The sequence below is a fragment of the Saimiri boliviensis genome, chromosome 4 (genome assembly GCF_048565385.1).
Source record: "Saimiri boliviensis isolate mSaiBol1 chromosome 4, mSaiBol1.pri, whole genome shotgun sequence".
Lineage (NCBI taxonomy): Eukaryota > Metazoa > Chordata > Mammalia > Primates > Cebidae > Saimiri > Saimiri boliviensis.
Genome location: NC_133452.1, coordinates 35,393,292 through 35,681,649, shown reverse-complemented (window position 1 = coordinate 35,681,649; position 288,358 = coordinate 35,393,292). Strand labels below are relative to the sequence as shown.

General features: G+C 42.0%; 1 protein-coding gene and 2 non-coding genes across 6 annotated transcripts; 1 reads left to right on the top strand and 2 right to left on the bottom strand.

Moving 5' to 3' along the window:
* The first annotated feature begins 63,163 nt into the window (after positions 1-63,163).
* Positions 63,164-63,302, top strand: LOC120363348 (U4 spliceosomal RNA). The gene has a single exon (XR_005578915.1). It is a non-coding gene; the product is annotated as a U4 spliceosomal RNA (small nuclear RNA).
* Positions 63,303-73,170: 9,868 nt separating this feature from the next.
* SGK1 (serum/glucocorticoid regulated kinase 1) lies at positions 73,171-229,299 on the bottom strand. Of its 4 annotated transcripts, XM_003932457.4 has the most exons (14): positions 228,598-229,299; positions 178,419-178,634; positions 115,566-115,641; positions 78,471-78,546; positions 77,966-78,041; positions 77,410-77,514; positions 77,222-77,305; positions 76,971-77,102; positions 76,607-76,719; positions 76,143-76,266; positions 75,598-75,693; positions 74,965-75,120; positions 74,768-74,857; positions 73,171-74,376 (listed from the first exon to the last, which is right to left on the bottom strand). In XM_003932457.4, exons 1-14 carry the CDS (start codon positions 228,664-228,666, stop codon positions 74,209-74,211), a joined length of 1,581 nt encoding a protein of 526 aa, XP_003932506.1. In that variant the 5' UTR covers positions 228,667-229,299; the 3' UTR covers positions 73,171-74,208. The 4 variants fall into 4 exon arrangements, with proteins under 4 accessions (XP_003932506.1, XP_039321660.1, XP_039321647.1 ...); XM_039465726.2 differs by lacking the exons at positions 115,566-115,641; positions 178,419-178,634; positions 228,598-229,299 and adding an exon at positions 81,267-81,455; XM_039465713.2 differs by lacking the exons at positions 115,566-115,641; positions 178,419-178,634; positions 228,598-229,299 and adding an exon at positions 79,490-79,665.
* LOC120363509 (small nucleolar RNA U13) lies at positions 114,945-115,048 on the bottom strand. Its single transcript, XR_005579052.1, has one exon. It is a non-coding gene; the product is annotated as a small nucleolar RNA U13 (small nucleolar RNA).
* Positions 229,300-288,358: the final 59,059 nt, after the last annotated feature.

Genomic DNA, 288,358 nt, shown 5'->3' with positions numbered 1-288,358 from the left:
CAGAACCACTCCCACAGAACGTAACTGGGCTCTTATCAAGCAGTGTTCCCTTCCCTGAGTAGGAGAAAATGGCAACATGATCCTGTGTGAATTTCAGAATTGCTATGGACCAGTCACTGCAGTGTGCTTCCTGTCCCTTTGCATCTTTTCTAATAGATATGTCTACTGCAATTATCCTGTCCCTTTCTCACCATACTATGCTGTCTGTTTAGTTTCCAGGTCCCTATGACCTGGGGAGCTACATTTAAGGGATTCCACCTAAAGAGACCCTTGATTTAAATGATGTGATCCTGAAACTTGAGGAAGAAACTTTGGGGAGAGGATGTGAGTCTATTTCTACATTGGAAATAGAAAAGCGGAAAGCAGGCGATGGTAGATTTTTCCCCAAAGATTATTGGGAACTGTGGGAAGAACCCACAGTTCTTCCCCTCACCATAGAAGCATTCCACCCCATCCCCATCAAGAGGTAAAGTGTTTTCTCCATCCTTTGGAACTGGGCTACTGGCTACTTTGACTAACAGGATATGGTGCAAGATTCATTCTGTGACTCCAAGTCCAAGCCTTAAGAGGACTGTCAAATTCTTCCTCTTTCCTCTTGAAACATTTACTTAAAATTCAGACACTGGCTGGGTGTGGTGGCTCATGCCTGTAATCCCAGCACTTGGGAGGTAAAAGTGGGAGGATCACTTGAGCCCAGGCATTTAAGACCAGTCTGGGCAACATAGCGAGATCCTGTCTCTACAAAAAAATTCAAAAATCAGCCAAGTGTGGTCATTCACACCTGTGGTCCCAGATACTGGTGGGGCTGAGGTGGGAGGATTACTTGAGTCCAGGAGGTCAAGGTTACAGTGAGCTGTGATCATGCCAGTTCACTCCAGCCTGAGCAACAGAGCAAGACTCTGTCTCAAAAGCAAATAAACAAAAAACAATAAGAAATTTAGCCACTATGGAGAGAGGAAGGCCAAGCAACTAGGTGAAAAGGCTCATGTAGAGAATGATGGCCCTAGCTGACAGCCCCAGCTGAGTTCCCAGCCAGCAGCCAGCTCCAACAGACAATTACGTGAATGCAATTCTTGGGGCATTCTGAACCAAAGCTATCTAACTGCAATTACACGAGAGACCCCAAGCAAGACCAACAAAAGAACTGCTCTGTTAAGCCACAGAATTATGAGAAATAATAATTTTTTATTTATTTTAAGCAACTAAGTTTTGGAATAGGGTATTAAGCAGCAAATTATTTCAATTATATATTGATATATAACACTCTATCCCCAAATTTAATGGCTTAAAATAAAACAATGTATCATTTATTACCATTCTGTGATAAACAGGTAGTTCTTCTGCTTCATGTGGTGTCAATTGATGTGTTGAGATGAGAGGAAGGTCCCAAACCATCTCCTTCCCATGCATGGCTGGCTGTTGGTGCTGGCCGTTGGTTGAGAGTTTAGCTGGAGTTGACAGCTGGGAACCTCTGTCCCCTGCCTTGTTTCCCTCCCCAGCTAACTCAAGCTTCCTTACAGCATGTCGGCCAGGTTCCAAGAAGAAACATTCTAAGAGGAGAAAGCAGAAGAAGCTGGAGATCACTTACAGCCCCAGTTTTAGAATTGACATAGTGTCATGATTTATTGGTCAAAGCAAGTCCCAGGCTAGCCCAGGTTCAACGTGAATGGGAAACCAAATAAGGGAGTAAGCTTCAAGAGGTGTCATTTCTTGGAGGCCATTTTTGGAGAGTGACTGCCACCATTTGAATTCAATATTTCTTACCAAAACTTTATTCAGTAATAAAAAATAATTTTTTTCTTTTTCTTTATTTTTTGCTTTCTAATCTTTTCCATATAATAACGTCTGTGTGTGTGTACATATATGTATTTAGATTTTTCTTTCCAACATTGGAGAATAATACAAAAATTTTGTATTTTAAATTTTGTTATATTTTTCAATTGTTGTGGTAAAAATATATAAAATGTGCCATCTTAACCATTTTTAAGTGTACAGTATAGTAGTTTGTTTATATTCATATTGTTGTATGGATTCCCAGAATTCTTTTATCTTGCAAAACTGAAACTCTATACCCACTAGACAACAAATTCCCATTTTCTCCTCCCAATATTTTTCAAATTTAAGTAATTTTAACTTTAGTTAATTTTTTTAATTATAAAATTTCTTCCAGCACTTAGGGAGGCCAAGGTGGGAGGATCACTTGAACCTAGGAGCTCAAGACCAGCCTGGATAACATGGCAAAATCCTGTATCTGGAAAAAAAAAAAAAAATTGCCAGGTGCATTAGTACATGTCTGAGGTCCTCAGCTATTCAGGAGGCTGAGGCTGAGGCAGGAGGATCACCTGAGCCCAGAAGGCAGAGGTTGACATGAGGTGAAATTGCACCACTGTACTCCACCCTGGGTGAAAGAACAACACCTTGTCTAAAAGGAAAAAAAAAAAAAGATAGCAACAAAAACAATGGCTATAATATAATTAGTCTGTCACTATATTAAAACATTTAGTTTATGCCTATAATTTTCATTTAGTTGATTTTGTATTTTCATTTTCACAATGCTAATAAAGACATACCTGAGACTTGGTGATTTATACAGGAAAAAGGTTCAATAGGCTCATGGTTCCATGTGGCTGGGGAGGCCTCACAATCATGGGGGAAGGTGAAAGGCACGTCTCACATGGCAGCAGACAAGAGAAAGGAGCTTGTGCAGGGAAACTCCCCTTTATAAAACTATCAGATGTCATGAGACTTGTTTGCTATCATGAGAACACCATGGGAAAGACCTGCCCTCATGACTCAATTACCTTCAATTGGGTCCCTCCTACAACACATGGGAATTCAAGATGAGATTTTGGTGGGGACACAGACAAACCATATCAATTATCAATAGTTATTTATTATTTATTTATTTATTTTAATTTTAATTTTTTTAGGGACAGGGTTTCACCATGTTGGTCAGGCTGGTCTCAAATTCCCAGCCTCAGGTGTTCCACCTGTCTTGGCCTCCCAAAGAGCTGGAATTACAAGCATAAGCCACCACACCTGGCCAATTATCAATAGTTATTATATAATTCACATCACTGATAATAGAAATACCTGTAGATTTAAATTGAGAACTCAGCAATAAAATTCTAAAATAGTAAACAAACAACAGATTCTATGAATTGCATTATGAAATGTGAAATTTAACATATGCATTAATACTGATAAAATATTTTTTTTTACAAAAGAGATGCATAAGCTTATCAACTGGAAAAGCAACTTATTATTTAGATGCACAGGTTATTTTAGTATTGTTTGGTCAAGGTCATTAGATGATCAAACTTGTTTCTTCCCTGAAATCAGCCCTGAAGTTCTGTTACTTAAATAATACAGCTGTGTTCACAATTCCACCTATCTTCTATCTTAGGCCCTTTTTATCTCACTTCATTCTATTGCATTAGTCTCCTATCTGATTTCTTTCTGAGACTCCTTTGGGCTTCAATCCACTCTTTATATTGTTGCCAAATTAATTTGCCTAACACCAAGTTCTGATCTTGTCAACCACAACTGAAAAATACTTAGTGGATTTTCATGGCTTAGAACAATGGTTCTTAAGTGTTGCTGAAAGCATCAGCTGAAGGGCTTTTAAAAATTCTGATGCCGGCCGGGCGCGGTGGCTCAAGCCTGTAATCCCAGCACTTTGGGAGGCCGAGGCGGGCGGATCACGAGGTCGAGAGATCGAGACCATCCTGGTCAACATGGTGAAACCCCGTCTCTACTAAAAATACAAAATATTAGCTGGGCATGGTGGCGCGTGCCTGTAATCCCAGCTACTCAGGAGGCTGAGGCAGGAGAATTGCTTGAACCCAGGAGGCGGAGGTTGTGGTGAGCCGAGATCGCGCCATTGCACTCCAGCCTGGGTAACAAGAGCGAAACTCCGTCTCAAAAAAAAAAAAAAAAAAAAAAAAAAAAAAAAAAAAAAAATTCTGATGCCCAAGCCACACTCCAATCTAATTAAATGAGAACCTTAGGCTGGAGTGAAGTGGGGTGGTAATGAGACCCAGGCATCAGTACCTGAATACTGCAGGCAACTGTAACATAATGGTAAGTATTTGTGCATCTACATATATTTAAGCATAGAACAGGTACAATAAAAATATGGTATAAAAGATTTTTTTTAAGGAGTCTTGCTCTGTTGCCCAGGCTGGAGTGCAGTGTGTGTTCTCGGCTCACTGTAACCTCCATCTCCTGAGTTAAAGAGATTCTCTTGCTTCAGTCTCCCAAGTAGTTGTGACTACAGGCATGTGCCACTGCACTCACCACCACACCCAGCTAATTTTTGCATTTTTAGTAGCACTTCGGAAGCCAAGGTGGGCCGATCACTTGAGGTCAGGAGTTTGAGATTAGCCTGGCCAACATGGTGAAACCCTGTCTTTACAAAAAATACACATTTAGCTGGGCATGGTGGCGGCCATCTATAATCCCAGCTACTTGGAAGAATCACTTGAACCTGGGAGGTAGAGGTTGCAGTGAGCCGAGATCATGCCACACTACACCCCAACCTGGGTGACAGAGTGAGAGTTTGTCTCAAAAAAAAAAAAAAAAAAAAAAAAAGATTACCGAGGATTTTACTGCTTCTTAGTGCCTAGGCTAATTAAAGGTAATCTAATCAGATAAAAAACTTCAAAGATGTTTCTTGATTAAAATAATTATTACTTGCGAATCAGGAATGAAAACTCCTTACTTCATCCTATAATGAGAAATGGCAAACATTACAGTTAACATGGATGCCTTTACTTTAAGAAACTGCAACTAATTCAAATCTGATTCATGCTTTCTATACTATTACAAATCCCTGGGCCCATGACCTATATGGTGTTGCAAGAGCCCATGTAGCACATGACCCACTGTACAGATTACTGGGGAAACAGGGTCCTATTGCTCAAGCTCCACCAGAGCAGGAACTTCATCTATCTTATTCAAAGATATATTCTCAGAACCTTGAACAATGTTTCATATTGGTTATTCAAAATTTATTTGATAAAGAGGCTGGGCACAGTGGCTCATGCCTGTACCCAATCCCAGTACTTTGGAAGGCTGAGGCGGGTGGATCACTTGAAGTCAGAAGTTTAAGACCAGTCTGCCCAACGTGGTGAAACCCTGTCTCTACTAAAAATTAAAAAATTAGCCAGATGTGGTGGCACACAACTGTAATTCCAGCTACTCGGTATGCTGAGGCAGGAGGATAGCTTAAACCTGGAAGATGAAGGTTGCAGTGAGCAGAGATCATGCCACTGCACTCCAGCCTGGGCAGCAGAGTGAGATTTTGCCTCAAAAAAAATTATTTGACAAAGATATGTAATTCTCCAATTGATAATTTGAGATTCATACGATCCTACATAATCACCTCCCCTCCTTTCCTCCTAAATTATAAAAGTCATCCATCTTTCAAACACTAGGTGGTGCTGGTCAGACCACAGGCGTTAAAGGCTCTTTCACATTTGAGCACCAATCCTGCATTCATTCATTCATTCATTCATTCATTCATTCATCTGAGACAGTCTTGCTCTGTCACCCAGGCTGAAGTGCAGTGGAGTAAACATAGCTCACTGCAGACTCAAACTCCTGGGCTTAAGTGATCCTGTCACCTCAGCCTACTGAGTAGCTGGGACTACGGGCACACACTACCATGTCTGGCTAATTTTTTCATTTTTTTGTGTAGTGACAGGGTTCTCACTACATTATCCAGGCTTGTCTTGAACTCCTGGCCTCAAAAGGTCCTCCTGCCTTGGCCTCAGCTTCCCAAAGTGCTATGATTACAAGTATGAGCCACTGTGGCCAGCCAATCTTGCATTTAACCACAGGACTTTTTTTTTTTTTTTTTTTTTTTTGAGGTGGAGTTTCACTCTTGTGGCCCAGACTCACTGCAACCTCCACTCCCAGGTTCAATAATTAATCACAGGACTTTTATCTCCCGATGCAATGATGCCTATTGATGCTTAATTTCAGTCTCTCACAGGTCACAGTTGTGTACCAACTCTAGACTCTATATTAGTTTTTAGGACTGCCATAACAAATTACCACAAACTGCATGGCTTAGAAGAACAGAAATTTATTGTCTTATTTTTTTGGAGGTCAGAAGTCAGACGTGTGAGCAGGGCTGTGCTCCTTCTGCATGCTCTAGGGAAGAATCTGTTACAGGCCTGGTAGCTCCCTGGCTTTTGACTGCATATTACAGTATTCACATGGCAACCTTCCTGTGTGCATATCTAATTCCACATATCTCTTTTTATAAGAATACCAATCAGATTGGGTTAGAGATCCCCTCTACTGGAATATGACTTCAGTTAATGACAACTGCAGCTGCCCTATTTCTAAATAAGGTCACATTCTGGGATACTGGGGGGGGTTAGGATTTAAACATGCGAATTCTGAGGAAGGGTGTTATGGTTTAAATATGTCCCCCAAAGTTTATGTGTTGGTAGCTTAATTTCCATATGACAGTATTAAGACATGGGGCCTTTAAGAAGTGATTAGGTCATGAGGGCCCTGTTCTCATGATATGGTTAGGCTTTGTGTCCCCACTCAAATCTCATCTTGAATTATAATTCCCATGATCCCCACGTGTCAAGGGAGAGACCAGGTAGAGGTAATTGAATCAGGGGGGTGGTTTCCCCCATGCTGTTCTCGTGATAGTGAATGAGTTCTCACCAGATCTGATCGTTTTATAAGGGACTCTTTCCCCCTCACTCAGCGCTTCTCCTTCCTGTCGCCTTGTGAAAAAGGTGCTTCCCCTTCACTTCCTGCCATAATTCTAAGTTTCCCAAGACCTCCCCAAACCACACCGAACTGTGAGTCAATTAAACTCTTTCCTTTATAAATTAACCAGTCTCAGGTAGTTCCTTATAGCAGCGTGAGAACAGATTAATATACCTCATGAAGGCCGTAATGCTGCTATCACAGGAGTGAGTTATTTTATCACGTGGGAGCTCCTGATAAAATGATTTCTGCTCAGTTTTCTCTCTCACTTTTCTGTGCTTGCCTCTACCTTCCACCCCTCCACCACGGGATGCCCTTGCCAAATGCCAGTGCCATACTGCGGACTTTCCGGCCTCCAGAACTGTGAGCTTAATAAACTTCTTTCTTTACAATTTGCCCAGTCTGTGGTATTCTGTTTCAGCAGCAGAAAACAGACTGAGACAGAAGGACACAATTCAATCCATACAGGCTCCAACATAGAACCCTCCGCTCAGCCACTGTCCGTCAACACATCCTGAAGTCCAGAGGGGCTGTCAATGCTTGGCCACAAATCTCCAGGCCCTGCATGGGAGCCAGGTCATAATTTCCCCTCAAGATTTCTTCCCATGTGAGGGCCGTGGTAACCTTTTGTACAAAGGCCATGTGTCCACCCTGAGAGATAACTTAGTCTCAAATAGAAAAAGCTGCGGGATATCCCCCCCTCTTTTCAGAAAGCCCCTGGTTTTCTCTGACACATTGCTCCCCTTTCAACATGCTCCAACACAAGAAGAGAAGCAGAGAGAAGTGTCAGAGTGTGCTCATCAAAACAGCCCAAACATCTAACTGCAGCAATTTGCTCATTGGTAGGCAAGTAATTCAGACCAACCAAAACCAGACTTTTGTTTCCGTTTTGGGGAAGAGAAGTTCTCTCCTTTCTCTGGACCTACAGCCAAGAACCTGAGCCTGAATCTCATCACACATGGAGATACTTTGCTTAAGAGTGAAGTCGGGCACAGTGGCTCATGCCTGTAATCCCAGGATTTTGGGAGGTCGAGGCGGGTAGATTACAAGGTCAGGAATTTGAGACCAGCCTGGCCAACATGGTGAAACCCCGTCTCTACTAAAAATACAAAAATTAGTCAGGCATGGTGGTGTGCCTCTGTAATCCCAGCTACTAGGGAGGCTGAGGCATGAGAATTGCTTGAATCAGGAGGAAGAAGCTTCAGTGAGCCAACATCGTGCCACTGCACTGCAATCCAGCCTGGATGACAGAGCAAGCCTCTGCCAAAAAAAAAAAAAAAAAGAGTGAAGACCACACTGCTAGAACAGAGCTGGGTATTAGAGAGGGGCTGACTTTAGAACATTCTTTAAGCCTCTGATGCAAAGCCATCTGATGACTTTTTTATTACATGAGGTAAACATTCTTGTTTTTCTCTTTTTTTGTCCCATTTAGGCCAGTTTGAGTTAGATTTATTTTTCTTTCTTTTTTTCAGAAAAAGGTTTTCTTTTTTAATTTAAGTAACTGCAAGCAGAAAGCAAGAGGCAGGGCCCCAGGCTGAGACAATAAGAGCTACCCATTCCCCAACCAAACAGGGGGAGGCAGCCCCTCCACTCTTTATGGTCAGTTTGAGCCCCCTCCTCTCTCTGCTGCAGCATCCTAGAGACAGGGTCCTACCTTCCCTGGGACTGGGAGAGTCGGTAACCCAGCCAGCCTGCCAAGCCCCAGACCCCCTGTGTCGTGGAGGCCATCTTGAGGGAGGGGAATGTGGACAGGGCATGAGGCAATAGGATGACTGTTTGGTGTTGGTGGCAGCATCAACAACGGATGTTGAAGAATGGAACACTGAACAAGAGACAACACAACTGTCCAGTGGTTGTTTGTGAACAGAAGAAAGATGGAATCAGAACCCTGTGCGGTTGGGAAGAGCAGGCGGGCTGGGAGCCGGCAGGGCAAGCTCCTTGTTATTAGTGTCCTGTCTGAGCAGGGGACATAGGCTGGGTGGTGGCAACAGGTAGGGTTGGGTGAGCAGCCCAGGCCACCTCAGTTGGCTGCCACAGGAAACCTGGGCCTCACCTGGACAACTTGACTCTACATCTCCATCACTACAATGTATACTCAGAGCCCAGGCTGACAGCCAGGGGGCTGGGGCCCCTGTGAAGATGGGGTAGGGGTCTCAAATCCTGTCCACCTTCCTGTATTACAAAGGGGGCTGTCCAACCTAGTGCAGGAACTAGGGAAGACGGGGAAAAATAAAAGATGAATGTGAGCCTCATGTGGTGACAAAGACACAGGCTGGCTGGCGGCATTCTGGGAGCCACGTACCCTCTCCAATGGCCGCAGGGGCTGCCTCCAGGACAGTGGAGTGAGGCATGCCAGAATGAGATGGGGCTTGGGCCCCTTTTAAGAACGGGGAGCCCTCCCAGACCCCTCTATGGGAAGCCAGAGGAAACAGTGAAGGAGCCGAGAAGGTGCCCCAAAGCAAAAACCCAGAGAACAACTTCCTCACCAACAAGGGAGTGGGGACGCAGCAGGTGCCGCAGGGTGAAGTGGGCCGTTAGCTTGGTCCAGGAGGGCAAGTGTGTGCCTGGGTGGGAGGGGTGGCTGGGAACTGCGGCCACTGGGCCCACAGGGGCCCTCCCGCGTGGTGAGGACGCACGTGGAAGGTGCAGCTGACGGTGGCCTGGGGGAAGGACAGGGGCAATGGGGGTGAGCAAAGCTGTCCAGGCCCAGAAGGAAGCGACTCCTCCCATGAGGACTCCTGCGAGATGCCCCCCTCGTCCTCCTTGCCCAGTTTTTTGGGCCGCCCCCTTGGTTTCCCTCCTGGAGTTGTGGGGGTTTCAGGTCGTGGCAGCGTCCTGGGGTTTGCTTCCTTTTGGTCGCCCGGGGTCTTAGGTGTCGGCATGTTCTGGGCCCCTTCAGACGTGGAGCTGCCCCTGCCTCGCTTCTCAGTGCCGTCCTTCTCCCGCTTGGAGGCCACGGGCCGGCCGGACTTACGGCTCGACTGGCGCGTCTTCCCTTCTGCACCGAGCAGGTGGAAGCGAAGGGCGGTGGCTGCGCTGCGCGCTCCGGGATGCCGAGGGCAGTGCGGGCGCTGGGGACCCGCCTGGCCGCGCCGCGCAGCAAACGCAGACTCCTGCGGGGAGCCCCAATGAGAGGAGCGCCTGAGTCCGAGTTCCAGAGATTCAGAAGGAGGATCATATATACCTGATATCTAGAGATTCAAGAGAATGATCATGGGTACCTGTCAACCGGAGAGCGCGCCTCTCACCTTAAACCTTCGCTGTTTTGACTCCTACATGAGCCTCTCCCCAAGGGGTGATAAAATTCAGTGTGAGGATGACCTTTTTGTGGTCAAACAAACAAAACCCCTTTTTGTGCCTCTGATCCAGGCCTGGCAATGTAGCCATCGCAGCTGCAGTGATGAGGACTTGGACAATATCCAGCAATTGAGACTCTTGTGGCCCTGCGGACGGTGGAGTACTGGGAAAGGCGCACAGATCTGGAAACGGTTATGTGCATGCCACCAGAGGAATTCAAACAGAATTTTCCCGGGAAGTATTCACCCAGCTGTCCCTATAGGGTAAAGAGGAAATAGGATACAGGTGGTGGTACAGGAGGAGATAAAGTAGATCATTAATTTATATTTTGCAGTAAAATTGTAATTGAGAAATAAAAGTGAAATGCCAAAAGCATATAGATTAACTGTCACAGTATTAAACTAAGACAAGATCTCAGGGGTTTTGTTGTTGTTGTTTGTTTGTTTTGCTGTTGTTGTTATTTATATGCTATATGGTCCGGGCTGGTCTCGAACTTGAGGCCTCAAGTGATCCTCCCACCCCAGCCTCCCAAAGCACTGGGATTACAGGTGTGAGCCACATGTGCCCGGCCTCAGAAACTGTTTGTATAGAATTACAGCACTACATATAGTCTGACACCATAATACAAAACAAAACACGGATCTTAGAAGACATTAGGGAAAAAAAAGATAAAAGAGATTGAGATATAACATCTGAAAGCTACCATGATAAAAAAGAAATGTCATGAGTTGTGAAATCAGAATTGAGTTGAAAACTCTATAGTCTTAAGTAATTTAATTTTTGTAAGACTCACTTTCTTCATCTGCAAAATGAGGTCAATCACACCTACCTTCTACTTAGGTTATGAAAATTAAATGAGAGATGAATATATATAAAATGCTTGATATAGCAGAAAACGAAGTATAATTAAATTTTTTAATAAAGAAAGGATGGTCAGATTCAAGATGACATATTGATGACTTTAGGTGCTATAAATTATGTCGAGAGTATGAAAATGCTGAAACCTAAAAAATTAAAAAAGGTTACAAGTTTAAAATCAATGAGATAAAGTAATATAATGAGAGTTTTAAAGGAAAATGAATTACTGTAACATGAAATAGTACTGCTTAGCGTTCCATTGTACAAGACCACCCTTAAAGGAAATAGTCAAAGATTTTTAACACGTAAGCAACTTTTTTTTTTTTTTTTTTAATGACTGACATATCAGGAGTCAGCTATCTATTATCTAGCCAAAAATGCTTGGTACCAGAGCTCTGGCCAAGAGATAGTATTCTATCATAGACAGTGACATAGCCCACCAGAGCCCTTCCTTTGAGCCTCCTGAATGAGAGACGTTTAGAAATGTCACAGTGACACAGAAATCAAGCACACAAAGAACTGCTGTAAGCAGAAACCAAGGGGCATAGAATCTGTGAATAAACAACTCATGCTGCAGTGGAGGAGGCAGAGGCGATTACTAACCACAGGAGCAGTAGAAGCGGCTGAGGAGTGAGGGCTGAAGCAAAATGCTGGGGGAGGAAGCAGCTGACACCGGCTTCCACAGGGATGTCTTCTGGAGTTGCATCTGGCTCCAGAGAGGCTGGCAGGCCACTAGAGCTCTGTTGTGTGCTCCATGATGGCTTCTTTCTCCAGAGGACCTGGCTGTGCAGCTGCCAATAGGCCTCCCATCTCCCTCACTTCTCAGTGCATTCTTATAACAGACCTTGTGAACTGAGATAGCCAGAATATGCCTTTGCCTCTAGCAAATTGGAAGCATGTATTAACACACTATCCTAAGAGCACCACTGGCTTGAATAATGCAGGGAAGCGTACTCCTATCACCCTACAGACAGGCTTAACTGCCTCACCTACACAGTAGCTCAAGAAAACCGTATCTACCCTCATGTTTTCCCTACTGCCCTTACCAGCATCTCTTTATTTGTATAACACTTTACAGTTTCAAACACCTTCATGCTACCATTATCTCATTTGATTCCTATGTTTTTTTGTTTTTGTTTTTGAGGCAGCAGAGCAACAAACAGATTCCCCTTCTGTGGCTGATATAGTTTTGATGATGTGTACAAGGTCAAGGGGCCAGTTTGAGATTCCTAAGCTCAGGGAGTTGTATATTACAGCAAATCCCAAAAGCCAGAGGTGAGCAGTTAAAGAACAGTGGGCCAAATTGAACCGAAGGAAAAACCAAACCAATGAAGGATGTGATGCCTGTATGGCACTTCGTAGTGGATGTAATCAGAGGAGCCCCAAGGGAATCCTATTATGACCAGTATAGTTACAATTCCCCACTGGTTAGAGGACTCTTGCAGGTCCTCCAGTCTAACATTTGTTCCACTTCCTTTTACTCTCAAAATTGTCCCAACTTGAACAATAGCTGTATTAGGATTCTCCAAGAGGGACAGAACTAATCAGATATAGATATATGATTATAGATGTAGACTGATGATTTAGATAGATGTATGGCCAGGCGTGGTTACAGTACCAGCACTTTGGGAGGCTGAGGTCAGGAGTTCAAGACCAGCCTGTCCAACATGGTAGAACTCCTTACCTACTAAAAATACAAAAATTAGCCAGGTGGGGTGGTGCATGCCTGAAATCCCAGCTCCTTGGGAGGCTGACACAGGAGAATCGCTCTAACCCAGGAGGCAAAGGTTGCAGTAAGCTGAGATGGCACCACTATACTCCAGCCTGGGCTACAAAGTGAGACCCTATCTCAAAAAAAGAGAAAAAGATATAGATCTATCAGGGGAGATGTACTGGGGAGATTGGCTCATGCAATTATGGAGTTTAAGTCGCACCACAGGCCATCTACAAGCTGGAGATGCTGAGATGCCGGTAATATGGCTCAGTCCCAATTCAAAGGCCTCAAAAATCAGAAGCTCATAGAGTAACTTTCTGTCCAAGGCCAAAGGCTTGAGAACCTGGGGGTCGTGAGTGTCACTGGCATAAGTCCTGGAATTCAAAGGCCAGGGAACTTGGAGCTGTTGTTCAAGGACAGGAGAAGAGTATATCCCAACCCCAGCAGCAGATGGGATGGATAGACACACTCACGTTTCCCTGTTTTGTTCTTTCTGGGCTCCCAGCAGATTGGATGGTGCCTGCCCACATGGAGGGTGGACCTTCCCCATCTCGTGCCCTCAGACTCACTTGCTAATCTACTCTGGAAACTCCCTCACAGACACACCCATAAATAATACTTTAGCAGATTTCTAGGTATTCCTTAATCCAGTCAAGTTAACACCTAAAATTAACCATCACAGTAGGTTATATGGTCAATAACCTGAGGTATTGCTATTTAACAAATTGAGGGAAGAGAAAAGTATACTTTTCTTTATAACAAGAACATAAAACTACATTTAGAAAAAATATCTTTTGGAAAATTGTTAATGACGTAAGTTTAAAGAGTAAAAGTTTTGTTCCATGTTTAAGCAGACTGTTGAACCAATCAGAGCAATTACATTTCTTGAGCATTTCAGTTTGTGTTTCTGCAGACTGAGTAGATGAGTCCATTGCATTTGTGTCATGGGGGTTTTCTTAGCCACTCAAGCTACTATAACAAAATGTCATCAACATCAACTGAATGGCCTATAAACAACAGATGTTTCTTTCTTACAGTTCTGGTGGCTAGAAGTTCAAGATCAGAGTGCCAGCAGATTCAGGTTCTGGTGAGGGTCTTCTTCCTGGGTGCAGACACTGACTTCTTGTATCCTCAAATTATGGAAAGAAAAAAGCTAGGTCATTGGCCTTTCCTTATAAGGGCACTAAGCCCATTCATGAGGGCTCCACCCTTGTGACCTAATTACCTTCCAAAGTCCCACCTCCAGGTACCATCACATTGTGGATTAGATTTCAACGTGTGAATTTTGTAGAGAAAAAAAATTCAATCCATAACAGGGATCAAAACTCTGTTCTGAACCTCTCTTCTATATGAGATTGGAACTAGATACAAGTTCTTATTGTTTGTCAAATATTTGTGATATCTTGAACTCATTTCATATTTAAAAGGACAATTTTTCAATAGGTGGAAATAAAATATTTAAAAGTGTGATTTCATAACATCCTAAATTAAACACAAAGAAGTGACTGAGATTGCCAGCGAGCAGAAGCAAATGCTGGTTGTGGACACACATACTCATTTGTCCATTTTACAGAAACATGGATTGTTATCTTCATGTGCATGTTACGAAGTAGAAGTCTGATAGAATACCTTTTGCCAAGTTGACTTTTGATCCTGACTACTTTGGAGTCAAATTATGTCCAGGTCCTTATCATCCTAGCTGTTTATAATTACAGTATCCCCATCAGTCTCTCTTTGTCAGTTCATCCCCAAACCAATCCATCCTGTCGATTGCCAGAAGGCTAATTGTCCTAGAATACAGTCATGCACCATATTGCATTGTTTCGATCAATGACAGACCTCATATGCAACAGTGGTTTCCTAAGATTATAATGGCACTGAACAATCCCTATTACCTAGTGACCTTGCAGCACAACACATTACTCACATGTTTGTGGTTATGCTGTTGTAAACAAGCCTACTGAACTGTCAGTCATATAGAAGTATAGAATATTCAGTTATGTACATATGGTAAACATTTCAGAATGACTAGAGTAGACCTAAAGACACGTAAGGGGTCCTTTCTTCCCAAATTGATCTATAGATTTAAAACAAATTCCAGGGAGGGGTGGAGCAAGATGGCAGTATAGAAAGGTTCCATGGGTTATCCCCACAACAAGGACACCAATTTAGCAACAGTACATAATGACTGACGATGATAACAAATGACCATGTTACTGGTTTATGTATTTATTATACTATACTTTTTATTGTTATTTTAGAATATACTCCTACTTAAAAAAAAAAGTTAACTACAAAACAGCTTCAGCCAGGTCCTTAGGAGGTATTATAGAAGACATTGGTATCATAAGTCATAGCAGCTCCAGGCCGGACGTGGTGGCACACAGCTGTAATCCCAGCTACTTGGGAGGCTGAGGTGGGAGAATTGCTTGAACCTGGGAGACGAAGGTTGCACTGAGCCAAGATGGTGCCATTTCACTGCAGCCTGGGCAACAGAGCAAGATTTTGTCAAAAAAAGAAGAAAAAGAAAGAGAGAGAAAGAAAGAAAAGAAAGAAAAAGAAAGAAAGAAAGAAAAGAGAAAGGAGAAAGGAAAGAGAAAGAGAGAAGGGGAAAGAGAGAAGGAAAGAAAGACAAGAGAGAAAGAGAGGGGGGAGAGAGAAGGAAATAAAGAGAGAGAGAAAGGAAGAAAGGAAAGAGAGAGAGAGGGGAAGAGAGAGAGAGAAGGAAAGATGAGAGAGAGAAAGAGGGGGGGAGAGAGAAAGAAAGTAAAAGAAAGAAAGAAAAGAAAGGAAAGAAAAGAAAAAGGAAGGAAGGAAGGGGAGAGAGAAGGAAAGAAAGAAGGAAAGAAAGAAAGTGGCAGCTCACCCATGGTACTGCTCATGAAGACCTTCCAGTGGGACAAGATGTGATGAAAGCCAGTGGCATCAATGATCCTGTCCCTCTCTAGACCTAGGCTATTGTATGTGTTCATGTCTTAGTGCTTAATAAAAAAAGTTTAAAGAGTAAAAAAACAAACAAACAAAAATTCAAAATAGAAAAAGCTTGTAGAATAAGAATACCAAAAAAGAAAATATTCTTGTACAAATATACAATGTGTGTTTTATGCTGTGTTACTTCAAAAGTCTAAAAATTTTATAAAATAAAAAAGAGTAAGCTAACGTTAACTTATTGTTGAAGAAATCATAAGAATAATAATAAGAAATAATTGAAGAAAGAATATTATTTCTTTCTTCAATGTGCAGTGGCTCATACCTGTAATCCCAACACTTTGGGAGGCTGAGGCAGGCAGATCACTTCAGGACAGGAGTTCAAGACCAGCCTGACCAACATAGCGAAACCCCATCTCTACTAAAAGTACAAAAATTAGCTGGGCCTGGTGGTGCACGTCTGTAATCCCAGCTACTTGGGAGGCCTAGGCATGAAAATCGCTTGAACCCAGGATGTAGAGTTTGCAGTAAGGTGAGATAGGACCACTGCACTCCAGCCTGGGCAACAGAATGAGACTCTGTCTCAAAAAAAAAAAAAAAAAAAAAAAAAAAAGAAGGAGAAAAACATATTTGTATAAATTTAGTATAGACTGGCTGGGTGCAGTGGCTCATGCCTGTAATCCCAGCACTTTGGGAGGCAGAGGCAGGTGGATCACGAGGTCAGGAGTTCAAGACCAGCCTGGCCAATGTGGTGAAACCTCATCTCTAATAAAAATACAAAAAATTAGCAGGGTATGGTGGCATGCACCTGTAGTCCCAGCTACTCGGGAGGCAAGGCAGAAGAATAGCTTAACCCCGGAGGCGGAGATTGCAGTGAGCTAAGATCACACCACTGCACTCCAGCCTGGCCAACAGAGCAAGACTCCGTCTAAAAATAAATAAATAAATTTAGCATAGCCTCAGTATACAGTGTTTAAATGTCTACATTAGTGCATGCTAATGTCCTAGGCCTTCACACTTACTCCCCACTCACTCACTGACTCACCCAGAGCAACTTCCAGTCCTGCAAGCTCCATTTACTAAGGGCCTTATACACTGTACCATTATTTTTCTCTTTTCTTCTGTATCTTTGCTGTACTTTTCTTTGTTTAGATATCTGTAGACACACAAACACTTACCCCTGTGTTACGATTGCCTAAGTATTCAGTACACTAACATGCTGTACAGGTTTGTAGCCTAGGAGGAACAGACTACACCCACATAGCCCAAGTGTGTCATAGGCCATCCATCAGTCTGTGGAACTGCACGCTGCAATGTTCAAACAACTATGAAATCACCTAATGACGCATTTCTCAAAGCATATTCCTCTGGTTACACGAGACATGACTGTACTAGTTCTATCACCACTTGTCTGCTCAAAAACATTCAGTGCTCCCCCTGGTCATTAAAAGAAATTCCAGACTCACCCCTTTTAGTGACTTTCCAGGTGTTCCCTTAGCTGCTACATCCTGTCTCTCCCAAAACTCTTATGCTCTACTATTGATAATTTTCATTTTAGTATTTGGTCATACACCAGCTTTGTATTGTTACTTTATTCTTGGTTGCAGATCTCACTTTTTTTTTTTTTGAGATAGAGTTTCACTCTTGTTGCCCAGGCTTGAGTGCAGTGGTACGACTCACTGCAACCTCTGCCTTCCAGTTTCAAGTGATTCTCCTGCCTCGGCCTCCCGAGAAGCAGAGATTACAGGCACCTGCCACCCCCAGCTAATTTTTGTATTTTTAGTAGAGATAGGTTTCACCAGGTTGGTCAGGCTGGTCTCGAACTACTGGCCTAGTGATCTGCCCAACTCGGCCTCCCAAAGTACTGGGATTACAGGAGTGAGCCATCGTCCCCGATTGACAGATCTAATTTTTTTTTTTTTAACAGAATTGAAAGGTCCATGGTGACAATGTCCACATTTTTTCTTCTTAAGCACAGGTAGTTTATACCAGAGCTAAAAGACTAAATTTCTTGAGCATGGGAATTAATCACACTGTCCACAGAATCTAGGAAAGCATTTGGTACCAAATTCCTGCTCAATAAAGTATTGAACTGAATCAATTAGGACAAGTGCTTAATACATGAGTTGAATAATTCACCTTTTTTCCAGCAGATGTCGCTAAATTTCAGGCTTAAATTATTACATTTAAGACTTAGCTTAAATATTAAACCGATATTTTCAAACTGTAAATTTCTTCCTTATGTTATTGTGAACTTCTGGAATTTCGTTTGCTATGCTTTTAGGAGTAGTTTCTTGGCCAGTCTCCCATGGTGCACTTCTTTTTTTTTTTTAAGAAGAGGAAGAAAGAGAAAGAGGAAGAGGGAGAGAGGATGGGGGTATTGCTTTATTGCCCGGGCTAGAGTGCAGTCTAAGTATGGGTATGCCTATAATTGTCCTCAATAATGGAGACATGAAAGAAAATGAGGGAAGAGAATAGCAAACAAGGAGCCAACCAAGATTTCTTTTAAACTTCTAAGTTGATATGATGTGGTACTGATAAGAGTGTATATTTTGTATATTTAAAGTGGAGAGTTCTATAAATGCTAATTACATTTACTTGTTCCAGATCTGAGTTCAAGTCCTGGATATCATTGTTAATTTTCTGTCTCATTGATCTGTCTAATATTAATGTTGAAGTCTCCCACTATTATTATGTGGGAGTCTAAGTCTCTTTATAAGTCTTGTATGTCTGCGTATTCCTGTATTGGGTGCGTATATATTTAGGATCTTTAGCTCTTCTTGTTGTTGCATTGATCCTTTTATCATTATATAATGTCCTTCTTTGCTTCTTTTGATCTTTGTTGCTTAATCTTAACTTCTGCTTTTTATTTATTTATTTTAGCTCTCTGTTTGGTTGGTAAATCTTTCTCCATCCCTTGTTTGGAGTCTTTGTGTATCCTTGAATGTGAGATGGATCTGGATGCAGCATACTGATGGGTTTTAGTTTTTTATTCAAATTGCCTGTCTTTGGATTGGGGGATTTAGTCAATTTAAATTTAGAATTAATAATAATATATGTGAGTTTAATACTGCCATTAGCTGGCTATTTTGTCCATTAGTTGATGTAAATTCTTCATTATATTGATGCTTTTTTTGATAATTTTTTTAGAAAGGCTGATACTGTTTGTTCCTTTCATATGTGTAGTGGTTCTTTCAGAAGCTCTTGTAAAGCAGGCCTGGTGGTGATGAAATCTCTGAGTGCTTGCTTATTCACAAAAAACTTTATTTTTCCTTCACTTGTGAAGCTTAGTTTGGCTGGATGTGAAATTCTGGGTTGAAAGTTCTTTTCTTTAAGAATGTTGAATATTGGCCCCCACTCTCTTCTGGCTTGTAGGGTTTCTGCTGAGAGATCTGCTGTAAGTCTGATAGGCTTCCCTTTGTGGGTAACCTGACCTTTCTCTCTGGCTGCCCTTAGTATTTTCTCCTTCATTTCAACCCTGGTGAATCTGACGATTATGTGACTTGGAGTTGCTCTTCTTGAGGAATATCTCTGTGGTGTTCTCTGTATTACCTGGAGTTGAATATTATCCTGCCTTACTAGGCTGGGAAAATTTTCCTGAATAATGTCCTGAAGCGTATTTTCCAGCTTGGATTCATTCTCTTCGTCACATTCAGGTACACCTATCAAGCGTAGATTAGGTCTTTTCACATAGTCCCATATTTCTTGGAGACTTTGCTCGTTCCTTTTTATCCTTTTTTCTCTAATCTTGTCTTCTTGTTTTATTTCATTGAGTTGGTCTTCGACCTCTGATATCCTTTCTTCTGCTTGATCAATTCGGCTGTTAAAACTTGTGCATACTTCACGAAGTTCTCCTATTGTGTTTTTCAGCTCCATCAATTCACTTACATTCCTCTCTAAATTGTGTATTCTTGTTAACATTTCGTCAAATCTTTTTTCAAAGTTCTTAGTTTCTCTGGATTGTGTTAGAACAAGTTCTTTTAATTCACAGAAGTTTCTCATTATCCACGTTTTGAAGCCTGCTTCTGTAATTGGAACACACTCGTTCTCCATCAAGCCTTGTTCCGTTGCTGATGAGGAACTGTAATCCCCTGCTGAGGGAGAGGCGTTCTGATCTTGGGCATTCTCAGCCTTTTTTGGCCGTTTTCCTCCCTTCGTTATAAATTTATCCATCTGTGGTCTTTGAATTCATCGTCTTTGTAATTAGGTTTCTGAGTGGACGTCCAACTTATTGATTCTCAGCGCTGAAATCTGAGCAACCCACTGCACCGACTAAATCAGCGGCGTTAAGATTGATGGTGCTTTTCTGACTCTGCACCAAGAACCGTCGCTCCAAGGCGCAGGCAAAACCGCCTCGCCGGTCACAAGAGTCACGCTGGCGACCCGTGGGGCTCCTCCGCTGGGAATCTCCTGGTGCGTGAGCAACAAGAATTCATGTGAAGGTGTGGCGTCCTCTCATTCTTTGCGCTTTCAGTGGGAGCTACAATCCCGAGCTGTTAGTGATCAGCCATCTTGGATCTCTCTCCCGGTGCACTTCTGATTTCTTTTCCGTGCGGTTTTTTGCGTCCTATACTCACAGATGATGACGGTGGTGGTAATAGCCATGGCTGACGACCTGCTGGCTGCAGAGCTAAGCGCTTCCTATGTATTATCTCACTTGAGATTCCTAGCAGCTCTGTGAGGTAGGAACTGTTATTACCCCTATTTTACTGTTGAGGAAATTGAGCAACATTAAGTAACTTCATCAAAAATCTCACAGCTTCAAGGTGCCAGAATCAGAATTCAAACTTGAAAATTTTACCAATTTTAGCATGTTGTCGTTAAGCTTTTTTTCTGTCTCATTATACAGTTTTTGTAAACATCATTTTGCTAAATTTTTAACCTGAGTGTCAATGTTTGCTTATCACTAATAATATGTTTTGCAAAGAGAATTTTTTAGCATGTTCACTTCCTGTGTGGTATTTTTTTTGCGATTGAGTTTCACTCTTGGTGCAACGGTGTGATTTTTGTTCACTGTAGCCTCTGCCCGCCGAGTTCAAGTAATTAACCTGTCTCAGCCTCCTGAGTAGCTGGGATTACAGGCATGCACCACCATGCCCAGCTAATTTTGTATTTTTAGTAGAGATTGGGTTTCTCCACGTTTGTCGAGCTGGTCTAGAACTCCTGACCTCAGGTGATCCGCCCACCTCAGCCTCCCAGAGTGCTGGGATTTCAGGAATGAACCGTTTCGCCCAACCAACACGTTCACTTTCTTCAGTGAAGATCTCAAAGAGTGGGCTTATGCCCTTCAATTTTCTGATTAGCATCTCTCGTGAATTAGATTGGTACATTCTTTTTTAACTAGAAAAAAGATGAACATTAAAAATTTAAAACCCAAGCTTCTCTCTCACATACAAACTGTATTCGAAATACTTGATGGAATTTTCTTTAATCAAAGACATATCTTTAGAAAGAACTCCTATAAAACAGCGAGCAAAGCCCAGCACAGAGACGTGCTCTGTAAGTACTACCTATTAAAATTATTAATATCTTCATCTATATGGAAGCAAAGAAAAAGATTAGAAAGAAAGGTATCAAGAAGATAGAAGAGATTGTTTAGGGCTAGGGTGAGCATCTATGATTTTTATCTGATCTGACCTGCTTTTCTTTTTTTCCTTTTTTTCTTTTTTCTTGTAGAGATGGGGTCTTGGTGTGTTTGCCAAGGCTGGTTTCGAACTCCTGACCTCAAGTGAGCCTCCTGCCTTGGCCCCCTAAAGTTCTGGGATTACAGGAATGTGCCATTGTGCCCCCCCACCGACCCGACTCAGTATTTTTTCCTCTCTGACTTAGGGAACAGTACTGTTCCTTCTTTTGAGGATTTCTCTCAGACACTGATTCTGTGAGCTTTGGGGCAGCTGCCAATCATGGCATTGTGCTGGCCTGGCCACCCAGGTGGGCATATTATGCAGCCAGGCCAGGCTCAGCACTTCCTCAAGATTAATTGATCTGATATTGGGTGGAAAAAGTCCTTCCTCTCCTTTAAGGAAAATTAAGCAAAATAAAATTAAATAAGCTTTCTAAAAACAGACATTTGCCAATCCACGTTGAAAAAGCTAGATCTATATTTCACACCATTTACGAAATTCCAAATGAATTAAAAGACTAAACAAATATATGAAAAGGAAGAAAGGATAATATACTTTAGTTAAAAGCAGATCTTCTTAAACATTATATAAAATGCTAATGCCTTAAAAATGGCGAATAAATGCAATTTTATCAAATTTCTGAACTTTTGCGTAACTGACATCATTGGTTTTATAAATAAGCTTATAAGTAAATAAATAAGGCTAAAAGGCAACTGCAGACTGGGAGGAAGTATTTGCAACATATATAACAATCAATGGATTAATACCTTATTTATTTATTTATTTATCTATTTAGAGACAGGATCTCCCTCTGTCACCCAGGCTGCAGTGCAGTGGTGCAATTATAATTCACTGCAACCCTGACCTCCCAGGCTCAAGTGATCCTCCTAACCTCAGCCTCTGAAGTAGCTGGAACAACAAGTGTGTGCCACCATACCTGGCTAATATTTTTTAGATGCAGAGTCTTTTATGTTGCTCAGGCTTGTCTTGAATTCCTGGGCTCAAATGATCCTCCCTTCTTGGCCTCCCAAACTGCTGAGATTACAGGTGTGAACCACCATGTGTAGCAATGGATTAATGTCAAAATCTGCAAAGAACTTGTAATCCGTAAATAAGAGAAAAACAATAGTAAGAATAAACAATTCACAGAAGAGGTGGTGTAAATGTTGAATGAACATATAAAAGATGCTCAATCTTGCCACTTATCAGAGTGATACCAAACATAAATTTTTATGAAAACTTCTATGAAATGAAATAAAAGCCTTTGTCACTCATAATATTCAAAAAACTTCAAAAATTCATAATATTAATAGTTAGAAAGTATACTTGTAAATGGACTTTCTTATACACTATTGGTGGTAGTAAAAATTTTGTAACATTATAGAGTGCAATTTTAAAATGTAGTGCTTTGCCAGGCACAGTGGTTCAGGCCTGTAATCCCAGCACTTTGGGAGGCTGAGGTGGGTGGGTCACCTGAGGTCAGGAGTTTGAGACCAGCCTGTCCAACATAATAAAACCGTGTCTCTACTAAAAATACAAAAGAAAAAAAAAATTAGCTGGGTGTGGTGGTGGATGCCTGTAATATCAGCTACTTGGGAGGCTCAGGCAGAAGAATCACTTGAACCCGAGAGGTGGAGATGGCAGCAAGACTAGATCGCACCACTGCACTCCAGCCTGGACAGCAAGAGTGAAATTCCAACTCTAAATAAATAAATAAATAATGTAGGCTTCATACCTTATGACCCAGAAATTTAAATGTTTGGTGTTTATTCTAGGAAAACACTTGTACGTGTGCACAGTGCGTCATGTTAAGGTTGTTAAATTGCGTCATTATATGTAATGCGAAAACATTGGAAGCAGCCAAAATGCCTAATAACAGAAGTAAAAAGATTTCAGAAAGAGTGTATCACATGCCATAACTACAAAGCAGCTTTTAAAAGGGTTATGTTTAAGTATCTGATTTGAAAAGACCACTGAAAGACATTGTTAAGGAAAAAAGTGGGTCACAGAAGAGAGTATGTGGCATAATAACATCCCTCTATTACAAACAAAAATCTACATACACTGCCTGGGCACTGTGTCTCACACTGGTCATCCCAGAACTTTGGGAGGCTAAGTGGGGGTGGATCACATGAGGCCAGGAGTTCGAGACCAGCCTGGCCAACATGATGACGCTCCATCTCTATTAAAAATACAAAAATTAGCCGGGCGTAGTGGCGGGTGTCTATAAACGCAGCTACTCAGGAGGCTGAGGCAGGAGAATCACTTGAACCAGGGAGGAGCCGAAATTGTGCCACTGCACTCCAGCCTGGGTGACTGTGAGACTGTCTCAAAACAAAACAAACAAAAACTACATATACATATACATATTCATATAACTATAGATATATGTGATATACTATGGATGACACAAATACAAACATAAATGTGACGTACCCTAAATGATAAATGCCAAGCTAACAGTAATTACCTCTGATAAGAGATTAGGATTAGGGGTAATCATTGAGAATAATTTTAAATTCATCTGAACTGCTTGACTTTTTATAATGAAAAGTTTACTCATGCTTTGAGCCAGTTCTGGTGGTTAACTAATATAATAAATTAATTCCCTATAAATTATAATAATGTTGCATATTATATCTCACAGATAAATTGTTTACTTTTACCAGAAATCTTTAATACATTATTTTATTAATTTATTTATTTTGTCAAGACAGGATCTCCCTGTGTCACCCAGCCGGGTCTTGATTGAATTCCTGGCTTCAAGTAAAGTGATCCTCCTACGTTGGCCTCCCAAAATAGTGGAATTACAGGAATGAGCCACTGTGCCAGGCCTTGGTACATTGTTTGAAAGAAGATAAATGGTGATCATTTTAGGAAAGTCAGTGTGAAATATATGCAGGAGAAGAGAGATTTTTAGAAACCACTTCATCAAATTATAGAGGGTCTACCTTCCATATTTATAAATGACCTTCATCTTATTGACTGTCAAAGTTGTTTAAAACTCATTTATATGTTGTCATAAAATTTGCTATGATATTATTATATCTGTGATCACTATAAATGGAAGACAGTCATTTTGCAAATTCTATATATTTCCTCATTTTTTCAGTCCTTTAGATAGGGAGAGTTTGAGTAAGGTGTAGAATGTATATTTATTATTTCAATGTGGATAAGAATCATCTTGAGATTCTTTCAAGAGACTTAAAGCAGTACTACTTTATAATAAATGTAATTGACATCGCTTCTTTCAAATGCTTTGTATGAGCCTTCTTACAGTCCAAAACATCAGCATGCCCTAAAAAGTTCACTGGAAAGGTCTGAAATAAGCTAATAGTTTAAAGAAATTACTGATGATATCATTTAATACAATTAAAACTTTGAAATTAATTGATTCTTCTTATTTTAAGTTAAAATAGACACATAAGTCTGTTAAAAATTCACAGCTGCCAGGTGCAGTGACTCATGCCTGTAATCTCAGGCAGATCATAAAGTCAGGAGATGGAGACCATCCTGGCCAACACAGTGAAACCCCATCTCTACTAAATATATATAAAAAAAAAATTAGCTGGGCATGGCGGCATGCACCTGTAGTCCCAGCTACCTGGGAGGTTGAGGCAGGAGAATTGCTTGAACCCAGGAGACAGAGGTTACAGTGAGCCTCGATCACACCAGTGTACTCCAGCCTGGGAGACAGAGCAAGACTCCGTCTAAAACAACAACAACAACAACAACAACAACAACAACAACAAAAAACCAGCTAACACCATGCTTAGTGGTAAAAGATTGAAGGCTTTCCCCCTAAAATCACAAACAAACAAACATATCCATTCTTGCCACTTCCATTAACATAAACTGAAGATTCTAGCTAGGGAAATTTAGCCACCCCTGGCCCTGCAAAACAGACAGATTGAAAAAGAGGTAAAACTGACGCTTTCTGTGGGTTATAACATCTTGGATACAGAAAACCCAAAATAATCCACTAAAAAACTGCAGGTATATCTCAGTGGGTTCCAGGCAGCTGCAATAAAGCAAGGATCACAATAAAGTGAGTCACATGAATTTTTGGGTTTCCCAGTGCATATAAAAGTTATATTCACACTATGCCATAGTCTATTAAGTGTGCAATAGCGTATCTTTTAAAAAAGTACATACCCTAGTTAAAATACACTTTATTGCTAAACAATGGTACCGATCGTCTGAGCCTTCAATGAACTGTCACCTTTTTGCCAGTGGAGGTCTTGCCCCTGTGCTGATGGCGGCTGACTGATCAGGGTGGTGGTTGCTGAAGGTTTGGGTGGCTGTGGCAATTTCTTGAAATAAGACAACAATAAAGTTTGCTTCATTGATTGACTCTTGCTTTCATGAAACGTTCCTCAATAGCATGTGACGCTGTTTGATAGCATTTTACTCACAGTAGAACTTCTTTCAAATTTGGAGTCAGTCCTTTCAAACCCTACTGCTGCTTTATCAGTGAAGTTCATGTAATATTCTAAATTCTTTGTTGACATGTCAATAATGTTCACAGCATTTTCACAAGGAACAGAGTCCATCTTAAGAAACCACTTTCGGGCCGGGCGCGGTGTCTCAAGCCTGTAATCCCAGCACTTTGGGAGGCCGAGGCGGGTGGATCACAAGGTCGAGAGATCGAGACCATCCTGGTCAACATGGTGAAACCCCGTCTCTACTAAAAATACAAAAAAATTAGCTGGGCATGGTGGTGCGTGCCTGTAATCCCAGCTACTCAGGAGGCTGAGGCAGGAGAATTGCCTGAACCCGGGAGACGGAGGTTGCGGTGAGCCGAGATCGCGCCATTGCACTCCAGCCTGGGTAACAGGAGCGAAACTCCGTCTCAAAGAAAAAAAAAAAAAAAAAAAGAAACCACTTTCGGCCAAGTGCAGTGGCTCACGCCTGTAATCCCGGCACTTTGGGAAGCCGAGGTGGATGGATCACCTGAGGTCAGGAGTTCGAGACCAGCCTGGCCCATATGGTGAAAGAAACCCCATCTCTACTAAAAATACCAAATCAGCTGGACATTGTGGTGTGTGCCTGTAATCCCAGCTACTCAGGAGTCTAAGGGAGGAGAATTGCTTGAACCTGGGAGGCAAAGGTTGCAGTGAGCCAAGATAGTGCTGTTACACTCCAGTCTAGGCAACAGAGTGAAGAGTGAAACTCTGTCTCAAAAAGGAAAAAAAGAAACCACTTTCTTTGCTTATCTATAAGAAGCAACTCCTCATGATTTCAAGTTTAATCATGAGATAGCAAAAATTTGATCACATCTTTAGACTCCACTTCTAACTCTAGTCATGAATTATTTTCACATCTGAAGTTAGTACCTCAACTGAAGTCTTGAACCACTCAAAGCCATCCATGAGGGTTGAAATCAACTTCTTGCAAATTCCTGCTGATGCCGATATTTTGATCTCCTCCCACAAACTATGAATCTTCTTAATGGCATCTAAAATGGTGAATCCTTTCCAGAAGGATTTCAATTTACTTTTCCTGGATCTTTTAGGGGACTCATTATGGTAGCTATAATCTCACAAAGTGTATTTCTTAAATAATAAGACTTGAAAGTTGAAATTTCTCCTTGATCCATGGGCTGCAGAATATGCTGTGGTAGCAGGCATGAAAACATCTCCATCAGAGCTCCTGGGTGACCAGGTATATTGTCAATGAGCAGTCATATTATGAAAAGAATCTTTTTTTCCTGAGCAGTAGGTGAAAACAGTGAGTTTAACATATTTAGTAAATCATGCTGTTAACAAATGTACTGCCGTCCAGGCTTTGTTTGTCCATTACAAAGCAAAGGCAGCGTAGCTTTAGCATAATTCTTAAAGGCCCTAGAATTTCCAGAATGGTAAATGAGACTTTGGTTTCAACTTAAAGTTACCAGCTGCATTAGCACCTAATGAGAGTCAGCCTGTCCTTTGAAGCTTTGAAGCCAGGCACTGACTTCTCCCCTCAAGCTACGAAAGTCCTTGATAGGCTGTTTCATCTCTACTGAAAATCTGTTGCTTAGTATAACCGCCTTCATCAATGATCTTAGCCAGCTTTTCTGGATAATTTGCTGCAGCTTCTACATCATCAGTTGCTGCTTCACCTTGTACTTTTATGTTATGGAGATAACTTCTTTCCTTAAATCTCATGAACCAACCTGTGCTAGCTTCCAGCTTTTCTTCTGCAGCTTCCTCACCTCTCTCAGCCTTCATAGAATTAAAGAGGCTTAGGGCCCTACTCTGGATTAAGCTTTGGCTTACGGGAATGTTGTGCCTGGATCTGCTATCCAGATCTCTAAAACTTTCTTCATATCAGCAATGAGCTGTTTTGCTTTCTTGTTAAAGAACTTGTGCTTTTCTTCACAAGCTGGCTACCTCTTTGGTATAAGAAATCTGGCTTTTAGCCTATCTCAGCCTTCAACATGCTTTCCTCACGAAGCGTAATCATTTCTAGCTTTTGATGTAAAGTGAGACATCTACAACAATGGCTTTTCTTATGACACCTTTGGATTATTTCTGAAAACAAACAAACAAACAAACAAAACTTTCTGAGCAGTTTTTTGAAAAATAGGAAAAAATAAAGTGAGAGATGTGTGACTCTTTCTTTCACTTGACATTTAAAGGCTATTGTAGAGTTGTTAATTGATCTAATCTCAATATTGTTGTGTCTCAGAGAATAGAGAAGCCCAAGGAGTGGGAGAGAGATGGGAATGGATGGTTGTTTGATTAGTGAGAACACACACATTCACTAATCACGTTTGCTGTCTGACATGGGTACAGTTTATGAAGCCTGAAAATAATTGCAATATTAACCTCAATGATCACCGATCACAGATTACCATAGCAGATATAAGAATAATTTAAAAGTCTGAACTGTTGTGAGAATTAACAAAATGTAACACAGAGACACAAAAGGCGTGCATGCTGTCAGAAAAATGGTGCCAACACACTTACCCCGTGCAGAGTTGCCACAGTCTAGTGTAAAAAACACAGTATCTGTGACATGCAATAAAGCAAAACAAAATAAAACAAGGTATGCCTGTATTTGAATTTATCAACAAGTTCAGGAATGTGGCAGCAAAACAGATAAATACACAGAAATCAATTGTATTTTTGTGTACTAGCAATGAAAAACCTGAAATAAAATTCAGACAATTCAATTTGTTCTTGTTTTCTGTTGCTGCTGCACAAATCAAACAATTAAATTTATAAAAGCAGTGAAGAAGAATGAAATATCTAGAAATAAATCTAACAAAAGAAGTACAACTTGTATACTAGAAACTAGAAAATATTGCTAAAAGAACTTTTTAAAAAATTGAAATAAATGAAAAGGAGTCTCATGTTCGTGGATCAGAAAACTAAAATTGTTAAGATGGCAATTTTCCCAAATTATAGACTCAGCACAATTTCTATCAGCATCCCAGGTTTTCTTTCTTTTTGTTACGGAAATTGACAAGCTAACGTTAGAATGTACATGGAAACCCAAGAGATCCAGGACTTATAATAGCCAAAACGATCTTAAAAAAGAAGAACAAACTTGAAAGATTTATTGTTTTTGTTTTCAAAACTTACTACAGAGCCACACTAACCAAGACGGTGTGGTACTATAATAAAGATAGATATATAGATCAATAGAACATAATTGAGAGTCTAAAAATATACCCTCACATTTAATACTCAATTGATTTTTGATAAAACTGCCAGGAGAATTCAATGGGGTAAAAAATAGTTTTTTTTAGCAAATGATGCTGGACAAGTAGATCTTCACATGCAAAGGGATAAAATTGAATTCTTACTCAAGCTATACATAAAAATTAACACAAAATGGATATAGGCCTAAATATAAGAGCTAAAACTGTAAAAGTCCTAGAAGAAAACATAAGAGTAAATCTTTGTAGCCTTGGATTAGGCAATGGTTTTTTAGACATGACATCAAAAGCATAAGCAACAAAAGAAAAATAGAGATAACTTAAACTTTATCACAATTTAAAACTTTTGTACATCAAAAGATACCATCAAGGAAGTGGAGATAACACACAGTATGGGAGAAAATACTTTTATTATTATTATTATTATTATTATTATTTTTTGAGACAGGGTCTTGCTCTGTCACCCAGGCTGGAGTACGGTGGCACAGTCTTGGCTCACTGCAACCTCTGCCTCCTGGGCTCAAGCAATTCTTGTGCCTCAGCCTCCTGAGTAGCTAGAATTACAGGTATGTGCCACCATACCTGGTTAATTTATGCATTTTTAGTAGAGATGGGGTTTCACCATGTTAGCCAGGCTGGTGTAGAAATTCTGATTTCAGGTGATCTTCCCACCTCGGCCTCCCAAAGTACTGGGATTACCTGTGAGCCATTGTGCTCAGCCAGAATGGGAGAAAATATTTTCAAGTCATATGTCTGGCAAGAGACTTATATCTAGAATAGATAAAGAACTTTTACAACTCAGCAACAAAAGAACAAATAGATTATTTTAAAAAATGGGCAAAGGATTTGAACAGAAATCCCTCCAAAAAATATAGAAATGTCCACTAAACACATGATTGAACAATATTAGTCATTAGGAAAGTGCAAATGAAAACACAAAGAAATATCTGTTAGGGTACCGAAAATAAAAAGACAGTAGCAACTATTGACAGACATGTGGAGAAACTGGAGCCCTCAAACATCGCTATGGAAACATAAAGCAGTGTAGGCTCTTTGGGAAATAGTTTGGTAGTTTCTAAAAGGGCTGAACATAGAGTTACTATATGACCCAGTCTTTCCACCACTAGATAAATACCCATGAGAAATGAAAACATAGCCACACAAAAACTCATTCTGAAATGTGTATAACAGAATTAATTCATAGTATCTAAAAGCTGGAAGCAACCTGTGTCCATAAAATGATGAATGGATAAACAAAATGTGGTTTTTGGCAGGTTTCAGTGGATCACACCTGTAACCCAAGCACTTTGGGAGGCAGAGGTAGGCGGATCACCTGAGGTCAGGAGTTTGAGATCAGTCTGGCCAACATGGCAAAACCCAATCTCTACTAAAAATACAAAAATTAGCCAGGCATGATGGATGATGCACTGTAATCCCAGGTACTTGGGAGGCTGAGGCAGGAGACTTATTTGAACCCAGGAGACAAATGCTGAAGTGAGCCAAGATTGCACCACTGCACTCCAGCCTGGGTGACAGAGACTCCCATCTAAAAAAAAAAAAAAATGTGGTTTCATACCATATTCCACAATGGAATATGATTTTGCCATAAAAGGAATGAAGTACTGATGTAACATGGATGAACCTTGAAAACATATTAAGTAAAAGAAGCTCACATATTGCATAATTTCATTTATTGGAGACACCCAGAATAAGTAAATCCATAAGACAAAAATTAGGTTAGTGGCTGTCAGAGGCTGTGGGGGTGGGGAGGAGGAGTGACGCTATTGAATACAAGGTTTCTTTTTGCAGTGATGAACATTTTCTAAAATTAGATTGTGGTAATAGTGGCATCAATTTGTTCATGCCTCTGTGAATACATTGAAAACCTTTGAATTGTACACTTTAAAACGGTGAGTTTTATGGTATGTGAAATATATCTTAATAAAGCTGTAAAACTATCCACACATAACATGACCACCTAGATACTAAATTTCATTATGTAAATATTTTTGAAACCATGTATTTCAGATGATGGAATCTCCATATACATATGGGGACAGAAAATTAGGCTTCTGAACTCTGATAAGAGAAATTGGCTGTATCTATCATTGCAAATAGTTTCCTCAAAGAGACCAATTCAAACGAATTTTTTGTTTTTGTTTTTTTTTATTACCATGGGCTTGAAAAATCAATGTAAAAATATGTTGCAATACAAAGGTAAATCCAATAAAACACAAAGCTAGATGCACTGAAGTAAAATGATTCCAAGTTTGTCAAAGAGGATGCTTGCTTATGAACCATGTTTACCAAAACCAAAAGGGAGAGAAATGATCTTCAATGCATGTTTTTGTTTTTTGTAGACAGAATCTCACTCCGTTGTCCAGGCTGGAGTGCAGTGGTGCCATCTCAGCTCACTGCAACCTCTGCCTCCGAGGTTCAAGCAGTTCTCCTGCTTCAGCCTCTTGAGAAGCTGAGACTAGAGGCGTGTGCCACCACACCCGTCTAATTTCTGTGTTTTTAATAGAGACAGGGTTTTGCAATGTTAGCCAGGCTGTTCTCAAACTCCTGGCCTCAAGTGATCTGTCTGCCTCAGCCTCCCAAAGTGCTGGAATTACAGGCATGAACCACCACACCTGGCCTTATCTCTTACATTTTTAATTCTTTAAGCAGTTCTTATATTTTGAAAGAGTTCTCTGGTTAACCTACAGGAACGAAGTAGTAAAGATTTAATTTCAGGCAGCTAGAGTAAAACTGTTAGGGTAGAGATGCCTCCTCTGCCAGCTCAAATCATGTAGAGGAGATAACTTATCTGTAAAACTGGTTCTTTCTACCCTGCAGTGGTCTTGAAGCTTCTTTTAGTTCTTCTATGAGGACTCAAAATCCAACAGAAATGTCTAAGTGCTGTATTTTTTTTAAGGGCAGTTGAAAACTTACACATGAATTTTAGTTCAATTTGTTACGAACTTCAAAGTCAAAGTGACCTCAAAACACAATGTCACTTTGTTGAGTGTTGAAAGTACAAGAAGTTAAACAACGATTATTGTCACTACTAGTAATATTTGTTATTTGGAAGATACACACAATTTAAGAAATGCTTGGTTGATTTACTTTTTATTAAAGCAATGTGTGTGTGTGTCTGTGTATTTAAAGGAAATCACATATAATTGTTTATGACTGTTTTTCATTTATAAGGGTGCTATAGTTTGGCTAGTTGTCCCTTCAAACCTCATTTTGAAATTTGATCCCCAGTGTTTGAAGTGGGGCCCAATGGGAGGCATTTGAGTCATGAGGGTGGCTCCTTCATGACCGGATTACTGCTTCCTCTGTGGGGAGAGGTGAGTAGGTTCTTGCTCTATTAGTTCTCATGAGAGTTGAGTGTTAAACAGAACCTGGCACCTCCTCCCGGTCTTGCTTCCTCTCTCCTCACGTGATCTCTGCACATGCCAGCTCTCCTTCACCTTCCACCACGAGTGGAAGCAGCTTGAGACCCTCACCAGAAGCAATCATCCAGCCCCAAAAGTCCACAGTGCAGAATTTGAGAAACCCTTATCTGAAGCAATACTATGTGAAGAATGACTAAATAAACCAAATTCTGACTCAAACAACTAAAGGTCATTGATACGGTTCGGCTCTGTGTCTCCACACAAATCTCATGTTGAATTGTAATTCCCAATGCTGGCGGAGGGGTCTGGTGGGAAGTGATTGGAGCATGGGGATGGATTTCCTCCTTGCTGTTTTTATGATAGTGAGTTCTCATGAGACCTCGTTGTTTAAAAGTGTGTGGCCCTTCCCCTTTCACTCTCTCTCTTCTGCCACCAAGTGAAGACATGCTTGCTTCCCCTTCACCCTTCTGCCATGATTGTAAGTTGCCTGAGGCCTCCCCAGTCATGTCTCCTGTACAGCCTGTGGAACTGTGAGTCAATTAGCCCTCATTTCTTTACAGATTATCCAGTTTCAGGTAGTTCTTTATAGCAGTGAGAGAATGAACTAATACAGTTATAGTTTCAGAAATAGAGAGGTGCCAGTAGCTTGACAGAACCTCAGTCTAAAACCAAAAGTGTTTCAACCCAAGGTAGTTACTTGAATTTGGAAAAGGAGCCCATGAGACTGAGAGCCTAACTCTGAGTGCTGGTGACTCACCCATGGTCCTGTCCTGAGATGAAGCCTGAGCCAACAGCTTCTGGTCTGAGATACCTCCATGTTCTGCGAGAGCAATCTGTACTCAGTTCACAGTGCAATTCTCATCACAAGACACACATCACAATCACATCAAAAGTCAGAGTAGACCTGCCCTGTTTATACAAGGACTCCCTTTATCAGAAGTTGTGTGGAATTCAAATATTTTAAATACTCTAAAACGAACAATATTTCTTTATAAATTTGCTTAAAACTATAATGATAATTATTGCTGATACAGTGAAAAAGAAGAATGACTAAAGAAGGGGCTGTTTGACACAACAAATACTAATTTTCATTGACCAAGTCGGAAATCATGACTGCCCTATGCGGAACAATACAAATAGGGACATTAGGCGGGAGGGCAAGTGTGTGGGGGCAGGTCCAGTCTAGGTGACCTAAACTCAGGCTCTTAGAGAATGGGAGGAACCCAGGGAGGCTTCAAGGGCACTGAAACATTACGTATCTTGATTTGTGCTGTGGTTTTACACATTCATGCATACACGCATACATTCCCATCTGTCTCTCTACCAATAGGTCCCTCTAGATCTAGATTGATAGAAACATGTAAGTATGTGTATGTGTGTGTGTTTGTGTGCATTTGTGACTTGTGCAATTTACTGTATGTAAGTTGAAAACAAATATTTTTTAACAGACAGTCTTGCCCAAGTGCAGTGGTGCAATTAGAGATCACTGTGGCCTCAAACTCTTGGATTCAAGTGATTCTCCTACCTCAGCCTGCTAAAGATAATAAAAATAAAATAGGCTGGGTGCAGTGGCTCACGCTTGTAATCCCAGCACATTAGGAGGCCAGGGCAGGCAGATCACAAGGTCAAGAGATCAAGACCATCCTGGACAACATGGTGAAACCCTGTCTCTCCCTAAAATACAAAAAATTAGCCAGGCATTGTGGTGCACGCCTGTGGTCCCGGCTACTCAGGAGGCTGAGGCAGGAGAATTGCTTGAACCCGAGAAGCAGAGTTTGCAGTGAGCCGAGATTGCGTCACTGCACCCCTGCCTGGCGACAGCATGAGACTCTACCTTAAAAAATAAAAAAATAGCCGGGCGCGGTGGCTCAAGCCTGTAATCCCAGCACTTTGGGAGGCCGAGGCAGGTGGATCATGAGGTCAAGAGATCGAGACCATCCTGGTCAACAAAGTGAAACCCTGTCTCTACCAAAAATACAAAAAATTAACTGGGCATGGTTGTGCGTGCCTGTAATCCCAGCTACTCAGGAGGCTGAGGCAGGAGAATTGCCTAAACCCAGGAGGCGGAGGTTGCGGTGAGCCGAGATCGCGCCATTGCACTCCAGCCTGGGTAACAAGAGCGAAACTCTGTCTCAAAATAAATAAATAAATAAATAAATTTAAAAATAAATAAATAAATAAATAAAAATAAAATAATAAAATAATAAAATTTAGAAAGCTGAGGACAATAGGAAATTTCATAAAACTTGCATCTTGCTTTAAGGAGTCTGGTCTTAATAGGAAATTCTAATTGTTCATTTCACAGCAGGAGGCAGAGAACTCCTGGCTTGACTCACAGACACATGTAAGAACTTGGAGTTCGCCAGGCGCGGTGGCTCAAGCCTGTAATCCCAGCACTTTGGGAGGCCGAGGCGGGTGGATCACGAGGTCGAGAGATAGAGACCATCCTGGTCAACATGGTGAAACCCCGTCTCCACTAAAAATACAAAAAAATGAGCTGGGCATGGTGGCTCGTGCCTGCAATCCCAGCTGCTCGGAAGGCTGAGGCAGGAGAATTGCCTGAACCCAGGAGGTGGAGGTTGCGGTGAGCCGAGATCGCGCCATTGCACTCCAGCCTGGGTAACAAGAGCGAAACTCCATTTCAAAAAAAAAAAAAAGAACTTGGAGTTCTTCAAAAATGTCTGAAAAGGAGAACTCCAAGAAAAAACCAGGGAGTTTAGAATCTGAAGATTTGCACTATTGATATAAACTGATCTCATTCGTAAGACCTGGCCCAATGTAGAATCTCCCTGAGTCAGCTAAGAATTAGAACCATGCCACGTCTGACCATATCTAGTTCCCCTATAAAGCTAGCTCAGCACATTTCTAATTTTTTTTTTTTTTTTTAAGACAGTCTTGCTTTGTCGCCAGGTGCCAGGCTGGAGTGCAGTGGTGCGCTCTCAGCTTGCTGCAACCTCCGTCTCCCGAGTTCAAGCAATTCTCCTGCCTCAGCCTCCAAGTAGCTGGGACTACAGGTGTGTGCCACCACACCCAGCTAATTTTTGTATTTTAGTAGAGACGGGGTTTCACTATGTTAGCCAGGATGGTCTTGATCTCTTGACCTCGTGATCCACCCGCCTGGGCCTTCCAAAGTGCTGGGATTACAGGCATGAGCCACCAGCTCGGCCCCACATTTCTAAATTTTTGAAAACATTGCTAAGATCATTCATCAGCTGACTTCTATCGTAAGACTAAACAACTGCTTAGGAGAAATTGGTTGGTTGGTTTGTGGTTCTTAATTTACAGGTTTCTAAAAATTGTCCTTTTTAGCAAATACCTCATCTCTTGCCCTTCTCTTTCTTTTTAGATGTACTCCATGTTGTTGTCATGTCTGACGATTTATTAAAGGAGATGAGGTTTGATGCCAGTGAACCCAGTCAAAAAGGTACTAGAAAGCCCTCAATGGCTAATCTTTGATATAATGCTTCTGCATCTTCCAACAGCTTATATCTGTCATAGAGCTGCCAGGGATTTTTTAAATATGTAGAGCATCAGAGTAACTGGTCTATCCTAAGTTGTTCAGTGTAACTGTCCAAATAATAATCATAACTTTAGCAACAAATTCTAGAATAGGAGTGTCATTTAAGGAGGAAAGGGGGGTTGTTTTGGGGTACTTTGTTTCTGCTTGGGAGGAGCACAATGTCTAAACCTAAATATTACCAGGTTTCAATCCTGGATTATCCATGTACTTATTAATTATGCAATCTTGAGCAAGTTACTTAACTTCTCTTAGCTTAAATTTTATCATCTATAAAATAGAGAAAACAGCTGGGCGTGGTGGTACAAGCCCCAGATACTCAGGAGGCTGAGGCAGGAGGATCACTTGAGCCAAGGAGTTCTGGGCTGTAGTGCGCTATGCCAATCAGTGTCCACACTAAGTTCGGCGTCAATTTGGTGACCCCAGGGAGCAAGGGACCACCAGCTTGTCTAAGGAGGGTTGATCCAGCCCAGGTCAGAAAGGGAGCAGATCAAAATTCCTGTACTGATCAGTAGTGGGATGGCGCCCGTGAAAGCCGCTGCACTCCAGCCCAGGCAACACAGCAACTCCACCACTAAAAAAATAGAAAATGTATCCTTCAAGGCTTTTGTAAGTTGAAATGTCTTAACACTGTCTAACAATGCCTGGTATATAACAGGCAAGAGACATTTGTTTTCTTCCCCTTGTCCAGCTGGGAGACTATGCTGATGCTTTTTTGTATAAAGGCAACATCCAACTCTTGCCCAGTCCAGGCATACTAATGCTGGTTTTAGACTGTTGTGGACTCAGCTGAGCAACAAACATTTTCAGCTCTTGCACTGGGTCACTGCCCGCCAGCCAACTGGTAGGGTTAGACTCCTTGCAATCTGCGTGCAGCAGGTTGGATTTTATCACATCCAGCCTTGGTATTTTATAAATTCAATAGAAAATGAAAATATGAAAGTCAAGGGATCCATTTATAAACAAAAAAGGATAGGCCTTATAAATAATACATGTGGAGCAGAGAAGAAAATTTGGTCATGCCAAAACTGTTTACTTGAATCTTTAGTTTTGATGAGATATGCATTGATCTATGGCACTTCATTAATCAATGAGAAGAAAGTTGAAGAATATTTATGATATGCCAAAGTTACGTCATTGTGTCTGAAGGCAAGATGCAAGCGTCCTATAAATGTTTAGGTTTTGATGAACAGCCTTGCACATGAAACCAGGAGACTGGCTGTAACGATCTCGTTCACCACACCTGTATTTAATTGTGAAGATACTAATTTCTCAATTTCATCTTTGGTCCAGTTTAAAGATAGTATTCTTCAATAAATAAACTAAAAATCATTACTGTGGACTTACTATGTGCAAAGTACCCAGCACTGTTTACAGAAGGAGGCAAATGCTTTTTCAGGAGCCATCCTAACGGAGACATTTTGACTTCAATCTCTTGCTGTTTATCTCCTGCACATACAGGCTGCCTCCTGTCCTGGCTGGTAGGACAGCAGCAATGGCCTAAAAGGGAAATCTAAGAGGATTTACACAAATTATATGGTCTTCTCAAAATGCAAGGAGCGAAATCCTCTTAGAACAGTTAAATAATCTCGTGGGAAATTAGCTGCCTACTTTGTTACTGCAGTAATACTAAAAACTTGTCAAAGGGATTGAAGAAAAGCCCTCAGAAGCTGCAAGCAGAGGAAAGATGACGCAAATACACTGGCCTGTTACAGAAGGAAGTCATATGGAAACAGTAAATCGTGGGTTAGGGTCCCCTAAGGGGAGCAGACACTGAGGAAGCACTGGAAGAACTGAATTTAATGGAACTTCCTTTGAGGTGAAGAAGCCAATTTAAAAAGTGATATTAAGGCCTGGTGCGGTGGCTCACGCCTATAATCCCAGCACTTTGGGAGGCCAAGGCAGGTGGATCATGAGGTCAAGAGATCGAGGCCATCCTGGTCAACATGGTGAAACCCCGTCTCTACTGAAAATACAAAAAATTACCTGGGCATGGTGGCACACGCCCAGCTACTCGGGATGCTGAGGCAGGAGAATTGTTTGAACTCAGGAGGTGGAGGTTGCGGTGAGCCGAGATCACGCCATTGCACTCCAGCCTGGGTAACAAGAGCGAAACTCCATCTCAAAAAATAAAAAATAAATAAAAAGTGATTTTAGGCCGGTCATGGTGGCTCATGCCTGTAATCCCAGCACTTTGGGAGGCCAAGGTGGACAAATCATGAAATCAGGAGTTTGAGACCAGCCTGGCCAACATGGTGAAACCCCCTCTCTACTAAAAATATACAAAATTATCTGGGCGTGGTGGTGGGTGCCTGTACTCGGGAGGCTGAGGTAGGAGACTGAACCCAGGAGACAGCGGTTGTAGTAAGCCGAGATCTTGCCACTGCACTCCAGCCCAGGTGACAGTGCGAAACTCCATCTCAATAAAAACAAGTGATTTTAGCTCAAAGATCCTGTGACTGTTCTCATGTGGTGGCACAAAATTACCCTGAGCATTCCTAAGGACCAGGCACTTTTCTCACCCCAGGGCGGCATTCCCTTTATCCAGCCCTGACCTGATCGGTGCTCCCTTCTTCCCATTTCTTCTTCTTTCTCCCCAAAACATGGAAAGAAACTATTTTTGATGTGGTTCGGCTGTGTCCCCACCCAAATCTCATCCTGAAATGTAGCTCCCACAATTCCCACATGTTGTGGGAGGAACGCGGTGGGAGATAGTCAGTCCCGGGGGTGGTTTCCCCCATACTGTTCTCCTGCTAGTGAGTAAGTCTCATGAGATCTGATGGTTTTATAAGGGGAAACCTCTTTCGCTTGGTTCTCATTCTCTCTTTTGCCTGCTGCCAATAAAGACATGCCTTTCACTTTCCTCTATGATTGTGAGGCCTCCCCAGCCATGTAGACTGTGAGTACATTAAAACTCTTTTTTTATACATACCTAGCCTCAAGCATTCTTTATTAGCAGCATGAAAACCAACTAATATACTCTTTCTCATCCCTTCATGGAAAAAGTAATTGTTGATAACAGTAAATGTTTCCAAAGTACATTCTCTGAAAGATCTTCTCTAACCCAGTGCTTTGCAGTTCTGCTGAACACAGCACCCACATTTATCCTTGCCCAGACCTATCTAATGGCCTTGTAACGCAAATTCAGCAAAGAACTGCACACCGTTGCCATGCTCAGATGCCACATGTATACAGCTTGTGTATGCTCCAGTTATTTTCACTGGGATAATTCTTCCTCTAAGCACTTTGCATTTGAAGAAAATTTCAGGAAGTTCTTTGAAAATATATGTGATTCTGCCCCATTTAGGGTTTTCCAGCAGAAAGAAATTTCTCTATAATGGAAGAAAAATGCTAATTTCAGCTGAGATCACCCCACTGCACTCCAGCTTGGGTGACAAAGTGAGATTCTGTCTCAAAAAAAAAAAAAAAAAAGTCAGTGTGGTAGCTCACACCTGTAATCCCAGCATTTCTGGAGGCCAAGGCAGGCAGATCACTTGAGGCCAGGAGTTCAAGACCAGCCTGGCCAACATGATAAAACCTCATTTCTACTAAAAATACAAAAATTATCCAGGCATTGTGGCAGGCACCTATAATCCCAGCTACTCAGGAGGCTGAGGCAGGAGAATTGCTTGAACCTGGGAGGCAGAAGTTACAGTGAGCCAAGATCACACCACTACACTCCAGCCTGGGCAAAAGAGCAAGATTTAGTCTCAAAAAAAAAAAAAAAAAAAAAAAAAAAAAAATCCATTTTCACTTCTGCATCTGCAACTGGCCATTAGAGTATAAACCTGAGAGTTCACAGTGATGAGCAGCCTGACTCAACTGAATGCCACATCCTCCCAAGCCGAACATTCAGTTACTGGTGACTTTTAGTAACGATTCCAATTTCTTTTCTGGTTTTGGCACAGACTCAGATCATATGATGCTCTTGATTGGAATTTTTGTTCTTTTTGGTTTTCTGGAAGGATTTTCTTTTTTCCATTGGAAGATAACAAGGACGTTATGTTGAGAATGGGGAACTTCCAGACCACAGCTCTCCTCCGAGATGCAGGCAACCCTCCAGAGAGACCAGATGTCTTTGTACCAGGGGATCATGGGCATATGTTAGTTTGAGCTCATGAAACAGCCTCTCTGTGAGGAGCAAAAAAGCAGCCAGTATGTCACAGACTGTCTATCCAGCTTATAAACCGTGAATTACTGACTCTCCCTAGTGAATCATGGAACTGTGTGACCTACATTTCTCAGCCATTCCATAAACCATTCCAACTGTATGTTCTGAGATTCATGGCTTCACAAGAACATTTATGCCGTGGGACACAAAGGCAGAGTTCTGGAAAACAAACTGGGGGTGGCACATATAAATACTTGGACAGGAATGAATCCTGGAAATGCTGGGAACTGAGTAGTATGAAAGGAGATTAAGTTACCTCCATGGGAAAACTAAAGTGTTTAGGATAAAGACATTAAGAAGCAAGATTCTGAAAACCCACAGTGATAAAATGGACTGAATTCTGATTGCTTCTACTGCCTGGGACTGTTATTGCTAGAATTATTTTGAAAGGTCCAGCTGCATGCAGTGGCTCATGCCTGCAATCCCAGCACTTTGGGAGGTTGAGGCAGGAGGATCACCTGAGGTCAGGAGCATGAGATTAGCCTGGCAAACATGGTGAAACCCCGTCTCTACTAAAAATACAAAAATTAACTGGGTGTGGTGGGTGCCTGTAATCCCACCTACTTGGGAGGCTGAGGCAGGAGAATCACTTGAACCTGGGAGGTGGAGGTTGCAGTGAGCCGAGACCATGCCACTGTACTCTAGCCTGGGCAACAGCAAAACTATCTCAAAAAAGAAAAAAGAAAAAAAACAAGTCCATGACTCCAAAAAATGTAAGAATTAATTTATATAACTGAATTAATTCAAAATATTAGCATTTGAAGCTTTGGCTAATTTAAGTGAAACTTTTTGACTGAGTGCAGTGGCTCAGATCTGTAATCCCAGCACTTTGAGAGGCCAAGGCGGGTGGATCACCTTAGGTCAGGAGTTCCCGACCAGCCTGGCCAACATGGTAAAAACCCGTCTCTACTAAAAATATAAAAATTAGCTGGGTGTGGTGGCACACGCCTGTAAGCCCAGCTACTTGGGAGGCTGAGGCAGGAGAATCACTTGAACCCAGGAGGCAGAGGTGCAGAGGTGGCAGTGAGCCAATATTGTACCACTGCATTCCAGCTTGGGTGACAGAACACAACTCTATCTCAAAAGAAAAATAGTAATAAATAAATAAATGCGAGTTTTTTCATATAACCAAAGAAAATATTTTTTAAAGAGAGAGAATAGCCGGGCACGGTGGCTCAAGCCTGTAATCCCAGCACTTTGGGAGGCCGAGGCGGGTGGATCACGAGGTCGAGAGTTCGAGACCATCCTGGTCGACATGGTGAAACCCCGTCTCTACTAAAAATACAGAAAATTAGCTGGGCATTGTGGCGCGTGCCTGTAATCCCATCTACTCAGGAGGCTGAGGCAGGAGAATTGCCTGAACCCAGGAGGCGGAGGTTTTGGTGAGCCGAGATCGCGCCATTGCACTCCAGCCTGGGTAACAAGAGCGAAACTCCGTCTCAAAAAAAAAAAAAAAAAGAGAGAGAGAGAGAGAGAATAACCAAAAATCAAAATAGACAAACCAAGTTATTCCTCTTTTTTTTTTTTTTTTTTTTTAAAAAAAAAAAACTGAGTTTCTCTCTTGTTGCCCAGGCTGGAGTGCAATGGTGAGATCTCAGCTCACTGCAACGTCTGCCTCCTGGGTTCAAGCAGTTCTGCTGCCTCAGCCTCCCATGTAGCTGGGATTACAGCCATGCGCTACCACTCCTGGCTAATTTTGTATTTTTAGTAAAGATGGGGTTTCTCCATGTTGATCGAGTTGGTCTCGAACTCCCGACCTCAGGTGACCCGCCAACCTCGCCCTCCCAAAGTGCTGGGATTAGAGGCAGGAGCCACTGCACCCGGCCTCTGAGTTACTCTTAACGTGACATACTCACCCTTCCTCTTTCTCTTCTCCACCTGGTCAAATTGGTTCAATTATTTAGACCAATAATTTGATCTAAAACTATCAGGTGAGGTTAAGAAAGGTAGGTGTCTACAGAAGTCGGGGGAGGGATGTACAGCAGGGAGTCAGAGCCTAGGTGCGCAGGGTGTGAACATGGGTGCAGGGTGTCCCCATTAGCAAGTGGCCACTTTGGTGTGAGTGTTGGGGCCTGTGTGAAATTAGAAGGCGTCCTGGGATGAAGACAGCAGGAGCAACTGGATGTAGGTTACATCCAGGGAGTTGACAAATGAATAAATTTGGGAAAGATAAAGAGACCAAGTTTCTCACTGCTGGAAAACAGTTGTAATTATAAACTGAGAGAAAACAAGAATAAATTCAACTGGAATTAGAGACATCAGTGTAAATTCATAATTTTTTTTTTTTTTTTTTTTTTTTTTTTTTTTTTTTTTTTTGAGACGGGGTTTCGCTCTTGTTACCCAGGCTGGAGTGCAATGGCACGATCTCGGCTCACCGCAACCTCCGCCCCCTGGGTTCAAGCAATTCTCCTGCCTCAGCCTCCCTAGTAGCTGGGACTACAGGCGTGCGCCACCATGCCCAGCTAATTTTTGTATTTTTAGTAGAGACGGGGTTTCACCATGTTGACCAGGATGGTCTCGATCTCTTGACCTCGTGATCCACCCGCCTCGGCCTCCCAAAGTGCTGGGATTACAGGCTTGAGCCACCGCGCCCGGCTGTAAATTCATAATTTTTATGTAGATAGATAAATAAAATATAGAGGGAAAGAGAGACAATCATCCTGGGAGTAGTCACACCCTAAGACCCAGCAAAGGAATGAGCGCCCCTAGCACTCCGTCTTAGTTTCTAGATACCACTGTCCTCTAAAAGGAACCAGCACTCCTTGGAAAAATGGTGGATTTCAGGTCTAGATCAACATATCTTTTTTTTTTTTTTTTTTTTTTTTTGCCAGAAAGTAAAGCAATGCTCAGAGAATATGAAGACCTATCAAAAATACCTAGAAATCAGATTGAAGGGGCTCACATAGGAACAATGTGAACACCAGAATAAATAATGATGGCCAGGTGCAGTGGCTCGTGCCTGGCCATCCCAACATTTTGGGAAGCCAAGGCAGGAGGATCATTTGAGACCTGTCTGGGCAACATGGTGAAGCCCGTCCCTACTAAAATTACAAAGGAATTAGCCAGGCGTGATGGTGCATGCCTGTAGTCCCAGCTACTCAGATGGCTGAGGCAGGAGAATCATTTTAACCAGGAGACAGAGGTTGCAGTGAGCAGAGATTGTGCCACTGCACTCTAGTCTGGGTGACAGAACCAGACTCCCTCTCAAAAAAAATAAAAAATAAAAAAAGAGAAAAGAATAAGTAATGATAATGAAAGTCTATAACATACTAAATAAAATAAAACTAATTAAAAACTGAAATCAAGGAGGAAAGAATGAAAGTGTAATGAGAAATGGGACATTCACATAATCTCAAACTCCATACCTCCAATACTTATTGATTATCGAGAATACAAAGTAATGACGTTATAGTGGAGAACCCTAGTAGAACCATTTTAGTGAGTAAAGATGACATTATGAGTAATGAAACTATTTGAAATTGTAAGTCACCTAATGGAATATGATGAGATATAACATCATTTATGTGATATTTCTGCCAAAAAGGTATAATCTGAATTTAATTAAGCAAGAGCATCAGACTTGGGCTGGACGCAGTGGCTCAGGTGTATAATACCAGCACTTTGGGAGGCCGAGGTGGGTGGATCATGAGGTCAGGAGTTCGAGACCAGCCTGACCAATATGGTGAAACCCTTTATCTACTAAAAATACAAAAATTAGCCAGGCATGGTGGCACGTTCCTATAATCCGATCTACTCAGGAGGCTGAGGCAGGAGAATCTTGAAACCGGGAGGCAGAGGTTGCAATGAGCCGAGACTGGGCCACTGCACTCCAGCCTAGGCGACAAAGGAAGACTCCGTCTCAAAAAAAAAAAAAAAAAAAAAAAAAGAAAAGAAAAGAAAAAGCATAAGGCAAACTGACACATATACGAAAAAGGAAGCCAAAAAATAAAAAATAAATTGGCCTGAAATCTTATACATCAAGACTTTCATGAAAGACAAGGAAAGGCTGAGAATCTCTATCCAGATTGAAGGATACCAAAGACACCTGACAACTAAATGCAAGACATGATTCCGAACCAGGTCCTTTTGCTGCAAGAGACATTGGGACAAATGGCAAAACTTGCTTGAGGTCTTAAGATGAGATGATAGTAATGTATTGGTATTAATTTTCTAATTTTGATGTTTTATCATGGTTATGAAGGAGAACTGCTTTGTTTGTGGGAAATATACACTAATATATTTGGTGGTGATGGGCCAACATGCCAGTTGTTTACTCCCAAGTAACTCAGAAAAAAAATTTTGGTACTGACTTGCAACTTTTCTTTAAGTTTGAGATTGTTTCAGAAGCATTAAATAGAATAAAGCAGAATTATGCACACAACAGTCATAAAAAGAGGACTCTTCTCTCTTTTAGTTTTCCAAGGACTGCCCAGAGGATAAGCAGAAAAGCTTGATTAAAATGGGTTTGAAGGCCAGGTGCAGTGGCTCATGCCTGTAATCCCAGCACTTTGGGAGGCCAAGGCAGGTGGATCACGAGGTCGAGAGATCGAGACCATCCTGGCTAACATGGTGAAACGCTGTCTCGACTAAAAGTACAAAAAATTAGCTGGGCATGGTGACATGTACCTGTAATCCCAGCTACTTGGGAGGTTGAGCCAGGAGAATTGCTTGAACCTGGGAGTCAGAGGTTTCAGTGAGCCGAGATCATGCCACTGCACTCCAGCCTGGGTGACAAAGCAAGACTGATTCAAAAAAATTAATAAATAAAATAAAATGAGTTTGAGCAAATATTATAGATTAGGTACCTGGTTTTAAAGACTGGGGATTGAGCTCTCTAGTGAGAAAAGGCTTGCTCTGAGCCTGACTGATTCCTTTCTCTTAAAAGTTTTTGTAGTTTTCATCACCTTACCTCATTCTATTTCACATGGGCAACAATAGAACAATTTGTCTTCTTTTGCCAAGTTATATGAACTGCTTTGCTAAGGCCAGGCTATGATCAATCATTAGTATGAACACAACTTTTCAGACTAAAAATTTTAAAAATGAACATACAATTTTATAAGATTGAGTGACCCCCAAGTGAGTAGATTTCCACTTGTAAGTAGCAAATGCGAATGCATTAGAAGAGAATGAAGACTATACTCTAGGCGGTAGTGTCGTGGATAAGAAAGTGAATCTCAGAATTGTCTGGGGCCTAAATCCTGGCTCTGCCACTTCCTAGTATGTGACCTGGAGTGAGGTACTCACTCTCACTGTGTCTCAGTATTCTCATCTGTAAAACGGTCTAAGATAAAATACTCTCCTAAGAGTTTGTGAGTGTAAAGCACTTAGAATCACTGGTAGGTAGTATTTCCTTAGTAATTATTACCTACTATTATTACTTTATTACTATTTAACATTTAGTTTAGTTTTGTTTTGACACAGAGTCTTGCTCTGTTGCCCAGGCTGGAGTGCTGTGGTATGGTCTTGGCTCACTGCAACCTCCACCTCCTGGGTTCAAGCGATTTTTCTGCCTCAGCCTTCTTAGTAGCTGGGACTACAGGTATGCGCCACCATGCCTGGCTAATTTTTGTATTTTTATAGAGACAGGGTTTCACCACGTTGGCCAGGATGGTCTCCATCTCCTGACCTTGTGATCCACCCATCTCAGCCTCCCAAAATGCTGGGATTACAGGTGTGAGCCGCCATACCCAGCTACTATTTAACGTGTTGAATGATCATACCTATGACTTAGCAGTTCCGTAAGGTTCACCTCAGAGAAACAGAGGAACACCCTGTACAAGGATGTCCTTTGCAGCAATGTTTGTAACAGAGAAATATGTAACAGCTTAAATGTCCATATATCAAAGTTTAGCTAAAACACAATGACATATTCCCTATTGCTACGGTTTGAATGGGTCCCCCAAATTCCATGTATTGAAAACTTGATTTCCATATGTTGGTTAGAGGTAGGGCCTTTGGGAGGGAATTAGGATTAGATATGATCATCAGGGTGAGGGCCCCATGATGGGACTGGTGGCTTTATGAAAAGAGGAAGAGGGGGCTGGGCACCATGGCTCACACCTATAATCCCAGCACTTTGTGAGGCCAAGGCCCGTGGATCACCTGAGGTCAGGAGTTTGAGACCAGTCTGGCCAACATGGTGAAACTCTGTCTCTACTAAAACTAACAAAAATATGCCGGGCGCGGCGGCTCAAGCCTGTAATCCCAGCACTTTGGGAGGCCGAGGCGGGTGGATCACAAGGTCAAGAGATCGAGACCATCCTGGTCAATATGGTGAAACCCCGTCTCTACTAAAAATACAAAAAAGTAGCTGGGCATGGTGGTGCGTGCCTGTAATCCGAGCTACTCAGGAGGCTGAGGCAGGAGAATTGCCTGAACCCAGGAGGCGGAGGCTGTGGTGAGCCGAGATCGCACCATTGCACTCCAGCCTGGGTAACAAGAGCGAAACTCCGTCTCAAAAAAAAAAAAAAAATTACCTGGGTGTGGTGGCACGCACCTGTAATCCCAGCCACTTGGGAGGCTGAGACAGGAGAATTGCTTCACTCAGGAGGCGAAGTTTGCAGTGAGCTGAGATTGTACCACTGCACTCCAACCTGGGCAACAGAGCAAGACTCAGTCTCAAAAAATAAATTTAAAAAAAAGAAAAGAAAAGAAGAAGAGGAGCTGAGCTGACACACATGCTCTGTCTTATCGTGTGATGCCTCCCATCATGCTATAATATAGCCAGAAGGCCCTTAGCATATTCTTGGACTTTCTAGATGCCAGAACTATAAGATCTACAACAATTTCCTTTGTAAATTACCCAGTCTGTGGTATACTTTTACAGCAGAGCAAAACAAACTAAGACACCTATGTGATTGTCTATACTGAAATTATAAAGAGTAAGCTTCATGTCACATTTTGAAATAAAAAGCAAATTAGTATACATACTATGATAATATTTATGTGGAAAAACACATGAAATAATATTTTTTATGACTCCACATAAATATATGTAGTGCTTAGAAAAATATCTGAAAGCAGGCCAGGCACGGTGGCTCAAGCCTGTAATCCCAGCACTTTGGGAGGCCGAGGCGGGTGGATCACGAGGTCGAGAGATCGAGACCATCCTCGTGAACATGGTGAAACCCCGTCTCTACTAAAAATACAATACATTAGCTGGGCATGGTGGCATGTGCCTGTAATCCCAGCTACTCAGGAGGCTGAGGCAGGAGAATTGCTTGAACCCAGGAGGCGGAGGTTGTGGTGAGCCAAGATCGCGCCATTGCACTCCAGCCTGGGTTACAAGAGCGAAACTCCATCTCAAAAAAAAAAAAAAAAAAAAAAAAATTGAAAGCATAAACCAAAAATTACACTTTTTGTTTTTCGTTTTTCCTTTTTTGTGGAGAACAGGGTCTCCTTGTATTATCCAGGCAGCTCTCAAACTCCTGGGCTCAAGCAGTCCTCCTGCCTCTGCCTCCCTAAATGCTTATAGGCATGAGCCACTGTACCTGGCATAAACAAAAAAATTGATAACCATTTGTCACTTTGAGGGAAAAGGAACTAGATTAGAGATATGATCAAAGGGAATTAAGCTTTACTTGTGATCCTAATTTTCTACGAGAAAAATGTGTTGGTATGTTATCTCTATAATTAAAGACTGGTAGTGAAAATCACATTAAAGTACTTTTATGTAGATATAAATTTCCTAGGCCAGGCATGGTGGCTCACGCTTGTAAATCCAGCACTTTGGGAGGCTGAGTTCAAGACCAGCCTGGACAACATGATGAAACTCCGTCTTTACAAAAAATAAGAAAAAGTAGCTGGGCGTGGTGATACCTGCAGTACCACTAATTGAGAGGCTGAAAAGGAAGGATCACTTGAGCCTGGGAGTTCGAGGCTGCAGTGAGCTGTGATTGTGCCACTGCACTCTGGCCTGGGTGACAGAGTGAGACCCTGTCTCAATGAATGAATAAAAAAATAAGTAAATAAATAAATACAAGCACATAATTAATTCTTGATCTGTGTCACAAAGGGAAAAGAACAAAGTACTTCAATGGAAAACATTGAGCTGGGAATGCATGTCAACATATTTTCCTCTGGGAGATAATAAATGTCATTTGCTTGTTTAGTTTTTTGTCAGATGATTACTAGCTTTGTGTTTCATAGACATTAAGAATGAATATTGTCTTTTTTTTCTTTTTTTTTTTTTTTTCTGAGACAGAGTTTCACTCTTGTTACCCAGGCTGGAGTGCAATGGCGCGATCTTGGCTCACCTCCACCTCCTGGGTTCAGGCAATTCTCCTGCCTCAGCCTCCTGAGTAGCTGGAATTACAGGCATGTGCCACCATGCCCACCTAATTTTTTGTATTTTTAGTAGAGACGGGGTTTCACCATGTTGACCAGGATGGTCTTGATCTCTTGACCTCGTGATCCACCCACCTCGGCCTCCCAAAGTGCTGGGATTTTCTTAACCATACGCCAGCAGCCAACCTCTATCCCCACTGGGAAGGGACCCTAGTCCAGGGGTGGTAAGACATGTAGTAGATTATTCACAAGATTTTGCTGAAAAGTGACAGTGTCTTCCTTTGCTCTTTTTTGTTGCTGCTGGTGTCACAATCTAAGCCACTAGATCTAATAAATGTTTTATCTTCAGGGCTGGTTGTGTTAAATGACTTTTAGAAGTAAATGGATTGGGCTTTCCCTTCCCTCTGCTTCTTGTCCCTGTGAGTAAGCATTTTGTTTATTTATTTATTTATTTATTTTTTACCAATCCTCACCTCAGATTCTGCTTTTATTTTTTTATTAAGAAGGTATGATATGTAAACTTTCAGTGTCAGAGAAGAAGTACCACTTGAATATAAATTTCCTCAGCAAGGCAATTTACATCCATAAAAGGGTGCAGCTCACAGACGGAACAATGGCGAGGGCACACCTGGACAAGGGAGGGGAAGGGGTTTTATTTCTAATGCAGGTAGCCCCTACTGCTGTGCCATTCCCCTATTGGCTATGGTTAGACCACACAGTCTGAGCTAATTCCGATTGGCTATTTTAAAGAGAGCAGGGGTGCGAGCTGAAGTGGCAAGGTGGGTAGTTTGACAGGAAGGACAGTTATGGGACAGGTCAGAGCAGGTGACCAGAGGTGACTCAGGTCAAAGCAGGTGACCAGGGCAGGTGACCCGAGCAGGTGACAGGAGCAGGTGACCGAGATGAGTCAGGATGGAGCAGGGGACGGGGGAACAGATGTAAACTACCGATTAGAATTGGTGGAAAATGTTGTTTACAGAAACTACAAGGAAGTTAAACTTTAAAATGAAGAATTAAAGAATAAGAGAACTGAAGATACTGACATACTGATTCTTTGAAGAGAAACTTGGAGTTCACTATATCTAACAAAGGTAAAGGAATAGAGAATGGCTACTTCATAGGCAGAGCAGCATGAGTATGCATTTTAGAATTGGAGCAATCCTCTGGTGATGAAGGATTAAAGCTCAGACCTTTTCTTTTTCTTTTTTTTTTTTTGAGACGGAGTTTCACTCTTGTTACCCAGGCTGGAATGCAATGGCGCGATCTCGGCTCACCGCAACCTCCGCCTCCTGGGTTCAGGCAATTCTCCTGTCTCAGCCTCCTGAGTAGCTGGGATTACAGGCACGTGCCACCATGCCCAGCTCATTTTTTGTATTTTTAGTAGAGACGGGGTTTCACCATGTTGGCCAGGATGGTCTCGATCTCTTGACCTCGTGATCTGCCCACCTCGGCCTTCCAAAGTGCTGGGATTACAGGCTTGAGCCACCGCATCCGGCCTCAGACCTTTTCTTGCTGCTTGGGTGTGCCCAGCTGCTGACATTCTGCAGGTTCTTCCCCACAGCAGCAGTTCATTTGTAGCCAGGAAAAGGGGAAGCATGGTCTTGTTGGTAAAATGGAGCTGCTGAGAGCCACAGCAATGGCCTCACCTGCCTTGGGAGATGATTTGCTCTTTATCTCTAGGACATTTAACCCTCCCTTTCTCATGCTGTAAAATAGGAATGATAATAGCACCAACAAATGTAACCCAATGCCACACTGACTCAGCATTCTTGGATTAAAAAGAAAAAAAAAATTAGAAAATGTCTCTGCATTGCTCACTGGAATAATGGACCAAGAAGAGGCTTCTTTTGAAAAAGTTAAACTAATAACATTTTTACTAGTTACGTGACCTCAAAATTTGTGCCAAATACAATGGAGATAACACAATTTTAGATGCTGCTTACATTTGTATTTCTAAGCCACAGAAAGTTCAAAATCAAACCTCTATCAAACTTCCACCTATTTTTGTAAATGGAGGAAAGCAAAATAAAATAATTGTCCCTATGTCCATAACTAAGTTAAAAGATTTGATGTCAAAGAAAACACAAGACTTATATCCATTTAATCAAATGCCTTAAAATGAGACTGTTTTAAGTTAAAGAGTAGAATGAAAGACAACTGAGGATGCGAGATTTCCTGATGGGTCTGTGGGAGAAGCCAAAATCCAGGGCCTTCGGCGTGAAGCAGACGTAATCCACTCACAATAGGCCTCGGAAAAAAGGGGCTGAGGGGCAACGGCCAGTCTCTTCAGGGGGTCTGGAAACGATGATGCTGCGTCCAGGATCTGGTAGCCCTGCCCCTCCATGATCCTAAGAGATTATCCTAGATTCCTGGGAGTTTGCTCCTGGAAAACCGGGACTTGAAAGATTTGGATTTGGAAGGTCCTATATTAGTCCATTCTCATGCTGCTATAAAGACATACCCACGACTGGGTAACTTATCAAGGAAAGAGGTCTAATCAACTCACAGTTCCACAGGGCTGGGGAGGCTGCAGGAAACCTACAATCATGGCTGAAGGGGAAGCAAACACGCTGGTCTTCACATGGCAGAAGGAAGGAGAAGAGCAGAGTGAAATGGGGAAAAGCTCCTTATAAAACCATCAGATTTCATGAGAACCCGCTCACTATCAGGAGAGCAGCATGGAGGTAACCGCCCCCATAATTCACCTACCTCACACCAGGTCCCTCCACAATACATGGGGATTATGGGAGCTGCAATTCAAGATGAGATCTGGGTGGGGACACAAACAAACTGCATCAGTTCCCATCAGCTAAGAGTTATCAACCAGCTTATTTTATGTTTTCTATCTAGAAGTTGGTTGTACCTTAGCACGTTTGGTCTGTAGTTTTAGGATTGTGCAAGGGCTGTCATGAACTGCCTCCAGAAAGACTGCGATGTGCTTGCCAAATACTCATCTGCTATAAAACGCAGAGGGCTTGATCCCCACCTGAGTCTAGCAGCTGCCTGATGTCAGCAACGACGCGGCTTTGCATCGGAGGTGATTTATTTGAGCACAGCAGGGTGATCCTCGGTTTTGGTAAGTTTTCCCTCATGTGGACGCGAGTAGTAGGAGCATCCTGGGTGCTAAGTGGTCCAGCCCTCTTTGCCTGTCTTAAATCGCCCCCAACAAATGAGAATCTACCCTATTTATTTTAATGATCCCGTCTAAGGAAGGAGTTTATCTTCATCCATCCCCCAGGACGCATTCCAGAGTTTATTAACCCACAATTCACACTGTTGGAAAATTCTTCTGTGTAATGAGACCCCTACTTTCCCGCTTGTGAATTTGTGGGGGTTGGAGGATTGAAGGGAAGAAGGCTGAGGGAATGTCTATTTCAGGATGTGTCCCAAGCTGATCTGGCAGTTGTTTTCATCCTGGTTTAAAATGAATGTTAGAAGACTGTCCCCAAAGAACTCAGTCCTAATTTCCCTGAGGATTCTGCCGTGAAACATCAGCTGCTGAAATGAACAGTACACTTGTCAGACTTTCAACAGAGCAGGGTTTGGCCTCCTTGTTTCGCCTGGAAGTAGCCTCTCCAAGCAAGTGAACTACAAATGTGACATCATTTACTATGATTATTTAAGAGTCTATTGAATCGTTTTTCATTTTCTTATTATAATCCTCTTTTAGATATCTTTCTTAGCTATTTTAAAGGACAAAAACTCGTGTCGAAGTAATAAAGTATATGCAGTAACATTTTAATGGTAGATAAAAATAATGGGTTATGGCCGAGAGCAGTGACTCACACCTGTAATCCCAGCACTTTGGGAGGCCAAGGCAGGTGGATTGCTTAAGCCCAGGCGTTCAAGACCAGTTCAAGGTATGGCAAAACCCCATCTCTACCAGAAGAATACAAAAATTAGCCATGCATGGTGGTGCACACCTGTTGTTCCCGCCCCTTGGGAGGCTGAGGGAGGATCTCTTGAGTCCAGAAGGCGGAAGTTGCAGTGAGCCGGGATTACGATACTGCACTGCGTCTGGGAAGACAAAGCCAGACCCCATGTCAAAAAAAGAAGAAGAAGAAGAAGATAAGAGTAAAAGAAAAAAGAATAACAGTTATGCCTGTAAGGCACTTTTTATTTATTTTTTTTTTTTGAGACAGAATCTTGCTCTGTTGTCCAAGCTGGAGTACAGTGGTGCAAACTCAGCTCACTGCAACCTCCACCTCCTGGGTTCAAGCAATTCTCCTGCCTCAGCCTCCTGAGTAGCTAGGACTACAGGTGCACGCCACCATGCCCAACTAATTTTTATATTTTTTGGTAGAGAGGGGGTTTCACCATGTTGGCCAGGCTGGTCTCAAACTCCTGACCTTGTGATCTGCCTGCCTTGGCCTCCAAAAGTGCTGGGATTATAGGCGTGAGCCACTACGCCTGGCCTGTAAGGCACTTTTATACACTCCCAAATATACTTACACTCCCCAGATCTCTGAGAGACCCTTGAAAGCATAAAATATTTCGAACTCAAAGAAAATATAGGAGTTACCTGCCTAGGTACTCAACACCAGCCCGTGAAAGTAACCAGAAAGGAGGTTGTACCCTGCAAAGCCACAGGGGTGGAGCTGCCCAAGACGATGGGAACCCCCCTCTTACATCAGTGTGACCTAGATGTGAGATCTGGAGTCAAAGGAGATCATCCTGGAGCTTTAAAATTTTACTATCCTGCTGAATTTTGGACTTGCATGGGCCCTGTAACCCCTTTATTTGGCAAATTTCTCCCTTTGAAATTACAGTATTTACCAAATACCTGTATTCCCATTGTATCTAGGACGCAACTAGCTTGTTTTTTATTTGACAGGCTCATAGGTGGAAGGGACTTGCATTGTCTCAGATGAGACTTTGGACTGTGAACTTTTGGGTTAATTCTGAAATGAGTTAAGACTTTGAGGGGACTGTTGGGAAGGCATGATTGATTTTGAAATGTGAGGACACGAGATTTGAAGGGACCAGGGTGGAATGATACGGTTTGGCTGTGTCCCCGCTCAAATCTCAACTCAAATTGTATCTCCCAGAATTCCCACGTCTTGTGGGAGAGACCTAGGGGGAGGTAATGAATCACGGGGGCTGGTCTTTCCTGTGCTGTTCTCGTGATAGTGAATAAGTCTCAAGATCTGATTGGTTTTTCAGGGGTTTCTGCTTTTGCCTCTTCCTTATTTTCTCTTGTCACAGCCGTGTAAGAAGTACCTTTTGCCTCCCACCATGATCCTGAGGCGTCCCCAGCCATGTGAAACTATAAGTCCAATTAAACCTCTTTTTCTTCCCAGTCTTGGGCATGTCTTTATCTGCAGTGTGAAAACAGATGAATACAATCACCAAAAACTGTATGTGAAGAGTAGGTGAGGCAGCCTCTCAGAAAGAGAGAAGAGCATGTGGAAAAATCACTGACACAGGAAAGAGCTTAACCAATATGTTCAGGATCGAGGTTGTTTCTGTCTGTTTGGTTCTGACTCTGACCTTGTCCCCAGCACAAGACTTCTTGTGTTTGTTCCCAGCTTCACGTTGCACAGAACAGTGAGAAGTTTCTCCCAGAGCACAGCCTTCAATTTTCAGATTGCAGAACCCTGGCCCATTAGCCTGGCCCCCACCAGGCCTCACCTACCAAATTCGGGGACTGGTGGTCTTTTATAGGCCACTTCATAGGATTTTCATTTGAAAGGGCACATAGACCACATAGACTCAGGAATTACAGGCTGAGCAGGTGCAGAAACGATGCAGAGCAGCTCCTTTTGACAAGTCCCCGTTGCTGTGAGAGCTCACGACGGGCACGTATGTGAATGAGAGTGCCGTGTACTATTCCTGCTTTATAGTGTACCTCTTCTTCTTCTTTTTTTTTTTTTTTTTTTTTTTGAGACGGAGTTTCGCTCTTATCACCCAGGCTGGAGTGCAATGGCACGATCTCGGCTCACCGCAACCTCCGCCTCCTGGGTTCAAGCAATTCTCCTGCCTCAGCCTCCTGAGTAGCTGGGATTACAGGCGTGTGCCACCATGCCCAGCTAGTTTTTTTGTATTTTTGGTAGAGATGGGGTTTCACCATGTTGACCAGGATGGTCTCCATCTCTTGACCTGGTGATCTACGCACCTCGGCCTCCCAAAGTGCTCGGATTATAGGCATGAGCCACCACGCCTGGCCTTTTTTTTTTTTTTTTTTAAAGATGGGGTTTCACCATGATGGCCAGGCTGGTCTTGAACTCCTGACCTCTCAGGTGATCCACCCACTTCGGCCTCCCAAAGTGCTAGGACTACAGGCATGAGCCACTGTGCCCGGCCTACAGTGTGCCTCTTCTTGCAGCCGTGGTCCTTGCACTAACCTTCTTACCTGCTTTCAATCTTCTAATGTCACACAAGAATGCCAGCTCAGCTGCAAAGTTGTCTGGAAAATTTATCTCCAGGTCGAGTGACACCGCTTGCCCAGACTAGCTTTGCCTTCCAATGTTCATTATTTCCAGATCATATTAAACAATGAGAACTTGAGCGAAGAAGGAAATGCCGAGTGGGCCCTTCTCAGAAGTCTTCGATGCAGAGAGAAAAATGACTTAGTCACAATAAGCTTTAGAATAAAGAAATATTAATAAAAGCTTAGTAGCTGGGCACGGTGGCTCAAGCCTGTAATCCCAGCACTTTGGGAGGCCAAGGCGGGTGGATCACAAGGTCGAGAGATCGAGACCAACCTGGTCAACATGGTGAAACCCCGTCTCTACTAAAAATACAAAAAATTAGCTGGGCATGGTGGCGCGTGCCTATAATCCCAGCTACTCAGGAGGCTGAGGCAGGAGAATTGCCTGAACCCAGGAGGCGGAGGTTGCGTTGAGCCAAGATCGTGCCATTGCACTCCAGCCTGGGTAACAAGAGCGAAACGCCGTCTCAAAAAAAAAAAAAAAAAAAAGCTTAGTAAACATGCATTTCCCCCAAAGCAAAGAGTATAAAATAATGTGCACTTAATTTAACAGACATGCTTTGGCTAGATGCAGTGGCTCATGCCTGTAATCCCAGCACTTTGAGAGGCTGAGACAGGCAGATCACTTGAGGTCAGGAGTTTGAGACCAGCCTGGCCAACATGGTGAAACCCAGTCTCTACTAAAGATACCAAATATTAGCCAGGCATGATGTCACGCAGCTGTAATCCCAGCTACTTGAGAGGCTGAGACTGGAGAATCACTTGAACCTGGGAGGCAGAGGTTGTAGTGAACCAAGATCGTGCCAGTATACTCCAGCCTGGGCCACAGAGCAAGACTCTGTCTCAAACAACAACAACAACAACAACAAACAAACAAACAACAGCAACAAAAAAAAAAAACAGACCTGCTTTGATTCTAGTAATCTCCTGAGAAGGATCTTAACCTTCCTAACTTCCTCTGTAAAAAAAAGAGATTGACATTAGCAGCCTTCAATTTTCTGAGACCAGATATAGTTTTTTACTCCCAGTTGACTGGATATTGCAAAGAATGATATCTATTCAGATCAGAGAGGAGCATGTTCTGTTCTGTTGGTCATTCTTCTGCCTGGCAAGGGATGGAAATATGAGGGCCTCCGGGGTCAGTAAGACCTGAACTGAATTCTGTCTGTGCCATTCACTAGCTCAATGGAAAAGTAACGTATCCTTGCTAGCCTCATTGTCCCTTCTATAGCTTCTAGACAACAATCCTTAACCTGCTTAAATAATGTATCCACAGTGCCTCAACATACGCAAGTTTCCACAGATGCTGGCTGTTTATATTTCCCTTCCCTTTTTATTTTGAGTTGTGTTTACAAATGTGTATGTGTTTAATAGAACAGAAATTGGCACATCATTTGATACATTCCCTCTGCTCATACATATACTAGGGGACTTAACTGAAAGCCTGCATGGTGAGACTTCCAACAGTATTGATGAAACTGTTCTGTTAATATTGCTTAGATAATCAGAAGTATCCTTTCTTTTAGATGGTGTCTAACTGAAAAGGCACAATCCAGAGGATTAAAAGTCATGAGTTTTAGCTCCATTTGTCCTGTTAACTAGTCATGAGACCTAAGATAGCCAATTAATCTTTACTTCTGGCTAGTCATGATGGCTCATGCCTGAAATCCCAGCTCTTTGGGAGGCCGAGGCGGGTGGATCACAAGATCGAGAGGTTGAGACCATCCTGATCAACATGGTGAAACCCCGTCTCTACTAAAAATACAAAAAATTAGCTGGGCATGGTGGCACGCGCCTGTAATTCCAGCTACTCAGGAGGCTGAGGCAGGAGAATTGCCTGAACCCAGGAGGTGGAGGTTGCGGTGAGCTGCGATCGCGCCATTGCACTCCAGCCTGGGTAATAAGAGCGAAACTCCGTCTCAAAAATAATAATAATAATAATAATAATAATAATAATAATAATAAAATAAATAAATAAAAATCAAATTTACTCTTTTTTTTTTGAGACGGAGTTTCGCTCTTGTAACCCAGGCTGGAGTGCAATGGCGCGATCTCAACTCACCGCAACCTCCGCCTCCTGGGTTCAGGCAATTCTCCTTCCTCAGCCTCCTGAGTAGCTGGAATTACAGGCGCGTGCCACCATGCCCAGCTAATTTTTTGTATTTTTAGTAGAGACGGGGTTTCACCATTTTGACCAGGATGGTCTCAATCTCTCGACCTCGTGATCCACCCGTCTCGGCCTCCCAAAGTGCTGGGATTACAGGCTTGAGCCACTGCGCCCAGCCCAAATTTGCTCTTAAAAAAAAAAAAAAAAAAAAAGAAATGTGAATACCTCGTATTGGCCTTCAAACATAAAACAACTGTTACAGGCTATGTTCTCAAAACTACTATTTATTTAGTTTTGGTCCACTTTTGTTAAATTTTAAGTATCCTTTTGGGGAGTCATTGCAATATGAGCAATATGTTAAAAATCTTGGCTTTTGATCGTTTAGACAAAGTATTTATCAATCACTTGTCTATCACACATTGAAATAGTCAAGGCTTTCCCTTATTAAGTTAGATATTATTTCTATTTTATGGAAAATAAAAAACAGCCTAAGAGCATGTTTGATTTTCGGAAACTACATTTGCACTCGCACTTTCTGCATTTGCACCTGATACAAATGATTGTATCAGGGAAATAGAATCATTTGCTGAAGGTCACAAGAACAGTAAGGGACTGTGGAATTCAAATCCTGATGTTTCTGACTCTAAATTTCACTGTTTCATATGTTATGCTGTAACATGGAAGAAATCTCTCTTCTTTGTATTGTCAGGTTTAAACAAGAGAGTTTCAGGCTGGCTGTGGTGGCTTACACCTGGAATCCTAGCATTTTGAGAAGCCAAGGCAGGAGGATCACTTGAGCTCAGGAGTTTGAGATAACCTGGGCAAAATAGTGAAATCTTGTCTCTACAAAAAAAAATTTTAAATTAGCCTGGTGCGCGGTGACTCATTCCTATAATCCCAGCACTTTGGGAGGCTGAGGCGGGTGGATCACTTCAGGTCAGGAGTTCAAGATGAGCCTGGTAAACATGGTGAAACCCCATCTCTACTAAAAATACAAAAAATTAGCTGGGTGTTGTGGCAAGTGCCTGTAATCCCAGCTACTTGGGAGGCTGATGCAGGAGAATCGCTTGAACCGGGGAGGCGGAGGTTGCAGTGAGCCGAGATCATGCCAGTATATTCCAGCCCTGGCAATAGAGTAAGACTCTGTCTGGAAAAAAAAAAAAAAAAATTATCCTGGTGTGGTGGCACACGCCTGTAGTCCCAGCTACTCAAGTGGCTGAGGTGTGAGGATCGATTGATCCCATGAGATGGAGGCTGCAGTGAGCTGTAACTGCCACTGTATTCCAGCCTGGGCGAAAGGAGACCCTGTCTTAAAGAGTAAACAAAATAAACGAAAGAGCCTCAGAGTTTTACGTGGTAAACTCACTGCCTCCAAATGCTCAGACATACATTAGGACAAACTCTAATCCAGTTGATTTGCAAAAAATAAAATATTCTCATTTTCTGAGCTAAGTGAGGCCCCAATATTTGTATAGTCACTTATTTTTTATCTATCTTCATACTTTGCAAACCTCATGAAGATAAGGACCACATTCCTTTTTGTTCATCATTGAACATCCTAGCACTAAGCACAGTGCCTAACACTGAGAAATACTATTATTATTATTTTTTTTTTTTTGACACAGTGTCTTGCTCTGTTGCCAGACAGAAGTTCAGTGGCATGATCTCAGCTCACTACAACCTCTGCCTCCCGGGTTCAAGTGATTCCCCTGCCTCAGCCTCCTGAGTAGCTGGGACTACAGGTGTGCACCACTATGCCCAGCTTATTTTTTATATTTTAGTAGAGATGGTGTTTTACCATGTTGGCCAGGATGGTCTCGATCTCCTGACCTTGTGATCTGCCTGCCTCGGCCTCCCAAACTGCTTGGATTACAGACATGAGCCACTGTGCCCGGCCACATTGAGAAATAGTTAATCGATTTTTATTGAAGCAATCATATGTATATGAATAAGTAAACTCTAACAAGAAAAATTTCAGGTATAGGCTGAATTTTAAGTGGAAGTTATGGGAAAACCAAGAAGAAAATAGCTTTCCGACAATGTCCCTCAGCTTTTTATCCTGTGTTAACGTCAATGTTGGTTTACAAAATAAACACCCAGGTTAAAATTCTGACAAGGACATCTATGTAGGGTGAATCATTCCAGGTAAAATATGGAAACTTGCTCTAAAATTTGGCCTTTTTTTTTTTTGGTCATGACTTGTATAGATAAAATTTATCAGCAAAAACACATACAAAAAAAGTTTTATAAATAAAAATCCTGAAAGAAATATATTGAGTGTGAGTACCAGACAGGTAAATAACACAGGTCATGTTTTTTATATTTGGAAACGAGAAAAATGCAATATTATGTATCACTGCGTCCACTGGGTGGCGCTGCAGACTGATGTTGATATTCCACAAATTGCTACCCTGATAGGCAATGAAACAAGTTAGACAGTAATTCCTTATATGTAAAAGTTCCTTTTTTAGCCGGGCGCGGTGGCTCAAGCCTGTAATCCCAGCACTTTGGGAGGCTGAGGCGGGTGGATCACGAGGTCGAGAGATCGAGACCATCCTGGTCAACATGGTGAAACCCCGTCTCTACTAAAAATACAAAAAATTAGCTGGGCATAGTGGCGCCTGCCTGTAATCCCAGCTACTCAGGAGGCTGAGGCAGGAGAATTGCCTGAGCCCAGGAGGCGGAGGTTGCGGTGAGCCGAGATCGCGCCATTGCACTCCAGCCTGGGTAACAAGAGTGAAACTCCGTCTCAAAAAAAAAAAAAAAAAAAAAAAAGTTCCTTTTTTAAAAAAAATTTGATTCTCACAATGGCTCTGTGAGGAATGTACACTATGTATTATTGTCCCTTAAACACAGACCTTAGATACCATTAAATATAAGACGAAGCCTCTCAGGAGATTTGTAATAAATTTTAATGGAGCCATTCACTTTAAAACAGCCCATTAATATTTGAACTACATGTTCCAAAGTTATTAACTGGTAACCTTTGGTTCTCTTCTACAGTTTCAAGATTCTGCGTCATAAAAAAGAAATCCCTGTGGAAGGGAGTCTCAAATAGCTGGCCTATGTATTCCGGGCAATGGCTCCTTTGCTCATGCTCGGTAAATATGCCATGAGGTTCAAAGGATGGCTGGGAGGAAGAGAAGTCTCCGGTGTCAGAAGCAGTGGATTCCAACTCCGGCCCTTCCACTTTCCCCGTAGGTGTCGAGTCATTTGAACTTTTCATAGCTTTGGTGTTCACATACTGAATAGAAATATTCTAACCTTGGCGGGGCGCAGTGGCACATGCCTGTAATCCCAGCACTTTGGGAGGCTGAGGTGGCGGATCACCTGAGGTCGAGAGTTCAAGACCAGTCTGACCAAGAGGAGAAACCCCGTCTCTACCAAAAATACAAAAAAAATTAGCTGAGCGTGGTGGCACGTGTCTGTAATCCCAGCTAGTCGTGAGGCTGAGGCAGAAGAATCCCTTGAACCTGGAAGGCAGAGGTTGTGATGAGCCAAGATGGTACCACTGCACCCCATCCTGGGCAACAAAAGCAAAACTCGGTCTCAGAAAAAAAAAAGAAAAAGAAAAAAGAAATATTTTACCCTCTTTGTCTTATTGGCTGATAAGAAGATAAAATGAATCAACATGAGCGAAGAGTTTTTTGAATGTAGGTTATGTATTTATTTACCTATTTATTTATTGAGATAGGGTCACTGCAGCCTCAACATCTGGGGCTCAAGCGATCCTCTTACCTCAGCCTCCTGAATAGCTGAAATCACAGTTGCGAATCACCCGCCTGACTGATTTTTGCATTTTTGGTAGAGATGGGGTTTCACCGTGTTTCCCAGGCTGGTCTCAAACTCCCAAACTCAAGCTATCATCCCACCTCAGCCTCCCAGAGTGCTGGGATTCCAGGTGGGAACCACCATGTTGTGCCATGTGAAACATTTTCAAAGTCAATTTAAATAAATGTTTACAGTCATCCCTCTGTATCCACAGGGTTCACATCCATGGATTCAATCAATCATGAATTGAAAATATTTTTTGAGGCTGGGCATGGTGGCTCACGCTTATAATCCCAGCACTTGGGGAGACTGAGGCGGGCAGATCACCTGATGTCAGGAGTTTGGGACCAGCCTGGCACGAAAATCAAATGTGCTCTTAGGCTATGTTTTATTTTAGTAAAAACCCTGTCTCTACTAAAAATACAAAACTTAGCTGGGTATGCTGGCAGGTGCCTATAATCCCAGCTACTTGGAAGGCTGAAGCAAAAGAATTGCTTGAACCTGGAGGGCGGAAGTTGCAGTGAGCCGATATTACGCCATTGCACTCCAGCCTGGGTGACAGACCAAGAATCTGTTAAGAAAGAAAGAAAGAAAATATTTTTTGAAAACCCAGAGGCAATTTTTAAAAAAAGTGACTAGCGGGGCGTGGTGGCTCATGCCTGTAATCCTAGCACTTTGGGAGGCTGAGGTGGGTGGATCACCTGAGGTCAGGAGTTCATGACCAGCCTGGCCATCATGGTGAAACGCCATCTTAAAAAAAAAAAAAGTGACTAAAAAATGATACAAGTTTTAAAATACAGTAGAACAACTATGTATTGTGTTATATATTGTTTACATTTTATTTATTACATATTGTAAATAATCTAGAGATGATTTAAAGTGTACGGGAGGGTATGCATCGGTTATATGAAAATCCTGAGCCATTTTATAGAAGGGACTTATGCACTCAAGGGGTTTGGTATCTGTCGGGACCTTGGAACCAAGAGACAGTTGAGCACATTGAGGTTTATATAAAAACTGATTTCTACCAAATAACAAAACTCTCAAAAGCATATCATTAGAAAAAGTTTTAAAAGATTCATATGGGCTTCAAGTCTTAAGAGCCATAAAACTGAGACATGGAATTATTTACTTTAATATCTTATTATTCTTGATCTGCCTGTGGAAGCTGGTAAGGTGTGCACATCCAGGATCTGAGGGTACATGGCTGTTATCAGTGCTTTTAAAGATGCCCCACAGGAGAAATTCACAGGAAACACTATTTTAAGTTACAAAGCAAACAGAAGGTCAGAATAATCCCAGACTCCCACTCTGGGGTCAAGTGCTAAAAGCCTTGTTACTTTCTTACTTAGTAAGTTACAAAACATTGTTTCTGAGTCCCTGGCATGTAAGTTACCTCAGATCCTCAATGGCACAAAACAGGTGCATTTAGTCCCAGTTTGGGAAAGAAGAGACTGAGAAGTGGAGTCAGTTTTCAAGTCAGAGGTTCTCCTAATTCACCAGGCTGCCTCCTCACCATGCCTGTCCTCGGGGTCCTATTCATAGTAACTCTGGATGATTGGCCAAGCTGATACCTTGTCCTTTATGGAAAGACAGAAAATTCTTCCCATTATTATAAACAATGTGTGATCCATTTCACCTTGTGAGTGAATGAATGGTCTGTTTAAAAGGGGCCTGTTGAATGCTCCTTGTTGATAACTAAGAGCCTTCTTTCCAAAAGTGGTAATGGGTTCTGATGGAAGCCAGGCCCACCGGGTGTGTGGATATGGCTAGAGCTGGGGGCAGTCTTTATTGATCATCATCCTGGAGGGATGGACTTTGTGTCTTCCAAGACAAATGACTGCCCTTTTTCTAAGCCCATTCCTTCCTCACAGGCGCGAAACTGGGAGGAAAAGAACTCTCAATCCCCAGTGTTAGGGGTTTTGTTTTCTGTTGTGTTGCTGATAGATAAGGAAGGAATGAGAATGCCAAAGCTGGGGGGTGAGGAGCCCTCACTGAATTTTACATAATTGCATACGAGCTGAGGCTGGAAATTTTGCAGATGTTTCTGGCTACAGATTCATTTTCCTTGGCCAGACAGTGGTTTTTGTTTTTGATTTTCATTATTATTTCAATTTCAGTACATTAAAGAGAACATGCATTGCCCATGTCTCTGATTGTCTTATTCTGATGTGATTTAAAGGCCTGGCTCCTGAAGCCATTAGGTTTATGACCCCTGGACTTAGAGATCTCTCCTATTCTGGCATTTTTATGACTCTATGAAATTGGAAAGGACAGGATAGTTCATAGTGAGAGTGACTCACTGGAACGGCTAAAAGGGAAAGTACCCCCTACTCAGGAAGGTTTTGGGAAAACATTCAGGTATGCCTTAGGCACAGAAGAGCTATTTAGTACAGTAACAGGAAAATCAAGATGGTTTCCACTTCATTTTACAAAGATTGTAGCTTGGGTGAAGTTGCATTTTGAAAGGTGAGCTGCTAGATTCCGAAGACTGTATGGGCAAGGCAATAATTGTCCATAGTTGCAAAGCAACCTTGAAAGTCAATGCTGTTTCTCTGCATCTATCACTTTTATTTTTTTTTGTTTTTGTTTGGTTGATTTCATTGTTGGTGGTGGTGGTTGTTTTCCTGTCGCCGGAAAGGGAATCCCTGTGTCTGCATTCCACAGCAGATGAAGAACCCAGCATGCAGCTTTGCACAGTGGCAGTATCGTAGCCAATGAGGTTTATCCGAGGCATGTATTGCTAATTGAAAACTTTTCCCTATACCCCACCATGACGACTTGAAATATAGTCGGCATTGGCAATTTTTGACAGTCTCTACGGAGATTGAATTAAAAAAAAAAAAAGAAAGAAAGAAAATGGAAAACCCAGCATGCATTGTAAGGGTAATGTTGCTCCAAAAATTTTTAAGCACTGGAGTCACACAAGTGAGCTTTTGGACTCTTAAAAAATGTGAACAATTGGGATGACTTCTTAAAAAAAAAACCAGCCAGACCCCTCCTCTTCTCCTGCCTTTAAAATTTTTACACTTAATCTTAGCCAAAAGCCTGAGAAGTGATTCCCTTAAATTCTAACTTAGAAGCATCTGTGTTACTGGAAGCCTTCACGCTTGTACTTGCATACCAAATTTCTCAAAGTTTATACCAGAAAAGCTTAATATTGGTTATCTCCAGCCAGAAGAAATTGAGATGGGAATGGCTGAAAGGGCGATTGTGAAATTATTACCTTACCCACTTTTGACCTGTTATATTTTGTTTTATTTATTTTAAATGTGAGCATGTTATCCATACATAAAGGAAAAACTTAAGGAAACTTTATTTTATTCATGTCTTTCTTTTTCCTTATTTCATTATTGTTTTATTTATTTGCCTTATTTTAAAATAACTGTAATATGCCGGGTGCGGTGGCTCAAGCCTGTAATTCCAGCACTTTGGGAGGCTGAGGCAGGTGGATCATGAGGTCAAGAGATCGAGACCATCCTGGTCAACATGGTGAAACCCCGTCTCTACTAAAAATACAAAAAATTAGCTGGGCATGGTGGCATGTGCCTGTAATCCCAGCTACTCAGGAGGCTGAGGCAGGAGAATTGCCTGAACCCAGGAGGCAGAGGTTGCAGTGAGCCGAGATCGCGCCATTGCACTCCAGCCTGGGTAACGAGAGAAACTCCGTCTCAAAAAAAAAAAAAAAAAAAAAAAAAAAAAAAAAAAAAAAAAAAAAGTCACTGTAATATATGTTTGATTAGAAATATTGTATTTTCTCTAAATTTACCCCAAAGTGCTCATTGTTAGGTAGCATGTAATTTAATTCAAATATCAGATCATTTCTGTGGAATTCTTTTTTTCAATGGTCGGTCTTTCAGAGGAAAACATAATCACAGTTTTCAGTTTGGACCCCAAATCATTTTGAGCAGAATGTTAATTGACTTAATTAAATAAACGTATCTGATGGTTGTTGAAACAGATCTGTGCTGAGCTTTGCTGGCAGCACTGTAACACACTTGGGATGAAATAGGTTCATTCGGGTTAGAGAGGGCAATGACTTTGGCCTCTGGAATGCTACATTAAGAGTCTGTGACTATCAAGGCTGGGTGCGGTGGCTCATGTCTGTAACCCTACCACTTTGGGAGGCCGAGGTGAGTGGATTACCTGAGGTCAGGTTCAAGACCAGCCTGGTCAACATGGCAAAACTCCATCTCTACTAAAAATTCAAAAATTAGCTGGGCATGGTGACATGCACCTGTAATCCCAGGTACTCAGGAGGTAGAGGCAGGAGAATTTCTTGAACCCAATGGGTGGAGGTTGCAGTGAGCCGAGATTGAGCCACTGCCCTCCAGCCTGGGTGACAGAGTAAGGCTCCATCTAAAAAAATAAAGGAAAAAAAAAAAAAAAAGGCCAGGCAAGGTGGCTCATGTCTGTAATCCCAGCACTTTAGGAGGCTGAGGTGGATCACAAGGTCAAGAGATAGAGACCATCCTGGCCAGCATGGTGAAACCCTGTCTCTACTAAAAATAGAAAAATTAGTTGGGTGTGGTGGTGCACACTTGTAGTCCCAGCTACTCAGGAGGCTGAGGCAGGAGAATCACTTGAACCCAGGAGGCAGAGGTTGCAGTGAGCTGGAATCGCACCACTACACTCTAGCTGGAACAACAGTGCAAGATTCCATCTCAAAAAAAAAATAAAAAAGGCAGAGTCTATCAAAAGTAGCAAGAAAAGAAGAGTGAGCAGAATGGTGTTAGAGAAGTGTCATGAACAAACCGGCAGCCACTCATCTATTGCATGGATGTGGATGTCAAGTGACTTGCATCCTTGTGCTGTTGACCCTTGGTCCACTGTTCCCAAGAGGTGCTTGTCTGCTTGTATATTTTCTTGTGAACAGTCTGTACTCGGCATGTTGTCATTATAGCACTGCCATCATGCTGCCTGTGACACACTACTAGGTGGAGCACAGGACAGAGGACCCAGAAAAGAAGAAACCCAGAACCCTGCCCATCAGAATCCATGGTTTCCAAGGCATCCAAATACACAAAGATATCTGTGTGAACACAATGTTACAGGCACACACTGAGTAAATCTTAAGGAGTGGCCAGCTGAGGTGGCTCACGCCTGTAATCCCAGGACTTTGGAAGCCTGAGGCAGGCAGATTACTTGAGCCCAGAAGTTTGAGGCTAGCCTGGGCAACATAGCAAGACCCTATCTCTGCAAATAATAATAATAATAATAAAATAGCAGGGCATGGTTGTGGATGCCTGTAGTCCCAGCTACTCAGAAGGCCAAGGTGGGAGGTTGGCTTAAGCCCAGGAGGCAGAGGGTTCAGCAAGCTGTGATTCCACCACTGCACTCCAGCCTGGGTGACCCTGTCTCAAAACAAAAACAAACAAGCCAAAAACTTGAACGATTGCTCTTAGTCTTGCTGATGAAATTCTTTTACAGAAAACATGAGGAAAGCACAGAAAACACGTAAACTAAATGTTTTCTCATGTGCATTTGTTTGCAGTGGCCAAATTGGACTGGGAAAGGGCTGATTGCAGGTACAAGCCCTGTGAATTAACCCTGCTTCACAAGGAGCATCTGTACAAGAAATTATTAAAAATGTAAAAAAAAAAAAAAAAAAAAAAGAATAGAAAAGATCACTTGGCCACAGTGAGGTGTAAGTAATCAACTAATTTTTGGTTTGAATAATTAGTCAACACTTCATGCAATATGAGAAAAACATTTAAATATATTCTCTCAAATTTGGCTTAATTTATTTGAATGATTGTATTTTTATTTTCTATTTTGTTTTTTGTAGTATTATGTATTTTTTCAACTTTTATTTTAGATCCACAGAATACATGTGCAGGTTTGTTGCTTTTGTTAACAGCAGTATTGTTCTGATTAACACCAGGAAAAGTGTTAACCCTGCTGTGCTCCCAGTGCAAGGCTTGAGGAATGTTACATAGGATTTTAGGGGCTTTTTCATGGATGAGGAGAGAAATTACTTAACAGGGTAGGTTAGAGATTGACTACAGGATATAATGTTTTGCCTTGCCAATTAAACTGATTGATTATTGACTGACTGATTCATTATATCCTGGGGATGTTGAAGAAACTGCTGGGCGGCCTTTGTCCTAGGAAGTATTATTGCAGCTGTGATAACTGCTTCAATACATTGTCAAGTACATTAAAGAAGCAAGTTACATGAAATGTGTTTTGCTTTGGATTCATCTGTCTTCCTCCATTCTCAGTAACTCTAAGTCTCATTGATGTGGGACTGTTGAAACGTCTCTTCTCTGTCCACCCCAACTGGGACGACTGTCGGGAGTCTTCTAAGGGGCTTCTTTTATTTTAATTTCAAAGCTTTCTCTACTGTCACACCTCTTAGTGATAGCCAGCAAAACGCTCTTTGAATCACTTCACTTTCCTCCTGGAAAACCTTCAAATGGTACTCTTCGCTGTCTGATGAAGTCTTCCTGTCTCCCCCATGGGATTATCAAGAACGTGAATGACATGGTCCGTCTCCCTACTTAAAATTCTTTTCTGCTGCTTTTTAATTTTTTTCTCTATAATCTAGTCAAGAGTAGGGGACATTGGAAAAGGCAACGGATGAGAAAGGAAGAAATTAACGAGTATTCTTTGCATTCTAATTCCTTCTGGCTTTGTTTTATGAAGAGATAGGAACTGGCTGCATTTCTCCCCCTGCAGAAACTGAAGTTAGGCAAGATTTACCCAAGTTACTGCTTGCCCAAAGCTAGAAAGCTGGTCAGGGCCAGGCAAGGTGGCTCAGGCCTGTAATCCCAGCACTGTGGGAGACTAAGGCAGGTAGATCACCAGAGGTCAGGAGTTTGAGACCAGCCTGGCCAATATGGTAAAACCCCGTTTCTACTAAAAATAAAAAAATCAGCCAAGTGTAGTGGTTCACGTCTGTAATCCCAGCTACTCGGGAGGCTGAGGCAGGAGAATTGCATGAAACTGGGAAGCAGGTTTTTTGGCACCACACTGTTTTATTTCAACCTGCAAACAATATAAAGAGGTAAGGACTTCTGACACCAAACCATGCAAGAAGTAACAGAGACAAATATTAACAACAGAAAGTAAATCATTAAAAAAAAAAAAAAAAGTGTTTCACATTTCACAGCAGTGCTTTGGCAGTACTGGCAAGCATTTCTGATCAATTTCTTCCAACAGTAGGGATAGGAAGAAACCCCCAGATCTTAGCAAAAGTATAACCACATTTTCTCCCCAATAGTTTACATTCCAAGTCATTCCATACGACACGGCTCCACTCCACTGTTTTGTAAACCTGATCTTAAGATGTAACTAGGTATTATGTGTGCTCACAATGAAAACCAACTAAAAACAAAACAGAAGATAGCAGGTAAGTAAACAAAGTTTCCAGTAAGGCATCAGGAGATCACTGATGGCTAAACTACTAAAAATAAAAAAAATTAGCCGAGCGTGGTTGTGGTTGCCTGTGGGTGCCAGTAATCCCAGCTACTCCAGAGGCTGAGGCAGGAGAATTGCTTGAGCCTGAGAGGCAAGGGTTGCAGTGAGCTGAGATTGCTCCACTGCATTCCAGCCTGGGCAACTGGAGTGAAACCCCATTTCAAAAAGAAAGAAAGAAAGAGAGAAAGAGAGGAAGGAAGGAAGGGAGGAAGGGACGGAGGGAGGGAGGGAGGGAAAGCAGGTCAGTAGAGCTGAGATTCTGCCCTAGGTCTGTCTGGTCCCTTTCTGTTGCCAGCTTCCCATTCATTGTCATTTGCAAATCCTTCCCCGCCCCGATCTCCCATTACCAGCCTGCACCTGGAATGTCTTTTCTGCCTCATTTTCAAGATCAGTTTCTCCAAGACAGCCTACCTGGTCCTCCTGATCTCCCTAAAGCGTCTCTTTCCTAAACCACCTAAAAATGTCCTCCCTTTTCCTGACTCCCAATTTGGGTAAGGTGTCACTCCTATGTATACAAACATCCTGTTTTCACCATACCACATATTTGTAATGCATATTTTTGTTATATAACACATACAGAGAGGCCGGGCATGGTGGCTCACGCCTGTAATCTTTGGAGGCCAAGGCAAGTGGATCACTTGAGGTTGGGAGTTCAAGACCAGCCTGACCAACATGGTGAAACCGCGTCTTTAAAAATAAATAAATAGGCCAGGTGCGGTGGCTCGAGCCTGTAATCCCAGCACTTTGGGAGGCCGAGGTGGGTGGATCACGAAGTCAAGAGATCAAGACCATCCTGGTCAACATGGTGAAACCCCGTCTCTACTAAAAAAATACAAAACATTAGCTGAACATGGTGGCGCGTGCCTGTAATCCCAGCTACTCAGGAGGCTGAGGCAGGAGAATTGCCTGAACCCAGGAGGCAGAGGTTGCGGTGAGCCGAGATAGCGCCATTGCACTCCAGCCTGGGTAACAAGAGTGAAACTCCGTCTCAAATAAATAAATGCACCCTCTCAACTGTGAGCTCTGCCTTCCTCCCCAAAGGTAATCATATCCTCACTTCCAAATCGATTCATGCTGTTTGCCTGCTTTTACGTTTTATGTAAATGTAATACGTAGTTTTATATAAATGTAATAAATCATACAGTCTGAGTTTTGTGAGATTTTTTATTTGTTGTATATAGCAATTATTCACTCCTTTTCATTATGTAGTATTTCAGCATATGAAACCACACTAATTTCTTTTCTTTTCTTTTTTTTTGAGATGGAGTTTTGCCCTTGTCGCCCAGGCTGGAGTGCAATGTTGTAATCTCGGCTCACTGCAACCTTCGCCTCTCAGGTTCAAGCGATTCTCCTGCTTCAGCCGCCTGAGTAGCTGGGATTACCAGCGCCCACAGGCAATCACACCCACGCTCAGCTAATTTTTTTATTTTTAGCAGAGACTGGGTTTCACCATGTTGGCTAGGCTGGTCTCGGACTCCAGACTGCTAGTGGTCCGCCTGCCTTGGCCTCCCAAAATGCTAGAATTACAGGTGTGAGCTGCTGCGCCCGGCCACACGCTAATTTCTTTATTCATTTTCCTTAGGTGGACATTTTGAATGGTTCCCATTTTGGGACCATCTTGAATAGTATTACAGTGAACACTATTGACAATTTTTTATTGCATATTATGTGCACTCTTTGGGGTCTATACCATGAAAGAAAACTACTGGGCCACAAGTTATAACTATCTTCGTCTCTAGCAGATACTGCCAAGCAGTTTTCCAAAAGGATGCACAAATTTATACGCCCACGGCAATGTATATTTTTGCAGCTGCTTCTCATCTTCGTCAATCACTGACAGTGTCTGTAACTGTAAATTTTCCCTCTCTCTCTCCCTCTCCATCCCCCTCTCTTTGCCTAGCATGACATCTAGAAGGTATCTTTGTAACAGTCTGGTGAATTAACAAATGGATGACTAGCAAGCACACAGCTGTTTGCTTCTGTGCTGCTCACCTCTGAGGTGGGATACAGTAACGGCTATAAGCATGGGCTTTGGGCCAGACGGACATGATTTGACTTTCAATCCCACCACTTCCTGATCAGCTAATGACCGTTCTCTGCTAGCTTCTTCACTTTTGACATCACAGGGTTGTTACGAAGATCAAACACCTGAGTCCAGAATACTTAGAACAGCCGGCCATGGCGGCTCACGCCTGTTTCCCCCAACTTGGGAGTTCAAGACCAGCCTGGGCAACATGGTGAAACCACATCTCTGCAAAAAATACAAAGAAAAAAAAAATTAGTCAGGCATGATGGCACATGCTGGTAGTCCCAGCTACTTGGGAGGCTGAGGTGGTAGGGTCATCTTAGTCCAGGAGGTTGAGGCTGCTGTGAGTCATGAATATACCACTGTACTCCAGATGATAGAGACAGACGCTATAGACCCTATCTCAAAAACAAACAAACAAACAAACAAACAAAAACAAATTTAGAACAACGTCTGACACATAATAAGAGCTCAGTGAAATTAGCTGTTACTATTACAATCCAGTTCTCAGGGCCTGCATCCCATTAGAGTTCCTAGAATTGATTAGGAAGAATCTTAGGGCCTCCACTTAGTAAAGCCTGCTCTAGGCACCTGACCCCACAGAGAGCCTCTGGACTTCTGATGTTCCCTTTATCCTTCGTTCACCTCCTGTCATATATTAAGAGTAGGTGCCCTGTCTCCCCAAGTGGATGGCAAATTCTGTAAAGACAGTGACTGACTTATTCTTTTTGGTTAGCAGTGGTTTTAGAGTCCTATTTTAGCTTATGAGAATCTTAGCTGAATGGATTCCCGCAAACCCATATTGAGTAGACCTATAGCTGGTCCAATCAATTGTCATGCTCAAAGGCAGGCTGGCTGGGACTCCGGGAATGTGCTGGCAGGGATATGCCCCACTCCCTTAGGTAAAAGATACCTCTGCACGCACATTATCTGACAGCACAGTGCTTAGTAAATATTTGTCATGTGTTTATTGATCTCCTGTTCTTTCTTAACTTCCCTGTTCTTGCCTTGTTCTCTTCCCACCCACTCGCGCTTGATGTTATCTCCCATCTGGGTGACAATGCCTGGGTCTCCTCTGGCACCTTTCCATTCTGGAGAAACACAATTCAGATCTTCTATAGCGATGGACTACAATCTGATAAACCAGACTTCTACACTCAAAAAAAAAAAAAAAAAATACTTTGTAACTCGTGACTGGCCCATCTGAGTTATCTATAATTAGATTGCAGGTTCCTAAGCCTGCTTGAACTGTGTTCAGATACAAATGAGATTTAAGCACTTTTTGTTCAAGGAGGAATTCATAACTGTTACTGAGAATGAGAATGAGTGGGAATATGCAATGAGTCTCTCTGCTAGAGCTGGCATCAACCTTTACTAGGAAAATACGTGCTTTGAACTCTTATTTGTCTACTGCGTTTGGTAGGGAACTTAATACATAGCTAATGCCTGTAAAGCAGAAAGTCAACTGCAGAGCATGACCCATGACCCACCTTGAGCAAGAAGTGATCGACTCTCTTTCATCTTATTCCTTCCCTGGATTATGAGAGAGAACTCCATTATCTCCTAAACTGTTTGGCTTTTGGAAACCTGGTAGGGTAGGAGAGAGGGACTGAGGGAAAGTGAGGCGAGACCCAAGAGCAGGGATAAGAGGAAAGAAGCTCACAACTTTCCCTCGGGGAAATCCCTGTGCAAACTGGAAGGGCAGGGTAGCGCAGGTGCAGCGGGCTTAGAGGGTGCTTGTGCAATTAAGGCAGCAGCGAGATCCACCGTTTGGGGACTCCCTGATTATTTGTTAGGTCTTTGTGTGGAAGGCCTAGAAGAGTGAAAAAATCCAAAGCCTTTGGATTCAAGATGTCCTAGGATGGTGCCACCATGCTTTCTCCCGCACAGCATATTCAATGGGGTGAGCTCTAGGAGTGTACTCTGCCACGCAGCCCCAGAGCCTGCTGGGCCCTTAGGGTGCTAGGTAGACACTGGCTCAAGAGGCTTCAGTCCAAGCCAGGGATGAGCTCCTTCCAGGTCCCTTTACTGAGCCCACTCTGGACTTGGGTCAACTGAAGCCTTAAGTCCAGCCAGGTCAGCTTTTTTGGAAAATATCCACTTACTTAAAACATTCTCCCCAGCACTTTGGGAAGCCGAGGCAGGAGAATCACCTGAGGCCAGGGGTGAATCGCTTGAGGCCAGGGGTTCAAGATCAGCCTGGCCCACATGGTGAAACTCCGTCTCTACTAAAATACAAACATTAGTCAGGCATGGTGGTACACGGCTGTAGTCCCAGCTACTCAGGAGGCTGAGGCGGTGGAATCACTTGAACCCAGGAGGTAGAGGCTGCAGTGAACCAAGACCACACCACTGCACTCCAGCCTAGGCAACTGAGATGTGTGTCTCAAAAACAATTCTCAGCCTCTTGAGTGGCGTTCTCCTAAACATACAGACTGTTTCTCAATTTCCATCTCAACAAACTGCTTCAAGCCTGCCTTCTTCATCAGGTTTTGTAAGGGCAGAGTTGCCTGCTTTGTCCTGAGCACTCACTCAGAATAGAGCCTGGCCCAGAGTAGGCTTTCAAATATCAAATATTTCTGGAAAGAATTACCTATTACTGAAGACAAGACAAATGACAGGACAAACAGACCAACTTCACAGGATGGGCAATAAATACAGGAGGCATTACATCATAGCCATCCTTGCGAGATGAGTACATTGAAAAGGATGTCTTTAAATGGATTTACAATGACAGACAGACACCATAAAATCCTTCTAGAAAGGCCTGGTATCTAGGTTGGCTTTAAGACCATCCTGTACTCCCCTGGAGTCAGAAACCACTGCTGCTGGGAGCAAACCAGTAAGCTGGAAATTACAGCAGGATTTTCACGATTCTCAATTTTTTTTTTTTTTTTTTGAGACAGTTTCGCTCGTTACCCAGGCTGGAGTGCAATGGCACGATCTTGGCTCACCGCAACCTCCACCTCCTGGGTTCAGGCCATTCTCCTGCCTCAGCCTCCTGAGTAGCTGGGATTACAGGCATGCACCACCATGCCCAGCTAGTTTTTTGTATTTTTAGTATTTACGGGGTTTCACCATGTTGACCAGGATGGTCTCGATCTCTCCACCTCGTGATCCACCCGCCTCAGCCTCCCAAAGTGCTGGGATTACAGGCTTGAGCCACCGCGCCCAGCGATTCTCAATTTTTAACTAACCCACGATTGCCCCCTTCACCAAAACGTACAAAATAACACATGACACAATATATGTAAATAGTTTTCAAGGTTTTATTGCAAACCAAAATCGGTTTATCACACACAAAAAAAGTTGTGTGATAGGAGAAAGGATTGTACATATTATAACCATGTTAATTACAGTACATTAAAATGGTGGTTTACATTACAAATAAGCCTGTAAGTTTAAATATACTAGTGTTATAACCCAATGTACAGACTCTCTTTATATAATACATACAATTACCAGGAATGCCAGAAAAAAAAAAAAAAAAAAAACCATAAATAATGCCCATTTTACAGGTGACATTTTAAACAATGAAAAACACCAACAGCTCTGACTGACAACTGGGGCATTGGTCCATAAAAACCCTTTCTAAAAATAGAAATATTTGTAGCAGCAATGCTTTCTTTAAGCATCTGAATACAAGTCATTGCAAGACCATTTCAATAAATTTTAGTTATTAACCATATCTTACAAAAAAAGTCTACACATAAATTTATCTTCCAAATATGGAAGAAACAAACAATGTCCCACGTTGTAGTGTCCTGCAAGTGTCACATTGATGCTTATAACAAAATCCATCTGCGACCAGGCATACCACACTCACACGACTGTTCACACAGCATGTCCACAAGGAAAAAATAAAGAACTGAAACAACTCTGCCATAGGAAAAGCTTTGGAGCTAACACAATCTCTTCGGAAAAGGCACATTTCATAATATTCATCATCACAGCCCAGAGAGACCGGCAGGAGATCGTTCCGAGAACAGCGTCCGCCTTCTAACGAAACTCCCGCCTCGGTCTGCCTGAGGCGGCGCTCTAATGCTCGTTTCAGAGATAGCACCACGTTGGGAGGAAGAATAAAAATGAAAACCTCGTGAGCTCACTGAGGAGGATGTGCTCTTCGAAAAGCTTCCAGCAAACAGTGTGCAGTAGGATTGCTAAGCTTCCAGAGATGTGCAAATTCTCTTGTGAGATGTCCTGTCGGCTGGCGGCTCCACCAAAAGGCTAAGTAAAACATTCGGAAACACACATCAAATCCTTTAGAAGCAAACCCTGACCGTGTTCAGAGGAAGGAGTCCGTGGGAGGCGCGTAGGAAAACCCTAGGAAAGCCTCGGCAGCTTCCTTGACGCTGGCTGTGACGAGGCTGCTGTCGGGGGACTTGCCAATGGAGTTGGGGACAGGCTCTTCGGTAAACTCAGGGTCAAAGTGCCGCAGGTCGCTGGGCCCGCTCTGTGACGGGAAGGAAAAAACACTGTTGTCAAGAACGCATGCAGGACCCAGGACGGGACAATCGTGGCCAGGCTTTAAATTCCAAGTTTAAGCCTGACATCAACTTCCACAATCACCCATTTCAAGCACAAACTCTCAAAAGGCTACACACATTTTAAGCAGAAGACTAGTGTTCACTTTTTGCCTTTTGATACTTCTAATTGATACATGTGTTTACAAATTATGGAAGCCTTGCTGGGACATACAAATGTACTTTTTCTGTAGGTAAAATAATGGGTTTATGGAGCAAATATCTGCCAATTTATTCCTTCCTCCCCTCCCCCAGGCAATTCTGAATGAAAAGAAATGCCCTGTTGGCTTCCCGATACTTAGAAGAGAGACAGATACTCACCACATTTGGGTTAAAAGGGGGCGTAATCTTCTTATTAATGAGATCATCCCAGTTAATTAGGGAAAAGAAGACATGACTCTTAATCTCCATCTGTTGGTAAGAAACCCAAGATTCGTTTAGACAGGTGCATTCACTAAGGGCAGGGAGGTCCCGTGCCCGTCCCAGCCGGCCCAGGAGAGCAGGAAAACATCACTCACAAAGTCATCCTGGGCCCCAAGCCGCTGGGTCCTGTCCTTCTGCAGGAGGCTCTCCAGGAGGTGTCTTGCGGAATTTGTAATATTTGGTTTCAGCTGGAGGGGCTTGTTCAGAATGTTGTCATACATCTCAGCTGTGTTTCGGCTATAAAAAGGAGGCTGAAAGAAGGGGAAAATTACTTTAGACTTAATTGAAGTTTTGGATAGCATATATTACCCATAGAGAAAAAGATGTAAACTGCAATAAATGTGATGCTGGATTTGAGACTCGCCCCAACTCGATGTGTTCTTTTCCCTTGCTATTTAAGTGTCTACTCTGCAACCATTATGGGTGTGTGTGCGTGTGTGTGTGTGTGTGTGTGTGTGTGTGTGTAGGGTGAGGGGATAGATAATAAGTGGTAGTTTTTTTTTTTTACCACCACACAGGTTAAGTGTGGTCCTATTTAGTGAAATGTGAAAAGCACAAAATAACTAGTTAAGTGATTATTCTTATGAAACAGAAAATAACCAATATGCCTCTTAGTTGCTTCTGATAGGCCTACTGATAAGGGTAAGACACATGGCCAAGCATGAACTGTACTAAGACAATATTCTAAACAGCAGGTGGTGTTTCATGATTCCCAATGCGCCACTCACCAGGCCATAAAGCATCTCATACAAGACGGCTCCCAGACACCACCAGTCCACGGTCCTGTCATAAGGCTGCTTATGAAGCACCTCAGGTGCGAGATACTGACAGACAGACCAGAGAAATGGAGTTCAGAACCTGAGAATGCATTCCACACCCACAGACTTAGTTTGAAAAAGCTGAGAGATCCAGAGCCAGCTTGGAGGATACATATCTTTAGATTACCTCCAGATAAAACTGCTGGACCTTTTGAGGGTGACTGGCTACCTTTGTATACTGATATTGAGGAAACGGCTGGGCATTCAACATATCTTACATGGGGATTTAGAAAACTTTTGGAATGCAGCTCTTACAGCTAGTTTTCAGTAAAGCCACAGAAGGCCTTGGGATTTCTCATGCTACATCAAACAGCAAATGCATTTTATTTGCATTGAGTTGTACTAAGAAATCTGAGAGGAGTTTACTCTTTTGGGAGTTAAAGACATGATTGATTGCACAACTCTCTCCTGGAAGGCAGGGGGGTAAAACAGGCACCAAACCAAATAGCGCCTACCTCCGGCGTGCCACAGAAGGTGGAAGTCGTGCTGTTGTGTTCAATGTTCTCCTTGCAGAGTCCAAAGTCAGTAAGGACAATGTGTCCCTGTGAATCTAGCAAAATATTCTCTGGTTTTAAGTCTCTGCAAAAAACCGAAGAGAGAAGTCGTTGCACAAGTTAATTTCACTTAAGATATCCTCTGTAAAGTAACTGCTAAAGGTATGAGAAGCATTTTAGGTTCACTGTAGTTCTATAGTGAAGCAAAAAGGGAGGCCTTGTTCTGCTCATCTATTCTGGATTAGGCACAATCCTACTTGGCCGGTTCCCCAGTGGCATGAAGTCAAGCCAGCTCACATGCTAGGGGATCTGGTTTTAGGCAAACAAGTTGCACATAATCACAGATTATTTTAAGGTCCTATCAAAGAGCCAGTGCAACAGTCTCCTTTACACCAAGCAGGTAGCCTTAGAGCTCTCTGGCTTACCTATAAACGATGTTCAGTGAGTGCAGGTAGCCCAAGGCACTGGCTATTTCAGCAGCATAGAAACGAGCCCGTGGTTCCAGGAAGCAGCGTTCCCGCTGGAGATGGTAGAACAACTGCAGGAGACAGACAGAGTCAGTCTGGGTTGCAAATGCATTTAATTCGTTTTGACATACACAGCAAAAGCACAAGTGCAGAAAGTAGCCTCCCAAGTAATCTATTAACTACTTAAATCTGACATGTTGAAGGAAATGCTAATTCTGGTAACTTTCCCCCCACCAAGTAGCCCTGAAAACTTTCTTCTCAAACTAAAACAAAGCAGGCTGTGCAGAGACACTAAGAGTTGACTTCTATTCCCCCTGCTCACCTCTCCACCATTAATGTAGTCCAGGACAAAGTACAATTTGTCAGCAGTCTGGAAAGAGAAGTGAAGGCCCACCAGGAAAGGGTGTTTCACGTTCTTCAACAGAACATTCCGCTCCGACATAATATGCTTCTCCTAGGAAAACGCCAATTCAGATTTAGTGGCAAATATCGACTTGGCACCAAAATTCCAAGGTCAAGATTATTCAAGTTGTGTCTACCTCCAATGCCAACCCCATCAAGCACATCTCATACCTCTTTCTTTTTTAGGATTGCTTTCTTCTGTAAAACTTTGACTGCATAGAACACTTCTTCTGCCTTGTGTCTTGCCAGAAGAACCTGAAATTTCAATTTTAAAAAATTAGTTTTCTATCCTCATCCAGGGAGAATGGAAAACGAATGCATGAAGGAGTATATCAAAACATCTTCAGATTTGAAATTACCTTTCCAAAACTGCCCTTGCCAATCACTTTCAGGAAGTGAAAATCAGATGGTTTAGCATGAGGATTGGATGAGGGACCAAGGTTGATTTGCTGAGAAGGACTTGGCTAGAAAAACAGAAGGATTTTTTTTTTTTTTTAAATATCACTGCTTTAAAGGAAGACATCTATAATACAGACAGTGTAGAAGATGCTACATCTACAAATGACTGAGGCAAATGACTGTACATCTATAAACATTCAGAACTGCATCACAAGCCATTTCAAATGAGTATGGAAACTGTACACAATCATGTTGTTTCAGACAGATAAAACATTTTAATAAAATACGCCTTTTAAAATCCACTTTGGAGGTAAAGTATGCCCAAGAAAAAATACAATCGAATAATACTCTAACTCAATACTTAAATGTGTGTTATCACTTGTTATGCCATAAAGTAATGAAGCATTCTTGCCTTGATATTAATATCTGGAAATGCTATTTTAATCCATGAATGTAGGCATACTAACTGAGCTCCCTTAGTTCTCCAGAGATGCACTGCACAAAGAGAATACTTACTGGAGGAGAAGGGTTGGCATTCATAAGCTCAGGCTCCTGAGGTTGGGAGATTTTCAAGATGGACTGAACTTCAGGGCTGCAGGGAATAAAGTGATGATTTAGAATCCAGCTCGCCACTAGGCGGCACACTAACATCACTAGTGAGTTTCTGGCTCTACTGACTTCCATCCGGATAATTCAGTGTTTCAACTGAAAACACACCAATACACTGCGACTCGGTTAAAGAAAATACTGAACCCCGTTAAATACAGAAATAAGGATTGTTGTCCATGGATAAAGGGCGTGAATTTGGCAGAGACGAACCATTTATCTTACATCTCCAAGTCAAATCAGCAACCCAACTTTAATGTTTAAAGTGTCAAACATACTGGAATTTAAGGAGAAAAGAGATCCCCATCCCAGAAGAAGTCTTCGCCTTCCCGATAAACGCAGTGAGGAGTGTTTACTGCTGGCAAATTCCAACTATACTGGTCATTCTTATTTCCTCAAATCCCGTCAAACTTACTGTTTGCATGCATAGGAGTTATTGGCAATCTTCTGAATAAAGTCGTTCAAGCCCATCCTCCTCTGCTTCATGAAAGCTGTGGATTAAGGAAGAGAAATAAAGAAACGTTTAGACGGCTTCATAACGTCCAGCGCCACATACACTAATCTGATCCGGGACTTTCAAAAAATGTCCATTTTGCGTCTCCTGGAACCGAAGTCCCGTCTGATTCCTGCACTCACCGATGAGAATTGCCACCATGCCCCTCATCCTGGAGTAAGTGAGGGTGCCCTTAGCAGCCTCGCTTTTCACCGTCATCGTCACCCCGGGGAGACCTGAGGATATTTGCGCCCGGAGACCCGCTCGGCGTCTGCGGCGCTGAGATGCGCGCTCGACCTTATAAGGGAGGCGCCACCGCGGGGCGGGGCCTGCGCGCCCATGAGAGCGGCCCCGCCCCCTCCCCCGCCCCCGCCGCCTCCCGGTTTGCCTGCGGCGTCGCTGCCCGCGGCGGACGGTTCTGTCCCCATTGAGAGGCCGAGCCCCGAGCCGGCTAGGGGCGGGAGCACCGCCCGGGGAGGGCCTGGCGCGGGGCCGTTATCTGCCTCCATCGGCCCCCGAGGCGGGAGCGAGAGAACGCGCCGGTGGAGGGCGCGGGGAGGGCCGGAGAGCCCGGGGTAGTTTTCCACCTCTTATTCCGCCGCCCGAGGAAGCCGGGGTCGCAGCGCCGAAGCGCTTCCCGACGGGTGCGCGGCGGCTACGGTGGCTTCGCTCACCCGCTCCCTGCAGGTTCCCTCTTGGCCGCCTGGCGCCGTCCCGCGACCCGACCCGGACCCTCCTCCCCGGCCCGAGCCGGCGGCGCGCGCCACCCGCCGGGGTTATCTCTGGGGCGCGGGGCGGCGCGCGCGACCTCGCCTGCCGGGTCCGCCCGCCCCCGCCGCGGAGACCCCGGCCCCCCAGCACTCGGCGACAGCCGGCCCGGGCCGCCGAGCCCGCGCTGGGGAAGTGAGCCAAGTCCCCCGCGGGCCGGCGGCGGCGCTTACCCAGTCCGCTCAGCAGGAAGGACTCGCTCCTTTTCTGCGCCTCGGCCCTCTTTTTGTGGCGGGGCCGCAGCAGGGACTCGAGCCGGGCCCTGGCCAGCGCGCCCTGCATCTCCCCCATGGGCAGCGGGCGGCGGGGCGCGCGGCGGCGAGAGCGACCGGCGAGCACTGACGTTTCCTTGAAGGAGCCGCCGTGACTCAGGCCGGGCAAGATTTCCTGCCCCAAGTCCCAAAACAAACAAATGGCCCTTGTGCACGGTCGGGTCGCTTCCGAAAACGCCTTTTTTGTGCTTTTGGCCAAAACCAAGCAAGGCTGAAAAATCCCAGAACTTGGAAGAGGAGGAAGGAAGGAAAGAAAGAGGGAAGGGGGGAGGGAGAGGTCAGGAATGTGGAGGGGAGGGGGCGGAAATAAAAGTCGTCTCTGCACCAAAGGGGGAAAAAAAGCACAATCTGCATTTCACTTTTTTTTTTTTTTCTTAAGTAATCTCAGAACATTTTGTCCGTTCCGTATGTAATTTTTTTTCCTTGCATTTTTAATCTCTGCCATGCCAAGAACACGTGAGGAGGTAACAAGTGAAGGGAGAGGTAGCTTTGCCTGGGGGCCGGCCTGGCGTGACCCGGGCATCCTCGATTCCCCTAGCGGGCCTGCTCCTCTCGCGTTCTCCCACCTGAAAACCCTGCAGGTCACGATACACGGTCTTAAAACCGTCCCTACCAGGCCTCGGGTTTAACTCAACGCTGCCCCAGGGCTCGTCTGAGTCTTGCCACCTCGCTCTTTCGAGTCCCGCATAAACTGACTTTATTCTGAAAGATTAGCCGGGTGACTCCGCTGCAGAAGACAGAGAAGGAAGGGAAGCTGGAGGCGGCGGCCCGGGCTCTGCCGGTGCCTTCCAGTAACCCCGCGGCTGGAGGGTGTCTGGGGGCCGCGGCCTGACAGCCGGCGCGAGGACGCGCGCCAGTGCTGGCTGGGAAGCCGCGAGCACAGCGACCGGGCTGGGAGCGGGCAGCTACAAGTTACCACTATTCGCAGGGCCAGCCAGGTACCTGGCGCTCGGTGGTGCTGTCTGCGGTGGCTGTCCTGCCATGACCTCTTCCTGCCAAGGGCTCTGCCATTTTAAAGTTGCTTACTGGATCTGGCATAGTCCCGAAATACCAGCTGTCAAACCAGGAATAGCATGTGAAACGCCTTTCCCTGGGTCTTGGGCAGGGGTTTGTTTTGCAGGCACAACCACCCCACTTGCCCTAAAGTGATCTCTAGTCTCAACTGCTTCTCGGTTAGCTTTGTTGCAACCGTCCCAAACCGAGAGAAGGGAAACACACATTCTTTCTCCTGGAGTCTGGCTAAGAAATTTTGCTCAGTGCCCACACTTTTAAAAAGCACTTAAACTAGTACCTGAAATTGACAGACCAACTGAAAGCAATGTTTAGGCAATTCAGATCACAGCAGCTGGCTCATGTCTGCTTCCTCTTGCACAGAATCTTCATAGAATATGACTTCGTTACTGCCAATGCCACCCATGTCATGTCCCACCAGTCAACTAGCCTAGACCAGCCTAGCCCTGCTCCCACCTGGTTCCTTCCCCTCTTGAGAGGTCAGATTTTCTCAGACTGCCCAGAAACATCAACCTGCACATAGAGTTTTGCATGTTTGTTTTCAAACATAATTAAGAAACCTACAACCAAAGATGCTCTCCTACACCGCACCTTATGTGCTTTCCCCATGCCAAGTAACCCCAAATCCTCCAAGGCATCTGCAAAATATAGTACTGTAAGTACTAACCTTTTAAAGGGGATTTTTTAGTTTCATCTTTCATTCTTCGTGTTGCCCAGGAATAGGCAGATTGGGGATTACTTCTGGAGGCTGGCAATAGAGCTCAGTTATGGCTGGAGTAAGCCTCCCTGCATATTCCTCTGATAAGCTGGAAGCTCTGAGACGACACGAGAGGCGGCTGTCCCTGTTCTGTTATGAACCCCACTTTATATCAAGGCAATTTAAATACAGGAAGGGAGCAAGCTGCAAAGTTCAACACTGGGCCATTTATTTTCCCCATTGCAACATCACTCAGAAAATTACAGTCATCAGCGTCCTAGCTTTATTACACCCCCAGCACGACACACAAGAGATGTAACTCAACTGATGATCATCACAAATCAGTCCAGAAAAAATTCAAAACACATGCACAGGGTTCATTTTCTCAAAGAGGCTCTGTGGCATGCATTCCTGGAGGAACGTGGAATTCAAGTTGAAGGACTCTACGCGGAATAGAGAAGAGATGCAACCATATGATTTGCGGTTGGAAAAGAAAGGGAACGTCTGATGTGCTCCTTCCTCCCCCTACCCCAGTGTTCAGCACTTGGAGACGGATGGTCTGCTAAACTTATCATTTAACTAAGAGAATCAAGTTGTTGAGACTGGCTTTTCTTCCAACCGGATACCTGATGGGTGGAGCAGGCGCCCCCTGTTCTGTCCCAGCAACCTACTAAGACTTCCGAACAGGAAGGTGACACACGGCGGAGGGGTGCTTGGGGGGAAGGGGAGACGGGGGAGCTGAGTGTGATGCGCGCCTGTTAGCACTGCACAGGCTTTAGGTTGCCCTGTGGCTGCTATTCAAATGCTTGATCTGTCCTTCCTTCCTGTCGCCAGCCTCTTTCTTTGGTCCAGATAGTCCTCCCACCGGGAGGAATCCGGCCCCTTTCCTCTTACTGCCTGGTGACGAAGTGGTCAGAGTTGCCTCGGCGAACTCCGCTTGTAAATGCAACCTAGAGGGCGATCGAGTTCTCTGGGAGAACTTGCTCCAAATACGCGACTTCCCCCACTTGTCTCCGGAGGTTCTATTGGTCCAGAGAATTTCTCTGCAACACCTTGTGCAGACATAGAAAATACAGACGGGTTGATATGAGATAGGCTAATTACCTCCCCACTCCTCCAAGGGAATTGTCTCACATTTATGTCTCGGTGCTGGGAAAACTGTAATCAAACCCTCAAATGGAAATGATTGACCAAGATAAAAAGTTTGCAGTGAAACTAAACATTTCCCAGTATATACGCATTTTAATGCTTCAGAATTTTTTTTTTCGCTCTTCTATTTTATTTATCTATAGTCTGACGGACTACAAGTGCTAAAACCTGAGAACTGCACAGAGATAACGACTTTTTCCATTTAATTTAAAAGGCTTACAAATTACGGATACTTCTCAACGTATTAGAGAAAATATTTTGAAAAATATTTTTATAAGGACTTAACTATATTCCACTCTTAGATAACTTCTTAAATGTGTCAGCTTTAATGGTCATGATTCCCCATGTATGTTATTGTCCATTGATAAGACAATATAATTGTTTCGTATTGTTCAAAGTACCATCAATTTCAGAACAATCCTATGCACAGTTTAAGTTCCTGTACTTTTTGATTCATTGTTTGATGCAAATAGAAACCTTTCCCTGGAACACCCTCAAAAAAGCACATAGAGACACCAGAAAACGTAATCATTACAATTATAGAAAACATAATTATTACTCTAGAGAGAAATGGAATAGATCGGTTTTTGTTGAAGGTTGTCAGCAAAAGCACGTCTTTTTTTTTTTTTTTTTTTTTTTACAATATTCATCCAATAGAAAATGATGATGACAAATGGGTTACTTCATGATAGCTATTACAGACAAGTCACTAGTAATAGTGGTTATTTAGATGTCTATTTATAGTCACAGGTTCTATAGTATTTATTATCTACCATATTCATAATTGTCAAAATTGATATGCATAAAAATAAGAATGTGATATAGTAGATAAGAGAACACTATCTGTAATCATAGTGTTAAAAGTTATTAAGACCCACAAAACTAATTACTTATTGCAGGGCTTATTATTTTTTCCAAGACAGAGGTGATAATATTCTACACTCATTCCTTCTAGAAAGCAAACCCATACGAAAGTTTAAGGGAGGGTAGGAGCATCATTTGGCAGTAGCTTTTTTATGTCATTCAGGGAATAAAGTAGAGAGAAGAAGCCAGTGGGAGCCCTTGACATAGGAAGAATGAGAAGCTTTTCTTTTTCTTTTCTTTTCTTTTTTTTTTTTTTTTTTTTTTTTTTTTTTTTTTGAGATAAGAGTTTCACTCTGTTGTCCAGGTTATCATACAGTGGTACAGTCATAGCTCACTGCAGCCTCAACCTCCTGGGCTCAAGTGATCTTCCCACCTCAGGCCTGAGTAGCTGGGACCACAGGCACATGCCACCACGTCTAGTTAATGTTTTATGTTTTGTAGACACGTGGTCTCACTATGTTGCCCAGGCTGGTCTTAAACTCCTGGGCTCAAGTGATCCTCCTGCCTCAGCCTCCCAAAGTGCTGGGATTGTAAGTGTGAGCTACTGTGTGTTACCTGAGGAATGAGAAGCTAGATAGCAATAAACCAACAGATCTTTCTCAGGCTGAAAACTTACCCATCTTCAACTTGGCAATGTTGTCAATGTCTGATTTAGCATAATCCGATAAATGATTAAAAAAAAAAACAACAGGCCGGGCGCGGTGGCTCAAACCTGTAATCCCAGCACTTTGGGAGGCCGAGGCGGGTGGATCACGAGGTCAAGAGATCGAGACCATCCTGGTCAATATGGTGAAACCCCGTCTCTACTAAAAATACAAAAAAGTAGCTGGGCATGGTGGCACATGCCTGTAATCCGAGCTACTCAGGAGGCTGAGGCAGGAGAATTGCCTGAACCCAGGAGGCGGAGGTTGCGGTGAGCCGAGATTGTGCCATTGCACTCCAGCCTGGGTAACAAGAATGAAACTCTGTCTCAAAAAAAAAAAAAAAAAAAAAAAAAAAAAAAAAAAAAAAACAAAACCAGCTAGAATGCAATATAATATGTAAGGAATAGTATGTATGTATGTGACAACTTTATATTTGGTTCTCAGGATTTACCTGGAAAATGATGTCCAGGTAACTTTCTGTATTATTATGGGAAATGATTCATTGGTCTGAATAGAAGAGTAAATTGGAAAATTTTGTAAGTCAACATTTAATACTATTGGTAAACTCAAGAGGAATGTGGTGGCCAGGTGCAAGGGCTAATGCCTATAATCCCAGCACTTTGGGAGGCTGAGGCAGGAGGATCATTTGAGCCCAGGAGTTTGAGACCAGCCTGGGCAACATAGCAAGACCCCGTCTCTACAAAAAATACAAAAATTATCCAGGCGTGGTGGTACAACTGTAGTCCCAGTTACTCAGGAAATTGATGTGGGAGAATCGCTTGAGCCCAGGAGGTTGGAGGTTTCAGTGAGCCAAGATCTTGCCATTGCACTCCAGCCAGGGCAACTAAGTGAGATCTTACCTCAAAAAAAAAAAAAAAAAAAAAAAGACTGTGACCTTACTGAAAGCCTTGTATATTATTGGCATACCTTTACTGTTAGGCATTTGCATTTTAAAAGGCCGCTGGTCAGCTCAAAAAAATTAATTTGCAATGATAAAATGTCAAGCACTCAAACAAGAGAGCACTTTGGGATGAGAGGCCTCCTGCCACGTCTGACCTGGTCAGCCTCCTCCCCCTTCGTTCCCTCCGGGCTGAACCTGCATGGGCATCTACTTCCTCTGCAAGTCTGGCAGCCAGAATTCTTCTTAGGACACACATGTTAAAGTTGTAACGGACATGATGACAATATAAAGGGCTCTCTTTCACCCTTCCTTTATTTACAAAGGGCCACTAGTAAATAAGAAGTCTAGATTTCTATAATTCGATCCAGACAGTTGAAGGTGAAAAACTAAACAAAACAAAACAAAAAAGAAGTCTGGATTTCTGGTGGACATCTTTTGTCAAACTGAAGTGAAACCTGAAAGCTTTAATTTGCTCAGTACAAATCTCTCCCCAAGTCTCTCCCTCCCCATTTCTTTTCTTTTTTTCGTTTTCTTTTCTTTTCTTTTTTTTTTTTTTTTTTTGAGACAGAGTCTTGCTCTGTCACCCAGGCTGGAGTGCAGTGGTATGATCTCAGCTTACTGCAGCCTCTGCCTTCCAGGTTCAAGTGATTCTCCTGCCTCAGCCTCCCAAGTAGCTGGGATTACAGGCATGTGCCACCATGACCAGCTAATTTTAGTATTTTTAGTAGAGACAGGGATTCACCATGTTGGTCAGGCTGGTCTCAAACTCCTGACCTCAAGTGATCCCTGAGCCTTGGCCTCCCAAAGTGCTGGGATTACAGGCATGAGCCACCATGCCTAGTCCAAGTATCTCCCAGTTCGGGGCCTATAATCAACCTACAAGGAAGCAACAGAAATAAACTCAGGCCACCCCTAAGGACTGTGTCCTGTAAATAATCCATGAGATTGTAACAACACAAGATACATGTAATAATAACGAGCAATGGAAAAACTAGCTATCGGGATGTCAGTCTAGTTGGTGACAACCGAGGCTTGTTACCTGTGAGTTTTTGTTTTTGTTTTTGTTTTAAGATGGAGTCTTACTCCATCACCCAGGCTGGAGTGCAGCGGCACAATCTTGGCTTACTGCTACCTCTGCCTCCCAGGTTCAAGCAATTCTCATGCCTCAGCCTCCCAGGTAGCTAGGATTACAGGTGGGTGTCACCATGTCCAGCTAATTTTTGTATTTTTAGGTAGAGACGGGGTTTTACTATGTTACCCAGGCTGGTCTCAAACTCCTAAGCTCAAGTGATCCACCTTCCTCAGCTTCCCAAAGTGCTGACATTACAGGCGTGAGCTACCACGCCTAGCCATATCTATGAGATTTTAGAAAAGGTATTCTCTAACCCTTAATCTTGTCATCTGTAGAGTAAGGAGAGTTATGCTTGCCTCATATAAGTTGTAAAAATTAATGGAAATAGGCTGGGCATGGTGGCTCACACCTGTAATCCTAGACCTTTGGGAGGCCAAGGCTGGCGTATCACTTGAGGTCAAGAGTTTGAGACCAGCCGGGCCAACATGGTGAAATCTCGTCTCTACTAAAAATATAAAAATTAGCCAGAAATCGCTTGAACCTGGGAGGCAGAGGTTGCAGTGAACCGAGATCATGCCACTGCACTCCAACCTGGGGAACAGAGCAAGACTCTGAAAAAAAGAAAAAGTGGAAATAAAGAATTTAGTAGCCCCTCTTTCACATTGGAATTTCAAGTAGAAAATACAATCCATTTATTCGCCAGCCCCACCCTACGCACATCACAAGTACAAACAGAACACTGTTGCACAGTGCAAAGGGCTCCAACGCATCAAAACAATGCATCAAGCGGTTACGGGCTGTGAGTCAGGCACTTGTACAGCATGGCCACTTAATCCGCTGCACCAAGGCGAGGCCTCTGTGATAGGAACTCCGTGAAAGGCCTGAACCATTATCCGCTTAGCTCTTCTAGCCTCCCCTCCTCCATTCTGTCTCCCCCACAGACAGTGCTCCTCAGTGTGCTGTGTCAAGGAATGAAATGTGTGATTACTGAACAAAGTCTTGTTTACCAAGTGTTTGCAGCGAAGACTGAAGTTTAGTGTGGAAAAGCGGAGAGCAAATCAAAACTAACTCGAGAAAGTCTGTACTCGCTCAAGGAAACAACAGAAGGCAAATACAGGCCTATTGAGAGGGTGGAGTCATTGAAAGACGATCAGAGGCCAGTCAGTGCTTAGCGTGCCTTTTCTAGGTCAATAAGCTTATCCTGCAGGAATGAGAAGGGGAGCAAGATCCAACTGAACCTGGCCTCTGTTATTTTTAATCACTCAGATCTCTGTGGTGCACCTCGTTCATGTATTGATTTATTCGTATTGATTTATTATTGATGAACATATTTTGGGGTAACGTGGTGTTCTGAAACATGTAAACAATTTATAATCATAAAATTAGAATAATTGGGATATGCACCTTCTCAAACATCTCATTTATCTTTTCTTCGTGTGGAGAACATGCCAGTTCTTCCCTTGAAGCTATTTTGAAATATACAATAAACTATTGTTAACTCTACTTTCCCTACTGCCATATGGAATGCTAGAACTTCACCTATCTAGCCGTATCTTTGTACCCATTACTGTGAATGGGTTCTTGGCGGGCACTGTGCTAAGCCCTGGACCTAACAAGGATGTCACGATGGGTGATGCTGCTGGACTCAGGGAAGACATGGGCTATATTTTGTTAAATGGAACTGCACTTTCCCAAAAGCAAAGGTGAGCTTACAAACATTTCTAATTCTCCTCAGGCCCAGCTATGCCTTAATGTCCTTGAAGTACAGCCTTGGGCATGTTTGATCATTCAGATTATCTAGTTTTTCAAGTGAGGAATGAGCTAGAAAGTCTTCTGCAACTCTGATATTGTACAGTTATTTGATGTCTGGGAAAAAATAAATCCAAAAGAACTTCTGGAGGCCCAGAACTACTCTCCTGGCATGGTTTCCTATAATAATGCCCCACACCCAGCTAATCCTTTAGAAGAACCTGTCCCCTCACAACCCACCCCCAGTGGATCCTTCAGTCAGGAATTTGTGTGCTTAGTTATTTAATTTAAATCTCAGGTGTGCCGGGTGCGGTGGCACATGCCTGTAATCCCAGCGCTTTGGGAGGCCGAGGCGGCCGGATCATGAGATCAGGAGTTCGAAATCAGCCTGACCCACATGGTGAAATCCCATCTCTACTAAAAATACAAAAAAAATTAGCCGGGAGTGGTGATGTGCGACTGTAATCCCAACCACTCAGGAGGCTAAGGCAGGAAAATCGCTTGAACCAAAGAGGTAGGGGTTGCAGTGAGCTGAGATCACACCACTGTACTCCAGCCTGGGGGACAGAGCAAGAGTCCGTCTAAAAAAAAACAAATAAATAAAAATAAATAAATAATAGATAAATAAATCTCAGGTGTTTCGCTGGATCTTGAGTTCCTTAAAGGCCAGGCAGCACAATCTGTGTTTCTCACCTGCCTAACGTTCTCTCATCAGGTCACTGCCTGCCCCTCTGACCTCTCCTGCCTTCCCCTTCCTTCCAGGTTTGCACCACTCTGGTGCTCTACATTCCCTTTGCAGGCCAAGCTAGTGTCTGCCCAAGGGACTTTGTCTTTGCTGTGCCCTCCACCTGGAATGCTTTCCTCATGCTCATGTGGCTGGCTCCTCCTTGTCATTTAGATCTCCCACTAAATATCACTTACAGTGACACAGTGGACCAAAAGTAGCCAGCAGCTGGCTATTCTTTGTCATTTACTCTATTTCAACTATCTGCATATTAGTTTTGTTTTTTTTTGTTTTTTTTTTTTTTTTTGAGACGGAGTTTCACTCTTGTTACCCAGGCTGGAGTGCAACGGCGCGATCTCGGCTCACCGCAACCTCCGCCTCCAGGGTTCAGGCAATTCTCCTGCCTCAGCCTCCTGAGTAGCTGGGATTACAGGCACACGCCACCATGCCCAGCTAATTTTTTGTATTTTTAGTAGAGACGGGGTTTCACCGTGTTGACCAGGATGGTCTCGATCTCTTGACCTCGTGATCCATTCGCCTCGGCCTCCCAAAGTGCTGGGATTACAGGCTTGAGCCACCACGCCTGGCCCTGCATATTAGTTTTATTATGTGACTTTTTCTTGGGTTTATTGTTGGCTTACCCAACTAGAAAGTGGTCTCTGTGAGACAGGGATATCATGTTTGTTTGTTTAAGACAGCATCTTGCTCTGTCCCTCAGTCTGGAGTGGAGTGGTGCAATCACGGCTCACCACAACCTCCACCTCCCAAGCTCAAGCAGTCTTACTGCTAATTCTTATATGCCTGTATATGGCTGGAAATATCACTTTCTAGATTCTCCAAAGAAAGGATTTTTGAACTGCGGCATACACACATCGGTTGAACTAGGTAAGAGATGGAAAAAGAGAAAGAGAAGAGAGGAGATGTATTAGGAGAACTGGCTCATACAATTATGAAAGCTGAGAAATCCCATGGCAGGCTGTCTGCAAGCTGGAGACCCTGGGATGCCACTAGCATGGCTCAGTCCACATCTGAAGACGAGACTCTGTGGGCTGCTGGTGTAAGTCCTAGTGCCCAAAGGCCAAAGGCTGGAGAACCTGAAGTCCAAAGGCAGGAGAAGGAGCGTGTAACCCAGCTCCAGGAGAGTGAGTGACCTATCCGCAGTTCTATCTAGGCCCCAGGTGATTGGACACTACCCCCTCTATTGCCCCCCTGCCCCACTGCCCCCTACATGACTGAGGGCGGGTCTTTTTCTACTTAGTCCACTCGGACTCACACATCAATCTCCTTTAGAGACCCCCCTCAAGGGCACACCCCAAAATAATGCTTTACTGGTTCTCTATGTATTCCTTAATCCAGTCAAGTTGACACTTAAAATTAACCATCACAAGTTCACCCCTTGTCAACTTGACAGCCATACACATCTCTCTGTATCACACTTAATTTCCAAATAAAGACAACAGCATAGTGATAATTCCACCTAATATGATGCACCTGTTCTGTGTACAACCAAAAACATACTAATCCCTCCCCAGAAAGCAAGGTACAGTCCTTAAGTGATATTTACTCTTCTGCTGATATCCCCTAACTTAAACACTATGATATAAAATTAACGATACTTAAATACTGACATAAAGTCAACAAATGTGTTATATGATTAAAAAAAGGAAACAATGAAAACAAAGGTATTAATATATGAACATAGACATGCAAACATACTCTTAACAAAACAGGGAGGAAACACTCACCACAGTTATAGTGCTTATTTCTGTAACTGTTCAGAGCTGGTATTTATAACTACCTTCCTTTACCACCCATTCTGTATTCCCTTTACCTTCAGCAAGAACCTCAGCTGATTGTGGTTCTTTATGTGGAAGGTGACTCAAACCTACATTTCTGAAGAGTCTGGGCCATTCACAGTCTTGCTTGGATTGAGTTGTAATTTCTCAATGACCTTAATCAAAGGACATGGTAATATTAAGAGACATCCAAAGGAATCTCCTGTATTTCAGACATACACCTTTTTTTTTTTTTTGAGAGAGAGAGTCCTGCTCTGTCTCCCAGGCTGGAGTACAATGGGGCAATTTCAACTCACTGCAACCTCGCTTCCTGGGTTCAAGCGATTCTCCAGCCTCAGCCACCCAAGTAGCTGGGATTACAGGTGCCTGCTACCATGCCCAGCTAATTTTTTTTTCTTTCTTTTTTGATTTTTTCTTAAGACGGGGTTTCACCATGTTGGTCAGGCTGGTCTTGAACTCCTGACCTCAGGCGATCCGCCCGCCTTGGCCTCCGAAGCGCTTGGATTACAGGCATGAGCCACCGCACCTGGCCAATGCCCGGCTAATTTTTATATTTTAGTAGAGACAGGGTTTCACTATGTAGGTCAAGCTGGTCTCGAACTCCTGACCTCAAATGATCTGCCCAACTTGGCCTCCCAAAGTGCTGGGATTACAGGCGGAAGCCACCGTGCCCAGCAAACATACACTTCTGTATCTTTATTGTGGAGTAGTAGAATCATTTCTCCCTAGTAGTTTGAATCAGTTATCCCAGCCAACATCGTAACTCCCTTCTTAGCCATTTGATTGAGAGGCATGACGATCCCAAAGTGGCTGGGTGGTAGTCTTAATTTCAGTTCAATGGAATCATTGTTGTGTCTCCGGAAGCACTCCTCCCTCTGGAACTTAGACCTCCAGGCCAGCAGATCGTAAAGTCATGAGAACAGAAAGCAAAAAGTTTCCAATGGGTCACTAAGGGGAATAGTGAGTGGTGCCACTCCCATTTCCACCCCTTGATTCCTGGACCTCTGGATCCTGGCTATGGGAGAAGCAGCACTGTATACTGGATGCTGATTCAGAGAAGAATCGGCACTGTGACTTCAAAAGGCCATTACATCATTCATTCTGTCAAGCCAGCTGCTCCAGGATGAAGGGAAATATGGTCAAGACCAATGAATTCCAGGAGCATGGGCCCATTGCTGCATCTCTTTGGCTATAAAACGAGTTTCTTGATCAGAAGCAGTGCTGTGCTGTGTCTGTGTGGAATACCATGAGAGGAAATAAGGCATTCTATACGTCTATAGATGGTCGCTGTGGTAGAAGCATTGTGTTCAAGGAAGGCAAATCCATATCCAGAATCGTGTCTATTGCAGTAAGGACAAAATATTGTCCCTTCTGTGATGGAAGCTGTCCAGTATAAGCAACCTGCGACCAGGTGGCTGGAAGATCACCCTGGGGAATGGTGCCGTATCAGAGGCTCAGTGGTCGTTTCTGCTGCTGGTAGACTGGGCACTCAGCAGTGACCGTAGCCAGGTCGGCCTTAGTGAATGGACGTCCATGTTGCTGAGTCCATGCATAACCTTCATCCTTGCCACCATGGCTACTGTGTTTATGAGCTTGCTGGATGAAAAGGGTGGTCGGGGAAAGAAGCTGACTTGTATTCACAGAATGGGTCATCTTATCCACTTGAATACTATTATTATTACTGAGACAGAGTCTAGCTCTGTCACCCAGGCTGGAGTACATTGGCGTGATCTCGGCTCACTGCAACCTCTGCCTCCTGGGTTCAAGCAATTCTCTTGCCTCAGCCTCCTGAGAAGCTGGGATTACAGGTGCACGCCATCACACCCAGGTAATTTTTGTAATTTTAGTAGAGACTTGGTTTCACCATGTTGGTCAGGCTGGTCTCAAACTCTTGGCCTCAGGTGATCCACCTGCCTCAGTCTCCCAAAGTGCTGAGATTACAGGCATGAGCCACTGCGCCCAGTCTATCCACTTGATTATTAAAATACCTCTCTACTGAGGTCACCCTTTGGTGAGAATTTATGCCGACACAAATATCTTTACTTTTTTTTTTTTTTTTTTTTTTGGTGCTCGTTCAAAGAGGTCTATTCACAGATCGCTTTCCCAAATTTCTTTGTCACCAATTTTCCAAGCATGTTCCTTTCAAGTCTCTGATCATCCAGACAAACCATTTGGCCACAGCCCATAAATTGGTATGTAATCACATATCTGGCATTTTTCCTTACAAGCAAAATGAACAACCAGTTGCTTAAAGTTCTGCTTACTAGGAGGATATCTTTTCAGCACTGTTCTTCAGGGACCTGCTAGAAAGAGACCATAGGGCTGCAGCTGCCCACTTGTGTGATTTTGTGACTTTATATATATAGATGTATACATGGATATATACATGCATGATAGATAGCATCAGTAACTCAGTTGTGTTGCCCATAGCATGAGGGTGTGACATACAGGCTTCACCTCACACAGAGACATCAAAAGCAATGATCCACCAACTTCATACTCAGCAATAAACACTAAGATTTTTATTTCTTGAGGATTCCGCACCTTCATTTGCTGCTTTCTAAGAACATAGATTTCAGATCCACCATACCCGGACAACTTTTTTTTCTTTGATTCAGGGTCTTGCTCTGTCACCCAGGCTGGAGTGCAGTGGTGTGATCACAGCTCACTGCAGCCTCCATCTCCTGGGCTCAAGTCATCCTCCCACTTCAGCCTCCTGAGTATCTGGGGTTACAAGTACATGCCACCGTGCCTAGCTAATTTTTTTTTTTTTTGAGGCAGGGTCTCTGTGTGTTGCCCAGGCTGGTCTCAAGCTCCTGGGCTCAAACAATCCTCCCACCTTGGTCTCCCAAAGTGCTAGGACCACAGGTGTGAGCCACTCATGCAACCCAGACACTTTTTGTAAAACTATTTATTTCTCAGTTGTGATTGTAAAATCTGTTTAACAAATAAGATTAGTTATCCCTAAAGGATTGTTTGATGGTTTTGGGCTAAGCATTTCAGATACTGCATATTAACTACCTCTGTTATACAGGTGTGTGTGTATACATATGTGTTTGTGTATATAAACATACACATATATTTTTGTGTGTCTGATAACATCAACTTTGTTTCCTAACCATCATTTCATAGAAAATATAAATGGAGCCGGGGGCAGTGGCTCATGCCTATAATCCCAGCACTTTGGGAGGCCGAGGCGGGTGGATCACAAACTCAAGAGATCGAGACCGTCCTAGTCAACATGGTGAAACCCCGTCTCTACTAAAAATACAACAAATTAGCTGGGCATGGTGGCATGTGCCTGTAATCCCAGCTACTCAGCAGGCTGATGCAGGAGAATTGCCTGAACCCAGGAGGTGGAGGTTGCAGTGAGCCGAGATCGCGCCGTTGCACTCCAGCCTGGGTAACGAGAGCAAAACTCCATCTCAGAAAAAAAAAAAAAAAGAAAATATAAATGGAAACTAAAATAATAAAAATAAGGTTTTGTATAAGACCACAAGAAAATTACGGAGAAGAAATGAAATGGATATGAGCAAAAGATGGGGATCATACATAATGTCTAACCTTATAAACTACATAAATATAGTAAATTCAAGAAGCTACTACTATACTGTTACTTATTATTTGTTTATGAAATTTTGCTTAAAGTTACATTGTACTTTATAATTATTTGGAGCAAATGATTGTGCCAAATAGACAAGACTATTTCCATCAATTAGTATCAACAATTATTCTATTTCACAACCCATAAAGTGTTGCTTAAAAATCTAATGCCTTAGAACTCAAGCACAGATGATTACAATAGACCTATTTAAAGTTCATTCTTCAAATCATGTTGTTTATATACCTTATTACATACTAACATAGATTCAGTTTAGCAAGGCATTTAATAAGCCCTGACTTTACTTTTTAAAAGCAAAAGTATTCTCTTTTCTTTCCTTACCACATTGTAAGCATTGTTTTTTTGTTTTTTGTTTTTCTGGGTTTTTTTTATTTTTTATTTTATTTTATTTTATTTTATTTTTTTTTTTTGAGATGGAGTCTCACTCTGTCACCCAGGCTGGGTGCAATGGCGCCATCTCAGTTCACTGCAACCTCTGTCTCCCAATTCAAGCGATTCTCCTGCCTCAGCCTCCCAAGTAGCTGGGATTATAGGCATGTGTCACCATGCCCAGCTAATCTTTGTATTTTAGTAGAAACAGGGTTTTGCCATGTTGGTCAGGCTGGTCTCAAACTCCTGACCTCAAGTGATCTGGCCCCCTTGGCCTCCCAAAGTGCTGGGATTACAGGCTGAGCCACTGCACCTGGCTCTAAGTATTGTTTTTTTTTTTTTTTTTTTTTTTTTTTTTTTTTTTTTTTTTGAGATGGAGTTTCGCTCTTGTTACCCAGGCTGGAGTGCAATGGCGCGATCTCGGCTCACCGCAACCTCCGCCTCCTGGGTTCAAGCAATTCTCCTGCCTCAGCTTCCTGAGTAGCTGGGATTACAGGCACGTGCCACCATGCCCAGCTAATTTTTTTGTATTTTTAGTAGAGACGGGGTTTCACCATGTTGACCAGGATGGTTTCGATCTCTCGACCTTGTGATCCACCCGCCTCGGCCTCCCAAAATGCTGGGATTACAGGCTTGAGCCACCGCGCCCGGCTAAGTATTGTTTTTATATCGACAATCTGCTCCTATATTTATAACTGATGGATAACTGATTGCCTTTTGACTTTTCCTTCAATAGTAGGAAAAAAAGCAACCAAAGAGCAGAAATGGGCCCTGCCATACATAGTTTCTTTTTTGTTGTTGTTTTTTAGAGATAGAGTCTGGCTGTATTGGCCAGGCTGGAGTGCAGTGGCACGATCTTGGCTCACTACAACCTCCGCCTCCTGGGTTCAAGCAATTCTCCTGCCTCAGCCTCCCAAGTAGCTGGGATTACAGGAGTATGCCACCACACCCAGTTAATTTTTGTATTTTTAGTAGAGAAGGGGTTTTGCCATATTGTCTATACTTGTCGTGAACTTCTGGCCTGAAGTAATCCACCTGCTTTGGCCTCCCAAAGTGCTGGGATTACGGGTGTGAATCACGGGGCCTGGCCTCCTGGCACACACAGTTTGTGACCCTGTTTGTCACTGTTCTCTAACCATCTCCCTTTTTCTTTTCTTCTTCTTGTTGTTGTTGTTAATTTTGTTTTGTTTGTTATTGTTTTTGGTTTTTTTTTTAGACAGAGTTGCCCAGGCTGGAGTCCAATGGCGGGATCTCGAGCTCAGCTCACTGCAACATCTGCCTCCTGGGTCCAAGTGATTCTCCCGCCTCAGCCTCCCGAGTAGCTGGGATTACAGGCATCTGCCACCATGCCTGCTGATTTTTGTATGTTTACTATAGTAAAAACGGGGTTTCACCATCTTGGCCAGGCTGGTCTCGAACTCTTGACCTCAGGTGATCCAACTGCCTCAGCCTCCCAAAGTGCTGGGATTACAGGCGTGAGCCACCACACCCAGCTATTTTTGCCATTTCTAAAAATAACCCAACAACTATGCAATGCACTGCTAACCTTAGCATTATTGCATTCATGGGTTCATGCGTATTAAGGACAGTTCATAGCACATTCAATGCTTTTTTCCCTCTTTGTTTTAAAGTTCAAAGTTACTGTCTACATGAAAGTTGGGGTATGTCACTGCCAGTCTCATTTTATGCTATTCATTAAATCATGAGCAGACTTTACCAAGAACAAAAAAAAAAAAAAAAATTCTTAAGAAACAAGAACATCCCCCTTACCCTATACAATGTTCCTGACAATCATTTATTAAGGTCTTTTTCTAATCTTTTCGCTGGAATCACTTCTACCTCCAAAACCATCTCTACCACTGCCAACTGGCATAAATCATTAAAGTTTTTCCTTAAGCTGTGATCAAATATCCTCATGCAAGTTTTTTAAGGAATAGCTCTTCTGCACATTCTCAGGGCGGGCACTACAGTAGTGCTAAGGGCATACTTCAAAGTGAAATGAACATATTCTCTGTAACTTCCACAGTTAACTACCTGTTATAATAGCTGACATTTCTTTTTTTTTTTTTTTTTTTTTTTTTTTGAGACGGAGTTTCGCTCTTGTTACCCAGGCTGGAGTGCAATGGCGCCATCTCGGCTCACTGCAACCTCCGCTTCCTGGGTTCAGGCAATTCTCCTGCCTCACCCTCCTGAGTAGCTGGGATTACAGGCACGCGCCACCACGCCCAGCTAATTTTTTGTGTTTTTAGTAGAGACGGGGTTTCACCATGTTGACCAGGATGGTCTCGATCTCTCGACCTCGTGATCCACCCGCCTCAGCCTCCCAAAGTGCTGGGATTACAGGCCTGAGCCACCGCGCCCAGCCCAATAGCTGACATTTCTTCAATGATTATACTAAGTGGCAGACACTATGTCTAAAGTTATTTTTTAATGCAATTTCTTATTTAATCCTCGTAATGATCCTTTGAAAAATGTTTACTATCTTTTTTTTTTTTTTTTTTTTTTTGAGACAAGAGTCTTGCTCTGTCATCCAGCCTGGAGGGCAGTGGCATGATCTCGGCTCATTGCAACTTCCTCCTCCCAGGTTCAAGAGATTCTCCTGCCTCAGCCTCCCAAGTAGCTGCCATTACAGGTGCGTGCCACCATGCCTGGCTTTTTGAATTTTTAGTAGAGATGGAGTTTCACTTTGTTAACCAAGACGGTCTCTATCTCCTGACCTCATGATCTGCCCAGCCTCCCAAAGTGCTGAGATTACAGATGTGAGCCACCGCACCTGGTCTCCTTCTTACATATATTTTAAGATATGTGGCTTGAACAAGTTAACATTACTTGGTGGAGTGACACAGACAACAAAATCAGAATGCAATTCTAGGTGTTTCTGACAACAAAAACTTTGCTTTTTTTCTCTTTTAGGCATAGTATCTCTCTGTTGCCTAGGTTGAAGTACAGTGGCGAAATCTTGGCTCACTGCAACCTCCTGGGTTCAAACGATTTTCCTGGGGTTACAGGCACACACCACCATGCCTGGCTAATTTTTGTATTTTTAGTGGAGACAAGGTTTCACCATGTTTGTCCGGCTTGTCTCAAACTCCTGACCTCAGGTAATCCACCTGCCTCTGCCTCCCAAAGTTCTGGGATTAAAGGTGTGAGTCACCAAACCTGGCCCCAAAACCCTGCTTTTAATCAGTGAAGTAATCTTCATCCTTACCTGTTCTAAATGACAGCTCATCACCTATTGTAGGCAACTACTACTATCTATTTTTATTTTTATTTTTTGAGACAGGGTCTCACTCTGTTACCCAGGCTGGAGTGCAGTGGCATAATCACAGCTCACTGCAGCCTCAAACTCCTGGGCTCAAGCCATCCTCCCACCTCAGCTTCCCAAGTAGCTGGGACCACAGGCGTGCACCTAATGCTAGTTTTTGTATTTTTTGTAGAAATGGGGTATCACCTTGTTGCCCAGGCTGGTGTTGAACTGAGTTCAAGCAATCCATCCACCTCGGCCTCTCAAAGTGTTGGGATTACAGGCGTGAGCCACCGTGCCTGGCTAACTGCGTTATTTTAGCTTGTATTTACACTGTTTTATTTGTATTCTACCTGCATCTATCCAATTTACCTACCTTGGCTCTCATGGGTGAAAACTTGCCTCCTTCTCCACAGAACCTAGCAAAATGCTGGGCTGAAAGGGAGACAATATCTCTAACTCCTGTAAAACAAAGCTTGTATTTGTCTAATTTCTTTCCTCTCTCAGCACTCTGCCCACTGGCAAGATCACATTGCAGTTTGAATCTCATCTTCTGCTAACTCACTTGCCACAGACACTTGTGTCCACATTTAAGCTAGTGGATTTTCATGGCATAGTTCCACTCTTGTCTTTTTGAAGCAGCGAAAGAGAATTGGAAAAGTTTCCAAGAGAGTCGACTTAAGAGTTCTGTTTCAGCACTTATGATTCAACATTCAGCTTTGGGCAAAGTACTTCTTCAAGTATTCTCAGAGTTAACAGCTATTTCGCTAATTTCACAGAGTGATTGGAAAGATCAGATGAAATTACTTATGGGAGAAAACTCAAGTGCGTTATGTAATTTCATATCCACAGGAGCATCATGGCCTAACTATTAATACAAAATTTTCCTCTAAGAGGCAATTTTTATTTCTTTTCTTTTCTTTCTTTCTTTCTTTTTTTTCTTTTTTTTTTTTTCTTTTTTTTTGAGACAGGGCCTCACTTTGTCCCCAGGCTAGAGTCCAGTGGCACTATCTTGGCTTACTGTAAACTCAGCCTCCAGGTTCAAGCGAATCTCCTGCCTCAGCCTCCAGAGTAGCTGGGACTACAGGAGTGTGCCACGATGCCCTGCTAATTTTTGTATTTTTGTAGAGATGAGGTTTTGTCATGTTGGCCAGGCTTGTCTGGAACTCGTAACCTTAGGTGATCTACCCGCCTCAGCCTCCTAAAGTGCTGGAAATACAGGCGTGGGCCACCACGCCCAACCTAAGAGCCAAAATTTTGATCAGTAGGAAATGCTGGCTGCCATAGTCATTTCTAAAGGGAAGGTTCAGGATTTCATGAGCTACATTGTTCATCAATGTCTGCTTCAATGACTCCAGCCGCAGCCTGAGTTAATCTTTTCCTAAATCCTTTTGCATTTTCTTTTTACTTTCAATTTACACCTTAACAAAATAAAGCAGTTTTAGAGTAAGATAGAATCTTACAGTTTATTTACTTCGGTCAACTCTCATGAGTTTTCTGGGGGCCTTCTGCATAAAATATAGTTCTATTCTTGTCTCTGGCATTCCTGGTTTTACCCTACCCCCCTCCCACTTCCATCCATTCCACTCCCTATTCTTTTTTTAAAAACTGAGTTGGAGTCTTGCTCTGTTGTCCAGACTGAAGTGCAGTGGCATGATCTTGGCTCCCTGCAACCTCTGCCTCCCGAGTTCAAGTGATTCCCCACCTCAGCCTCCCAAGTAGCTGGGATTATAGGCATGCACCGTCACACCTAGCTAATTTTTGCACTTTTGTATTTTCACCATCACCAGGCTGGTCTGAAACTCAACCTCAAATGATCCACCTGCCTTGGCCTCCCAAAGTGCTGGGATTGCAGGTGGGAGCCACCGCATCCTCCCGGCCCACCTACTATTCTTAACTCCTTACTTCCTACCCCTCACTGCCCTTCTTTGTGGGCATTTCATTCCTGGAATAGCCTGTTTTCATTATTAATTATGAGCCTATTTTCCTTACTATGTACAATTTTAAAGTCATAACATAATTTTTCTTCCAATGTTAAAAATTGTGTTTACATTTAACCAAATAAAATACTTGTTATTAAGGGCATGTGTTCAAAAATCTTATTTTCCACTTCTTTTCTCTAAGTCAGGCATGTAAGCTGATATCATGTCTTTCATATTGTTAAACTAAATTTGACCTGAGGTCACCTCTGTTCCTTGAATCCCTACCTGACTGCAGCTTAGCTCAGTATGTCCACAAACTGAAAACCTAATTTAGGACTACATTATAAGTCCTCACTAAAAATGGAAGCTAGGTTCTTAGATATTGTAACTTTAAGTGAAATAAAGTATAAGGAAATCAGTTCCACCACAAGCTAATTGATATAAAGAGGAATTAACTTCCTATGGCATACTTATGGATATAAAAACATCACATAACTTCTAAATAAAGACCAAAACACTCCAAACACTAAACATTGAAATAAATTCCCGGTCTCGCCCAGGTGATTTCATCTCAGCCTCCCAAGTAGCTGGGACTACAGGGATCTTCCCTTGTTTTTTCTCCTAGCTGCACTTCCAGTTTGTGTCCACAGTACTTAGAGTTGCTGTTGTTTTTCTTCTTTGTTCTTTTCTCTCTTTATTTTCTTATGTTCCTCCCTGCACACTGAAGTTGCTGTTGTTTTAGATTTTCTGTTTTTCTTTTTTGTTTACTTGAGAGAGGTCTTCTCCCTCAGTCACACCCTGGCTGGAGGGATTAATAGCTGACTCTGGGTATACTGCCTGAGTTAGCAGTTAAAAAAAGAAAGAAAGAAAGAAAGAAAGAAAGAAGGGAAAAAAAGAAAGAAAAGAGAAAGAAAGAAAGAAGAAAGAAAAGAAACGAAAGAAAGAAAGAAAGAAAGAAAGAGAAAGAAAGAATTTAAGATCCACAATCATGTGAGCCGATTTCTCTCTTTCTTTTTTTTTTAAGACAGGGTTTCACCATGTTGGTCAGGCTGGTCTTGAACTCCCGACCTCAGGTGATCCACCCCCCCCCCCGCCCTTGGCCTCCAAAGTGCTTGGATTACAGGCATGAGCCACCACACCCGGCCAATGTGAGCCAATTTCTATAATAAAAAGAAAGAAAGAAAGAAAACTATTTACCCAATGATTCCATTTCAGGGTGGTAGACAACCTGAGCCTACTATGCCAGCTCAGGGAACAAGGTGACACCAATCTTGGACAGGACACTGTCCCATCCTCAAGGTGCACTCACACTCACACGCTCATGCTTGCTCAGACTGGGACAACGTGGACGTGGCAATGAACCTCACATGCGTATCTGTGGGGTGTGAGAGGAAACATGGAGAAAACCCACAAAGATGTGAGGAGAATGTGTGAACTTTACACAGACGGTGGTCCCAGCTGGAAATCTTTTCTTTTTTCTCATCAATGTTATAGCGACATGCTACATATATTTTTGTTACAACTAGCTGAGTCTCAGCCAATCACAGTAACCAAACTTCAGCCAATCACAGCAACTGAGCTTCAGCCAATCACAGGTTGCCAACTGATCAGACTATGCCCAAATAAGGCAAATTCAGAGCTTTAACCAATCAAGCCGTTTCTGTACCTCACTTCCAGTTGTGACTATAAATGCTCCCCGCCCACCTATTTGCCCAGTGGAACTCTCTGAGCCTCCTTTGGTTGCTGAGGGCTGCTGGATTGGAGAATCACTCTTTGTTCAAATAAGCTGTTAAATTCAATTTGTCAAAAGTTTTTCTTTTCACAGTATTATGTATCCTGTGTTATGAGATAACCTTCTTAGGCAAAAAGAAAGCCATTAAAGGCTGAATATTTCAGCATGCTTAACGTAATAAAATTTAGGACTTTTTTTAGCTACAGTTAAAATCCACTAGAATTTTTTGATATGCTGCCATATTAGTCTGATTTAAAGTAATGAGAGTAGATTCATTAAAATATGTGTTGCGCCGGGCGCGGTGGCTCAAGCCTGTAATCCCAGCACTTTGGGAGGCTGAGGAGGGTGGATCACGAGGTCAACAGATCGAGACCATCCTGGTCAACATGATGAAACCCCGTCTCTACTAAAAATACAAAACATTAGCTGGGCATGGTGGCACGTGCCTGTAATCCCAGCTACTCAGGAGGCTGAGGCAGGAGAATTGCCTGAACCCAGGAAGCAGAGGTTGCCGTGAGCCGAGATCGTGCCATTGCACTCCAGCCTGGGTAACAAGAGTGAAACTCCATCTCAAGAAAAAAAAAAAACAACAAAACAAAAACAAAAACAAAACCATGAAGTTGCATTTCACCTATTTTCCTTATATTTTTTAAGTGAGAAAATTTCCTGGTATCATTTTAGCTATAATAAAATGCCTTTTAGGGCTATGGAAACAAAAGATCTTGGACATAAAATGAATGATTCTGATAAAATGAGCACAAGAAAATACTGCATGAGAATAGTTTTAAAAGAATCCTGGGGAATTAGCAAAACGAGCTATTGTGAAGCACTGTTAGTTTAGCCTTTAGTAAAACAGCAGAAATAACAAGCAATTTTGGTCAGAACAAAGAGAAAGAGAAAAATTTAAGTTCCACAAAGGCAGAAACAGATTTTGCTCCAATTGGAAAGCTTCAGAAAGCTAAACCCTTCATTTACATAATCCAAGGCAGAGTGAGGGGCCTCTCTGTGTTGAGCTAAACTGAGCCTATAGTCACACATTCACACATTTGGCACTAGGACAGTTGTGAGGATAGGATCTGACAAACTTTTCACTGCCAAACATAACTCAGATGCTAGATGAGCATGACTCTAAGTATCTTTACACAGAGTTTAGACATAGCATTTCACTACTCACTGGAATAAATAACCCATCCTTGAACTTGGAACCCTCTAAGCCATTGTAGATGGTTTAAGTCATGCAAAACAAAGTTCTTTTTGCTTTACAGATCTTAGCTTAAGAATGCAATATTTTATCTAAATGACTAGGCAACTAAGGTTCTCTCCAATTTGAGGATTTTAAGTCTAGCCATATGTCTATTTCCAGGAAGCTTATCAGTTTTGTGTCTGGGGCCCCAGATAATGGAACACAGCAAATTATAAGCTTCATGGTTCAGCAGAAAAAACAAGTTTGGGGTCCAGTAATGTATTAAATAGTAAAAATAATGATAAAATAAAATTCATTCTTCTTTCAAACCATAGTTTGTAAAGCCCATGAAAGTATAATCTTAGGTAAATGTTTATCCCGTGTATATGATGTAATTCTTTCTTCAAGTAAAAAGAGCTAACATAAACTGACCATTAATTATATGTTAACACAGTTGTAAGTACCTTAACTGCATTATCTTTTTTGATCCTCATGAAATTCTATGATCAACTATTACTATTTCATTTTTGCAGGTGAAAGAAATAGAAGGACAATAGGGTTAAATAATTTGCCCAGCCAGACATGTGCCTGTAATCCCAGCTATTCTGAAGGATGAGGTGGGAGGATCACTTTAAAAAAAAAAAAAAGAAAGAAAAAAAAATATATATATATATAGGTTTTTTCTTTTTTTTTTTAATTTCTTTATTTCTTAATATATATATATATACATAGTTTTTAAAGACAGGGTTTCACCATATTGGTCAGGCTGGTCTTGAACTGCCGACCTCAAGTGATCCACCCACCTTGGCCTCCAAAGTGCTTGGATTACAGGCGTGAACTACCACGCCACGCCACTTTTTTTTTTTTTTTTTTAATTTAAAAAGAGATAGAGTCTCACTATGTTGCCCAGGTTGGTCTTGAACTCCTGAGCTCAAGTGAGCTACCTGCCTCAGCTCCTCAAAGTGCTGGGATTACAGGTATGAGCCACTCTGCTTGGCCATGAGGATCACTTGAGCCCAGGAGTTCAAATCCAGCCTGGGCAACAGAGGAGACTCTGTCTCAAACAAAGAAAACAAAGAAAAAATAATAATTTGTCCTAAAATAAAATAATTAATAAATAATAATAATTTGCCCAAAGCCACGCAGGTAGTAAGCATTGAACTCTGTGACAAACTCTTGATTGGAGAAGGACTGACTCAGGAGTTCACAACACGACTACAACAGATTGCTGGGCAGTTTCCTGTTGCTCCGTGCATGGCCTACTGGCCAAATCTAATGTGAGGTCACTTGACTAAAAGAGATGTGGTTCAGGAAGCTGAGAATGATTGTGGTTACCTGTTCTAAGGTACAGAAATGGATTTTTTAAAGTTTGAGTGGAAGTAGGAGATGCCAAAAAACAGTATGAGTGATAGAGTGAGTGGATCTCTTTCTGATGGATTAAATCTTCAGAAAGACCTTCAGAATGAATCTCTAGCTACCTTAATTTTGGAGAGTCCTAATTGTATTCATTTTTTCAACACATTTGATTGTGCATGTACCATGGGCAAGGAAGTCTGTTAAAAACTGAATGTATAAGGCCAGGTGCAGTGGCTCTCACCTCTAATCCCAGCATTTTGAGTGGCTGAGACGGGCAGATGACTTGAGCTCTGGAGTTTGGGACCAGCCTGGGCAACATCGTGAAACCCCATCTCTACAAAAAACAAAAAAATTAGCTGGGTGTGGTGGCTCATGCCTGTAGTCCCATCTACTTGGAAGGCTGAGATAAAAGGATCGCTTGAAACTGGGAGGTCAAGGCTACAGCTAAAGTAAGCTGTGATCGCGCCACTGCTCCAGCCTGGGTGACAACATGAGGCCCTGTCTCAAAAAACCACCACCACCACCACCAACAAAACCCCCAAATGTACAGAAAATTATTAAGGGGAGTAGTGGAAGATAGCTAGCGAGTTGGAGACTCTAACTTGAGATGTGGTATTACTACTCATTTGTACATTTTTTTCTCATTTCTTTCTGACCAAAGGTGTTATGTTTTTATTGTTATTCTCTTAAGGGGGTCCTTCATTTGATGGCATGAAAAGTTATGACCGACCATCTCCAGTTCAGTTGATCGGTCAAGAATATGCAGTTATTGTTATGTTGAGGTCATTATCAAACTTCAACACATAAAAGGCAAAAATAGTGGCCAGGCGCGGTGGCTCAAGCCTGTAATCCCAGCACTTTGGGAGGCCGAGACGGGTGGATCACGAGGTCAAGAGATCGAGACCATCCTGGTCAACATGGTGAAACCCCGTCTCTACTAAAAATACAAAAACTAGCTGGGCATGGTGGCACCTGCCTGTAATCCCAGCTACTCAGGAGGCTGAGGCAGGAGAATTGCCTGAACCCAGGAGGCTGAGGCAGGAGAATTGCCTGAACCCAGGAGGTGAGCCGAGATCGTGCCATTGCACTCCAGCCTGGGTATCAAGAGTGAAAACTCCATCTCAAAAAAAAAAAAAAGGCAAAAATAGACTGAGCGTGGTGGCTCATGCCTATGATCCTAGCACTGAGACCTGAAGTTCAAGACCAGCCTGGCCAACGTGGTGAAACCCCATCTCTACTAAAAGTACAAAAATTAGCCAGGCAGGGAGGTGAGCACCTGTAATCTCAGCTACTTGGGAGGCAGAGGCCGGAGATCGCTTGAACTTGGGAGGTGGAAGTTGCAGTGAGCTGAGATCATGCCATTCCAAGCCACTGCCTGGTGGGCAATGCAAGACTCTGTCTCAAAAAATAAAATAAAATAGCAAAAATAGTCCAAATATCAGTTAGTTGGAGAACCAAATTTATCCACAAGAAACGTAAGTGGCCTCTTGGGAAGCCAGTCTTTGCAAAGAATTTTTGTTTAATGAGGTTAAGGGTATACAAGATGTAGGCCAAAGGATAATTTAGCTTCTTCTTCTTCTTTTTTTTTTTTTTAAATAAAGATGGGGTTTTACCATGTTGGTCAGGCTGGTCTTGAACTCCTGACCTCAGGTGATCTGCCCCCCTTGGCCTCCAAAGTGCTTGGATTATAGGCATGAGCCACCTTGCCCAGCCAATTTAGCTTCTTAGGACTGCGTCCTTGTTCTTTTCAAAGCCTAGCTTCATCTCTGTTCCCATTGATGACATTGAGACTTTGGAATTCTTCACTGTGGGTAAGATGATTTTATTACCGAGATAGCTACCTTTTTGTAGTTATCACCTGAGTAAATGAGGTTAGTCAACTTACAGGATTTTCATATGTCCACAGATTTTTACTAGATAATTTGTCTGTAATATCAGGAGGCAAAGTCTACCATGAGTATATTGGCCAACATGTATCAGATGGAAAATTTTTGTGTAAGCAGATGATGTTTACCTTTTCATATATTTCTCTATTTTGCTAGATAATGCCATACTTCAGCAGACAAGCAACTGTTTTCTAGCTATAAATATGAGTGTTTTGCTTTTCAAGAGAAAAAAATCTAGAAATTGTTTTCTTTACTTTAAAAAATTCATGTAGTGAGGTCCCTCCTCTGCTTACATTAATCCAATGATACAATTTTATATATTCCCTGAATATATAAAATACTAAAATATTTCTGTAGTCCATATGTTTTCAAATTATGAATCATTTTATTTCTACATTTGGTACATAAACTATTACTGCTCCTGAGTAAATACGGATATACTACTTTATATATATACGTTCTTTTTTTCTTTCTCTCTTTCTTTTTTTTTTTTTTTGGAAACAGGGTCTTACTCCTGGCCTCAAGTGATCCTCCTGCTTCAGCCTCCTAAGTAGCTGGAATTATAGGTGTGAGCTACAAGTAGTGATTCCTAAGTCCCCAGAATTTAAGCTGATTTTTATTTTTTATTTATTTATTTTTCTGAGATGGAGTTTCACTCTTGTTGCCAAGGCCGGAGTGCAATGGCACGATCTCAGCTCACTGCAACCTTCACCTCCCAGGTTCAAGTGATTCTCCTGCCTCAGCCTCGAAAGTAGCTGGGATTACAAGCATGTGCCACCACACCGAGCTAATTTGGTATTTTTAGTAGAGATGGAGTTTCTCCATGTTAGTCAGGCTGGTCTCGAACTCTTGACCTCAGGTGATATGCCTGCCTTGGCGTCCCAAAGTGCTGGAATTACAGGCATGAGCCACCTCGCCTGGCATGACTTTTATTTATTTATTTATTTATTTATTCTTTTTTTTTTTTTTTTTTTTTGAGACGGAGTTTCGCTCTTGTTACCCAGGCTGGAGTGCAATGGCGCGATCTCGGCTCACCACAACCTCCGTCTCCTGGGTTCAGGCAATTCTCCTGCCTCAGCCTCCTGAGTAGCTGGGATTACAGGCACATGCCACCATGGCCAGCTAATTTTCTGTATTTTTTTTTTTAGTAGAGACGGGGTTTCACGATGTTGACCAGGATGGTCTCGATCTCTTGACCTCGTGATCCACCCACTCGGCCTCCCAAAGTGCTGGGATTACAGGCTTGAGCCACCGCACCCAGCCTTATTTATTCTTGTATTTATTTATTTTTAAGACGGGTTGTCACTCTGTAGCCCAGTCTGGAATGCAAAGTCATGATCATAGCTCACTGCAGACTCCAACTCTTGGACTCAAGCCACCCTGCTGCCCCATATTCCTTAGCAGCTGGGACCATAGGTGCAAGCCACCACGCCCAGCTTGAACTGATTTTTTTAATGTGATGAACCATTAGAAAATATATAGGAGCTTAATGATAAGACCTTCACAAAAACAGAAACAATAGACACTAGGTCTACTTGAGGACAGAGGATAGGAAGCTGAAAAGGAACAGAAAAGATAACTATTGGGTATTGGACTTAGTATCGGGGTAATGAAATAATCTGTACAACAAACCCATGTGACAAGAGCTTATCTATGCTGGCCCAGCATGGTGGCTCATGCCTGGAATCCCAGTACTTTGGGAGGGTGGGGTGGGCAGATCACTTGAGCTCAGGAGTTCTAGATCAGTCTAGCCAACATGGTGAAACCCCATCTCTACTAAAAATACAAAAATTAGCCTGGTGTAGTGGCAGGTGCCTGTAAGCCCAGTTACTCAGGAGGCTGAGGCAGGAGAATCGTTGGAACCCAAAAGGTGGAGGTTGCAGTGAGCTGAGATCGCACAACTACACTCCAGACTGGGTGACTCTCTCTTTAAAAAATAAAAAAAGAGTTTACTTATGTACAAACCTTCACATGTACCCCCAAACCTAAAACAAAATTTAAAAAAAGAAAAATAAATTGTGTGTGTGTGTGTGTGTGTGTGTGTGTGTGTGTGTGTGTATACATACACGAACAATGCACAATCCTGAAAATATAAAGAAAAATTCAATTTTCTTCTCTGGGAAAAATTTATGCAGTAATGATTCTTGCTCTTAAATTTTTGATTGAAAGAAATCTAGACATTTTTAAAAAACCCAGTGGTAGAATTGTCTTGTTAAAAAGGGACATCAAGTAAAAGCCCAGGGTGAACATAAAAGAGTTATGTTTCTTACCTGGCAAAACCAGTGCCTGGCTAAAATAATGACCTTGCAAATAAATGTTGTTTAACCACTTCATTATCTGGTTTTCTTTAAGCAAAGAACATTATCTGGGTTGCCAATAATAGTACTGGGGAAAAACGCACACTTTGAAAGTAGGAAGAAACTCATTCTACCTTGAAATTCTAATTCAAGAGGAAATTACAGGCCACTGCAGGACCAGCGATTGAAAATCAAAGGTGTACAAAAACAAACAACTCAGGTTTCAAAGCCGAAAAACAAAGATAACAGGAAAGAGCCTAAACTTGTGCGGCCTGTTTGCTTGTTGTCTGAACAAATGCTGGGAAGGCACGAGAAATTCTAAGCCCAGTGAACGAAAGTGTAAGACTACAGATGATCAAGTTTCTTCCTTTCTCTTATTTTTTTTATCTTTTCCCTATGATGAGTGTAGGGCACTTTTATGTTATAATCGTAAAAAAGAAAGACTTAAAAAATGAGTTTTGTTTTTCAAACTGTATACCATATCCATCTTCAGGTGAGCATGCTAGTCCTGTCCTCTGGTACTCACACAAAAAGACAGTGAATGTAAAAGTCTAGGCAGTTCTACCAGATTTCACATAATGAAACTACCTTGAGTAATTCCTTAATTCTTCACAGAATCATGTTTATATATAACTTCTATTTCTACCAAGCAATGTGGACTAACCACCTCTAATATTTAACTCTATTTAAACTGTGTAGAAGGCCGGATGCTGACTCACACCTATAATCCAAGCACTTTGGGAGGCCAGGGCAGGTGGATCACTTGAGCTCTGGAGTTCAAGATCAGCCTGGGCAACATGGAGAAACCCTGTCTCTACAAGAATATAAGAAATTAGCTGGATGTGGTGGCATGTGTTTATAGTCCCAGCTGCTTGTGGGGCTGAGGCAGGAGGATTGCTTGAGCCCAGGAAGTTGAGGCTGCAGTCAGCTGAGATCATGCCACTGTACTTCAGCCTGGGTGACAAGAATGAGAACTCATCTCAAAAAAAAAAAAAAAAAGACTACACACTACATTAAAATAAATAAAATACTCTCTGATGATGAGTGATTTTGAAAGAAAATACTTCATTCTTTAAAAAATGACCCCCCCAAAAAAAGCAAAAACATTGTCATTTTTTGTATTTTTCCTTTATTTATTTATTATTATTATTTTGAGACAGAGTCTTGCTTTGTTGCCCAGGCTGGAGTGCAGTGGCCCAATCTTGGCTCACTGTAAACTCCGCCTCCCAGGTTCAAGAGATTCTCCTGCCTCAGCCTCCTGAACAGCTGGGATTGTAGGCACACATCACTAGGCCTAGCTAATTTTTGTATTTTTCTTTTATTCCTTTTTTTTTTTTAAAGACAGAGTTTTGCCATGTTGGTCAGGTTGGTCTTGAACTCCCGACCTCAGGTGATCCACCTGCCTTGGCCTCCAAAGTGCTTGGATTACAGGTGTGAGCCGCCACGCCTGGCCAATTTTTGTATCTTTTGTAGAGATGGGGTTAAGCCATGATGGCCAGACTGGGCTTGAACTCCTGACCTCAGGATCCACCTGCCTCAGCCTCCCAAAGTGCTGGGATTACAGGCATGAGCCACTGTGCCCGGCCTATTATTTCTTGTATTATTAAAATCATTTCAGGAATTTGTAAAAGTTACAATAACAAAACTCATATTACAGCAATGACTAGAACATGGGCTTTGTAAAGAATCCATTTACAGGCTCATAAGACTAGGTGTTGCAGATGGATAGCAGTGCAGCTGCTCAAGCTTGTGTTTGCGCTTAGCAGAATTCAAATCAGTTAGGAAGAGTTTCCGAGTGCTGATAAGCTGGAGAAGAAAGGGCGTGCTGCAGTGTAGAAACCACCAGACAGAAGAATTTCATCACCTACATTCAAATTGTGAAAATGCTACTAGTGAACTAGAAGAATATTTAACTTCCTAAACCTCTAATAGAGGCATAGCAAGAAAAAGGCTGTCCCTCTTATTTCAAGGGATTGCTGCAAACACTACATTAGATTTCTGCTGAACCATTTGTAAAAGTATGAGGCGTAATACAAATATCAGATATCAGCAGAAGTTTTCCATTTCGTTAGACCCGTTTCATTAGAAAAGGTGGCTACTCCAGCTACTCAGGAGGCTGAGGCAGGAGAATTGCCTGAACCCAGGAGGCGGAGGTTGCGGTGAGCCGAGATCGCGCCATTGCACTCCAGCCTGGGTAACAAGAGCGAAACTCCGTCTCAAAAAAAACAAAAACAAAAACAAAAACAAAACAAAACAAAACAAAAAATTAGCTTGCACCTGCAATCCCAGCTACTCAGGAGGCTGACAGGAAGATTGCTTGTACCTGGGAGGTGGAGGTTGCAGTGAGCTGAGGTCTTGCCACTGCACTCCAGCCTGGGTGACAGTGCAAGACTCTGTCTCAAAAAAATAGTAAAAACAGCTGGGCATGGTGGCTCACGCCTGTAATCCCAGCAGTTTGGGAGGCCAAGGAGGGCAGATCACTAGGTCAAGAGATTGAGACCATACTGGCCAACATGGTGAAACCCCATCTCTACTAAAATTACAAAACTTAACTGGGCATGGTGGTGCGCACCTGTAGTCCCAGCTACTTGGGAGGCTAAGGCAAGAGAATTGCTTGAATCCGGGAGGTAGAAGTTGCCATGAGCCGAGATTGCACCACTGCATTCCAAAGAGTGAGACTCCGTCTCAAATAAATAAATGCATACATATATACATACATAAAAAGAAATCCTAAAGGAAAATTTCCAGGCTAAAGGGAAATGATACCAGAGAGAAACAAATTTGCAGTAAGAAATGAAGAACATTGGAAATGGTAATAATCTGGATGAATACAAAAGAAAATTTTCTTCTTATTTTTAAAAAAATGCACTGTACTGTACGGTTTAGTACATATATGGAGGGTTTAGTACATATATAGATAATATCTATGACAGCTATAATATAAAAGATGAGAGTAGAGTGGGGTAGATACACCTACATTGTTTGAAAATTTTGACCATGGTTTATGAAAATTTAAAGTCATTTATTATAGGTCAGGTGCAGTGGCTCACACCTGTAATCCTAGCACTTTGGGAGACCATGGCGGGTGGATCACTTGAGGTCAGGAGATCGAGACCAACCTGGCCAACATAATGAAACCCCATCTCTACTAAAAGTACAAAAATTAGCCAGGGGTGGCCTGTGCCTGTAATCTCTCTACCTGGGAGGCTGAGACAGGAGAATTACTTGAACCCAGAAGGTGGAAGTCACAGCAAGCTGAGGTTGTGCCACTGCACTCCATCCTGAGCAACAGACTGAGACTCTGTCTCAAAAATAAAATAAAATAAAATAAAGTCGGCCGGGCACGGTGGCTCAAGCCTGTAATCCCAGCACTTTGGGAGGACAAGGCGGGTGGATCATGAGGTCAAGAGATTGAGACCATCCTGGCCAACATGGTGAAACCCCATCTCTACTAAAAATACAAAACATTAGCTGGGCATGGTGGCGCATGGCTGTAATCCCAGCTACTCAGGAGGCTGAGGCAGGAACCCAGGAGGCAGAGGTTGCGGTGAGCCGAGATCGCGCCATTGCACTCCAGCCTAGGTAACAAGAGTGAAACTCCGTCTCAAAAAATAAATAAATAAATAAATAAAGTCATTTATTATAATCTTCAGAGCACCACTGAAAATATGATGCAAAGGGTGTAACTAAAAAGTCAACAGGTAAATTAATATTAAATTCTAAAATATTATTAGACTATTCAAATAATCAATAATTATTTATTTGAAATCAAATAATCAATAATATTTTGATTATTTGAAATCAAATAACAATATTTTGATTATTTGAAATCAATCTATAATATTTTGATTATATGAAAATATTCAAATAATCAATAATTATTCAAATAATCCTAGAGAAGTCAGAAAGGAAGAACAAGCAAAGAAAGAAGATAAGGGGCGTGTAGAAAACAAATAGCAAAACAGTAAAGTTAAATCTAACTGTGTCATTACATTAAGTGTAAGGGGTCTAAACATCCCAAGTAAAAAACAGAGATTGTTAGATAGGATTTAAAAGGAAAACCTGACCTCATGATGTCTATAAGATACGCACTTTAACTAAAAGACACAGGTTGAAAGAAAATGGATAGAAAATATATGCCATGTGAAAAGAAGGCTTTGCAAGACTGGACTGACTAAAGCTATCAGAAGAAACAGAGTTCAAACAAAGACTTTTACCAGAGATAAAGAAAAAAATTTCCTAACGATAAAATGATCAGTTCATCAGGAAATAATCATAAAGACATAGGTGACTCATAATGAAATCTATTCAAAATATATAAAGCAAAGCAAAAATTGATTAAAAGAACCAAAAGACCACTAGAGGTGGAGATTTAAAAAAGCAAAAAACAACAGAAAAAAAAAAAAACCTCATAATAATGGACTGATCAACTATGCCAAAAAAAAAAAAAAAAAGAAAAAAAAATTACTCTAGACATAGATCCTACTTTATGAGTTGGTTAAGTTGCTGACTGGGAAGCTCTTCATGAGATGAGCTCTTGTAGGAGGGACACTCCATTCTTCGTAACCCTACTAATGAAGGAAAAGTAATAATGTTTTAAAAATGAGTAAATCTGTCACCAGCCTGGGTGAGAGAGCAAGACTCCAGCTCAGGAAAGCTCAGGAAAAAAAAAGAGTAGATCTGAATATTTCTATTCCTATTTTTCTTTCTTTTCTTTTCTTTTTTTTTTTTTTTTTTTTTTTTTTGTGACCAGGTTTTACTCTTATGGCCCAGGCTGGAGTCCAATGGCACAATCTTGGCTCACTGCAACCTTCACTTCCTTGGGTTCAAGTGATTCTCCCACCTCAGCCTCCAGAGTAACTGAGATTACAGGCGCCTGCCACCATGCCCAGCTAATTTTGTATTTTTAGTAGAGATGGGGTTTCACCATGTTGGCCAGGATGGTCTCAAACTCCTGACCTCAGGTGATCCGCCCACCTCGACCTCCCAAATTGCTGGGATTACAAGCATGAGCCACTGCATTCAGCCCATAATATAATTTCTTTAGGCTTCTAAATTGTCTAAGCAACTTTTTCTTTTTTCTCTTCTTTCTTTCTTTCTCTTATTTCACTTTCTTTCTTTCCTTTGTTTGTTTTTTTTTTTTTTTTTTTTTTTTTTTTTTTTTTTTTTTTTTGAGATGCAGTTTCACTCTCGTTGCCCATGTTGGAGTGCAGTGGTGTAATCTTGGCTCACTGCAACCTCTGCCTCCTTGGTTCAAGCGATTCTCCTGCCTCAGCATCCCAAGTAGTTGGGATTACAGGCATGCCCCACCATGCCTGGCTATTTCTTTCCTTTCTTCCTTCTTTCCTTCCTTCCTTCCTTTCTCTTTCTCTTCCTTCCTTCCTCCCTCTTTCTTTCTTTCTTTCCCCTTCCTCTCTCTTTTCTTTCTTTCTTTCTTTCTTTCTTTCTTTCTTTCCTTTCTTCTTTCCTTCCTTCCTTTCTTTCTCTCTTTTTTTGTGAAAGCAAGTTTATTCAGAAAGTAAAAGAATGAAGAATGGCTACTTTATAGACAGAGCAGCCCGAAGGGCCACGGGTGAAGCACCATTTTCTAGACCTGTCCTGTACACATTTCCCTCCCTTTCCATTTTCTTTACATAATATCAAAAACCATTTATGTTTTTTGGGTAATGTTTCATTCTACATTGGTTCGTCATAACACATGTGCTGTATGTACATCTTAATAGCAGATGGCTTGTTTATTGTGGTGGTGTACTTCGAATGGGCTGAAATGATGGCATAAACAGGCTAATTTGCTTTTATGCTTTTTCTTTTTTCTTCAAAAGGCTTAATAAAACAAGACAGAAAAAAAAATTTTGACAGATGAAATTGATAATGTTTAGACCACGAGCCTGCCTGGTCTTTGAAAAAAAAAAAAAAAAATCAGAGAGTTTCTCACTTTCCTTCTCAAGTCCTCCTGTTTCTCCTAATAGGCACAGTCTCTGACTCCTTTTCATGAAGAACAGATTAAAGCGCAGATTTAGCCCAAGCTGTTCTGCTCGGAGAGCTGCTTCTTCCCAGGGAGTGTGCTATAGAACCGGGCAGTCTGCTCTCCATTCCCCCAGCCTTGGTATTTTCTGGCTGGGAGCTTTGGATACGGCAGCTATAACCTATTCAGCTTACTATGTCTTTTCTAATAGAGGCATAGCAAGAAAAAGGCTGTCCCTCTTATTTCAAGGGATTGCTGCAAACACTACATTAGATTTCTGCTGAACCATTTGTGAAAGTATGAGGCGTAATACAAATATCAGATATCAGCAGAAGTCTTCCATTTCGTCAGACCCGTTTCATTAGAAAAGGTGAAAGCTCGACTATCACTCTCGTAATTATTTGAGCCCCTTTTTGCTTCACCTCCCCTTTTATTTCTAGTGTCGACTTTGTGCAGTTAGGCCTCATGGCTTATGTGTGTTTGTGAAAAAGAATCTTTTTTTTTCTTTTTGAGATGGAGTCTCGCTCTGTGGCCCACACTGGGATGCAGTTGCGCGATCTCAGCTCACCACAACCTCTGCCTCCCGGGTTCGAGAGATTCTCCTGCCTCAGCCTCCCAAGTAGTTGGGACTACAGGTGTGCACCACGACGCCTGGCTAATTTTTTGTATTTTTAGTAGAGACAGGGTTTCACTGTGTTAGCCAGGATTGTCTCAATCTCCTGACCTCATGATCTGCCCTCCTCGGCCTCCCAAAGTGCTGGGATTGCAGGTGTAAGCCATCGCACCCAGCATGAAAAAGGTTTAAACGTCATCTATTTCCTATGAGAGCATTCCCTACCCTTTGTCTAAGTGTAATTTCTAATCATATAACCTGAAGCATATTCTCCGATCTCATACAGTGGCATTCCTCTGATTCTGATTAGACGTATGGCCCTGATATCATAGTGCAAGACATCCCCACCTCCTTTAAGTATTCTGAAGTATGATTCACCCTCTGTTTTCATATCCCTTCCTTGCTCTAGAAGACAAACTTGGACTCATGTATTTGCCCACTTTATTTTACTCCTCTATCTTCTACTCCAGCAAACAGACTCATTCATTCTTCCCAACACTTAAGTATGCCTCACAATGCACAAAGCTGTACCTGATTTTACATACAGATATATATTTTAATGATAGGCAGGTAATGTGCTGACATTATAACAAGGTTTGAAGGAGGCATGTCTCACACAGAAATGTGAAAACCCAATCGTCATACTTACAAAGGACAAAGGACTCTAATAGATATGTTTTAGATACTAAAAAGAAGATATAATGAAAGGACTTTTAGGATAATGTTGATTGCAAGACCGGGCGTAGTGGCTCACGCCTGTAATCCCAGCACTTTGGGAGGCTGAGGCGGGCGGATTGCCTGAGGTCAGGAGTTTAAGATCAGCCTGGCAAAAACATGGTGAAACTCTGTCTCTACTAAAATACAAAAATTAGCCAGGCATGGTAGCGCATGCCTGTAGTCCCAGCTACTCTGGAAGGCTGAAGCAGGAAAATTGTTTGAACCCGGGAGGCGGAGGTTGCGGTGAGCCGAGATAGCGCCACTGCACTCCAGCCTGGGAAACAGAGCAAGACTCTATTTCAAAACAACAAAAAAAATTAATTGCAAAGTGTATTCAAGTGTTGGGTTAGGTAAGAATAAACAAACAAATAAAATTTTCCCCTAAACCTTGCCTTTGTGTAGAGCTTTGCTATAGAATGCATCCTGCACACAACAGAAAACAAATTGTATTTTTCCAATAATACCTGAATCATCATTAGTCCAGAAGGTTCTTGGATCAGGCTTGGTCAGGATGTTGGCAGGATCACATGGCTCTCTCACCTTTAAAACATAAAGAGAAAAGAAGTAATATAAAAATGGCTTCATCATTTCAGCTATTTTAGGCTTATAGTTCTAAAGAAAGGATTCCAAGGCTGAAGCAGTACATATGGCATGTCTGTGCTCTGATTAGGATGGTTTTCCCAGGACTGGGCTGGCTATAGCATTGAAAGTCCCATATCCTGGGAAGCCTGTTAGTTCCAGGCAAACCGGAACTGTTGGCCACCTTACACATGATGCAGTTTCACTGAGCTGATGGCTGGAGCTCACCCAGCACTATGTGCAGTGCACAAACTTCGCAGTTGTGTCAAGAGGCCCCGGATTATTAGCAAACTTATCAGTGTAAAGACACTCCTACATAAAAAGTGTTTGAATCTCCATGTAACAGAAATGATACTTTTAGTATATATTGCTTAGGAAAATACATATGAATTAAAAGCTACTTTTAATTCTGTAGCACTTTAAATGCATTCTTTTTTTTTTTTTTTTTTTTTTTTTTAGGCAGAGTCTTTGTTGCCCAGGCTGGAGTGCAGTGGCCCGATCTTGGCTCACTGCAACCTCTGCCTGCCGGGTTCAAGCGATTTTCCTGCCTTAGCCTCCTGAGCAGCAGGGATTGCAGGTGTGCACCACCACACCTGACTAATTTTTATATTTCTAGCAGAGACAGCATTTCACCATGTTGGCCAGGCTGGTCTTGAACTCCTGACCTCAGGAGATCTGTCCCCCTTTAGCCTCCCAAAGTGTTGGGATTACAGGCGTAGGCCACCTCGCCCAGCCTGCATTCTTATTTTATAATCATAACAGAATCTTTATATTTTCAAACAGCAGCACATGTACAGATGGAACATGTATTATTTAGTCAACTTAGAGGCTCTTAGTGCAGAGACCATTTTTTTAAATGATAATATTTATTGAGCATTTTTTCTGTCAGGTATTTTTTCATTTTTAAAGAAATTACTTTTTTTTTTTTTTTTTTTTGGCACTACCTATCAGCCTATAAAAAAATTTCAATAGGCTTTTCGGGTACAGGTGGTGTCTGGTTACATAGATAAGTTCTTTATTGGTAATTTCTGAGATTTTAGTGCACCCAACACCCAAGCTTGGTAGATCTATTTTTAGTTCTTTAAGGAATCCCCACACTGTTTTCCATAGTGGTAGTCGACCCAATGTGTGTAGTCTTTTATCCCTTTTCCCCCTCGCTTTTCCCCTTGAGTCCCCAGAGTCCACTGTATCATCTTTATGCCTTTGCGTCCTCATGGCTTAGCTCTCAATTATGAGTGAGAACATATGGTGTTTGGTTTTCCAGTCCTGAGTTACTTCACTTAGAATAATAATGGTCTCCAATTCCAGCCAGGTTGCTGCAAATGCCATTATTTTGTTCATTTTTATGGCTGAGTGGTATTCCACAGAATATATATTTCTCTCCATTGCACTCCAGTAAAATGAAGCTAGTACATACGGCATGTCTGTGCTCTAATTAGGATGGTTTTCCCAGGACTGTGCCAGCTGTAGCATTGAAAGTCCCATATCCTGGGAAGCTTTTTAGTCCTGGGCAAACCGGGACAGTTGGCCACCTTACACATGATGCAGTTTCACTGGGTTTTATATATATATATATATCTCACGTTTTCTTTATTCACTGATTGATGATTGACGGGCATTTGGGCTGGTTCCATATTTTTGCAGTTTCAAATTGAGCTGCTATAAACATGCATATGCATGTGTCTTTTTCGTATAATGACTTCTTTTCCTCTGGGTAGACACACCGTAGTGGAATTGCTGGGTCAGATGGTAGAACTACTTTTAGTTATTTAAGGAATCTCCATACTGTTTTCCATAGTAGTTGTACTGAGATACAATTAATTGATTTCATATAATAGTTTCCACAGAGCAGCAGTGATCCATGTTTTTTTTTTAACAACTTTATACTACTGTGATATTAGATTTCAAATATATTCTAATAAAATAAAATATAGATCTTAATGTTAAAACTGCTTTTCCAGCCAGACATGGTGGCTCATGCCTGTAATCTCAGCATTTTGGGAGGCTGAGGCAGGTGGATCACCTGAGGTCAGGAGTTCAAGACCAGCCTGGCCAACATGGTGAAATGTTGTCTTAGGGAAACAAACAAACAAACAAACAAACAAACAAAAAAAACTGCTTTTCCATTTATTTATTTATTTATTTATTTATTTTGAGACAGAGTTTCACTCTCGTTACCCAGGCTGGAGTGTAATGGTGCGATCTCGGCTCACCACAACCTCCACCTGCTGGGTTCAGGCAATTCTCCTGCCTCAGCCTCCTGAATAGCTGGGATTACAGGCATGTGCCACCATGCCCAGCTAATTTTTTGTATTTTTAGTAGTGATGGGGTTTCACCATATTGAGCAGGATGGTCTCGATCTTGTGACCTTGTGATCCACCTGCCTCGGCCTCCCAAAGTGCTGGGATTACAGGCATGAGCCATCACGCCTGGCCACTTTTCCATTTATACATATTTTGTAATGTGATCATTTGATTACTGTGAATATTCTATAGTTTTATTAACTACTTAGTGGATAAATTCCTTGCATTACAACAATAATCAAAATACTTACGAATGACAGACACTAAGTCATTGTTTAGTATCACTGACATTTTCTCTTTATAACAAGGCTTTTGTTTTTCATTTTTGAAAAGAAAACTCTGTTGCCCAGGTTGGAGTGCAATGGTGTGATCTTGGCTCACTGCAACCTCCGCCTCCAAGGTTCAAGTGATTTTCCTGCCTCAGCTTCCTGAGTGGCTGGAATTACAGACGTGCTCTACCACATCTGGCAAATTTTTATATTTTTAGTAGAGATAGGGTTTTCCTATGTTGGTCAGGCTGGTCTTGAACCAGTGAACCTGAGGTCTCAAACCTCAGGTGGTCCACCCACCTCTGCCTCTCAAAGTGCTGGGATTGCAGGTGTGGGCTAGCGTACCAGGGCTGCAAAGCTCTATTGATGAAGGAAGCAGTGTATGAATTTACACTCTGGCACAAGCTTCTTCTCTTGTGGACCAGTATCAAGGAATGAGTAGAAATCAGAGAAATTGGGATCACAAAGAGATATTTTAACTACCACGTTCAGTGCAACATTATTCACAACACCCAAGATGAGGAAGCAACATAAATGTCTACTGACAGATAAATTGATAAAGAAATGTGGTATACACATACAATGGAATAATATTTGGCCTTAAAAAAGGAAGAAATACACCATATGTGACAACATATATAAATCTGGAAGATGTTATGCTAAGCGAAATTAGCCAGTCACAGAAGAAAAATATTGCATGATTCCACTTACATGAGATATATAAAATATACAAAACATAGAAACAGAGAGTAGAATGGTGGTTTCCAGGGGCTGCAGAAAGAGGCAAATGGGAAAATGCTTGAGTTGCTATTCAGTGGGTATGAAACTTCAGTTAGGCAAGAAGATTAATTTCTAGAGATCTGCTGTACAACATTGTGCCTATAGAATATTACTATACCGTGCACTTAAAAAACTGTTAAAAGGGCCAAGTACGGTGGTTCACGTTCATGTCTGTAATCCCAGCAATTTGGGAGGCTGAGGGAGGCAAATCGCCTGAAGTCAGGAGTTAGAGACCAGTTTGGCCAACATGGTGAAACCCTGTCTCTACTAAGAATACAAAAATTAGCTGGGCACGGTGGCACGTGCCTGTAATCCCAGCTATTCAGGAGGCTGAGACAGGAGAATCGCTCGAACCCGGGAGGCGGAGGTTGCAGTAAGTAGAGATTACACCATTGCACTCCAGCCTGGGTGACAGAGGGAGACTCTGTCTCAAAATACGTAAATAAATAAATAAAGTTAAATAGATAGATCTCACAAAAACTAGAATAGACTGCCATCCTATCTTTGTCAGAATATCAGAAAGCAACAGAAGACATTTGATACATAACTATGTAAGTGGTCTACATTTTACAAGTGGAATTTTTTGGTAGTTGTAATACACTTTTCATTTATAGGAAACATGATTGTAGATGTAAAACTGAAGAAAAAAGTTATTAAAATTTAAATTTCTTGAACTTGACAGCGTGGTAGAATATGGCAAAAAATATATAAATAAATAAATAAAATAAAATTTAAATCTTAAGAAAAATGGAGAGCCAGGCGCGGTGGCTCACGCCTGTAATCCTAGCACTTTGGGAGGCTGAGGTGGGTGGATCACGTGAGGTCAGGAGTTCAAGACCAGCCTGGCCATCACAGTGAAATCCCCTTAAAAAAAGAAAAAAGGAAAGGCCCTTTGCCTCTTTGCCTCGTTTAAATCCTGAAAGCAAGATGCATCAATAGCAGCTCTAAGGGAGTCATTCATGAAAATTTGGCCAGGGTTCTAACTCTTGTTGCTTCTGCTTCAACTAGCCTGGTCTGATCCAGAATCTGTGCAAGAAATTTTTCCATTAGTATTCAAAGTTAGAGGTAGGCTTCATTATGTTGGGCTAAGTGATCTTCCTTGAAAAGATTACCAAAGTCATCCACCCAATGAAAGAAACTGTGCTAGATCTTTGAGCATGAAAGAAATTAAAAAGAAAAGAAAGTATACCCAAAGGATTATAAATCATTCTACTGTTAAGAGACATGCACACCTATGTTTATTGCAGCACTGTCCACAGTAGCAAAGACTTGGAACCAACCCAAATGCCTATCAATGATAAAGAAAATGTGGCACATATATGCCATGGAATACTATGCAGCCATAAAAGAAGATGAGTTCATGTCCTTTGCAGGGACATGGATGAAGCTGGAAGCCATCATTCTCAGCAAACTAACACAGGAATAAAAAACCAAACACCACATGTTCTCACTCATAAGAGGGAGTTGAACAATAAGAATGCATGGACACAGGGAGGGGAATATCACACAGCAGGGCCTGTTGAGGAGTGGGGGCTCAGGGAGGAATAGAATTAGGAGAAATACCTAATGTAGATGATGGGTTAATGGGTGCAGCAAACTATCATGGCACGTGTATACCTATGTAACAAACCTGTATGTCCTGCGTGTGTATCCGAGAATTTAAAGATAATGAAAATAATAAGAAAAGAAAGAAGAAGAAAAATGATGTGTGGAGCAGCAACATTTCATGGATGACATTTTGAGCAGCACTGTAAAATGTCCCTCCTATCTGACTAAGCAGCTCAGTAAGAATTCCTTCCCAGATACTTCACCGAAGTACTACTTCAATTGTTAGAAAGCTCTTCACAGGTTGAATTGAAATCTGGGTCCTTGAAACTTTGGTTCCTGGTCCTAACTCACTCTTAAATTACAAAGAACAGGTCTACTCTCTCTTCTATAAAACAGTATCTCAAATATTTGAAAGTAGCTATTATGTCTCACCTTAGCTTTTCATTTCTGAGTTAACCAGCTCTCTTCCCTGTCACTGCTCCCAATGAGATGTTTTGAAGTCTTTTTATTGAGGTCACTCTGCCCCAGAATATATCCTTTTCGGCAAGTGAGCTGGTCCTCTAGGGGCTCCCAAGCCAGGTCCAGATAATGGTCACCAAACTAAGGATCTAGTTTTGAGGGACAGCTTTCCGGGAGCACAGCCAGCATTATTTCCACATGTAAGTAATTAAAATGTTCCCAAGCACCTATAAATCTAACATACCATGAGAGTAAAGAATGCTTTATGACTTAGCCACTTTTTAATACATTTTAACACCAAAAAGTTTTAATTGATTTTCTACAGTAACTACATGCCTATTTGGGAAAATTGTCATATGTGAGCTTTTTTTTCTGCATTAAGCTCCAATTGCCTTGTTTCCTTGAGGCTTTTCTTTTTCTTTCTTTTCTTTTCTTTTTTTTTTTTTTTGAGACAGAATCTCGCTCTGTTGCCCAGACTGGAGTGCAGTGCTGTGATCTCGGCTCACTGCAACCTCTGCCTCCCCGATGCAAGTGATTCTCCTGCCTGAGGCTCCTGAGTAGCAGGACGTCCAGCTAATTTTTGTATTTTTAGTAGAGACAGGGTTTCACCATGTTGGTCAGGCTGGTCTCAAACTCCTGACCTCATGTTCCACCCTCCTTGGCCTCCTAAAGTGCTGGGATTATAGGCGTAAGCCACTGCGCCAGGCTCCCTGAGGCTTTTGTATAAAGCAAATGTCATTCTTACAGGTCTCATTTACTTGTGAATGATTCTTTATCACTATTTATTCAAAAAATCTTCCCCATGTTGAAGCTGCTCCTGATAGAATCGGGGTCTTCAAGAATGCTTGTTCTCTGTGTCATTATCATTCAAGCATCACACCATTCTTCTTGGTTCTCAAGAACCAAAGCATCCATAGCAAATTACCCGGAGAGCCCATATAGTAAATTTTAAGCACAGGTTTATAGAAATCCTTGAATATATATACTCCACCTGTTTAAAGGGAATGCTCTATAACTAACTCATAAAGCTTTAGGTACTTCGCAGAAGTGAGAAAATTTATTATCAGATAAAGTTCTGGCCGGGTACAGTGGCCTATAATCCCAGCACTTTGGGAGGCCGAGGTTGGCATATCACCTGAGGTCAGGAATTTGAGACTAGCCTAGCCAACATGGTGAAACCCTGCCTCTCCTAAAAATACAAAATTAGTTGGGTGTGGTGGTGCACACCTCTAATCCCAGCTACTCGGTAGTCTGAGGCAGGAGAAGCACTTGAACTCAGGAGGCAGAGGTTACAATGAGCTGAGATCATGCCATTGGACTTCAGCCTGGGCGACAAGAGCAAAACTCTTGCCTCAATAAGTAAGTAAGTAAATAAATAAATAAATGAAGTCTCCATGAGACACCTGTGGCTTAGCAGGAAGTTGGAAGCTAAAGAAGTGACCAGCATCTGGAGTTTGACTCCTGGCTGAATCCCATATGGGTTCTTCGGTTCTTTCTGTCGTTCTTTCCCTGGGATGAAAATTCAAGGAGAATTTCTCCAATAAGACATATGCCATGGAAGTATGATTGAGGAGGGGCAAAAACGTGATGATATAATAAGAAGAGCAAAATGACAATATGCAATTTTAAAATATTTTATTGTAGAAGACTTTAAGCATACCCAATGGTAAACAGTATAATAAACCTCTATGTTCCTATTTTCTAGCTTTATCAATGATCAATGATTTGCTAATTTTATTTTTACCTATCTTGCCTTATTTTTGGCTGGAATATTTTAAGTCAAATCTCAGACATCATAACAATTAATCTATAATTTCTTTAATTTTTTTTTTTTTTTTTTTTTTTTTGTGTAGAGATGGGGGTCTCACTTGGTTGCCCAGGCTGGTTTCCAACTCCCAGCTTCAAGCAATCCTCCCACCTCGGCCTCCTAAAGTGCTAAGATTACAGGCATGAGCCACCACGTAAGGCTTATAATTTCTTCAGAATGTGATTCTGACAACTTTTTTTTGTTGTCTAACCATGGTGCCATTATCACAACTAACTCCAGCTGGAGTGCAGTGGCCGGCTGACTACAACCTCTGCCTCCCAGGTTCAAGCATTTCTCGTGCCTCAGCGTTCTGAGCAGCTATGATTATAGGCGCCTGCCACCATGCCTGGCTAATTTTTGTATTTCTAGTAGAGACGGGGTTTCACCATGTTGCCTAGGCCGATCTCAAATGCCTGATCTCAAAAGATCTATTCACCTCAGCCTCCCAAAGTGCTGGGATTACAGGTGTGAGTCACTGAGCCTATGAAATGCTTTCAGTTACTGGAAAGTTGAATAGTGGTGGAATTGTTAGGGGAAAAAAGCAGTTATGGTCATTTTTCTCCATTCTAGTTCACCCTTATTTAAAGAATATTATTCCACACCATGTGCGGTGGCTCATGCTTTTAATTCCAGAGCTTTGGGAGGCCCAGGCAGGCAGATCACTTGGGGTTGGAAGTTCAAGACCGGCCTGACCAACATGGAGAAATCTGTCTCTACCAAAAATGCAAAATTAGCCAGGCATGGTGGCATATGCCTGTAATTCCAGCTACTCGGGAGGCTGAGGCAGGAGAATTGTTTACACTGGGGAAATAAAGGTTGTGGTGAGCCGAGATCATGCCATTGCACTCCAACCTGGGCAACAAGAGCAAAATTCCATCTCAAAAAAAAAAAAAAAAAAATAGCCGGGAATGGTGGCATGCACTTGTAATCCCAGCTACTCAGGAGACTGAGGCAGGAGAATCACTTGAACCTGGGAGGCGAAGGTCGCAGTGAGCAGAGATCACACCACTGCACTCCAGCCTGGGTGACAGAGCAAGACTCCGTCTCAAAAAAAAAAAAAAAAAAATATATATATATATATATATGCATATATATACATATATATGTATATATATGTATATATATACATATATATAAAATGTCAACAAAATAAATATATTCACATATTCATAATTTTTTAAACTTTTTTCCTTTTTTATTTTAAAAAAATCAGCTTTCTCAGGTTGAAATTTTAAAATCACCTCTGATGATGATGGAGAAGCACTAAAATATAAAATAGGTGTTTCTCTCTGATTCATCTTTGGTTTATAATATTTGCATGACTTTCCATGAATCACTTTAGCAGTTTGTGCTAAAGTCATTAGTTCTTCCTAAGATACAACAGAAATTCTCAAAATGTTTGCTTCCTGTTAGCCAGGGAAGTTGATTTTCTCATATTCTAAGTCGCATGATCAAAAGTAGAAAAAATACTTTATCTCTAGGGAAGTGAAAGCTTGCTTCTCAGACTACGTTAGTGAGGCTTTAGGAAATGGCCCCTGGCTGGCTGGTATCATGTGATGTAATACCCTCTTGCAAATGCTAATTTTGAATTCTGTTCTTTGTATCTAGAAGAAAAAAATAGTCTTCCACTGACTCTCTTAGATGGGCTTATCACATTCAACAGTATTTACTGCACATTTGTTTTGCTGGTGTCTCACACCTGTAATACCACCACTGGAGGCCAAGGTAGGGGGGGATCGCAAGGTCAGGAGTTGAGACCAGCCTGTCCAATATACTGTATTTTTATTGTCTACTAAAAATACAAAAATTAGCCAGGTGTGGTGGCGCATGCCTGTAATCCTAGCTACTTGGGAGACTGAGGCAGGAGAATTGCTTGAACCTGTGAGGCGGAGGTTGCAGTGAGCGGAGATCATGCCATTGCACTCCAGCCTGGGCAACAGAGCAAGACTCCATCTTAAAATAAATAAATAAATAAACAGATAGGCTTTACTGCGCATTTATTTTAAGAAGCTATTACCTTAGTTGTTAACTCATTGATGCCTAGACATTACATGTGGATTGAGGAACAGAACACAGACGTCAACAAAACAGATCGGGAACCTGATATGACATACCTCTAAATGTGAAGTATGCAACAGAGCTAATGTTTTGTCAGAGTTTAAATAAAGGAGGAAGAAATAATGTGGGCACAGTTGTTGAGCTAAGGCTTCAGGGAGGAAGTAGAACCTGAATACGCTTTTAAAAACACTGGCAACATTTGGATTGGTGAGGAGGCGGTAGAAGGGTGTCCTCTCCGGGTGGGACAAACAAAGGTGCGGGAACAAAACTCGACAAGGCATATTTGGGCAACACTTGGCTGAACAATTCCACTGGAGGTAGAAGACTCATGGGAGAAATGATTGGAAGCCACATGGTGGAAGGCTTTAAATATCAGTGTGTCCTTCATGCCGTGGAAACTCAGAAGGCTTGGCAGTTTGCAGGAAAGAATGGAGTTGGAGAATACAGGAGCTGAGGGCATCAGGGGGCTGCTGTAACATCAAAGGGGAATTAACAGAGCATAAACTCAGATGGGGACTATGAAAGTGAACAGGCAGGGATGGGTATGGAGAGCGGCTAGAAAAATGCTTTGCAAGACTCGATGAATGACTGAAAACTAGGGAAGATGGAATCCAAACTATTTCATAGCTTTGTAATGCAGTAACCAGGAGGATGGTCATAGAGGGTCAGAGCTGTCCACAAGCTCTAGGAGCTCCAGTAACTTATGTTAGGGACCAGTTAAGGGCTGGAGTCCATGTCTTGAGGAAGCACAGCGTTCTGTGCTCAACCTAGCATGGCAGGCCTGCAGAATGCATGTGGGCCCTTGTTCCTGTGCTTGGCTGAGGGCGTCCGGAGAGCACTTACTCCATCTCTGACTCACTGGACCATACTGCCTTTGAATCCTGGGTGGTGGGTTTCACCCGCACAGTTGAGTGGGTTTCTCATGCTTCTGTCCCTGGGCTACAGTCCCCTACTTCACACCACACACGCAGGGTGCAATGTGGCCACATTATCTCACTACACCAAACATGCCCATAGTTTACAGATTTGGTATCATAACCGCCACCCTCATAAAGATGATGGTTTGGACAAGGATAGTGGGAGTCTGGTCAAGAGATTAACGCAGGGTCAGAGATCAGGAGTCTTATCATCTTCATCTCTGCAAGCTAATGATTTATCCTTCTTCGATTGCTTAACATTAATCACATTTATATAACATGAGCCCTAGGAACAATTCTTGACCCCTCAAGAGATTGTGATGCCAAGCAAAAGACAAATGTTCCGCCTTCTGTGGTTTTATTTCCTTTGCATTCTTTTTGGTTTCGATGCTTTTCAGTTTGGCCTTTGAAATTGCAAATTGCTTAAGGCAATTTGCCACCCAACCCACTTCACTTACTTATGTTTCCTGCCTGGCACAGCAAGCCCTTGAATTTAAACTCTGGTCTACACAAGGTCAAGATATTCAGGTCAAACATCTTTTAAATCAAATGTTTTCTATATTCTACACCACTTCTAGAGTTCAGAGAATCAGAGATTTGGGGACCCGAGAAGGGTCTTTTATTACCGCCCCCCTTGCTTTATGGTTGAGGCAACCGAGGACCAGAGGGTGACCTAATTTATGTTAGGGACTAACTAAGAGCTGGAGTCCATGTCTTGACTTACATTTTAAGATGTCAGCTGAGAACTGATACTAGTTTCTAAAAACTTAAATTTATGCTCAATCTTGAAATTTATTGAGTTATCCATTTAATAAATATTTGTGGATAACTTATTATATAACAGGCACAGTCCTAGGAGCCATGGGCATAGGTGTGAACAGATAGACAGATCCTGGCTGGCGCAGTGGCTCATGCCTGTAATCCCGGCAATTTGAGAGGCCAAGGTGGGTGGATCATCTGAGGTCAGGAGTTGGAGATCAGCCTGGCCAACATGGCAAAACCTTGTCTCTAATAAAAATACAAATATTATCTGGGCATGGTGGTGGGTGCCTGTAATCCCAGCTACTCCGGAGGCTGAGATAGGAGAATTGCTTGAATCTGGGAGGGGGAGGTTGCAGTGAACCGAGATTGTGCCACAGCTCTCCAGCTCAGGCAACAGAGCCAGACTGAGACTCTGCCTAAAAAAAAAAAAAAAAAAAAAAAAAAAAAAAAAAATGCTAGGTGAGGTGGCTAATGCCTGTAATCCCAGCACTTTAAGAGGCCAAGGTGGGCAGATCACAAGATCAGGAGTTCAAGTACAGCCTGGCCAATATAGTGAGACCCCATCTCTACCAAAAATACAAAAATTAACCAGATGTGGTGGTGGGTGCCTGTTAGTCCCAGCTACTCAGGAGGCTGAGGCAGTAGAATTGCTTGAACTTGGGAAGGTGGAGGTTGCGGTGAGCTGAGATCTGCCATTGCACTCCAACCTGGCCGACAGAGTGAGACTCCGTCTGAAAAAAGAAAAAGTTTGCTCTATCAATTGAATAATCCATTTGCAAATAATTATAGCAAAAGTAAAAAGACTCCTTTCCTGGCATTGTACTCAGGGAGCCCTCACTCTGGAATGCTTTTTGCCCAGCCATCCATAAGGTTCTCATCTCTTTTAGGTATCTGATCAAATGGCACCTTCTTAGTGAAACCTTGCTTGACATTTTAATGAAAACTTTGTTCCCATTTCTTGCTTTATTTTTCTCCATGACACTTACTTCCTAATAAGTAATTTTCTTACTTGTTTTGTTTATGATCTCTTATAAATTTCATGAGCCCTAAACAGGTGCTTGACACATATAAAATAATTTTTTTTTCTTCAGACAGTCTCACTCTGTCAACCAGGCTGGAATGCAGAGGGACCATCTCCTATCACTGCAGCCTCTGACTCCTGGGCTCAAGTGATTCTCATGCTTCAGCCTCTTAAGTAGCTGGGATTACAGGTGTGGGCCAGCACACCTGGCTAATTTTTTTTTTTTTTTTTTTTTTTTTTTTTTTTTTTTTTTTTTTTTTTTTTTGCGGGGGGGAACCTGGCTAATTTTTATATTTTTTGTAGAGACTGAGTTTCACCATGTTGGCCAGGCTGGTCTTGAACTCCTGGTCTCAAGTGATCCGCCCAGCTTGGCTTCCCAAAGTGCTAGGATTACAGGCATGAACCACTGCACCTGGTTGGCATTCAAGAAATTTTTGTTGTTTATCCCTAAACAACAGAAAATGTGAATCATAAGTCACACTCTACTTGAACTACTAGAATTAAAGGAGATAATTATTCTGCCAAAACGTTGTCTTTTAACACATATGTCTTCATTTCTTCTAGTGTTTTAATCCTCCTGAATTCCTGATGTTGGGGCAATAATATGACAGGTGGGGTTACCTCAGAGAAGTAGGTGTCTCTTTAAATGCCTAGAGGTGAAAGAAGCTATCACCTGTAATCCCAGCACTTTGGGAGGCCGAGGCGGGTGGATCACAAGGTCAAGAGATCGAGACCATTCTGGTCAACATAGTGAAACCCCGTCTCTACTAAAAATACAAAAAATTAGCTGGGCATGGTGGCGCGTGCCTGTAATCCCAGCTACTCAGGAGGCTGAGGCAGGAGAATTGCCTGAACCCAGGAGGCGGAGGTTGCGGTGAGCCGAGATCGCGCCATTGCACTCCATCCTGGGTAACAAGAGTGAAACTCTGTCTCAAAAAAAAAAAAAAAAAAAAAAGAAGCTATCACCAACCTGGAAGCAAGGTTGCAACGTGGCCTCCTGTGTAGCTTCTGATATTGCAATTCAATGCCATTTTTTTCTTTGCGTAAAGATGTAGAAAACTGTTTAGGCTGCGGTCTACTACCAAATGTACTCATTAGAAAAAAATTATCTTTTTTTGAGACAGTTTCACTCCTGTTGCCCAGGCTGGAGTGCAATGGCATGATCTCAGCTCACTGCAACCTCTGCTTCACAGGTTAAAGCCATTCTCCTGCCTCAGCCTCCCAAGTAGCTGAGATTACAGGCACCCACCACCACACCCAGCTAGTTTTCGTATTTTCAGTAGAGATGGGTTTTGTCATGTTGGCCAGGGTGATCTCAAACTCCTGACCTGAGGTGATCCACCTGCCTTAATCTCCCAATGTTCTGGGATTACAGGCCTGAGTCACCACGTCTGGCTTTAGACAAAATGTCTAATGAATGGCTGTTTTCACCTTTCAGATTATTGTCTATGACTATAGCATAGTATGGGGCTGGGAAAAAAAAAAAGTCTTCAAAACTCTTTTCAAAGATTCAAGTTCAATTCAATAAGTTATTTGGATTTGTTCTAAAACTATGACTAGATTTTCTTGCCCTCATGAAAACCATATTTCCTTCCAGTAGTCTCAATCATAGCTACCCATTACAATGAGGAACTTAAAAACTGTAGTAACAACACTAGATCCCATCCAAAGGGAGTAGGGAGACTGAGTAATCGATGCATTTTCAAGCTCCCCAGAAATCTCTAATTTCCTTAAACCAACTTCTGCCAAATGGAAGTAATACAATTTGAGCAGTGTTTATCCACTGGGTACAGGTGAGATCCCAAATATAGCTATTTTAGGGTCATTATGCTGTATAAGGATAATATAAGAAATGATTCTTGGGCCAGGCATGGTGGCTCATGCCTGTAATCCCAGCACTTTGGGAGGCTGAGGCGGGTGGATTACAAGGTCAGGAGTTCAAGACCAGCCTGGCCAAGATGGTGAAACCTTGTCTCTACTAAAATTTCAGAAAATTAGCTGGGCATGGTGGCACGAGCCTGTAATCTCAGTTACTCGGGAGGCTGAGGTGGAGAATCGCTTAAAAAACCTGAGAGGTGGAGGTTGCAGTGAATAAAAAACCCGGGAGGTGGAGGTTACCATGAGTCGAGATCATGCCGCGGCACTCCAGTCTGGACGACAGAGCAAGACTGTCTCAAAATAAATAAATAAATAAATGATTCTTAGGCCTAGGTTAAACAATGAACAAACATCCAAACATCCACTCCTAGGCTGTATGGGGAAAGGAGAAATGTTTTAAATATCTCTCATTGCAAATGATGCTATATTCCTTAGTGTTTTTCTTCTTGGACTTAACTCCAAAAAGATACTTGACATAAGAGGAAAAATAAAAACCTGGATTTGGATTTTATGCGAAGTTCTAGGAGAAATGTTCCTACTCTTTCCTATATAGGAGTTAAGTCAAATTCAAGGCCAAGGCCAAGGCCAAGCCCGGGTGTGGTAGCTCACGTCTGTAATCCCAGCACTTTGGGAGGCTGAGGCATGTGGATCACCTGAGGTAGGGAGTTCGAGAGCAGCCTGACCAACATGGTGAAACCCTGTGTCTAAAAAAAAAAAAATTCAAGGCCAATGTGATTATAATTTGCTCTATGCTATAATTTGTAATATTTAACTTTGTTTTAGCAAAAAAGTCTGATACTCAATCTTCCATTAACACTTTAGCCATAGAGTCTAGACTGTCACATGCAATTGTTAATAAATGCATGGTTTCCTTTCTTTATGACGAATGGAACTAGACATCTCCATTAAAACATTCGCAGTTTTTCTCATGCAGTCGGCTAACTGTATAGTATTTAATGGTCTACAGGTCTAAAATATTGCTTATATGCCTTGGCTTGCATAAAACGTGCTTCTGCTAAACCAGTTAATAATCTGGCCGTCCCAAGAGTCCAGAATGTTGAGTTAATTTTTTACAGAGGTTCCCAGATGTGCTGGAAGACTCACTCTTAGCAGGTCTTGCCAATATTTTTTTAAGATTATATTTGGCTTCTCTTGTATTTGATATGAAACACATGTTAAAAACAATACCTGACAAATGTGAAATGTATTTTTCTTCGTAAGCAAAAACACCATGAATACAGCTTTTACAAAGTTTTGAAAGGCAGAGATATAAGGTTTTCATTGCAAAACTGGGTTAGCATTTAGGCAAGTTAATCATACATTTCGACAATGATTCTTTATCCAACATTTCTTTGGTATTCAGTGGGCAGATCATTAGCGTTATAAAGAAATAGGTGGGAGAGTGTCCAGGGAATGAAAAACATCTACGTAACACGTGGAGAAGTGGATAGATTTACTAAGTACTCAACTTTAAGAGGTGCAGGTTCTGATCCCAGCTAAATCACTTGAGTTCTTAACTTCTGGGAAGTTAAGAATAACAATGTGAGTCTTTGAGTGTTTCAGGAAGATCCTGTATGAGTTGTTTCCCTTTATAGGTATTTTCCATGGCATTTCCATGTGTTTTCACCAGGTGCTCGGGCAGGGCATCATATACAGCTTTACTTTTGCCTTTTCTTTCAGTCTATATTTTTTTTTTCTATGTATTTTTAGAGGGCAGTGGGAAATACTGCAATATACTGCAAGTGTCCTTTCTCTTTACATGAATTGAATTTTTATTTTATTGTTCCTTTTTTCCAGGTTTAGTCTTAGCAATCTTATAATATTTATGAAATAGAATTGTGGGCCGATGTGGTGGCTCATGCCTGACAATCCCAGCACTTTGGGAGGCCAAGGCAGATGGATCAATTGAGGTCAGTGGTTCAAAACCAGCCTGCCCAACATGGTGAAACCCCGTCTCTACTAAAAATACAAAAAATTAGCCAGGCATGGTGGCACGCACCTGTGATCCCAGCTACTCAGGAGGCTGAGGCAGGAGAATCACTGGAACTTGGGAGGCAGAGGCTGCAGTGAGCTGAGATCGGACCATTGCACCCCAGCCTGGATGACAGAGTGAGACTCCATCTTGAAAAAAAAAAGAAGTATAATGGTGGATCCAGATTCTGGTCAAGGATCAAACAGACATTTAAGATATTTGAGGGCAGGAAGCTGCCACTGAGGAAGAATGATGCTACCTTTAGCTATCTCCAAAAAAAGGTAGTAAATGCCACTGCAATCTGGTATTGAGGTTTCCCTAGATCTAGAATTTCAAGCATTTCGATTCACACTAAAGTACAGAATAATAATTACTGCTAATATATTTTTATTTTAATTTTTAATTTTTTTTATTATTTTACTGTGGTGCTTTGCCTCAATATTGCTAATATTTTTAATGGCATATTTGCAACGGGCCAGGCACATTTATTATCTCATTATCTCGGTTGATCCTCAGAAGGACCGAGTACTCTCAGTAGTCCCGTTTCTGTGGGGCGGGGGAGTCATGGACAAGTTAACCTTTCAAATCTTATCCAGTTACTGCTTGCCAGGAGTAAAATAAAAAAATAAATAAGTAAAAAGAATAGTGGGCTGGGCGAGGTGAGCTGTAATCCCAGCACTTTGGGACACCAAGGTGGGAGGTTCACTAGAGTGTAGGAGTTTGAGACAAGCCTGAGCAGCATGGCAAAACCCATCTCTACCAACCTCCCCCAACTCAAATTTGCTGAGTATGGTGGCACATGCCTGTAGTCCCAACTACTTGGAAGGCTGAGCTGGGAAGATCAATCACCTAAGCCCAGGGAGGTTGAGGCTGCAGTGAGCCGAGATCATGCCACTGCACTCTAGCCTGGGTGACAAAGAGAGACTCTGTCTAAAAAAAAAAAAAAAGCCGGGCGCGGTAGCTCAAGCCTGTAATCCCAGCACTTTGGGAGGCCGAGGCGGGTGGATCACGAGGTCAAGAGATCGAGACCATCCTGGTCAACATGGTGAAACCCCGTCTCTACTAAAAATACAAAAAATTAGCTGGGCATGGTGGCTCGTGCCTGTAATCCCAGCTACTCAGGAGGCTGAGGCAGGAGAATTGCCTGAACCCAGGAGGCGGAGGTTGCGGTGAGCCGAGATCGCGCCATTGCACTCCAGCCTGGGTAACAAGAGCGAAACTCCGTCTCAAAAAAAAAAAAAAAAAAAAAAAAAAAAAGCAAAAGAAAAAAGAGAAAATCTTATTAAGGGAGGAATTACAAGAAGGGGCCACCTCGCCAAGCTCCCAAGAAGACTTTCTTTTTTTTGAGACGGAGTTTCGCTCGCTCTTGTTACCCAGGCTGGAGTGCAATGGCACGATCTCGGCTCACCGCAACCTCTGCCTCCTGGGTTCAGGCAACTGCCTCAGCCTCCTAAGTAGCTGGGATTACAGGCACGTGCCACCATGCCCAGCTAATTTTTTGTATTTTTAGTAGAGACGGGGTTTCACCATGTTGACCAGGATGGTCTCGATCTCTTGACCTCGTGATCCACCCGCCTCGGCCTCCCAAAGTGCTGGGATTACAGGCTTGAGCCACCGCGCCCGGCTCCAAGAAGGCATTTTTTAAGAAGTAGGAAAGCTCTGTGGTGTTTTCACTTGCTCTTTCCCCACCTCCTGCCCAGCTTCGTGGGAGTCTTAGGAGTTAGCCTCCGTGGCTAGACCCTGGTCCCTGGCTCTGGCATGTACGTCTTTTTTTTTTTTTTTTTTTTTCCTTTTGTGACAGAATCTCACTCACTTTGTTGCCCAGGCTGGAGTCCAGTGGTACAATTTCCACTCACTGCAACCTCTGCCTCCCTGGTTCAAGTGATTCTCCTGCCTCAGCCTCCTGAGTAGCTGGGATTACAGGTGTCTACCACCATGCCTGGCTAATTTTTGTATTTTTCATAGAGACAGGATTTCGCCACATTGGCCAGGCTTGTCTTGAACTTCTGATCTCAGATCATCTGCCCGCGTTGGCCTCCCCCAAAGTGCTGGAATTACAGGCATGAGCCACCTCTCCCGGCTGTGACCTGTATGTCTTTTTTTTTTTTTTTTTTTTTTTTTTTTAACCTAACTGGCTGTGGCTTGTATGTCTTTTTTAACCTATCTGGAGCTATCTGAAGGACTAATGCTAGGTGCCTGTCCCTCAGGATGGAAAAGTGGAGGGCATTGCTGGAAAAGCTTTTAAGGCAGATATACAAGCTGAAGCTGGCTGGGACAACAGATTACAGCTAAAGCTAAGAAGGAAAAGCATGTCCTAATGTGCTTTACCTTTACTTACTCACTTTATGCTCACAACAGTCCTATGAGGAAGGTAAAACTGTCATCATCCCCATTTTACAGATGAGGAAACTGAAATAACTTGGGAAAAGCAAATGCAGTTAGCAAACCCAGGCTTTGGCTTTTCATCACTTCATCACATTAACTCCAAATGCGCACAAACTTACATCAAAATGAGCCAGAATACAATCAATATACATCTAGTAAATGAGTAATAAATCTTACTTGAATTTTATATTTTAAATTTATTTCTTTTAACTCTAGAATTTATTTCTGCCTTAATAACCTGTTTGAAATAGAAGACTAAATGGAATTCATTATTTTTTAATTTTATTTTGAAATGAAGTCTTACACTGTCACCCAGGCTGGAGTGCAGCGGCTTACTGCCGCCTTCACCATCCAGGCTCAAGCAATTCTCCCTGACTCAGCCTCCTGAGTAACTGGGATTACAGTCGCCCACCACCACACCCAGGTAATTTTCGTATTTTTGTAGAGACTCGCCAGGTCCCACCATGTTTGTCAGGCTGGTCTTGAACTCCTGACCTCAGGTGATCCACCCGCCTTGGCCTCCAAAGTGCTTGGATTACAGGCGTGAGCCACTACGCGTGGCCGTCTCATGGAGAATTTCAAACGCTGTTTATGAAAGGAAAGACAATTCAAGTCTTGTAATAGTTCTTGCTACAAATTACTGGGCCTGCAGAAGAGAGATACTAGAGACTTGCAGCAAGGCTTTGTCACACATATATTGTTCCTGTTAGTCATCTTGACTTGGTCTGCAAACGTCCCGTTCCCTTCCCATTAAACTTAACAAGAATAAGCCAGTATCCTGGATTAAGTGGCAAAGGTATTTGAAATCAAAATAAAAAAAATTTTTTTTTTAATTTAAAAAACAATAAGCCTATAGCACTCAAGTGCGTAAAGGAAAATGGATCTGAACAGTGTATTACTTAAACAGCTGCGAAAGTCATTCATCCTTGTTGCATTTCTCCATGACCACACAAACGTGCCAGTTCCATTTATATTGGGCACATAGGCTTAGTGTCTTAAAGGAAAATGAATAAATATCTTTTCTGAACACTCATGGAAGTAATCCTTTTTCTATTTTGTTCTGAGGTGGAGTCTCACTCAGTTGCCCAGGCTGTAGTTTAGTGGTGCAATCTCTGCTCACTGCAGCCTCCACTTCCCAGTTTCAAGTGATTCTCCTGCCTCAGCCTTAGCTGGGACTACAGGTGCGTGCTACCATGCCCCGCTAATTATTTGTATTTTTTAGTAGAGACAGGGTTTCACCGTGTTAGCCATGATGGTCTCAATCTCCTGATCTCGTGATCTGACCACCTCAGCCTCCCAAAGTGCTGGAATTACAGGTGTGAGCCACCATGCCCAACCTGCAAGTGATCCATTTTTATACAAAATCAATTTTTGAAGGGAAAGGTAATTTCTGATTACCAAAGAAGTGGCTGGGGAAGAGAAGATCTGCTCCCATGCTTCCCTAACCACCACCAACAGTTTCGGGTGGGTCCTTTCAGAAAACGCACATGTACATAATATATACACGAATATATATGCAATGAGGTCTTCTTTGTTTGCATGTATGCCCAGGTACTCACACGTACCTCTCTGGACTGTATTTTCTGTAGAGAACAGCCAGAATGAGGTTCCAGGGTCAGGAATGGAAATATCAGGTAAAAAGAAAAGATCTTTTTTTTTTTTTTTCTTGGTGATCAGCTCCCACAGCATCTTTTTTTTTTTTTTTTTTTTTTTTTCTTAAAAAGAAAACATCCTTAAGACCAGCCTGACCAATATGGAGAAACCTCATCCCTACTAAAAAAATAACACAATTAGCCGGGCGTGGTGGTGCATGCCTGTAATGCCAGCTACTCGAGAGGCTGAGGCAGGATAATTATTTGAACCTGGGAGACGAGGTTGTGGTAAGCCGAGATTGCACCACTGCACTCAGCCTGGGCAGCAAGAGCAAAACTCCATCTCAAAAAATCAAATAGCAAAAGAAAACATCTTGTTTGGAATTTTTGGAATTTCTTTCTTAAGCTTAATATTTCTTTTATTAACACTTTCTTCTCAGCTTAAAGCCACTAAAAAGCCTATATCCAAAAAATAAAAATAAAAAATCTCTAGGCATAAGAATTTGATATACAACTGGGTGATAATTAGCAGGACTTGACCTTAATAATCAATCCTGAGAAAGACTGGAGGACAACAGCTCAGAGCACAATAGTTCGTGTAACGCTCCTGGAGAAGAGTTAGGCTTTATCCCTTGGTGCTATGAAAAATCTGCCTCAAAGATTACTGAGGCAGATCAAAATTTAGAGCTGCGCATGGCACCTCACACCCGTAATTTCAGCATTTTGGAAGGCTGAGGCATTAGGATTACGTAGTCCAAGAGTTTGAGACCAGTCTGGGCAACATAGTCAGACCCCATTGCGTTAGTCAGTTTTCACACTGCTATAAAGAACTGCCCAAGACTGGGTAATTTATAAAAGAAAGAGGTTTAACTGACTTACAGTTCGTCTCGGCTGGGGAGGTCTTAGGAAATTTGCCATCAAGTCGGGAGGCGAAGGGGAAGTAAGGTACCTTCCTCACAAGCCAGTAGGAAGAAGTGCCGAGAAGCGGGAAGAGTCTCTTATAAAACCATCAGATCTGATGAGAATTCACTCCCTATCATGAGAAGAGCAGGGGGAAACCTCCCTCATGATTCAGTTATCTCCACCTGGTCTCTCCTTGACATGTGGGAATTATGGGGATTGGGGGGATTACAATTCAGGATGAGATTAGGCTTTCCGTTTGAGTGAGACAGAAAGCCTAATCATATCACCCATCTCTACAGATAAAATAAACTGGGCGAGGTGGCTCATGTCTGTAATCCCAGCACTTCGGGAGACCGAAGTGGGCAAATCACTTAATGTCAGTAGTTCCAGACCAGCCTGACCAACAAGGTGAAACCACATCTCTACTAAAAATACAAAAATTAGCTGGGTGTGGTGGCGTGTGCCTGTAATCTCAGCTACTTGGGAGGCTAAGGCAGGAGAGCCGCTTGAATCTCAGATGCAGAGGTTGTGGTGGGCCAAGATCACACCCCTGAATTCCAGTCTAGGGAACGGAACAAGACTCTGACTCAAAAAAATGAAAGGAAATAAAATAAAATAGTCAGGAATGGTGGTACACACCTGTGGTCCCAGCAACTCAAGAGGCTAAGGTAGGAGGGTTGCTTAAGCTGGGGAGGTTGAGGCTGCAGTAAACTGTGATTATATTACTGTATGCCAGTCTCGATGACAGAGTAAGAATTTGCATCAAAAAAAAAAAAAAATCTGTAATTCCAGCACTTTGGAAGGCCAAAGCAGGCAGATCATGAGGTCAGGAGTTCAAGACCAGCCTGGCCAATATGGCGAAACCCTGTCTCTACTTAAAAAAAAAAAAAAAAAAAAAAATTAGCTGGGCATGGTGGCATGTGCCCAGCTACTCAAGAGGCTAAGGCAGGAGAACCGCTAGAACCCAGGAGGCAGAGGTTGCAGTGAACTGAGATCCCACCATTGCACTCCAGCCTAGGCAACAGAGACTCCATCTCAAAAACAAAAACAAAATCAAAAAAGTCCAAAACCCCAAGAAATAACTTGGGACTGTGTAGTGGCTTATTATTACATTCCTCAAATGATCCAATCTACTCATTGAAAGCCTAAAGCAGAAAATGTTTTGTTCACATATATTAAATAATACATTTTTTTCTCCTCCCTGTAAAAAGAGCGTTAGCAATAATGGTACTTGGTTAAAATATGCATGTGTGAAAAGAAAATGACATTCAAAATAATCACACAAAGCTAATGTTTTAATGGCAATATTCAATGCTGGCAAGGGTTCAGTAAAGCTGGTATTCTTATAGGTTGCTCATTGAATTTTAATTTTTAAAACATTATCTGAAAGCTATCACAAATTATTTTAAGAGCTTTAAATGCTCAATACTTTTATCTCATTTGTCTTACTTTAGGTAATTTATCTCAAATAAATAATTCATAAATCTATATGCACAAAGCCATCTTGTCATTATTTATAATTGCAAAACACTGGAAGCAACCTAATACTTAATGGAGAAATGGCTGAGTAAAGTATGGCATATCCACTATTCACCTGGTACCTATAAGGTGTTTTTAATAGTATGGAGGATCAGGTTTGGTGGCTCACACCTATAATCCCAGCACTTTGGGAGGCCAAGGTGGGTGGCTCACCTGAGGTCAGGAGTTGGAGACCAGGCTGGTCAACATGGTGAAACCCTGTCTCTACTGAAAATACAAAAATTAGCCAGATGTGGTGGTGGGAACCTATAATCTCAGCTACTTGGGAGTCTGAGGCAGGAGAATCACTTCAACTAGGGAGGTGGAGGTTTCAGTGAGCTAAGATGATGCCACTGTACTCCAGTCTGGGTGACAGAGTGAGACTCTGTCTCAAAAAAAAAAAAATAGTATGAAAAAATAGTACTTATATTATGTTAAATAAAAGAAATCATGGTAAAAAAATAAATGTATTTCAGCATTTCAGCCCGGGTGTTGTGGCTTATGCCTGTAATCCCAGCACTTTGGGAGGCCGAAGTGGGCAGATCACTTGAGTCCAGGAGCTTGAGACCAGCCTGACCAGCATGGCGAAACCCCATCTCAACTAAATCTACAAAAATTAGCTGGGTGTGGTGGCAGGGGCCTGTAATCCCAGCTACTTGGGAGAGTAAGGTAGAGGTTGCAGTGAGCCAAGACTGTGCCATTGCACTGCAACCTGGGCAACAGAGTGAGACTCTATCTCAAAAAAAAAAAAAAAAAAAAACACCACATTTCAGGCGGGGTGCAGTGGGCGGCCGAGGCAGGTGAATCATGAGGTCAGGAGATCTAGACCATCATCCTGGCCAACATGGTGAAATCCTGTCTCTCAAAAAAAAAAAAAGAAAGAAAAGAAAAAAAAATATATTTCAGCTGCATACAGAACAGATAAATCAATGTAGTAAACAGTTTTGATTGTGTTCATGTAGTGGAAGTATGGATGATTTTGTTTTCTATTTCTTCAATTTTTAATATTTTAATATATTCATAATTTAAAATTTATCTAGCATCTATAAGTTTATCTGTCTACATACTTTGATTTCATTTTTTTGCCCCCATCTCTATACTTTAATATAAAAAGAATGGCTTTGTGAATGTTTGAGAAATGGAGTAGAGAGATGAATGTCATGATTAGAAAAGGTCATATTACTATTAAAAAAGAAAGATAGGCATTGAGGCCTCAATCTCATACTTCTTTCAGTGTAAAACTACTGATGAACTTGAATGCATTTGTACCCACTGATAGTCTTCAATTCTGATTTGGTGTTCTGGTAGAGTTTCCCTGGACTTTTGCAAAATGAAGGCTCTCCTATACTAATTCAAGAGATGGTTCATGTTGTGTCACTGGGTAAAGAGGAACAGAGAGTGTCAAAATTCCCTTCCGAGGATTCTCCTTTAGGTCCCATGAGCTTTAATCATTACTTCTCTGTTTTTGTTTTTGTTTTTTTTGAGATGGAGTTTCACTCTTGTTGCCCAGGCGGGAGTGCAATGGTGCAATCTCGGCTCACCTCCTGGGTTCAAGTGATTCTCCTGCCTTAGCTTCCCAATTAGCTGGGATTATAGGCATGCACCACCACACCCAGCTGATTTATTTATTTATTTATTTATTTATTTATTTTTTAGTAGAGATGTCGTTTCTCCATGTTGGTCAGGCTGGTCTCAAACTCCTAACCTCAGGTCATCAGCCTGCCTTGGCCTCCCAAAGTGCTGGGATTACAGGCGTGAGCCACCACTTCTGGCCTCAATCATTATTTCTATTGACTAGTTTCCCCACTGACTTGGTTTTCTCCCAAAGTAAATGAAAATCCACATGCCAGGGCACCGCTATGTTGAAATTCTCAAAGACCAATACTAAATATGCCAGACAAGGTTATCTTCAGCTACCATTTTGAAGGCCTGAACCCTCATAAAAGTATTAATAAACTCTAAATTGCATAGTTGCATACGTTGTAATCATTTTTACCCTGTTTTCCAAAAAGAAAAAGAAGAAAAAAGCAATAAATATGGGATTTAAATATAATTCATGCAGAAGTAGCCCAAAACATTCCTAAAGACTCTAAATTTGTTCCTAATCACACTGATGCCAAACTAAATTGGCACAGTTATTCTACTACTATTATACAGCTAGATTCTGATTTTTTTTTTTTTTTTTTTGGACGGAAATTTGCTGGAAAAACACCGAACTGGAAAATCCATGCAAGATTAAACAGAGGAAAAATATTAGAAAAAATATTAAATAGAGGAATAAAAAACCTGTTTTAGTTTTAGTTATAAATTTCTATAAATTCATCTTTGAATTTAAAGAAACATATCAGTGTCAGAGTAAAATACCTTTATTCTATATAGCACCCTTTTCTAAAATCAAGTAGTTGCATTTAAAATAAGTCCAAATGTAAGCAAGGAAAAATTGTTTTAATAATAGAATACTTTAAAAAAAAAAAAACAGTGTATTTCTGGCCAAGAGTGGTGACTCATGCCTGTGATGCTATCACTCTGGGAGGCCAAGGCAGGTAGATCACCTGAGGTCAGGAGTTCAAGATTAGCCTGGCCAACATGGTGAAACTCCATCTCTACTAAAAAATGCAAAAAATTCACCAGATGTGGTGGCGTGTTCCTGTAATCCCAACTACTAGGGAGACTGAGGCAGGAGAATCGCTTGAACCGGGGAGATGGAGGCTCTTGTGAGTTGAGATTGCACCACTGCACTCCAGCCTGGGCAACAAAGCAAAGCTCTGTCTCAAAAAACATAAAAGAAAATTAAAAACCAATATATTTCTAGCTTGTAACTAGAAGAGAAGAAAATACTAATTTAAAAATAATACATGTAATGAGAGTATGATGTGAAGGAGCTGTTAGGTGATCTCAAATTAATGGTGCTCGGAAATGTGAACTTCCGGAGTTCACCCTTAAAGACTAATTGGATATGGTGGCTCACGCCTGTAATTCCAGTATTTGGGAGGCCGGAGAGGGTAGATTACCTGAGGTCAAGAGTTTGAGACCATTCTGGTCAACATGGTGAAACCCCGTTCCCGCTAAAAATACAAAATTAGCCGTGGTGACAAATGCCTGTAATCCCAGCTACTCCAAAGGCTGAGGCAGTAGAATTGCTTGAACCTGGGAGGTGGAGGTTACAGTGAGTTGAGATTCTGCCATTGCACTCCAGTCTGGGCAACAAGAGTGAAACTCCACCTCAATAAAGACATAAATAATAAAAACTAATTGGAAAACTTCAAAATTATTTAGAAGACAACTCCAGGGATGGTAAAATGATTCACGTATTGGAAAAAAAGACCAATGAGGAGAAGTAAACAAGATATAATTAATTTTCTTGAAGAAAAGGCCAAATGACAATGGATTACATTACATTTATAGAGTGCTTTATATATGGAGAGGGTTGGTTATCATTGCTGAGTATCAAACAAGGGGAAACAGGCTGGATTTGTAGCATAAAGGCTTTGCTCGGCACAGTAAGGCTAACTAAATGTCAAAACAGGATGCAGTTGGAGAGTGTGAAGTCATCTCCAAAGCCATGAATAATAAAATAGCAGCTTCTTTGTGTGGTACTGACTGAAGGTGAAAGATGTGCTATGTAAACTTTCATGTCGCTTCCAGGGTTAAGATTCAGGTCCTTGGAGACTATCTTCCTGAATTCAGGGAGTTAATGCTAACTCTGAAATCAAATTACTGGAATATAGTAAAGAAAGTGAAGGAGGAAGCAACTAGAATCAAGAAGAAAACGTAACTCCAAACCCTGTTTAGAAAAAAATAATAATGAGATTACTTTAAAATAATAAAAGTCATTATTAAAAATTCAGAGAAGTTTTGACAGGAAGTGGAAAAATAGATATTTTACTCTTTATTTATTTATTTATTATTTTGGAGATAGAGTTTCGCTCTTGTTGCCCAGGCTGGAGTGCAATGGCATGATCTCAGCTCACTGTAAACTCTGCCTCCTGGATTCAAGCTATTCTTCTGCCTCAGCCTCCTGGGTAGCTGCTGGGGCTACAGGTGTGCACCACTATGCCCAGTTAATTTTTTTTCTATTTTTAGTAGAGAGGGAGGTTTCACCATTTTGGCCAGGTTGGTCTTGAACTCCTGACCTCAGATGATCTGCCCTCCTTGGTCTCCCAAAATGTTGGGATTACGGACATAAGCCACTGCACCCAGCCATAGATATTTTAAATAAAGAACAAGATCAAGCATTAAACTGTGAACGAGGTATTTCTCATTGACTCATTTTTTTTTTCAAATACAGCCTTAGGAAACGTGACTCTAACACCCAGAGAGTTTAAGTCAGCCCTTGTTTTGAGGCCACATGCTCCAGTGTTAGCACATGCCGGTGCGTCCCTTCGTTGAGATTGTTTGATGATTCTGTTAGTCCTTGACTTTTCTGTATACATTTTAATGTACAGTAAAGGGATTGTAGTACTGGCAGGTTTGTCCCAAAATACATAGTGAGTCAGTTATGAAGGAGGGGGATTCCGGGAACTAAAATTTAAGAGTGAGGAAGTTAAACACAAATTTACATATGACTCAATTCTAACACATTTTACGTAATATTGGGTACTTTCTCTTCCTATAATTGCTTCTATGCTTCATTCGTTTTCATCAATAGCCCTAGATAAGTGGTTTTTAAAAAACATTAAGAGAAGCCAGTAGTTGATGCCTGTAATTCTAGCACTTTTGGGAAGCTCAGGTGGGCACATGCTTGAGCCCAGCTATTCAAGGCCAGTCTGGGAGGCTGGCATGGTGGCTCACGCCTGTAATTCCAACACTTCAGGAAGCTGAAATGGGTGGATCACCTAAGGTCAAGAGTTCAAGACCAGCCTGACCAACATGGTGAAATGCTGCCTCTACTAAAAATACAAAAAAATTAGCTGGGCATGGTGGGGGGTACCTGTAATCCTAGCTACTCGGGAGGTTGAGGCAGGAGAATTGCTTGAACCCAGGAGGCAGAGGTTGCAGTGAGCCGAGATCATGCCATTGCACTCCAGCCTGGGCAACAAGAGCAAAAATTCTGTCTCAGAAAAAAAAAAAAAAAAAAAAAAAAAAAAAAAAAAAAAGACCAGTCTGAGCAAGATGATGGTGAAACTGCATTTCTATGGAAAATATAAAAATGAGATGAGCATGGTGACACATGCCAGTAGCCCCTGTGACTTGGGAGGCTGAGTTGGGAGGATTAGCTGAGTTTGTGAGGTTGAGGCTGCATAGAAACATGAACACCCCCACTGTACTCCAGCCTGGATGACAGACTGAGACCCTGTTTTGAAAATAAATAAATAATAAATTTTAAACACACACACACACACACACACACACACACACACACACACAAAACATTAAGAGATGACTACCTTGGGGTGTCTTGCCAGCAGTTCAAATATCTAAAATAGCCTTATTCTAATCATTGAATGTTAAAGGTTTTACTTTAGATAGACTAACTGCAGAATTAAATGGTTTGCTACCTGTTAAGCTCCAATTCTCCCTTTCTCAAAAAACCCGGAGGCTATGAACTCACAAGTGCTAACCAGATTCAGGTAGAGGCCATCACTGCTATTTTAAGTTTTCCCACATCTCCCACCAACATTACATCCAAACATCAAAACATCTGCAACAATCATCCCTAAGGCTGCTGCTGTATTATTTATAAATGAACTTATTTTTCTGTGAATATATTCCACTTTGGAAATTAATTTTTCTTTCTTTTTTTTTTTTTCTTTTGAGATGGGGTGTCACTCTGTCACCCAGTTTGGAATGCAGGACTCAAGTGATCCTCCTACCTCAGCCTCCCAAAGAGCTGGGACTAATTTTTTAGTCCCATGCCTGGCTAATTTTTTCTATTTTTGGTAGAGACGGGATTTCATCATGTTGCCCAGACTGGTCTCAAACTCCTGAGTCCGGGCGATCTACCCACCCTGACCTCCCAAAGTGCTAGGGTTACAGTCATAAGCCACTGTGCCCAGCCTGAAATTAATTCTCACTGGTTTATTTTCATAAAACAAGGCTGGGTGCAGCGGCTCATGCCTGTAATTCCAGCACTTTGGGAGGCCAAAGCAGACGGACCACTTGAGGTCAGGAGTTCGAGACCAGCCTGGCCAACATGGTAAAACCTCATCTCTATGAAAAATGCAAAATTAGCCAGGCGTGGTGGCGTGTGCCTGTGATCCCAGCTACTCAAAGGGTTGAGGCAGGAGAACTGCTTGAACCTGGGAAGGGAGAGGTTTCAGTGAACCGAGGTCGCGCCATTGTACTTCAGCCTGGGGGACAGAGTGAGACTCAGTCTCAAAAATCAATCAATCAAAAATAATTTCACAAAATAAACTCAATTTCAGTTACACACAGTTTTCTAGGTAAATGTTTTTCTTTCGTAGCTTTGTTTTTTTCTGTCCTATTGCATCAGTCTGACTTCACTGAAATAGCTTTCCACCAAAATATTCTCTTCTCTCAAGCAATAGCATACTGAAGAGAACAAGTAAGTTATGTATTTGCAAGCCCATAGGATTTAAATTAGAAAAAACTTGTCATTGAGAATAATATACTCGGCCGGGCGCTGTGGCTCACGCCTGTAATCCCAGCTCTTAGGGAGGCAGAAGCGGGAGGATAGCTTGAGCCCAGGAGTTCGAGACCTGCCTGGGCAATATAGCAAGACCCCGTTCTCCACAAAAAGGAAAAAAACAAAAAGAGAATAATATACTCTAAGTAAGTCACATGAGCCACAAAATTTTATACAAGAAAAAGTGTGTAAAAAACATCTTAGTCCCCAATATTATGAGTCCCTCCATTTGTATGACTTAATTAGTCTTTTCTTTTAGAGTATATTTGTTCCAGAGTTCAGAAAGAGATTACCTATATCTCTGGGAAAAGATTTTCTTCCAGCTGGAAAGATAATCTTTTCTTCCATTTTCCCACCTTTTGCCTCAGAAAAGTGAATAACAGACTTCCTGCCTAAATACACCTGGATTATTTATCAGGAGAACAAGATACGGGTTGATTTATGTATTAGAAAAGTGACCATAAGGTCGTGGAGAATTACTGACTTCGGTATAGGAAGGATCTTGGAAATCTAATTTAAATCCCTCATAAATGAAGAGGATTAGATACAAAAACTGCTTCTGAGAGGCCTATTAGCATCAGGAGTGAGGTAAGTCCCTTTTCAGCACTAATTACAGTAACTGCTGTATAAAGAAAGGAGACTCTGGCAACTGCTCTCCACATGGCAGAAACCCAGGACACACTTGAAACCAAAGAAGTAGGGGCGAAAGTCTGATGAACTGACATAAAATTCTTTCTTTAATTGGAACTAAAGAATATTAATTCTCAAAAAAAAAAAAAGATTATTAATTCTCTCACATGATTCCCAAAGTCAGTCTGGTTTTTTTTTTAAATTCTCTCAAAACTTTCATGCATCAAAAGATAGTCCAGAGATACAAGCATGGAAATAATTAGTGCTTTTAATTAGTACAACTGGGAAATAAGGCATACCGGCCTTAATAAGGGTCTCCAATGTGGAACACATTAAAGTAAAGACATTTTTTTCCCCTAATATCAAAGTGCATTTTACTCAACACAAAATGAGTTACTCTGCAAAATGGAAAGAGTGTAATTGGATTCAGAACAAGTGCAATGTATTAAGAAGGGAGACGCCATGACTTGTGGGACCTGGGAACTCAATCGTCTCAGACGTCCACTCCTGTATTTTTTAGAATGCACCATCCATACTATTAAACCGTTAATATCCTAAAATGCTTCATAATGTTTATTTTGTGGATCAGAATTGAAGATGAAAATTGTCGAATACATTAGAAGCATGCTAAACAGCATTTCAGAACAGTCTAACAGCTGAACACACACTTGGCAAGAAGAGAGCGGCTGTCACGTTACCTCAGACCGACAGTAGCTAGCACATCTGGAATCCTAATGATCCCGGGAGCTTCTGGGCATTGGAGGGACAGCCATCTGGTGCAGAGGAAGTCTGGACAAAGTGTCCCACCCCACAGAAAGTACCTCATTGTGCTGCTGTTGAAAGCAGCTGGCCCCACTTCCCTCTGGTAATACACCAGCTACTCAACTGGTGAGCCATCAAGAGAAATCCAGTATGTGTACAAAGTGCTTACTAGCTGACCTGGATCTAAAACCATGCCAACCTGGCAGATAAGATGCAGTCAGAGATATATATGTTTGGGAAATAAATCCCGTTTTGAAAGGACGTCAGCAAATTCTGCTACCTCTGTCTAACCTTTCAGCAATTGATGTTGATAATATCAGCCTATGGGCTCTTCCAGGCCTCAGTTCTTTATCTGTAAAGTTAAGAGATTGGGCTACACAAATCTTATGACTCTTTGTAGTTCTAACATCCCATCAGCTTGTGATTTTACAGAACATACTGTAGCACAGAAAGAATGGACTACAGAAGAGCACGGGATGACAGCAAACATTTGAAGGTGGCCCCTGCATGTTGCTTGATGGCGTCGGTCACTGAGGGGAGAAGGCTGCACTCAAAGATGACCTCCCAAATGATTATAAATGTGTTTTATCATCATGCGAGCAAATTAAGCCTGTGTCATCTTTGCTCTAAGCTATCTGGAAACTATGCACAGCTTGTTGGGTCTGCCCTACATTAAACACTGCAGGAATCTCAAATAGATGAAAGGTGGACGTGTGGCTGCAGCAGACCTCGATGGTGGGGCAGTGGATGACAGATGTGATTGTGGATGACAGAAGTGATTGAAGGTCATGAGAGGGAGGAAGGCAAGACAGGGATAAGAATCGACGGTATCAGGGGATAGGAGCCCTAGTCAAGAGAGAACTGCAGGCCAGGCACAGTGGCTCACGCCTATAATTCTGGCACTTTGCGAGGCTGAGGTGTGTGGGTCACTTGAGGTCAGGAGTTCAAGACCAACTTGGTTAACATGGTGAAATCCTGTCTCTACTAAAAATACAAAAATTAGCTGGGTGTGATGGACGGCGCTTGTAGTCCCAGCTACTGGGGAGGCTGAGGCAGGAGAATCGCTAGAGCCCAGGAGGTGGAAGTTGCAGTGAGCTGAGATCATGCCCCTGCACTCCAGTGAGATTCTGTCTCAAAAAAAAAAAAAAAAAAAAAAAAAGAAAAGAAAAGAAAAGAAAAGAAAAAGAATAGAAAAGCAGAAAGGGAACCGGAGAGTTTAAACACCTAGAGGAAGAGCGATTTAGGATAATCCTAAGATCCAACAAATAATCATGTCAGTAGATTTAAGGAAGAAAAGAGCTAGAGATGTATGGTGAAAGAGGCTGAAAGGCCGGGCGCGGTGGCTCAAGCCTGTAATCCCAGCACTTTGGGAGGCCGAGGTGGGTGGATCACGAGGTCGAGAGATCGAGACCATCCTGGTCAACGTGGTGAAACCCCGTCTCTACTAAAAATACAAAAAATTAGCTGGGCATGGTGGCGCGTGCCCGTAGTCCCAGCTACTCAGGAGGCTGAGGCAGGAGAATTGCTTGAACCCAGGCGGAGGTTGCGGTGAGCCGAGATCACGCCATTGCACTCCAGCCTGGGTAACAAGAGCGACACTCTGTCTCAAAAAAAAGAAAAAAAAAGAAAAAAAAAAGAAAGAGGCTGAATCACTAAACTATGGGAAAGACATTGTGGCCAGTTAAATATTATTCAGAATCCTGGCTCTGCCGCTGAATATCCTGTATATCCCAGGACTTGTTAATAATGTATTTTTCTCATCAGCAAATTGGAAATAATGCAATCTCTTACATACAGTGGTTGTGGATATTAAATGAGATAATGCATGTCAAGCGATGAAGGTACTTGTGCAAAGTAGACGTTCGAAAATGATATATTAGTTGTCATTATTCTTATTACTGTTATTCTTGTTAGCTGAATCATGAGGATGAATACTGAATTTGCCTAGAGTGGTTGTTGGTAAACAAGTAGAGAGAAAAACAATTATGTCAGGCACCAAAGAGACGAAACCAAGTGTCTTGGAGGTTAGTGGATGATGACAGTGAGGGCAGAGGAAGGTGGGTGTGGTTGAGCAAAGTTGGTGACGTTCTTGAAAGTCAAGTTAGTGCCCGCTGAACTCTTGGCTCTGAGCCAGACAAGATTGGAGAAGCCATTTCTGCTTAAGGGTGTCAGAGAAAATGTGTCATCTTTAGTAGAAAGTCAAATCTCAGTTAAGGCGGTACTTTACTGAAGACATTTCCTTTTTCTTTTGTTTTGAGACAGGGTCCAGTTCTGTTGCTCAGGCTGGAGTGCAGTGGCACGGTCTTGGCTCACTACAGCCTCAGCCTCCCTGGCTCAAGCGATTCACCCACCTCAGCCTTCTGAGTAGCTGGGACTACAGGCATCCACCACCATGTCCGGTTATTTTTTGTATTTTCTGTAGAGATAGGGTTTCACTATGTTGCCCAGGATTCTCTTGAACTCCAGGACTCAAGTGATATGCCTGCCTCGGCCTCCCAAAGTGCTGGGATTACAGGTGTGAGTCAATGGGCCCAGCCTCCGAAGATATTTCTTTCTTTCTTTTTTTTTTTTTTTTTTCATCTTTTATTTTTAGAGATGGAGTCTTGCTTTGTTTTCTAGGCTGGTCTCAAACTCTTGGCCTCAGGCAGTCCCTCCCACCTCGGCCTCCCAAAGTGCTGGGATTACAGGCATGAACCACCACACCCAACCCAAAGATGCTTTTGGTTCAATCTATCTGGGGAGTGCTGAGCCTTTCCCTCCTGGGAATTTGTAAAGGACACACCCAATTGCAGGCTCTAAGAAGTCCATCTTCCGAGATTGAAGGCACCTGTAGTTAAATGAAGTTACAATCTTGTGTCACAAGATGGGAGGGCAAGGGAGGATTTTGAGGAAAGCTTAATGATTGAATGGCATTTACTGTCGACAGTCCCAGAGGAAAGGGGGAAAAGGGGATTAATGGTGTGGCTAAATAAGAAACAGGATAGGCCAGAGACAGGTGGGATTAAAACTAGGTGAAGGAATTTAGCAAGTGGAAGCGACAGCCAGTGTGCTGGCTCTCATGAACTGCAGAGGGAAGAAGGGGAGTGGCTAGAAATTTTGAAATTAGGAATAAGGCTGGATACAGTGGCTCACACTTGTAATCCCAGCACTTTAAGAGGCTGACATGAATGGATCACCTGAGGTCAGGAGTTCGAGACCAGCCTGGCCCACATGGTGAAACGATGTCTCTACTAAAAATACACAAATTAGCCAAGCATGGTGGTGAGCTCCTGTAATCCCAGCTACTCGGGAGGCTGATGGAGGAGAGATGCTTGAACCTGGGAGGTGAAGGTTGCAGTGAGCTGAGATTGCACCATTGCATTCAAGCCTGGGCCACAGAGTGAGACACTGTCTCAAAAAAAAAAAAAAAAATTTAGGAATAGCAGTGAGGGAAATAGGCCATGTGGGCCAGTAGCAGAGCTGTTGGGAACATGTGAAATGTGCCCACTGTTGCTTTATAGTCCTTCAGGCATTTAGAATTTTAAATTTTTAAAACTTTAATTTATATATATATTTTAGAGATGGGGTCTTGCTATATTGTCCAGGCTGGTCTTGAACTCCTGGCCTCAAACGATCTTCCCTCCTTGGCTTCCCCAAGTGTTGAGATTACAGGCATGAGCCACTGTGCTCGTCCTGTAATTTTTTTTTTGATTTTCAAAATGGTAATCTGTCCTTGAGTGTGAAGTAGATTGTACTGACAGTCTGAATAGATATCTCAGCTAATCGTTTAAAAACAAATAAAAAACCCCCAAACAAATCTTAAAATGATTCTCATGTCTTCCAAACAAAAATACTTTAAAATGTTTGTCAGTACTTTCACCTATTTAGCTTATGCCTCTGGCTATAGAAAATACGGAATCAATGATAATAAAATAATAATAAAAAATAATTAGCATATCTTGAATATACAAAAGGGTCAGTTTTATTTCTAAATTGTCTGAGATGGAAGCATATTAAAGATAAATAATGAAAGTATAATGGAGACAATTCATTATGTCCTTTGGAAACATTTTTCATTGTAACTTGCAGTTTAAAAGTATCATCCTTGATGAAATTAAATTGTTACCAGTTTCCAACCTGCATTATTCATTAACCGTGAATGAATTGTACTAATGTATTGTACTGCCTGGCTTATTCTCAGAAAGCTTAAGATAATTGTTATTTATGGTTTTTAAGCTCCATTGCATTTTCGTCTATATAGGTGAAAGAGAATTAAGTCTTGATAAGATTAAGGTTGAAAAATAATAAAATCAAAGTTCAGAAAACTCTAAACGATAGTTTTATTTATTTATTTCAATAATATTTATTTATTTGTTTGTTTATTTTATTTTTTATTATACTTTAAGTTCTGGGATACATGTGCGGAACGTGCAGGTTTGTTACATATACACGTGCCATGGTGGTTTGCTGCACCCATCAACCTGTCATCTACATTAGGTGTTTCTCCTAATGCTATCCCTCCCCTATCCCCCAACTCACTGACAGATCCCAGTGTGTGATGTCCCCCTCCCTGTGCCCATATGTTCCCATTGTTCAACTCCCACTTATGAGTGAGAACATGTGGTGTTTGGATTTCTGCTCCTGTTTTAGTGTGCTGAGAATGAAGGTATCCAGCTTCATCCATGTCCCTGCAAAGGACATGAACTCATTCTTTTTTCTTTTCTTTCTTTCTTTCTTTCTTTCTTTCTTTCTTTCTTTCTTTCTTTTTTCTTTTTTTTAAATATATTTTACTGCACTTTAGGTTCTGGGGTACATGTGAAGAACATGCAGGATTGTTGCACAGGTACATACGTGGCAATGTGGTTTGCTGCCACTATCCCCCCATCACCTATATCTGGCATTTCTCCCCATGTTATCCCTCCCCAACTCCCCACCTCCTGCTGTCCCTCCCCTAGTCCCCACCAACAGACCCCAGGGTGTGATGCTCCCCTCCCTATATCCATGTGTTCTCATTGTTCAACACCCAACTATGAGTGACAACATGCTGCGTTTGATATTCTGTTCTTGTGTCAGTTTGCTGAGAATGATGGTTTCCAGATTCATCCATGTCCCTACAAAGGCCATGAACTCATCATTTTTGATGACTGCATAGTATTCCATGGTGTATATGTGCCACATTTTCCTTGTCCAGTCTGTCATCTTTGGGCATTTGGGTTGGTTCCAGGTCTTTGCTATTGTAAACAGTGCCATGAGGAACGTACATGTGGATATGTCTTTATAGTAGAATGATTTATAATCCTTTGAGCATATATCCAGTAATGGGATTGCTGGGTCAAATGGAATTTCTATTTCTAGGTCCTTGAGGAATCGCCACACTGTCTTCCACAATGGTTGAACTAATTTACACTCCCACCAACAGTGTAAAAGCATTCCTTTTTCTCCACATCCTCTCCAGCATCTGTTGTCTCCAGATTTTTTAATGATCGCCATTCCAACTGGTGTGAGATGGTATCTCAATGTGGTTTGGATTTGCATTTCTGTAATGACCAGTGATGATGAGCATTTTTTCATATGTTTCTTGGCCTCATGTAATGTCTTCTTTTGAAAAGTGTCTATTCATATCCTTAGCCTACTTTTGAATGGGTTTGTTTGTTTTTTGCTTGTAAATCTGTTTTAGTTCTTTGTAGGTTCTGGCTATTAGCCCTTTGTCAGATGAGTAGATTGCAAAAAAAATTTTCCCATTCTCTTAGTTGCCCATTTACTCTAATGATTGTTTCTTTTGTGTGCAGAAGCTCTGGAGTTTAATTAGGTCCCATTTGTCTATTTTGGCTTTTGTTGCCATTGCTTTTGTTGTTTTGGTCATGAAGTCCTTGCCTATGCCTATGTCCTGAATGGTTTTGCCTAGGTTTTCTTCTAGGGTTTTTATGGTGTTAGGTCTTATGTTTAAGTCTTTAATCCATCTGGAGTTAATTTTAGTGTAAGGTGTCAGGAAGGGGTCCAGTTTCTGCTTTCTGTGCATGGCTAGCCAGTTTTCCCAACGCCATTTATTAAACAGGAAATCCTTTCCCCATTGCTTGTTTTTGTCAGATTTGTCAAAGATCAGATGGTTATAGATGTGTGGCATTGCCTCTGAGGCCTCTGTTCTGTTCCATTGGTCTATATCTCTGTTTTGGTACCAGTACCATGCTGTTTTGATTACTGTAGCCTTGTAGTATAGTTTGAAGTCAGGTAGTGTGATGCCTCCAGCGTTGTTCTTTTTGCTTAGAATTGACTTGGCTATGTGGGCTCTCTTTTGGTTCCATATAAAGTTTAAGGTGGTTTTTCCCAGTTCTGTGAAGAGGGCCACAGGTAGCTTGATGGGGATAGTGTTGAATCTATAAATTACTTTGGGCAATATGGTCATTTTCATAATATTCATTCTTCCTAACCATGAGCATGGAATATTTTTCCATCTGTTTGTGTCCTGTCTTATTTCCTTGAGCAGTGGTTTATAGTTCTCCTTGAAGAGGTCCTTTACATCCTTTGCTAGCTGTATTCCTAGGTATTTTATTCTTTTTGTAGCAATTGCGAATGGCAGTTCGTTCTTGATTTGGCTCTCTTTAAGTCTGTTATTGGTGCACAAGAGTGCTTGTGATTTCTGCACATTGATTTTGTATCCTGAGACTTTGCTGAAGTTGCTTATCAGTTTCAGGAGATTTTGGGCTGAGACAATGGGGTCTTCTAAATATACAATCATGTCATCTGCAAATAGAGACAATTTGACTTCCTCCTTTCCTAATTGAATACTCTTTATTTCTTCTTCTTGCCTATTTGCTCTGGCTAGAACTTCCAATACTATAGTGAATAGGAGTGGTGAGAGAGTGTATCCTTGTCTAATGCCAGATTTCATAGGAAATGCTTCCAGTTTTTGCCCATTCAGTGTGATATTGGCTGTGGGTTTGTCATAAATAGCTTTTATTATTTTGAGATACGTTGTGTCGATACCTAGTTTCTTAAGAGTTTTTAGCCTAAACGGCTGTTGAATTCTGTTGAAGACCTTCTCTGCATCTATTGAGACAGTCATGTGGTTTTTGTCTTTGGTTCTGTTTATGTGGTGAATTACATTTATAGAATTGTGTATGTTCCTGTTTTTTTCTTTTTTTTTTTAAATTCTACATGCACTTAGGGAATAAGACTTGTGTATGTTGAACCAGCCTTGCATCCCAGATGAAGCCTACTTGATTGTGATGGATAAACTTTTCGATGTTCTGTTGCTATAGGTTTGCCAGTATTTTATTAAAGATTTTCACATCTACATTCATCATGGATATTAGCCTGACATTTTCTTTTTTTTATTGAATCTCTGCCAGGTTGTGGTATCAGGACGATGTTGGTCTCATAAAATGATTTGGGAAGGATTCCCTCTTTTTGGATTGTTTGGAATAGTTTCAGAAGGAGTGGTACCAGCTCCTCTTTGTATGTCTGGTAGAATTCAGCTGTGAACCCATCTAGACTTGGGCTTTTTTTGGTTGGTAGCCTATTAATTGCTGCTTCAACTTCAGCCCTTGTTATTGGTCTATTCAGGGTTTCAACTTCTTCCTGGTTTAGTTTTGGTAGGGTGCAAGTGTCCAGGAATTTATCCATTTCTTCCAGGTTTATTGTTTTATGTGCATAGAGTTGTTTGTAGTAATCTCTGATGGTGGTTTGTATTTCTGTGGAATCGGTGCTGATATATACCCTTTATTGTTTTTTATTGCATCTATTTGATTCTTCTCTCCTTTCTTTTTTATTATTCTGGCTAGTGGTCTGTCTATTTTGTTGATATTTTTTAAAACCAGCTCCTGAATTTATTGATTTTTTTTGAAGGGATTTTTGTGTCTCTATCTCCTTCAGTTCTGCTCTCATCTTAGTTATTTCTTGTCTTCTGCTAGCTTTTGAGTTTTTTTGATCTTGCTCCCCTAGCTCTTTCAATTTTGATGATAGGGTGTCAATTTTAGATCTTTCCTTGCTTCTTATGTGAGCATTTATTGCTATAAATTTTCCTCTAGACACTGCTTTAAATGTGTTCCAGAGATTCCGGTATGTTGTGTTTTTGCTCTGATTGGTTTTGAAGAACATCTTTATTTCTGCCTTCATTTCATTGTTTATCCAGTTGACGTTCAGGAGCCTGTTGTTCAGTTTCCATGAAGTTGTGTGGTTCTGAGTGAGTTTCTTAATCCTGAGTTCTAATTTGATTGCACTGTGGTCTGAGAGACTGTTATGATTTCCATTCTTTTGCATTTGCTGAGGAGTGATTTACTTCCAATTATGTGGTCAATTTTAGAGTAGGTGTGATGTGGTGCTGAGAAGAATGTATATTCTGTGGATTTGGGTGGAGAGTTCTGTAAACGTCTATTAGGTTTGCTTGGTCCAGATCTGACTTCAAGTCCTGGATATCCTTGTTAATTTTCTGTCTCATTTATGTGTCTAATATTGATAGTGGGGTGTTAAAGTCTCCCAGTATTATTGTGTGGGAGTCTAAGGTCTCTACGGACTTGCTTTATGAATCTGGGTGCTCCTGTATTGGGTGCATATATATTTAGGATAGTTAGCTCTTCTTGCTGCATTGATCCCTTTACCATTATGTAATGCCCTTCTTTTTTTTTTTTTTTTTTTTTTTTTTTTTTTTAAATCTTTATTGGTTTAAAGTCTGTTTTATCAGAGACTAGGATTGCAACCCCTGCTTTTTTTGTTTTCAATTTGCTTGGTAAATCTTCCTCCATCCCTTTATTTTGAGCCTATGTGTGTCTTTGCATGTGAGATGGGTCTCCTGAATACAGCACATTAAGGAGTCTTGACTCTTTATCCAATTTGCCATTCTGTGCCTTTTAATTGGTACATATAACTCATTTACCTTTAAGGTTAATATTGTTATGTGTGAATTTGATCCTGTCATTACAATGCTAGCTGGTTATTTTGCCCATTAGTTGATGCAGTTTCTTCATAGTGTCGATGGTCTTTACATTTTGGTCTATTTTTGTAGTGGCTGGTACTGGTTTTTCCTTTTTCTATTTAGTGCTTCCTTCAGGAGCTCTTGAAAGGCAGGCCTGGTGGTGACAAAATTCCTCAGTACCTGCTGTTCTGTAAAGATTTTTATTTCTCCTTCCCTTATGAAGCATAGTTTGGCTGGATATGAAATTCTGGGTTGAAAATTATTCTCTCAATAGTGTTGACTATTGGCCCCCACTGTCTTCTGGCTTGCAGGGTTTCCGCAAAAAATCCACTGTTAGTCTGATGGGCTTCCCTTTGTGGGTAACTCAACCTTTCTTTCTGGCTGCCCTTAACATTTTTTTTCCTTTGTTCAACCTTGGTGAATCTGATGATTATGTGTCTTCGGGTTGTTCTTGAGAAGTATCTTTGTGGTGTTCTTTGTATTTCCTGAATTTGAATGTTGGCCTGTCTTTCTAGGTTGGGGAAGTTCTGGATAATATCCTGAAGTGTGTTTTCCAACTTGATTTCATTCTCCGTTACTTTCAGGCACACCAATCAAATGTAAGTTTGGTCTTTTCACATAGTCCTATATTTCTTGGAGGCTTTGTTATATTCTTTTCATTCTTTTTTCTCTAATCTTGTCTTCATGGTCTATTTCATTAAGTTGATCTTCAATCTCTGATGTCCTTTATTCTGCTTGATTGATTCAGCTATTGATACTTGTGTATGCTTCACGAAGTTCTCATGCTGTGTTTTCAGCTTCACGAGGTCATTTATGTTCTTCTCTAAACTGGTTATTCTAGTTAGCAATTCCTCTAACCTTTTTTCAAGGTTCTTAGCTTCCTCGCATTCAGTTGGAACATGCTCCTTTCGCTTGGAGGAGTTTTTTTTACCCACCTTCTGAAGCCTACCTGTGTCAATTTGTCAAACTCATTCTCCATCCAGTTTTGTTCCCTTGCTGGTGAGGAGTTGTGATCCTTTAGAGGAGAAGAGGCATTCTGGTTTTTGGAATTTTCACCCTTTTTGCGCTGGTTTTTTCTCATCTTCGTAGATTTATCTACCTTTGGTCTTTGCTGTTGGTGACTTTTGGATGGAGTTTTTGCATGGTCATCCTTTTTGTAGATGTTATGCTATTTCTTTCTGTTTGTCAGTTTTCCTTCTAGCAGTCAGGCCCCTCTGCTGCCGGTCTGCTGGAGTTTGCTGGAGGTCCACTTCAGACCCTGTTTGCCTGGGTATCACCAGCAGAGGCTGCAAAACAGCAAAGATTGCTGCCTGTTCCTTCCTCTGGAAGCTTTGTCCCAGAGGGAAATCTGCCAGATGCCAGCCAGAGCTCTCGTGAATGAGGTGTCTGTCAACCACTGCTGGAGGTGTCTTTTCATCAGCAGGCATGGGAGTCAGGGGCCCACTTGAGGAGGCAGTCTGTCCCTTAGCAAAGATCAAGCCCTGTGCTGGGAGAATCGCTGCTCTCTTTAGAGACAGCAGGCAGGAAGGTTTAAGTCTGCTAAAGCTGTGCCCACGGCTGCTCCTTCCCTCAGGTGCTCTGTTCCAGGAAGATGGGAATTTTATCTATAAACCCCTGACTGTGGCTGCTGCCTTTCTTTCAGAGATACCCTGCCCAGAGCAGGTATTTAGAGAGGCAATCTGGCTACAGTGGCTTTGTTGAGCTGTGGTGGGCTCCACTTATTCTGAACTTCCCAGCAGCTTTGTTTACACTGTGAGGGGAACTCCACCTACTTGAGCCTCAGTAATGGTGGACGCCCCTCCCCACACCAAGGCTGAGCATCACAGGTTGGCTTCAGACTGCTGTGCTGGTGGTGAAAATTTCAAGCCAGTGGATCTTAGCTTTCTGGGCTCCATGGGGGTGGGACCCACTGAGCAGGACCACTTGGCTCCCTGGCTTCGCCCCCCTGTTCAGGGAAGTGAATGATTCTGTCTCACTGGCATTCCAGGCGCCGCTGGGGTATGATCCTGCAGCTAGCCTGGTGTCTGTCCAAACAGCTGCTCGGTTTTGTGCTTGAAACCCAGGGTCTGGTGGTGTCGGCACCTGAGGGAATCGCCTGGTCTGCGGGTTGGGAAGACCATGGGAAAAGCATAGTATCTGAGCTGGATAGCACCCTCCACAGCACAGTCCCTCACAGCTTCCCTTGGCTAGGGGAGGGAGTTCCCTGATCCCTTGTGCTTCCCAGGTGAGGTGACACCCCACCCTGCTTCAGCTAGCCCTCTGTGGGCTGCACCTACTATCCAACCAGTCCCAATGAGATGTAATAGGTACCTTGGTTGGAAGTGTAGAACTCACCTGCCTTTTGCATTGGTCTTGCTAGGAGCTGCAGACTGGAGCTGTTCCTATTCTTGGCCATCTTGTCTGGGAATCTTATTATTATTTTTGTTTTTGAGATGAAATCTTATTTATTTTTCTCGTCACCCAGGCTGGCGTGCAGTGGCCATCTTGGCTCACTGCAACTTCTGCCTCCCAGGTTCAAGTGATTCTCCTGTTTCAGCCTCCTGCGTAGCTGGGATTACAGGCACCCATCACCACGCCCAGCTGATTTTTGTATTTTTAGTAGAGACAGGGTTTTGCCATGTTGGCCAGGCTGGTCTGAAACTCCTGACCTCAGGTGATCCACCTGCTTCGGCCTCCCAAAATGCTAGGATTGTAAGCATGAGCTGCCGCGCCCTGCCTTAAACAATAGTTTTAAAAACCTGCAGGACCTGTAGTTTGTTTGTTTGTTTTTTGAGATGGAGTTTCGCTTTTGTTGCCCAAGCTGGAGTGCAATGGTGCAATCCTGGCTCACCACAACCTCCGCCTCTGGGGATGCCTGTAATCCCAGCTACTTGGGGGGCTGAGGCAAGAGATTCTCCTGCTTCAGCCTTCCAAGTAGCTGGGATTACAGGCATGCACCAGCATGCCCGGCTAATTTTTTGTATTTTTAGTAGAGACGGGGTTTCTCCATGTTGGTCAGGCTGGTCTCCAACTTTTGACCTCAGGTGATTCACTCACCTCGACCTCCCAAATTGCTGGGACTGCAGGCATGAGCCAGTGCACCAGACCCTGTAGTTTTTGTTTAAAGATGAGTTCTTGCTATGTTGCTTATGCTGGTCTCAAACGCCTGTAAGTCAAAAGATCATCTGGCCTCAGAATATCTTGGACTAAAGGTGTGAGCTACCATGCCACCCCTGTGGTTTATTTACATTGCAGGCTGGAATAGTTTAGCATTCCAGGAAGTGAGTATGTCTTAGAATTAAAGATAAAGACACACCTGCTTGAGATGCCTTCTGCTGAGATTATATAGCCAATCAGCCCTTCCAGAAAGGGCTGCAGTTCAATGGGAAAAAATGCCAGAATTATTTTTCTGTGAGAATATTTCAGGTTGCATTCTGGATTAGACCAATAATATCTTTGAGGTTTTGTCAGCAATAGATACTCAGGGGAAATATAACTTTCAGAACTGGGGATAAGAATCCTAAAAATTTTTTCCTAGAGAAGGGCAAACTCGAAGATTTTTACTTCACTTTTCCTGCTGGTTTAGCTAAAGAAATATGAAAATGGGCTGGGCATGGTGGCTCACATCTGTTATCCCAGTGCTTTGGGAGGCCAAAGTGGGTGGATTATTGAGCCCAAGAGTTTGGTACCAGCCTGGGCAACACAGTGTAGACGTTGTCTCTACAAACAGTACTTTTAAATGGCCGGGCTCAGTAGCTCATGCCTATAATCTTAGAATTTTGGGAGGTCGAGGCAACTGGATAGTTTGAGCCCAGGAGTTCTAGACCAGCCCGGGCAACATAGTGAGATCTCATCTCTACCAAAAAAAAAAAAAAAAAAAAAAAAAAAAAAGAAAAGAAAAAAAGAAAAAAGAAATACAAAACAAGTCATAACAACTAAGCCTAGAAATAAGTACCTTGACTTGTTCTCACTTGTTCTACAAAAGTTATACTGGCACCAGCTCATCTAATCGTATACGGGCTTTGCAATCTCTACTTCCTTTTTTGCTTCTTTTTGCTGAACAAAAATATTTAATAAACAGGCTTAAATTATAAGTTTGGTGATAGTGTCCAATGAACACAAATGACCAAAGAAAGGGTAATGGTGGAGGCTTTTTGATACTTCTTAATTTTTTTGATATGGAGTTTTGCTCTTGTTGCCCAGGCTGGAGTGTAATGGCGTGATCTCGGCTCACTGCAACCTTTGCTTCCTGGGTTCAAGCGATTCTTTTGACTCAGCCTCCCAAGTAGCTGGGATTATAGACATGTGAGACCACGCCTGGCTAATTTTTTTTTTTTTTTTTTTTGTAGAGATGGGTTTTCTGCAGGTTGGTCAGGCTGGTCTGAAACTTCTGACCTCAGGTGCTTTGCCCACCTCGGCCTCCCAAAGTACTGGGATTACAGGCATGAGCCACCATGCCAAGCCCTTGTTTGATTTCTTTTAGGCATGGGAAACAAGGGTGAAGATGGGGGAGGACAGAAGCAGAGAGAAATGAAGTAAATGTTTATACATTCTCTCACTTAAACCTCTCAGCAGCCCTGTTAAGTTTGTATTGTTACATTTATTTATTTATTTATTTATTTTTGAGACGGAGTCTCGCTCTATCCCCCAGGCTGGAGTGCAGTGGTGTGATCTTGGCTCACTGCACCTCCACCTACCGGGTTCAAGCAAGTCTCCTGCTTCAGCCTACCAAGTAGCTGGGATCACAGGCATGTGCCACCACACCAGGCTGCTTTTTGTATTTTTAGTAGAGACGGGGTTTTGCCATGTTGGCCAGGCTGGTCTCAAACTCCTAACCTCAGGTGATCCACCTGCCTCAGTCTCCCAAAGTGCTGGGATTACAGGTGTGAGCCACTGTGCCTGGCCAAGTTTGTATTATGATTCATTTTATAAATGGGAAACTTAAAGACACAGCTGGCAAATGTCAAAGCCGGACTTGGAACTAAGATCTAACACCAAAACCATGTTTGATGCATGCAAGGGCCAGTGATTTATTTTTATTTTTAAATATTAGGTAATAGCAATTAACATGCCCAGAGACATGATGGGCTGACCAAAGTATTCAAGGGTCTTGTTCTTACTGTTCTTACTGTCCCTTCCATGCCCCAGTGCTCAACTTCCCCATAACCCATTCCTTTTCCCTCCATTCCGCAACCAATAAAGTCACCCAAGACTGGGTAAATTGCTAACTGTTTTCAGAATACTTTGGTAAAATTGAGGAAGGAGAAGGAAACAAAGTCTTCCAGAGCAGAGGGGAAAATCCCTCTTTTGACGAAACATCCTGTGTAGAAACTGTGAAGCCTGGATTTCCCCAGGATGAGGTTAGACTAGCAGGCTGCTGCTTGTCACATGGCTTCAGTTCAAAGTCACACCTGCTGGGGCCGCCTGTAACATTTACCTATATATGGCCCCTGAGAAAGCCACAAACAAGGAACTCAAAATGGCATTCACCGCTTCTGAGATGCTGAACAGGAAGGAATGGCATTGTTTTGAGAAATCAAGTGCACAGTCTAGGTCACAAGGAGGAAATGAAGCCTATGAGCTTGAACTTGCACATCCTCTCGACACTGAAAGATTAATTTTGGTGGCTGAGGTTAATAATACAGTTATTCGAGTTTGGATATGAATGTAACTCTACTGATTGGGAAAACAGGTGCTAGATTGATGCACCATGCCTGAGACCCATGAGTCATTGTCACTAATTTACAAGCTGGCCTTGCCATGAAAATGGAATCCAGAGCCAACTCTATGTCATACAATTTATGCCATTCACTAAAATTATAGATAATTTCAGCCTGTGAATTTGTAAAATAGTCTACACCATTTTTGCTTTAAACGTCTTTTGTACTTAGTCTCTCCGACTTGTCTAAATAAATATTATCATTTATAATAACCATTACCAATCTACTATGTGACATCATGAAAATATATACAGCTTTTAGACTTAATCCATGAAATAAAGCCTATGGCTTCTGCTTGCATCTCTGATAAATGGCCAAGTTCTCAACAGCTGTTATGATTTCAGTTATGAAGGAAATTGGAACTTTTGCATTCTTCAGTGGCTAAAAATCACTCCGAAAAAAAAAAAAAAACACTTGTTCACATAAGCTATTTTCTTCCCCTCATGTGTATCACAAGTCGTGGGTCTGATTAGCGTAGTTGATTAGAGCAATGTGCTAAAAGGCAAAGGGTCCTTGTTAAAGCCCAGGGAAGGTCAGTTAGATTAACTTTCCAAGTCTACTGAAAATCTGTTCTATTAGTAGTCTTCAGCAAAATTAGGTAAGAGAGTACAAACAGATCAGTACAAATCTAGTCTTTAATGCTAGCAAAATGTAACTCAAACCACAGCCAATATTAATACAAGGTCAATAATGTCATCTTCCCATACAAAGACAGACAACACACCACATGCAGGAGCATCTTAGAAACATCTGCTCTCCTCTGCCTTTTTTTTTTTTTTTTTTTTTTTTTTTTTTTTGAGACGGAGTTTTTGCTCTTGTTACCCAGGCTGGAGTGCAATGGTACAATCTCGGCTCACCGCAACCTCCGCCTCCTGAGTTCAGGCCATTCTGCCTCAGCCTCCTGAGTAGCTGGGATTACAGGCACACACCACCATGCCCAGCTAATTTTTTGTATCTTTACTAGAGACGGGGTTTCACCATGTTGACCAGGATGGTCTCGATCTCTTGACCTCGTGATCCACCTGCCTCAGCCTCCCAAAGTGCTGGGATTACAGGCTTGAGCCACCGCGCCTGGCGGTCTCGATCTCTTGACCTCGTGATCCACCTGCCTCGGCCTCCCAAAGTGCTGGGATTACAGACTTGAGCCACCGCGCCCGGCCTTTTTTTTTTTTTTTTTTTTTTTTTTTGAGATGGAGTGTCCCTCTGTCACCAGGTTGGAGTGCAGTAATGAGCTCTCAGCTCACTGCAATCTGCGCCTCCTGGGTTCAAGCGATTCTCCTGCCTCAGCCTCCAGAGTAGCTGGGATTACGGTCATGTGCCACGACACCCAGCTAATTTTTGTATTTTTAGTAGAGATGGGGTTTCACCATGTTGGCCAGGCTAATCTCAAACTCCTGACTCAAGTGATCCACTTGCCTCGGCCTCCCAAAGTGCTGGGATTACAGGCTCCTCCACCCCCCCTTTTTTTTTTTTTTACAGGTTTTGTTTCCTCCTGTACAACCAATCTCAACAGAGAGAACTCCCTAACTCTGATCTGGTAGGCTCTGCCTCATCAAGAGATTAAGAGTTCTGAAGTTAAATGAACTACAGTTTGTAAGCCATCGCCTCACAACCAAAGCATTTCCTCTCTCTTTCTCTTTATCCCCTCTTCCTTCAACTACTGTTATCTGCAGATTTTCAGTTCTCCCAAATCTTAATTTTATTTCTTTCCTCAACAAGAACAAACTCGGTAAATAACCACGATTGTTCATGGTTTCAGACTCCTCTTTTTAATCATTTTTCCCATGTTGGTAATGAGAGATTCTGAGTTAATATTACGGTTTCACAAATCTGGAATCCTCGTCATTCTTTGCGGAAGAATCAAGCATATCATATTAAATCTCAAGCATATTTATCCTCAACAAGGTCAGAGCCATAAACCTTAATCCAAAGCCATAAACCTCCCATGGAAAAATCTCTGGAATTCAACTCTCTCTCATCTATTATTTGTTTTCACTAATACCACTCCTGTGATTGAAACAGGAAATGGATCCTCATCTCCTGAAGATAGCATATAGAAATTGTTTTAAATGCCTTGTGAAAACCCTTAATAATCCAAACTCTCTTTCCCAGTTGAGCTGTATTTTCTTTGCTCCAAATTTACCATGTCATTCCAGGCCTTTGGTTATTTGTCCCATCTGTCTGGGCTTCTCTTCCTCACCCTTCCTTACCTCACTAACTTACTCATCCTTCATTTCTTAGTTTAGATTTCTCTTTTGCTGAGAAGCCGTCACTGGCCCCCACATCGTCAGCTATGGGAACCCTCTTATGTGCAGTCTCTATCTGCCCCTCTTCTAGCACTTGTCACAGTGTGTTGACACTTCCTGGTTGCTTGGCTTTTCTCCCTGTCCTGGAAGCGCAATCTAGGTGCTTACTGCCCAGCCTATGATAGAAACTCTCAATAAACAACAGCTGAGAGAATAAACCAAAGATATGCTGTGGGTGGAAGAGGATTCAGCATTCTGGAGTCTGTAACCCTGTTACGTAGGTGGTCACTACCTGAAAGGTCCATTTTCCTGCTGGTGTCAGATTTGCCTGTTTTAAAAATAACTCAGAGCTGCTGATACATGTAATTCTAAGCCAAGGAAAGAACTGTAATGGTCATCAATTTCCTTCTTTCTTTTTTGTTACCACCAAGTTAATGTATTCAATGCTTTCTATTCTAAAAAGACCTATAACCTCTGCTCCCTGTGTTACTTAACTAGAGAGCTACCTATCTTCTACTTGCATTTTTTTCTCACATAGAAATCTAGATGAATCCCCTGAAATGGTCATTTAAAAATCAAGCCAATATTTATTGACAGCAAGAAATATAGAAAAAAAAAAATCAAGCCAAAAGGAAAACAACAGGAAATACTCACCAGGGTAAAAGAGAAAAGTGAATCGAGGACAGACTTGTGTATTTACAATGCTCAAGGCCAATGAACATTGGAAAAGCAAACTAAAATGATAGATAGCAAGCTGCAGAATTTGGCTTGACTTTAAAGAGGCTTTTAATATGCTCTTATATCACTGTCTGCTACTCAAGGTCAGTAAGAAAAGTTTGGTTTTCTTATGGAACAGAGCTGAGTCACTTATATAATAACAGCGTTATTTCGGTTGATTGTGATGATTAGTCCAAAAGATGATGTCACACAAATTGAGTTTTGCTTGAATCTTGCCTAAAAATAGTTTGATTTATTTACTAGGTCAAAAAGACAAAAGGATCTAACATCAATGACAATTGAAAATAGAAGGTTTTTTTGTGCGTGTGAGACGGAGTCTCATTCTGTCTCCCGGACTGGAGTACAGTGGCACAATCTCGACTCACTGCAACCTCTACTTCCCAGGTTCAAGCGATTCTCCTGCCTCAGCCTCCTGTGTAGCTTGGATTACAGGTACCCGCCACTATGCCCAGCTAACTTTGTGTACTTCTAGTAGAGATGGGGGTTTCACCATGTTGGCCAAGCTGGTCTCGAACTCCTGACCTCATGATCTGCCTGCCTCAGCCTCCCAGAGTGCTGGGATTACAGGTATAAGCCACCATGCCTGGCCCAAATTGAAAGATTTATTTATCCTGAACACTATGGACAAATGTGTGTCTCAGCATATTGAGGTGTTTATCCAAGGTTCTTTGCGTAAGCAGAATGAACCAGAAGCAGTTTACTATATGTGAATAAGAAATATCAAGGTGATATTAATCATTTTTATTTCCTTTTTCTGTGGAAGATTTGTAAGAAGAGTCTTTTCAGGTCCCCAAAGGTAAACTTTAGGATTAAATTATACTGTTTTAAGAAATTATCATAAATCTTTCCCCCATTTGTTTTAACCTTTAAAAAATTTTGTTTGAAACAGGATCTTACTTTGTTGCCCAGGCTGGAGTGCAGGGATAGGATCATGACTCATGGCAGACTTGACCTCCTGGGCTCTAGCTATCCTGTCTCAGTCTCTCAGGTAGCTGGGACTATAGGTGTGCACTCCTATAACCAGCTAATTTATTTCATCTTATTTTTTGTAGAGACAGGGTCTCACTATGTTGCCCAGGCTAGTTTTGGGTTCATGGCTTAAGCTAATCGTCCTGCCTTGAGCTCCCAAAGTGCTGGGATTACAGGTGTGAGCCATTGTATTCAGCCAGTAGAGTCATATTTTTGTTTAATTTGTTCTTTATAAAGTAGTTTACACCATAGGGATATTACTTGGTAAATTAAATTCTACCATTTCAATAAACAGCCCAAGGAAAACATGTGCATAATGATAAACTTTGAGGAAAAAGAGAAATAATTGCAAAAAAATAAAATTGGCATGCAGTTTAACTTTGCTTATCCTTTAAGCTCTGTTCTTGCTTATAGATTTTTAGTAGTTTACACAAAGTCTTCTTTTAAAATTTTAAAAGTCTCAAAACTACTAAAACAGGATATTATTTTAATGGAAAATAGCCATATGGTTTCTGGGAAGGATTTTACTAAAGGAATAAATTTAAGTAGAAGCAGGAAAGATTTGGTTACATACAACAAAAGCCAACAAAATATGCTGAACCCCAAGGGTAAGTGTAACTGCTGGCTAGAGATTTCCAGGAGAGGACAGGGAGTCGTTTTCCTAGAATATTTTATGTCTAAATAGCCTGGATGGAGTCCCTTATTCCCATCCAGACTCATCACTGGAAACGTGGCACACTGATGGGATATAATTCACTGGAGAGCTTATGAAAGAAAAATCAAGTGAGCTATGAGTGAAGCCATAAACTTGCTTTACCCCAAAGTCCTGACACTGAAACTCAATGTTTGTGACTTGAATGATGTCTCTCTGTTTAAAACTTGTTTATTTAGAGATGAGGTACTGCTCTGCACCCAGGCTGGAGTGTAGTGGTGGGATCACTATTCACGGCATCCTCAACCTCCCAGGCTCAAGCAATCCTCCCATGTCAGCCTCCTGAGTAGCTGGGACTAAAGGCGGGTGCCACCACACCTGGCTAATTGTTAAATTTTTCTGTAGAGATGTGAGTCTCTCTATGTGATCCAGGCTGGTCTTGAACTTCTGGGCTCAAGTGATCCTCCTACCTCAGTCCCCCAAAGTGTTGGGATTACAGGCGTGAGCCACTATGCCCAGCTAAATTATGTTTCTACATACGGCAGAAGTATGCACTTCATGGTAGGTAAGCTATTGTTTGGTTGGTGTTTAGAGGGGAGAAAGGGAGTCCATGTTATTTCCGTCCACACTCTAAATCCTGAGATATAAATCCTTAGATTCCTGCTCCTCACCTCTGGAAGAGAAGAGTAGTGCTGACTTAAATGGAGGTGACTCCCTGGCTCTAAGAGCCCCCGGAAACAGGATTGGAAACACGGAAGTACTCCTGGAGGAGACGGATCTAGTTCCTGGTTCTCAGGTTATCTGGCCGGTCACACGATGTACACATTGCACAGACAGTAAGTCAGTTATATTCGAATGCTTTCACATGAAATTCTTCTCTTGAGAACAAGGGCTTGGTCAGGATATTTTTTGGGAGAAAGATAAGTCTCTCTATTAGCACAAGAAACGAATCTGGTTCATTTTCATAAATTTAAAAACCGAGACTCATATTTTTAAAAAAAAAAAAAATTGATCACACCACTGCACTCTAGCCTGGATGACACAGTGAGACTCTGCCTCGAAAAATAAATAAATAAATAAATAAAAATAAAAATAAATTGCCATAGATAGGATTGAGAGGGAATTTAAATCTACGTAGAAATAATTCATCTAAATTGATTTAGTCTGGTCATTTGTTTTATGTGTTTTCTCAAGGATAACATGGTTGAAAATTTAGTGGAAAAATAAGGACTATTATGGGTGATAAGCTTGGGAATCACCAGACACCTCTCTCCAGAGACCATAATACATCATGCCAAGAGCTGAAAACTGGGAGAAAAGAGCAATTTGAAGTATGCTCATTTTAATCCCGTAAGCCTATATAAAACATTTTTGATATAAATTAAAAGAAACCAGTGATCTATAAAGCCATCTGGCTGATTTAAGTATATTTTTTATAGCATCTTTTTAAGAAAGATCAGAAAAACTCAAGACAATATAAAAGTAAGTCAGTATGGAAACTATTCCTAGCTGATCATTTTACTTCCAAGCTTTCTGAGCTTCACGATACACCTTCTTGAGCCTAACAGATGGAGTTAAGACATCTGAAATGCTGAACAAGCGACATGGGTATGAATCCATTCCAGAATTGTATGAAGTCTGCTTAATTAAAAACGCTTTCTAGGCCAAGGCAGGAGCATCGCTTGAGCTTAGGAGTTCGAAACCAGACTGGGGAACAATAAGACCTTATCTCTACTAAAATTTAAAAAAGAAAACAAAAATTAGCTACAGGCATGGTGGTAAAAACCTGTAGTCCCAGCTACGTGGGGGGCTGAGGATTGCTTGAGCCCAGGAAATCAAGGCTGCAGTAAGCCCTGATTGTGCCACTGCACTCCAGCCTCGGCAACAGAGAGCGATCTTGTCTCAAAAAAAAAAAAAAAAAAAAAAAAAAAAAAAAAAAATTGTTTAAGTGCCTTATTTAGACAATAAAAGTGTATTATTGTCTTTGAATTTACTGAGGAGGAGGAAGAGGCAGTGGCCTTATATTTAATCATGTCAACGACTCAGTGTTAATTCTTCTGTTTGTAGTAACGTGGCTAATAACTTCAAATCTCGTGGCTCCTTCCAGAGGACTCTGGCTTCACTAGGCATTGAAAACAGCACACAGTGCCTTGGCTTCAGCATTTGTTCGCTGACTAAGCACCTTTCAAGCTGCCTTCAATTGAAAGACAGACAGCAGACTCTAAGGAAATCCTTACTCAGCCAAATGTATCCCATATGAGAGGGCAAACTTAATGAGAATCAGTCCCTGGCATGCAGTGCCTCTGGAATGTGCGTGATTTACAGCCAGCATGGCCTGCAGAGTTTTCTGTCCTAGTCTCTCCTTTTCTTGTTAAAACAATTTTTTGCATGAACAAAATGTCAGTTTTAGCTAATAAAGGCAAAAAGAAAAAAGAGCACACTAACTTTAGCATGTCTGCAAGGTCCCGGGAGGAGATAAGAAAAGGAACACATTAGATTCACAACTGCAAGGAGCTTAGAGAATACACGGGCATGCACACAAATATTCCACAGGCAGAACAAACGGATTGAATTGACAGGCAGAAATACAATCAAGGTGCTTTAGAAGCATAAATATTGTGTGTTTTCCATTTTCCTCCAAGTGCCTTTATTTGTAGCAAGGCAATGGTCTCACAGTGCAAAACCATATTTGTGATGCTTCCTGGTTTCCTATCAATAGGAACCTATTCATTTACAAGTGAGGCTCCTGATGGGCATGGTGTTTTCCCCAAACCCACAAGTAATATATTAATATGGTATTGAAACATTTAAGCAACATAAACAAAGCTAATGTCCTCCGTGACTCATCTCCTCCACCTAATCACTGGCCAATTCTAATCCTTGGAAGGTGGTAATCACTATTGTCATTTGATACATATTTCCACGTCTTTTTTTACATTTACCCACACATATACACTCACACTCATAGATAAACATACATATATACAGACAAGAAGAAAGAAATACAAAGTTAAAAAATGTGATAATGCTGTATACATGTTCGTCTTTTTTTTTCTGATACAGATTTTGGTACTAATACATGTTCATCTTAACTTGCTATTCTAGCTTATATACCTTGGGATATGTCAATATACACAAATTTCATTATTTTTAATCATTGCATGTGTTCTATGGTATGGATATGTCATAATTAATAACTTCCTACAAGTTTGTAATTTTTTTTTTTTAGAAAGAAAAAGAATAATAAGAAAAAGAATAAAGAAGAGGAAGAAAGAGAAAGAGGAAGAGGGAGAGAGAATAGGGGTATTGCTTTGTTGCCCGGGCTAGAATGCAGTCTAAATATGGGTATGCCTATAATTATCCTTAATAATGGAGACATGAAAGAAAATGAGGGAAGAGAGTAACAAACAAGGAGCCAACCAACATTTCGTTTAAACTTCTAAGTTGATATGATGTGGTACTGATAAGAGTGTATATTTTGTGTAAAGTGGAGAGTTCTATAAATGTTAATTACGTTTACTTGTTCCAGATCTGAGTTCAAGTCCTGGATATCGTTGTTAATTTTCTGTCTCATTGATCTGTCTAATATTAATGTTGAAGTCTCCCACTATTACTGTGTGGGAGTCTAAGTCTCTTTATAAGTCTTGTATGTCTGGGTATTCCTATATTGGGTGCGTATATATTTAGGACTTTTAACTCTTCTTGTTGTTGCATTGATTCTTTTATCATTATATAATGTCCTCCTTTGCTTCTTTTGATCTTTGTTGCTTTAAATACTATTTTATCAGAGGCAAAAATTGTAACTTCTGCTTTTTATTTATTTATTTTTGCTCTCTGATTAGTTGGTAAGTCTCTCTCCATCCTTTGTTTTGAGTCTTTGTGTATCCTTGAATGTGAGATGGGTCTGGATGCAGCATACAGTTTTAGTTTTTTGTCCAAATTGGCTGTCTGTCTTTGAATTGGGGAATTTAGTCAATTTAAATTTAGAATTAATAATAATATATGTGAGTTTAATACTGCCATTTGCCCATTAGTTGATATAAATTCTTCATTATATTAATGTTCTTTACTTTTTGGTATTTTTTAGAAAGGCTGATACTGTTTGTTCCTTTCTATGTGTAGTGGTTCTTTCAGAGCTCTTGTAAAGCAGGCCTGGTGGTGATGAATTCTCTGAGTGCTTGCTTGTTCACAAAAAACTTTATTTTTCCTTCACTTATGAAGCTTAGTTTGGCTGGATGTGAAATTCTTGGTTGAAAGTTCTTTTCTTTAAGGATGTTGAATATTGGTCCCCACTCTCTTCTGGCTTGTAGGGTTTCTGCTGAGAGATCTGCTGTGAGTCTGATAGGCTTCCCTTTGTGGGTAACCTGACCTTTCTCTCTGGCTGCCCTTAGTATTTTCTCCTTCATTTCAACCCTGGTGAATCTGACGATTATGTGCCTTGGAGTTGCTCTTCTTGAGGAATATCTCTGTGGTGTTCTCTGTATTACCTGGAGTTGAATATTATCTTGCCTTACTAAGTTGGGAAAATTTTCCTGAATAATATCCTGAAGCATATTTTCCAGCTTGGATTCATTCTCTTCGTCACATTCAGGTACACCTATCAAGCGTAGATTAGGTCTTTTCACATAGTCCCATATTTCTTGGAGACTTTGCTCGTTCCTTTTTATCCTTTTTTCTCTAATCTTGTCTTCTAATTTTATTTCATTAAGTTGGTCTTCGACCTCTGATATCCTTTCTTCTGCTTGATCAATTCGGCTGTTAAAACTTGTGCATACTTCACGTAGTTCTCGTATTGTGTTTTTCAGCTCCATCAATTCACTTATTTTCCTCTCTAAATTTTGTATTCTTGTTGACATTTCGTCAAACCTTTTTTCAAAGTTCTTAGTTTCTTTAGATTGTGTTAGAACAAGTTCTTTTAATTCACAGAAGTTTCTTATTATCCACATTTTGAAGCCTGCTTCTGTAATTGGAACACACTCGTTCTCCATCAAGCCTTGTTTCATTGCTGATGAGGAACTGGGATCCCCTGCTGAGGAAGAGGCATTCTGATCTTGGGTATTCTCAGCCTTTTTTGACTGTTTTCTTCCCTTCGTTGTAGATTTATCCATCTGTGGTCTTTATAATTACCGTCTTTGTAATTGGGTTTCTGAGTGGACGTCCAACTTATTGATTCTCAGCGCCGAAATCTGAGCAACACACTGCGCCGACTAAATCAGCGGCGTTAAGATTGGTGGTGCTTTTCTGACTCTGCACCGAGAACCGACGCTCTGAAGCGCCGGTAAAACCGCCTCGCCGGTCACAAGAGTCGCCTGGCGACCCGTGGGGCTCCTCCGCTGGGAATCTCCTGGTGCGTGAGCAACAAGAATTCATGTGAAGGTGTGGCGTCCTCTCGTTCTTTGTGTTTTCACTGGGAGCTACATTCCCGAGCTGCTAGTGATCAGCCATCTTGGATCTCTGACAAGTTTGTAATTTTGTTATTTCCTGATGTTTCCATTTTTTCACCATTTCCAATATTGCAATGGATATTATTGTACCCATCTCTGTTATCACATAAGCAAGTATTAATCTGGCGTAGATATGGAGACATCTATTTGCTAAATTAAAAGGTAAGAGATTCCCAGGCATGCGCAGTGGCTCATGCCTATAATCCCAGCACTCTGGGAGGTCGAGATGGGTGGATCACTTGAGGCCAAGAGTTCCAAGTTGCTGTGAGCACATCATGTCACTGCACTCCAGTCTGAGCCACAGAGCAAGATCATGCCATTGTACCCCAGCCTAGACGACAAGTATGAGGCTCCGTCTCAAAACAAAAACAAAAACAAAAAAATTTCAAAATCTCTTACCTTTGTTTTTTTTTTTTTTTTGCCTCAGCCTCTCAAGCAGCTGAGATTGCAGGCGCCTGAAACCACACCCAGTTAATTTTTGTATTTTTAGTACAGACAGGATTTCACCATGTTGCCCAGGCTGGTCTTGAACTCCTGACTTCAGGTGATCCATCCACTCCGGCCTCCCAAAGTGCTGGCATTACAGATGTAAGCCACTGTGCCCTGCCTTCGGTCTTCTTGAGCTGGCTATTACTAGAAAGTATGAGAAAAATGTCCTTCTCTGACACGAATTTGCACATTTTTCTATTTTTATTAGCTGTTGCTTTAAATATTTTCATGTTATGTTGAATGCATAAAGATTTGTGAATGTTTTATCTTCTTGGTAGATATCTTTCATCAGCATGAAATACTCCTCTTTGGTCCTTTTCAATTTTTTTTTTTTTTTTTTTGTATTTTGTCTGATATTTATATTGCTAAAACTACTTTCCTTGTATTAGACTTTACCTGGAACATCATTATTTTCTAACTTGCCAGATCCTTTTACGAACACAGTTTGCAACGTCCCTAGCTTTTGCTATGACATTTTGGACTATGGTTTCCACATCTACCTGATCATCCTACCTGCCTTCTGTTTTTCAGAGATACTTAGTTATCCCTTATCTACACAATGGTATACTTTGTCTTCTAGCACAATTATAAGCTAAAGTGTGTGTGTGTGTGTGTGTGTGTGTATGTGTGTGTTCTGTCATTTAAGGCAGAAAGTAAAGATGACATTCATGGTTAGACTGCCATCTTGCTACAATCCTATATTTTCCTTAACCAGATTTCCTTCTCCACCTCCACTTCAAAACATTTCTTTCCTTTCCTTCCAGCTTGGTTGATCTAGGTATTAAAGGTGCTATGAGAGATACAATAGAGAATAGAGTTTGTGAATACGTTTAGTCACCATGTGTCTCTCTAAAAACTACTTTTGGTCTCCAGCTCTTTGTGGCCTACAAGTTGGTTTCAGGCTGAATACTACAACTTGTGTTCCACTAGCATGCATTATTTAGCCACAGCTTACACAGCTCTAAGGTATCATCTTTCCCATCTCATTCCCAGGAAGATCTGTTTAATTAATAAGCAGTTCGTTTCAGATAGCTCTCCTGGTGACATCACAATATTGCTATTCTTCTGGGTGATTTGTTGGCAATATGAGCACTCTTGTTTCTTCCATAAAAAACATGTTTAAAGACCACTAACTAGACTATTGGCAAGGCCTGGCACAAAGTAAGTGCAATGTAACTCTGAGCAATGTGTGACCATTAAATATAGCATTTAGAATGTACTAGTTTTAGTTTGAAAAAAAAAAAACCTCACTATTAATTCATAAAGGACTTGCACTTTATTTTCCTTCTTATTTATTTATTATTATTTTGAGGCACGGTCTCATACTGTTGCCTGGGCTGCAGTGCAATGGTGAGATCTCAGCTCACTGCAACCTCTGCCTTCTGGATTCACACGATTCTCCTGCCTCAGCCTCCTGAGTAGCTGGGATTTCAGGTGCACACCATCACACCAGCTAATTTTTTGTATTTTTTAACAGAGACCGGGTTTCACTACATTAGCCAAATTGATCGTGAACTCCTGACCTCATGATTCACTCGCCTTGGCCTCCCAAAGTGCTGGGATTATAGGTGTGAGCCACTGTGCCCAGCCTGCCTTCTTATTTTATTTAAAACATTCTCATCTCATTTTCTATATTTTGTCTTTACACATAAAATACAGAGTTTATTTAATTTAATTGTACTTTTCCCTTCACCCCCTTCTTTTCTTGTTTATTTTCACTTATAGGTCATTAAATGCCAACCATAGGATCTCAGATGAAAAAGGCCTTCAGGGTTAACTAGCTGAGGCCTATCATATGACGTTTGAGAGGTTTTGTGGCTTGCCTGAATTCATCCATTGACCTCTGGCAGAGCTGGCACAAGAATATGGGCTGCCTGACTCAGCACAGGCACATAAATTTACCTTTACAAAAGATTTTTTTTTTTTTTTGAGATCGAGTTTCGCTCTTGTTACCCAGGCTGGAGAGCAATGGCATGATCTCGGCTCACCGCAACCTCCACTTCCTGAGTTCAAACAGTTCTCCTACCTCAGCCTCCCGAGTACCTAGGACTACAGGCGCGCGCCACCATGCCCAGCTAATTTTTGTATTTTTAGTAGAGACAGGGTTTCACCATGTTGACCAGGATGGTCTCGATCTCTTGACCTCGTGATCCACCCGCCTCGGCCTCCCAAAGTGCTGGGATTACATAGGCTTGAGCCACCGGGCCCGGCCCTACGAAAGATTTTTAAAAATACAATCTCATCTACAAACTACTAAAAAACTACTAAAAGGAATCTGACGGTGAGCACATATTTCCTTAATTTTTATAGGAGAGAACACTGAGCAGGAGAAATGAATTAATGATTTTCCTAAAATAATCTACATCAGGAGATGCCAGGAGAACAACCTGGGGTCTTTATTTCTGGCCTCTGCATCTCACAGCCTCCTCATCTTCTCACTATGTAACTTCAATTTCTAAAAGGCCAGAGTTGCCTTTTCAATGATTTATGTCATTGTTTAATCCCTGTAAAAACACAAAATGTAGATTTTTTTTTTTTTTTTTTTTTGAGACAGGGTTTGGCTCTGTCACCCAGGCTGGAGTGCTGTGGTGCCATCTCGATTGACTGCAACCTCCTCCTCCCAGGCACAAGCAATGCTCTCACCTCAGCCTCCCAAGTAACTGGGAACACAAGTGTCCACCACAATGCAATTTTATTTTATTTATTTGTAGACACAGATTGGTCTCGAACTCCTGGGCGTAAGCCATCCGCTCCCTGCCCTTGGGTCCCCTGGGATTCCAGGCATGATCAGCCACTGTATCCTGCTGACAAATATTTTAATGATTAAAAAAAATAACAAAACCCGGCCCAGTGCGGTGGCTTACACCTGTAATCCCAGCCCTTTGGAAGGCCAAGGCGGGTGAATCACCTGGGGTCAGGAGTTCAAGACTAGCCTGGCCAACATGGTGAAACTCTGTCTCTGCTAAAAATACAAAAACTAGCCAGGCGTGGTGGCGGGCGCCTATAATCCCAGTTACTCAGGAGGCTGAGGCAGAAGAATTGCTTGAACCTGGGAGGCAGAGGTTGCAGTAAGCCGAGATCATGCCACTGCAGTCTCCAGCCTGGGTGACAGAGCAAGACTCCATCTCAAAAATAAAATAAAATAAAATAAATAAAAAAGGCTTAGACCTGTAATCCCACCACTTTGAGAGGTCAAGGGGGGCAGATTGCTTGAACCCAGGAGTTTGAGATCAATCTGTCTCTACAAAAAAAAATAAAATAAAATTAGCTGGGCATAGTGGTGCACATGTATAGTCCCAGCTACTTGGGAGGCTGAGATGGGAGCATTGCTTGAGCCCTGGAGGCGAGGCTGCAGTGAGCCGTGACTGTGATTGCACCACTGCACTCCAGCCTGGGCAACAGAGCAAAACTTTGTCTCACAAAAATAATAATAAAATAAAGTATGTGTCATTTTGATTTGTGATAACCTTAAGAAAAAAACCCGGCAAAGTCTGAGAACCGGGTAATTGACTACAAATTGGAGAATGATTTACCTGCTATCTGAGATAAAGAAAAGGTATAAATCACAATGTTGCTTTAAATTCCTTCTGCCTTTTTGTTTATTGTTTCCTTTTGTGTGGAATCTCATTGTGCATTGATCTAAACCCAGCTCCTACCAAATGGGACATAGAGTAGGCCCCTACATAAACATTTAGGACTAGGCATGTGTGCTCCGTATAGGGTATGTAGAACCCTCTCTCAATTTCTAAGTCATAAATAGTTCTTTAAAGTCTAAGAAATTAGGCCAGGCGCTGTGGCTCACGCCTCTAATCCTAGCACTTTGGGAGGATGAGGTGGGTGGATCACCTGAGGTCAGGAGTTCAAGACCAGCCTGACCATCATGGTAAAACCCCATCTTTAAAAACAAAAAAAAGAAAAGAAAAAAAAAAGAAGTGTAAGAATTTGGCAAACTCAGGCTGGGTACGCTGGCTCAGGCCTGAAATCCCAGCACTTTGGGAGGTTGAGGCAGGTGGATCAGTTGAGGTCTGGAGTTTGAGACCAGCCTGGCCAACATGGTGAAACCCTATCTCTACTAAAAATGCAAAACAAAACAAAAACCAAAAATTAGTACTCTGATGTCAGGTGCTTGTAATCCCAGCTACTTGGGAGGCAGAGGCAGGAGAATCGCTTGAACCTGGGAAGTGGAGGTTGCAGTGAGCCAAGATCGTGCCACTGCACTCCAGCCTGGGAGAGCTGTGTCCATTCATTTACATATGCTATATGGTTGCTTTCCCTACACGGGCAGAGCTTAAAAGAAGTTACACACTGTAGTTTAGGCAAAGGCTAAAATATTTACTATATGGCCCTTTAGATAAAAAGTTGGCCCTAACCCTTGCATGAGGAGCCATAAATAGATGCACTTGCATTTAGCATCTATTTATTGTTTTTCATGACAAACCTAGAGTCAAATCAGCATCTGGCTAAAAAACAAATGCACTATGACAAATGTTCACAGATTAGCAAAGTGCTAACCCAGTCGTGGAAGTCTAATAGTGTTACAGAGTCACAGGCTTAGCTAATATGTAAATAGCAAACATAAGCAATAATAATTTATATGTCCATGGCATTATATAGATTATGAAACGTTTCATAACTATCTCATTGGATGTTTTCAATAACCGTAGAAAGTAGACAGGGAGGCCAGGCATGGTGGCTCATACCTGTAATCCCAGCATTTTGGAAGGATCATTTGAGGCCAGGAGTTCAAGACCAGTCTGGTCAGTATAACGAGACCCTGTCTCTGCAAAAAAAATAATTTTTAAAAAAATCAGCCAGGTTTGTTGGCACGTGCCTGTGGTTCCATTTACTTGGGAGGTTGGGGTGGGAAGATCACTTGAATCTAGGAGTTTGAGGTAACAGTGAGTTATGATTGCACTCAAGCCAGGATTGCAGAGCAAGACTCTGTCCCCCGACCAAAAAAAAAAAAAAAAAAAAAAAAAAGATGGTTGGCGCTATGGCTCACGCCTGTAATCCTAGCACTTTGGGAGGCCGAGGAGAGCGGTCACTTGACGTCGGGAACCAGCCTGACCAACATGGAGAAACCTCGTCACTTCTAAAAATTATAAAATTAGCCAGGCGTGGTGGTGCATGCCTGTAATCCCAGCTACTCCGGAGGCTAAAGCAGGAGAATTGCTTGAACCTAGGAGCAGAAGTTTCGGTGAACCAAGATCGTGCCATTGCACTCTAGCCTGGGCAACAAGAGGAAAAATCCATCTAAAAAAATAATAATAATTAAAAAAAGAAAGCACTCAAATAAATATAGATCAGATTCAGAGACACTGCATGATAACCCAGAGTGAAAAGGAACTCAGAGTCAATGTCTTCAGTCTTTTCTTTTAGCAGCTAAAATAATTCTTTTATATCTGGAAAATGCTTACCTTGCTTAAAAAAAGAAACGGTGAGTGGTTATTAACATTTATAATTTTATGATGCACTGACTTGGAAGATCACTTACTAAACTGCACTTTGTAATAACATGTTCTATCTTTTAAATGTTGTATTTTTATGTTAGTATAATGGTAAAAATAATATAAGCATTTTTATATGATTTTAAAAATCAAAATAAACATGGGCCTAATTAAGTTCTAAGTTAAAAATACAATCTGGCTGGGCGCGGTGGCTCAAGCCTGTAATCCCAGCACTTTGGGAGGCCGAGGTGGGTGGATCACGAGGTGAAGAGATCGAGACCATCCCGGTCAACATGGTGAAACCCCGTCTCTACTAAAAATACAAAAAATTAGCTGGGCATGGTGGCGTGTGCCTGCAGGAGAATTGCCTGAACCCAGGAGGCGGAGGTTGCGGTGAGCCGAGATCGCGCCATTGCACTCCAGCCTGGGTAAAAAGAGCAAAACTCCGTCTCAAAAAAAAAAAAAAAAAAATACAATCTAAAATTTTTGAAATCTTAGAAACTACAAGATGAATCAGTTATCTGATTTTCTTGGATTAACAGAATTTAACAATTTCTAAAAAACAACTCTTGGAGTAGCAGGGAAAAATCAGTCTTAGTAAAAAAGTGAGTATATATGAGCTTGAGAAAAATAGTGAAAAGTATAGTGCTCTGTAAATGCATCAAATTATGTTGAACTAAAAATTTTTCTTTTTTTTTTAGAGATGGGGGTCTCACTATGTTGCCCAGGCTGGAGTGCAGTGGCTATTCACAGGTGCCATCACACTACGGATCAGCACGGGAGTTTTGACCTGCTCCGTTTCTGACCTGGGCCGGTTCACCCCTCCTTATGGAACCTGGTGGTCCCCTGCTCCCAGGAAGTCACTATATTGATGCCGAACTTAGTGCGGACACCTGATTGGCATAGCACTACAGCTCAGAACTCCTGGGCTCAAGTAATCCTCCTACCTCAGCCTCCCATGTACCTGGGACTACAGGCACGCCACACCCCGCCCAGCTGAACTAAGTATTTTAATGGAAGCTACAAACCTGTAAATAACTATTACAATCTATTTCTTATATCACCTAAGACTTGATCTTCTGTGTGATCACACCACTTCTGAGAAATTGCCAGTTTACCAACACATTGCTGTGTTGGTCTTGTACCAGCATAAAAAATAATACAATATACTGCATGACTCAGCTAGATGACATTCTGGAAAAGGTAAATCTATGGAGACAGTGAAAAGATCAGTGATTGCTAGGGGTCAGGGTAAGGAGGGGATGAATAGTGGAGGGCAGAGGATGTTTAGGGCTGTGAAAATTAACTGCGTGATACTATAATGATGGATGCATGTTATTATACATTAGTCCAAACCCATAGAATGTACAACACCAAGAGGGAACTCTAACATAAACTAAGGACTTAGGTGATAATGACATGTCAATGCAGGTTCCTCAGTTATAACAAATGTGCCATTTCTGCTGGGGGATGCTGATAGCGAAGTAGGTTATGTGTGCATGGAGACAAAGGTATGTGGGTCATCTCTGTACCTTCTGCTTAGTGTTGCTGTGAACCTAAAACTGCTCTAAAAATATATTTTTTTTATTTTTTGAAACGAGTGTTGCTCTGTTGCTAGGCTGGAGTGCAATGGTGTTATCTCGGCTCACTGTAACCTCCCAGCTATTTTTTTTTTTTTTTTTTTTTTTGTATTTTTAGCAGAGACGGGTTTCACCATGTTGGCCAAGATGGTCTCAATCTCTTGACCTTGTAATTCTCCTGCCTTGGCCTCCCAAAGTATTGGGATTACAGGTGTGAGCTGTCGTGCCTGGCCAAACTGCTCTAAAATATAAAGTCTATTTAAAAAAAATTAATATAATGTGCGAATAAAGACCACAATTCTAGGTCCTTGTCAGAAGCTTTATAAATGTGCATTAAAAAATTATTTTTTGAGTACACTACAGCAGAAACAGAAGAAAAACAAAGGCCCAGAATTTTTCCAGCAGTATAGACCCAGAGCAATCATGAACTTACTTCACATCCAGATTGGGTTTCCCATGAACACGACTCCTTCTCCTGAGGGAGAACCCCTCTTTGGAAAGCATGTTCACCCAGGCATGTTTGACACAAGGAAGGCTCAAAGTCTGGCTCCCCTGGAGGGATGTGCACCATCGAGGGGCCGGTGTACTTCAGGCTGGGGCTCTGATGCTTGTCCACACTGACCATTGGGCTCTTGATCCATCTTCGTACCTACGAGGTGCAAAAGGAAAGAAAAACGAATGCCTTTGACTCCCTTTGATGTTTAATGGGAATTTGGTGGGAAATTTGGTGGGACGGGAGCTCAGGAAAGGAAAACTCAGTCTCACAACCTCTCTCTCTTTCAAACTCATCACAATTCGAATTGGTCAGTGTTGTTCAGTCTCTTTCCTAGAGCATGCATTACGTGGCTGGTCATTTCATCTTGCTGAATCTGTCTCCTTATTTTTTTTTCACATTTATTTTTTTCTTTTCATTTTCCTCCTGCTTCCAGTGGGGTTAGAATTTTTTTTCTTTTTAGAGATAGGAGGGTTTCCACTATGTTGCCCAGGCTGGTATTGGCATTAAAAGATCCTCCTGGATCAGCCTGGCCAACACGGTGAAACCTCATCTCTACTAAAAATACAAAAATTAGCCACTCATGGTGGTGCACACCTAAAGTCTCAGCTGCTTGGGAGAATTCCTTGAACCCTGGAAAGTAGAGGTTGCAGTAAGCTGAGATCTCCCCACTGCACTCCAGCCTGGGCAGCAGAGCAAGACTGTCTCAAAAAACAAAACAAAACAGAAAACAAACAAAAATAATTATCCTGGCCAGGTGAAGTGGTTTATGTCTATAATCCCAGCACTTTGGGAGGCTGAGGCAGGAGGATTGCTTTAGCCCAGGAGTTTGAGACCAGCCTGGGCAATATAGTGAGACTTTGTCTCTATGCAAAAAATAACATTTTTTTTTTTTTTTTAAAGAAAAAGATCCGACTGGGTGCAGTGGCTTACACCTGTAATCCCAGTACTTTGGGAGGCTAAGGCAGGTGGATCACCTAAGGTCAGGAGTTCAAGACCAGCCTGGCCAACATGGTGAAACCCCATCTCTGCTAAAAATACAAAAATTAGCTGGATGTGGTGGTGGGCGCTTGTAATCCCAGCTATTCAGGAAGCTAAGGCAGGAGAATCACTTGAACCTGGGAAGCGGAGTTTGCAGTGAGCTGAGATTGCATCACTACACTCCAGCCTGGGTTACAGAACCAGACTCCATCTCAAAAGAAAGAATGAAAGAAAGAAAGAAAGAGAGAGAGAGAGAGGGAGGGAGGGAGGGAGGAAGGAAGGAAGGAAGGAAGAAAGAGAGGGAGGGAGGGAGGGAAGGAAGGAAGGAAGGGAGGGAGGGAGGGAGGGAGGGAGGGAGGGAGGGAAGGAAGGAGATCCTCTTGCCTCTTAAAGTGTTGGGATCACAGGTGTATGTCACTGTGCCCGACCTGTCTCCTCATTTGTAAGATTTAGGTAACAGCATTTCCTCCCAAGCTGTGAAAATGTTACCATGTTTTACAATGTTCAAGTATTTTACCTGGCATATGCTTCATGCCCGATAGATAGTGACTATTTTACTTTGACCCTTATTATTATGATAATGGTGACAGAAATTTAATTCACACATGTCTAAGGTGAATTGCTAGTTATTCTTACAAGGGAAAATACTAATCCCATAGTTTACAATCATATTCACTATTATTATTATTATTGAGACAGGATCTTGCTCTGTCACCCAGGCTGGAATGCAGTGGTCTAATCATGTAATCATGGCTCACTGCAGCCTAGACCTGCTGGGCTCAAGCAATCCTCCCACCTTAGCCTCTAGAGTAGCTGAGACCATAGAATCGAGCCATCACACTAGTATTTTTTTTTTTGGTAGACATGAGGTCTCACTAAGTTGACCAGGCTGGTATCAAACTCCTGGGCTCAAGTGATCCTTCCATCTCCCAAAATGTTGGGATTACAGGAATGAACCACTGAGTCTGGCCCCTATATACTTCTTTAAAACCTTGATTATAAAAGAAACTGCTTCTGGCTAAAAAATTATCTCGTTTGTTTTTAAAGTTCTAAAACTCACCACTTCTCTTACTTGCTTGTAAAATTTCTATAAAATACAGAAAAAAAATAAAATTATTCTAATATTAACAGGCATAATATTTATATAGCATTTCAAAAATGCAAAGCACTTTTTAAAGTGTTAAATGGGGCCAGGCACGGTTAGCTCATGCCTGTAATCCCAGCACTTTGGGAAGCCAAGGTGGGTGGATCATCTGAGATCAGGAGCTTGAGACCAGCCTGATCAACATGGAGAGACCCCATCTCTACTAAAAATACAAAAAATTAGCTGGCTGTGGTGACAGGCACCTGTAATCCCAGCTTCTCAGGAGGCTGAGGCAGGAGAATCGCTTGAACCGGGAGGCGGAGGTTGCCATAGCCAAGATTGCGCCATTGCATTCCAGCCTAGGCAACAAGAGCGAAACTCCATCTCAAAAAAAAAAAAAAAGTGTTTGATGTGTACAGTTTTTAATCCTCAGAACAGGTATGGCGAGATGTTTCACATCTGTAATCCTAGCATTTTAAACTTTGGGAGGCCAAGGCAGGCAGATCACTTGAGGCCAGGAGTTTGGCACCAGCCTGGCCAACATAGCGAAACTCTATCTCTATGAAAAAAAAAAAATGTAAATAAAGAATAAAAAAATTAATTTGTTCTCAGAACAGTTTTACAAGAAAAGTACTATTTTCAATTCCACTTTACAGATGGAAAAACAAAGGCACAGAGATGTGAAGCAAATTTCCCCAGGGCACAGTGTTGCTATGGAGTAAAGATGGGATCCAGGCACCTTGAATCCAGAGTATATAAGCATACAATTTCTAAGAAGTGTTGAAGTGTTGTTAAGACTTATGGTCATTAATGCTTGAAATTTATTTTGATTTACTATGTCACTTCCATGCTTTTCAAAACTCCTGAGGATTCTTTTATATTCAACCAATTAGTGAAATTAATTAGCAAAAGGACAAAGAAATAAAATCACAGTACTGAATTTTAGTTAGTAATGCTACAATTATTATTTTTGATAAAGGGTCTTGCTTTGTTCCCCAGATTGGAGTCCAGTAGCACGATGACGGCTCACTGAAGCCTCAGCTTCCCGGGTTCAATTGATCCTTCCCCTTCAGGCCTCCCAAGTAGCTGGAACTACAGGCATGCATTACCGTGCTTGGCTAATATTTAAAAAAAATTTTTTTTGTAGAGACAGAGTCTTGCTATGTTGCCCAGACTGGTCTCAAACTCCTGGCCTTAGGCAATCCTCCCACCTCAGCTTCCCAAAGTGTTGAGATTATAGGTGTGAGCCACCATGCCCAGCCTGCAATTAACTTTTTAATAACACTGAAGATAAACTAAAATTGCAATAGCAATCATGTTTTTGTTTTTGTTTTTGTTTTTTTTCCAAGACTGTAGTCTCACTCTGTCACCCAGTATGGAGTGCAGGAGCGCGATCTTGGCTCACTGCAACCTTTATCTCCCAGATTCCAGGAATTGTCCTGCCTCAGCCTCCCAAGTAGCTGGGACTACAGGCAAGTACCACCATGCCTGGCTAATTTTTATATTTTTTAGTAGAGACCCCTATAATCCCAGCACTTTGGTTTGGGAAGCCGAGGTGGGTGGATCACCCGAGCTCAGGAGTTTGAGACCAGCCAGGTCAACATGGTGAAACCCTGACTCTACTAAAAATACAAAAATTAGCTGGATGTGGTGGTACATGCCTGTACCTCCAGCTGCTCTGTAGGCTGAAGCAGGAGAATCGCTAACCTGGAAGGCAGAGGTTGCAATGAGCCTGCAGTGAGCCTGAGATTGTGCCACTGCACTGCAGCCTGGGTGACAGAAGGAGACTGTCTCAAAAAAAATAAAATAAAATACATTTTCAATTAGCCTGCAGTGAGCCTGAGATTGTGCCACTGCACTGCAGCCTGGGTGACAGAAGGAGACTCAAAAAAAAAAAAAAATACATTTTTTGAGTTTACTATCTTAAAGTTAAAACTTGTGAGTTTCTGTAAGTATTTCTGGCACTGTAGGGCCTCTTAAGCAGGTACCTTAGCAGGTATATTAAGAAATCTTTTGCTGATTCATTAAAGTAAATCTAAATAAAACTCTGAAAGTTTGAGACTACAATAGAACATATCTTCTTAATGTTAGTACTAAATGTGTTTTGGATCAATCTAAAAAAAGAAAACAGGCCGGGCGCCGTGGATCACGCCTGTAATCCCAGCACTTTGGGAGGCCGAGATGGGTGGATCACGAGGTCAAGAGATCGAGACCATCCTGCTCAACACAGTGAAACCCCATCTCTACTAAAAATAAAAAAAATTAGCTGGGCATGGTGGCGCGTGCCTGTAATCCCAGCTACTCAGGAGGCTGAGGCATGAGAATTGCCTGAACCCAGGAGGCGGAGGTTGCGGTGAGCCAGGATCGCGTCATTGCACTCCAGCATGGGCAACAAGAGCGAAACTCTGTCTCAAAAAAAAAAAAAAAAAAAAAAAAAAAAGAATGAAAAAAAGAGCCGAGATCGTGCCATTGCACTCCAGCCTGAGCAACAAGAGTGAAACTCCGTCTCGAAAAAGAATAAAAAAAAGTATTCAATTTCTTTAGAGATGGAAAATGTTTTTTATTATTCTTATTCAGATGGTTTTGGGCTTGAAGTTTGGTAATTGTTACTGCTTTGTTTCCAGCTTTGTATTTTAAAATCCATCTTTTTACCCTGGCTTACTTTCAACATCTCTTTTGCCAAGTAGATTTAACTTTGGGGCTACTTCAAACAGAATTTAAGTAGATGATAAATCTATTCAAATATGTGTAAGTTGTAAGCCTGAACTGATTAAGAATCTTTGTATCTTTAAATGTATCTTTTCCTAGCCCCCCCAAAAACCTGCACTCTAGAGCTTAAGTTATGGCTAATAGAATAGACTTTTTAAAAAAATATTCTTTTTTCACGTTATTTTTATTTCTTTTTTGTTCTTATTTTTTCTTTTTCTTTTTTAAATATGTTACAGTCGGAATATGTTTATAGTGACTTTTTTGTTTGTTTGTTTGTTTTTAGAGACAATCTCACTCTATTGCCCAGGCAGGAGGGCAGTGGCACGATCATAGCTCACTGCCACCTAGAACCCCTGGGCTCAGATGATCCTCTCACCCTACCTCCCAAATGGCAAGGACTACAGATGTGTGCCACCACGTTCGGCTAATTTTTTTTTTTTTTTTTGAGATACAGTGTCTCATTATGTTGCCCAGGCTGGTCTTCAACTCCTGGCCTCCAGTGATCCTCCTGCCTTGGCCTCCCAAAGTGCTGGGATTACAGCCATGAGCCACTGCACCCGGCAAGAATAAAATTATTCAAAGGCCATATTATTTATTTAATAAAATAAATAAGTAAACTATAATAAGTAAAAAGAAAAATAAAGCAGATGGATGATCAGGATCGTTGGTGGGTTCAATTCTAAACAGTCTAAACCAGAATATTATCGGATACTCCCTCTCTGTCCACAGAGAATGTAGCAAGGTCTATGGAGAAATATTCCCTTTCTCCAGAAGCACCAAGGAAGAGGTGTTACCTACAAAAACGAATCCTGCAGCACATGTCTAACAGGGCTGTTGCTGAATTTTATTGCATGCTTTGTTTTGAAATGTTTTATCTCCATTGGCCAAGTCCTCACGCTGGCTTCAGTGTCCCTTCTTTGTAACTCCTTGACACTTTTCACCAGCTTTGTAGCCTCACAAGTGGTTTTTACAGGCCCCATGAAGGACAGAGTTGATGATATTGACTTGCTTCGAGAGAGTGGCTGGACCGAGTGCACAGGGGTTAAGCAAGGTGCCCGCCAAGACTGCTGAGTAAAGAAACCCTTGCACGGCCCCTCCGGGAGTTCAAGCTCCGACTGGCCCATTATGTTTCCTCAGGCTGCGAATTGCTTCCTTGGAGGGAGTCCCGACTGTGAATGGCTTTGGGAGCCCCTCGGAGACCAGTAACAATGGCTGGAGGGGAGCTGCCGCAGCTGTGTGTGCCACCAACAAGAATGCCCGGATGTCAGGCCACCTGGGCCACCTGGGCCACCTGGGCCCAGTTTTATTCAGAGCTACACAACTGTTTGTGAAGGGCATTGTAAACAAACATAGCCGGGGTGAGATGTCCTCCTTATCCTGAAGAAATCAAAAATTCCCTCCCCTGGGGTTTATAGGAGCCTGCTCTCCAAACCACACCTCTACTGACCTCATTTAACTAGACAGAAACTCTGAGTGAACAGTGAGTAAACAAAATACTCAACCAAATTCTCTGCGAAATCCATTCCACCTTGGTTTTATTCATGTCTTTATTTGAAAAAAAAAAAAAAAAAAAGAAGCAGCTTGTCCAAAAGCAGTAATCCCTCAGTCTAGAAAACTGCCAGATGTGATTAAAGAGATTGGCTGGCTTCTAGGGGTTTTCCACTTGTGGTTTTTTTCCTAATATGTAAAAGCAAATAGATATTACTATTAATTTAAGATAGTTGAGCTGATAATGGTATCAACGGATTCAGGAAAATTATAGAGCGTTTAGGTACTTAGGTGTGAACTCAGATGGCAACACCTACTCTCATCCGTCCCTTCTTTTCAGCAGGAAGAGCTGACTCCTAAAAAGCCAGGAGAATTTGAAGTTGGACACAACTTCTGTAATTTCCAAAGAAGCATTTTTTTTTATTATTATTATAGAGAACTGACTTTGCTTACGTGACATCTCAATAACTTTCAATTCCAGTATAGTCAGCCCAGTTTTCTAGTGAAATTACTTGGATAATTCAATAGATTATGAAAAGGGAGGCCAGGCGTGGTGGTTCACCACTATAATCCCGACACTTTGGGAGGCTGAGGCAGGTGAATTACTTGAGGTCAGATGTTTGAGACCAGCCTGGCCAACATGGTGAAATCTCCTCTCCACTAAAACACAAAAATTAGCCACGATGGTGGCATATGCCTGCAATCCTAGCTACTAGGGAGGCTGAGACAGAAGAATTACTTGAACCCGGGAGCTGAAGGTGGCAGTGAGCCACGATCACACCACTGCACTCCAGCCTAGGTGAAAGAGTGAGACTTTGTCTCAAAAAACAAACAAACAAACAAACAAACAAACAAAAAAACGGTGAATGAGAGACCTGAATCCCTATGCCCCTTCCAGAGGATACATGCTAGCAGGTGAGTTATGACGTGGGTGTCATTTAGAAGGCTCCTGGAAGCGAATTCATCTCACACTGGTGCCTGAAGCTGCTTCATAATATGTCTCCTAAAATACGACAGTGTTGTAATATTCAGTGATATAAATCTGGTATCATCATCTCAGCTATATGTGGTCATCATGTAACCGTCTTTTCTCTAAGTGTGTGTAGTGTTTATTGCTTATATAAAACAACAGGACTTTTATGCTAACTGGTCTTGTTATTAAGCCTATGTCATCTTTCCAATGGACTGTAAGTATGAGAATAGCTTCTTAGGCTTTAAAAAAAAAATTCCGGCTGGGCGCGGTGGTTCACGCCTGTAATCCAAGCACTTTGGAGGTCAAAGCAGGCAGATCATCTGAGGTCGGGAGTTCAAGACCAGCCTGACCAACATGGTGAAACCCCGTCTTTAAAAAAAAAAAAAAAAAAAAAAAAAATTCCCAGAGGCGAATGTATGGTCTTACAGATAAACTAGGTAATAAAAATAGGAATGTCTTGATTACTTTTTGTTTTTACTTATAGATTTTAACATGCTTTGCTAACATCCTCTATCAAGGTGATATACATGCTGTATTTAAATATTTCTTTTAAACACTGCAATACCTATCCTGGAACAGGCTGCCTGAGAAGATGGAGTGGCTTTTGGAATTCTCTGACCTTCTATGCTGTTGCCCTTGGGATCTGCCAGTCCTTTCCTCTCACCTTGACCTAGTTGCAGCCTCTTCTAGATTCTCAGGGTCCAACCTGTTTCTCCAGGCCTACTCTAGAGGATGTAGTGGTGGGGAGGACTCTGGGGAAGAGGGAAAAAGGAGAGGGGACATGTCTGTGTACCCTATTTAATGTTGCTGCTCCCAGCAGGCAGCACCCCAGCTTCATCTCTTCAGAGGACAGTGTTTGTCTGTTCTTCTAGCTCAGTAACTATAAAGTCTCCATCCTCACCTTCCCCATTGAGGAATCCACCCCACCCCATCCGACCCTGACAATTGTCAAAGAGACAAAGCACAGGGATTCATCAACATAAGTTTTTCTTTGGAAATAGAGGTGAAGTTTTTCTCATTTCTTTAAATTGTAGGACATGGCTAGGTGCCTGTAGTCCCTACACTTTGGGAGGCCAAGGCAGGTAGATCACCTGAAGTCAGGAGCTCAAGACCAGCCTGGCCAATATACAGCCTGGCCTATCTCTACTAAAAATACAAAAATTATCCAGCATGGTGGTGCATGCCTGTACCGCCAGGTACTTGAGAGGCTGAGGCAGGAGAATCACTTGAACCCAGGAGGTGAAGAGTCTTATTCTGTTGCCCAGGCTGGAGTAAAGTAGCATGATCTCAGTTCACCACAATCTCCCCCTCCTGGGTTCAAGGAATTCTCCTACCTTGGCCTCCCGAGTAGCTGGGATCACAGGTGTGCACCACCACGACCCACTAATCTGTTTTGTATTTTTACTGGTCTTTTAGTAGAGATAAGGTTTCACCATGCTGGCCAGGCTGGTCTTGAACTCCTGACTTCAGGTTATCTGCCCACCTCAGCCTCCTGGAGTGCCAGGATTACAGGCATGAGCCACTGTGCCCGGCCTCATTACAGTGTTTTGTTTGTTTGCTTGTTTGTTTTTAAATCTCTCTCTCTATCTATCTCTCTCTCTCAGCTACTGTCTCTCAGCATATTAAACACCTTGTTCTTGGAATATCTCTAAGAGCTAGTGAACAGACTGCAAGCGCAAGATCCTCTTTACACCCACAAACTCTTCCTTGTTCCCACAGCCACCTTTCACCACCACCCAACTCCTCTCTCTTAGCCGCGTTTCATGAAAAAATAATCTCCATTTCCTCATCTTATATTTTCTCCTCAACCCATTGCAATTTATTCATTAAACAGTATTTATGGATTGCTTAATATTTTCGAGGACTAAAGCGAAGAACATAATAACAAAAGTCTCATTTCATAAAATGAGTTTTTGCAAAGATGCCAATAAACCTCATTGCCAAATCCAATAGACATTTCTCTGTGCTTACTTCATTTGCATATACTCTGCTTCATTTAAAAGCTTTCACAAGGGTTCAACAACTGTCTGCCTGGCGTTATGTGGTAGGGACACAAAGAAATTTGATGTTGACCGTTGAGTGAAGACGCTTGCATTTCAGAGCTGGCTGACACAAGAGCCTGTGGTTTATCATAGCATGTCATGCCCATGCTCAGTTTCTGCCCTTGTAAGATGGAGATAATAATTACGCCTACTTCACTGGGGTTTTTTGAGGACTAAATTACATAATGCAAGTAAGCCCAGTGCTTGACACCAGGTGAATCCTTGGTAAATATTTGCTATTACAGTTATGGTTTCATTCCATGAAAGAGTTTTATACAAAGGGCCATTGGAGAAAAGATGGAGGGTACTTGGTCCAGTCAGGAAAAATCAGGGAAGGCTTTCTGGTGGAAGTGATGGTTAAATTGAATCTTAAAAGATGAATTAAAGGAAACCAGGTGAAGAAAAATGGGAAAAATATTTCCAGTAGAGGGGATGGCAGAAGCCAAAATACGGAGGCAAGAATCTGCTGAGATAGGTAGAAAAGAAGCTCCAAAAGTAGAAGCAAAAATTCAAGCTGAATAGAAACTTTAAGTCATGGGGCAATGAGGGGCCACTGAATTTTGGAGATGGGGTCTTGCTATGTTGCCCAGTCTGATCTTGACCTCCTGGGCTCCAGTGATTCTCCTGCCTTAGCCTTCCAAAGTGTTGGGATTAAATGCACGAGCCTTGCACCCAGCTCACTGAAGCATTTTAAGCAGGAGAGGAGGATGGTCAAATGTGGTTTCAATGCAGTATGAAGGATGGATTTAAGATGGTCAAGACCAAAGGAGCTAGATGAGTCAGGGATGGATTAGAAATGATAAGGGCCGCTGGGCACGGTGGCTCACGCCTGTAATCCCAGCACTTTGGGAGGCCGAGGCGGGTGGATCACGAGGTGAAGAGATAGAGACCATTCTGGTCAACATGGTGAAACCTCGTCTCTACTAAAAATACAAAAATTAGCTGGGCATGGTGACGCATGCCTGTAGTCCCAGCTACTCGGGAGGCTGAGGCAGGAGAATTGCTTGAACCCAGGAGGTGGAGGTTGCGGTGAGCCGAGATCGCGCCATTGCACTCCAGCCTGGGTAACAAGAGCGAAACTCTGTCTCAAAAAAAAAAAAAAAAATGAAATGATATTGGCCAAACAGAGGAGGAACCAATCATCAAATCTACATTTAGCTCTCAAGGCTACATCTTTTTCTCCATCTAAGTACAGGTTGAGCATCCCAAATCTGAAAATCCAAAATCTGAAATGCTTCAACATCAAATGCTTTGAGTGTGGACAAGATGTTCAAAGGAAATATTCACTGGAGCATTTTGGATTTGCAGATTAAGCATGCTCAACAAGTAATTATAATGCAAGTATTCCAAAATCCAAAAACAACAACAACATAAACCCACATCTGAAATATTTCTGGTTCCAAGCATTTTTGATAAGTGATACTCAACTTGTATATTTTCAGTTCCTAAAGCCATTCCTTAAATGATTCTGTCCCTTTTAATCTTTTTTTTTTTTTTTTTTTTTTTTTTTTTTTGAGATAGAGTCTCGCTCTGTCACCTAGGATGGAGTACAGTGGAACAATCTCATCTCACTGCAGCCTCTGCCTCCCAGGTTCAAGTGAATCTTTCACCTCAGTCTCCCAAATAGCTAAGATTATAGGTGTGTACCATCACAACCAGCTAATTTTTCTGTTTGTAGTAGAGACAGGGTTTAACCATGTTGGCCAAGTTAATCTTGAAATCCTGACCTCAGGTGATCCGCCCACCTTGGCCTCCCAAAGTGCTGGGATTACAGATGTAAGCCACTGTGTCTGGCCGTCTTTTTTTAAAAAAAATAAAATAATCTGTGGCTGGGTGCATTGGCTCACCCCATCTCTAAAAATAAAATAAAATAAAATAAGTAATTTGTTAAACTGATCAGTTGATTGTAGAGCTGGAGTCTCACTACGTTGCCCAGGCTGTTGTTAAACTCCCAGGCTCAACTCATCTGCCCACCTTGGCCTCCCAAAGTGTTGGGTTTACAGGTGTGAGCCACCATGTCCAGCCTACCTTTTTAATCGTTTTTGTTTCTTAAGGCAAAGTCTTGCTCTGTTGCCCAGGCTGGAGTGCAGTGGCACGGTCTCAGCTAGCTCACTGCTACCTCCACCTCCTGGGTTCAGGCGATTCTTCTGAGTAGCCGGGATTACAGGCACCCACCACCACACCTAGCTAAATTTTGTATTTTTAGTAGAGATGGGATTTCACTATGTTGGCCAGGCTGGTCTACAACTCCTGACCTCATGATCCTCCTGCCTCATCCTCCCAAAGTGCTGGGATTACAGGCGTGAGCCACCACACACGGCTGCCTTTTTAATCTTAATCTCACTGAAACGACAGCATCTTTCCAAATGCAAAAGCTGCCCTGTTGCTATCCAGCTTTATATTCTTCAGTTGGTTTCCCATCTCTAGCAGCAGTGGCTTTCAAACTTGTTTCATTGGGATTGATGTACTATAAGAAAGCTCATGCCAGGCGCGGTGGCTCAAGCCTGTAATCCCAGCACTTTGGGAGGCCGAGGCGGGTGGATCACGAGGTCGAGAGATCGAGACTATCCTGGTCAACATGGTGAAACCCCGTCTCTACTAAAAATACAAAAAATGAGCTGGGCATGGTGGCACGTGCCTGTAATCCCAGCTACTCAGGAGGCTGAGGCAGGAGAATTGCCTGAACCCAGGAGGCGGAGGTTGCGGTGAGCCGAGATCGCGCCATTGCACTCCAGCCTGGGTAACAAGAGTGAAACTCCGTCTCAAAAAAAAAAAAAAAAAAGAAAGCTCATATGACCGAAACAATTGGTTCCTCACTAAAACCTATCCTTTTCACATGAAATGTGCTGACATCTCCTATTCTATTGTTTCAAAATGCTGATTGCAATCTGTTGAACTGACATAATGACCCACTAATGGGTGCCACGCAAATTGAAAAACACTCATCTAAATGGTGAAACCTAAGTATCTTGGCCTGGGAGACCAAGTCTCCGAGGGTCTAGCTGCTTATCTTCTGTTGTTCCTCAAGTGCATCCAGACCTCCATTATATCATTTAAGTTGCAGTTCTCTTAAAGATTGGTCTCCTGAGTCTTTGATTCTGTACAAACTATTCCCTTGACCATCCTTGTCCACCTGGAAACTCCTGCCCTGAGTCACAAACTTGGGAAAGCCATTGTCTGGCTTCTTACCCATCCTTTGACCCATTTGGGTGTTCATTTGTTTCAATGGGAGCACACATTCATTGCTTTGCTTGTCTATTTCCCTTATTAGAATGTGAGTTTCACAAGGACTGAGATATTATTTTCTCTAATATATTCAGTAGTGGGGCATTTACAGTTTCTCCTGTGTGTTCCCTCTTCCTAGCCTATTCCTTACTTTTTAGAGATGGGGGTCTCACTATGTTGCCCAGGCTGGTCTGTTGTGTTCACTTTGAGTTGAAGCTCACAAGGAAAGAGACTCATTATTACCTTCCCAGAGCTTGGCACAACTTCCAGCATGCAGGCAGTGCTGAAGAAATGTTTGCTGATTGGCTCCATGCTAAGTATTTTTCAGGGCACGGGGAATGACAAATAAGAGGCAATTCCGTCTTTACAAACTCAGAGTCTTACGGGAAAGACCAACAAGAAAATCACCTGTTGGAAGACAGTGTTAAAGCGAGCATGAGTTCATCTCTGGGGATAAGTAGGACAGGGCTGTGATAGGGATAGGTGAGGTGCAGTGTTTTGGGGAGAGGGGAAAGCGTCTTTCAAAGCATGCTCGTAGAAAGGGCCAACCTTGGGGTGAGTATGTGTGGTGAGCCAGAAAGCCAAAAAGCTAAGTGGGTCAGACATCAAACGACTTGAATGTTTGGATACTGAAATGTCATCCTTAACTCACAGGGAGGGTAAGCTGAAGGATTCTAAACGTTAGCATGATTTGATCAGATTTGCTGTCTTCTAAATGACTTGGGACCAGGGGAGAAGCAACCTAGTCTAGAGCAATAAGCACTGCCAACAGATGAGGTGGGTTAGATTTGAGGCCCCTCTGTAGACAGTGCTTAGTCCAGGGATCTCCAAAGCCAGGTAACACAGGGCAGCTTTAAAAATGCAGGCTCAGCTGTGCGCGGTGGCTCACGCCTGTAATCCCAGCACTTTGGAAGGCTGAGGTGGTTGGATAGTTTGAGCTCCGGCGTTTGAGACCCCGGCAAAACCCCACCCCTACAAAAAATACAAATTAGCCAAGCGTGGTGGTGTGTGCCTGTAATCCCAGCTACTCAGGAGGCTAAAGTGGGAGGAGTGCTTGGGCCCAGGAAGTTGAGGCTGCAGTGAGTTGTGATCGTGCCACTGCAGTCTAGCCTGGTGATAGAGTGAGCCCCTGTCTCAAAAACAAAACAAAATTAAAAAAAAAACACCTAGGGCAGGCCCAGGCCCAATGACTCACGCCTGTAACCCTAACACTTAGGGAAGCCAAGGTGGGCAGTTCGCTTGAGGTCAGGAGTTCGAGACCAGCCTGGCCAACAGAGCGAAGCCTACTAAAACTACAAATATTAGCTTGGCGTGGTGGCGGGTGCCTGTAATCTCAGCTACTCGGGAGGCTGAGGCAGAAGAATTGCTTGAAACTGGGAGGTGGAAGTTGTGGTGAGCCAAGATCTCACCACTGCACTCCAGCCTGGGTGACAGAGCAAGACTCCATTTCAAAAACCAAACAAATGGCCGGGCATGGTGGCTCAAGCCTGTAATCCCAGCACTTTGGGAGGCCGAGGCGGGTGGATCACAAGGTCGAGAGATCGAGACCATCCTGGTCAACATGGTGAAACCCCGTCTCTACTAAAGATACAAAAAAATTAGCTGGGCATGGTGGCACGTGCCTGTAATCCCAGCTACTCAGGAGGCTGAGACAGGAGAATTGCCTGAACCCAGGAGGCGGAGGTTGCGGTGAGCCGAGATCGCGCCATTGCACTCCAGCCTGGGTAACAAGAGCGAAACTCTGTCTCAAAAAAATAAATAAAATAAATAAATAAATAAATAAATAAAACAAAAACCAAACAAACAACAAACAAACAAAAGCCAAATGAAGGAAATAAAAATAAAAGTGTGGTCTTCCCGGTGGCTTTTAACGTCGTAAAATTTTATTTTCAAGCTCTATGTGACCTGGATGAAGGGCAGGGAAGGCGAAGTGGAGCATAAAATGACCAGGGCCCTGGAGGTGTGAGAGTTGGGCAGACCCAGGCATGGGCAGCTGGAGGAGGTATCCCTGTAAATAAGGCAGAGTGGAAATGCCATTCCCCAGCCCACTTGGAGCTCTCTGCAGCACTGTTCCTCGAAGACATCTTCCTTTCTTCCTTTCTCCACTCCCCCAAATCCCCCCAATTTAAAATAACGCCATGTAGCTGTTAAACTCCATAATAACCTAGGTATATTATGAATTAAATAAGTGTCTGTGGGTAAGAATAAGGTTAAGTGTGGAGCAGAAAGGGTTACTAAGCAGCAAGTATAATACTGTTTTTCTCTTACTCTGAGGTTAAGTAGTCAGTTTACAAGTAATTTGGATTTCCTGACAATTTATTGAACAAAGAAGGAAATCTAAGATATAAAAAGGATTTTCTACAGAAATGGATAATAAACTGAATTAAGAGAATTGGATTCTAGTTCTAGCTTTGTAACTATCTTGAGCAAGACACTTTATTCGTTTGAACTTGAAGGCGCTTATCTGTGAAATGATGATGTTGGAGCATCCAAGAAGACCTCTCTGGCCATGTCACAGTGTCACAGATTCAGCGCTCTTTGTTCACTGAAGTCCTGCTACTGTGATTTGGAACTCCTTATTTCTTTTTTAATTTTTTTAATTTTTTGTCTTTTGAGACTGAGTTTCACTCTTGTTGCCCAGTCTGGAGTGCAATGGCGCGATCTCGGCTCACCAGAACCTCCATCTCCTGGGTTCAAGCAATTCTCCTGCCTCAGCCTCCCGAGTAGCTGGGATTACAGGCATGTGCCAACATGCCTGGTTAATTTTGTATTTTTAGTAGAGACGGGGTTTCTCCATGTTGGTCAGGCTGGTTTCAAACTCCTGACCTCAGGCGATCCGCCCACCTCGGCCTCCCAAAGTGCTGGGATTACAGGCGTAAGCCACCTCGTCTGGCTGGAACTCTCTGTTTCTGTGGTGTGCAGCACTCAGCACAAGTTTGTTGAATGACCAAATGATCAAATGACATTTGCCCTTCCCTGCTTGACATTCCAATCACATTCTTCCATAACTTTGCATTTCCTCCATTAGATAAACAAACACAAAAACCCCACAAGCCTTTTAACATAATTTTATGCTCTTAAAGGCAGTTGTTTAAAAATCTATTTAAAGCACAAAGACTGAATGAAAGCCTCATTATTAGAGCTCTGTACATTGCTTAATTAAATTGAAAGTGGTAAATGAAAGGGAAGATGATTAACATCCAGACTAGGGTCTTATTACCACTCTCTGATGTTTCTACGGGTTCGTTGAGTCCTCTTATAAAAGAAATTGCACAGCACACTCAATTTCAGTTTTATACAAAAACAGCTTTCCTCCAAATTATGCTTCTGCTGTATTGGTAATGATTTCTATTTCTGTATTCTATTTTTTTCTTACTTCATGTTTTATAAATGAAGAAAATGGTAAGATTTAATTGTTCCCTGAAAACAGGAAGAGAGTCAAAGCTAATAAAAAGATATTTATGAAGTGCTTATTATGCCCAAGGATTGTGTGAAGTTCTGAAATTATGAAAGATAAAAGAATGGATTGAAAAAATAATAAGTAAAAAAAATTAAAAAATGGATTGAGAATAAATTGCAAATGTTCAAAGATCCTATGGAAATTGCTAGAATCAGAAAACTCACTGTTTTCAACCACAGAATCAGAAGCCCATGCAAAAAAAAAAAAAAGAAAGAAAAAAACAACAACAGCAACAACAAAAAAAAAAAAAAAAAAAGAGGAAAAGAAAATTCGCTGTGACCTCCGTACAATTGAGATAGAGGAAAATGGCTGTTACCATGAATCTGTGTAAATAGAGAAAGATAAAAGATGCTTCAGGACAACTACATTTAAATAATCTAAATAAATTTAGAAGCCTGGGCAATGTAGTGAGACTTTGTTTCTACAAAAAAATTAACTGGGTGTGGTGGCATGCACCTGCAGTCCTAGCTACTAAGGAGGTTGAGGCAGGAAAATCACTCAAACTCAAGAGTTCAAGGTTACTATCTGGGAGCAGCAACTCAAGCCTGTAGTCTTAGTACTTTGAGAGGCCTATGTGGGCGGATCACTTGAGATCAGGAGTTCAAGACTAAGCCGGCCAACATGGTGAAAACCCATCTTTACTAAAAATACAAAAATTAGCTGAGTGTGATGGTGCATGTGTGTAGTTCCAGCTACTAGGGAGGCTGAGGCACAAGAATCACTTGAACCCGGGAGGTGGAGATTGCAGTAAACTGAGATGGTGTCCCTGCACTCCAACCTGGGCAATAGAGTGAGATCCACTAAATAAAATAAAGCCTAGGGTCAAAATTAAAGAAACATTCTTGCAACATTATCCTTGGTAATACCACACCCTACAGATATGCTATAGTCTTCTAATAGATATCAATGAACAGACTTGTTAAAGAGAGACAGTGTAAATGGAGTATATAATCCAAAAATATGCATTTAATGCATTACATTAATATGGCTTTCATTAAGCCCATCCCCTCAAAATTGCAATTCCTTCTGCTATATGGGAGAACTTCATATATGAAATTTTACATGGATAGATGATTATAGAAACTTCTGATAATTATGCTTTTTGTCATTCTTTTAATATAAAATCAACACTCAAAGTGAATGAAGTATTGGTTCTACATACGAATTTGAAATGAGCAGATGTTCAGTAAGCACTATACTACAGTCTGGTAAATAAAACATAAACACTCAGCTTTGCTTAGAAAGCCTAGTGTTGGGAAAAGCTGGGTGTGGTGGCTTATGCCTGCAATCCAATCCCAGCACCTTGGGAGGTTGAGGTGGAGAGATTTCTTGAGGCCAAGAGTTCAAGACCAGCCCAGGGCAACATGGTGAGATCTCATCTCTACAATAAGATTTTTTAAAAAATAGCTGGGAATAGTGATGCACACCTGTAGTCCCAGATACTCAGAAAGCTGAAGTAGAAGGACGCTTGAGCCCAGGAGGGTGAGGCTGCAGTGAGCCGTGATTACACTATTGCACTCCAGCCTGGGAAACAGAATGAGATCTTGTCTCAAAAAAAAGAGAAAAAAAGTTGTTTCTTCCTCATTCCATCTTCAAAGTGCCTTTTCTCTGTAGAAAAACATATCTTCCACGTAGGGCATATTTCATGAAGGCAAATAGAAATTCCTAAGTATTTGTTGAATAAATAGATGAGTAAAGGAGTGGATAGATGCTTTGTGGTGGTAATTTAGCTTATTTTTTTAAAAATGTATTATTTTATTTTATTTGTATTCTTTTAAATTTTTTGTAGAGATGAGGGCTCATTATATTGCCTGGGCTAGTCTCAAAGTACCAGGCTCAAGCGATTCTCCCACCTCGGCTTCCCAATGTACTGAGATTACAGGCATAAACCACCTTGCCTGGCCAATTTAGCTTCTTCATTTGTGTTCCTCACTAGATTGTAAATTTTTTATGGTTTCTTTATGGATAAAGATTTCACTGGACATCTTTATGTTGCTTGTAATGCCAAGCACAGTGTCTTGCATGGATGATACTCTTCAATACATATTTGTTGTATCAACTGGAAGTGTGTACCTGTCACCCTGTGAGGTCTGAATGAAATAGCAGATCCAGGACAGGTGCAATGGCTCATGCCTATAACCCCAGCACTTTGGGAGGCCAAGGCAGGCAGATCACCTTAGGTCAGGAGTTCCAGACCAGCCTGGCCAACATAGTGAAACCCAGTTTCTACTAAAATTACAAAAAATTAGCTGGGCATGGCGGTGTGTACCTGTAATCCCAGCTACTCAGGAGGCTGAGGCAGGAGAATCACTTGAACCTGGGAGGCAGAGGTTTCAGTGAGCCGAGATTGGCCGTTGCACTCCAGCCCGGGTGACAAGAGCAAAACTCCGTCTCCAAAAAACCAAAAATGAAATAGCAGATTCAATCTTTGGAAATTTCACAGGCTTGTCTGTTCTAGCTTCCTGGAATCTGGATTATAACCATATTTTAAAGCCCCTATTCCAAATTCCTCATCCACCTACCCATTCATAGCTTAGTTTTTGGTCATTTTGGTGTTTATCTCAGTGTTTTAGTACTGTTAGAAGATCTGATTTCAAGTGTTACTTCTACCACCTATTAAATGTGTAGTCCTGAGCAACTAACTTGACCTCTAAATCTATGTTCTCAACCATTGAGAGTAATGAGTATATATATGTAACAAGTGGTAAGAATGAGCAAGTGGTAGTAACAGGAAGGCATCTGAATCCTCTGCAAGCATTTAAAAGAAAATACACATACAAGGGTTACTTAATGTTGTAATTATTCACAGTTAGTTTTCCAAAGACGAAACTGGCTACCAATTTGTTTTTTGTTGTTGTTGTTTTTAGAGAAAGAGTCTCACTCTGTCACCCAGGCAGGAGTTCAGTGATGTGATCATAGCTCACTATAACCTTAAACTCCTGGGTTCAAATGACCTTCCCATCTTAGCCACCTGAGTAGTTGGGACTACAGGCATTTTTTTTTTTTTTTTTTTTTTTTTTTTTTTTTTTTTTTGAGACGGAGTTTCGCTCTTGTTACCCAGGCTGGAGTGCAATGGCGCGATCTCGGCTCACCGCAACCTCCGCCTCCTGGGTTCAGGCAATTCTCCTGCCTCAGCCTCCTGAGTAGCTGGGATTACAGGCACGTGCCACCATGCCCAGCTAATTTTTTGTATTTTTAGTAGAGACGGGGTTTCACCATGTTGACCAGGATGGTCTCGATCTCTCGACCTCGTGATCCACCTGCCTCGGCCTCCCAAAGTGCTGGGATTACAGGGCATTTTTTATTTCTGATTTGATTTCCTTGTAACACCTCTATTCCCTAAGGATAAAGATGTCTGTAAAATAAGAGACAATTAACTTGTACTAAAGGACATAATTTTTTTAAAGGGATAAAAAGATAAAATTTGCTGGGAAACAAATATTAGGAACAACTGGTTAGCATCAGCTGAGAGGAAAGAATTGTTAATTTGGCTTCCAAGGTGAACTGCCCGACTTCACCAGTAATTTTCTTGTGACAAGTGTTGACTAAAACCAAACTAAACAAAAATAAGTGTTTAAGGAATTAAAGTCAGTTTTCTTTAGGAGTCTTATTGAAGACTGTGGACTGATGATTATAGACCTCCAGTGAGTTAGAGATTGGAAAATGTGATAACGACTTAATCAAATTAGAATACAAATGTGTATATTTAAAGATTAATTGTATTTTTTTTGTATTGACATTTATTAAAGTTTTTTTTTTTTGTTTGTTTGTTTTTTTTTTTTTTTTTTGAGACAGAGTTTCGCTCTTGTTACCCAGGCTGGAGTGCAATGGCGCGATCTCGGCTCACCGCAACCTCTGTCTCCTGGGTTCAGGCAATTCTCCTGCCTCAGCCTCCTGAGTAGCTGGGATTACAGGCACGCACCACCATGTCCAGCTAATTTTTTGTATTTTTAGTAGAGACGGGGTTTCACCATGTTGACCAGGATGGTTTCTATCTCTTGACCTCGTGATCCACCCGCCTCGGCCTTCCAAAGTGCTGGGATTACAGGCTTGAGCCACCGCGCCCAGCCTATTAAAGTTTTTTTTATGGAAAGTAGTTTTGCACTATGCAAGGGACATAGGGGACCCTGTGCTCTATTTTGTTTTGCTGTTAAAGTGTCTTTCTGGAGAGCTGCATGATGTCACAGTCAGGAGCTTTGTGAAATTCACTGGCAAGCAGAAATGAGTAAACATAGCCTTTCAAGTTTGTTATTTTATCTTACACAAAGATGCCATCTCATTTCCTAACCTAAAGATGTGACTCTAACAGATAAAAAGATAAGGAACATAAACTAAGACAAGAGATCTCTTGGGATGCCTTCAGATCATGTGGGCTAAACGTGACTCAGACAGGAAGGTTAGTGTTTAACAAGACCCAAAACATCATAGACCCTTCTTATAGCTGAGGAAAATGAAGGTAAATTAAGTTTAGCCTAAGCTAAAACAGGAGCGCCTTGGTTATAGTAAAAAGAGCTATTGCCTTATGGGGAGGGCTACTATGAGAATTCTTTCCATACTTAATCTTCAGTAGCAATCTGACAAGTTTTTAAGTGCAGTCTGACTGTAAAACATTCAGAGAGAACCCTTGGTCAGTAACAGGATAGAGGTTGTGATAAACACAGATAAGCAGCAAGCATTTCCAGGAACAGTGAGGAGACAGGTCTGGTTGAAGCAGAAGTTCTTTGGTGAAATTAATAGAAACTATGCCTGGAGAAAAGCCTGTTTAAAACTAAACATCTGGCGGGGCGCGGTGGCTCAAGCCTGTAATCCCAGCACTTTGGGAGGCCGAGGCGGGTGGATCACAAGGTCAAGAGATCGAGACCATCCTGGTCAACATGGTGAAACCCCGTCTCTACTAAAAATAAAAAAAAATTAGCTGGGCATGGTAGCACGTGCCTGTAATCCCAGCTACTCAGGAGGCTGAGGCAGGAGAATTGCCTGAACCCGGGAGGCGGAGGTTGCGATGAGCCGAGATCGCGCCATTGCACTCCAGCCTGGGTAACAAGCGAAACTCCGTCTCAAAAAAAAAAAAAAAAACTAAACATCTTTCCCAAGGGTAAAGCACAAACTCCTTGAAATTAGAGTTTCTAATTGGTAAAGAGACGTCCCCATCCATTTTATGATGAGAAATACGTTTGCTCATCCTGAGAGGTCTCAACGAAACGGAGAATGCATGAGAAGGTGGTCATGAGGGAGACTGTGAATCATAATGAGAACTGATTGCAAAACCAGAAGCCAGCAGAAACAAAACAATCCATAAAATTACAGAGGCGGTATGGGGAAGTTCTAAATACTTTTTTTTTCCATCACAGAAATGCTTGGTATCCTAGTAATATTTTCTTTGTGATACATTTTCTATACTCTTAGTCAATTTCCCCAGTCTTGATCTCACCATGAAAGTAGATGAAACCAACACCAGGAAATGTCCATAAGCAGGAAACCACATTTTATTCCATCACTCATAAACCATCATTCATAACAATCAGTGTCAGTTTAGCTATAGCAACAGATGCTAACACGCACATAGTAAGAGCCTACGAAGCCTCTTTTAAGTGTCAGTTTAATTTAAACCTTAACCTCAGATTTTTTTCCACAGATACAGTGAGAAACCACAAAGATCCTCTTGTCCTAATGCTCCCTCCATACCCTGCAATAAAAGTTCTTGTTTTGGAAATAGAGAAACCTGTCTGAATCAGCAGTCTTGGCTTGTGGTGTCCTCCGTGGCCACACCACATGTTCCGTATCTTTAGCCTTCATAGGGGCTGGAGGAAACTCTGGCCCCTCATCCACCCATTTTCACTGTGGAGTTCGGCCGCACATTTCAGGTGGGAAGGAGGAAGTGTGTTAAAATTGCAAAACATATTTTTTAATTGGCAATGAATGTGAACAAAAAATTGGCAATGAATTTAAACAATATTCACTGATTCTTCCACTATGAACAAGCTAGTGTTCCCTGAGGGATAAACAGATGAATAATTGGGTAAACCATCACTACTCAGGAAGTGTATAGTCTAGAGGAGTTCAGTCCAATAGGAACAGAATATGAACCACACACATGGTTTTAAATGTTCTAATAACCACATTAAATGAAGTAAAAAAGAAACATGCAATTAACTTCAATCACATAATTTATCTTTCTAAAGTATACTTAATATAAAATTATTAATGAAATATTTTGTATTCTCTTTTTTTTCCATACTGAGGGTCTAAAATCTGGTGTATATTTTACATCTAAAGCACCTCTCGATTCAGACTAGCAACAATTCAGATGTTCAATAGTCAGGTGTAGCTGGTGGCTACCACATCAGTCTCTATAGGTTTCATACATAGCAGAGAAGAAGACATACAGAGGTTGAGGTGAGTGGATCACTTGAGCAAAGGAGTTCAAGACCAGCCCAGACAACATAGTGAGACCCCCGTCTTGACAAAAAACAAAAAACAAAAAACTAGCTATGTGGCCGGGTGCAGTGGTTCACGCTTGTAATCCCAGCACTCTGGGAGTCTGAGGCAGGTGGATTACCTGAGGTCAGGAGTTTGAGACCAGCCTTACCAACATAGTAAAACCCCATCTCTACTAAAAAAAAAAAAAAAAATACAAAAATTAGCTAGGCATGGTGTCAGGTATTCTAATCCCAGCTACTTGGGAGGCTGAGCCAAGAGAATTGTTTGATCCCATGAGTGGGAGGCTGCAGTGAGCCGAGACTGTGCCATTGCACTCCAGCCTGGGCAACAAGAGCAAAGCTCCATCTCAAAAAAAAAAAAATAGGTATGCATGTTGGTGTACACCTGTAGTACTAGCTACTGGGGAGGCTGAGGTGGGAGGACTATTTGAGCCCAGGAGTTCAAGGCTGCACTGAGCTATGGTCTTGCCACTACACTCCAGCTTGAGTAACAGAGCAAGACCTTGCCTCTAAAAAAAAAAAAAAAAAAAAAAAAAAAAAAAAAAAAAAAAAAACAAAGAAAGAAAGAAAGAAAAAGACTTGCGGGAGCCCATTCCCACTCCATGGAGTGTACTTTCATTTCAATAAATCTGTGCTTTTCTGTCAAAAAAAAAAAAAAGGCACATGACAGCAATACAAGCTCCATTTGGTTTGGGAAGAGGAGGACATTTTTCATGGAAGAGATGGCACTAGAAATTAATGTTCCAAATAATGGTTATGAGTTAAGCAAGCAGAGACAGAAAACATGAGGAGTGTGGTTCACACTGAAGGACCTGCAGACGCGCTAACTTAGCAGGGGAGAATGCCAGGGCACTGCAGCTCGGTTCAACACGTGGAGCTTCTCATTGTGCCTCAGATTGTGACAGAACTCCTTAAGGAGGCCTGCGAAGTCCTAGCTAGTTTATTTTCCACTTTGCTGTTAAACGTATCCCCTATTTTCAGGCTCCCTGCTTGAGCCACAGAGGTCTCTGTGCCACCTCCAATACGCTACTCATGTCTTCCAACCCAGGGCCCTGCCTGGAACTTACCTGGTCTGACCCATCATTGTTTCTAACACCTAGCAGAGGGCTCAGCACATGGTCAGTCGTCAAAAAATATGTTCGAGTGAATGGATGAGTGATTGGAGAGTAGGGAAGAAGAAGATAAGAAGGCAAGACAGGTTGCTTGAGGGCTTGCTGCTGACGGCCTTGGGTGACACATTAAGGGTTTGCAATGAATTCAGTGAGTAAACCAGGTCCATACCTCTAATCTACATCTTAACAGGACTTGCATATTAGATACTGAGCTGCAGCTCAGCCGTGTGTGGGATGGTTTGGAGTGAAAGGTAGGCAGTGAAGCATCCTGTTATGAGCCCTCTGAAGGAGTCGAGAGGAGAATCAATCACGTCCCCTTACTCTAGGAGAGTGGTGAGTGTAGGCATTATTTACACACATAAAATAAAAATTATAGGAGGCTGTTGAACTAAGCTCCTGCACTAGGCCTCAATAGACCAGACCAAAAATCAAAATGGAGTCACCCATGCTAAAATTCCAACAGTTACTTAAACAACCCAGAGTAAGTTGTTATCTGACCTTAGGAGAAATCCAAAGAGGGATAACAGCCAATTTCCCACACAGGCCAGTTTCAATCTTCAGTTGGCATGATAATAAAGTCTCCTCTGCTTTGATCCTCATGCAAGAAAGGTGGCCTGAAGATACCTGATGTTAACCAGTTGTTTTTCTATGGTTCTATCTCCCTGTCCTGCCTCATAAAGAAAGCAGCTTTAAAATGACTAATAACTCTTTGTTATTTTATTTTATTTTATTTTATTTTTGAGCTGGAGTTTCACTCCTGTTGCTCAGGCTGGAGTGCAATGATGCGATCTCGGCTCACTGCAGCCTCCACCTCCCAGGTTCAAGCGATTCTCCTGCCTCAACCTCCCGAGTAGCTGGGATTACAGGCTTGCGCCACCACACCTGGGTAATTTTGCAATTTTAGTAGAGAAGGGGTTTCTCCATGTTGGTCAGGCTAGTCTTGAACTCCCAACCTCAGGTGAACCTCCCACCTCTACCTCCTGAAGTGCTGGGATTACAGGCGTGAGCCCCTGCACCCAGCCAACTGTTTGTTCTTTGCTTCTTTCTTCAGGCCTTCTTCTTTCTATGTAAACCAACCCCTTTGCTCAGCTCATTGGAACACTTATTCTTTTTTATGGGATGAACTGTTGCCTGATTTTAAAATTGCAATAAAGCCAGTTGAAATCTTTTTTTTTTTTTTTTTTTTTTGAGACGGAGTTTCGCTCTTGTTACCCAGGCTGGAGTGCAATGGCGCGATCTCGGCTCACCGCAACCTCCGCCTCCTGGGTTCAGGCAATTCTCCTGCCTCAGCCTCCTGAGTAGCTGGGATTACAGGCACACGCCACCATGCCCAGCTAATTTTTTGTATTTTTAGTAGAGACGGGGTTTCACCAAGTTGACCAGGATGGTCTCGATCTCTCGACCTTGTGATCCACCCGCCTCGGCCTCCCAAAGTGCTGGGATTACAGGCTTGAGCCACCGCGCCCGGCCAGTTGAAATCTTTAGACTACATTTGTGGCCAGGCGCAGTGGCTCATGCCTGTAATCCAAGCACTTTGGAAGGCCCAGGTGGGTGGATCACTTGAGGTCAAGAGTTCGAGACCAGCCTGACCAACATGGTGAAACCCCATCTCTATTAAAAACACACACAAAAATAGCCAACTGTAGTGGCACATGCCTTTAATCTTAGCTACTCAGGAGGCTGAGGAACAAGAATCACTTAACCCAGGAGGCGGAGGTTGCAGTGAACCCAGATCGCACCTCTGCACTCCAGCCTGGGTGACAGAGCAAGACTCTGTCTCAAAAAACAAACAAAAAACTACTTTGTTAAAATTTTGGTTTTTTTGACATACATTATGGCAAGAGAGCAAATCATTTTGCAGAATTTGTACACTTTTAGAGGTGAAGCAAACTTTAGTCCTTTCATAGACAAAGAAAGTGAAATTCATTTTACAGATGAGGAAAATGACACCCAGAGAAGTTCCTTTAGTGAAACCTTAAAGACTTCATTACCCTGCACAAATGGAATTTGTTTTGAAAATAAAGCCCAGGGCCAGGCGTGCTGGCTCACACCTATAATCCCAGCACTCAGGGAGGCCAAAGTGGGCATATCACCTGAGGCCAGAAGTTCAAGACCGGTGTGCCCAACATGATGAAACCCCGTCTCTACCGAAAATACAAAAATTAGTTGAATGTGGTGGCAGATGTCCCTAATTTCAGCTACTCGGGAGACTGAGGCATGAGAATCACTTGAACCTGAGAGGTAGAGGCTGCAGTGAACCTAGATCAGGTGTCCCGTCCCCAAACTATGGCCCATGGGCTGCATGCGGCCCCCGGGGGCAATTTATCAGGCCCCCTGCCGCACTTCAGGAAGGGGCACCTCTTTCATTGGTGGTCAGTGAGAGGCGCACAGTATGTGGCAGCCCTCCAACAGTCTGAGGGACAGTGAACTGGCCCCCTGTGTAAAAAGTTTGGGGACGCCTGACCTAGATCGTGCCATCACACTCCAGCCTGAGTGACAAAGTGAGATTCTGTCTCAAAAAAAAAAGAAAGAAAGAAAATGAAGCCCAGAAATAGGTTACATGTTTTAGGAGAAGGAATCATTTTTAAAAAATTTGATTAAGTAGATGTAGAAAGGTGAGAGAAAAAGACAAAAGGAATCCAAAATGCATTTGAATAGGAAAGAAATGGCTGTAAAAGTTTTTGTCAGGAGACATGACTGGCCTCCCTTAAAACACTTAAGCTGGTCACTTACTCTATCAAGGGTTCTGACTGAACAGTCACCTAAATGTTCCCGTCTTTTAAAGAAGGCTGGACGTACTACCGATACATCTTCACAATGATCAAAACGTCAGAGTTCTCATCTGACAGAATAAAAAATGATGAAAGAGGGAAATTAAGTGACAGCACCATGGGCACAGAAGGTGATTCTCTAAGTTGTATGTCATCTTCATAATTGGATAACTCTCTTGTTTCCAGACTGTGATTTCAGATAAACTCCACTTTTTGCCTGAGTGCCATGAAAGACATGAAGAGGGAGAGAATATTTTTAAATTCTGAAGAATTAAGCTCTTACAATCTATACTTTAGGATCTAGAGAATGTAAAATGGTTCGTAATTTGCCAGTTTCTAATCATCAGCCGTACAAATCTCACTATTACATTGAAAACAATTTGTGCACTTCAAAAAAAGTCTTAAATAGTTACAACTTACTCAAATAACATTGCAAAGGAATATTAGACTTAATATTTCAAGAGGCTTTGCTGGTCAATGTCCCCAGATGGTAAAAATTTTAGGTTAGGGGCAAACAAGAGAATTAGATCTGTGTTTCTTAATTGGCCAAACTGCTATTCAAAAGAAAAACAGGCCGGGCGCGGTGGCTCAAGCTTGTAATCCCAGCACTATGGGAGGCCGAGGCGGGTGGATCACGAGGTCAAGAGATCGAGACCATCCTGATCAACATGGTGAAACCCCGTCTCTACTAAAAATACAAAACATTAGCTTGGCATGGTGGTGCGTGCCTGTAATCCCAGCTACTCAGGAGGCTGAGGCAGGAGAATTGCCTGAACCCAGGAGGCAGAGGTTGTGGTGAGCCGAGATCGTGCCATTGCACTCCAGCCTGGGTAACAAGAGTGAAACTCTGTCTCAAAAAAAAAAAAAAAAAGAAAGAAAGAAAAACAAAGCAACAAACATCTAGCCTGTATGATTGACAATTATATAGCCTTGATTAGACAGTAGTTTCACTTTACAAACAGGTTTTGATATTGTGTAGATCAAACTTTGATATCAAACCTTTAAACTTTAAATTTGATAATATTTCCTTTAATCAGAACTTCTACCTAAATGTCAGAAAGAACAGAAATCAGACCACTTACTAAAAGATTACAAGCAGACCTGGAATCCACATTGGTTATTTTCTGTGTTAGGAGAAAGTCAATAGTATAAAGCCAAACACAAGGAAGCCTGAATATTTAAATGATTTATGGAGACACTGAAGACGTAAATCAGATATAATTATCTGATTTTCAAAAACTAGTCATTTTCACCTCCTCAAATGGCCTCATAATTCCTTGATGATGCATGGCAGAAAAGTGCTCATGTCAAACTAAAATGCAGACAAATGGAAAGATAAACGGCCCCATCCAAGTAACGATCTGACATCCCATTATTCCTCTGGAGGATTTCACCGGTGTACATCCAAAAGGTGCCAGGGGAATGAAAGGCATTCCGTTTTCAGGATTTTAGCAACACACAAAACAAAAGCTTCACTTTTGCACCCACCGGCAATCGGATGAAAGATTCACGTCATGTTGAAAGTGTTTCTGAACGTGTGGCTGTGCAGACAGCTCAGATCCTGAGCAAAAACAGCAGCAAAGAACCCTCTGGCAGTGAAGCCTATCTTGGCTTCTGACCCCTTGGTCCTTCTGTCTTTATTTTTCTCCAGCACGTTTCCCATCTAATATACTGTGCTGTATTCTTTTTTTCATGTGATGAAATAGACATCATATGAAATATACCACTTTAACCATTTTTGAAGTGTGCAGTTTGTTGCATTAGTCCAATCACATTGTTGGGCAACCGTCACCACTACCCAATCTCCAGACTGTTTCATCTTCCCAGGCTGAAGCTCCATACCTATTAAATAGTAACTCTTCATCCCCCTTCCTCCTTAATCCCAGGCAAGGACCATTCTACTTTCTGCCTCTAAATGGCTAAATACCTCATGCAAATTGAATTATACAGCATTTGTCCTTTTCTGACCAAATATTTCACTTATAAATTTGTGTTTATTTTTTGAGATGAAGACTCACTCTGTCACCCAGGCTGGAGTGCAATGGTGCTATCTCAGCTCACTGCAGCCCTCGCCTCCCGGGTTCAAGCAATTCTCCTGCCTCAGTCTCCCCAGTAGCTCGGATTACAGGCGTGCACCACCACCCCTGGCTAATTTTTGTATTTTTAGTAGAGATGGGATTTCACCATGTTGACCAGACTGGTCTCAAACTCCTGACCTCAGATGATCTATCCACCTCAGCCTCCCAAAGTCCTGGGATTACAGATGTGAGCTACTGTGCCCAGCCAGTATGTGTTAGATAACAAGGTCTAGAGAAAGCTGATAATTACTGTCAATTTCTCAGTAATGATGAACATAAACAATGTGCAGGATTACGGTGCCTTGAACAATGGTCATGTGACATGAAAGGATCTATGATTTTTATTAGTGACAAAAGTGCAGGTCCTGGTAAAACTACTGTGGTTTTTGGCTACTTTTATAATTGGAGAGACACTAGATTTTAAGTAGAGACTAGTGAAAATTAATATGTAATGATTTTTTCCATCCAAGTTCTGAATTTCCTCCATTGAGATCCTCCTACCCCGAAGGGATTTGTGGATGATGGGTTAAGAGCCTTTGACCAAGTAGCTGGATGGTGCAGTTGGGGAAGATTAAGCTCTTCAGCATAGCTGGAGAATGGAGTCCAGTGGATGAGGAAAAAGGAAGCGGAGAAGGGAGAAGAGACGACAGGGCAGAGAGCTGAGCCAGGGCCCCGTCTCACTGTATAAATATAAGGCTGAAGAATTAGGGCTCTGTTTTGAGAGTCACGCTAAACCACTGACATGTTTTAAGCAGAGGGACCTCAAGCTCCCATTTGTGTTGTAGAAAGCCCTTCTAGATGGCAGCCTGGAGGATTCTACGGGGAACAGTAGCAGGATGCCAGTAAGGAGATGGTGGCAGTTCTCCAGGTAAGGTTCAGGGTGTCCTGAGCTTGGGAAATGGCAGTGCTGACAGTCAGTAAGGACATGGGAGTGGGAACCTACAGCAATTGAGAAGGTAGAATTAAGAGTGGATTCCCTTCTACTCCTAGGCTGAAGAATCTGAAATGTAAACATGAGAACAAAGAAGTTCATTGCAATTTTCTTGACTTCCTACTGTAATAGATGGTCAGCACAGAATGCTCAGTGAAAAACCACCATAGTTGCCAGAGAAGTCATGTGATATAATGGGAAGAGACTCTCAAATGTCATCAGTCGACGTGAGTCTTCTTATCTGTGTGACCACGGGGAAGTTACTTATGCTTTCCCATGACTGGTATCCTCACTGGTGAAGCAAGGCTAAGGACACCAGCATTTCTGAGCTGTGAGTCACAAGGGAGAGAAGATCACTGGACATTTTTAATTTTATTTATTAAATAAAATTTTTAATTTTATTTATTAAATAAAATTTTTAATTTTATTTATTATCTCATTTTTTTTTTTTTAGGCGAGGTATTGCTCTGCTGCCCAAGGTAGAGTGCAGTGGGGCAATTCTAGCTCACTACAGCTTCCCATTTCTGGGCTCAGGCAATTGTCTTGCCTCCGCCTTCCAAGTAGTTAGGAATACAGGCATATACCACTGTGCTCAGCTAACTTTTTCATTTTTTGTAGAGACAGGATCTCACCTTGGAAGCCAGTTATGTTCAACACTATATCGCCAACCCCAGGATCTTACTTTGTTGCCCAAGTTGGTCTGAAACTCCTGGTCTCAAGCAATCCTCTTGCCTCAGCCTTCTAAAGTGCTGAGATTGCAGGTGTGAACCCCCATGCCTGGCCCATTTTGTCAATTAAATGTTTTGGAAATGCTACTTGTTCATTATACTCAATCAATAAAGGATGATTATTAAAGAAATCAGTATATACTAGGAGTTGAAGAAGGATTCAGCTCTTAATTTAATTACATTTAAGGAAAGAAATCTGTGCAATTCATAGTGGCTGGCAGCCAGAGTAACACAGGGAAACCTCATCTTTACAAAAAATTAAAGAAAAAAAAAAAAGCCAGGCATGGCAGCTCATGCCTATAGTTCCAGGTACTCGGGAGGCTGAGGTGCAAGGTTCATTTGAGCCAGCAAGGTCGAGGCAGGGATGAGCTGTGATTGTGCCACTGCCTTCTAGTCTGGGCAGCAGAGCTAGATCTTATCTCAAACAAAACAAAACAAAACAAAACAAAACAAAACAAAACAAAACAAAACAAAACAGATAGTAGTAGCTGGGTAAGTGTCATAGATCACATGGAACTAAAGCTGGCTCTGGAAAAGTTTGTAGAATTTAGCTAAGTGTGGAATAAGGGTGAGGTTGTGAGCAAAAGGAGGTCCCTGAGAGATCAGAGGTGGAAAGTTATGCTGAGAGTGAAAGAGGTGAGGCAAAGTATGCTGATGTGTGCAAAACAGGGAGCATTTTGAAAACTCTGCAAAGCGGTTAGCTGACACCCAGTAAAACTCATAGCAAGTATGGTCATTAGCATAATTATTATACTCTGGTTTAGTAAACCACTTTAAAAAAAGATTTCCAGTGTATGGATATGCCTGCTTATTCTAGTTTAGGCATTTCCTTCTGACAGGGTTTTAGAGCCTCTGGTAGCTTTTCCAATCCCTGTGACTTTTTTTCCCCCCTAGGGTTGGTGGAGTTAGATAATGAAATTTAAGCTAAAGGATGTTAGCATCACCTATACTTAAGAGGATCCAAATACCTCAATTCTTCACAAAATAAAATGCTTCTTTAATTAAAAAAAAAAAAGAAAGAAAGAAAGAAAGTCAGGTCGGGCGCGCTCACGCCTGTAATCCCAGCACTTTGGGAGGCCGAGGCGGGTGGATCACAAGGTCAAGAGATCGAGACCATCCTGGTCAACATGGTGAAAACCTGTCTCTACTAAAAATACAAAAAATTAGCTGGGCATGGTGGCTCATGCCTGTAATCCCAGCTACTCAGAAGGCTGAGGCAGGAGAATTGCCTGAACCCAGGAGGTGGAGGTTGCGGTGAGCCGAGATCGCGCCATTGCACTCCAGCCTGGGTAACAAGAGCGAAACTCTGTCTCAAAAAAAAAAAAAAAAGAAAAGAAAAAGAAAAAGAAAAGAAAGTCAGTCAAGAAGAGCAAGAAAGAAAAGAAAATCACAGCAAATAACTGAGAAAATAAGAGAGTTTATTGCCACTAAAGGATACTGGCTTCTAACATCACATTTGCCATTTCTCTATGTGACTCAAGGGAAGTACTTTTCTCTCTCAATGCCTTGTTCCGTCAGGAAAACCTTATTACTATGAGAAAGATGTTAATTTGTCTAAAGTGCTGTAATTTTTTCACAGGGATGTTAAGGAACGAAAGGTGGGGGAAAAAGAAGATAAGAAGAGATAAGAGATTTTACTAAGTAGTCCAGGTGAAATCCTGGAGATAAAGAGAAGGGGATTTAAAAAGTAACTTTTTTTGTTTTTTTATTTTTTTGTTTTTGAGCCAGAGTCTCATTCTGTTGCCCAGGCTGGAATGCAGTGACCCAATCTGAGTACACTGCAACCTCTACCTCCCGGGTTCAAGCAATTCTCCTGCTTAGCCTCCCAAGTAGCTAGGATTACAGGCACATGCCACCATGCCCGGCTAATTTTTGTATTTTTATTAGAGACTGAGTTTCACCATCTTGGCCAGGCTGGTCTTGAACTCCTGACCTCAGATGATCTGCCAGCCTCGGTCTCCCAAAGTGCTGGGATTCTATAATACCAGGTGTGAGCCACCATGCCCGGTCAAGAAATGTATTTTGGAAGTAAATAAATGTATTTTGGAAGTAAACACTGTAGAATATGCTGATGAATTGCACTGACGTTGAGAGAAAAGAAAGAGAAATAACTTCTGCATTTCTCACTCTTACCAATGCGTGAAGTGGCAGTATCATTTACTGAAATAGAGAAAAATAGGAAGAAAAATCGAGAGTTGGGTTTTGAACAGGATTAGCTCAAGATGTGTGTGAGGCATTTCAATGGGAACGTTTAGTAAACAATTGAGAAAAGAGGTCTGACATTCAGGGAACTAAGTTTCTGAATAATGGATTACCTTTAAAGCACAGGAATGAATGAACACCCCCTCACCAATGCGTGGAGGAGAAGGAAGAGTGAATGAGAAAGTGAGAAAGATGGAGAACTACAGTGAGAGGGAAAAGACAAGTGGGGAGAGGCTGGTTAGCCGCGGACTGAGTTCGAACCATGCCCACATTATTGGTAGGACAGAGCAGGAAGGCCTGAAACGAAACTAAGAAGTCATCCATAAGCAGGAGGAGAGGCTGGAGTGCTTGGCCACAGAAGCCACAACTGAGCATTCCAATGAGTGGATCACAAGAAGGACCACATTTTTTTTTTCTTTCTTTTTGAGACAGGGTCTTACTATGCTGCCCAGGCTGGAGTGTAGTGGTGTAATCATTTCTTACTGCAACCTCGACCTTCTGGGCTCAAGCGATCCTCCCACCTCAGCCTCTCGAGTAGCTGGGAATACAGGCATGTACCACCATGCTTGGCTAATTTTTTTTTTTTTAATTTCCTGGAGACCTGGGGGTCTTGCCCTGTTGGCCAGGCTGGTCCTGAACTGGGCTCAAGCAATCCTCCTGTCTGTGTTGAGATTATTGGCATGAACCACCACTGTCCTGATGAACTAAAAAGAAAGTTAAGATTTGGATGGATAAATGTCAACATGGCAAAAGAAATACAAAACAAAAGATCTTGATATTAAAGAAAACAGAGGGATGGGATGCCCTCCAAGTTCTGAGGCTTTAATGAGAAATATTTACTGAATGGGGAGTAATAAACAGATTCTAAAGATCATTCAGAGTGTTGATGAGTTACATGGATTATGATTTTGAATTTCTTTCTTTTTTTTTTTTTTGAGACGGAGTTTCACTCTTGTTACCCAGGCTGGAGTGCAATGGCGCGATCTCGGCTCACCGCAACCTCCGCTTCCTGGGTTCAGGCAATTCTCCTGCCTCAGCCTCCTGAGTAGTTGGGATTACAGGCACGTGCCACCATGACCAGCTAATTTTTTTTTTATTTTTAGTAGAGACGGGGTTTCACCGTGTTGACCAGGATGGTCTTGATCTCTTGACCTCATGATCCACCCGCCTCAGCCTCCCAAAGTGCTGGGATTACAGGCTTGAGCCACCGCGCCCGGCCCATGATTTTGAATTTCAAATGGATTTTAAGTTTTGATGTAAGGCAGATTAGAAAACAAAATTTCATATTAAATTTATCAAATAGGTTGAAATTAATAACTAATTAATTATACATTGGACATAAATATTCTGATATCTCTTTGTCCCTCGGTGCCTGGTGCATATGTAACTAAAAAAGCAGAGTAATTTGGTGTCATTTGATTTAATGAGATCCTGTGCAAATGAAATACCATTTTAACATTGAAGCTAGACCATTGCAGTACTCCCGGGACAACTATCTATAGAAGATAAATTAATTATGTTCACTCTTCCTAAGCCTATAGAAACAACTAAATAACTAAATGAGAGTATCAACTTGTTGACCATGTACAGGTCTTTTGAGAAATGACCTTTAATCAATAAAATCCCAGAGCAGGCCGAGCGCGGTGGCTCACGCCTGTAATCCTAGCACTTTGGGAGGCCAAGGTGGGTGGACCACCTGAGGTCAGGAGTTCAATACCAGCCTGGCCATCATGGTGAAACCCCATCTTAAAAAAATAAAAAATAAAATAAATAAAATAAAATAAAATCCCGGAGCATAGAGGTTTCATAGCAGCTTGCCTTCAGGCAGACTCATCAGTAAAATCACAACTTATAGCACGATAAAAAGTTCAGCAAAGTAAGCTATAGAGGTAGGTCATAATTTGAGGTCTCTCGTGATATTATCTAACATGTGTCGAGTGCTTAGTGTGTATCAGGCATTGGGGCTAAATACTTTACATGCATTATATCATTTAATCCTCACAGCATTTCTTTGAGGTATTATTGTTATTATTATTTTATTATTTTGAGACAGAGTCTCGCTGTGTCCCCAGGGAGGAGTGCAGTGTGGTGATCTTGGCTCACTGCAACCTTCACCTCCTGGGTTCAAGTGATTTTTCTGCCGCAGCCTCCCCACTAGCTGACACTATAAATGCATGTCATCATCTCCAGCAATTTTTATATTTTTAGTAGAGATGGGGTTTCACCATGTTTGACCAGGCTGGTCTCAAACTCCTAACCTCAAGTGATCTGCCCACTTCACCCTCCCAAAGTGCTAGAATTACAGTCATGAGCCATCGTGCCTGGACTGAGGTGTTATTATTAAACCCATTTTACAGATAAGCCTTAGATAGAATAAAGCTTGGAATATTAAATGCCTTGTCCAATGTTACCTTGCTGGGAAATAATATAGTTAAGAGGCCAACAGTGTTTGTCTGATCTCATATTAGGAGTCCTTAATATTCTTCTCCTGTAAATGTTTTGATTTTTAAAAAGGTCATAGATAAATTCAGTACAGTTGAATAGAATTTGAAAAATAATGTTATATTTTAGTGAAATAAAAACTTTCAACCAGGTGTGGTGCTGGGTGCCTGTTGTCCTACCTACTCAAGAGGCTGAGGTGGGACCGTGGCTTAAGCCCAGGAGGTGAGGGCTGCAGTGAGCTATGATCCAGCCACTGCACTCCAGCCTGAGTGACACAGCAAGATCTTGTCTCTAAGTGGGCGGGGAAAAAAAGAAAAGAAACTTTCACATAGTTTCTTTTTGCCACTCTTCATATTGAGAGATGAATTTTATTTTCCCTTCCCTTGAATCTGGGCTGGCTGGCTGTATGACTTTTCCTTTTTTTCTTTTTGTGAGTAAAATGCAGCAGAAGTGACACTATATGACTTCCGGGACTCGGCCTTATGAGATCTCCAGCTTCCACATGCTCTCTTGAACCCTTCCTCTTAGAAGCCAGCAGCCATCTAAATCTATCTTAAGACCATCGCACTGTGAGGATGCCCAAGCTAGACGGAGAGAGAAAGAGGCCAATAGCGATGCACTAAGACACCCGACATGGAGCTTTCATGGACTTTCTGGCTCAGCTCAACCATCAGCTGAATGCAGCCAAGGAATGACTCAGCCAATGTCATAGGGAGCAGAGCCCTCCAAATGAGTGAAACTGAATTACTAATCCCCAGAATCATGAGCAAATAAATGACAGTTACTTTTGGTCACCAAATATTGGGTAGTTTGCTCTGCAGTGATAGTAACATAAATTTCGTCTAATTAGACACAATTTGAAAGAAATATGGACTGGATGTAGTGGCTTGTGCCTATAATCCCAGCACTTTGGGAGGCTGAGGCCAGCGGATCACTTGAGGTCAGGAGTTTGAGACCAGCCAGGCCAATATAGTAAAACCTCATCTCTACTATACAAACGTTAGTCAGGTGTAGTGGCAGACTAAGGCAGGAGAATCGCTTGAATCTGGGAAGTGAAGGCTGCAGTGAGTGGAGATTGCACCACTGCATTCTAGCCTGGGTAATAGGGAGGATCACTTAAGTCCTGGAGTTCAAGGTCAAAGTGAGCTATGATCACAATACTACATTCCAGCTGGGGGGACAGAGCAAGATCCTGTCTCAGAGAGAGAGTAAGAGAGAGAGAGAGAGAGAGAGAGAGAGAAGAGAGAGAGAGAGAGAGAGAAAGGGAAGAAAAAAACAAAAAGAAAAAAAAAGACAAGGCAGTTTACAATGAAAAACACCTAAGAGGAGAGCAAAAATAAGAAAATAAAAATACAAGATTAAAACCAAATTCAGTGACTAAGAAGTTATTCCTAGGCTGGTCCGAGTGCAGTGGTGTTTACAACTAATTGATCACAACCAGTTACAGATTTCTTTGTTCCTTCTCCATTCCCACTTGACTAGCCAAAAAAAAAAAAGATATTTTTAAAGATTTGTCTAATTTGTTCATTGAAATTTACCTTTAAATTTAGCTTTGATTTCCTGGCAACTGAGGCAAACCTAAGAGATTATATCATGCTAAATGTGATTTCCTTCAGAAAAGGAAAATCTTCAACCTACTACTAAATTATAAGAGCAGTTTACTACATGGATTCTTCACAGGGAATAGTGAATGATAGAGGAGACAATGACTTCAAAAGAGATGTCATTTAACTAGGCACGGTTGCTCAGGCCTATAATTCCAAAACACTTTGAGAGGCCAAGACAGGTGGATCACATGGAGTCAGGAGTTTGAGATCAGCCTGGTCAACATGGGGAAACACTGTCTCCACAAAAAGTACAAAAATTAGCCAGGCATGGTGGCTGGTGCTTGTAGGCCCACCTACGTGGGAGGCTGAGACACAAGACTCACTTGAACCTGGAAGGCGGACGTTGCAGTGAGTCAAAATCACTCCACTGCACTCCAGCCAGCCTGGGCAATAGAGGGAGACTTCATCTCAAAAAAAAAAAAAAAAAAAAAAAAAAGACAGAAAGAAAGAAAAGAAAAGAAACCCAATCTCTACTAAAGATACAAAAATTAGCCCTCCATGGTGGTTTGTGTCTGTAGTCCCAGCTACTTAGGTGGCTGAGGTAAGCAAATCACTTGAACTCGGGAAGCAGAGGTTGCAGTGAGCCTAGATTATGCCACTGCTTGGCTGACAGAGCAAGACCCTGTCTCAAAAAAAAAGGTGTTATTTACAATAAGATGTGTCTCAGATGATTGAAGTTTAAAAAATTTATTCAATGTATTTTCCTATTTTTATAAGAGATGGGTTTTGTTCTGTTGCCCAGGCTAGAGTGTAGTGGCATGACCATGGCTCAGTGTAGCCTCCACCTCCTGGGCGCAAATGATCCTTCTACCTCAGTCTCCCAAAGTGCTGGAATTACAGGCATAAGCCATCACATATAGCACATGATGGGAACTTTAATATAAACCAAATGGAATAAATTGCAAAGAACTTTTGATTTCTATATGGGTTTTCAGATTAACTCCCTTGTTTCTTCTCCATACTGGCATTTCACAATCTTTTGGCTTTCTGTTTCTTTTTTCTTTCTTTTTTTTTTTTTTTTGAGATGGAATTTCACTCTTGTTGCCCAGTCTGAAGTGCAGTGGCATGATCTCAGCTCACCGCGACCTCCGACTCCTAGGTTCAAGCGATTCTCCTGCCTCAGCCTCCCAAATAGCTGGAATTATTTTGTATTTTTAGTCGAGACGGGGTTTTTCCATGTTGTTCAGGCTGGTCTCGAACTCCCAACCTCAAGTGATCCTCCTGCCTTGGCCTCCCAAAGTGCTGGGATTACAGGTGTGAGCCACTGAGTCCACCCAGCTTTTGTTTTTTTATTTTTTTGAGAAGGAGTCTTCTCTGTTGCCCAGGCTGTAGCTCAGTGGCACAATCTTGTCTCACTGAAGCCTCTGACCCTCGGGTTCCAGTGATTCTCCTGCCTCAGTCTCCTGGGTAGCTGTGATTACAGGTGTATGCCACCATGCCCGGCTAATTTTTGTATTTTTAGTAGAGATGGGGTTTCACCATATTGGCCAGGTTGGTCTCAAACTGCTGACCTCCGGTGATCTGCCCACCTTGGCTTTCCAAAGTCCTGGGATTACAGGTGTGAGCCACCACACCAGGCTTGGTTTTCAGTTTCAACATCTGCTACTGTTAACCTCCCAGGGACCAAATCTTGAGAGTTTAATTGCATGTAAAAGAGAAGAAAAGTCCCTGCCCTCATAGAGATCATAGTACAGGAGGACATCAATTAATGCTGAAGACATTCATTTCATTAAAAAGCTTTACCAATATGCGATTGCAAACTGACCAGTACCATAAAAAATAACACAGGGAGCTATAATGAGCATATCATCGAGGGTCGCAATCCAAGTTTCTGGGGAAGGAGGTGGTGGAGTGAAGGAAGCTTGTGATTTTTTTTTTTTTTCTTTTTTTTTTTTAAGACTGGGTCTGACTCTGTCTTCCAGGCTGGAGTGCAACACTGCTGTCATCACAGCTCACTGCAACCTCCACCTCCTGGGTTCAAGTGATCTTGGCACCTCAGCTTCCTGAGTAGCAGGACTACAGGCCCTCACCACCACACCTGGCTAACTTTTTTTATTATTTGTAGAGACGGGGTTTTGCTATGTTGCCCAGCTGGTCTTGAACTTTTGGACTCAATCAATCTGCTAACCTCGGCCTCCCAAAGTTCCCAAAGTGCTGGGATTACAGACATAAGCCACTGAGCTAGACCTGGAAGCTTGTGATTTCTTATTTTCTGTTTCCCACCTTAAAGCCTGACACATCAAAGTGCTCCATTCATGTCGGCTGTTTATGATGAGAATACAAAGAAAAACAAGGCAGGGAGGGGGGATTTCAACATTAATTCTGAAATAAATTCTGAATCTGTTATTTGAAGGATATTAACTTTAGAAATGAAGACACGTTAGAAATTTGCATTGTTCTGATTTTTATAAAAGAATAAAATGCATAATGCAAGATGTAACTGCCAAGGTACTAGATGGAAAAAAAAAATTATACATTCTGAAATTCCATCTGATAGAGACCAATTCTGCAGGGTTAATCTCAACTGCCTAATTTAATATGTTTGCTTTGCACCAAAAGAATAATCATTAGCAATGGCTTCACCAACTTATTAGTGACAATATAGAGAAGGTGTGGGCCCTTTTACGTAAAAGCTGACTAATACACAAATAAATTAGATATGACTGTTTTGCCAAAGCTGATAACTTAGGCCCTGTATACGGAGAGTGCCAAGTCCTGGTTGTTTCTACGTAACATTTAATCTTTGAAGGCAAGTGGTTGAAGGAGAAAGCAATTATATTGACGTTTGTTGGAGACATTCATTTACAGATTGTTATTACAATTGTCCCTCAGTCTCTGCGGGGGATTGGTTCCAGGACCCCTGCAGATCCCAAAATCCATAGATGCTCAAGCCCCTGAAAAATGGCATAGCATTTGCATATAGCCGATTCATAACCTCCCTAACATTTAAAATGATTTGTAGATTGCTTATGATATCAAATACAATATAAATATAAATGCTATGGAAAGAGCTGTTATACTGCATTGCTTAGGGAATAATGACAAGAGAAAAGGTCTATCCGTGTTCAGTACAGACGAAGCCATCCCTTTTTTTTTTTACCCCAAATATTTGACCTGTCATTGGTTGAATCCACAGATGCGGAACCCATGGATAGCTGGAAGCAGTTAAAATCTCTCCCAGATTTTCTTTAAATTCTTACTTCTTCACTTCATCAATACTCTTTCTATTCAACCAAGTAATGATATCCCAGTTATACATGATACCTCTTCCCCAAGCTCCTTCAGTACGTTGTTTCTGTTGATTCATCAAGCATGTATTATTGAGTGTCTACTATGCGCCAGGCACACAGAGCTGTGAACAAGACAGACAAGGTCCTGCCCCCGGCACGTGTATATTCCAGGTTTCAGAGAAGCTATGTGAGGCTCTGAAGAGGATTCTCTTTTAATGTCTTTATTTTTATACTACCCCTCCACAGCCTTACCCTAATCTTTTAAACCACACTGGAAGCTATAGGGTTTTTTTTTTTTTCCCTGTAATTTTTTTCTATAGTATAACCTAAATAAATACTGGCCCAGAAAGATTCAGAGTTCAAAGAAAATTCAGCTGCTTTCAGAAAGATCATTCTATGGAAAAGATCACATTTCTGAGTAATAAACATTATAAATACATATTCTGATTTATTTTTAATTCTCAAACTATTAACTTTTATTTTTTCCCCTCCCTCCCATATTTTAATTTTGGTCCTACAGGAACTTGAGTCTAAATATGTTTTAACAATTCGGGGGACTTTTTTTTAACCTTGTTATTTCTAGAGACTAAAAATCTTTGAGCTACCAAAGTCTTTCATACTGGTTGATGTCACTATCACAAACTCAGAGACAGCAAGATGTTCCTTAAGCCACTGGGTTAGAACAAGAATCCTCTGTTTTCTATTGGCACAAGCCTAGGAATATATTTATTTATTTATTTTTTGAGACGGAGTTTCGCTCTTGTTACCCAGGCTGGAGTGCAATGGCGCGATCTTGGCTCACCGCAACCTCTGCCTCCTGGGTTCAGGCAATTCTCCTGCCTCAGCCTCCTGAGTAGCTGGAATTACAGGCACGTGCCACCATGCCCAGCTAATTTTTTTGTATTTTTAGTAGAGACGGGGTTTCACCATGTCGACCAGGATGGTCTCGATCTCTTGACCTTGTGATCCACCCACCTCGGCCTCCCAAAGTGCTGGGATTACAGGCTTGAGCCACCGCGCCGGGCGGAATATATTTCTTTCTTTTTTTTTTTTTCTGAGACAGAGTCTCGCTCTGTCACCCAGGCTGGAATGAAGTGGTACCCTCTCGGCTCACTGCAACCTCTGCCCCCTGGGTTCAAGTGATTCTCCTGCCTTAGCCTCCTGAGTAGCTGGGATTACAGGCATTCGCCACCACGCCCGGCTGATTTTTGCACTTTTTAGTAGAGATGGGGTTTAGTAGAGATGTTGGCCAGGCTGGTCTCAAACTCTCGACCTCAGGTGATCCACCTGCCCCAGCCTTCCGAAGTTCTAGGATTATAGGCGTTTGCCACCACGCCTGGCAAGCCTAAGAGTATTTCACTTCATGCTTTTCTCTTTTGCCTTGCTGTGAGCTTATCCTCCAGAGACAACCGAGAGAGAGAAGCAGAAGAACCACATGACCAGTCATTTCCCAAAGCAAATGGCATTTTGGGTGAATGCCCTGACTTAGGAGGGGAAAAAGAGGCCAAGGTTACCCTAATATTACAGAAGTAGCTAAGTAAATTCTTCCCAGAAAAATGTCACAGTGGGCTCTAGAAAGCAATTAGAGTAGTTATTTTGGCACCTTCAACTACCAAATAGAAGCTTCTCCTACTGCTGTAGTTACACCTTTGATTTTCATTTCCCTTTGTTGTAAATACTTATAATGTCATTTCAGAAAGCTGCAAAGAAATAGGTGTGAGAGTAAATAAACTATAATCATAATCCTTTCTCCACATGCCATGGCAGCCTCAGGAGGATGCCAACACAACCCCAAGCTTGCCTTGCGGTCTGCTTTTCCTGCCCTCCTCCTCCTCCACGTCCTTCACCTCCTCCACCTCCTTCTCCTCCACCTCCCACACATCATCTTTTATCAACTTGCCAGCATCACTGTGCAGCTTGCCAGAGAAACCTGGCCACTTGCTGGGTACGCCTGCTCTTAGACCAAGGACCAGGGTAGGTCACTGCTGCTGTCCTCATTTCTGGGCCAGGAGGGAGCACTGAGGCTGAGGTCCAGAACTGTCTGCTTTCCTAATAGAGAGAATGTGGATCTCTATAGAGACAGTGCATACTCCTTCAGTTAAAGCTCTTTGAAGACTCTGTTTACCCTGTGAGCTGAACTTTCTTGAGCCCCACGGAATGGGTAAAAAATCTTCATCCCCGCATTGGTGAGGAGCCAATGATTTCACGCTCAAAGAAGCTGACAAGCTTAGGAAGCCTGGCTTTCCTTAGCAGGCACGAAACAGCATCCCACTCATAAGTCAGGAGTCTTCTCTGCCAATGTTAGGAATGTTGATATTTACCTTTTTTTTTTTGGACTTATTTCTTTAAAAAAAATTACTATGTAAAAAAAAAATCACACTTTAAAGATATACTTCTACAATATTTGCTCTAGCAAACTATCTTTAGCTTGACCTAAATTACTAATTAAACTTTTCTATTGATCCAATTTCTATTACTGTTTCTGCCTTTCTGCTTTCATATTTGGAAATCTCCAACATGCATTTCGATGGCTCCCCCAGCCCCCCTACGTTCCTCACTCCCACCCCCTCATTTTGGTTTTGCTTTACCTTCTTAAACACATACAGATCGTAAAATATGGGTGAGCTCAGAATATCTCTTACTCCAGTGTTACATATGGCACCAACATTTCAGCACCAGCCCTTTAAAAAATGGTGCAGAATTTCAAGGAACTCAGCTACAATTTCCATTCAAAATCCCTCCCAAGCATTGTAGCTAAGAGCCTATCTCAGGATTTTCTTGAGAGCTGCTGGGGAGGCAAAATATCTATTTCACGAAAGTGGCTCATCATCCACATTCTGTGGTACCGAGACTAATTCCCCAGCACTGCCAAACCCAGTCTGCTGAACTCCCTCATCCAAGCTCTGTAAGACTTAGTGGTCAAAGTGGAAAGGCATCAGTCTTACGCTCTGTGGCTCCTAAGACCACGCTGAAAAGTGAGGATAGATAATAATTAGAAGACATTTTTAGGATTCTAGTTGGGAGGATGGATAATGCAGATACTATAAAGTTTTTGTTGTTGTCGTTGTTGTTGTTGTTGTTGTTGTTCTTGTTTTTTAAGATGGAGTTTCACTGTGTCATCCAGCCTGGAGTGTGATGGTACGATCTTGGCTCACTACAGCCTCCACCTCCCGGGTTCAAGCAATTTTCCTGTCTGACCCTCCTGAGAAGCTGGGATTATAGGTGCCTGCCACCACGCCTGGCTAATTTTTCTATTTTTAGTACAGATGGGATTTCACCATGTTGGCCAGGCTGGTCTCGAACTTCTAACCTCAGGTGATCTGCCCACCTCGGCTTCCCAAAGTGTGGGATTACAGGGGTTAGCCACCGTATCCAGCCTACTATACAGCATTAAAATTAGCGATTTATAGAGGGCTGGGCGCGGTGGCTCACGCCTGTCTGTAATCCCAGCACTTTGGGAGGCCGAGGCGGGTGGATCACGAGGTCAAGAGATCGAGACCATCCTGGTCAACATGGTGAAACCCAATCTCTACTAAAAATACAAAAAATTAACTGGGCATGGTGGTGTGTGCCTGTAATCCCAGCTACTCAGGAGGCTGAGGCAGGAGAATTGCCTGAACCCAGGAGGCGGAGGTTGCGGTGAGCCGAGATCGCGCCATTGCACTCCAGCCTGGGTAACAAGAGCCAAACTCCATCTGTCTCAAACACCGCCCCCCCCCCAAAAAAATTAGCGATTTATATTAATGTAAGATAAAAGGAGATTTGTGTGTTTCACACAAAATCCAACTTTGCTGCAAGTTTTTATCATGTGTCTGTTGGCCTAAATGTGGGCATCCTCCAGGGCTTCAGAGAAGAGCTGCTCATATTCATCTGACACCATGTAGCCTCAGCATAGAAACTCATCTGCTTTTGCTTTCTTCTGTCCCAGGTCAAAAATGTGAATCTTGGCATCAGGGACACCTCTGCAGAAGCCAGAATTTGGATATGTTTCGTTCTTACAATATCAGTAATACCTAGTGGGGCATTCCACAGTGATACCAGCATTTTAAGTGTCATCCCAAGTGAAAAGTGAGACAGTCTTATTTAATGCATACTTTTTAACTTTATTTGGGGCATCAATAAATTTGATACATTTGAACTTAAAAAAAAAAAAAGCATCACAGAAGAGAAGGTGTGGTATGGGCATTGGGTCAGCAAACAAGCTGAAGCCAAGATTGCCTAAGTACCCACCAGCTGTGAAGGGGTAGTGACAGCTTGTCTTTAAGCCAGATTCGGGTTACTTTTTAGTCTTAATTTATATCTAATCCATATCTAAACATAGAAATAAAATGCATTAGATTTCGAAGCCACTGAAGCCTGTTTAAAGGAAGGAGGAGAAAGAAAAGGGCAGTGACTTACGGGCAAGTCAATAGAAGGACTCGTTCATTTACTTTACACATTCTTTTATTCCACAAATATGTTTTGACAAGTAGGGGTTATAGTGAACAAGGTAACTGGTTTTCCATCCTTAAAGACCCTCCGGCCGGGTGCCGTGGCTCATGCCTGTAATCCCAGCATTTTGGGAGGCTGAGGTGGATGGATCACCTGAGATCAGGAGTTTGAGACCAGCCTGGCCAACATGGTGAAACCCCGTCTTTATTAAAAAAATACAAAAAAAAATTAGCTGGGCATGGTGGTACACACCTGTAATCTCTGCTACTCAGGAGGCTGAGGCAGGAGAATCACTTGTATCTGGGAGCCAGAGGTTGCAGTGAGCTGAGATGGCGCCACTGCACTCCAGCCTGGGTGACAGAGTGAGACTCCGTCTCAAAAAAAAAAAAAAGAAGAGAAAAGAAAAAAAGACCTTCCTGCTCTGTGGGAGCTCCAAAGGAATAAGCGGTAATAACATGACAGTGCGGTGTCACAGGGGCCGTGTGCCATGTTGTGGGCGCAGGCTCAGGAGGGATTCAACAGCTTAGCTTTTAAACATTCTGCAGAAAGCACAGCAGGAGCCACTGGAGTCTCCGCCATGTTCTGGGAAGTATGATCAAATATATCTTAAAGAAATCTAAGGTAGACTTCAGATGTTAGAAAGCACTCCCACCGCTCTCAATAGTCACTTGGAAAACCTGCCTCTTTGTAGCTAAGGCCATAACAACAGCAACAACAACAAACACCTCTCTGGGTTGTCCTCACAAGTAGTTTCCAATTTGGGAAAGCCAATCCTGCGACAGTGTTGGCATCATCGCAGTGCACTCCAGTGATGCAAATGGAAAGATTGGCGATCTCAAACGGACTCCCCGAATTTGAATTCTGACTATACCTCTTCCTAGCTCTATGCTCTTTAACAAGTTAGTTAACCGCTGACCCTCAGTTTCCTTGGCTATATAGTGGGCATAATGAAGGGTTGTGAGAGTGACATGAGTAGAGTGCTTTGAACGGCTGCAGCTCAACAATGTCCTCCCTCTGAGAAGCCGTCGAAAGTTTCCCATAAGAAAAGGACCTTTGTTCTTCCAATTTGGATCCTTTAAGCAGGCATAATAGAACAGTAAAAGGAAATCAAATGTAAAGGGATGCGGTTCATGGAACAGTTGTGAAGAATAAGCACTTCAGAGGAGCTTAATTTAATTTCTCATCTCTACTAGAGTAAACACTGTAACCAGGCTAAAAACATTTCCTTTGTTCTCGTAGTTATTAGAGAAAGGAGGAGGCCAGAGAAGTCATATCATTTCAGTTCTCTGACCTTCGTCCTGGATTATTTAATATTGACAGGCAGGCAGGATATACAGAGGTTAAGGACACAGACCCAGGAGCCTGGTGCCGGACCCTGACCCTGCCACTAACTAGCTATGTGACTTGGAGCAAGTTCCTCAACTTCCGTATACTTCAGTTTCTTTGTCTATGAAATCACAATCATAAAACTACCTACTTCAGTTATTTTTATATATGATGATTTTTTTTTTCTTTGAGATGGAGCCTGCTCTGTCATCCAGGCTGGAGTGCAGTGGCACGATTTCAGCTCTCTGCAACCTCTGCCTCCCTGGTTCAAGCAATTCTCTTGCCGCAGCCTCCTGAGTAGCTGGGATTATAGGCACCTGCCATCACACCTGGCTAATTTTTGTATTTTTAGTATTTTTGTATTTTTAGTAGAGACAGGGTTTCACCATGTTAGCCAGGTGGGTCTCAAACTCCTGACTTCAAGTGATCGGCCTACCTCGGCCTCCCAAAGTTCTGGGATTACAGGCATGAGCCACTACGCCCAGGCTGTGTATGATGATTTAAATGTGTAATATACTTAAAGATCTTAGAACCATGCCTAGCAATATTAATGCCATTTAAGTGACAGTTATTAGAAAAGCTACTGTTATTAAAGAACAATGCAAGGGATTGTTCAAATGCACATAATCATAAAATATGGAGTCAAGGCTGGGCACGTTGGGTAGCTCACGTCTGAAATCCCAACTCTCTGGGAGGCTCCCTTGTGCCCAGGAATTCGAGACCAGCCTGGGCAACATAGTGATACCTTGTCTCTACAAACAAAGAAACAATAATAACAACAACAAAAATACAGAGTCAAAATGAAAGAGTCTTGTCAAAGCTGGTAGTCATGAGGCTGTTAGTTCTTCCACTAGGAAGATAAAAAGTTATTATTTTGCTCCTACTCTATTTGTTGAAAGATGAATGAATGAGGCGTGAAGAACTTGACTAGTTTGATGATGATGGCTTAATGAAGAGGAAAGCATACAAGATCTGGAAGTGAAAACCCAAAACATGAGTCCTGGCTTAGCCTCATTCTAATTTGACAGGTGATTTACCACAGGTACTCAGTTTCCTCATCTTTAAAAGAGGGAAGGCTGAGGGAGAATTTCTGAGGTTCACTCCACATCAAAAGTTCTGCGGGGCTAGATATTTGTATAAAAGGTAATGTAATCATGACTATGGAAGTCTTTTTCACATACCTAGTGTATTTCCAAAAAGGATTATCAAATTGGAGACAATGCCATTTGTTTGTGTTTTTTAAATCATTATGTACGAATCTGAGCCATGAACAGAACAAATCCTGAAATCCATGAAAATGGATTACCTTTAGCTGGACTTGATAAGTTGTAAAGCTCTTGGATTGGGAGAGTAAAACTGATAGGGACATTTTCCCATTCATCTTAAATGAATTTTTGGAGACTCTCAAGAGTAAAATATAATCCATACACATCTAATGCTAATTCATCATGAGCACTTAAAGAATGCAAGAACTGTTATCTAGTTTAGTTTAGCAATTCTCTGCTAAATGAAATTAAGCTGATTTAGTTGAGCTTTTAAAATATGAAGGGGAAAAGCTTAAATCCAAAGGATTTTGTAGAACTAGCATCCGGACGGTCTTTCTTCAGATTATGGTCCTAGAATCTGGGTTCCCTGGAGCTGCCTCTCATTACTGTCAGGATTGAGGACTAGAAAAGAGCTGGAAGAGGCTTGGCCACCTTTATAGGTTTTCAGTAGTGCCATGAAGATTTCACTTGGTTGAGGGTGGTGGGGAGGATAGAAGATTCTGTTATGGAAACAAAAGAAAAAGAAAAGGGAGAGTGGTCTGAAATCGAAAAGCCTGGATTATATAGACAAGCTTTGAGTCAAACAAGGTTTAAATTTTAGCTTTGCTACTTTTCAGTTATGTGGCCTTGGGCGAGTGGGTTAATCTCTCTAAGTCACACTTTGCACGTGTAATAGTGTTTCTTACTTTAAAGGGTTACTGTGAAGATTAAATGAGCGAATACATGTAAAGCACTTGGCCTCTTCTACCTAGAACATACTCAGCTCTAATAAATGGTGACTGACAGCTACAAGGCAAATAACCTATATTCCCTTTTAGCGTCTTATGCTCCCTCTGGAATGCCTCAGAAGCATAGGAAGCACTGTTTAAGCCTCCCGCAATCAAAATTCATTCTTTTTAATGAGCCCTAATAGACCCTATGGGTTTTTTTTTTTTTTTTCCAAAATCTATTCATAGTTTAATGTGGGCTATGGACAAAGATTCACTTTGTAAGACTGTCTAACTAGGTTAAAAATAAAATATGCAGAAATGTGTGGAACTTCAACAATAGAATATAAGAAAATGAATTCTTAACTGAAAACAAAGGCATTATAGTATATGAATGTGTATGTAAAGTAAAAGTCTGGAAAGTATAAACAGCACTATGTTAACAGTTGCTACATCTGGGGAAGGGAGAAGGATTGGAGAGGAGGTGGGATATACCTTATTATTGTTTTAATGTTTTATATATTTATTTACATACTGTTAATTAAAAACAAACAAAAAAAGCAAACCAAAAGCAAAGTCATAGTACAAACTGAAATAAACATTTAGGATACAGAACTTGTAAAATAAACCAAAGTAGACAAGAATCAAAGAATTGATCCCTGGGACATTCAATGACTTGATACAAGGTCACCTTCTACTTAGTTAACTGTTCTTGAGGGGTAAGGAGAGCACAGGGTCAGGAGAGATGTCTGATCCTGTCTCCAGCGACTGATAGATCCAGGTTAGAAGGTAGATGAAGCTGCCTGCCAGTTATCTTGGTAGAAACTTCCTTCTGCATGTACTCAGATAAGACATCAGTACCCTGGGTTGTTCTTTGCAAAATTCAAGGTCTGTGGAGTCACCAACTGAAGTCAATTGGTAAATTATGATTTTAAGCAAAACAAAACCAAATGGTAAATTAATATTTCTGTTAGTTTATTTTGATAGCAAAGAAAATAAAAGACAATTTAAAATTTACGTAACTTAAATCTACATTGCTTAAGAACATCTGACTGAGGAGTTTTAGAATATCCCCAATACCATGAAATAAATACAGTAAATAAAAGGGAGTAGGGAGTTTAAATATTGAAAGCACTGAAATGCTATGATTTTTTTAAAATTGACAAAACATTTGTTTATTATTGAAAATTGGGGCTGGGCCTGGTGGTGAACATCTGTAATCCCAGTAATTTAGGAGACTCAGGCAGGAGGATCACTTAAGCCCTAGAGGTCAAGACCACTCTGGGCAGAGATGACAGAGACGTCATCTCTAAAAAAAATAAAAGTAAATATTTCTAGAGGGACAGAACTAATAGATATATAATAAATAAATAAATAATAAAAATAAAATTAATTGTCGCAAAGGGCCCTTCCCTTGGGAAGAAATATTTCGACGGCAGGGAAAAACTCAGAAGCATTGTGGAGCTCTGTGAAGTTACACTGACTTGCTTTCATTCAGCTTGCAGCTCCACTAGTGAGAGATTTCACATGGTACTCCCACTCCAAGAGCAGGGACCCGGCCGGACAGGTTGGTTTTGTTTTGGTTTTAATGCATATGCTTTGGCCCACAGACTTTGAAAAAGCTTTTGCTTTACTGATGAGAACTCAGTCCAGGGTGCTTGGGAGTCTTTGCCGGCCCTCTAGCTGGGCCTGACGTATTGCCTGCATTTCTAGCCCTTGCCTTCCCAGTTTGCCCATTTGGTGCAGGGAGGTAGTCCAACCCACCCTGAAATTCACTGGGTTCTGCGGATGAGTTAGCTGAAGAGCTGTATTTCAAGAGTGGCACCGAAAGGACCTGAATGAAGGGAAGGACGAATGAATGGAGGAAACCATTTTGGTGGAATTGCCCTAGGGTATTAAATAGGATGGGGCAGCTGGGGCCTGGAGGATGTTCCTTTTCCTAACGTTGTTTAAAAAACGCTATCCTGAAGAGTGTCAGTCATCATTCCTTTAACAATCATTCATTTCTTACCTCCTACTTGTGTATAAATTTGCAGATTTACACAGACCATGAGTGTGGCCATCTCAGTGAACTGAGTTTATTGTGAAATATACATGCAAAAAATCCTTTTTCTCACCTACAATCAATGCAACATTATTAATACTTTGAGTTAAAGAATAAATAGTTTAAGAAATAAATGCATACAGCAACATAACCTTGAATTATCACTCACACACAGACCTCCCACTGCTCCCTCCTTCTAAAAAAAAAAAAAAAAAATGAGGCAGTTACACCAAGCAAAAGCAAAATTGAGGCAACTTAAAATAGACAATTTTAAATGCTGGATTCCATCATTTCTGCAAAGGTCATTCTAGTCCTTTGCTATTTATACCATAGATAGAGACACAGCAAATTATTGGCTGAATGGATTTGGGAAGCCAGAGAAGCTGCTGCTTCTGACGAATGAAGATGATAATGCAGCACTTGAGACTGAGTGGATGAAAGGTGTGGAAAAGTTGAACCCTTCAAAGATAAGAGAGAGGAAGCTGCTAAATTAGCCCCTGACTAAATTACTAGCCATAACTGTACTCAGGCCAATTCTCTTTGCAACTGCCTTGTAATCTTTGTTGTGGCTTAAGAGAGAAAAATCCCCATTCCCAGCTCAAACCCTTTTTAAGGCATCTCAGCCCAACCCCCTCTTCCCAATGCAACTCTTCATAACCCCCCGCCCCTCCTCCAACAAATTCGAATCAAGGCAGGTATAGTTCTCAGCTTTACCACTGCTATCAGAAGCACCGCTTACACTGAGGGTTTAGCAACCAAACCTTAGGCTTACTTCATGCAAACACTGAAAAGCATTTAAGAGAAGCACAGAAAACAAAAGAAATAATCAAAACCTGTCCTTACCCGCTTCTTAAAAAATTGGAAGGCTGAGCATTTCTTGACTGGGAATCCATTCATGTCTTTGTTTACCATTTTCCACCGTGGGGAATTCACAGTTATAGATCCAGGGTGGCACCCGCCTGGTTAGTGCATCTGTTTCCCCGGTTTACCTCCTGGAGACAGTTAATGAAGACGGAGCGGGATGGAGAATCTAGCGGGGCTCAGTTCTTCACTCGCGCATTCTGCAGCACCAGCTACTGCAGCAACCTCTCCCCACTTTCAGTGGCCACCGGCCGCGGCATCTCTCCTTCCATCATTGCTCCGAAACATATGCATCACTGCTGCAGGACCCTGGGGGTCGGACGGTGGGATACGGCCAACCTCCGAGGAGCTGATGCTGCGGCTCCGACCGAGCCGGAGAAGGGTACCCCTCCCCGCCCCCAGCTACCTGGCTGCTCCTCGGCGGACGGCGCGGGGAGCCAGTCGCTCTTCTCCAGGTGATGCGCTCCTGGAGGCTGCTTGAGAGGAGAGTTGTTTTTGATTGAGCAAGTTCCAGTGGGAGCTGCAGTTAAGCAGCTGAGAGAAGGAGTAAGAGCGAGCAGAAGCCAGAGGGAGGGAGGGAGGGAGAGAGAAAGCGAGGCTGGAAGAAGCAACGATTCATGAATATCTGAGCAGCAGCGGATGCAGAGAAGGCACAGCCAGCTCAGGACGCCCTGAAGAGCAGTTGACTCCCCTTGGGAGGGCTACTTTAAATAGCTTCTTTTTCTTTCTTTCTTTCTTTCTTTTTTTTTTTTTTTTTCCAGTTAGGAAATCAGAGTTGTATATGAATGCACACTGTTTTTATGTTATGCTCATTGACATTCTTTTGAATTCTGTTCCTGAATAAAAGCCTCTTAACGGAAATGTAATCACATTTAATCGCTACCTGTCCAAATGTGGGGAAAAAAATGAAATAAAGTGCAAGCCTAGGTATAACAATGGAAGATCTCTCACTATGTAGAAGCTCTCCTAGCCTCCCCTCCTCTACTGGTCATTGCATAGTGGGCAACGGTGAAGGTAATTGTGTCTTTTTTTTTTTTTTTTTTTTTTTTTTTTTTTTTTACTAAAAAAGCTTGTTACGAAAGAACACAATGAACATATACAAAGTATTTTATTACACACACACACACACACACACACACACACACACACGAGTTATTACCAAAAAGTATTACTGAATCCATTTGATGATGAGGAAGGTTTGGTAAATTAAAGAGTAAAGCTTTCTTCCTATTAGGTGAAAAATTTCCCAAAATATCCTTACTCATGTTATCCTTTGCGCATTGAGCTTCTTTTTAAAAAAGTCATTTAATTGTACGTGGCTCATTTTTAAATTTTTACTGTTTAATGTTGATATTTCTTGGGAATGATTTTAAAGATCAGTTTATAGCATATAGCAAAGCAAGAAAGCAAAGAAAATAAACTTGGCATCTGATCTGGCAGAAAGCCACCAACATCGGTGTGTGGCTTTCTGCCATCCCCTGACCTCACTGTGCCTTTCGGACACTGCTTCATCCATAAAATGGAGGCAGCCACTCATTCATTCATTCACTCGTTCATTTACTTAGTCATTCATTATTTGCTGTTTCATTCCATTAATAAATCTGTGACAAGCATCCTCAGGATGTGAAGGCTTTTCATAGTCATCACAGGGAACATAACTGATAAATAAGTGAAAGGCACACTGCTAATTTGAAACTGATTATGACCTCATTAAATATAACATGCCTAACTTTTTTTTTTTTTTTTTTTTTTTTTTTTTTTTTTTTTTTTGCGACAGTCTCACTTTGTTGCCAGGCACCAGGCTGGAGTGCAGTGGCACAATCTTGGCTCACTGCAACCTCTGCCTCCCGGGTTCAAGCAATTCTCATGCCTCAGCCTCCCGAGTAGCTGGGACTACAGGTACATGCCACCACGTCCAGCTAATTTTTGTATTTTTAATAGAGACGGGGTTTCACCATGTTGGCCAGGATGGTCTCCATCTCTTGACCTTGTGATCTGCCCACCTCAGCCTCCCAAAGTGCTGGGATTACAGGCTTGAGCCACCGCGCCCGGCCTAACATTGTTAAAGTATTTTCATGGCAGTCTCTGGTAAGAAGAGAAACATCAGGTTAAACTGGGAAAGAAATGTATGGGTTTCATTGAATTGGACTATAAATCTCTACAGTTGGACCAGAGTTTTGGGGAATAACATGAAATCCTGTTTGCTAAATGCCTTGAGGTTTCCGAAAAGAAAATGCAATACGACTAAATGATGGCATGATAGCCGAGGGAAAACAAACTATTCATTTTGGAGAGACATGTTCAATTGTCCAAGATGCAAGTATATGTTATGTAATCTACAACACTGATAAGTTTTTGTGGTTCTTCTAAAGAGTTCATTTAAAATTGTGGTAGTTCAAAGGGAATTATTTTGAGATAATGGAAATGTTCTCTATCATGATTATGGTAGTGGTTATATAACTATGCATTTGTCAAAACTCATCAAACTTTATATAGGAAAAGGGAAACTTTTCCTGCATATAAATTATACCTCAATGGACCTCATTTTAAAAAATGATGGTCATTCAAGCTCTTTCTTGTTCCTCCCATTGCCGCTCCCCAAAAAGTGTTTTAATAGACATTTATTGAGTTTGAGTGATATATACAGGAGGGGACCTTCAAGCACTCTGGTAAAAAGGAGGTGCTAGGTGCTTTTCCTTAATTTCACATTGGCCTAGCATGCATACTGATTTGGCTGTGTCCCCACCCAAAGCTCATCTTGAATTGTAGTTCCCATAATCCCCACATGATGTGGAAGGGGACTGGTGGGAGATAATTGAATCATGGAGGTGGTTACTCTCATGCCGTTCTTGTGATAGTGAGTGAATTCTCATGAGATCTGATGGTTTTATAAGGGATTTCTCTCCCTTCTGCTCGGCACTTCTCCTTCCTGCTGCGATGTGAAGAAGGATGTGCTTGCTTCCCCTTCCCCTCTGATTGTAAGTTTCCTGAGGTGTCCCCAGCCATGTTGAACTGTGAGTCAATTAAATTTTCCTTTATAAATTACCCAGTCTCAGGTGTGCCTTTATTAGCAGTTTGAGAATAGACTAATACGCTGGTTTTAGGTAGGATGTATATTTATTTGGGGTGAAGGGGAATGATTAATAGAGATTATGAGGGAGGATATAATGACAAGCTAAATTCTATCTCTTCCCCTCAATCCATGCAACCTCTTCAAGATGCTGCCACTGTCACCTCATCTATGTTAGATCCCATGGAAGGTCTGGTGCATATAAGCATCAATAGTTTTCTTTTTTTATTTTTTTTTTACTTTTTATTTTTTGAAAAAAGACGGGGTTTCACCATATTGGTCAGGCTGGTCTTGAACTTCCGACCTCAGGTGATCCACCCGCCTTAGCCTCCAAAGTGCTTGGATTACAGGCATGAGCCACCATGCCCGGCCTAGCATCAATGGTTTTTGTCACCAAGGAACTCACAGCCTAGTAGAGAAATACACAATGTGTTAAGAATAATATATACAGTAGTCCTCCCTTATCTGAAGTTTTACTTTCCACAGTTTCAGTTATCTAAGGTCAACTATGGTGTGAAAATCAATGAGTACAATAGAATATGATATTTTTAGACAGATAGAGAGAGAGAGAGAGACACCACAGTCACATAATTTTTATTATAGTACATTGTTAAAATTATTCTGTTATTGTTGTTGTTAATCTCTTACTGTGCTTGATTTATAAATTTAATTTTATTATAGGTATGTATGTACAGGAAAAGACATAGTGTATATGTAGTTTGGTACTATCTGAAGTTTCAGAAATCCAAAGGGGGTCTTGGAACGTATCCCCCATGGAAAAGAGGGTACTACTCTGTGTGTGTGTGTGTGTGTGTGTGTGTGTGTGCGTGTGTGTGTGTGTGTATCAAACCTGTCTTGGAAAGAGGGTACTACGTGTGTGTGTGTGTCTGTGTGTGTGTCTGTGTGCATGTGTGTGTGTGTCTGTGTGTGTCTGTGAGTGTATCAAGCCTGTCTTGGTTTGGAGGGGGGCAGGGTGGGACTGGATGGGTAAGAGGTCCAGGAAATTTACCTAAGATGATGTTAGTGTATGGTCTTAAGGAATAAGTAGGTCAGTCAGATGAAGGAAGAGCAATATAGGGCAGGGATCCTGACCATATCTGACAGCCAATTATTTGGACTAACTTTTGGTTGGTGCGATAATAGAGAAATCCATTAACTGTGCTGTGTTGGTTACTCAGGGGTAGGGGAAAGAAGGCATCTTTTATCTCACTCTGACCTCTATTTTCATAAATAAAGCTGCCCTCGGTAAACCCAGAGTGACAGCTATTTGCTAAATGTTTCCTTTGACAGGTCTATTGTTAATACTTAGAAAGGAACATAGGTTCTGGCTTATACTAAAAAAGAAAACCACTCTGGACTCTTGCAACATCCTGTCATAAATCAAACTTATTTTAATTTAATTAACTTACTTCTTATTCCCATAAACATGCCTATTTATTTTTGTAGCATCAGCACACAGCGGAGTGCCTGGGCCATGCTAGCACTCAACAAATGGTTCTCAAATGAATTAAATAGAAACGTAGGTAGAGCTGACATCAGTGACCCTGGCACCAGACCGTTTGCAGGAATCATTAAATACCTTTAAGATTCTTCAGTCATGAATCTCTCTACCATGATAGTCAATATGCTGAGCTTCAGCAAGAGCAAATGACCTCAGTCCTCACTATTTCTTCTTTAAGTCTCAATGTACACTGTAGTCCTGGGATGACACTTCTTTTTAATGGAAAATCCCAATGTTAAAAAGAATCCCAGCAGGGTGCAGTGACTCACACCTGTAATCCCAGAGCTTTGGGAGGTGGAGGAGGGTGGATCACCTGAGGTTGGGAGTTTGAGACCAGCCTGATAAACATGGAGAAACTCCATCTCTACTAAAACTACAAAAAATTAGCCAGGCATCTCTACTAAAACTACAAAAAAATAAGCACATGCCTATAATCCCAGCTACTCAGGAGGCTGAGGCAGGAGAATTGCTTAAACCTGGGAGGCGGTGTTTGCAGTGAGCCGAGATCACATCATCGCACTGGCAACAACAGAGAAATTCCATCTCAAACAAACAAAAATTCTCCTGGGCCAGGCACAGTGGCTCATGCCTATAATGCTAACACTTTGGGAGGCCAAGGCAGGAGGATCACTTGAGCCCAGGAGTTTGAGACCAGCCTGGCAACATAGCAAGGCCCCATCTGTACAAAAAGAAAAAAAAAAAATTAGGTAGTGTGGTGATGCAAGCCTGTGGTCTAGCTGCTCAGGAGGTTGAGGTAGAAGGATTGCTTGACCCTGGGAAGTTGAGGCTGCAGTGAGCCACAGTTGTTCCATGTACTTCAGCCTGTGCAACAGCAAGACTATCTCAAAATAAATAAACAAACAAACAAATAAAAAGAATCCCTTGAACCTCTATTTGAGTTTTTTGTGGTATATTTACTTTTTATCCCAACAATATTGTTTAGGCTGTCAAAGAATAAAATAAAGCAGCTAGGTAGGACTAACCGGCAATATGTACCTGGGTGGAGAGACTGCTGCATTGATCTGGAACATCTTGTACCTAATGTTCATTCTCTAATTGTGCAATCTTCAACAAGTTCCCTCAATGCATTAAAACCTAAGTTTCTTCATCTGTAAAATAATAATAATAAAATGCTTCTTCACCTACCTCCTAAAGAAATTGTCACTACCAAATTATATTTGAAAGGGCTTTGCAGGCTGGATGCGGTGGCCCATGCCTATAATCCCAGCACTTTGAGAGGCTGAGGCAGGCAGATCACAAAGTCAGGAGTTCAAGACAGTATGGTCAAGATGGTGAAATCCCATCTTTACCAAAAATACAAAAATTAGCTGGGTGTGGTGGCTCATGCCTGTAATCCCAGCTGCTCGGGAGGCTGAGACAGGAGAATCACTTGAACCCTGGAGGCAGAGGTTGCAGTGAGTGAGATCGTGCCACTGCACTCCAGCCTGGGCTACAGAGCAAGACTCTGTCTCAAAGAAAAAAAAAAAAAAGATAGAGTTTTGCAAAATAATAAATAACTCTACATTTTTTGTTTGTTTGTTTCACTAAAGTAAGAGACATATGATACTGTAATACTTTTTAGCTTTTTAGGAAGTCTATCTTCCTGACTGGGCACATTGGCTCACTCCTATAATCCCAGCATTTTGGGAGGCCCAGGCAGGTGGATCACGAGGTCAGGAGATCAAGACAAGCTTGGCCAAGGTGGTGAAATCCCGTCTCTACTAAAAATACAAAAATTAGCTGGGCATGGTGGCACGTGCCTGTAGTCACAGTTACTCGCAGGGCTGAGGCGGAGAATTGCTTGAACTGGGACTCGGGAAGCAAAGGCTGCAGTGAGCCGAGATCGTGCCACTGCACTCCAGCCTGGGCTACAGAGTGAGACTCTGCTTCAAAAAAAGAAAGCCTATCTTCCCATAGATTAAAGTGTTTTTGTGTTGTTGAATAGAATGCAATTTTTTTCTATAGCACCCAAATGCCCTAAGGAAAAAGGAATAAAAATAGAACACCTCATGAGAAATATTTTACATTCGTTTTTGGCCTGAATGACTTGATCATGTGCTGAAAACTCCAGTCACAGTGGTGATATATTTAATTAAGAATTAGGAAACCCTGGTAGAGGTTATGGGTCTGTGTGTGTGTGCGTGTGTGTGTGTGTGCACGCGCGCGCGTGCAAAAGGCCCTTTTTTATTTTTTATTTTTATTTATTTTTTTATTTTTTTTGAGACAGAGTTTCGCTCTTGTTACCCAGGCTGGAGTGCAATGGCGTGATCTCGGCTCACCGCAACCTCCGCCTCCTGGGTTCAGGCAATTCTCCTGCCTCAGCCTCCTGAGTAGCTGGGATTACAGGCACGTGCCACCATGCCCAGCTAATTTTTTGTATTTTTAGTAGAGACGGGGTTTCACCATGTTGACCGGGATGGTCTCGATCTCTCGACCTCGTGATCCACCCGCCTCGGCCTCCCAAAGTGCTGGGATTACAGACTTGAGCCACCGCGCCCGGCGGCCCTTTTTTATTTTATTTTCTCTGTTTTTTTTTTTTTTTTTTTTTTTTTTTTTTTTTTTTTTTTGAGAAAGGGTCTTGCTCTGTCACCCAGGCTGGAGTGCAGTGGTTTGATCATGACTCACTGCAACTTCAACCTCCTGGGCTCAAGTGATCCTCCCACTTCCGCCTCCTAAGTAGCTGGGACTACAGGTGCACGTCACCATGCCCAGCTAATTTTTTTTTTTTTTTTTTTTTTTGAGACGGAGTTTTTTTTGGCTCTTGTTACCCAGGCTGGAGTGCAATGGCGCGATCTCGGCTCACTGCAACCTCCGCCTCCTGGGTTCAGTCAATTCTCCTGCCTCAGCCTCCTGAGTAGCTGGGATTACAGGCACGCGCCATGATGCCCAGCTACTTTTTTGTATTTTTAGTAGAGACGGGGTTTCACCATGTTGACCAGGATGGTCTCGATCTCTTGACCTCGTGATCCACCCGCCTCGGCCTCCCAAAGTGCTGGGATTACAGGCTTGAGCCACCGTGCCTGGCGCCCAGCTAATTTTTATAGTTTTTATAGAGATGGGGTTTCACCATGTTGCCCAGGCTGGTCTCAAACTCCTGAGCTCAAGCGATCTGCCCACCTTGGCCTCCTAAAGTTCTGGGATCATAGGTGTGAGCCACCAAGCCTGGCCAAAAGACCCTTTTTAAAAAACTTCAAAATGTTTTGGTTTTACCAAATTAGATCTCTTTTCACTTAATTTATGCATATATCAGAGGATATGTTATATTACAGAGGAAAACTCTAAAACAGTTCATTATATAGTTTTCTTTGACAGAAATAATGATATAAAAACAAAAATAATAAAAAAAATTGAAGGATTTTGGTGACGAAAGAATATTTTTATTATTATTATTTTTTAAAAAGCCAGATATGGTGGTTCATGCCTATAATCCTAGCACTTTCGGAGGCTGAGGTGGGAAGACTGCTTGAGGTTAGGAGTTCAAGATCAGCGTGGGTAACATAGCAAGATCCTAGCTCTATAAAAATTTTAAAAAATAAGCAAGACATGGTGATGCATACCTGCTAGCCCAGCTACTCAGGTGGCTGAAGCAGGAGGATCGATTGAACCCCAGGAGTTCAAGGAAGCAGTAAGCTATGATCGTGCCACTGAACCGAACTGAACTCCAGCCTGGCTGACGGAAAAAGACTCCGTCTGTTTAAAAAAAAAAAAAAAAAAAATCAATACCAGAACTGATTCATGGAATTTTGCAAAAAGATGCAAGAAGCAAAGGATTATGCTCCTTTTGTGTATGAGACTACAAAAGACTTAAAGTGTTCCATACTTGTGGTTTGTTTCATTTTTCACTATATTAGCAAAAAAGGTGTCGTTTGTAGATACACAGCTTTCATACAGAGTCAGCATTTATCAATTATTTTATTATTTTAATTGGCAAAAGGTCAGGCAATATCTCTAGTGCTAATTGGACACTATTGAATATGAAGACTGTTCTAATCATTACACTTACAAGAAAAAGAACAAACCACTGAAACAGATTGTATTTGTCTTGGTAAATTTCATCTAATGATAGTATTTAATCCATGTGCAAAGCATTCCATTTTTTTCCAGAAATATGGTTTTAACCAGATCATCTAATAAACTGGATTTTATTTATCTCTCTTGCCTGAAACATTTTTTTATGTAATTAGAAAATTTAGTTCCTCAGTTCAAGAGAAACTGTAGCAGCTGATTAAAAATGCATGCCGCCTCCCTATATCTCCCTTACTCGCTTTTTACCTGGGTCTGCTCACCCACACAGGCACCCACACACACCTCTCTCTTTTTTCTCTCCTTGGCTCTATATGATAAAATGGTGTCAAATATGTTTATGACATAACCTTCTCTGATACAAGGTATAAAGAAATCCTCTCTTATGGCAATGCGACAACATGTAGCCCAAGGGGACAAATCAATTTGTTAGTAATTGCTCATTTGAATATTAGTGATAATTCATTCAACATCAACAATAAATTTTACAGCTTTCCCAGATTTCACATCTGCACAGTTATTTCTATTCCCTTGCTTAAATCATACAAAGGATTTAGAACCTGCAAAGATTATTTATTTTAAAGAAAATCTATTCATTTGAACGCCCTTTTGATCTGACCTTCCTTATTACAGTGATTTCTTGTCTCGTCAGTTAGGGAATTTTCAGTGTTGCAGTAAGACTTTGTCATCGTGTAAATCTCACTAATAGAGACCTGGAAAACATACAGACATGCATTCCAATGCATAAACTTACACATATATGTATACATGCAGTTTGAATAAAGTAGGTGAACAGAACATTCTGCTAAGATCATTATCATCTATGAATTGGACCGCCTTGTAAATACTTGAGAAATAAAGTAGAAACTACAGATGATAGTGAATTTCACAGCCTTTTTGTAAGATGCATTTTTAGGGTTACTATTAGTTACTCTTCTCTTTTTTCTTTTAACATTCAACCTTTGAGATTAGGTTCAAATAATCTCTTAACTGATAGGACAGAAGGTTATATTTTTAACTTGACTTGTCCAAAATGTGTTCATCAGTTACTTCTCTATGTACAGCACAAACGAACCATGACGTGGGTGGGTTGCTCCTGTCAACTGTTTCACCATGCTGTGTACTGATGGAATAGGCTATTGTGATTGGTATTGATTGAAAGACGCTAGGGAGAAATTAGTAGCTGGAGTCCTGTTTTCTCCACTCTGCAGGCACGATCTTTGGCTATCTCTCCATGTGCACCACGAAACAAAGAGCTGAGTCAAATTCTCAGATAATTCAAATCAGCTGAGGCTTGCAGAGAAGGGAGCGTGAGCTGGGCAGATATGTCCAGTAGTGACAGCCACCCCAGCAAAGAGACAACCCACCCAGGAGCCTCACATCCTGTTATTCTAAAAAATGCTGTGCCTTAGGGTGAATTGGTTCCTGAACATGACTGGCTTCCATTTGAAACTCTCTGGAAGTCTACCTGAGGTTTATTTGTTTTATAAAATAAGCTTATTTAAATTGAGCACAATTTAATCTCATCTGGCCCACTTTGTTTTCAAGGGAAATTAGATACCATAAATATAGTATCAACTTAAAATTATTACAGTGGCAATAAAGAGCATTAGATCTAATGGGATCTCTCCCCTCAAGTCAATATTGTTCAGTATAAACGGATTTGAATCCTACCTCTCCTACTTACTAGCTTTGTGATCCTGAGCAAGCTAAAATAAACAAAATCACAAAATACTTCCTAACAATTAGTTTGTTGTAAGAATTAAAGGGAATTACAAAGGGATTTAATATACACACGTATGTGAATGTGTATGAATGTCTATTCATATATTTATATGTGACAGTTATTTTTTATTTATTTTTTTATAAATAAAAATTCTTTCATTCTTTTCCTATTTTTTTTTTTTTAATTTTAATGCTAGACTATATGGGATATGTGACAGTTTTTTTTTTTTTTTTTTTTTTTTTAAGATGGAGTTTCGCTCTTGTTACCCAGGCTGGAGTGCAATGGTGCCATCTCGGCTCACCACGACTTCCACCTCCTGGGTTCAGGCAATTCTCCTGCCTCAGCCTCCTGAGTAGCTGGGATTACAGGCACACGCCACCATGCCCAGCTAATTTTTTTTTGTATTTTTAGTAGAGACGGGGTTTCACTATGTGGACCAGGATGGTCTCAATCTCTTGACCTTGTGATCCACCCACCTCGACCTCCCAAAGTGCTGGGATTACAGGCATGAGCCACTGCACCCGGCAATATGTGACAGTTTTAAAACATTTCTGCAAATTCTTTAATTCTGTTCCTGTTGACAGAAGAAGTTTGTGTCTTCTCCCCTTGAATCCACGTGGGCTTATCTGCTTCAACTAATCTAGTAGAATGGAAGTGATGCTGTGTTACTTCTGAGGCTAGGTTGTAAAAGTCCATGTTTTTGTGCCTTATTCACTAAAACATTCTCACTTGGAGTCCTGAGCTGCTTTGGAAGAAGTCTGGCTATCCAGAAACCACCATGATGTGAGGAAGCCCAAGTCACATGAAGAGGTCAGGAGTAGGCATTTGGTTGATGGGTTGGTGGTCTGTGCTGAACCCAACTTTTGAGTCATGCCAGCCCAGGCACCAGATACATAAGTAGAAAACCTGATGATTCTAGCCCTGAAATATTTGCGTCATCCCAGCTGTTTGAGACTTTTCATCTGAAGTTCCAGACTTTGTGAAGTAAAATTAGATTCTGTGAGTCTAATAACATGATGTTGTTTATGTTACCAAGTTTGAGGCTGGGCACGGTGGCTCAGGCCTATAATCCCAGCACTTTGGGAGGCCGAGACACGTGGATCACCTGAGGTCAGGAGTTCAAGACCTGTCTGGATAACATAGGGAAACCCTGTCTCTACTGAAAATACAAAAATTAGCTGGGCGTGGTGGTGGGCAACAGTAATCCTAGCTACTCAGGAGACTGAGGCAGGAGAATCACTTGAACCCGAGAGGTGAAGGTTGCAGTGAGCCAAGATCATGCCACTGCACTCTAGTTTGGGTGACAGAGTGAGATTCTGTCTCAAAAAAAAAAAAAAAAAATTGAGGTAGTTCATTACTCAGATTCTATCTATCCTATCCATCTGTCTGTCGTCTTTCTATCTGTCTATCTGCCTATCTATCTATGTATGTATCTATCTATCTATACATCCATCTATATCTTCTCCCATGCCCCATTCCTCATTCCTGGGAACACGGTTCATGCTAAACACATGAAAGTACAAGGACGCCAAAAAACATATTCGATTAGTAATGGCTAATAGTTTAGATTGAAAGTGTTCAAATCAAAATCAACAATAGGGGAAGAAGCTGAGAGGCGCTGCTCTCTTGTAGGCAATATAATCTTTGAGTTCTGTGTCTTATTATTGTCTTAGTAAGCTTGTGCTATCATAACAAAATACCATAGCCTGGATGGTTTAAACAGCAGAAATTTATTTTCTGACAGTTTTGGAGGCTAAAGTCCAATTTCAAGGTGTCCGCATAGTTGGTTTCTGGTAAGGGCTTTCTTCCTGGCTTGTATATAGCTGTGTTCTCACTGTGTCCTCACATGGCAGGGAGAGAGAAAGACTGTTTCTTCTTATAAGGTCACTAATCCTATCTTGAAGACCCCACCTTCAGGACCTCATCTAAGCCCAATTCTCTCTCAAAGTCCTTATTTCTAAATACCATCACACGTAGGGGTTAGGGCTTCAACATATGAATTTTGGGAGGACATAATTCAGTCCGTAGCAGTCATTTTGTCATGCCGAACTGTTTCTGGTACTGAGGCACTCTCAATTTCCACATCAAAAGTGAGTATTTTTATATTGCTTTCTCAGTAAGTAACAATTGGGAAAAGTTTTAAAAATCTATGTCAACCCATGTGATATAAGGTTGATATAACTACTATACAAAAAACTCCTAACATGTATAAGAAAAAGCCAGCTACCTTAATAGTACGCCTAGGTTTTAAAAAGCAAATCAGTAAGGGCATAATGTAGAATATCAAAAACGTATGCAAATAAATATATGTAGAGATGCTAACATTTCTGGTGGTTAGGAAAATGCAATTGAAAATGGTTAGATATCATTTTTTCACTTATTGGGCTGGAAAATATTAAAAAGTTATGCATTCAAAATAGGCAAAACTTTGCAGTATTTCTGCTTATAGCTGGAGGTAGTAGAAATACTTTTGAAAATAATTGAGCAATATTATACAAAATTACAATGTGCCTATCCACTGACCTGGTAATTTTACTTTCGAGAATAAATTGAAAATATAAATACCAGTATGCATGACTCTATGTATAGGAATACTTACTATAGGATTGGTTGGAACAGCAAGAATTAGGGAAAAATAGGGTCATGATTTAACACATTGTATAACTGTATTAAAGAATATCTTGCAGCTATTAAAAAATATGAATATAAACATTTTCAAAATCTTAATGTTTTCTAAAGAAAAAACATTTTACGGCCAGGCAGAGTGGCTCACGCCTATAATCCTAGCACTTTAGGAGGCTGAGGTGGGTGGATTACTTGAGCCCTGGGGGTTTCAGACTAGCCTGGGCAACATGGTAAAACCCCATCTTTACACAAAATGCAAAAATTAGTTAGTGATGATAGGGTGCACCTGTGGTCCCAACTACTCAGAAGGCTGAGGTGGGAGGCTCACTTGAGCCCAGGAGACCAAGGTTTCTGTGAGCTATAATTGCACCACTGCACTCCTGCCTGGGTAACACAGCCAGACTCTGTCTCAAAAAAACAACAAAAATTAAACCAAAACAAACAAAAAACCCCCCAAAAACCCCCTACAACGTTTTATTTTTGTATGAGCATAGAGAAAGGAATGGAAGGTTATGTATCAAAATGATAAAACTGGTTACCTCAGGAGGAGGTAGATGGGGAAGTCTATTTCTTTTCTTCCTTCCCTCCCTCCCTCCCTCCCTCCTTCCCTCCCTCCCTCCTTCCCTCCCTCCCTCCCTCCCTCCCTGCCTCCTTCCCTCCCTCCCCCCCTCCTTCCCTCCCTCCCTCCCTCCCTCCCTCCTTCCCTCCCTCCCTCCCTCCCTCCTTCCCTCCTTCCCTCCCTCCCTTCCTTTGTTCCTTCCCTCCCTTCTCCCTCCTTTCCTTGTTTCCTTCCTTCCTCTTTCTTTCTTTCTTTTTTTCTTCCTTCCTTTCTTTCTCCCCCTGCGCCCATCTCTCTCTTTCCTTCTTCCTTTTATTAGACAGTGTCTCACTCTGTTTCCCAGGCTGGAGTGCAGTGGTACAATTATAGCTCACTGCAGCCTCAACCTCCTGGGCTCAAAATATTCTCCCACCTCAACCTCCTAAGTAGCTGGGTCTACAAACACCATGTGGGGCTAATTTTAAAAAACACAAATTTTTATAGAGGCAGAGTCTCCCTATGTTGCCCAGGCTGGTCTCAAAGTCTTGGGTGCAAGTGATCCTCCCACCTCAGCTTCCCAAACTACTGGGGTTACAGACGGGAGCCACCATGCCCAGCCTCATTTTTTTTCTTTGTAAGTTTCTATAATGTATTTATCAAAACAAGCATGTCTTACAGTAAAGTTGAAAAACATTTAACATCCTATAGCTTACTTAGGCACCCTACCATCTCATTTTCACCAGGTATTTTACTTCTTCCTTTGAAAACTTCTATTCTTTTATCCTTGATTTTGTATCTGATAAATTTTAGGCACCATCCCTTGTACTAGGTAATGTACAAAGAACAGTATTTGACCAGAGACAGTATCTAGAATTGCATAATGTAGCAGAGCTGGAAGGAACTTGAAGATCTTCTCATCCCAACCCTTCATTCTATAGATGATGGAACTGAGGCCCACAGAGACTGACTTGCTCAAGGTTACATCATAGTGAATGACATTTCCATTCTGAATTTAGCCAATCATGAGATACACAAAATCCAGCCAAAATCAAACAGAAAACATGGTGAAATGTACTCATGAATCAATAGAACAACCAGTATGTGTTGGGAACTCAATTATTCCTTAGGCGCTGAGTTCAGGACTAAGTGTCTGTCACACTTTTTTAGATTCCGACTAATTTTTCTGTACTTATTTTTATAGTAGCTTATATGCAAAATTTGCATAAGAGATTGCAGCTACTCTTTTCGTGACTGTTCTTTTTCTTTTCCATTACTGATTGCGATATCAGTCAAGTAGCCTCTCCCTATAAAGTAAACTTCTTAGTTAAGAGATAAATTTATCTAAACAGAATCTGCTATTGATTAGAAAAATTTGAATTTGAACCACAGGATTTTCATGAAACTTTACATCAGTTCCTAAAGCAAAGAGATCTATAAAAACTTGAACAAAAAATTTAAACTTTCCCATAAAGAAGCAGAAAAATAATTTTTAGTTAAAAATATAATTGTGTATTCTGAATAGAAGCTGGTTACTTTGGAAAGTTGTGTAAAACCCAGAACTGTTCGAATTGTGAAAGGTCAGATATTAGTAAATGGTTAAGCCCACTGAAGCGACTGTTCCTATCTGATTTCGCTTTACTTTTCACACTCTCTTGTCACTGAAGTACAGACTTCACATTTGAACAGAAGCTATTGAATGGGGTGGGTGAAGACCAAACGTTCTTATAAGATTCTTTTACTTATTTATTTATATTTAAACATACTTATTGCTTATCTAGCCTATCAGTTTATAATTCTTTTAAAATATTTAATATAGGATTTTTCTAGAGAGTGCTGCTTAATATTTATTCCTTGTCAGCTTTAGCACAACAGAGTGCCAATATTTCAGCCTTTCTGTAAAGGTTTAAAGTGTGTTTATGCTAGAATACTCTTATTTTTACCCAGTGTGTACTATTTTTATAATGAAATGGACTATTGAAATATAAATTTATGTTTTGGGCTGAGCACAGTGACTCACCCCTGTAATCTCAGGACTTTGGGAGGCCGAGGCGGGTGGATCACAAGATCAGGAGTTTGAGACCAGCCTGGCCAATCTGGCGAAACCCCGGCTCTACTAAAAATACAAAAAGTTAGCTGGGTGTGATGGTGCATGCTTGTAATCCCAGCTACTTGGGAGGCTGAGGCAGGAGAATTGCTAAACCAATAGGCAGAGGTTGCAGTGAGCAAAGATGGTGTCACTGCACTTCAGCCTGGGCAACAGAGCAAGACCCTGTCTCAAAAAGTAAATAAATACATAAATTCATTAAATAAATTTGCTTTGTTGCAAGGCATCCTAGATAATGCACAAACATGAAGTCTTCAGGAAAAAGGAAGAATCTAAACTAAAACTTCCTTCTGTTTTTAATGGTATATATGCTAAGCCATATTTAGTCTACTAGATGTATACCCTCAATGAGTGGGTAAGGAAGGAGAAAGAGTCTAAATTAAGGACATGAGGCTTTTACCTCTTTATTTCAAGGGTTCAACGTGCATATTTTAATAAACATAAGAATAATAGTGAAATATCCTTTCCTCATGGCAGAAACAAAAAAAAAATTAATAAAAACAGTAATAATGAAACAGTGGGGCCGGGCGCGATGACTCAAGCCTGTAACCCCAGCACTTTGGGAGGCTGAGGTGGGCGGATGACAAGGTCAAGAGATGGAGACCATCCTGGCCAACATGGTGAAACCCCATCTCTACTAAAAATGCAAACATTAGCTGGGCACGGTGGTGCGTGCCTGTAATCCCAGCTACTTGGGAGGCTGAGGCAGAAGAATTGCTTGAACCCAGGAGGCAGAGGTTACAGTGAGCCTAGATCATGCCACTGCACTCCAGCCTGGAGCCTGGCAACAGAGCAAGACTCTGTCTCAAAAAAAAAAAAAAAAAAAAAAAGAAAGAAAGAAAGAAAGAAAAGAAAAGGAACAGTGGGTTATAGGACTAGGGGCAAGGTGGTCAAATGGCGAAAAATAATCATGTCTGGAGTTTGAATCTCTCTTCACTGGAAGACAGCTATGTTATGTAAAGTGGGATGTTATTTGAGTCTTCCAAGCCTGTTTTCTATCTATAAAGAGGAGATAATAGTTGTACCTTTGTCTCTGAGTTCTTAGAAATTAAAGATGTAGCATATACAAGTTGCCTAGCGGGGAGCATGGTACACGGGAGAAGATCAGTAAGAGTTGGCTATTGCTGTTATTATTTTTCTCATTCTTACCTGAAAACATGAATAGAGAAAGTTCTCATTGAAACCAGAGGCTTCAAAGGAGCATGCAGAGCTTGGCAAGTGGGGAGTTTTGGGCATCTGTTGGGTGCTAGACAGTACTTCCATAGGGTAGTTGACCTAGTTTCCAGAGGAGCCCGAGGGTGTTAACCTGGAGCAGTCATCTGCAAGTAAGAATTTATTAAGTCTTATGTTTTACCTTTTGAAAATTTTGCAGTAGACTCCATAATGTATGCTCATAAGCATTAACATAGAACAATGTTCCCCCTTCACATTGCATCCCAAGTCCTTGTATAACTTCTGCTCCTGGGGAGCTGAAACCTACTTATTCTGCGGCTTTTGGCACTCTCTCATTTATGCCAGATGGAGGAACACAGGTGAAGATGAGAAAGTAGTCACATGTACAGGACTACAGGCAGGAGTTTAAGTTGGGCCTGGAGGTGACTCTATAAAAAAGAGATTGAATGAAATAGTCCAGTATTACCTACAATAGTAAGCATTATATTGTTAATTACTTTTAAGTGCCAGACACTCACCTGGGTTAGGTACTCTATAAGCATTTGTTCATTAAATTTTTACAACATCTTTGAGAACAAGCTATTATTATCTGTATTTGCGGAGAATTTGCTTTGGAAAGCTGAAAGTCCAGAGGCAATGAGACCATTCAATATCCTGTTAATTGGTCCAGTGTTGACATGATGACCATTTGGTCCAAGAGGGCAGCAATACAAAAGTGAAAAAGCACACACTTTAATTTTGTCATTCAATAAACACTGGATGTGGGATGCATACCACGTGCTGGTGAATAAGATGTTCTCCTTGCTTAAGAGTTAGACTGGAAGTCTTGCTGGCAATTTCAGGGCTATGTGATGAGTGTTGTGGTGGCAGTAAGTGCAGAGTGTCTGGGAGCCCTGAGGAGGAAAAACCAGTTCAGCTTTGGGTATCCAAAGTACTTTTCATAGACATGAAGAGAGATTTTGAAGAATTAAATTAAATTTTTTTTTTTTTTTTTTTTGGTAGAGACAGAGTCTCACTATCTTGCCCAGGCTGGTCTCAAACTCCAGGGCTCAAGCGCTCATCCCACATCAGCCTCCCAAAGTACTGGGATTACTGGCATGGGTTACCATCCCTGGCCAATAATTGAATTTTTAACCCTGAATGGATATGAAACATGGAGGCATACTGTTGTGACTAAAAGCCAAGACTCTGTAGTCAGACTACACAGAACCATTCCTGGCCCTGCTACTTACTGGCAATGTGATCTTGGTCAAGTTACCTAACTTTTGCCCCTGAGTTTCCTCATCTGAAAATGGAGATTAAAAATGTACCTACTTTATAGGGTTCTTCTGGAGACTGAAATGAGTTAATATATGAATTTTGAAACAATGCCAAGTCCATAATAAATTATATGCGATTATTTGCTTCTTGCTATGGGAAATTGAAAGAGAGGGCAGTTGTGAGTGCAAATATGCTAGACATTGTAGGAACAGATGCTACAATCACACTGATAAATTAACTGACATTTTTGAGGTTTTTCTCACTGTTATGGACCACCCGCTCTCGCCGCCACTGTCTAGGGTGGGTCAGCAATTTGAAACTTGTCCGGGCTGACCAACATGGTAAAATCCCATCTCTACTAAAAATACAAAAATTAGCTGGACATGGTGGTGCACACCTGTAATCCCAGCTATTCAGGAAGCTGAAGCAGTAGACTTGCTTGAACCTGCCAGGCAGAGGTTGCAGTGAGCCAAGATTGTGCCACTGCACTCCAGTCTGGGCAACAGACAGAGACTCCGTCTCAACAACAACCACAGCAACAACAACAGCAACTTGTTAAGGGCTGGGTGAGTAAAGGAAATGAGTGAGACAGCTAGGCACTGTAAGAAACTGAGGAGAGGCCGGGCGCGGTGGCTCAAGCCTGTAATCCCAGCACTTTGGGAGGCCGAGGCGGGTGGATCACGAGGTTGAGAGATCAAGACCATCCTGGTCAACATGGTGAAACCCCGTCTCTACTAAAAATACAAAAAACATTAGCTGGGCATGGTGGCGCGTGCCTGTAATCCCAGCTACTCAGGAGGCTGAGGCAGGAGAATTGCCTGAACCCAGGAGGTGGAGGTTGCGGTGAGCCGAGATCGCGCCATTGCACTCCAGCCTGGGTAACAAGAGCGAAACTCCATCTCAAAAAAAAAAAAAAAAAAAGAAACTGAGGTGAGTGGGGACCTTTGAAAAGGGTGGCTGCGAATCAGTTCCAACCAAGTATTGCCTCATGGAATATTGGTCCAGTGATGCCAGATTCTCTGATATTTCAGGAGAAGTTGCAAAACTATATATTTATGTAAAATGTCCCAATTTTAAAAACTTTAAAAGCTATTAAAAAAAAAGTCATGTGTGGCTCAGTCAAGACTTTTGACTCCTCCTCTAGGCTCTCCATTGCCTCCAGGGATAGATAACAGCTTTTTCTTTTAAGTTTCCCACCAAAAAGACAGCAGAAAGAAAGAAATTGTTAGGCTCTTGGTAGCCAATTTCAAACAGGCTGTGCTTTTCTCAAGTCTAGGTCCCAGGTGGTGCAAAATGGGCAGCTTTGCTGTGAAGCGACGCCTGGCGGGGGTTTCTCCCTAGGCCTGAAAGCCTGTGGGGAGGGGTGGGGGGGTGTCGGGAATTGAATAGCATTTATCACATTTCAAGTGTCATGGAACCATTCAGATCGATTACACATGTAAATGACTATTTTTAGTATCATTCAGATTCCTATTGTTTAATACTCAGATATATTCTACAACTTAAAAGAACCAAATTTAGCTAAAAAGCAATGACAGTTATCACTAACTACTGCCAAATGTAACATAATTTTTTTTTTTTTTTTTTTTTTGAGACAGGGTCTTGCTCTGTTGCGCAGGCTGGAGTGCAGTGGCGTGATTTCTGCTCACTGCAACCTCCGCCTCCTGGGTTCAAGCAATTTTCCTGCATCTGCCTCCGGAGAAGCTGGGACTACAGGTGCGTGCCACCACGCCCAGCTAAAAATGTAACATTTGAGACTGTACTTTTAATCAACATTCTTGGGCATGGTGGTTTATCCCTGTAATTCCAACACTTTGGGAGGCCCAGGCAGGGCCATCACTTGAGGCCAGGAGTTAGAAACCAGCCTGGGTAACATGATAATATCCTGTCTCTACAAAACAAAGAAACAAAATGAATTGGATAGTGTGTGCCTGTAGTCCTAGCTACTTGGAAGTCTGAGGAAGGAGTATTGCTTGAAGCCAGGAGTTCAAGGCTGCAGTAAGCTTTGATCACGCCACTGCACTCAGCCTGGGCAACAAAGTGAGAGCCTGTCTCAAAAAATAAAATGAACAAAGTTCGTTCAACAGCTATTTAATGAGTATCCAGTACACGCTGCTCTGTTTATGCTCTTATAAACCCGCCTTGTGACCATCAGTGTGAATATGTTGGGGTACATATTCAGTGAAAGCAAAGGGGCTCAGATGGGTTTTAGGGGTACACTAGTCCTAATGAACTGCATAGTTTTATCAAATGAGCTAATCACCAAAGCCTCACCTGGAAAATGAAACACCATAATTAGCCATAATGTTATTACTGTAAGACAGGGTAGGCTGAGCGCAGTGGCTCACGCCTGTAATCCCAGCACTTAGGGAGGCCAAGGCAGGTGGATCACCTGAGGTCAGGAGTCCAAGACCAGCCTGGCCAACATGGTGAAACCTGTATCTACTAAAAATGCAAAAAAATTAGCTGGGTTTGGTAGTGTGAGCTAGTCCTAGCTGCTCAGGAGACTGAGACATGAGAATTGCTTAAGCCCGGGAGGTGGAGGTTGTAGTGAGCAAATATCGCGCCACGGCACTCTAGTCTGGGCTAAAAGTGAAACTCTGTCTCAAAAACAACAACAACAAAAAAGACATGATCTTGTTCTGTTGCTCAAGCTGAAGGGCAGTGGCATGATCATAGCTCACTGACAGCCTCAAACTCCTGGGTTCCTGCTATACTCTCTCCTTAGCCTCTGGAGTAGCTGGGACCATAGGTGTGTGCCACCACACAAAGCTAATTTTTTTGTTTGTTTCTTTTGTTTTTAAATTTAAAAAAAAAAGCTTGAATTTTTAGAGAATTTTGTTTTTAATTTTTAGTACAAATGAGATCATGTTATGTTGCCCAGGCTGGTCTTCAACAGCTGACTTCATGTGATCCTCCTGTCTCAGCCTCTCAAAGCGCAGGATTATAGGCATGAGCCATTATGCAGGGCCTTTATCTTTCGTTTCTTTCTTTCTTTTTTTTTTTTTTTTTTTGAGACGGAGTTTCTCTCGTTGTCTAGGCTGGAGTGCAATGGTGCGATCTCGGCTCACTGCAACCTTTCCCTCCCAGGTTCAAGTGATTCTCCCATCTCAGCCTCTCAAGTAGCTGGGATTAAAGGCATGCGACACCACGCCTGGCTAATTTTGTATTTTTAGTAGAGACGGGGTTTCTCCATGTTGGTCAGGCTGGTCTCCAACTCCCTACCTCAGGTGATTCGTCTGCCTTAGTCTCCCAAAGTGCTGGATTACAGGTGTGAGCCACTGCACCCAGCCTCTTTTTCAAATATAGAATAAAATGAACCACCTAGAGGTTATATTTTCCCTGAGCTAAAAGGAAATCAACAATCAAAGCAGGCTGAGAATTTAATACTATTCCTTCAATTTCTCCTTATTCCATTAAGCCCTTAAACTCCATCAGTTGGAATTTATTGAAAAAATCAGATTAAATAACAACATTTACTAATCAATACACTAGCATTTATCGTATCCAAATTTACATCTTAATAAGTTTTTTTGAGGATACATCACATTTTACTTTTTTCAACCATAACAAATTCAGCCTGCTGTCTATCCACTGGCTTGTGTACCAGCTCAGGAATTTAATTTATATTCTAAGTAAACAAAGTGCAACAGCAGATGTTAGACTGTGTGCTACTCATGGACCAAAACCATCTACATCCAGTTGGCCACAACCAGTTTGAGGATGCATGATTTATTTCTATTGAAAATAATTTGTACCATTCAGGGCAAACACACAAAGGAATAAAGGAAAAGAAATAGCCTGACTGCCACTGCATCAACGTGTATCATAGCACAGCCTTTCTTCTTATTTTTCAATTAGTTCTTACCTATATGCAGTCTTTTCAAACCTTTTATATCTTGAGACTCAAACTGCATAATCTTCTGCTTTATGATTTAATTGAGTGAAAATCCTTTTTTCCAGTAATGGAGAGCTTTAGAGCACTACAACAAAATGCAAATGCCTTTAATATCATGCAATATGCTGTTTCCCAGGGTGAATATTAAGACCTTTAATAGGAAAATTACACTCAAAAAGTTAGTCTTTCAATTTTTATTTTGCCCAACATTATTCACAGTAAGTATATTCAGTTTATGCTATACATGAACGTTCTCAACATGAACGTAGATCATGTAGACTGCTTATTGTATGGATTAAATGAGCTCATACATGTAAAAGATTTAGAACAATATCTGGAACATAATGAATTGTCAAATCTTCATAATAATCATCATCAAGGGGCCGGGTGAGGTGGCTCACGCCTGTAATTCCAGCACTTTGGGAGGCTGAGGCGGGTGGATCATGAGGTCAAGAGATCGAGACCATCTGGTCAACACAGTGAAACCCCATCTCTACTAAAAATACAAAAAATTAGCTGGGCGTGGTGGCGCGTGCCTGTAATCCCAGCTACTCAGGAGGCTGAGGCAGGAGAATTGCCTGAACCCAGGAGGCGGAGGTTGCAGTGAGACAAGATTGCGCCATTGCACTCCAGCCTAGGTAACAAGAGCGAAACTCCATCTCAAAAAAAAAAAAAAAAAAAATCATCATCAAGCCGGGCATGGTGGCTCATACCTATAATCCCAGCACTTTGGGAGGCCGAGGCAGGTGGATCATCTGAACTCAGGAGTTCAAGACCAGCCTGGTCAACATGGTGAAACACCGTCTCTACTAAAAATACAAAAATTAGTTGGGTGTGGTGGTGCGTGCCTGTAATCCCAGCTACTCAGGAGGCTGAGGCAGGAGAATTACTTGAACACAAGAGGTGGAGGTTGCAGTGAGCTGAGATTGCACCACTGCACACCACTGCACTTCAGCCTGGGTGACAGGAATGAAACCTTGTCTCAAAAATAATAATAATAATAATTAACGTAAACTTTCTTCTCGATCTTTGCCTCTGGTTCTTTAGGCTATGTAATCCTGCCTTGCATTTTGTATCTGGACCTCCAAAAATAATATGCAGACTTACTTCGCATAGCATGCCTGTTTCAAAACACCTCATGTACCCCATAAATATATACACCTGCTTTGTACCCAGAAGAATTTTTACAAAAAATAATAAAAACATTTAAAAATAAAACAAATAGGCTGGGCATAGTGGCTAATGCCTGTAATACCAGCATTTTGAAAGGCCAAGGCAGGCCGCTCACTTGAAGTCTAGAATTCAAGACCAGCCTGAGCCACATGGAGAAACCCCATTTCTACTAAAAATACAAAATTAGCCAGGCATGGTGGTGTATACCTGTAGTCTCAGCTACTCAGGAGGCTGAGGCAAGAGAATTGCTTGAACCCGGGAGGTGGAGGTTGTGGTGAGCCGAGATCGTGCCACTGCACTCCAGCCTGGGCAAAAAGAGCAAAACTGTCTCCAACAATAACAACAACAACAAAAAACAAACAAACAAAATAAAGAATAATATTAGGGTGTGCTCAAAAGGAAAAAAAAGAACAATATTTGAATGTTAAAATACAAAGATAATACTCAGGACAGGGAGGTTCTTCTGAATATAAAGTGTCGTGTAAGTTAGGGCTCTCCAGAGAAGAAGAACTAATAAGAGATAAACATAGATGCAGATATGGACATAGACAGATATAGATTTATTATAAGGAATTGGTTCACTCAATTGTGGAGGCTGACAAGACTCGAGATCTGTAGCTGGCAAGCTGCAGAGCTAGGAGAGCTGATGATGGAGTTCCAGTCTGAATGCCGCCAGGCCCAAGACTCAGAAAGAGCCTGTTTTCTTTTCATGTAGAGATAGGGTTTCACCACGTTGGCCAGGCTGGTCTCAAACTCCTGGGTTCAAGTGATCTGCCTGCCTAGGCCTCCCAAATTGCTGGGATTGTGGGTGTTAGCCACTGTACCTGGCCCGAGTTCAGTTCTGAAGTCAGACAGGCGGGAGGAAATTCCCTCTTACTTTGCAAGTGCTTCAGCCTTTGTTTGTACTTTTCAGGCTTTCAGCTGATTGGATGAGGCCCACCCTCGCTGGAGAGGATAATATACCTTATTCAGTCAGAGACACCTTCATGTACACACCCAGAATAATGTTTGATCAAACGTCTGGCACCCTGTGGCCCAGTTGAGTGACACACAAAATTAACCATCATGTATTCTATTTTGACTAGTGTTTCTCTTCCCTTAGTCAGGTGTACCTCACAGATTCTTCCAGAATGCGACTCAAATCAATCAGCATATTTTTACTGTGCATAAGGCGGAGTTGCTTGTAAAGTATTTTTAGAGATGTTCTTTGTTCTGAAGGAGCTAATAACATAGTTAAAAAGACTAAACACAATCTGAATTAAAAATATATTAAAAAGGAATAAACAAAACTATAGCAAGGGCAGGGGTGGTTAAGTACATGGAGACAAATGAATGTTACAGACAAAGTGATTCTGTGGAGGAAATGGCCAGCACATATTGGAGCAGGGTCAGCAGAGCTCAGGGAAGAAACGGGTCTCAGAGTAAAGGATATGGATGATTTTATTAAGCATAGGGAAGAATTATATTTTCAATATTAATTTGTGCATTTCTAGGTGTGCCATTTCCTCTTCCTGCAGCTACAGTGAAGCAGCAACAAAGGCTCATAGAAAACAGCATCCTATCAGTGCTCCTTAATAAAATAAAGAAGAGGAAGAAAATACCATCCTAAGTGGGAATTTTCAGGGTTCACGGAGCAGAGTTTACCTCACTGTTCAAATAAAACTGGGTCTGGAGAAGGGAGAGGAGAGGGCTGATGAGACACTGGGACTGACGAGGGAAGCACCGAGAGGGGTGGAGAGCAAAAGAGGGACGCAGCAGCCCCAGAACCGGGGAGCCGAGCAGAAGCAGATTTGGCACAGACTGTCGTCTAAAAATGACCTACCAAGAGCAACTCTCTGACAATCTTTGAATAATGACTCATTCTTTCCCCACCTATTCGGTGCCTGTGATTGCTCGCCACGTTTGGGTGCTAAACTCCTGCAAGTCCATAGTCTGCCTCACCTCCAGTAGAGTAAGAGGGTCATGATCATCTTATGAGGAGGAGTGATATACTGCAGGACCTTTTGATCAAAGTAAGACCCAACACAACCAATTGGGAATTCCCCTTTGAGTGAGGACATTGGTGGCCACACTGTCCCTGGGTATATACAGAAATATATTTAGAATGGGCCAACTTTTTTTTTTTTTTTTTTTTTTTTTGAGACAGATCTTATTCTGTAGCCCAGGATGGAGTGCAGTGGCTCAGTTCTGGCTCACTGCAACTTCCTCCTCCGAGGTTCAAGCAATTCTCATGCATGCTTCAGTCTCCTAAGTAGCTGGGACTACAGGCATGTGCCACCATGCCCAGCTGATTTTTGTAGTTCTAGTAGAGATGGGGTTTTGCCGTGTTAGCCAGGCTGGTCTCTAACTCCAGACCTCAAGTGATCCACCCACCTCAGCCTCCCAAAGTGCTGGGATTACAGGTATGAGTCACCATGCCTGGCCAGAATGGGCCAATTCGAATAGTTCTTAAATACATAAAAAGTGCCACTGATAATTGAACTGTTAACCCATATGCAGAGTTTGGCCTAGGAGAGCAGATACTATGTTCAACCACATGTAAAAGCTTAAGATTGCACGTAGACACATCTTCGGTAACCACTCTAACCTGTTTTACGAAATCAGAAAATGCTATTCTTTTAGGATTTCCCCAAAGGATCATTGCTATGTGTCTGTCCAAGATGAGTGAAGAAATTACCATGTAGGGTTATGACCAACACAGGGATTCAGGATTGAAATGGTAGTTGGCTTGTACAGAGGATGGTTTAATGACTGCCAATAAGCAGAGAAAGAATTGAGTTATATGCTTGTCCTTTACTTACTGTTGGGCCTGTAGTGTCAGATTCCAGCCAACTGAGAGAGTTCCTGGCTCCAGCGATCATCCATCCATCCGTCCATCCATCCATCCATCCTTCCATCCAACCCATCTGTCTATCCATCCAACTGTCCAACACATATTTACTGAATTACTCCTATGTATTAGGAATTTATCTACAAACAGAAATTTAGCAGTGAGGAACAAAGACAAAAATCCGTGCTCTCATAGTGCTTGTGGCTTAGTGAGAAGAGCAAGATAACAAAATAAGCAGAGTAGATTGCGGAGAAAAAGAAAATGAGAAAGCAGCATGGGCAGTGCTAGAGTTGGTGGAGAAAAGGCCCCTCTGGGAAGGTGACTTGGTGTGAAGCCTTGAAGGACCATAGCATGAGCCACATGGCTAACTGGAGAAGAGCTCCCACAGGGCGATGGCGGGGGCAAAGACCCTGAGCTACTTTATGGTACATAAAGGCTGATGGATTTGTAACGGCAAATGACACATGACGAGCCTTTGGTTAAGGTAAATATACATCCCTTCTGTGTTTAAGATTATTTTCTGCCAGAAGATGCTTAAGCTAAATACTGACCTAAGTTTTTTCTATGTAGTATTATGTTATTCTTTGGAAATAAAGTTCTAAGTCATTCCAGCCTGATTGGCAATTTCTTTAATACTGCAAAGGGATGTGCCAACTGACACCTAGGAAGTTGGTGGTGAAGCAGCCAGTGATTACAATTTGTGATTGCCTATTGACAAATCAAGACAGAAATTGTCATGACCTGACCTCCTGCTGATGTAAATCCTTGATTACCAAGAGCATCCAGACAACTCTTTTCAGTGTCCTGCACGCTTTCTAATGTCCCTTATTAAATACACATAACTTGGCAATCTTCGATGGGGTCAACATTCAACATGCCTTGACTTTTAACTGGCACCACTAATCAACATGATGTTAATCCAGGATGAACACCTGGCACATCAGGGCAAGGCAAGTGATAGGAGCCAACGAAGTTGCTTCATGGATAAAGGTGACATTTTCTATGCAGGGTTTAGTCATTCCTTGTGCCTTTCACTTCCTGTGAAAGTCTCATGAGACCAATAGCTCATTTTGCAAGAGCTATCTTTAAACTCTTACCTCAGCCTCTCTCTTATTACTACAGTACGGTAACAGTTGGATCTTCAACTAAGTGGACATTCGAGATCTTCATATATCTAAGACATCATATCATACTTCACAGCAAGAGACAGTGAGTCTTCATTTAAGGCCGAATTTCTGGTGTTAATGGAGAATTCGGTTTGCATGCTTTTATTCATGTTTCTAAAATTACAAATATATTTTATTTTATTTTATTTATTTATTTTTGAGACGGATTCTCACTCTGTTGCCCAGGCTGGAGTGCAGTGACAAGATCTCAGCTCACTGCAACCTCTGCCTCCCGGGTTCAAGTGATTCTCCTGCCTCAGACTCTTTTGAGTGCCAGGAACTACAGGTGTGTGCCATCATGCCTGGCTAAATTTTTATTTTATTTTTTTGAGATGGAGTCTCTCTCTATTGCCCAGGCTGAAGTGCAATGGCACGCTCTTGGTTCACCGCAACCTCCCCCTACCAGGTTCAAGCGATTTTCCTGCCTCAGCCTTCTGAGTAGCTGAGATTACAGGTGCATGGCACCATGCCTGGCTAATTTATATATATACTTTTTTTTTTTTTTTTGAGACGGAGTTTCGCTCTTGTTACCCAGGCTGGAGTTCAATGACGTGATCTCAGCTCACCGTAACCTCCGCCTCCTGGGTTTAGGCAATTCTCCTGCCTCAGCCTCCTGAGTAGCTGGGATTACAGGCACGCGCCACCATGCCCAGCTACTTTTTTGTATTTTTAGTAGAGACGGGGTTTCACCATGTTGACCAGGATGGTCTCGATCTCTTGACCTCGTGATCCATCCACCTTGGCCTCCCAAAGTGCTGGGATTACAGGCTTGAGCCACTGCGCCCGGCTTCAATTTTTATATTTTTAGTAGGGACAGGATTTCACCATGTTGATCAGGCTGGTCTCAAACTCCTGACCTTGTGATCTGCCTGCCTTGGCCTCCCAAAGTTCTGGGATTACAGGTGTGAGCCACCATGTCTGGTCTAATGCCCTGCTGAATTTTGTATTTTTTAGTAGAAATGGGGTTTCACCATATTGGACAGGCTGTTCTCAAACTCCTGACCTTGTGATCCACCCACCCCTGACCCAGCCTCCCAAAGTGCTAGAATTATAAGTGTGAGACACTGCACTTGGGCCATATTTTATTTTATTATTTTATTTATTTTTTTGAGAGACAGGGTCTTGCTCTGTCACCCTGGCTGGAGTGCAGTGGCAGGATCATAGCTCACATAGCCTGGAACTCCTTGACCCTCACATAGCTGGGATTACGGGTGCAAACTACCTTGCCTGGCTTAAAACTGCAAACACATTTGTCTTATTATATTTGTAGTCTATACATTAGAGCAAACTAGGATAGAAATGAGTGCAAAACTCAGGCATCTTTACCGTGTGCCAATTTAGGGGTCTATCAGATTTTTCAGTTGGTAATAAAAACATGGGTGAGTGATTTTATAATTTATTTGTTTATTTGAGACAATCTCGCCCTCTCCCATAGGCTAGAGTGAAGTGGCACCATTTCAGCTCACTGCAACCGCTGCCTCCCGGGTTCAAGTGATTCTCCTCAGCCTGCAGAGTAGCTAGGATTACAGGCACAGGTCACCACTCTTGGCCTGATTTTTGCACTTTTACCAGAGACAGGGTTTCACCAGGTTGGCCAGGCTGGTCTCAAATTCCTGGCCTCAAGTGACCCCCTGCCTCAGCTTCCCAAAGTGCTGGGATTACGGGCGTGAACTGTTGCACCCGGCTTGAGTTTACAATTTATTTCTTATGGTGTCTGGTATATTTATGAAAAACTCATTTTATGTAGATCACGCTTCTGGTTCTTCACAGATTCTCTTCCTACCTGTCCCTTCCCTTTTCCCCCAGGAGTGAAGCATTTCTATGTGTATGTTTTTGTGTCTATGTGTGTGCAGGAAAGTGTGTGTGTGTGTGTGCGCGCGTGTGCGAAAAGGGGTAGACAGTGTTCTGAATCAAAACAAGACATGGGTCTCTGTCTCCATCTCACTACATGATTACTGGCAGTGCCCTCTCCAGCCTGCACTTGGTCTCTCTCTCAATTTGCTCATCAGTAAGAGGAGAACATCTTTTTATTTCTTTTGTTTTTGTTTGTTTGTTTGTTTATATTTTTAGACAGAATCTTGCTCTGTTGCTCATGCTGGAATGCAGTGGCAGTGATATTGGCTCACTGCAACCTCTGCTTCCCAGGTTCAAGCAATTCTTCCACCTCAGCTTCCCAAGTAGCTGGGACTACAGGCACACACCACCACACCCGGCTAATTTTTGTTTTTTCGGTAGAGACGGGGTTTCACCATGTTGGCCAGGCTGGTCTTGAACTCCAGACCTCATGATTCACCCACCTTGGCCTCCCAAAGGGGCGCCCCGCCAACACCGTTTTCTTAGTAGTGGTTTTGTGGGGATAGAACGAGCTGATATATTCAAAGAACTTAAAAGCTATAATGATTAGCACAGCTTTAATACATCACTCATCACCTGTGCAGGTCTGGCATCAGCTCCTCCAGGTGTTACCCCAAGATGGCTATTCACCATCTTCGGGAAAATTGTTTCAGTTACTTCACCTGTGCAAGCAGGGTAGTTATTATGCAAATGTGCAGCAATTGTCTGATCACAGCTCACTAGATAGTAGTATTACGATTGACATGGGATGTGGAGAGTGTGCCAGGTTTGAAGACGCCAGAGTTCCAGAAACCCAACCTCAAGCTGTGCAGAGAGCCTGGGACTAGCCCAGTGGTGTTCGCAGCCTCTGGTCCCCAGGGGCTGCAGCTGAAACTTGAATGGGACCTGCCCTTTCCTGGCCGGGTGTGGACACATTGGCCTCGGGCAGGCGCCCTTAGGACAGGCGCCAGGGTGGAGCTGGAGCAAGCCTTCTGGAGAACCCCTCCCTCGGAAATGAATTCCAGTGCCTAAACTGCAGATTTCATTCATCTTAACGAGGAACTACTCCTATGCAGTTTGATTAAAATAGAATACAGACTTCTTAGGAGTGATCAGCATACATACTTGCCACACATGTATGCGAATACATGCGAAAGAAGTTAGGATTTGTAGTGCGATGCCTGGAAAGCTTGCCCTTTGCCCAGGTGTTTCATATCAGGACTGCTGTCCGTGAAAACGGCATTCAAAATGAAAGACCAGTGCATATCATAGGACATTTTTTTAAGCCAAGACATTTTCTTTTTCCAATCTGTGCAAATTTATTGAATGCACGTAAAGAGCATTTGCCAAAAACTTTTTTTATTATCTCTTAGTAAGTTAATCATCAGTTACTTATTGAAAGTGTGTCTGCTGGTAGTCAAGCAAGGGCTAGATTATGCCAAAATAAGTATATTTGAGCAAACACTTATTGAATAGTAATAGGCGCTGTGCTTGGCATTAATAAGACGAAGATCTGGATCCTGTCCTCTGAAAGCTTAGAGAGTGGTTCAGGATGGAGCAGGGGGTGCATAGCAAATGAATATTTACAACACAGAAATGTGCTGATGAAAAAGCAGAGGCAGTGGGAACCAGAGAGGAGCTTCCGAATCTGGAAGTCAGAGACGCCTGCCCAGGGGCTTGGGTTGAGTCTCAGAGGATGAATGGGAGTTGGCAAGCAAAATTGACGGAAGGGTGGGGAAGAGTTCTGGGGTTGGGTGAATAGGAGGGACAACGTCACAGAGACGTGAAACGATATTATGTTAGCAAATAAATACACAAGGAAAGTCTGAGGCAGACTATGGAGGAAGAAGAGCTGGGAAAGAAAGGCAGGGAAAATTAGGCCCCAGGAGGCCTCTCAGCATGGCCTCTCAGCACGGCTGCTGAGAAATGTGGACTTTGGGTCTATTGGTGGTTGGAAAAGGCTGAAAGGGGGATTTTGAACATAGCCTCATCCCTTGGCTGGGCATGGTGGCTGGTTCACACCCATAATCCCAGCACTTTGGGAGGCCGAGGAGGGCAGATCACTTGAGGCCAGGAGTTCAAGACCAGCCTGGGCAACATAGCAAGACTCATCTCAAAATTTTAAAAATTATAAAGATAAACATAAAACAATTAAAAACATACAATGTTTGCTAGTAACCATTCATTAGAAAAAGTTTTAAAATATATTTTTCACTTTTTAAAAACTAATTATTATTATTTTTTGAGAGAGGGTCTCACTCTGTCACCCAGGCTATAGTACAATGGCATGATCTGGCTCACTGTAGCCTCCACCTTCTGGGTTCAAGCGATTCTCCTGCCTCAGGCTCCTGAGTAGCTGGGATTACAGGCACACGCCACCATGCCTGGCTCACTATTTTGTATTTTTAGTAGAGACAAGGTTTCACCATGTTGGCCAGCTTGGTCTTGAACTGACCTTAAATGATCCATCTACCTCAGCCTCCCACAGTACCAGGATGACAGGCTTGAGCCAATGCTCCCAGTCTTTAAATTTGATTTTAATTTTTATTTCTTTTTTGAGGGATAGGGTCTTGGGCACTGTCACTCAGGCTGGAATTCAGTGGTGCAATCATCACTCACTGCAGCCTTGACCTGCTAGATTCCTGAGCAGCTAGGGCTACACGTGCATGCATGCCACCACACCCGGCTAATTTTTAAAATTTTTATAGAAACAGGGTCTTGTTATGTTGCCCAGGCTTGTCTCTAACTCTTGGCCTCGAGTGATCCTCCCGCCTCAGCTTCCTAAAGTGCTGGGATTATAAGTATCAGCTACTGTGCTTGGTTAGCTACTAACCTTTCTTCTCCAAATTCCAACTCCATGTTTGCTTGTTTGTTTGTTTTTGTTTTTGTTTTTGTTTTTGTTTTTGTTTTGAGACAAGGTCTCCTTCTGTCACCCAGGCTGGAGTACAGTTGTGAAATCCTGGCTCACTACAATCTCTGCCTCCAGGGCTCCAGTGATGGTCCCACTTTGGCCTTCAGAGTAGTTAGGACCACAGGTGTGCATCACCACATCTAGTTATTTTATTTTATTTCTTTTAGTAGAGATGGGGTTTTGCCATGTTGCTCAGGCTGGTCTTGAACTGCCAGGCTCAAGCTATCAGCTTGCCTCAGACTCCCAAAGTGCTGCGGTTGCAGGCATAAGCCACTGTGCCCAGCCCAACTTTACATTTTTATGAGCACTGGGTTGGATTACTTGAACTCAGTGCCGTCTGACTTTTAAATTTTCATGTTAGAAATGATAAGCTGGGTGTGATGGTATATGCATATATCCCTAGCTACTCAGAAGGCTGAGGCAGGAGGATTACTTGAGCCGAGGGTTCAAGGCCAACCTGGGCAACATTAACGTAGTAAAACTCCATGCCTAAAAAAAAAAATCAAAATAAGAATGATATCCCAGATTAGGATAAAAAGATAAAGTTGCTTTCAGCTACAGGGAAGCACATCTTTTACAGACACTCTTTTCCCTGGGCTTCAGGCAGCAGAACTGATGGAAGTCAACTCCGTACTTTGCCACAGATATAAGCTACATAAGGCGGAGCCTACACTGGGGAGCTTTGTTTTCATTTTTATTCCAAAATCCTCTTGTTCTCCAACTCAGATTTTCAATAGACAAGCAGGCATTTTGTTTCAACAGTTATGGCAAGGCATTGGGCTGGGTATCAGAGATGCAGCAGAGAGCAACATAATAAATCGGGTTCATGTTTTCAAGGAGTTTAAAGACCAGAGATGACAATGCTTGGGGAGCTCGGTGGACTCAGGAGAGTAAACGGGAATTGCACTAGGCATGCCAAGCGCCATGAGGGGAGCACTATATTTGGGAGCATATCCTAGACCGGGTGTCGGAAAAGGCTTCCCTACAGGAACTGATATTTAAGCTGAGAGCTGGAGGATACATAAGACTGAGCCAAGCAAGCAGAAGGAGGAAGCGTGTTCCAGGCAGACGGACAGCGTGAGTGAGTCCCAAAGGCAAGTGGGAATGGGCCATGCTACAAGAATCCAAAGGAACTCCTGTGCCAGAGAGGAGTGCAGGGGAGAGGCACACTGGGAGGTGAGGCCAGGGAGAAAGAAGGGTCAGCGAAGGAGGGCATTAGCAGCCATGTGACGCGGCCCTTTACCTGCCGTTATGACGACATGGGCCTTCAGAATTCTTTCCCTATTTTATACTCTAGGACAGCGACTGTCAGAGAGGTTAACTGACTTTCCTGAAATCAACTATCAGGCTGGGCATTGTGGCTCATTCCTGGAATGCCTGTAATCCCCACACTTTGGAAGGCTGAGGCAGGGGGATGGCTTGAGACCAGGAGTTTGAGAACAACCCTGGCAACCTAGGGAGCTCCTGTGTCTACAAAAAATGAAAAAATTAGCCTGGCATATTGGCATATGCAGTCCCTCCTGAGTAGCTGGGACTACACGGTATGTAGTCCCAGCTACTCAGGAGGCTGAGGTGGGAGGATCACTTGAGGCTGGGAGGTTAAGCCTGCAGTGAGCTGTAACTGCACCACTACACTCCAGTCTGGGGCAACAGAGTAAGACTCTGTCTCAAAAATAAACACATCAACAAAAAATCAAATGTCTATGCATTGACGGGCTACTGTGTCTTCCTTGGGTTTCCCCAGAAGCAGATCATGACACAAGGATTCAATTATTTTGGGGATTGGCTTAGGAAACGCCAGCAAAGAAGTGGGAAAGGGCACAGGAAACTCAGTTCCTCTTATTAGTACTGGGTTGAAGGCCACGGTAGGGGTGGGGAGGTGATATTCATTCTCTGGCACCTCTAGTCTGCTGCCTGGGTGGGCACAGTGGGTGCAGAGACAGCTCTCAGGTGAAGGAATGCAAGTGTGGAATGTTGGGCATTTGGAACGGTGGTCAGCTTGCATTGAGTGGCCAGGGCAAGGAGACATGAGCCCAGCACTGAGTTATCTGCTGCAAAGTTCTACGGCCCTGATTCTGAGCTCCTACACTGCACTACACTGGCTGGATTTGACTTGAATTCCACCTGACTAGCAGGGAAAAGATGCTCACTTGGTGGTGGATAGAGGTAGAAAAGTCAAAGAACATTCTAGAACTCTATGCTGGGGCCCTGGCAATACCTCAGGCTCTAAGCCTACATCTCCTTAGTCACGGCATGCACTTCCCATAATTCTTTCCTCACTCCGGAGTCTCGACACCAAAGGAAGACATGCCACTTTGAGCAGCCTATTAATTTGAAAGTGTCAAGTTTAACTAGGAAAATAAATGAGACTCCTCAAAATGAGAGCTTAGAGAGGCATGAGGTACTGAACAAGGTCACTTAGCTTAAAACAGCTGGACTAATTAGGGTAAAGTCTTTGGGTTGGGATTTGGGGGGCTTTCTGACTCATGCAGTTTTCCAGAAATGAATGGGTCATAAGTTTTGGGAATCTGATATTTAATGACTTCGTTTTGGGGTTAAAAAGTTCACAGTAGGTTTGTCTCTGCAATAGTTGTCTTTGGGAGACTTTGTGGAGCAAGAGAAAAAGAGAGGTTGGTTTTCCTTTCCTTCCTAGCTTTTCGCCCTCATCACACATTTATAGCGGGAGGTGCTGTGAATTTAGATATCCACATCATGGTGTAAGTGTTTAAGGATTTCATAGACTGTGAGAAGACAGACACACAGATAGATGTACACTAGCTAACAAGATATGGGGCCCTGGGGCAATCTTTCAGCCACTCCGGGCTCTGTTTCATCTGGAAAGATCTTGATGGACAAATTCAGGGCTTCTCAACCTTGGCTGTTCATTGAAAGCACTTGGGAGCTTAGACAACACCCAGGCCCCAGCTGGCCTCATGGCTCTGGAGAAAGGCCCAGGCACTGGTTTTTTTTTTTTTTGTTTTTTTTTTTTTAATATTTTGCTAACTCTACAACTCCTTCCCCCAGGCTCCCCCAACCCATCAAGACAGCTTGTGCTCTGTTTAACTCAACAGAAGACAGGCAGTAGGAGGTGAAAATCACATTACCTCCTCTCAGTCCGGTGAATACGTAGCGTGAGGGCAGTGGAGGTCTGTGTTAGGCGATCACATGCCAGGTGCCTCTTGGACTCTCAGTGAATAGCTTACCTCAATAGAACACATAGAACACTCATTCCAGAAATAACAGGTGCCCACATTTTTCTTCCTCAGGAGACACATTCATAGAGCCAACAGCTAATTATCATACCAAGAAAACAAAAACCGTGAGGGAGAGCAGAGGCGGGCTGGCAGCACCCTTGAGTTGTACAAACCGTGACTCACTGGTGTCCAAGGCTGAAGCATCTCCGTAGCATCTCTCTGAGAAGTACCCGGTGGTTATTTTGCAAAGGAAAGAAGGCAACGTGCTTTGCCGTGGGCCTGAACGGAAGGAGAGCTCTTCTCCAATCTCCCGCGTCCTCTGGTTGGCTTCAGACCACACCTCCCATTGAACTTTCCATCGCCGGAATAGAGAACAGTTGGCTCCCACATCCCTGTTCTGGCGTGTTCACTCCACTAACATCTTCTGTTACGTACAAGGCAATTAAATGATGAGCTTAGAAGCTGGCATCTTTCCTTTAAAGTAAAAGGCAGCTTATGTTTTGCTAGTGACTGTCTCCTGTAAAAATAACTCTCCTATTAGGGATGACATAAGAACCACTGAAACCATCTCCACTCATGGTTAGCTTGGAGCCTGCCCCATGCCCTTCCGAGGCCCTTTCTCCGATACATGCTGACAAAATCGGCTCCCTGTGTGCCAACAGCAACATAATGACCTCACTTTGGATGAGCTTATGAGTCTCTGAAGGCTGACTGATTCTTCAAAACACGCTGAGGGAATGAGTTAGAGGCATGTATAAATTGCTTGTACTTTTCCTTGCTGGCTATAAAGCCAGCATTGCTCTATCTAATGCAATGTCTACAAAAAGCCACAGAGCTCCATTTTTTTTTCTTTTTAGACTGATATATTTTCTATTTCATCTTCTGCCGCAGGTCTTGTTTGAGAGAACTTTGGAATGTGTAATGACCACTAAGAGTATGGAATTGAATTAGCTGATTAATTACAAAGGTAGAGCCTCAATTTAAAAGACAGAGGCCCAGACCAGGCAAAGGGGGTCATTCCTCTAATCCCAGCACTTTGGGAAGCCAAGGCAGGAGAATCACTTGTGCCCAGGAGTTCAAGACCAGCCTGGGCAACATAATGAGACTTCATCTCTACAAAAGACCAAAAAGTTGCCTGGGCATAGTGGCACATGCCTATCTACTTGAGAGGCTGAGGTGGGAGGATCGCTTGAGTCCAGAAAGTTGAGGCTGCAGTGAACTGTGATCATGTCCACTGTACTCCAGCCTGAGCAGCAGAGTTTACCTCAACAGAAGACAGGAGCTAGGTGGTGAAAATCACATTCCCTCTCAAAAAAGAAACAGTATAAGATAGAGGCCTATATCTGCCCAGTGAAGACTTGGGGAATCAAAACTCAGAATGAGGCTGGGCCCAATGGCTCATGCCTGTAACCTTTGGGAGGCCAAGTGCATCACTCGAGGTCAGGAGTTTGAATCCAGCCTGGGCAACAAGGTAAAACCCAGTCTCTACTAAAAATACAAAAATTCTGCTGGATAACAAAAGAAACAAAGAAAAAAAAATACAAAAATTAGCCAGGCGTGGCGGCAGGCACCTGTAATCCCAGCTACTTGGGAGGCTGAGGCAGGAGAACCTCCCGAACCCAGGAGGCAGAGGTTGCAGTGAGCTGAGATCATTCCATTGCACTCCAGCCTGGGCAACATAATGAGACTCCATTCGTAAGAGAAAAAGAAAGACCCTGGAATGACACATCGCCTTTAAACTATCTTTACAATGTGTGATGTACGCAGGCACCAAGGGCATTAAAACATGAGAAATGAGTTTTCCAATTAGACTTTTTTTTTTTTTAATGTAAGTTATATTATTGTTTTATTTGAAAAGCAATGGATACCTTATGGAAAATACAGAAAGTACAGGAAGAAGATTTTGGAAGTCATTATATTCCTATACAAAACATTAGTGTTACAGCTTATATTTTTTTCTAGTCTTTTTTCTTTGTATTGCTTTTTGGTAACATACTGTTTATATGTATGAATATATAACATTTAGCAGGCACAAAAATCAGCTTGGGGCTTTAATGTTTTCATCTTTATACTAGGAATAATAATAGTATTACTGTATAGTATAATAATATGGCATATATAGCAGTATATAATAGTAATAGTACTAGATATATAGCCTATATACTACTACATACAATAATAACACGTATTATATATATGCATTCTGCTCTTTTTACTTAATGTGCATTTTTCTATTTTAGGATATACTTACCACAAAACATCTTTTGCAATGGCCACCAAATATTCTACTGTTATCAAGTTTTTAAAAATTTTTAATTTTTTTGAGACGGGGTCTCTGTTGCTCAGGCTGGAGTGCAGTGACGGGATCTCACCTCCACCTCCCAGGTTCCAGTGATTCTCCTGCCTCAGCCTCTTGGGTAGCTGGGATTACAGGCATGTGCCAATATGCCCAGCTAATTTTTATATTTTTAGTAGAGATGGGGTTTTACCATGTTGGACAGGTTGGTCTTGAACTCCTGACCTCAGATGATCCACCCACCTCAGCCTCCCACAGTGCTAGGATTACAGCCATGAGCCATCTCGCCCGGCCAAGTTATTTTTAATAAAAAATTTCCATACTTTATTCTATAAAGCTGAGTAGAAAATCTTTTTTCTGGTCAGATAAATTCTAATGAAAATACGAAATAAAACAAAGGTCCTTTTCCATTTTATGCATAGAGTCATTGAAAATAAAAAATGAAAATAATAATAAAACTAAGGTCCCTTTGAATGAGTTCCCAAATAAAATACAGGATCTCCAGTTAAATTTGAATTTCAGGTAAATAACAAGAATTTTAAAAACTGTAACTATGTCCTAAACATTGCATGGGATATATTTATACTAAAATATTATTTGTTATTTGTCTGAAATTCAAATTTAACTGGGTCTGTATTTATATTTGCTAAATCTGCAACCCTATGAGTGAGATTCGAAAAAGGGAAGAGACCTGTTTATTTTGCCTCTTATTATTTTTTTTCAAAACAGAAAGTCATTATAACTTTTTATTAATAATCTACCATTTGGTAACAGCTAAGCAGAAAATAAAAGTGAAAAAATGAATAAGAAAGAAGGAAAGAAAATGTAAACAGACACAAGGTATTCACAGCCTCAATAAATAAATAGAAGTGATGTTACATCTAGCCAAAATTATTTTAAAGGTATATAACAGGCTGGACCTGGTGGCTCACACCTGCCATCCCAGCACTTTGGGAGGCTGAGGTGGGCGGATCACTTGAGGTCAGGAGTTCGAGAGCAGCTTGGCCAACATGGTGAAACCTGGTCTCTACTAAAAATACAAAAATTAGCCGAGTATGGGGAGGCACACATCTGTAATCCCAGCCATTCAGGAAGCTGAGGTAGGAGAATCACTTGAACTTAGGGGGCAGAGGTTGCAGTGAGCAGAGACCGCGCCACTGCACTGCAGCCTGGGCGGCAGAGTAAGACTCTGTCTGAAAAACAAGCAAATAAATAAAGCTATATAACAAAGAAAGGTATTTATGAGTAACAGCTTTATGTTTTGAAAGCACTACAGGAAATTCATTCTGGTTTTTCAGATAGTCATCAACACTGTGTTTTATACTTTTGGCTTTTCAGATAAAATATGATTATGTGGCAGCTAATACCTGAAATGACTCTTGGGGAATTCAGCTAAGGATTTAGCCAATGGCCAAATCACTTGTTGCCAATTTCAGGGGCAATGGTGCTAATTGTTGAAGAATGAAGACTTTCTCTGTCGGCTGTACCTGCAGAGGCCTCTCCCAATCCTTTTATACTAGTGGGGTTCTGATGAGAAGTTTCCCTTAGAGCCTTACACAAGAACATTATAAAACCTCTGCTTTCTTGAAGAACCTAACTATTATCTGTGAGTCTAAGAGTCATTTGCTCAGAGTCAGCGGATGCTCCAGGATTTCTATACTCTGTTGAAGGGACTCAGAGCTGCCAGTGGCTGGAAAGAGGGCTCAGAACTTTGTCTTGAAGCTGCCACTGCAGAGCAAGCACAATTGCTTTATTGAGAAGAAATGATTACTTGGGGTAATTGAAGAAGCAAGTAAAAAGGGGTTGGAGCTGGTGGCCATCTAAAACCTCCTCCTTCCACTCCATGTCACTGATGCTGATTGTGTTTGAGGGAATAATTAGCAATTGGCATGGGACGTGAAACATCTGAAGACAGGCTAATGCTCTTAAACATGACTTAGAAGACTAAAACGGTACTGGTGAGAGACATTTCTAATCAGACTATAAAAGCTACATGCTGTCAGCATAGTTTCTCTCATTTTGTTTTGCACCCAGAGACATCCCTCCAAAATGCAAGTCAGACCACTGCTCTTCTGAAAGCCCCTTCCTGCCCTCCCACTGCCTGCTGAATCAAGGTTGAGCATGAGAGTAGGTGTGACACAGGGGGCCCTGGCCAGCTCCTGGCCCTCCAGCCGCACCTACTCCCATTATCCCAGGCATCTCTTTGCTGCCTCTTGCTTCCTCATCCCACTCATCAGTAACACTGGCTTCAAGTTTATAGGACAAGATACTGTTTCATGCCTCTCTTGCACCTGTTGTTTTCTTTGCTTCCAAGAAAGCCTTTTGGCTTCCCCTCCCTCCTCTCTCCTTCCCCCTAAGGCTTCCTGGTGACTGTTATTTCCTCCTGAGAAGCAGCTCGGTGTCAGTTTCTGCAGGGCCCTCTCTTCATCACACCCAATACCCCCAGGGTTAAAACTTCTTCCTTTAGGCTGTTCTGGATCTTTCTTACATGTTGTGTTATATCAGATCATTGGTTCATTTTATTTATGTGTCCTCTTCCCATTCATAAGCTCATTTGATTTTTCTGTCTTTCCCTAGCAATTCAACAGAGTCTGGTACATCATAATCAATCAATATTTTTGGGTGAGTGAATCCTAGATTTTAGATTTAGCAATTATTCTATACTCAATACATTTTCATGTATTTCACTGAAATTAATTTGTCAGTACATTTCCAAAATCTGAACTCCCAGCTGCACTGTAAACTTCGTAAGTAGTGATGCTCTTCCTACATCTGTAGCTTTGAGATATAAAACAGGGCTGTGCACAATCACTTAAGCTCCTGGCTAAGTCTTTGACCCTGCAATTTAGGTATGATTATATCTTTTGAATTCCCATTATATTTCTATTGTCAACCACTTAGACAGCTTAACCACAATCAGGAAAATGGAATAAACACATTGAAGTCTGATTTAAACCCTGTGGTCTCTTGGAGCTGCCAGTCAGATTGAGAAGTTATAGGACAGGGAGACTTTGTAGAGTAGGAACTTCTCACAGTGGTAAATCAGAAATAAGAAAATCCTAGGTCAGAGAAATAATGGTGCTCCAGTGATAGGGAGTAGCTACCATAACACTCTCCATCAGCATAGGTCTTTGGGTACCTTCCCATTCTCTTATTCAAGTATCAATTTGATGTGAAGTTATCTTCTCTTCTTAAACTCATGCATAAAAAAGTTCTTCTTTGGAACAGAGGAGTGAATTTCTTGTCAGTACCCCTCAGAGACTCCATGCAACTGAAAGTGGGTCATTCCATGTGGCATCAAAGCTCTCTGACTAATCTCACATTTAAAATGTGCAAGTGGCTAATAGATGGGAAAGTTCCCTGAAGAAAGTAACTTGGTTTCTTGTGAGTTTCTTGAGTCTACCTGTCTGAGGAATCTCCGAGATCTGCTTCTGAATAGTGGTGCTTTTATCTTTTCTTTTTTTGAGACAGAATCTCGCTGTTGCCCAGGCTGGAGTGCAGTGGCACAATCTCACCTCACTGCAACCTCTGACTTCCGGGTTCAAGAAATTTTCCTGCCTCAGCCTCCACAGTAGCCGAGATTACAGGTTCCCGCCACCATGCCCAGCTAATTGTTGTATTTTTAGTAGAGATGGGTTTTCACCATATTGGTCAGGCTGATCTCGAACTCCTGACCTCAGGTGATCTGCCTGCCTTGGCCTCCCAAAGTGCTGGGATTATAGGCATGAGCCATGGCACCTGGCCATAGCTGTGCTTTTCACCTTGATCATTAATTAATTAATTAAAAAATGGCTTAAGTGTGGCCTAATCATTGAGGTTTGCTCTTCTCCCACAAATTTTAAACAGGAGACGTTTCCTCTTTACTCAAGTTTGACAGACCAAGAGTATTTTGGCTGTAGTCTCTGAACTTACGACTGTTTGTGAGAGTTGAAATGCAGTCAATGCAGTTCGCAGTGCCTTGATCATGGTTCCTGCTTGGAGATGTCTTGGGAGCAGAGTCCTTTCTATCTATGATTGGCATTTTCCAGCTTTCCTCTTCCTTTGTTCAGTTCTGCTCCAGTTCCTGTGCCTCGCCGGCCCCACCTGAAGTAGCCTTTCTCAGTGTGAGCCTGGTATCTACTTCCTTTAAAAACACTGACAGAATATGCTTTTCTTCTCTGTCTGAGGATTCTAGATGAGTCCTCCAAAAAGAGGTGGAGTAAGGGAGTTGGGCTGTGGGTCATCACTGCTAAAACAGTCCACCTGTGCATACTGACACACACATAAATCCACCAGGTCATCCTGATCCTGATACCTGTTTCTGATCCACAGGATTTATTCTGGCTTCCCCTTCTTTTTCCTAATTTGTAACTCCTTTCTCTCCCAGTGAGAAACCTGGTCCTCTTTATCTACAATAGGTTTACTTTTGTTCAGTCCTAGTCTACACATAAAATCGTTTCAGAACTGCTAACTCATACCCATGAAAGACACATATTTACTTGAATATAATATTTATTCGTTTATTTTTGAGACTGAGTTTCGCGATTGTTGCCCAGGCTGGAGTGTAATGGTGTGATCTCGGCTCATTGCAACTTCCACCTCCCAGGTTCAAGCAATTCTCCTGTCTCAGCCTCCCATGTAGCAGGGATTACAGGTGCTCACCATTACGCCTAGCTAATTTTGTTCTTTTTTTTTTTTTTTTTTTGAGACGGAGTTTCGCTCTTGTTACCCAGGCTGGAGTGCAATGGTGCGATCTCGGCTCACCGCAACCTCCGCCTCCTGGGTTCAGGCAATTCTCCTGCCTCAGCCTCCTGAGTAGCTGGGATTACAGGCACACGCCACCATGCTCAGCTAATTTTTTGTATTTTTAGTAGAGACAGGGTTTCACGATGTTGACCAGGATGGTCTCGATCTCTTGACCTTGTGATCCACCCGCCTTGGCCTCCCGAAGTGCTAGGATTACAGGCTTGAGCCACCGCGCCCAGCCAGTGTTCTTTAGTGGAGACAGGGTTTCACCATGTTGGTCACACTGGTCTCAAACTCTTGACCTCAGGTGACCTGCCCATCTCAGCCTCCCAAAGAACTGGGGTTACAGGCGTGAGCCCACACCCCACTGAGTATAATGTTTATGTACAGTTCTTTTGTCTTTACCCATTTAGTATATAGACAAAGTTCCATTTCCTAACTCAGGTTAATTCTTTTCTTCCCTTTTTTTATGGTTTTGTTATTCATTTGTAATAAAGTGAGTTCCGTTTGCCTCCCGTCATTTCCCCACCCCATCCCACCAACAGATTTAGAAGAATTCAGATTATAACCAAGTTGAGCCTGACTGATGGATCAACTCTAGGTTTATTAAAGAAGATAAATGAATTGTATATTCCTTACTTCTTCTGTTTTCTTTTCTTTTTCTTCTCTCTCTCTCTTTTTTTTTTTTTTTTTTTTGAGACAGGGTCTTGCTCTGTCACCCAAGCAGGAGTGCAATGGTGCAATCATGGCTCAATGCAACCTTTGCCTCCTGGGCTCAAGCAATCCTTCTACTTCAGCTTCCCAGAGTAGCTGGGACTACAGGTGCATGCCACTATGGCTGACTAATTTTTGTATTTTTTGTAGATACAAGCTTTTGCCATGTTGCCTAGGCTGATCTCGAATTCCTGAGCTCAGGTATTCTGCCACCATGTCCAGCCACTTCTTCTATTTTCAATTAACTTGGCTTCTAGAGAGAAGTTGCCTATGACAACCTGAAATTCATAGCTGCGTCAAAATTGCTTTAAAACCTCTTTTCTTTACCACTGCCTTCCCCTACCCCCTCCATTTCCTGGTCTCATTTTCATAAGAGTTTCTAATGGAGAGGAAAACTGGTTTCAAAACCCCTCCCTAACCCTTTTAACTTGGGAGGAGATTGGAATGAATTGTAAAAAGGATAAAAGGTAGGTAGTGGGAAGGTAGAGGAATAGCAGCCAGGGGCTATAAATTATTAAATGAATCATATAGTGATTTCAGTAGAACTGATGGTCAGCGATAGTTGTATTGATTTAACCATAATACAATGAAGAAGAGAAATGTCCTTCTTCACTTCTGAGCCGGCTTGTTTGGTGGGGCCTGATCACACACCAGGATATCATTAGGATTAGCAGGCTCTTGTCTAAATGAGCCTCTGGAATTGGCAGGGCCTCATTGCCCATAGAGCTTAACTCCTTATTCTATTTCTGCTCATTCCTTAGTGCATTCATTCATTTATTCAATCAATCATCTATTCACAGACATGGAGCTGTGTTCTTATTCTGCACAAGGAACTTTGCAAGAGATGGATAATAGCTGGGCCACCTCCAGTCACCAGTCATCCCTCTGGTCAGTCCCATTGTCTGCTCTGTGATCATCCCCAACGGTGGATGCATCAACTCCAAAATATTTGGAGTTAAGCAAGTAGAAGTCATGGAATTATACTCAGAACTAACCATAGAAGGAGAAAAGGCACTGGTTCCTGTGAAGGGAGTGGTTTTGAAAATCCCATCCCATACCCCCTCCTCCTCCTACCATTTAGACTTCTAGGAGGGAGTCTAACCTACCTACAGGCCTTGCCTTAGTGCTCTTCCCTGAAGCAGTTCCAATAGCCCAGCCCAGGCACGTACTTGAATCTGTGTAAACAGGGTTCCCCAATTAATGCAGGAAATAGCCTTGTGTGAATGCTGGGAATCCAGCATGATTCATTAGACAGGTCACAACAAAGCCAATTCAAATTCTGAAATGTTTGTTTCACCAGAATGATATTTACTAGCATAGTAAAGAGAACTACACAACAACTATGTCAAATAGTCCAAATGGCAATTAAGATTTCAACATTGCCTAAGGTGGCAGTAAGAGGGAGCTTATCATAAACACCTGCATCAGGTATTTAAGGTAATGTTGAAAAAGCAGGATTACGTTTCAGACTTTATAACACAGATATTGGGAACTTCAGTTTGTCATTAACATGGTTGACTGAAAGAAATATGCATACCCTTGCGGGATGTTGTATGTACTTTATGAATTGGCTTATGGTCTTTGAGGGGGGATCAGGGAGTTTGTATGTGTAATTTCTCTCTCTCTCTCTTCCCCTTTTTGAATTTCTGCTTTGTAATGCACCAGGAAAAGGAACTCTATTTTGTTTTACTTGGGAGACAGGAACTGAAGTAAACATAATTATGTATGGACTGGATAATAAATCTGATGCTTTTTCTTAAGTAGGAAAACCTGAATCTTTTCTGTTTTTGCTGAATATCTTAATTTTTTTCTATATGTTTGAAAAAGTCAGTATTTGGAACAATATTCCAAGTAGAAATGCTATTTGTTGTTCCTCAGGGACTTACATTTTTAAAAAATGTTACTACAGTCTCTTATTTTATAATTTCATTGTGAGGATTCCTTATCTACCCAGTGACCTCAGACGCTAAGGAGGAAAAGTGTTTCCAAATGCCCAGCTCTTATCTGAGCATCGTCTGAATTATGCAAGGACCCTGAGTGTATGCATTTGGGTTGGCTCTCCATTGGGGAAGAGCTCACATAAGGCTGTTGGTATTTCCTGCCTCTATTAGGCCAAAACTACTGTGATAACAGTGTTTCCGGCTGGACTCAGGTACCTTTGCTTCAAGTCCAGGCCTGAATCAGGAAATGAAGAGACATGTGTGAAAGGGAAAACTACCGGGGTGGTGGTTTGAGGGTAGAGAAGGGAGAATTTCTCAATCTTTTCATGGCATCAAAATGCTCAACATGGATAAATCATTAAGAAAAAGATCAGGAGGCTGAGGCAGGAGAATTGCTTGAACCCAGGAGGCAGAGGTTGCGGTGAGCTGAGATTGCGCCATTGCACTCCAGCCTGGGTAACAAGAGCGAAACTCCATCTCAAAAAATAAAAAAAGAAAAAGAAAAGGCCTACTCTTAGTGAAAATTACCACTCAGATTCTCCACCGTAACTTCTGGTTCTAACACTGTGTAAACGGACTGGGTAGCCCCAAGGTTTGTCCAAGTAGGAAGTAGAACACTTCATTTCTTTTCAAGTATTGTGAGGGCTTATGCAACTTGGGAAAGGTCTTCTTTAAGAGAAAGAATATAAATTAGAAACACAAAATTAGATATGAAATGAAATATCTATTTAAAATGAGAAAATAAATCCAATTATTTTTAAAGCTGGCAAATGCCATGTATATCACCTTTCCATATCATTAAATCCATAAAATCCATAAAAACAGCACAACACTTTTATTAGGTAACTGCCTGACACACTTATTGTTTTAATTTTTAATTTAATTTTTTTAATTTTTTAATTTTTTGAGACGGAGTTTTACTCTTGTTGCCCAGGCTGGAGTGCAGTGGCGCCGTCTCAGCTCACTGCACCCTCTGCCTCCCAGATTGTTTTTTATATTTATTATTTTTTTGAGATGGAGTCTCACTCTGTCACCCAAGCTGGAGTGCTGTGGTGCTATCTTAGCTCACTACAACCTCCGCCTCCTGGGTTTAAGCCATCCTTCCGCCTCAGCCTCCCGAATAGCAGGGATTATTCACCACCACACGCGACTGACTAATTTTTGTATTTTTCCTAGAGACAGGCTTTCACCATGTTGGCCAGGATGGTTTCAAACTCCTGACCTCAAGTGAGCCACCCACCTCAGGTGGAATTACAGGCATGAGCCACTGCGCCTGGAGACACACTTCGGTAAAACTGTTTTCCCACCATTTTTTGCTGCATACTTTTAAATGCCTCTTCAAAAGTAACAATTTGGTAATAGTAATAGTTTCGTTTTTTTGTTGTTGTTTTTGTTTTTGTTTTTTGAGAATGAGTTTTGCTCTTGTTGCTCAGGCTGGAGTGCAATGGTGTGATCTCCACTCACCGCAACCTCTGCCTCCCGGGTTCAAGCAATTCTCCTGCCTCAGTCTCCCACGTAGCTGGGATTACAGGCATGTGCCACCACGCCCAGCTAATTTTGTATTTTTAGTAGAGCTGGGGTTTCTCCTTGACCAGGCTGGTCTTGACCTCCTGACCTCAGGTGATCTGCCTGCCTTGGCCTCCCAAAGTGTTGGGATTACAGGCATGAGCTACCGTGCCCGGCCAATTTGGTAATGTTTTTATTTACAGGAAATGGCATCGAATGAGAAGTCAGTAAAACCTTGTTTCTTTCCCACTACCTATATCCTTACACTTCTGGTGCCAGGTGCTATAGGACTCCTGTAGCCCTACAATCCTGTATAGAAGCCAGAGGAGTTGACACAGAAAGGGTCAGAGTGAATAGAGTGATGGGAAGTACAATTCTTCAAAGAGAGCCCTATAGCAGAAAGGCTTACAATTTGGTAACTATACATATAAATGACTTCGGGCCACTTAAATGGATCTTATAAAACTACATTACCTTCAAATGAACACTTCATTAGCTGACTCCTTAAAATGCTCAAGGCCAGCCAACATGAAGAAAAATCTGATGAGGGTGCAAAATTGGAGTGGAAAGAAAAATAATATTTACCAATTGTGATATAATCATAAATTGAGAATAGAATGTCTCACTCTTACAAATTTTATAGACACTTATGACAATGTGAAAACATTGGTGGGCCTCTTCCCTTTCCAGGAGTTTAGAAGAAGCCATTCAAGAAGACTGCCCCGATGGTTAACTTTCATTAGCTTCTCAGGCTGTCTATCTGTGGGTCTATGTGAATTTGAGAAAGCAACTTAACTCCCTGGCCTCAGTTTCTCCATCTGCCTATTCACACTGGATTCTTGTGATGATTAAATAAGATAAATGCATATGAGAGTCTGTAAAAAATAGACTGTACTGTTTTGTAGATTACTCAGTATAAGTCTCATACTTCAGTAATGTAGTTTATGGTCCTGTGGAAGAGTCATTTGAAGAGCTTGGTGTATGGAGCAGTGATTCCTTTACTTAGGATGCACTTTAACTTTTGCAAATAATTACCCACTTTTAGCAATTTAGAAGCAGCAAAAAATAAAAAGCTTGGAGGACTTAGTGAGGAGAAGACTTGAAAGTTTGGGGACATGGCTTCAGTCTCTTGGGGTAGCCTATCTGTTTGCTAATGCTGGTCCATTTAGGTGCATCTTGGGTAGAGCTCTCCATGAATATAGGAGAGCTTCTAGAGCCTTTCTTTTCAAAATTAACCCTAATTGCATTATCTTGGGTCCGCCTCTCCTTCGGGCTTGCCCATGTCAGTACATGCCACCACTCTTCACCTAGACGCTCAACCCCAAACTTAGTTGTTATCCTTGACTCTTGTCTTTTTCTCATCATTCCTCATCATGTGACTGTTATCAACAGTCACGTGACAATCAAAAGCAAAACGCTGAGCTTTTTATTTTTAAAAATAAAATGTGTGCATATACACACCTAAATAAAATATAATTTTTTTTTTTTTTTTTTTTTTTGAGAGGGAATCTTGCTCTGTTGCTCAGGCTGGAGTGCAGTGGTGCGATCTCAGCTCACTGCAACTTCCTCCTCCCAGGTTCAAGTGATTTTTATGCCTCAGTTTCCAGAGTATCTGGGATTACAGGTGCACACCACCACATCCAGCTAATTTTTCTATTTTACTAGAGATGGGGTTTCAACATGTTGGCCAGGCTGGTCTCAAACTCCTGATCCCAAGTGATCCATCTGCCTTGGCCTCCCAAAGTGCTGGAAACTACAGGCATGAGCCACCAAGCCCAGCCACAAAATATAATTTTATATTTGCTCAAAATAGACATAATCTGGGCACAGTGGCTCATGCCTATACTTCCAGCACTTTGGAAGGCCAATGAGGGAGAATTTCTTGAGGTCAGGAATTCAAGACCAGCCTGGGCAACATAGTGAGATCCTGTCTCTAAAAAAACATAAAATTTGAAAAATACAGCATGGTAGCATGCACCTGTAGCCCTAGCTGCTCAGGAGGCTGAGGTGGGAGGATTGCTTGAGGTTACAGTCAGCTGTGATTGGACCACTGCACTCTAGCCTGGGGAACAGAGTGAGATCCTGTCTTCTAAAAAAAGAAAAGAAAAAAGACACAAAGGCAAATAATCACTGAAATTATCAATTATTGAACTTTTCTTCACTGTTGTAGAAAACTCAACAGAAGCTCAGTGAATTGTGACCCAGCTTATGCAACATTTGGGGATGAAGGGGTTCGCAGGAGTGTCCCCCTTTATGTATGTGATGCAGTCTTGGCTCTTAGGGCCAGAGGTTCTGACTGTCCCTAGGACACACCCTTACTGTGATGGCTGCTAGGACAGCATCAGTGCCAGTAGTAACTGGCTCCAGGCTCCCCTACTGGCTCTCCACAGTCAAAATCTTAGAGCACCCCGTGGAATTAGACGTGTTTTCTTTCTTTCTCTCTTTTTTTTTTTTTTTGAGAAGGAGTCTTGCTCTATTGCCCAGGCTGGAGTGCAGTGGTGTGATCTCAGCTCACCACAACCTCCACCTCCTGGGTTCAAGCAATTGTCCTGCTTCAGCCTCCCAAGTAGCTGGGACTACCAGTGTGTGCCACCATGCCTGGCTAAGTTTTGTGTTTTTAGTAGAGATGGGGTTTCACCATGTTGGCCAGGTGGGTCTCAAACTCCTGACCTCGTAATACGTGCACCGAAGCCTCTCAAAGTACTGGGATTACAGGCATGAGCCACCGGACCCAGCAGAATTAGAGCTGTTTCATGAGCTGGATGACTTTGAATGAAGTTCCAGTATTTAAGGACTGGAGCACACAGGAGAGAGGAAGGGGACAGAGACTAAATAGCAAATACAGTTTTAGGCAAAAGAACAAAGAACCTGAAAGAAAGGGCCATTCTAGAGGATTCTGATTCCTCTGTCATAGTTGGTAGTAACTAAGGATCACAAGGCCTTCCAGTTCTGAAGCATCGGTCATTAGAATTGTTCTGTTTTACCTGATTTCTAGGTGTAGATGTAGGAAGATCTGAAAATTACATTCTACTATTATCTGAAGCTTTTTGGTGAATAATTATCTAGCTAAAAAATGTCTAGCACCTTGCCTTCTGCTAAGGCTAATGCATATACCTTAAGAAAGAAATAGTGACATTGCTGAGCTGGAAGAATGCAGAATGTCTACTCAGATCAACTTGCCCATTGTACATCTCTACTTCCCAGGACTTAGTCTTTTATCCCTATGAGAAAACACTGAACATTTACCTGTTCAGATAAAATAGAAATAAGCCACATTCAAATGCTAAAGAGGTTAAAAAAAGAATACCCCACTTATTGCATATGGTCTCTTAAACTCCCTTTAAAATATATTTTTTAAATTTTTCATTTTAAAGATGATCTTCAGAATGCTGGTTCATCATTGGAAGGAAATTTGTACAATTAGGTTTTCTCTAATTGATTCCTTTCCTCACTGCTGCTTTTAACCCCATATGTGATATCCTCAAAGGTGATTTTCTTTGAGCTCCTGCCAACATTTCCATATTTGTTTGCTAGGGCTGCTATAACAACAACAAATTTCCCCAGATCGGGTGGTTTAAATAAGAAAAATGTATTGATTCACAGTTTTGAAGGTTAGAAATCTGAGATCAAGGTGTCAACTGGGTTGGTTCCTTCAGAGGCAGTAAGGGAGAATTTGTTCCAAGCCTCTCTTAGCTTCTGGTAGTCGCTGCTGACACATCTCCCTGATCTCTGCCTTTACCTTCCCATGCCATTCTCCTTATCTGCTGGTCTGTGTTTGCATCCCAATTTCCCCTTTTTATAAGCACACCAGTCATAGCAGATTAGAATCCATTCAATTGACCTCATCATAACTTGTTTAAATCTACAAAGACTCTATTTTCAAATCAGGCCACATTCTAAAGTATGAGGGATATATAATATGTATTTTTGGTGAGGGGGGCACAATTCAACTTATAACAATCTTTATCTTCACCTAGCCAATGATCACATTGAATGACAGGCAATGGCTCTCAGAACTGTGGTCCGTAGTGTGTGTCATCCAGGCAATATATCCAGTATCTCAGTGAGGTTGATCATGTCAACCCCCAAAGAGAGGAGATTGAGATGTCTATAAATATGACATCCATGTTCAAATGGCTGCTGCAAGCCGGGAGTATTTGATATGGTTTTGAGTGTGTCCCCACCCAAATCTCATGTCAAATTGTAATCCGCAGTGTTGGAGGTGGGGTTTGGTGGGAGGTGATTTAATTATGGAAGCAGATTTCCCCTTTTGTTGCTGTTCTTATGATAGAGTTCACGTTAGATCTGGTTGTTTAAGAGTGTGTGGTACCTCCCACCTGCTCTCTCTTCCTTTTGCTCCAGCCATGTGAAGTGCTGGCTCCTCATTTGCCTTCCACCATAATTGTAAGTTTGCTGAGGTCTCCCCAGAAGCCAAGCAGATACTGCCATGCTTCCCGTACAGCCTGTGGAACCATGAGCCAATTAAACCTCTTTTCTTTGTAAATTACCCAGTCTCAGGCATTTCTTTATAGCAATGGCAGAATGGACTAATATAGTATTATTGGAATAAAAGTTCAAGTGCACTGGAATTACTTGGCCAGTGCATGTGTAAGCTAATGTCCCTTTATGCACCATGTGAGTTCCATTCCATTCTATTACCCAGTGTGACTTAAAAGCAAGAGCAAGAGTGAAATTAAGGAAGAAAAAGAGTTTTAAGAAATCTTAGTTTGATGTGCAAATGTTATAACCTTGATATCTTTTCAAAACTTGTACCACCAGGTGATTGTTGATCATAAGTATGTACAGAGAGCTTACCGGTAATAACATGCACAGCATACAAAGTATTCTTTGTTTTGCTTCTTCGGATTCTGTACTTGATCAGTTGCTCATCACTTACCTCTCTGCCTAAGGCAGAGTAAATTGTCAGCATCCATCCAAATGACTCAACTAGTAACAAGCATCACGCTGGGCACAGTGAGATGACTCAGAGATGAAGCTGAGGATCAATCAAGAAGGTTGTTCCCAAGGTCTGTGCTGGATAAATCAGCATCAGAAACTTAGGTGCTGAGTATACCAGAGATTTGATGAAAAATTCTTTTAAACTTACTGTATATTTGAAAATTTCTATAATGTTAAGAAAAAAAATCACATAAATCAACTCCATGGATTACTGATTTAGAATAAACAAGCATGATCTGTTAGTATTTATTTATCATAGGTAGAGAGAACACTCAGAAAGAGAGCAATCAGGGCCAGTTTTAACTGTCTTGATGATGTCTGGGTAAAGAAAGCATCATCACTTCATGGCTTGATATCTGTTCCCTTATTTAATTTATTTATTTATTTAAGACAGGGTCTCACTAGCAGGCTGGAATGCAGTGGTAAAATCTTGGCTCACTGCAAGCTTCACCTCCCAGGCTCAAGCAACCCTTGCAGGTTTGGGCCACCATGACCAGCTAATTTTTTTGTATTTTTGTAGAAGCAGGGTTTTGTCATGTTACTCAGGCTGGTCTCCAACTCCTGGACTCAAGCGATCGACCCTCCTGAGCCTCCCAAAGTGTTGGCACTATAGGTGTGAGCCACCACCGTGGCCTGTTCCCTTATTTAAAATTATTGGGATGCAGGAAGAAGGCTTTTCGTTTTGTTTTACTTTGTTTGTTTAATTAATAGCTGCTGGATCCTACCATTCTGCATATTTTAAAGAACTAGCCTATCACCATTTTTAAATCCTCTCCATTTATTTGTGCTGTAGGTGTGATGATAAATTTGATAGCCGGGGTACCATAATACAGCATGTAGTAGCGCATTCCTTCTCTGCAAGCTGTCTTTTCCTCAGTCCTAAAGCAGAGTAGCTAAGCAAGTAGTCTCTGGAGTCAGATCTCCTCGCTTATTAGAATTGCAGCTCAGTAGGACTTTGGGCCAATTGCTTTTTGCACCTTATTTCAAGTTTCTGCATCATATGACTATTAGTGTCCAGAGTAAAATGCAATCAGTTTAGCTGTATTGCTCTAGAATCTTTATTTTATCTACCAACCATCCTTCTCTCTCTCCTTTCTCTCACATGTCTATCCATTGCTCAACTCTTTCTTTATTTATTGATCTTTCAAATCTATTTCCCTCAGATCCACTTGTCAGGCATGTGCTGAGGGAAGCAGGCTTCCTCCTGAACTGCCAATGAGCCCTGAGTTGCTTTCATGGACCCCATTTTATTCCCTCTTCATTAGGAAAAATGACCTTTTTGGTTTCTGGAGCACCCTTAGCCTCCTGTTTAGGTCTTTCAACTTCACAAGTAACTTCTTTCTTCATGAACATGTTCATCACCATGAGCTTTTTCTTCACCTCCTGATCCTTCCAACAGTTGGGTCCTGAACTTCTGCAGTTCTGGTCTGTAGAGTCCCTTCAGATATCAGATGAAACATTTAGTCAAATCTCTCACTTGACAAACAATCAATGCATGAACATTTGCATTAGTGTTCGTATGTTCAAGCCCTCAGGAACTGCACTCTAGTTGCCTCCACAAAAGGAACATGTCAAGACAAACATGATACGTGCAAACGAATGTTCATCGCAGCGCTGTTTACAAGAGCAAAGACCTGGAACAACTCAAATGCCCATCAATGATAGACTGGACAGGGAAAATGTGGCAAATATATACCATGGAATATTATGCAGCCATCAAAAACGATGAGTTTGTGTCTTTTGTAGGGACATGGATGAACCTGGAAACCATTATTCTCAGCAAACTGACACAAGAGTAGAAGATCAAACACCGCATGTTCTCACTCAGAGACGGGTATTGAACAATGAGAACACATGGACACAGGGAGGGGAGCACTACACACTGGGGTCTGTTGGGGGGGAAATAGGAGAGGGACAGTGCAGGGTGGGGAGTTGGGGAGAGATAGCATGGGGAGAAATGCCAGATATAGGTGATGGGGAGGAAGGCAGCAAATCACACTGCCACGTGTGTACCTATGCAACAATCTTGCATGTTCTTCACATGTTCCCCAAAACCTAAAATGCAAAAAAAAAAAAAAAGACAACCATGATAATAATAATAATAATTCTATTAAACTACTATATATGTAGACATGGGCTTTTAAATGCAAATTACAAAATCTCTGACAATGTGTTTGTGACCCATATGTCAATTAATAAAATGGTTAAAGTAAAGGAAAACTCTAATGACACCACATATTGTTATAATTTCTTATCAAATAGCCAAAGGAGGCAGACATGGAATACCGTAGTAATTGCAGTAGTGAAGGAAGAGCCTTGCAGGCATTCCTCAGTTGAAGATCATGGTTCTTACTGTTTCCCTTAGAGATTTAACCCAGGCTCTGATGCCTCATAATAATATGAATATGAAATGTATTCATATTATTTTTATTATTATTTTAGTAGAGATGGAGTTACACCAAGTTGGTCTGACTGGTCTCAAACTCCTAACCTCAGGTGATCTACCCACTTTGGCCTCCCAAAGTTCAGGGATTATAGGCATGAGCCACTGCACCTGGCCATATTAATATTAATAAGAAAGTCATGACAAAGAATTCTATTCATTTTTAGGAGATTATTTACAGAGGTAACTGATATTACAGTCATTGCCCTTGTGCTCAAAATGCCCAAAGTTCCTTTATAGGTTTCTAAAACAAGAATCTGAGGACTGTCTACTCCATCAAGGATCCCTGGGGTATGACTCTAAAATGAGCATTCAAATTCAACAGGTGATTCTGATGTACCCTAGAGTTAGATAGTCAATGCCCTTTGGCATTTGTTTGGGCCTGAACAGGGCCCATTCCCTGTCTGAGAGTGCCATACAGTAAAGTTGGAGTTGCTCAAGAAAATACAGTAGTCCCTTGATATCAGTGAGGAAATTAGTTCTAGGGCCCCCTCCCAACCCAAAATCTGCAGATGGTCAAGTCCTTTATATAAATGGTATAGTATTTGCATATAACCTATGCCATCCTACCATATACTTTAAATAATCTCTAAATTATACCTAATATAATGTAAATGCTATGTCGTTTTAATATTTTTTATTTGTTTTTTTTATTGTTGTTACATTTTATTGTTGTTGTTTAAAAAATATTTTTGATCTTAAGTCTTTGGATGCAAGACTTCTGGATACAGAGGGCTGACTATATCATTACAGTGAGATGTTACACATACATCCATAATGTTACCTAAACTTTCAGTTGTCTTATCATTTCTCAAAATCAACTTTTATAGCTGTAGTGATTAATGAGTAATTTTAAAAGGAGTTCTCTTAAAATAAGAAATAACAGCAACTCCTCAGCTAAATCCTGTGGATGCTATTCAACCCCTTCCTGGAAGCAGATGAAGCCCTCATTTGTAACTATGACCTTGCCCAAAATGGAGGCGCTTCTGCAAATGGAGGCATCCTAAGTCAAGGGATGGTCTTAACCACTTCACCAGAGTCTCCTAATTCCTGCTCATCATTGAGCTCTAACAAACATTGGAAGGAGAAAACTGGATAAGGGAATGCCTGTTGTCTTCTTGGAATAGAAGGCCTCACTTAGCTTTCCAATGTGTTCACTCTGCCACTGCATAGTCCGCACAAATAAAATGCTTTGGCTCTCTTTTTGTCCCCAAAAATATCAATTTGGGGACTTGGATATGTAGGAATTTATTTGAAGCACAGTTAATCATGCTTCCTTTCCTGTTTTTTACATATAACCCGTCTTAAATTTGCATTTCAGGCTACAGCAAAGTAGTTTTCAACCCAGGCTGAATATCATAGTCATTTGGGGACCTTTGAGAAATTCTAACACCCATACTCACCCCTAAAGAGAGTTCAAGTGAATTTGTCTGGGGTGGAGCCAGGGCATCATATTTTTCAAATCTCCTAGGTGATTCAAAGTGTAGCCAAAGATGAGAACCACTGTTTGCTTTATGATATAAGATGTATAAAAGTAATTCTATTAAAACTGTCCACTACCATCAACAAACAAAACTCTGATTTGACAGTATCCTACTAGCTGAATAGCTTGTGCAGGCATTATTCTTGTCTTGAGATTTTTGGGAGATTTGACTACATTCCACAATTTAGGTGACACAAAATTCCAGATTTTCCATCACACTTTGGTGACAGAGTAATAACAAACCCCCTCAACATGTTTTTTTTTTTTTTTTTTTTTTTGAGACAAAGTCTAGCTCTGTGGCCCAGACTGGGGTGCAGTGGTGTGATCTTGGCTCACTGTGACCTCAACCTACCAGGTTCAAGCCATTCTACCGCCTCAGCCCCCTTGAGAAGCTGGGATTATAGGTGGCCATCACCATGCCTGGCTAATTTTTTTATTTCTTCATAGAGATGGAGTTTCTCCATGTTTCCCAGGCTGGTCTTGAACTCCTGACCACCTTGGCCTTCCAAAGTGCTGGGATTATAGGCATGAGCCACCACACCCGGCCCCCAGATTTATATATTCATATTGTTGACTAGCAGAATTCGGCAGGAAATTCAGCCAGCAAAATTGCTTAGAGGAAGCAATTTGTTCATAAAATTTCTAACCTCAAAACTTTACAGGATTTAGCCTCCATGAAATCTAACAAGTGTAACAACATCAGCTATGATATCTTTGCAGTTAGGTTACATTTAATTAATTCTGGGGACTTTAGCCTGCAGGAGATCTATGCCCACAGAACCAGCTGAAGCTGTGAAACCTTCATCTTGTCACATGTTTATGTCCTTTAATAAAATAAAGCTAATAACTGAATAAAACTAATAACTTTCTTTCTTTCCTTTTTTTTTTTGAGATAGAGTCTCCCTCTGTTGTCCAGGCTGGAGGGTAGTGGGACAATCTTGGCTCACTGCAACCTCTGCCTCTTGGGTTCAAGAGATTCTCCTGCCTTGCCTCAGTTGGGATTACAGGCACCTGCCACCACACCTGGCTAAGCTAATAACTTTTATGAGAGTGAGAGCAGGCAAGGATGAGACTGGTTTGACTTTTGTGGACAATGGCTGCCTTGGATAATGATTCCACCAGGTTCCATTTGATGGAGGGCAGGTTCATTGAACACCTTCAGCTGCGAGGAGAGCTATAGTGAGAGCTTTCTGCCTAATGACTGCTCTCTCTCTCTCTTCAGTTTCATGTAATGAGTTTGTGAGTTCAGTTGCTAGATTCTGATGTTGGTGGAAGATAAATGTAAATAATTTATGAGAGAAAGTTGTGAACTTCTTGGAGAGCCCAAGGAACACATGTATATCAACCTTTTCTGGAGGGTAAGGGACAAGGGGAATAAGAGTGAAAAAAAGAACAAAAGAAACTCTGTTTTAAAAGGCATTCATTTAGATGGTGTCCTTATCTATGTCCTGCCCCTGTACCTTGTCCTATGAAACTGGGCACTTGCATTTGGCAGCTGCAATCACTTAATACCTGCAACTTTGCCATAAAAGCTGTTGGAGGTTGGCAGAGAGCAGGAATCCAGTGTGATCACTGCTAACATACATTTAAAGTCAAAGCCACAGGGGGAAGTAATTGGATTTAATGGATATAGAGTTTTAGAATGAAAGTACGTGGGATTAGGTTTATTTAGTTTAATCAGACTTATGTTTTAGATCAGGGGTCTCCAAACAATGACCTGTGGGCTGCATGCGGCTGCCTAAGGCCATTTATCTGGCCCCCGCCGCACTTCGGGAAGGGGCATCTCTTTCATTGGTGGTCAGTGAGAGGAGCACTGTATGTGGTAGCGCTGCAAAGCGCGGTGTCGCTCACGTACAGTACTACTTCCGGTGACACGGGACGCACGCGTCATGGCTCTGGAAGCGCGTCATATGACTCACATCCGGTCTGCGGCTGCGGCACCCCACATCACTGGAAGCAGTGTGAGATAACAGCAGAAGTAGGAAGAAAGGCAAAGCACTATAACCATTACTACACAGTACAATGGTCCCCCTACTCCCCCAAATGTACAACAACATAATGGCCCCTATAACACCCCTTTGCCCGAAAGTCTCCCCCCACATTACTACACACCGTGTTTCCCCTATTATAAGACCCTGTCTTATATTAATTTTACCCCCCAAAGACAGGGGCTGCCTTATTTTTAGGAGGTGTCTTATAATAGGGGAAACATGCAGCAGTGGGCTTCCCACAGAAGAGGCCCACCGCTGCTGCAGATGTCCAGGACGCTGTATACACAGTGTCACAGGCTGATCGCCACCAACCCTGTATACAGCACTGGAGGCAGTGCTGGGCCTGTGACACTGGATACCGCTGTCTGGGATAGTGGAGGCAGCAGCGCTGGCTGTGAAGGTGTCACACCTTGCATAGTCCGGCCCTCCAACGGTCTGAGGGACAGTGAACTGGTCCCCTGTGTAAAAAGTTTGGGGACCCCTGATTTAGATGATCTCATTTGAATTATCTGTGTTTCCATGTATGCTCTGACTCTCCGGATTTTAGGCAGTAGTCTCATTCTGTTGTCCAGGTTGTAGTGCAGTGGGGCAGTCTCGGCTCACAGCAACCTCTGCCTCCTGGGTTCAGCAATTGTCCTTGTATGAAGCAATGGAGATCTGTTCATTTCTCCTTCAGAGCCTTCGAGGTCAGCCAGGGTAAAAATGAGCTTCTGCGTCAGCCAGGATCAACTGACCCAGGTCCCTCCAAAGGCAATCTCCTTCACTGGTTAGTTGAGTCATAGAACAGGAGGACCTGAGGGGACTTTTAAAGCTCTCACACTGCCCTGGTCCTCTCCCTAGCAGCAGGGCAGGCTAGGCTCTGCTTTCTGAGTAGCTACAAGAGCCTTCATTACCTGTGCCTCAGGAATAGCTTCTTAAGGGCATCTGGCACTCACAAGGGCAAAAGCCTGGAGGACTTTGACAACACATGCCACAAGAACGAAACCGTCATTTCCAGAATGAAAATCTGTCTTGCACAATCATACAAGGAACTTTATGCAAATCATGGAAACCAGATAAATGGAGACTACTAGTTAGATGTGACGATTAGCTAGGGTGATGTCATGGTGAATTTCTCCTGACATATCTGAATGTCTCTTTGCCTTGACATTTCTCTCCATTGAAAGTAGAGGTGTGGCAGGGCAGCCTGTGCCAGCAAGGAAACGTCCAGGGGAGAGAGGGAGGCAGTCCCTGTGTAGCTCCCGTGGAGGCCCCAGGACAGGGGTAAAGTAGGCAGCAGGCTCCTTGTGATCTCTCACTCTGCTGCTCTCAGTAGAGTAGAAATGATTGGAACCACGCAGCAGTGAATTTCATGATAGGATAATATGGACACATTTCCATTGCAGAAGGGAATCGGGCTGCCTTGCCTCTCAGCACGCCCACTCCAGTGGGAGTCTGAAATTACTGTCTTCAAATCCTCCATTCACCTCATTCCTCTTACACCTTTCAGATTTTCAGAAAATCAGTACTGTGGTTAATAATAAATAGATGTATTGTTACCGTTTAGTAAGAGCCATATTATTTAGGAACATTTTATATCAATTTAAACACATATACTGTGTATTTGGTATGTGCGCGTGTGTGTGCGCCCACGTGTGTGTGTATCTCCATTTAGACTTTGTAGTATAAGGGTCTGCTTTCTCCACTTCTGTCATTCTTCCCTAATAAACTGGTGTGTATGTGTTTATATATACACACACACACAATTAGATTATGGTTACTTATTTATTCTCAAAGATCAAAAAACAGGCAAGCCAGGAAAATAGACAGTGATCACCTCAATAGCATGTACTAGGTAACAATTTCATTTAACACACTGATATCAGGTACTGTGCTCAATATAAAAATGTATAAGACCTGATCACTCTCCCAGGGACTTCTAGTCTACGAAAGCCGATTAAGCTACAGAGACACATGATCAATTCAAAGTAGAAACTGTCAGTGTGAAATACAAAGTGCTTCGAGGTTTCTGAAGACAGTAAGATTATGTCTGATTTGGGGGATCAGAGAGTGTTCTGTGGGATGCCTTCTGCACCGATCTCAGGAGGAGGGAGTTTTGGACACGTAGTGGTGGGTGAGTGGAGATGGGGTACCCCAGGAGGTGGGACAGTGCCCCTGGAAAAGCGCTGAGCACTTTCTGGACCTTTTAAAAATTTATTTATTTTACCAATTGACAAGATATGGCATCTGGATCCTTAAACAGGCTGTTCGGCTGTGATGTGGAGTTGTGAGAATTAAGTTCTACCACAGCGAGATCCTGAGAGTCCTTTGGTGTCACTAAGGAGTGACACCAGTTTGAATTTCACCAGTTGTATTCGTTCCCTAGGGCTGTTTTAACAAAGTGGTTGAAAGTAACAGAAACACATTCTCTCACAGCGCTGGAAGGCTGAAAGCCTGGTATCCAAGCATTGGGCAGGGCCATGCTCCGTCTGAAGGCTCTAGGGAGGAATCCACCCTGGTCTCCTCCAGCAGCTTCTAGTGGCTCCCGGCAATCCTTGGCACTCCTTAGCTGGTAGCTATATCACTCCAGGCTTCATCTCTGTCTTCGAAGGACCTTCTTCCCTGTATGTCTGTGTACCTTGGTGTGTCCTTTCTTCTTTTTCTAAGGATGCCAGTGAAATT

Excerpts from the sequence above, each read along its gene's own strand:
- SGK1 (XM_003932457.4), bottom strand. The coding sequence starts at position 228,666 with ATGGTAAACAAAGACATGAATGGATTCCCAGTCAAGAAATGCTCAGCC. Across the intron at positions 77,306-77,409 it reads GCAAGGGCAGTTTTGGAAAG|GTTCTTCTGGCAAGACACAA; the intron begins GTAATTTCAAAT and ends TTGAAATTTCAG. Across the intron at positions 76,720-76,970 it reads ACTACATTAATGGTGGAGAG|TTGTTCTACCATCTCCAGCG; the intron begins GTGAGCAGGGGG and ends TGTCTCCTGCAG.